General features: G+C 43.5%; 1 protein-coding gene and 1 long non-coding RNA gene across 2 annotated transcripts; one reads left to right on the top strand and one right to left on the bottom strand.

Moving 5' to 3' along the window:
• Positions 1 to 91,669: 91,669 nt before the first annotated feature.
• Positions 91,670 to 105,012, bottom strand: RCN1 (reticulocalbin 1). Its single transcript, XM_045484875.1, has 6 exons — positions 104,443 to 105,012; positions 99,821 to 100,014; positions 98,620 to 98,798; positions 96,840 to 96,900; positions 93,938 to 94,137; positions 91,670 to 92,813 (listed from the first exon to the last, which is right to left on the bottom strand). Exons 1-6 carry the CDS (start codon positions 104,694 to 104,696, stop codon positions 92,706 to 92,708), a joined length of 996 nt encoding a protein of 331 aa, XP_045340831.1. The 5' UTR covers positions 104,697 to 105,012; the 3' UTR covers positions 91,670 to 92,705.
• A 44-nt stretch (positions 105,013 to 105,056) lies between these two features.
• On the top strand, positions 105,057 to 220,280 carry LOC123601544. Its single transcript, XR_006714154.1, has 3 exons — positions 105,057 to 105,962; positions 200,382 to 200,731; positions 218,024 to 220,280. It is a non-coding gene; the product is annotated as an uncharacterized LOC123601544 (long non-coding RNA).
• Positions 220,281 to 288,358: the final 68,078 nt, after the last annotated feature.

The raw sequence follows: 288,358 nt of genomic DNA, 5'->3' as shown, positions 1-288,358 counted from the left end.
TTGCTTCAGAAATTGTTCCCAAGGAGCAAAAGTGGGGACCTGGGAGGTCTGAGCTGGGAGAAGGGGAGCCAGCCCAATGCTGCTGAGCTGATCAATAGTGTGGGCAACAGCAGCTGAATTCCTCTGGGGATGCGTGAGGGGCCCTGTACAACGGGCCCCACAATTGTCTGCCCACAAGACAGAAATGGGGAGCACTCACCTACTGGTTCCATCCCTCACTGGTCAAGGTTTGCCCCACACGGTGTTAGCTCCCTGGTTTTGCCGAGTCTGTGCATGTGTCAGAATCATTGAGCAGATTCCCGGAACCTCTCATGAGGTTGGGGCAGAGACACCCAGGTCAGGAAGCAAGAGATTCTTCATGCTGCCCAGGCAGGGTGCTGTCAGGTCCCTCCTTGGCGTGACCAGTTGCTGCAGCAAGGCTGGCGTGAAGAAGAAGCTTCAGGGGATGCGAGGCAGCCTGGCAGAGGTGCCCACCGCATGGAACGTACGTTTTCTGTTGCCTAGCGCAGGAGGTTGTATGTGCTGAGGAGCACTGGTTAAGAGGGTGCCTGCTGGTGCCAGACCACCCTGGTTTCAATCCTGGTTCCACTCCTTACTGAATGTGTAATCCTAGGTAAACCCTTGAGCATCTCTGTTCCTCATTCCCTTGTCTCTAAAGTGGGGACAGCAGTACTTAGAGCAGAGGCTGTGGTGAGGTACAAAGTGCTTAGAAAAGGACCCATGTCATGTGCTCAGCAGATGTTAGTTATTAATAGCCACTTAGTAAATACTAAAGAATTTTTTTTTTTTTTAATTTTTTTTTTTTTTAACGTTTATTTATTTTTGAGACAGAGAGAGACAGAGCATGAACGGGGGAGGGGCAGAGAGAGAGGGAGACACAGAATCGGAAACAGGCTCCAGGCTCTGAGCCATCAGCCCAGAGCCCGACGCGGGGCTCAAACTCACGGACCGCGAGATCGTGACCTGGCTGAAGTCGGACGCTTAACCGACTGCGCCACCCAGGCGCCCCACTAAAGAATTTTTAACAGCGGCCTTTTGTAAGGCAATACGGCTATCTTTGCTTATTTATTTACTTTTTGGTTATTATGTGTCTCTTTTTTCTTTTATTTATTTGTTGTATCTGTTAAAAAAAAAAGTGAAAGACAAATCAGTAGGACCGAGAAAATGGGAGGAAATCTATTTCTTTGAGGACGTGAAGAATTTTCCTATGTGTTTTCTTTTTTTAAAAAAAAATATTACCAAAGTATAGTTGACATACAGTGTTACATTATTTCAGATTATTTTTGTTTATTTTTGAAAATAAAAGATACTCTTTCCAAGTTGAACTTGAAATACCTTACCAAATAAGATGCGTTTAAATAAATCTTTTTTACTAGAAATTGAAAAATAAGAAAATAGAGGGGCACCTGGCTCAGTCGGTTGAGCATCTGACTTCGGCTGAAGTCATGATTCCACGGTCTGTGGGTGTAAGCCCCTTGTCATGCTCTGTGCTGACAGCTCAGAGCCTGGGGCCTGCTTCAGATTCTGTGTCTCCCTCTCTCTCTCTGCCCCTCCCCCACTTGTGCTCTGTCTCTCTCTCTCTCTCGAAAATAGATAAACATTAAAAAGAATAAAAAAAGAAAACTGGAAAACAAGGAGAAAAAGACCTAAAACACCAACCCAATTCTGGTACTGCAGTTGAGGATGACATTACACTCTGAGCTTCTTGGGGCCCAAGAAAACAGGGAAACTGGATGAGCCACGTAATTCTCATGACCTGATAGAAGGAAAAACAGATTATTTCTTCCTGAGAAAACAGACTTTTTCCCTCTCAAATTAAATTCTTAAAAGGGATTTATTTTTTTTTTTTATTTTTTTTTTCAACGTTTATTTTTTATTTTTGGGACAGAGAGAGACAGAGCATGAACGGGGGAGGGGCAGAGAGAGAGGGAGACACAGAATCGGAAACAAGCTCCAGGCTCTGAGCCATCAGCCCAGAGCCCGACGCGGGGCTCGAACTCACGGACCGCGAGATCGTGACCTGGCTGAAGTCAGACACTTAACCGACTGCGCCACCCAGGCGCCCCATTAAAAGGGATTTAAAGGAGTTAACCAACGAGGCTCGAACAATAAAATCATATAAATGTAAGTATCCTGGAAAGAAGGGTTTTATCTGTTCCGGGCTTGACCCGTGCTTGGTGCCTGTGGGTGCTCCACGAATAGAAGAATAATGGGAAGTGTTTCTGGTGGCAGATTTTCATAAGAGGCAGCATCCTGCCTCTGATGCCTGGTGTAAAAGAGTGACTCTACCGGTAGGGTTTGGGGCCAGGGTGGAGGACAGAGGTCAGGGGGTGTGCCCTGGGTGGGTGTGGGGTATGTTTGGGAGATTGAGGAGGAACCAGAAGCATTTTGGCTGGCCTCCTGGCTCAGAACGCTGGCCCTGATCCCCGCCAGCCTCTACTCCTTCCTCTTTCCAGTGGTCCCTCTCCTTCTTCCCCATCTCAGGCCCAGTGAGCACACTGCACATGTTCCTCACGGGGGCAGGTGAGAACCGTCTCCTCAGCCAGCACAAGGTTTCTCTGCTGGGCAGGCCTTGAGCTGTCCCAGTCAGGCAGGCATCCTTCAGGGCCCAGTCCTCATTTCTGCTGCTGACTGGCATCTCCCAGACCCCAAGACAAGGCCACACTCCCTCTTTAGTACATTTGCATCTCAGGGCTTCTATTAACATATGGATACTCTGTCAGTGTGAAGGCCTCAGTTAAAATACTATGATCTGTCTCCTTGAGCCCAAGGAAATCTCATTATAAATAAAGTAATCTCATTTGCGGGTGTGTTCTATAACCCACAGGCTGGGAAATGTACGGATACAGTTTGCCTGGGAAGTAGGCCTGTCAGATTAATACATTGTGTGAAAATTGGGGCCGGAGGTCACCAGTCTCCTGATACACAAATCTCCCTCTGAGAATCTCATTTCATTCAGACTATCAGTTAGATTAGAAATACCCTAATTATCCCACTGAAATTAAATTACTTTATGTTAGGGTGATATAATGAACAACCATAAAGAGGATATATACAACCAATCATCTTATTAGTCACAGCAAGACCAGACCATACACTAAACGGACCTTGCTGGCTATTGTCAGCTGGTCTGCCACGCAACAAAAAGGGACAAGAGAAAGAGGAAAATGAGAGAGGTTAGCCCTGTCCCATTTCTGGCAGTTTGTTTTTCCTGGGCAGGTGTGGGTTCTTCCCGTGTTCCTCTGCTGAGTTGCTAAGAGTTCTCCCCAAAGGCATCACTTCTGGCCATTAATGAAAGAACTGTGAAGAGTCCACTGCATTCTTGATGTTATTCATGGCCATGGTGGTGTGAGGTCTCGTGACTTAATGGAGAGGACCAAGCATTCATTGCCCTTTACTTTCTATCCCACAAACCTTCACAGCACCTGTCAAGTAGTATGACCTTGTTGCTAAGGTGCACTTGTCCTCCACTGAAACACTAACCTCTATCACATGTATTTGTCAAATAATGTTAGCTGCTGTAAAGAATTACCCCCAAATCTCAGTAATGCAATACAATAAAAGTTTATTTCTTGTTAAAATCACTAACACAGGTCAGCATCTGTGTGTGTGTGTGTGTGTGTGTGTGTGTGTGTCCATGCAGTCATTCAAGAACCCATGTGTGGCTCTGCCCCCCTCTAGCTCAGAATTCTCGGTATTGGGACTATCAGCCTCTTAGGGCTGGACAATTTCCTTGTTATGCAGGGCTGTCTTGTGCATTGTAGGGTATTGAGATGCATCTCTGGCCTCTACTCACTAGATGCCAGTAGGACATTCTCCCAGTGTGACAATCAAAATGTCTCCAGACATTGCCAAATGTTCCCGAGGAGTGGGGGACAAAATTGCCCCCAGTTGAGAACCACTGCTCTAAGTCAGTGGAGCCTCCTGCATTCATCAAGGAAATGGGAAAATATCAAGGAGGATTCTGCAGGAGGTTTCTATAAAGCACGTCTGGAAGTGTACACATCACTTCCACCTGTACTCTGCGAGGCAAAAATCACATGGCCTCACCTAACTGAAAGGGTGGTTGGAAATGTAGTCTAGAAGTGTCCCCCGGAGGAAAAGGAAATGGAGTTTGTTCAACATGTAGCATTTCCTGCCTCACTGACCTTCTTCAAGGACAAACCAAGGATACACCAGAACCTGGGATTTGGTACCTCCCTTTACTAGCACCTGAGACTTTCAAGACGGCTGATCGCCACCATGGGAACCTACCTAGGTCTGCCTTTTTGTGTCTCTACTGTCCTTTGTCCCCCCTCTCAAAGCTCATCTGTCTTGCCTTCCATTTATGCAGAGCCCTGGTTTCTAACTAATTAAATAATCTAATGCATGCTGATGTGGTCAAAAGAAGCTCATGGGCTCATGTGCAACTCTTCTGATGAGCATCATTATGAATTTTTAACAGAAACAAGGAGATGATGGTCATATGAGCCACTCTAGCCGATTGAGCAGAGAGGAAGGGGCAGAGCTCCGGGTGACCTCTATTTGTGCAACATGATTATGGGAGAATTGTTACAAATAGAAAAAAATACTGGTAATAGTTTAAAAATTAATACCATCATCTTAGATAGATCTTTTTATTAAATGATAAGCAAATAAATAATTTAATAAAATAAGCATGCTATGGACTGCATGTTTGTGTCGCTCCGAAATTCATACATTCAAATCCTAACTCCCAGTGGGATGGTATCAGGAGGTAGGGCCTTTGGGAGGTAATTGGGTTTGGAAGAGGGCATGACAGTGGAGGCCTCTGGCCCTAAAGAGAGTAGAACTCACTGCCTTAGCCATGTGAGGACACAACAATAGGGTGGCCATCTGTAAACCCGGAAGAAAGCCCTCACCAGAACAAAATCTGCCAGCACCTCGATCTTGGACCTCAAGCCTCCAGAACTGTGAAAAGTAAATATCTGTTGCCTAAGTCCTCCTTGTCTATGGTATTCTGTTGTAGCAGCCCAAACTAAGACAGAGAACAATGTACTTTCACCCTTAAATAGATAAATTACTACATAAAAACCTTTGTTCAGACAGCTTGGTCCTTTGGGTGACCAGCTCCCTTCCTCATCTCCAGTGCACAAGCACACAGATAGTGACTGGAAGTTAAATTCTTTTTATTATTATCATTTTAAAACAATTTATTAAAAAAACTTTTTAAAATGTTTATTTTTGAGAGAGAGAGACAGAGCGTGAGCAGGGGAGTGGCAGAGAGAGAGGGAGACCTAGAATCTGAAGCAGGCTCCAGGCTCTGAGCTGTCAGCATAGAGCCCGACGCAGGGCTCAAACTCATGAGCTGTGAGATCATGACCTGAGCCGAAGTCGACCACTTAACCGACTGAGCCCCCCAGGCACCCCTATTGTTATCATTTTTAAGAGCAAGCACACGCTTGAACTTGTCTCGTAGACATAGGATATGCAAATAGAGATAGTTGGAAAGAGATCACCAGGTGTGTGCTGATATCCTGTTATTGGAGTTAGTACCTCAAGGTTTTTCCCTGTCTCTCTTGGTTAACTTTTCCTTTTAGTTCTGAGCTGACAGGTCACTTCCTCAGGGACGTCTTCCAGATGTGCTCACCAGATCTAATTCCCCTCTCCTGGGCTCTCTCAGTACCACCTGTAGTGGAGCATTGTCAGAATTGCAGTTTTTCATTGGTTGGAATAATTATTTGAAAGCATCGTGTCTCTGTCATTTGATTGCAGGCATCTTGGGAGCCGTGACTGGTAGCTGTTTTGTTGTTATATCCCAGGGTTTGGCACATGGTAGGTGTGAATACATTTTTCTTGCATGAGTGAATTAAGGATTTGGGTTATCTGGAAGTATTAGTCAATCAGGCTTTACATTGAAATGCAACCTGTTTGATTCACTGCAAAGCTGCTGACAATTTGGAAATCTGATTTTTACACTTTTGAGGGGTGCCCCCAAGAAAGCACAGGTATCCAGTGAAAACGGTGTTGCATTTATTAAATCTTTGTCACCTTGACTTCACTGTTTCTACAGGAAATCTTGAAGAACCTGGGACCTCGTAGTCATCCAAAGCCTTTTATTTAAAATGAGTGGACCTGGGCAATCCTTGTGCTGCTAGCAAGCCCAGGAGCCTGACTATGGTAGAAAGCATGGTTTGCAGCAGGTAGATAGCCTGGTTTGGGGCAGGAGAAGACTACTAATCACTTAGCGGTGACGCCAGTGCTCTGAGTTCACTATTTCCGGGCCCGGGTCAAGGGATGGGGTGAACAGCCTGAGGGTATGTAGCTGTGAATGTCAGAGAAAGGTTCGGTAGCTCCTCAAGAGCCTCAGCCTTTTATCATTCATGCCATGCAGCCACCTCTCAGCTCTGAACAGAGTGAGGTATGAAGTCATTTCTAAAGCAGCATCTATGAAATTCCATTACATGGTGCTTTTCAATTTAAGGGGAAAGACCTTTGCAGAAACTAATTTGCAGTTGCTTTAATCATGGAGCTCAGAGATAGCACACTTTCCCCATCACTGCGGCTAAAAAGACTCACACTGGTTTTGCAGATTGGGCTTCCCTCCCCCCGCCACCCCCACCTCAGCTCCTGGATTCCTTCTGTGGTTGTGGTACATCCCCTAATTTTTGCAATTTTTGAGACACAAAGGGAGTAATTATATTCAGTCCTCCTGGTGAATGTAAATGTTTTGGAATCAGAACCCATTTGAAAACACTCAGAGTTAAATCAAAGCAAATGGAATCGCTCTAGGAAGGGGATCATCTTGAGGTTATTTCTTCTCCCCTGACAGCCTCTCCGGCCTCCCAGGGCCTGTCTCTGGGATTCCCTTGTTCTCTTATTCACTGACACCACTGTGATTGCTCCTGACCTGGAGAAGGGCGGCCAGGGACTATAGAAAGTGAAATAAAACACTTGATCAGGAGTCAGGAAACCTAGGTCCAGTCTCAGTTCTCCAGGTGACCAGATTTAGTCCCTTAGAAAATTCATTAAACCTTTCAGGGTATCTCATTTATCAAATGAATGTAATAGCACTTACCTTGAAAATCACATGGAGTTTGGGGGAAGACTGGGTGAGGAAAAACATGGGAACGCATGTGAGTTCTTACCAAAGGTAAGGGATTGTTAGGGAGTTGGTGACACTGGCTTACTGAAGTCCTTTATTAAAGAGCAGTTACCTCAGTCAAAAGACTTTGTTACTGACCCAAAACTCCCCAAGGTAAAGGTCACAGCTGCTTGAAATTTCTTTGGGTTTAAAGCTTTATAACTCTTGGAATCTCCTGTAAAAATAGTTTCCGGGGGGAGGGAACATCACACTAAGTAACCCATTTTCAGTTATATCAAACATTTAGCAGAGACTTGTTTATCAGACAACATTGACTTCTTGGGGAGAAGAACAAAGAGACTGAGACGTGGGAACAGGCGGGTTTTTTAGGCTGGGAGTTTTGTGAGAGTGTTGAGGGGAAGTGGAGAAGTTGTGAAGATCTTTATAATGTCGTGTTCTGACAGACTTGTCAACACAGACTTGGATGAGATAAGGCACAAGGGCCAATAACACATCGGGTACTGGATTAAGTATTCCACCTGCTTAATGAATATCAGCCATTCTTTTTGGCTGTTAGCAACTAAACACACTTCATATGACTATAGGAATCTCCTCCCCCACAATACACCCATTACGGAACCTGAAAGTGCCAGGCACTTGTGTTCCCAACCTCCTTTGCAGCTAGGATGCTGGTGAATGATCCAGGCTTCGCCGATGCATCTGCCCCAGGCTCTGAACTGGCAGCTGCTGATGTGTCGAAGTGGGGATTGGTGAGGGTGGTGGTCCTGCGGCAGGTACATCCTGCTTGAGGTGGCAGCCGTGACAGTGTTTCTGGTGTCAACATCCAGAGTATGTCTGGGGAGAGTGGCTGTGGCAGAGGTTTCTTCAAGGAACTCGCTCTGTGGTGTGACTTTGGGTGTTTTTCCTGAACATCGGCTTTAAACCTGTTTTTCAGCCCTTCAGAGATCTGTGGGCTCTCCAGAATCCTTTTAATAAAGCCCTTTTCATCCTAAATTAGCCGGGATTCATTTCCGTGGGTTGCAATGAAAAATTCTGATTGTGATATATAAATATATAAAATATACTGAAATCCTCACAACAACCCTCAGACATCATGTGTCTTTTGCGTGGATTTTATGATAATGAAACTGAAGTGCAGGAGTGGGGGTGGGGTCAGGCAAGGGTGAGTAGATATTTCAAAGTAGAACGATTGACTCCAGTTTTTGGGCAAGGTGAGCATGAGGGTGCTGAGGACACTCAGTATTACCTGCTGTGAGGACCGGGGTGTGGCCAGACTAGCCTGGTGCTGGAGGAAGAAGCGCTGAGCGACCGAGGTCCTGTGCCACGCCTGCTAATATATAGTAGTCCCCCCTTGTCCACAGGGGATGTATTTCAAGACCCTGGTGGATGCCTAAAACTGCAGTTAGTACTGAATCTTAATATATACTGTTTTTCCTTTACCTATGTAAAGTGTAATTTATAAATTAGGCACAATAAGAGATTAACAACAATAATAATGAAATGGAATGATTATAACAATATACTATCATAAAAGTTACATGAATGGGCTCTCTCTCTCTCTCTCTCTCAAGTATCTTATTGTTCTGTACCCTTATCTTCTGGTATTCAGCCTTCTTCTTGTGATGATGTGAGATGATAAAATGCCTACATGAAGAGATGAAGTGAGGTGACTAATGTAGGCATTACGACGTAGCTTTAGGCTACCACTGACCTTCTGACCATCCTTCTGCGTCGGGAGCCCAGTTGACCGTAGATGACTGAAACAGTGGAGAGTGAACCGTGGATAAGAGGAGTATGGTATTCGAAGTTCTCTGTAAACTACAGGGCGGGGCATAGAAATGTGTTGGTTGGTACCATAAGAGCAGTTAAGTACAATGATGATGATGATGATGATGATGATGATGTCTAGTTAGGGGGAATAAGGGCCCTGATGGTTCCATGGCACTTTCTGCAGGTGCAGTGAAGCAGCCAGTATTTTCTGAGTCCTCTCTGGCTGTGTAGTTTGCAAGAGAAGTCAATTTAGCCCTCTTACTGCAGGGGAGATTCCTGCCTCTTTTGTTTTTAGCCCCAGCAGCAAGAGATCAGGGGCACCTACTCACCGGCTGGTTTGCAAAGGTACCCCTGGAGGAGAACCTACTCTTATTTAAGTCACTGGCTGGGTTTGTGTTACTCTAGAAGACTTAAAAGAAGGGATTCTTTAGTTTGGCTCACAGAAACAATCATCTTGTTTTTTGAAGACTTTAGATGTGGTTGTAGTTAATGCTGCAGGGGCTCCTCCCTCCCGACCTGACCCTAAAAATTCCCCCCAAAATTCTGGAATTAAACACACCCTTGGTAAACTTGATGACAGTGTGATAAAACATAACAAAGCAGAGTTAAAAGAAAGCTGCGGGTGACTGTGGGTTCGAAACAGCAGCAGTGAATAGCTCTCCTTATTAATTTGGTAAGGTGGGAATGATTCGTTTTACTTGGTCATGAGGTTCTGAAGTAAAACATTTGTGCATGAACTTCTTCAATAAAACCAATTTAGGGAAGGCATTCATCTCAGGTTGTGTATCATGTTAAAATAACTGACAGCTGGAGAAAATATATTTGCTTTTCCCTCACTTTGCATTAGAAATAGAATTTCACTCCACCATTAGCCCCGAGGGTTTATTTTTAAAGAAAGTTCTCATCGATGGCTTAATGTAAAAACCTGATTGTCAATGGTGAAATATGTATGCCAAGCCTTTTGCTGAGCAGTTAGGCTGATGAGAGGGTTCACAGTGTGCTGGCCAGTCAGGTGGTGTGGATCCTTATGACACCTCCTCCCCCCTGCCTGTGACCGTGTTTCTGAATTGCTGAGAGATATCAAGTCAAGGGTAAGAGGTACATGAGTAGAATAGTTTAAGGAGTCCCCTTGGGAGGAACAGCTCCTATGGCAAAGGAAAATGGGAAGAGAACAAAAAATAATACACTGCAGCTGTTTTCTGCTTCTGTAGCTCTTCTTACCCTGCTGTTACGGGCAGGGAAAGTGTCATGGATGCAAAGTGGTGGGGGTGTTGCTTCATTTCTGATATGCTTTGTAAATTTTGTAATCAGGAGGAAGGCTTCTGATAAGGGTGAGAAACCTTGGGAAATGGGAAGATCCTTTCTTGCCATGTTGGGTAACGGAAGTTGTCAGTGCAAGTTCTGGAGCAGAGTGCATAGGTTGAGACCACAGTGGAAAGAGCAAAGGACTTAGCCGCCCCATGCCTCAGTTTCCTCATCTGAAAACGGGGGTAAGAATGATACTCACTTTAGGGAATTCTTGTGTAAACACTTAGAAGAATATTTGGTACATACACAGTGTATGTTTTATTCAAAATGTGATTGAAGGTATCAGAAAGGGGAGATACAAAAGAAGGCAGTGGATGGACATCGTGAGGGCAGTTGGGGAAGGCACCAGGGAACCTGTGTCTTACTGATGCCTAGAAAGCTGAGAAGGTCTGGGGGAATGCAGAGGGGAGGTCCTGCCACATTTGCCCCTTGAGTACAGGGGTGCTGTGGGCACTCACCTGCATATTCCTAGTGTGTAGACCTATTGGTAGAGAAATAAAGGAGAGAATTTGACTTCACTCTGTGTCCTGAAGTCGTTCCTGCTTCTTGGGCAGTTAATTGCCTGGGGTTCTTTCCATTTTATGTTAGGTTGTCTACACACACACACACACACACACAGACACACACACACACACACACACACAAATTGAGCATAAGCTCTGGAATCAGGTAGACTTGGGTTTAAACCTCAGCGACTGCACTTACAAACCAGGCGTCTTTGGGAAGTGAATTAACCTATTGGAGTCTCCACTTCCTCTTCTATAAAATGGTGATATGAAGAGAATATCCTTTGCAGAGGTGTTATGAAGACCAAGTTAAAGAGAGCAGGTGAATAGTTCCTGGCATGTAGTTAAGTGCTCAAGAAACTGCAGCTACCATTATTACCAAGCATAATAAGTAGTAGCTATCATCATCACCATTTTACCTTTTTCCAAGAAATGTCTTTTATCTATTGAAAGAAAATGCCCAAAGAACTCAAAAGGTACATTTGCATCTCAAAAACAAAACCATCTCTGTTAAGAGCCAACTTGTGTCTTCCTCTCCAAGTCTGACCAGACAGCCTGGAGCCTGGAGCCTGGAGAGAAAGTTACCGGTGACGCTTTTTGATGGGGAAACCACCTGCCCAGCCTTTTGTGTTCCCCTCGGAGAAATCTGTTGTCCTGGGAAGGCTTTTCTTCGGATGGCAATTTGGCTGCTAAATGAAGCCAGGCTTCTTTGTTTCTGAGCACACACTGGTTCCAGGGCTCCGTACGGGAGTGGAACACCTGTCATTAGCAGGTGACGGTGGAGCTTCCTGCTGATGGCCCCTTCGCCTCGTCGCAGAACCATGTGAAGTGGCGCTGTCTGTCTGTGCGTGCCTCAGTACACTGTGTGTACAAGTGTGTGGTGTTCTCGACAGACTCCCTCAAGGATCTGATCTTAGTCTTATCTTTTGCTTTGACAGGGTCTGTGGCTCTGTGTTACAGAGATAGACAGAATCATCCCTTGTCTAGATCAGCTTCCAAGAGTTAGGATACCCCTGTTCTCTCTGAGATGGGTGTGAGTAGCAACAGGTGAGGAGTTCCAGAGTCTTGGTGACTCACCCCTGCAGGGCGAGGGGAGCCCTGGCCTGGGAGGCTGTCCGATGTGGAGAGTAAGTGTTCGAGTCTCTGAGTCAGACATTCTCAAGTTTGAACCCCAGCTTGTAACTTGGGACAACTCATCTCCCCGAGCCTCAGTTTTCTTCTCTGTAAAATAAATGCATGGCACATAGTATGTGCTCAATAAACAGTCTAAGTCATTGATAAGACCTGGGTTCTGGTCTTGCCTGTGCCATTAACCAGCTGAAGTAGCCTTGCCTATGTCATTTCACCTTGGTGTTCTGGTGGGCAGAAGGTGTGGGGAACTCAGAAGTCCCCTTTAGCTCTGAGGTTCTGTGATTCTGCCAGCAGCTCTCAGTCTAGAGGTCTTGGTTCCTTTGGCCATTTCCTGTCCCTCCTGAATTACACCTCTCTTCATCTCCACTGGATCATTCCTACAGTGTAGATACATGATACACTATCTCCTATCTTTAAAACATTTTTCCATCATCTTTTACCATGTGTCTTTTCCAATAACATCCTAAATGCTTTCTCTACACAGTTCTTGAGTAGGAAACAGAAAAGGGAAAACAGAAAAATGATGTAAAGGCTGGAAGCTTCACAGAAGTCTTACTTTCTTCAGGTCTTGGCCAGAGATGCTCTGGTATGACACCAGCTTTGTCACTCCTCCATGCTTATAATGGCTAATTGTTTGTCAACATGGTTGGGCCATGGTGCCCAGACATTTGGTCAAGCATTATCCTGGATGTTTCTGTGAGGATATTTTGGGTGAGATTTACTTTAAATCAGAGGGCTTTGAGTAAAGCAGATTACCCACTCTAATGTAGGTGGGCCTCATCCAATCAGTTGAAGATTATAAGTAGAACTAAAGACTGACCACTGCTGAGCAAGAGGAATTCTACAGAAGACAACCTTCACACTTGAACTACAATCTTGGTTGTTCCTGGGTCTCCAGCCTGATGGCCTTTGGACTTGAACTGTAGCTCTTTCCTGAGCTTCCAGACTACTGACCTGTCCCGTCAGATTTTAGACTCACCAAACCTCCACAGTCACATGAACCAATTGCTTAAACTAAACTTCCCTCTCATGTCCTGTTGGTTTTGTTTCTCTGGAAAACTCTGATGAATATACTGCTTAACCCCAGCCTGTTTATGTGTGTCCTTTTCCTTGGTTCTGGGTTTCTCCTCTTCTCACAGGATTTATCTCCTGATAGCCATGTAATTCAGGAGAAAAGTGACCAGGTAAACTCAGTCATACCAAAGCATTAGAGGCAGATATGTGTCCTCTGTCACATGGGTTTTGCCCGTAGAAGAGGAAAAGCACAATGCTTAACACAGACATCATCAAGAACGCACATTGAGACCAGTGGGGATGTTGCCTCACTTCTCCAGAAAGTTAGGCTGGTAATAAGAGTGTCACTGTAGAAAAGCCAGCCTACAATGAGAAAGGATGAAAACTTCAACTGCCTAGTCCAGACTGCTGGAGTGATGTCAAGGAAATGCAAAGGCTTTGGTGTCTGATGGACTCAGGCTTACATCCTAGGTCCACCTCTTATGTGTCTTTGGAAAAATCCCTTAACTTCTTTGAGACTTCGTTTCCTCATATGTAAATTGAGGCTTTAATATGGGATAGAATTGCTGTAAAAAATCAAGTAAATACATGTACACTACCTAGCATATGGTAGGAGCTAAATCCATGCTGGCTTCTTTATCTTCTTAAGAGAGATTTATTTGGGGGTTTGAAGGGGGAGTGAGAGCCAGCCTATACCAGATATTGAAGCCACTGTGGTACAAAGTGCATCTTTCCAAGATGACATCCCTGTGTTCTGGGTTTGCAGATGTTCATTTAATTGCTGGAGCAGCAAACCTGTAACGAGGGCTGCTCACCACTGCAAAATGGCCTGCGAGAGCTTCTTGTCCCCCCCTCCTTCTGTGGTGGTTTCAGGGCATGGATAGGAGCGCGATTGGCATACCTCATAGGCTTTGAAAGAGATTCTCCTTTTGCCCTGTCATGGATTCCCAAGCTCACCTGGGCTACCCCTGCATTGATCAGAGTAAGGCTGAATCCAAGGTACCTTCACTTCTGTGGTCCCCAATGGATCACTGGGGTCTATACCTAATGGTATAGACATTATGTGAATGAAAATACAACAGAAGTCCCAGAAACACAGGAAAAAGATGCTGCCCCTGCCCTTCCACTTGACTAGAAGACACTTGTTTGTTTGGTATTCTAATGGATAGCTTTTGAGGAATTTCTAGCGGACAGCATTTGAGAAATTTCACTTTGCTCTAGGAGCAAATAGAAAAACCGTGTTGCCTGATGGCATCACTTCCCTGTACTGACTTCCAACCTCCTGTGGGATTCACAAAGTCATTGATGCCCATTTAGTGCCAGGCTGCTGTGTTCACGCCGGATAGCATGGAGACATATAGAAGAAAAGAAGACATGGCCGCCTGCTCTCAGGGAGTGAGAAGGGCTTCTCACTTTGAGGAAGCCTGTGCCCTCGCTGTATCCCAACTTTCACCCCTGGCCACCCCATGACCGGGTGGCCATACAAGGTACCATCCGTGATGGGATGCTTTCAGGAATGAAAGTGGATGCTGTTAACAGTTGTGTCAGGACAACAGATACAAATTGAGCAATCTGGCCACCATATTTAATATTAAGAGCTGTCTAGTCTTCATAAGTCTGAATAGGGTAAGTGAATGAAGGCCTGCTCTCTTTCTCTCTGTCTTGTAAATATTTACTCATGTTGGTTGAAACCTGTCAAAAGTGAGAGTTTGCTCTAATTTCACCAATTAGAGAAGTGGGGGTGAGTGGAATGTCTGGGGCTTGATCTACGCATCGGACGTAACACTAGCATCACAGACGGACAGACTCCAGCCACCACCTGTCATAACACGGTGCATTCTGGACCAAGTCCATCAGGTATCAGCAGAGCTGGAATAAATCGCTCCCCTATACTGCCCGGAACCAGAACCGTGGGCTCAGAATGAAGGTGGTTAAACAGAGCAGTGTGTTTTGTTGAAGCAAATGAGTGAAGAAACGGATTCTAACAGCATCAACCATTAGGACCCCACTCCTGATGTGGAGCCAGAACCCTCCCAGAAGCTCGACGGTGCTGTAGGTTCAGGACAAGTTTAACGAGTGGCTGGGCATTTCTGCCCCGCTTTTGGATAACAGTTTTCCTAAGTGACATTTTGTTTCAAAGTCTTGTCCATCCATCAATCCTTGTCCATCCTTCTGTTGCCTTCCCAAGTCAGCAGTGCCTCTTCCCAGCCCACCTGGCACCAGATGTTCTGTCAGCCACCACTGTGTGTCCCGTGTCCTCCGAGTGGCAGAATGCGAAATCTCAGGCGACATTCACCTGGAAGCGCTTAGCCCTCAACAGCTGCAGCCCCTTGATTACCTTGCCCGCCTCGGCAGCTCCGTGCCGCCACCGTATCAATGGCTTGTCAATTCGGTTTAGCCATGACTTTGACTGACTGGATTGAGGGGAGTGGAAGTGGGGTGTAAGCGAATGGTTAAAATTAATTGCTACATAAGAAAAAATTGAAAGATAATTATTCCTGCTTTCCTGTCAGTGCTCGAGGGTAGATGACCTCATTAACTTGCAGCTTGTACACAATTCAATTACTAGGAGATGGAAAATACATTTTTAATTACCTCGGTGGCCTGCGTACCATTCATCTCCATTTGCACGGCTTTTTTTTTTTTTTTTTTTTTTTAACTGTTGTGCTCTGAAGAAGCAGCACCATCTTAGGAAGGTTGTCATAAAAGCCGGTTCCTGGCTCCTATTATTCCTGTTTAAGGTAGGACGGTAAATGTGTGAGATTAACCCCTAGATGCCAGGTGAGTTGCAAGGCAACACTTGCTGTAGTAATCTCTTCTTAATTAGCTTGTTAGGTTACAAAATTCCCAGTTCCTAGTGAGAGAGAATTACGAGGGATAAAATTGTGTATTTGGTTTCCAGTCATTGAGAGGAGAAATTAAAATTGTGGAAAGCATGGAAATCAGGAAGGTGGCCCAATACCAATACCTATATGGATCCCGGAAGAAAGTTCTGGTGCTGTTTTGATGTCTGTTATTTCAATGATTGAATTAAACAATGACTTAATTATCTCATGTGTATTGCTTGGCATCCCCATCCCCCTTTTATTTTATTTTATTTCATTTCATTTCATTTCATTTCATTTCATTTCATTTCATTTATTTTTTGAATATTTATTTATATTTGAGAGAGAGAGAGAGAGAGTGTGTGCCCAAGTGGGGGAGGGGCAGAGACAGAGGGGGACAGAGGGTCCAAAGCCTGCTCTTTGCTGACAGCAGAGAGCCCTATGTGGGGCTCAAACTCGCGAACCATGAGCTCATGACGTGAACAGAAGTCTGACACTTCACTGACTGAGCCATCATGGTGCCTTCCACCACCTGCCTTTTATTTTAAATTTCAGCACAACTTGGAAAACTACCTAAGCTCTAGACAGTTTTGTAGCAAAGTCAGGGATGTGTGTTGCCTATGAGTGTTGTCAAGATCAGTTTGTTCTGGAGAGTAGCTGTCACCTCTTTGCATCTCGGTCTCCTGTCCCCCAAGTGCTCTGGGCATGGGTTCCTAAATACTCTGAAACAAGGTAGATGTGATACCCTCTGGACAAAATTGTGCGTGTGGGACCTGCTCCCACTACACACAGCCACACAGCCACTGATAGGTTGTTCTTCCCTCTACTCTACAAATATGGAACTTGAAATGGTGAGTCTGTATTATACTTGTAAAGTGTCTTTAGTCCATACATTTGGGAATTTAGAAGCCATATCTGCAAAGGCAGTTTATTTATTTATATGAACTCCTTGGATGTTGTTCATTAATCGTAATGGTCAGGTGCCTTGTGTAGTAAGAATAACAAGTATATATAGCATATTTTTAAGAATTTGGATGACTTTTTGAATTGGATTGCTATTGCATCCATTTGGATATAGCATCATCACAATCAAAACATTTTGATTTTGAACCATGTAGGAAATACCTAAATGACACGGTGAGACAGATGTTAATTCTGCCAATGCCAAATTTGTAAAGGAGGTCCTCCATCTCTACTTCTGTCTGTTAGGGCACTCAGACATGAGCTCAGGAACACTGAAAACTTGCTGCGCAAGGCCTGGACAAGAGATAGCCCAGTTTTCATGGAGCTCAAGGTCTAGCAGAGGAGACTGGCATGTAAATTATGGGGTAGGTATGATGATGAGATATTCACATGTAACTAAGAAGAGAGTGTGGTGAACTTCTGTCCAGATGCTCAGGAAAGCTTCCTATTTCATCAGGCTTATTTCGCTTCTAGCTCATGGTCCAGGGGAGAGTTTCTAATTCTATGGGGTGACCTGTGATTAGCTCTCTGAAAGATGGGCCCAGAGTTCACATGACTTTAAGAAGTTGGGAACTGAGACCTGTGTTTTCAGGAAAGAGCAGGTCTGAAGTGTCACTTCTTGGGATCACTGGGGGCCTTGTCTGTGAGACGATTGTGACAGTTGTCACAATTATGAGACAACTGAGACAATTCTCACAATTATGAGAATTTATCACTGAAGGAGTTGTCTAAGTTGTCCATAGTTCTATGCTGTGGTGTGCTTTAAATGTTTAACAAGTAACTGTCCGGGAAAAAAATTGATCCTAAATTTTACTAACATAAAAGAGGTACAGCTTGCAACTTGTAAGTAATATTGACATAGGCAACATACTTATTGTATGTCTCATATAGCCACCTGATAATCACAAAATGCTCTCGTTGAGTTTTGCTGAACTCTTGTATCTGTAGCCAATGTGTGGTTGCTGTCTATCCATAGTTTGACAAAATCAGACTGCAAATAAATGGGTGATTGCACTCTGATTCAGCAAAGAAGTTACTCACATCACTGATGAGTGAGACAGTTCCAATATGAATGGCACAAGAAAGACCTATATCAGAACTTCACTCGTTAGGCAATGACATGACGTACTTCTTTAGAGAGGCCAATAATAGCCTTCAAATGCTGAGAAATATTTCCTCAATTTTTTGTGCTGTTCACAATGTAACAGCTACAAGGATGTATAGTTTAAATTTTATCTATGTTATTAACGTTTTACTCATAACCTCCTTAAGTCTAGATAACAAAACAATAAATCAAGGCATGATTTCTAGCTTTTGCTGATTTCCATGGTGTGAATACTACCACTGTAGCTAGTTCTCAGGCTACCCACGAGATGTCATGGAATGCAGCATACCATTAGATGGTGTTTCCACCCCACAGATACGAGTGTGGTTAGTAGAAAAGGTAGTAAATTAGAGGGAGCCAAAACATAAGGGACTCTTAAAAACTTAGAACAAACTGAAGGTTGAGGGGGAGTGGGAGGGCGGGGAGGGGGGGTGATGGGTATTGAGGGCACCTGTTGGGATGAGCACTGGGTGTTGTATGGAAACCAATCTGACAATAAATTTCATATTAAAAAAACAGAAAAGGTAGTAAATTAATTAGGAAGTGAGGAGTTTTGAGTAGTACATTTATTACCTTTGATTTTTTTAAATTAATGTTTATTTTTTTTTTAATTTTTTTTAACGTTTATTTATTTTTGAGACAGAGAGAGGCAGAGCATGAACGGGGGAGGGTCAGAGAGAGAGGGAGACACAGAATCGGAAGCAGGCTCCAGGCTCTGGGCCATCATCAGCCCAGAGCCCGACGCGGGGCTTGAACTCACGGACCGTGAGATCGTGACCTGAGCTGAAGTCGGACGCTTAACCGACTGAGCCACCCAGGCGCCCCAATTAATGTTTATTTTTGAGAGAGAGAGCTACAACACAAGCAGGGGAGGGGCGAAGAGAGAGGGAGACACAGAATCCAAAGAAGTCTGCAGGCTCTGAGCTGTCAGCACAGAGCCTGATGTGGGGCTTGAACCCACGAACAGTGAGATCATGACCTGAGCCAGAGTTTGACTCTTAACTGAGCCACCCAGGCACCCCTGGCTTTATTTTAAATATAATTTATTTGACTGTCACAGTTGCCACCTATGATCTTATATTTGGCAGCTTCCTGGGTGGAGGTTTTCATGCCAGTCCCAGGACACTTATGCATTTTCTACAAATAGTAACAAACTGGATCCTTAGAAGGAAGGATTGTATGTGAAGACTCAAGATGTCACACAGACTAGAGTTTGAAATCCAGTTCTTCCACTTAACTGGTCATTGGGGATTGGGTACTGGGTCTGTTTCCTTGTCTGTAAAGTGGAAGTATGGTATCTAACTTCCCCGGCTGTTGATGGGTTAAGTGAGATAATGAAGATGTTCACACAGAGCCCTGCGTGGAGACAACGCCTAACAAGTGTCACCTCTTACAACTGAAGTATAGCCTCCACATATGAGGCATGAACGGAACTCAAATATGTATTTTTTCCCACTGAATACAGTAGTGGTGATGGAACAGAGAGATTGACATGCATGCACTCCAGCAGACAGAGACTGTGTGAGCAGTCAGACTCTACTTTCTGTTAGCCAGCCTTGAATTCTGTGCCTAGCAACAAGCCAGGTCACAGAAATAAGAGTCGGGGATTACAGCCAGCCATGCACTCGTTCTAGGCCTTGACACTGGCTGGGAGGAACACTTAAAATTGACTTCTTGTTTTTTTTTTTCTTATTTCAAAAGCAATAAATCTTTATTGTAGAAACTTTAGAAAATTTAGTTAAGCCCAAATGAGTAGTAATTTCATACTCATCAGTAATCACTATGAACACTTCAGTGTTTTTCTTTGTACAATATTTTTTTTTTTGGTAAGAATTGAATAATACCATCACATTACTTCATAATTAAATTTTTGTACTTAACAATATCATGAACATCTTTCATGTTAGTAATATTCTTCCCTCAACACTAATTTTAATAGCTATATAATGTGTGAAGGTTAGAAGATACCTTAATATATTTACCAAGAACCCTGCTATTGGACATCTTCGTTATTATAATATTTTCTGCAATCAAATGTCTCTCCTGAAGGAGAACTTAAATTTTATATTAAAAATAAAAACATCTGGAGGGGGGGCTTGGGTGGCTGTCAGCTGAGCATCTGACTTCGGCTCTGGTCATGATCTCACGGTTCGTGGGTTTGAGCCCCACATCGGACTCTTTGCTGTCAGCTCGGAGCCTGGAGCCTGCTTCGGATTCTGTGCCTCCCTCTCTCTCTGCCCCACCCATGCTCCGTCTCTCTCTCTCTCTTTCTCAGAAATAAACAAACATTAAAAAAATTAAAAAAATAAAAAATAGAAACCTCTGTTCACTCTGGGGCTCTTCTGGCCTTGTGTTCTGTAGGGAAGATGGTGTTCACACCCGGCTCATGAGAAGGACCTGCAGATGCAGTGAGGTTGGGAGCTACAAACCTTGCTGGAGCTTCCATTCATCTTCCTCAGCTCTTCCTTCTCAGGATTCTAGCTTCCTGAAGGGTATGACAAAGGGAACAAAGGCCACCAGAGCTTTGACTGCCAGCCTGGGGTGTGGGGGTTCCTCATCCCTAAAATGCCCCCTCTGCCTCGCAAGTATTCTTCACTGTGCTCATGACGCGTGAACGGCTTTTTATCCTCTTAGCACACCTTCACAAGTTTTTCCCTTCCTCCTAAATTCTCTGACCCTTTCTAACATGCATGTTCAGGGAAGCCTCCCCCTGTTGCACACAGTTGGTTACGTTTGCCTGGCCCTGCGCTCCCCTTTGCCACATTCACCTTGCATCATTGCTGTTTGGTGCAGTACTCCTCTCCTTTCCCAGAAGGTGGACGGTGTGAGGTCAGGGCCACGTCTTGATGTCTGGTTTGTTTTCACAATGCCACTGCCAGCACAGCAAGCATTGCACACAGTCAGTGATTAATATGTGCCTATTTAGTGCTACTAAATCAGTGCAACTGATTGATGGTTGGAGGGAGGTATGAACCAAATATGGTATGGTACTGTGTTTAAAAGAAACTAGTTTCAGGGGCGTCTGGCTTAGTCAGTTGAGCATCTGACTCTTGATCTTGGCTCAGGTCTTCATCTAAGGGCCATGAGTTCAAACCCCGTGTTGGGCTCCAAGCTGGATGTGAAGCCTACTTAGAAAAAAAATTTTTTTTAAAGAGTGGATTCATATCATGGCAATGAACCCTTAGTTGGAGCTGCTCTTTCTAAAGCAGATTAGAATGGAGGCTTGGTGGACATGAGGTGGAGGCCCAGAGCCTTGCCCCATGAGTCTGCCCTTCACCCGAGCCAGTATATCCTTGGAGCCCTGAGGATTCTTCCTGGACTTGAATACAAGACCTGGCTTTGAATCCTCACTCTGCTATTGTGTGACCTTGCATAGTATCATCTGCACATTAGATGTGTCACTTTCTACCTCATAGAGGAGTTGGGAGGGCTAAGTAATAGGACCTAACCAAAAGCACATAGCACACAGCTTAGTGCCTAGTAAAAACTCAGGAAATGTCACTTTATTTATTTCCCTCTCTCCTTCACACTTATTCTTTCTCACTTTGCTCTCCCCTGTTCTTGCTTGACTAACAAAAATTCCCAGTCTGGGTTTCTAAATGGAATGGGCCCAACCAGTTCAGATGCTGGTCTAGCCAACCGCCTCTCCAGCTCTGTCTGCAGGGAACCCAGCTCCTACTGTGACCCTCTCCAGCCCTGAGCCAGTCTCTGGTTCTGGGACTCTTCTGCATGTGATGAAGAGACTAAAGCACGTAGTGGAAGCATGGAAGGTCCCAGTATGTCTGTGACTCTTACTGTTTTTATTCTAAAGTCTTCAGTGTTACTTTTAACTTAGAGACAAGGCTGTCTGGAGGGACCTTGTGAACCAGCCACTACTTTTGTTAGGGGGCAATAAGTTTTGTTAGGGGGCAATAAACCAAATTGAAAACTTTTATATAGTAATAGCACATACTAAATAAAAAGTCAAGCAACAAACAGGAAAAGCTATTTGCAACATATGTAATAAAGAATTAGCATCCATAATATATAAAGAACTTCTGATCAAAAAGAAAAATACAAGCATATTTCAAACATACTAATATATATTCCTCTTCAAACTATATGACAACTTTCACCCGATCAATGGTGAATGTACCTGAATAGCCTAGAGGAGGTGGGACCACGCTGACGTGTGCTCTGAACAGTGCCTTGTACATAATCAGTTTCAGCTATTATTATTATGCAAATACTTATTAAGAGCTTACTACTTCTATAGAAGCATTGTATAGAATAATAACTATTATAAATAATAATATAACTATACAAATATATAATATAATAAATATTATAAAATATTCTATTCTATAGAATAATCACACTATACAATATTGCATTGTGCATTGTGCTCAAATATATTTAATACAACACAAATAATTGCACAATAAACAATTGTATAATTGGATTAACCAAAAAGATGCCAAAAATCACTAGCAATAAAAATGGGCATTAAAACAATAAAGTGTTATTTTTTTTTTGTCCTTTCATTTTGTTTAAAACAATGGTAGTGCTAATGTTGGTGAGGACCTGGGGAAACAGATACTCTTTTGCACTGTTATTGGGAGTAGTTTAAACTGACATTAAGTATACCTTTTGAACTAGCATACTACTTTTCAGAATTTATCCTAAGGAAATGATCATTTTTCCAAGCTGTAATTTCAAAGCTTTTCATTGTGATTATTAAAAAATGCGAAACAACTGAAAGAACCATCCATAGGGGAATGATTAAATAAATTTTGATATCCTAATACTATGCTGCCATTACAAATTATAATATAAATCTATATTTCTTCACATAGGAAGATTGCATAATTTATTAAGCGATCAGAGCAGGTTAAAAACAACACGATACGGATCACTCCTCATCTATTTAAAATGTGTCTATGTCGGGGTGCCTGAGTGGTTCAGTTGGTTAAGCGTCCGACTTCAGCTCAGGTCATGATCTCGCGGTTTGTGAGCTCCACGTTGGGCTCTGTGCTGATAGCTCAGAGCCTGGAGCCTGCTTTGAATTTTCTCCCTCTCTCTCTGACCCTCCCCCACTTGTGCTCTGTCTTTCTCTGTCTCTCAAAAATGAATAAACGTAAAAAAATTTTTTTAAATGTGTCTGTGTATGTGTATATGTATTGTATGTATGTATATGCCCATGTATCAGCATGTGTGTGTGTATACAGATCAAAAATTCTGCAAGTATATACAAAAACAGTAGGGGAGTTTTAGAAGATGTACTTTATTTTCAAAATATCTCTATAGAATTTGAATTTTTTTACAATAAATATGTACTACTTTTCTAATCAGAAAAAAAAAAACTAGGTTATTTTCTCTCAGTTATTAAAGGCAAAAGGACCTTTTATTTGCAAAGCAAGGTGCTGTGTATGCGTGGTTAAGACCAGAGCTCAGTTTCAGGACAGAAGAAAACTATGGGGAGTAGGCAGTGGTGTGCAGTGGGGAATGAAGTGATGAGAGACTCATTCCAGCTCTGTGGGGGAGAGGTAGGGACATTTGAACTTGGCCTTGAAGGATGAGAGTCAGTGGGACATAAGAAGAAGCATCAGGATTGAGAATGCCAACTGTGCGTAAGCTGCTTATAGCCTGAACTAAAGTAATGGATTTCCCCCCAAGAATTGCCCCTCAGGAAAGAAGAAGTTGCCTTATTAAGTCTTGCAAGTTCTCTCATGTTACGGGATTCTCTTTCCATTGTTTTATGTTGAAACACCACATTACCCTGAAATGACCAAATCAAGGTTACTTTTCAATGCTTATAGAGGTTCCCAGCACTGATTGAGGAATTATTCCTTTGGGCGTGACTTCACAATGGCAACTGTTAGAATTTGTCTTAAATGCACCTTTTAGAAATCATGCTGCAAAGCACTGTGGTTACACAGGGAAGGTCATGAATATTTGTAAAAGTACAAATAAATGGAAATCGTACTTGTGGTTAAGGATAAAAATTTCATGTTTAGCATCATATACAGATTCAAAAGTACGGCATCTCACACAACTTAGATGAAGTTCTCTTGGAAACAACTAAAAAAAAAAGTTCTAAGGATGATGAAGACTGATGTTAGAATAAAAGTATTTCATGGAATATGAAACTGGAAAACGCATTTCTAAATCAGTGTATGGCTTTCTTATACATGAGATTTTACGTGTGGGTAGTGTAAGTAAGTTAAATTAAATATTGTAAGTAGACATTTGGCTCTTTCATGTATATCCCTGAAAGTTTCCCCCTGGTTTTCTCATCAGAAAAATGGGAGATTGGCATTTAGGGAGTTGCCTTATATTCAGACAATATCTTATCTCCTGTGTTCAACATACACGTGTATCTCCTCTCTATGTTATTATGTTCAACTTGTGATACTCTAATGAGCAATACCGACAACAGCTACTGGCTTTGCACTGCAAGGCTCTCTATCAGTTTGCTGTCATAACAACACTCATAACACTGAGTGGTCTAAATGACAGAAATTTATCGTGTCACGTTTCTGGAGGCTAGAGGTCTGAGATCAAGGCATTGGCAGGATTGGCTCCATCTGAAGTCTCTGAAGTGAGGGGTAATCTGTTTATGCCTCTGCCCCAGCTGCTGGTGGTTTTCTAGCAATCTTTGGTATTCCTTGGCTTGTAGAAGCATCACCCCAATCTCTGGCTTTATCTTCACATGACATTCTCCCAGTGTGCCTGTCTGGCTCCAGATTTCCCCTTCATGTAAGTATATCAGTCATACTGGAGTAAAGCCCACCCTAATGACCTCATTTAACTAAATTAAACAGCCTTTCTCTGGGTAAGGTTACAGTCTGAGATACTGGACATTAGGATGTCAACATATGAATTTGGGTGGGGGCAGGGACACAATTCAGCCCATAGCAGCAGGTATGTTATTCCTCTTCCACAGATGAGAAAATGCAGACTTGAAGTTGCAGGTAGAAAGTGGTAGAAGGGCACCCGGGTGGCTCAGTTGGTTAAGCATCCGACTTCGGCTCAGGCCATGATCTCACGGTTTGTGAGTTCGAGTCCCACATCGGGATCTGTGTGGAGAGCTCAGAGCCTGGAGCCGGCTTCGGATTCTGTGTCTCCCTCTTTCTGCCCTTCCCTGATCACACTCTGTCTGTCTGTCTGTCTCTCTCTCTCTCTCAAAAGTAAATAAACATTAAAAAAAATTTAAACAAAGGGAAAAGAAAGTGGTGGAGCCAGGGACTGAACCCAGCTTGGTCTGGAGCCAGCCCTCTTGTCTGCTCTGCTCTTCCACGCAGCTTTCCCGGTCTGCGTGTACTCATGGATACTGCCTCATGAAAATTCTCTCAGCAACCATGGGGTCTGCGAGGTTTTATCTCAGGAGCTGATGTTACAATTAAACTCTTTCATCCTGATGGCTTTGTGTCGAATTGTGACGCAGAGTACAAGTAGATAAGCTTTCATGTTTGTATAACTAGTCCTTACCCTTAGGAAATCTGGGAGCTGGAACCTGACGTTGTGGCTCTTCCCTTTGTTCATTTACTGTTTATTAGGCGCCTGCAGGTAGGTAGGTAATGCTGAGGAAATATAAAAAGACAGGACCCTGGCCCTCATCCATTCCTGTTGCTAGTCTGAGATGTGCATAATCAAATTAAAATTTAAAATGCGAAGCCCACATGTGAGGATAAATCTGGCTTGGAAATCATGGCAGAACTTTTGATTTTTAATTAGTTTCAGAGAAATAAACCTATTCCATTCTCGGTGCTTTAGAGCTTCCTCTGGCCTGATGGTGCTTCTTTGAAGAACAGAGAGTTTGGGGAGGAGCTCGTGGTGCCTAGCAGGATTCTGAAAGAGCTGGCAGATTTTTACTGGTTTTCAGATGGAGGGATAAGAGCCGTTAAGTGAACTGTGTGTCCAACTCTGTTCCAGGAGCTTGATATACATGGTCTCACTTAATTTAATTCTTGTAACAACTGCTGTCCTAGGTGCTATTTTCTCTATGTTATAGGTGAAGAAAATGAGTTTGGAAGAGGTGAGACAGAGAATGAGTGCTTTCATTCATTCCAGAGATGTTTCCCAACCACCCTTACTCTTCAGGCACTGAGTGTGCAGTGGCTGATGGCACAGGCCCAGTCCTGCCCTTTGGGAGCGTGTAGGCAAAGGCCACTGGCAAAACTGAGTGGAGTCTGGCTTTGTTCTTCTCCAAAGCCATGTGTGTGACTGATACAAAGGGAGAAATGCTGTTCAACTAAAAAAAGGGCAAATAGGACCAATCCTACTGAAGCCCACAGACTGGATAAAAAATGGTCACACCAGCCAGAATGGCAGTAGCTTGCTCATGAACTCTGCCAGCACCGTGGAACCGTAATCTAACCCCACCGTAGGGCTATTGGTGGGGTCCAAGAACTCCACCCCATAAGATGTAGGGTCACGTTATTGCGTGTTGAGAGGAGCATGGCGTTGCTGGGGTGAATTTGCTGCTAGTTGTCAGTTGCCTTATATCCAAATTAGCATTATCATGAGGCTTGGGATCACAGGTTTTTACTGTAATTTATCTAAAATCATAAACACAACTCAGAGGAATACAGTCTAGCCAAACAGTCTATTTCTAACAATGTGTTATTATTTTAAGTGTATTTCCCAAATCTTGTTTCTCTTTAATTTTCTCATGGCTTTAGTCCAGAGTCTCTTAATGTCAGCTCTACTGACATTTTAAGCATGATAATTTTTCATCGCGGAGAGGTTGTAGTCCTGTGCATTGTGGGACATTGGGCACATCCCCAGCCTATACCTTCTAATGCCATTAGCATATCCCAACGGTTGTGACACCAAAAATGTCTCCAGATATTGCCAAATGTTCTCTGGGTGGGGGAGGGGAGGGCAAATAACCCCCTAGGGCTGAAGGCTGTGGCCTGCTTCCCTAGCCCCTGTGGTATGTTGCATTAGAATTACCGGTCAACCAGCAAACATTATTGGGTTTTACCGGGCTGTGCACAAGGCAACGTACTAGAAGGCACTAGACCCACAGCGTGATTGGAGTCATGCTGGGGAGGCAGAGACTTGTGTTCATGGGCAGAGGAGGAAACTGGAGATCAGAGAGGTCCCAGGTACGAGCAGGCCCTGCTGAGGTGGCGTCAGGCAGATGGTGAGTGTGGCTGGGCCTTGAAGTATGATGTGGGTATAGGGTATGGAAGACTGTTAGCAGGAGTGCCCATGGTCTGCTTGGGTCCCAGGAGTGTTACGTGTGAAGCAAAAGTAGAAGAGAAAGAATTCAGGGAAGTTGGGGTAGGAGAGTCTTGGATGGCTGCACACAGCTAGAGGGAACAGAGTCTCAGGAGCTCTGTTGGAAAATAGGGGCTTCTTGTCAGGATGCGGAGTCTATAGGTGGGTAAGGGATCCTATGGAGTCATCGTTGTCCTGTATCCGAGGTCTCTTCCTCGGTGCCTGAACTTGAGGACTTTAGCTCTGTCCTCTGCCAACAATCGAGATGCTGCCACATGTGTTCTCTGCATCTCTTTTGGTGTTTTCTAGTTCCTCGTCCTCTTTCCCATTGATTTGCTTCTCTCTGAAGTTTTCTGTTCACACCCTGGAGGAAGACTGAGTCTGATTGGCTTCACTAGTTACCATTAGCCCTATTGAGCAAAGTTTTTGTGCTGGCCACATCATGGGCCATGGTCTTCCTATAGCTGGACTGCCTTTGGGTCAGGTGCCACCTGTGGTCCAGTTAGTGGCTCTGCCTTTCTTGGAGATCAGCTTGGGCTGCTTCCCAAAACAAGGGTCTGAAGATGATACCATGGTCCGCATGTCTGGAATCCAGGCTAAGGGGTCCCAACTCTAACTCTGTAGAGAGTGAGCAAGGTCTCTAGTGTTATGAAAGAGTGAATGCTGACCCTGAGCGCTCCACGTTGAAGGGGGATGGTACTCTCGTTAAGCCCTGGCTGGGTTCAAACCACAGCCTGTTTACTTTCAAGGCAGTAACTTCAGGCAGATTTGAATGTGCCCTAAGTCTCAATTTCAAGATTGATGATGGTGATAATAGTACCTACATCTCTAGAGGGTGGGGACTTTGTCTTTTTTTTGCTGCTGGATCCCCAGCAACTAGCACAGTACCTGGCACATGGCTTGTGGTTGGTACCTATTTATTGGAAAAGAATAGCTATGTTTACTGGGCACTGACAAAATCCCAAGTGCTGCTACACATTCCAGCTCATCAATCCTCACGAGGATGGCAAGAGGTAGATACCGTTACTATCACCTTTTTGTAAACGAGGAAGCCGAGAACCAGAAAGATTAAATCACATAGTGGAGATACCCACAGATGATTCTGTCACCCTGCCTATAGAGTCCAGCCTCTTAGCTACTGTGCTGTGTTCCTGTGTGATTAATTGATCCACTATCTGAAAAAAGTAAACCTTTAGTGAATGGTAACCACTTAAAAAAAACAAACTTCCCATTAAAAAGTAGTTTCTAAAATCAATGAGAAGGAAAGAAGAGTACCTGAATACTAGGTATTACACAGATGCTTGTTAGCTGAATCTTGTTAGCTCTGTCCCTGTCTGGAAAGTTGGTCTATTTAAAAATAATAGTCAGGGTTGATACAGGGTTTACTATGTTCTAAGCACTTTATGTATTCTAGCTCAATTAGTTCTCCTAAGGATCCAGTGAGGTAGGTATTTATCACGCTCTCCATTTATAGGAGGAAAAGAATGAGGCAGGGAGGTTAAGACATTGCCCCATGCCAACAATGAGTAAGTGGTGGAGCTGGGATTTGAACTCAGATGGTCTGACTCTTAACTGTTAGGATACACTGCCCCAGGAGAGTTTCCTCTAAGGACTGTTCATGATTACACAATCTAATAGTCACGTGCAACAATATTAAGACATTTCAGAGGATCTTTGTTTCTCCAGACAAAGCTGATAGAATTTTAAATCCTAGAGGCATCATTCAGAGCAGTGGCATGAAAACACCTCTCTGGGTTTCATAAATTGTGTGCTATCTCCGCTTCATTTTGCATGCGTGCATGCTTGAAGACCACTGTTTTTCCTTTGTGGCTTTTCGTGTCCGGATGGTCTCCTATATCATCTCAAATATACTGTGAGCTTTTTAAGAGCTGTTGTCTCATGCTTCATAACATGATCCTGACCATGGTGCTTTTCAAACCCGTGTGAACCTATTTAAACACAACTTGTAACTTCTTCGATTTCATTTGCTCCATTTGTAGTTAATGGAAATACACTGACCATCTGTTGTGCTCAAGGAGACAGAGAGGATTAGAGGTGGATGAGGCAGGATTCTTGCCCCTGAGAGCTTGCAGTCTAGCAGGCCAGTCTGTGAGGAAAGCAACCCAATGTGATAATAGGTAGAACAAACGAGTGCTCAGTTAACATGGAAACTGCATGTTGTGGAAATACTTTGAATGGAGGGATTGGTTTTGCCTGAAAAGAAGGGGCTATTTTATCTGGATTGAAAGGAACAGTGATAATTCTGTTGGGAATGAGAGCATGGTCCTTGGGTACAGATGCTCAGAGAAGAGATGACAAAAGTAAGTTGGGACTAAGTCAGAGCATCTTAGATGGCAAGTGAAGGAGTTTGAACTTTATTCGGTGGGCAGAGGGGAGCCACTGAAGGACCTTGCGCAGGAGAATGACATAATCACCTTGTATTTTAGGAAGGGAATCAGCTCTTAGGAGGTCACTTCCATAGCTCAGGTACAGGATAATGAGGTCCTCCTTAGGGCAGTGGAAGTAGAAATAGGAAGGGGAAATGGGTATGCATGACTGTGGAGATGAGACCACCTAACCTAGTTACTGATAAGCCGTCCGAGGCGAAGACAGAGGAACTGAAGATGAGGAGTTTGGTTTCCATCATGGTGAGTTTGCAGTGACAGAGGAGCAGCGGAGCGTCCCTACGTAAGAGGTGCTATGTCAACACTAGAGATGCAAAGATGAATTCACATCAGGCTCTGGACTCAAAAGAGCTCGCAGCCCCCTGGGGGAGTCAAAAAAAGAAGTGAAGGAGTTCTAGAACTCAAAGGAGGAAGTAGGCAGTGGGCAGTGTGTAGTTTGGCGGTCTTCATCCCAGAGTGAGTGGTGCTGAGCTGGATTTTGAAGACTGAGGAACACATCAGACTAGGGTGTGAAGAGCAGATGCAGGCTGGGGCACCACCACAAACAGGTGTGTGTTGGCGGGGCGGGGCACAAAGCCAGAGTCGGGCAGGGATAGGAATCGTCAAAGGTGAGAACGAGGATGGAAGATCTCATGTGGGCCAGACTGTAGTGTCATGGCGTGGGGGAGACACTGTCACACTGTGTAGGGGTGCAGCGTGGAGGAAAGACAGGAGTCGTTACAGTAGACCAGACAGATGTCGACAGCTGGCTTTCTGGTGCTGGGCATGGAGAAGAGACTATAAAATCACCGTTGAGGACGTGGAGTTTACAGGGCTTGGTGACGGTGGATGCACAGGAAGGTTACTGGGGAGATGGTGAGTGGCCCAAACCTTACCTGGTTGTAGGATATGCCTCCAAGTCACCAGTCTGCTGTTCCTCCTCAGGAGGCTGAAGTCTCCCAGTGGTCACTGCTAAGACCGACGCCCATCCTGCCCAGTGTCTGTCGCAGAGCCAGATAGCTGCCCCAAAACGCACTACCTTAACAAAAGCGGCCTTGGTAGTCTGCCAGAGGAAAAGGGATTTCATTTTCATTTCCCAAATCAAAATTGCAGTTTCAAGAAGGCTAGATTTTAGCTTGTCATTGACTAAGGAGTCAGAAATAGCTTCTGTAGAAAAATGAGGGCAGCCCTTCAGGACTGGTGCTATCTGGCCCCTCACAAAGCCACAGGAGGGGTCTTTCAGGAGGATCCTATTTGGAAAAGAATGAAGTGGGGGTGGGGGGAGTTGTCAAATATCTGAAACAAAAAAACTCAGGCACAACTCCAAGCCTGGCTGGGAGTTGCCAGGAGGCCAGGTGCTGATGCTGGAAGCCATGCTTTTCACTTGGCATCACCCTCTGTCATGGCAGCCATTTCCTGTGCCTGGCCCCACAGGGCCCAGTCTCCCCACTGGAGGGCACTATAGCCACAAGCACGGATGGGCTTGCTGAGGTGGTCTCAGACAGAGGGAGAGAGAGAGAGAGACAGAGACAGAGACAGAGACAGAGAGAGATGTCAGAAGGTCCTGTGAAAAAGCTCTCTCTGAGGGCTCCAGGGGAGGGGTGGCAACAGACCTGATCTCTCAATTTTGCCTGATGCACCACTTCCTGGTTTCTGAGAGTGTCCTGAGGAGAAATAAAGGCCTTCTCCTGCCCGATTCTGCACATCCTTCCCAGGGCAGGAAAATGTGCCTGGTACATCATGAGGACGCAGTAGGATGTAGCTTTAACACTAACTGAGAGTGTAGCACTAGGCGTCCTGGGATTGCCGTGGACGGGCCTCATCGTGAGGCTGAGGAAGAGCCTTATGGGTTGGGCCCTTTCTGGCCTCAGCAGCTACATCTCCACTGTGAGTCTCTGGAGCCTCTTCAAGGACGCCCTCTAAATCCTGTTCTGAGTTTGGAGCCATTGTCTTCTGGAATCAGAGCACAGGGCTGGGCCTGCTTCCAGGTTGCTGTTTCTTACTTTTTTTTTTTTTTTTTCCAACTGCTGTTGGTTGTGTTTTGTTTCTGTGAAGAATCGTGAGGAAGAAATATGGATCTCTTCCCAACCGCTCATCCCTCGACGATATGAAGATGCATCTTGGAAGGAGCTTGCATCAGCTACAGGTCACACTCCCTGTATGTCGACTTCTGTTTAACCATGTCTCTCTTAGGCTGTTTCTTCCAGCCTTGGGGACCAATTTGCATTTCCATCTAGTGATTTTTAACCTAAGTCTGTATAGTTGGATAGGAATGGACTGACAGTGGACCAGTCATTCAGCTGACATTTTTTTTTTTTTATAAATTTTTTTTTTTCAACGTTTATTTATTTTTGGGGCAGAGAGAGACAGAGCATGAACGGGGGAGGGGCAGAGAGAGAGGGAGACACAGAATCGGAAACAGGCTCCAGGCTCTGAGCCATCAGCCCAGAGCCTGACGCGGGGCTCGAACTCACAGACCGCGAGATCGTGACCTGGCTGAAGTCGGACGCTTAACCGACTGCGCCTCCCAGGCGCCCCGAGCTGACATTTATTGAGTACCTACTGGATGCCGAGCACTGCAGGGCATGGGAAGTACAGGGGTTGGTATAATGAGAGGCTGCCACTGGTTTACAAGACAGTATGACTTTGCCTCCGGGGCCAGATAAAGTGGGTGAATCATTACCTCATAATCTTTGAATCATACTGCAAGGCCTAGGGTGGGTTATTAGCTTCTCGGAGACTCCTATCCTCATTTATAAAAGGCACGTGTACCTACCTCATAGGACTGTTAGGAGGGTTACGTGACATGGCCCACACAAAGCACCAACTGGCACAGCGCCCATGTGTAATAAGGACTCAATAGGTGGCGGCTATTATAAGAGGTAAGCTGTAGGTATTATGGGCATGCCAGAGACCAGCCCCTAACTGAGCTTTACCTGGAGGTAGGGAACACCAGATCCGAATCTTAAAAGATTGGTAGGAATAAATAAGGCAAGAGAGAGGTGCCTGAAGGCTTCAGTTTGGGGAAGGCTGTGGTTAAAAAGTCACCTGGAAGTCTTGTCCAACATCAGTGTTACACTTGGTGACCAGTCCTTCGAAGGGCACGATTAAGTGTTCCCCAAAGGGTCTTGGGAGTTAAGCTTTGCCTTCTGGAGCCTGTAGCATTTGTAAAATACTGAAAGGACTAAAGCCCCGCAAAAGCAATAAGCTTTGTGGTGGTATTCTGGCTTGTAATTACATTTCCTAAACATAAAAGGAAACGTTTGTGATCTGCAGAAGGGAGGCCTTAACACACAAAGGCAGGTCTCTCTTGGTTCCCTGACCCATTAAGTGACAATTACGAGACCTGTGTTAAACATCTTCTAAGTGAAACAACTTGCCATAGCTCCGTGCTGTTATTGCTGGAAATAATGGCATTTCCTCCCTCGGTGGCATAAATGTCAGCATTTATGATTTTAAATAATAACACATGAAAGCCCAGCTCTGAAGGATTTGCTGGCTTTCGTTGCCACCCCAAGTTAAAATTTCAAGTCCTTTTCCTCCTGTATTCCCCCCACCCAGTAGCTGTTGACCCACTGTGAGCAGTGGGGGCGGGGGGGGGGGTAGGTAGAGCAGAAAATCCAAAATAACAGGAGCTTAAACAAAAATGTAATTTTTTTCCCTGTAAAAATGGATTTAGGAAAGCTGTTGGAACTCCAGTCATCATGGCAGCAAGCAGGAGGAAGGCAGGAGGGACAGGTGGGCGGAATTTCTAGGGGAATGCACTTCCTCAAAGAGTCTTCCTGGGAGCCCCACACAGCACTTCTGTATCCCTGTCGTTGGGCAACACTAAGTCTCAGGGCCACAGCATCTGCAAGGGAGGCTGGAAAATGCAGTCATTTAGCTGAGTGATTGTCACCCAGGATAACATTGGGGTTATGTTACCAAAGAAGGGAAGAATGGGTGCTGGGCGACAATCAGTCTTAGCCAGGTAAGTTCATAGTTTCTTTCATAAAACCCGGGATCGTATTTGTAATAAAGCGTGGGAATAGCTGTAGAGCTGTATGATCAGCTTTTAAAAAATAATTAAAAATACAACTCCTACTGTCCTTTTCTTTTTACAAAAGCAACACAATTTTATTGTTAGAAAATTTTAAATTGCAGATGAGTGGAAAACTTACAACAAAAAGGCACCGTGACTCTATTACATAGTGATAACTGCTGTGAACATCTTGGTAAATAGCCTTCCAGAAATTTTTGTTTTCGTTCACATACATATATTTTTAGTTTTATTTTTTTCTTTTGTTTTTTAACATGAGTTCACTTTTGAGAGACAGAGAGAGACAGAGTGTGAGCAGGGGAGGGGCAGAGAGAGAGAGGGAGACAGAATCCGAAGCAGGCTCTGGGCTCCAAGCTGACAGCACAGAGCCCGACGTGGGGCTCGAACTCAGGAACCATGAGATCATGACCTAAGCCGAAATTGGACGCTCAACCCACTGAGCCACCCAGGTGCCCCAACATACACATATTTTTAAGCAAAACAGGATTATACTGTAGAAATGTTTATTCCATGCTGTTTTGATTTAATAAAATTGGATGAATATTTTTTTCTGTCGATAACTATTAAGCCACTTAGCTGGTATTTCGTGGAATGGATGCTATCATCTCATTAACTAATTGATCTATTGAGCATGTGTCCAGCTTCTCACTAAATAATACTGTCATGCATGTCTAGATAGCTAAATCTTGGAACACATCTGTGATTATTTATGTGGCATAAATCCCTAAATAAATTGAGTGCTAAGAATGCATACATTGTTAAGACTGAAGTGAGTGGGCCAAACTGCCCCCGGAAAGTTTCTGCCCATTTGTGTTGAAGGGTGGCCTTCGGGACGGTCAGTGCAGATACCCAGGACGACGTCGTTCCCCTCACGGTCCTGACACACGTGTGGTTCCCAGGTCCCGAGCTCTTCTGTACCACAGTCTCAGTCCTGTCTCGTGTCCCGGAGCCAACCCAGTCCCTGTCTCCGTCACCCTGGCCCCAGCCTGTTAAAGTGACCTGACTGCCATGGTCTGCTCACTTTGCTGAAGGACCTGGTTTTAAAACACCTTTTGGCCTTGGGCCTTTCCCAGTGCGGGGAAACAAGGCCAGCTGGGTGTGGAAAGAGGCCATGCTCTTGGGTCCTTTCAACCATTCTGTTTTTCCCTGTCTGGCTCCTTATATCTGTCCCCTTTGCCAGACTTCTTTGGTGAATAAAAGCTACTGAGCGAAGAAAGAGATAAGGGAGAGAAGAAGGCAGACAGATACACAGACAGACAGCCGAAGGTCTTTCTTTTTTTTTTTTTTTTTCAACGTTTATTTATTTTTGGGACAGAGAGAGACAGAGCATGAACGGGGGAGGGGCAGAGAGAGAGGGAGACACAGAATCGGAAACAGGCTCCAGGCTCTGAGCCATCAGCCCAGAGCCCGACGCGGGGCTCGAACTCACGGACCGCGAGATCGTGACCTGGCTGAAGTCGGACGCTTAACCGACTGCGCCACCCAGGCGCCCCAAGCGGAAGGTCTTTCTACAACAGCAAGCAGAGAGAAGGACTGCTCTCCCACGACATGAGGAACAGCCCGAGAGACCAGAGAAGCAGAACCCTGCAACCCTGTCATACAGGAGCTTTGAGTCTAGTGGGGTGTGCATGTGGTTGAGGATTACCTAGTGATTTAATTCAACTAACCCTAATAAGTGCCAGGCACCGTTTACCACAGGAGGTGAAAAAAAGAAGAAGAAAGAAAAAGCCATTAAAACACTCAACCTGTCATCGAGGAGCTCCCAGTGTGGCAGGGGAGATGGAAGCCGACCTAAATATTTGCAGTAAACTGTGCCGGGGGTGAAAGAGGTGTGGGTGGTGCACTTCGGGAACCGAGGGCAGAAGAGGGCGATCTGCCCGGCAGGTGGGAACCTCACAGAAGAGGTTTCAGGTGAGCTGTGTCTCGAAGGGGGGTGTGCCAGCTTGAAAGCAGGGATGGACAGCAAGGCAGGAGGATGATGTGGGCAAAGACGTCGGTAGTGAGTTTGGGGAGAAGCAGGCATTCATAGCCTGAAGCTTGGGATACGTAGAAGGTAATGGCAGGAGCAGGATTGGGGTCAGATAGTAAAGGGCCTTGACTATTTATTGTGCAGAAAATTAGTCTTTGAGGAGAGTGGAGAACGGTTTGGTGGAGGAAGAAGGATCTGAAGATGAGTAAAGGCAATCCAGCGTGGGATGGGAGACTGGCGTGAATAGGGGCTTGGAGGCATGCCTGCTTGGCTGGAGGATTTGTGTGAGGTAGTGCTCTGAGCTGTCAGCACAGAGCCTGATGCGGGGCTCGAACCCACAAACTGCGAGATCAGGACCTGAGCCAAAGTCAGACCCTCAACCGACTGAGCCACCCAGGCACCCCTAAGGTAAAGGTTTTAGAAGGATTTGTTTCTTGGCCATGTAGAGATGGTTTAGATGGGGAGAGACTGAAGGCGATCAGGGTTCTTATAGAGATCCTGTAAGTTGTGTGGGAAGAAAAAGTCCTTCTTTGTTTCCTGCTTGTCTGGGTCCTAAAGCTACTATTGTTACAACAGAGATTCCAGAAAGATCACCAGAAAGCATATACCTACACTGTATTATTTAAGTACTCTACTAAAGAAAAGGTTTTGCCAGTTTCAGTCTCAGGTTTTGTCCTTACATATTATGGAGCATTAACATAAGAAATACTTTGTGAAGAACACTTTTGTATCTTTTGCTAAACACACCGACAACCCTCGTATGTGATGACCTGTCTGCAAGCAATTACAAAATCAATCTCTCAAATTCAGGGTGAGGAAGGAAATATGTCGATCCAGACAAACTTGTATGTTGTCTTCAGGACATCAGATAATGAGAACTAGATATCCCAGTGTGCTTAGCACTTTTTCCTTGGCTGCCAGGAAGCTCAGAACTAAATCTGCTTTGTGAATGTGGTAACGATCTTACTCGGTTGCTCTCTGTTCTCCTTCTCATTGGCTCCTTATTTTTTTTTAATTTTTAAAAAATGTTTATTTATCTTTGAGAGAGAGAGAGAGTGTGAGCGGGGGTGGGGCATAGAGAGGGAGACAGAATCTAAAGCATGCTCCAGGCTCTGAGCTGTCAGCACAGTGTCCAATGCGGGGCTCGAACTCAGGAGCTGTGAGATCATGACCTGAGCCAAAGTCGGAGGCTTCACCAACTGAGCCACCCAGGTACCCCCATTGACTCCTTATTTTTAAAAAAATACAAAATTACATTCTTTTTTATTTATTCTTTTCATGTGTGTTTGAATAATGTACATACCTCAGATACCTCTGGGAGATAGGCTGGGTGTGTAGTGTGATTAAATCTTAAATGAAATGATTTCCTCCTCCCTGGGAAGACAGCTCTTACTGTGCTTTTTCATGCATCCAAAAAGCCTCTCTCCACTCCTCTTGTTGGCCCTGGGCTCCTGTCTGGTTGTGGTGCCCAGCCTGCCTCTCCATCAGTTCATCCTGGCCAAGCTCCTTAGTAAGATACACTCACTCTGAGCCCATCCGCTTCTGTTCGCTGGCCCTTTTGGCTTGAGATGTTTTCTATCCTTTCTATATTTCAAAGCATTGTGGTAAATAATCAATTCAAACCAGCACCAAGTCTCTCTTTCTGTAATTCTAAAAACCCATTAAATTATATTGTTGGGAGAAAACAATAGCTGTGCTAATCATGCCCTGTGCATGCGCATCTTAATTTCCCTAGAGGCCTGAATATGAATTTTTACTAACATGTTAATTTTGTGTGTTAATCAGTAGCTGTAGGCCGAATGAATGGATTGACTATGTAAAACTGTTTGATATTGAAACAACTCCTTTTGACCCCCTCAAATTGGCTTCATTCCCCTAAAGACGGTTAAAGTTAATTAAGCACTCAATAGGTTTATGGTGTTTAAATTAAAATATATTACTCCTCATTGTGTAGTCATCAAGTGAGAAAGACATCCTCCTCCTGGCTGCCTGGCTGGCTAATGGGCTTATCAAAATTCATGATGTAATAAGAAGGCCGACAAGTGCATAAGAGACTCTGGCTGTCACTCAAGGAAAAAAAAAAAAAAGTGACCACCTTTGTCCACTAGAGGGCACAAGAAAGCCACGAATGCCCGCGGGCTGGAGCGTTGGTTTGGGAATGGAAGCAGGCAAGGCCCCTTGCAGGCCTGATTCTCTCGTTTGTAAAGAAAGCAATCTGTTATTCTTCTTTCCTATTAGTGAGGAGCCGTCTCCTGATGTCTCTAATTCCCCTCTTCTCTTCCATGTTCCTATTTTTACACCCCTCCCCTGTCTTCGTGAGTTTACCGTGACTCTGTGTTTATAACAGTAGCAGGGGGCAGAAAGCAGCCCACATAGCTCTCAGGAGAAAAAAAAAAAATGTTGCCTTTCTTAGTCTGGATAAGTTTTCTATGAAATTTTCATTGTGGTGGGGGGGGGGCGCCTGAGGCTGTGCTTCCTGAGAAAAATCACTGACATGGTGCAGAGAAAATATATAAAATAACACTTAAGCCTTCTCTCTAGAAAGACACGTGAAAGCTGTAATTGTGCCTGCTGACTTTCCCTCTGGGCCTCTCAGGGGCTGGGGGTAGGGAATGCGGCTCTGCAGCCTGCCAGACAGTTAGCATTTAGATCTGGGGGAAGAATTGCTTAATGAAAGAGGCAGAGTGCAAGGGGGGGGGGGGGAGGTGGTGCTGCGTCCTGCACGAACGCTTATTTGAATTAAAGCTGGGCCTGAGTGCGGCTGATCAGGGGAGCTCTGCTAACACGCCCAAACCTGCCAGACCCTCCTCTGTCCAGCAGGCTCCATGCTTGACTGCAGACACATTAGTCAGCCGGGGTCAATGATTTGTAGTCACTTTTGGAAACTTGCTTGGTGGTAAGGATCGTTAGGGGACTCCAAAGCATTCTTGTTAATGTATCTGTAGCTCATTCTTCCTGGACTGGTTTTAAGAAATTTGTACTTTTATCTAGCTGTTAAGTGTGTGTGTGTGTTTGTGTGTGTGTGTGTGCACCTATGTGTGTAGGGGTGAGTCACAAAATGGACAGAAGATACCTCTTTTAAAGGATAAATAGCCATGAGTGTAAGACAGGATTGAGCAGGGGGATGTGGTGAATGAAGTAGGCGTCATCATGGGGAAGCATGAGTGATGCCAGGTTGCTGTGATAAGAGGTTGATACTCAAGGAGGTGCAAGTCTGCCCCCCTGTAGGTCTGACTGAAAATCATCAGTGCAAATAAGTACCTGAAGGCCATAGTGGGCTATGTTCCATTCATGTTATCTGTAATAGCATGGATTTTATTTCCAGAATGCTTTCTGATTAGCGGTTACTAATGGTGACTGTTAATAGAGGCAGGTGGTTTCCAAACTATGAAGTCGAGAACAGATGTAGAGGGAATGGCAAAGGGTGTGGGGCTCTGCCCCTGCTTCATCCAGAACGCTCTGTCTTTCCTCTCTTTAACACGTTGGAGCTCCACTTAAGACACCTTTTGGAACAGAGAGTGCCACTGCTAAAAGGGAAAAAAAGAGAGGGAGAAGAATTTTTAAACTTCTAGTTTGTTGCCTTCTGGTTTACAGAATTTTCCATTTTGTCATTTGACTCTCATAATAGCTTTTTTTCTCTGTGATCTGTTTTCAGAAAAGGAAGCAAAAGTCAGAGAGTCCAAGAAATGTATTCACAGTCGCACAGTGAATGGCAGAGATAGGGCATGAACCTGGGTCTTCAGATTCCAAATTCAGGACCCCTGTGCTGTATAGCAAGGTAGGGTAAGGGCCTAAGATAAGACTGGAAGAGGGTCAGTGCTTGGGCAGGCAGATTGGGTGAGTCTGGTTCATCATCACCAGACTGAGGGAGGAACCTGGGATGTAAAAGACAGGACGGCAGGAGACAGTAGTGCCACAGGAAGGGAAGAAGGTCCCTGGGGCCACCTGGGGCTTAAGCCCTCCTCTCCGCCTCCCCTCTCTGCTCTGGGAAGGAGAAGCGTCCTGCCAACCCCCCCCCCCGCCCCCCTCCCCCCCACCCAGGCATCTTTTTTCATTTAGGGATTGTCAGCACCATTCCAGTCCTTCAGTGGGTGGGGAAACCAAGTCCCTGAGGGTGTAGGCTGGTGGGGAATCAGCCCTGCAAGTCTTTGGGCCCAACCAGCAGAGGCTCCCATTCTTTCTGGGGGAAATGATTGACTTTGGGGTATGAAGTGGGAACAGTCATTTCCTGTCAGCTCCATGTGTCCCCCACCCTGGCAGCCTCCTTTCCAGAATTCCTCCCACGGACTCCTTTGACAAATGTGTCGTCAGGGCCGATTCATTCACTGTATCAAGATGCCGCCCCTCTCCCCAGTGTGTCCAGGCTCTTTTCTCTGCGTTAACCAGTAACTGGTCTTTTTGTTATCCCATTTCTGCGTGAGGAACCCTTCCGACAATTCTCACCGAAGGAGCCCTTCTGATTTTTGTTTCCTTTCTCTTTCGGGTCTGCAGAAACCCTTTCATGTCCTTTTGTGTGAGAGAGCTTCACTCTGCCCCCCAGGATGTGCTAAGCTGCCCTCGGTCTCCTCAGCACTCCTGTCGATGCTCTCAGCCATTCCCTTAACATCCCATCTTGGGCAATAAACCAGGCCGGGGAGATTTAGGGCTCCAACAATAAGATGTACTTGGAGGAGACTCTCTTGGGAAGGAGCGACAGGCAGAGAACGGGGATAATTACATTTAAAGTTTGATGTGTGTTTCTGCAGTTTTCTTCCTTTGTGTGGAGTTCTTTCCCTGAAGAGGGGCCTGATAAACAGCAGAGAGCCTACAGAACCAATTGGCTGGAAAAGAAATGACAATAAAAGTCACACAGAATAAAGTCTTCCGTCAGCACCCATTTAAGTAAAACAGGTTTACAAGTTGCAGCAGAGAATTAACTGTTTGATTTGCTATAAGGCAAGAGGATTTTTGGCGCTTGGAGTGAGAAAAAAAAAATAATTTTACTTTCAGTTCATGTCTTAACCCCCACCCCACCCCAAACTGGAACCTAATTGCAACATTTCCACCATCCAGGTCAAAGATGTTCACTGGAAAGTCCAAATGCAAGGGCCTTGGCCTTTCTGGAAGAGTCTGTAGTTTGCAGCCCGGGAGCATGCTCTGTTGCAGAAACCTCTCGTGTCATCTCTCCTAATTTGTGCATTTAATTGACAGCTTGTTAACAGTTCATTAGGAATACTGAAAACCATGTGGCAAAAACAGATCTATCTAGTGGAGAGGATGTGGTCCGTTCTTCTGAACCACTGTTTATTAAATTTCACCAGAAACAAGATAGCGTGGTAGAAACAACCCACTGCCTCTTTTCAAAGCAAGTACTTTCTGTCCATCCCTGCTAAACTCTTCAGTTCCTGGGACACCGGGTTGTCCCAAAGCTGGGGCTTTGTTCTAGCTGATTGGGACCCCGTGGGCCTGTGATGGGTACATATACAAAGGTTCGTGGGGCAGCAAAGGGAGGACTCGTTCATCTGTGAAGACACTTTTAAAGGCTCTAGGGATTACATGGCACCTGTGATTTTCCCACCCCCTACTCCCACTCCTCTCAGTCCCTGGAGACCTTAAATATTGTCTTTGTGGAGCCTACAGGTAAGAATAGTTATAAGCCAAAATTCTTTCTTGTAATCCTCCCTGATCCTGCTAGGGAGAATTAGTTGCCCCTTCATCTTTGTGCCGATAACACTTTACATTTCCTTCTGTTATATATGACATTATGTTATCACTACACGGGTGCTCCTCTCGCCCTGAGCCTCCATGAACTTGTATTATCTCCATCTCTGGGTCCCCACATCAAGCAATCTGAGGTTGAGTTGTTGGAATAATTGCTTTTAGGTCACCTTAAGCATTCTGCTCGTTACCACTCCCTGACCACCGTCACCCCCTGCCTCACCTCAATCTCAACCACCTAGAGGAATTACATTAGAATAGTGAAATAATCTTCAGGCCAAGCCTGTGTATTAAAATAGGTTGGCTTCTACCAGATAAATTCAATCTGATTTCACTGCATCGAATATTTACTGAATGCCTACCGTGTTCCAGGACTTGGGTACACGGTGGTGAACAGAACAGACACAGTTCCTGCCCATATGGATGTCACTGATTATTAATTACAGTAATTGCTATAGATTATAAACTTAGGAGGAGCGTTCCATCTTTCAAATGAATGTGATATTTTTAAAGCCCTCTGGAGCAGAAATATACTAAAGGATACTTTAGTGCCAAGAATTATTCTTTTTCACAGTGTATCCCTTGCTGCTTATTTCTGGAGTTCCCCCTCCCTCCCTTATATGCATGTTGCCTTCTTGTCACCAAAAGGAACTAGCACAGCAAGCTATGAGCTTGAGAAAAAATTGTTTGAAGAGCCGGTCACAGAAATATGACATCACAGGCTTCCTTAAATCTTTTTACAGTTGTGGAAAGATTTGCTAACCTCATGCCCGACCAGGCTTATTTGTGTAATCTTAGGGTACGAGCTCATAACACTTGAACTTTGTTCATAAGATCTTTCTGTAGTTTTGAACTCTTATGAGGCATTTATGTCTTAATACCCCTGGATTATAGTCAGGATTTCAATAGAGGACTCTGGGAAAAACCCATCCAACATGGGGGCTTGTTTTAAAAGCTTTGTGCTACAGAGATTTTTCTCCATCCAAAGAAATGCGGTAGTTGTGACAGTTCTCTGGAAGGACTGAAACTTAGTGAGCCATAGTTGAAGCTACCAGAGAATTCAGCAATTCTCCGGTTGAGTCCCCACCTGTCAAGCAAAATAAAGTAACAACCTTGGACGCATAGTGTTGTGGTAGCTATTTGTGGAGGGCCTCTCCATTATCTACCTTCAGCTTCTCACATGTAGGGACCTTGATTTTTCCTTCGGGGACTTCACCCCTCTCTCTTCTCAGGAGGGATTAGCCCCTCCTCTAGCTCCTGGGATGGGCTCTGATTGGCCTAAGCACAGTTGAGGGATCCAGGGATCGTTTGCATTTATTGATTCAGACATGGACATGTGACCTGGTTCTGGCCAATGGAAGAGGGTGAATCCTAGGATTTGTGGGGAGCCAGTGAAGAGGCTGTTTTTCTTCTGCTGGTTGTGAGGTGGGCAGCTGTTCAGTCCCTTTGAGACCTGAAGGGATTTTCTGGAGCTGCCGGTGACCACTATGTAAAGCTTGAAGATTTTGTCACTGTGGAGGAGTGTAGACTGGAGAGACCGTGAATCAGGTCCTAGGTGAAATTGGGTCCGAGGTGAAATTGATGCCACCTCACCTGAAGCTTACCCTCTCTGGGCCTCCTGCTTAGGTGGACTGATAAAGCACTTGTGCCCTTCACCTATTTTTGGCTTGAGTTAGTTTGAATTGTCACTTTTAGTGACACTTGAATTGTCACTCTTAGTTTTCCTGTCTCTTGCAACTGAAGAGTTCCTAACCGCTGACTTTATTAATATCCCAAGTGTCATATGCATTAAAATCAGTTGGTCAGAGATCGATCATGGAATGAAATTTAGCCAAAGACAGCAATTGTGAAAGCTTCTAGGTAGGATAGCTCAGCTGTGGAAGTGTCAACAGGCTCTTTTTACCCCTTATAAAAAGTAGCCATCGCAGGAATCCCTGGCAGGGTGATAACTGTCAGGGGATGGGCAGTCTGGGGTGCACTGGCCATGTTCCACTCTTTTGGGTCTGTTTCATTGCCTGTCCACAGAGTAGTTAGTGTTAAAGGGTATCATAAGGAAATTCATCCCGGAAACTCTTGGGCCACCATCCCTGGGGTAAGGGAGGAGACAGGTACTGAGTCTGAACATCCCTTTATGTTATAGAGAGAGCAAGAGCGTCTTTCAGCTCCTCTAGACTGTAAGCCTCTGGAGCTGCACCATCCAATACAGTGGCCAGTGGCCACCAATGGCCATTGAGGAATGTGGCTAGTCTGAATTGAGATGGGCTGTAAATGTTAAATGTACGTGGGACTTTGAAGATGTAGTATGCAAAACACTGAAGTATCTCACTCATGATTGTTGGTATTAATTATGTGTTGAAACTATAATGTTGTGATATATTGGGTTAAATAAAATAATTAATTTCATTTGTTTCTTTTTACTTTTATTTTTTAAGTTTATTGATTTATTTTGAGAGAGATAGTGCGCACAAGTTGGGGAGGGGCAGAGAGAAGGAGAGAGAATCCCAAGCAGGCTCTATGCCGTCAGCATAGAGACCAGTGTGGGGCTCCAACTCACAAACCATGAGATCATGACTTGAGCCAAAACCAAGAGTTGGACACTTAACCTACTGAGCCACCGAGGTGCCCCTCTTTTTACTTTTATTAATGTGGCTGGTAATGTGGAAAATTTAACGTTACTTATGTGGCTAACACTATGTTTCTATTGGACAGTGCTTCTCTCAAGTTCAGAGACATTTCATTTGCTTTGTATGCCAGACAAACTTCTCCGTGTTGCTTTCAAGTGGATGGATCATGACTAAAACCTGCCATTGAGAGCAGCCATCAGCAAACTCTTGCATCCTGTGTTTCCACTTTGTTGGTGGCTTTTCTGTAGATCTTGGACCACCTGATGTGGTGACATCATGAGTTAGGTCACATCCCTGAGAGTAAAAGGCAAAGTCTCTTTGCGTTTTAGGACAGGTGACCATCCTAGAGTGGAAGTCCAGGAAAGAGGAGGCCTCAGACAGGAAAGAAAGAAACCTTGAAAGCTAGAGAAGGGAGACCATCTCTTTGGATTTAGACAAAGAGAGTTCTAGATATGCCCGACACTTCTGGAGTAGGAATATGGAATGGGGCTTCTGCCACACAAAGGCAGATTAGAAGCATGTGGGGAATGAGTTTTAAGGGACCCGGTGGGCAATGAGAGAAAGCTAAACTTCTTTTTATTTTTTTTTATTTTTTTAACGTTTTTATTTATTTTTGAGACGGAGAGAGACAGAGCATGAACAGGGGAGGGTCAGAGAGAAAGGGAGACACAGAATCTGAAACAGGCTCCAGGTTCTGAGCGGTCAGCACAGAGCCCGACGTGGGGCTCGAATTCACGGACGGACCGCGAAATCATGACCTGAGCCGAAGTCGGCCACTTAACTGACTGAGCCCCCCAGGCGCCCCAGAGCTAAACTTCTTAATCCAGATCATCTGGCTGTGTGTTATTCTGTGTTACTGTGCTTGAGCAAAGCCTGATCTACATGCTGCCTTTTGGCCTCCCTTGAGTTGGGTCTCCTTCTCTGGGTTGGGTTGAGCCATGGTGGTCACAGAAGCGGAGCTGAGTGAAATGTCCACATAAGAGGGAGAAGCCTGAGACTGGCCGCCCCTCTGTGTGTGAAGATGCTTGCTCCATGGACAACCCCAGAAAATTGGGTCTGATGCTTATCAGAGTTACCTGTCAAGCAGCACATCTCTGAGGTAATGCCTGGTGGGACTACCCCAATGAAACCAAAAAGTGATCCAGTGATGAAGAAAGATGCCCCTCCCCTTTGTGCTTGCTAGGCTGCTTTAGTGAATGATCTTCGGGACTTGCCTAAACCCATTGACCCAGTGCCGGGAGTCACTTCTAGAGTCACTTCCCACCCTGCTGGACAGAAGGATCTTTTCTATACCCTGTATCTACTTCAGTTTTTGCATTATCATATGCTAACATATTTGTTAATGGTCTTGTCCCCTCTACCAGATTGTGTCCATCTCAAAGGCAGAGTTTATCACTATACCTCCTGGCCATGGCACAATGTTTGATGCACAGCAGGCATTCAAGTAATATATTTTTAAAAGAAGCCAAGTGGGTGGTTAAGGCCATGGGCTTATATGGGCAGACATGTGTGGACAGTGCCAGGCACTGGAATCAAAGACTGCAGATAAAGTACTTAGTGTACCTAGCAAATGCTTTTATGCATTATATATACATATACGTATACATATACATACACATACACATATTCTATACACCTACACCTACACCTACATATACACATACACATATACATATACACATACACATCTGCATTGATGACCATGTTGTCCTTAATATTCTTGATCTTTTGTTCTTGTTGGAGAAATACTGCCTCACTGCCTCATTGCCTCACTGGGATGGAAGTAAGGAGACCCTGCATGTAAAAACACTTACCTTGCCCAGATTTGAAATAAAGATGATGAAGGACCAAATTCAGAATTCTATGACTTGGTATTGACTGCTGATAAAGGTTGGAATTGTAGTTGAGCACAAGTGAGTGATTCACTCCCTGGGTTATCTGAATCAGTCTACTTTAAAGTTCGGTGTAGACAGATGAGTGACCCAAGTCACAACATGTTCCTGGGAGCTGCAAAGCTAAGTTCCTTATATTCTACCCCCAAAAGAGAAATCAGATTTGAATCCTTTTTCTGGCTTCTTCACAGCCCCAAAAGAGCTCAAGTGAGCTGATGACACAGGAATGATCCTTTAGGAAGAAATATTTGAACAGTTATTGACATTTATCAAAGTCTTAGAATTTTTCCAATTGCCAACATGGCCATTTGCACGATTTTCCACGGTGTAGGGCTGGGGAGTGATAGGTTTTAGTTGTTTGGGGGACCCAGGGAAATTAGTACCAGCTATTATTCAAAAAATTTTTTTAATGTTTGTATTTATTTTTGAGACAGAGCGAGACAGAGCATGAACAGGGGAGGGGCAGAGAGAGAGAGGGAGACACGGAATCCAAAGCAGGCTCCAGGCTCTGAGCTGTCAGCACAGAGCATGACGCAGGGCTCGAACTTGTCAACTGCGAGATCATGACCTGAGCTGAGGTCAGATGCTCAACTGACTGAACCACCCAGGTGCCCCCCAGCTATTATTTCAAAAGTAGTTTTAAGATTAGACATTTTCTGCAAATTATTCATGAAGTAAGCTGTTTGGTTGTAGCTTATTAGGAAAATCAGTGTGAAAGTAGTACCAAATGGCACCAGAAGCTCCAGAAATTCTGGGTGAGAGGCTGATGTTTACTTTTCAAGGAGGTCTGTTGAAACTTGCAGCTTTCAGGTTCACTGGCACATTCACAGAATCAAAATCTTTAAGGTTGACACTAAGAAAGATTGACAGTTTAATAAGGAATTGGCATTGATCCTCAAGATCAAATCGAGTGCTGCTGTCATTTTTTATCGATGCCAAAAGACCTAAAATCAACCTCTGCCCCAAATTCATTTTAAAGTTCCATTCCTCTCTTGCCAAAGACTGTCCATCTTCCTTGATTTGGTGTTTCAGCCTCTGCCGTTTCCATTTCAGTCTGTCAGTCTCCAGCATTATAACTGGGTGGGCACTCCTCCATGTCTGCTGAATCCCACTGAGAAATCTCAGTGACATTACTTTGAGGAATAAATGACCTTATGTCCTGATCTTCAACTTACAGCTTCAGCATCTTAACTTACTTGTAAACAGATACTGTCTTGATTCCATCCTGATGACCTCTTCTCTTCTCCTTGGAGTACAGGCTCTGGTGCTAAGCCCAGTGCCTCTAAGAAAGATCTCTCCTACTTCCTGATCTTGGTTGCTGTGGAGTGTCTGTTTCCTTCTGAAATTTCAAGCATCAAGCATACTTTCCAGGATGCAAGACTTGGTAACCTGCATCAGTTCTTTTCAGCAGCCCAAGAATTTTTCAGGACTCCTATTTATTTGTTTTTTCAAGGAAATTTTGGATTATCTTCTATGACTCTTCCCAATTTCTGCCTGCCACCCCACTAGTAATGTGTGACCAGAATTGGGAAAGGTTTGCTCTATAGAGAGACTTCACTTTTCACTCTTTATTGGTCCTTGATGATGCTCTCACCTTCCCTAAACCCTCACCTTCTTTGTTGTGGAATTCTCAAATTGTGCATATTAATTTTTTGAGAACTACAGACTGGGGACAAATTCTGCACTCTTCTTAGTGACTCTCTTCATGTGTACCATGAAAATGGTTATATGTGTATTCAAATACTTAGTTGTCTCGTGTTAATGCAATTTATTGGACTCCACACTTGTTCAGTTACTAGTTAGTTACATGATTTGATTTGAACTAGTTACTTTGCCTCCCCAAGGCTCAGTTTCCACAACTATAAAATGAGGATAGTGGCATTTACCTCATAGAATTACTCAGAGGCTTACATTAGCTATATACGAGCAAATACCTGGAAAAAGGAAAGTGATCAAGAAAATTAGATCTCACCCATTGTCTTATTGCTATATACATAAGAAGCTCTAAGGTGAAATGCAGTTACATAGTGATTTAAAAAGACTCCAGACAGTGTTTAGAGACATAACTACTTTGTGAAATCTGCAAATTTTAAATAAAGTAAAAAAGAGATTAGGTATTTTAGATATTTTTATGAAGCTTGCTAAACATTTTGGATTGAGCTGTGCTTACATAAATTAAAATTTTAAATCAAAATAAAATTAGAAATGGAACTTTTAGGAAATTTTCCAATGTTTAGACAAAAAGCCAAACTATATACCATTTTGCAAGTCTGAAAATTTTAAAAGAACTATGCTTGCTCAAAATTGGCCAAAACCATGGCTTTGGAATGCTAAGGTTCACTCCAGAGATATCTGTAAATTTTCATTGCACACGAAAAGCAGGGACTAGTCAACAACAAGCTTCTGTTCACAAAAGAAAAATCTCAAAAGAAACCATCTTTTACTAATAGAATTGGCCTACATTATACAAGAGAATCACCCACAGACCCTGTCATTCATGGTATCAGCCGCTCTGCAGTTGTCTGTACGTGACACGATAACATCAGGGAAGTGCGGCCTGGTTGGGAAGGGATTGAGGAAGGGGCTGGCATTTTGCGATCCGTGACTTAACAGAGATGCTTAGAGAAGGTTCATCCATTCTACCAATGGGCAGTTTTTATGGGGCTTGAAATATATATATTTGGGAAGACCTGTTTACAAAAGAGAATGCAAAACTACAAACATAAAATTAAATCCAGGGCCTTGAAAGGGTCCCCAGGGAGTGAAGAGGCCTGAAGCTTAGGCTAAAACGGTCCCAACCAATATGAAATGTGGAAGGAGCTGAAATCCTAGAGACTGATGAGGAAGTTCAGTTTAAGGCTGGTAATGGTTGTCCCTCATCTCCAGTGGCTGAGCTGTTGTCAGAAAACTGGGAATTACAAAAGATAAATTTGAGAATGAACACCAAGATGTTTGCTAATTATAATTTGTGTTTCATTACACTGTGCAAAATGTCAATGCTAAAATCACTTTTAAGCTAATAAAAATGCCAGGAACTGCCACATAATTTGGTTTCTATATGCAATTTATCAAACTTCTTTAGATGCATTATAGTGCCATATGTGGTCTTTTAAAACAACTTGCATTGGGGCGCCTGGGTGGCGCAGTCGGTTAAGCGTCCGACTTCAGCCAGGTCACGATCTCGTGGTCCGTGAGTTCGAGCCCCGCGTCAGGCTCTGGGCTGATGGCTCAGAGCCTGGAGCTTGTTTCCGATTCTGTGTCTCCCTCTCTCTCTGCCCCTCCCCCGTTCATGCTCTGTCTCTCTGTCCCAAAAATAAATAAACGTTGAAAAAAAAAATTAAAAAAAAAATAACTTGCAAACTACATGTAACATAAATGGAGTCTTTCACCAGAGATCATGATTTGGGGGCCCATTGTGATTTCTAAGCTATTGGAAATATTTTTATAGAGGGGAAGCATAATCTTATGTTCCTGTGAGTTCTTTTAGTAGCATAAATATCAGAAGGATGATTTTTAAAATTTCTTTTCAAACTCAGGGTTGGGAATTTATTTTTTGACTATTTTAATCTTCATACTTAAATTAGTATGCCAACTATCATCAAAGTCTTTGGACTATTTTAATAATTTAAATGTTGTATTTCCCTTTTCAAACATCCCTTGAATGTAACCATATGGATTCTAGAGTCTGAAGATTCAGGTTTATTTTGGAAACCCTCCTAGGATTTTAGGAATAACATTTATTTTAATCTTCTAGATATTTTCTTGGTAGAACACTTTGCTAAATGCCCTGAGTTAATTTAACCCTTGGGGCATCACAAGGCCCTGTTTTCAGAGAACTGCAAAGTCAAGTTGTCCCCTTTTCTCTTTCCCTTTTGACATCTCTTTCTTTGGCCCTTTCTTGCCTGGATTCTATGGAATAGCAGTTTTATCCAACCCCTCACCCCTGTTTTGCTTGCAGGCAGCCTGCTTACAACCATTGTGATGTACAATTAGTACTGAAGCCCATGCAGATAATAAGAGAATCATCATAAAAGCACTAAACAGAGCACATAACATTTCAGGCTGGATTTAGTCCCAAATACCTGGCGCTCTAAAGCAGGGAGGTACAGAAACCCAGAAGCCAAATAAGATCACACTCCAGTTAGCTGTGGAGGGTTGTGATTGTATAAACACACACACACACCCCACAATGGTCAAATTCAGACAGTAATCATGACTGCATGCAGAGCAAGTAAATATTATAAATTCGAAGCTAAAAAGGACCAAGAAAAAAAGGTAAGCCTTCAGGCTTAATGTAGTAATATTAGAACAGTCATTCTGGCCTAAGAGTGACAAGAGACACATTCAGATTAGATGAAAAGAGTGAAGCCCTTGTGGGGGTGGAACCCTGAGGTCTTGGGCAGACTTTAAACCAGGGGTCTGAACTACCACTTTGACCTTGGCCTGGCCATTTACATCTCTGTACATCAGTTTCCTCTTAAAAATGTAAATAAAAATGCTTGCTTTGCTGAACAGCTTCCACCAAGCCTGCTGAGATGATTTTTTTCCTGCTGAATCAGAATCCACCAGGAGGGGTTTCCTTAGGGTGAGATGCTATTGCTTCTTTTCTAAATAAGTTCATTAAATCACAGTAATAACAGTTAATAGTCAGGTGCTTACTCTGGAGTGGGACTGAGGTTTGGAAAGGTGAAGTCACTTTCCCAAGTTCACATAGCTGTGTAGAGCCTGGGTTTGAACCTATTCAATCTGATTCTGATTTAAGGGTGCTCCTGGAGCTTCCCAGCCAGGTTTCCTCCTTCCCTCTGGGCTTTCTTGAGGCTGTCATCACAGGAGGGGCATTTGGTCAAGCCCTGGAGCCCCACTGGAGAGGTAGTTCAGTCCCTCCCTCCCTTTTCCAGCCCTGTGGTTGAGATGGGTGATAGGCCCAGGCTTGGAGATCAGGTGTTTAGAAAAGGCAGGGACAGTTCTGTGTGTTTGGAGGAGAAGGCCAAGTTTGTCCAGGTAAATCCAAGCACTTGTTTTCCCAGAGACCCAGGGATACTTAGGAAAAGCGTGCAGGGCAGCATTAGGGGCTGATACATAAGAAATAGATCTTCGTCTTTCTTTCTCTTTCCTGGTGCTTTCTTTCACTTTACAAGGCAGTGTGCAGAGCTGAGAGCTGATGATTTATTAATTACATTTTCCAGATGGAATGGCAGCCTAAGGGGTGATTTTCGACCTAAAATAGACACTGAAAATGCAGAGATTCTCAGGATCTAGTAACTGACCTTAATATTTTCATCTTTGCAGCTAAGCATGAAAAGACTGCCAAGTTGGAGGCAACCGTTCCTTTTCTGAGAGGTTGGTTTTATCCTGCAGAGAAAATAGTTCTTTACGAATACTCTCCAGCCTCAAAACCTCAATTTGTACCAAATTCGATCACAAGTCTGAATTATATTGACAACTTACTATTGCATTTATATTACAAGTTCTCTCCAGTTTAATTTTTAACAGAGCTCCAAAAGAGTGAGATCAGGATAGAGTCTTTCACTTTGGTAGAGGAATTGTTTGCAAGTCTGCATGATATTGGTACCTTGGGTGTGCCCAGGGTCATTTTTGCCTAGTTTTTTTTTTTTGTTGTTGTTGTTTGTTTTCACTGTAAGTCGGATCTGACTTGAGCACACTGTATTCACACCCAAAGTAAATGAAGCTATTCTGCAAACTTAAGAGTGTTTGTGTGTTTTGTATCCTTTCTAATCTCCTGATATAGCTTCTGAAGCTCAGAAAACAAATCACTGGCCTCCAGAGGTTGCTGGAAGTTATTATTTTTGTTTGCTCAATGTGAAGATAGCTAACCCTCCAACACATCACATTGTGTGTGTTTTTCTCCTCGTGGCATTTGGTATTAGTCTTCAGCATGATATATACTTATTACCTCTTTTTTCCAGTTTTCGTGGTGTGCATTTTAATAGCAGAGGGGATTTGCTGTTGATTAGGAAGGAAAATAGAGGGAGAAAAGTTATTATTACATTTAATGATCCTTTGCTTGCATAAAGAAGATTCTCTGGGGCTTCATTGGGAAAAAAACAAACAGGAGGTAAATATCCTAGATGTTTACAGGTTAAACATTCCATAAGTGGCTCAGAATCAGCCCTTCGTGGCAGTCTCGGGGTGGCTAATTGCTGAAGCATCCAAACCGTTTGAGCGACTTCATTTTCCCCAGGGATCGACACTCACAACAGGATAATGCTTACCCTGATAGAAGTGTCACAGTGGGGACTCAGCGTAATTTGCTGATATGATATCAAAAATAGCATTAAGGTAATTACATTTTGCACTTGTAATATTTCACAGGCAATAATACAGCAGAAAATTGCACTTTTTTTTTTTTTTTTTTTTTTGGTAACCTGATCATTTAAAACTTTAGCTGCAATGAAGCTGACATATTTGATGGGTTGTTGTTTCTTAAATGTGTGCTCAATTTATAAATGCATAAATGCAGTCATTACTCTAACCATTTGACCGGGGTTAAAAGAACCAAAAGTAGTAAATGGGAACTGTTTCAATGGGTAGCATAAGAGGTATCTTTTTATTTTTTTATTTTTTATTTTTTATTTTTTTTTTTTTTAATTTTTTTTTTCCAACGTTTATTTATTTTTGGGACAGAGAGAGACAGAGCATGAACGGGGAGGGGCAGAGAGAGAGGGAGACACAGAATCGGAAACAGGCTCCAGGCTCTGAGCCATCAGCCCAGAGCCCGACGCGGGGCTCGAACTCACGGACCGCGAGATCGTGACCTGGCTAAAGTCGGACGCCCAACCGACTGCGCCACCCAGGCGCCCCAAGAGGTATCTTTTTAATTGTAGTAGCAGAGAAATGAGAAGAGAACCTCCTTTGCCAAGGACAGTTTGGTATACTAGAAACACTGCCTGAAGAGGCCAAAGACATGAGATCTAGGCTGTCTTCCCCTACGTTTGCTGTGTGACCTTGTGCAAGCTATTGAACCTCTCTGAGCTGCTGCTTCATTTTTTTAATGTTTATCTTTGAGAGAGAGAGAGAGAGAGAGAGAGAGAGAGCTTGAGAGAGCATGTGGGGGAGGGGCAAAGAGAGAGGAAACACAGAATCTGGAGCAGGCTCTAGGCTCTGAGCTGTCAGCACAGAACCCGACGCAGGGCTCAAACACACGAATCTCAAGATCATGACCTGAGCCAAATTCGGAGGCTTAACGGACTGAGCCACCCAGGCGCCCCTGAGCTCTTGCCTCAAACAATAGTGCTAGATAAGCTGATCTTTTGTAGAGCATATCAACTGTAATATCTGTGATTCCAGAAAGGATTAAAATTTTTTTCAATTTAGTTATTGAGTTTTTAAATTGCAAAACATTTTCAGGAGTTTTATTTCACCACAAAGGTAAATTTTCTTTTTGCTAAGTGGGCATCATAGCCCTCTGAATATTGGGGCTCACACTGTGTTTTCTTTAGACTCTTGAAATTTTGGCAGTGGCTTTGGGTGAAAAATGTTACTGATTTAACTTCCCTGAAGAAACCTTCATCCTTCTGTTGTTCCAGGTGCACTTGGTGAGGAGTCTCAAATGCTGCCACTTTCTTAAACCACTCATGTCACTACTTTCTCATCCAGGCATTTATTTGGCAAACCTTAGGGCGCCTGGCTGGCTCAGTTGGAAGAGCATGTGATTCCTGATCTCGGGGTTGTGAGTTCAAGCCCCACGGTGGGTATAGAGATTACTTAAGAATAAATAGACAAATAAACTTAGATAAACTTATATATATATATATATATGTATATATACACACACACACACACACACACACACATATATATATATATATATATATATATAGTCTCATTATTTGGCAAATCTTTATTGAGCAACTATTATGTGAGAACACTGTGCTAGGCTCTGAGCATGCAGTAGTGAACGGGACACAGCCCCTGCCCTCCTGCAGCTTAGTCACAACAGTGTATATGTATACACACACACACACGCGCACACACACACACACGTGTGTGTGTGCGTGTGTGTGTGTATATATATATTTACAACAGGATATTTTTAATTGCAAGAGACAGAAGTCCACTCATTAAAGATAATTAAGGGGGTTTCTCAGAAAGACACTAGGACATCTCCTGCAAGCCAAGGGCAGGAAGTAGAGCTGGTTGTTATAGACACTGGAACAAAGCACTTGGTACTTTCAGGGCCCAGGCAATGGCTCCCTCTTGCCTTCTCCCTGAGGCTACATATCTCTCATCACTGCTGCTCATTTCCTTCATTCTTATCTTTGCAGAGCACATGTGTCTTTCCACACTCATCCACTTGCACAGAAGACCCACTGCTAGCCAATGTGACAACTTTGTGCAAATTAGGAGAAAGTGCCCCTTCCTGGGCACAAAGCGTGGCAAGCTGGGTTCGGTGCTCACTTGCCCCTCAGTTGGGTGCTCTCGTACATTTGGCCCTGTGTACACGTGGCCTTATCTTTGTGAACCCAACATGATGTCTTCAGCTCCCAATTCCACATGACCTTCTAGCTAGATTTCCCACAGGGCAATGACCATGTCTTCATGACTCAAACTCAGTTTCCTCAGAGAGAGCAGTTAGTTGGACCAAGTGTCCCATGAAGGCAATTGAATGTGTCCAGAGAGAGTGAGAAGCAGACCCATGATAAATACTGTTCTGGGGGTAGACGTTGTACATCTCTAGGAAACGCACCGCTGCCTGGGCTGGACGTTCCTTAGAGGGGAGATGCTGTAGGGGATGTGCGGCATCTGAATCAGAAGCTGTGTGGAATGTGGCATGTACCTGAGCCCTGGTCTTGCCCCTAAATCACTCAGACCCAGTGGGTTTGGAAGAGCAAGACGTTGGATGACAATGTCCAGTGTCAGAAAACCTTAGGGTCTGCTGTGAAAAGAGGCAGAGAAGATCACTATATAGTGATAAAGTCATCAATCCTCTGTACACTCTGCTCCTACAGTCTCGTCTGAGATGTAGACCCCTGCCATGGGTATTTCATAGTTGTCTCCTTTCCATACAGCATTTCTCATGGGATCAACAAGACACAGGAAGCAGGAACATATGCCACGGGGAGGAATCTGTTTCTTGAAATGCAGTCCTCAAAAATCTCCACCCTAAAACCCATGCATCTTATAAATGTAGGAGAAGCTCCTGCGAAAGGTGTAGGCATTCATCAGGGGTATCTTTTTTTCCCTCCTAAGTTTATTTGTTTATTTTAAGAGAGAGAGAGAGAGAAAGCCAAAGTGGGGGGAGGAACAGAGAGAGAGGGACACAGAGAGAGTCCCAAGCGGGCTTTGCACTGTCAGTGTGGAACCTGACCAACCTAACCCAAGATGTCTGATACTTGAAGACTGAGCCACCCAGGCACCCCAGGGGTATCTTTTTATACCTGCCAGCTGTAAGCTTTTTAGATGGAGATCTGTTGAAAGGCCTATTTTAGCTGCTAAAAAGTAACTGAGAAGATTCTATCTGAGAGGTATTATCTCATATCAGGAGTTGTGTCAGAGCATATTCATATATCTAATATCTTTATTCAAAAACAAACAAACAAACAAACAAGTAAATAAATGTGAAAAGCCCCCCCCCCAAAAAAAAAACACCCGTTGATTGAGGTAGACTTACCCCATTAAGAAGTTGGCTTGGGTCAAGGATTGGGTCAAGGCTGAGTGGATTCATGCTTTGGCCCAATATCTCTGCTCCAAATCCATAGTAATGAGAGATAAAATATTAAAGTAGAAAACCAAAAAGATTTAAAAGGCCAGGCTCAGAAATAAGATAATTCTGTGGACAAGAAGTGCAACATGAATGGGGTGGAGTCCTTGGGCTTGGTGACTCTGGGTCTGAAAGTCAACAAGGACGGTTAGGAGGTCCACCTCTGGGGGTAAAAAAGATTAATAGTGTTCACTGGGCCACATTCACTGCTGCTTCAGTGGCCAGCCTAGCTAGCTAGGCTGTGGAGCTAGCCTGGAGCTAGGCTGTGGCTCCTTCATGGAAGGGACTAAAAGTGCTGACCACTGCGTGGGGCTGTGCCAGCGTTTCTCACCCTCAATGCTAATAACACTGTGGACCAGATAACTCTTTGTAATAGGGTTGTTCTCTAACAGTAGGATGTTTAGCAACATCCCTGGCCTTTACCCACCAGATGCTGCTAATAGCAAACACCCACCTTTTGTTGTGACAATGACAACTACTCCAGACATTGCCAAATATCCCCTGGGGGAAAAATCAGCCCTGGTTGAAACCACTGGATTATAAAGTGATGGAGGTTGGAGAACACAGAATCTCCCAAGTAAGAACTTAGCCAGGTTGCCCCCTGCCTCATGACTGAATCTATGTTTTTGCAATAGTACATGGTACAGGAACTCTGAGATATTAAAAGATGGTTTGGGGAGCACCTGGTTGGCTCAATTGGTTAAGTGTCCGACTTCAGCTCAGATCATGATATCATGGTTTTTGAGTTCAAGCCCTGAATTGGGCTCTCTGCTGTCAGCACAGTGCCTGCTTTGGATCCTCTGTCTCTTCTCTCTCTTCCCCTCCCCAACACATATTCCTCTCTATCTCTCTCTCTGAAAATAAAAATTAAAAAATAAAAAAAATAAAAGATCTCTTTGGGGTGGACTTTGTGGAGATAATTGGAAAGCTGTCAGACCAGGGGAGCAATGAAAGGCAATCAATAAATAACAAATAAGAAGTATTGGAAATAAAATATTATAGTCACTGAATCAAAAAAGTAACAGGACAAACTCTAGATTATAACAGTTGAAGACAGAATTCATGAATTGGAAGATAGCACTGAGATAATTCAAAATGTAGATGAACAAGGAGAACATTTTAATAAAACAAATCAGTAAGGTTTTTAAAAAAGTTAACAGACATGGAGGATAGACCAAGGACTACGACATAGGAATTGGTACAGAAATAGTATCTGAAAAGAAACTGAAGACATGACCTCTTTAGGTTCAAAGTGCATGACCAAATTCCAAGCAGTAAATATAAAGAAAAACTCACATCTAGATACATCATAGTAAAACTGTAATACAAAAACTGTAATTTCTTATAAGCAATAGTAAAGGCCAGCAGACACTAAAATAATATGTTCAAAGTGTTGAGTGACAATAACCATTGACCTAAAATTTTTCTACCCCACAAAGCTATTCTTCTAGAGCAGGGTTCTGCAATTTTTTTCTGAAAGGGCCAGATAGTAAATATTTCAGTCTTCAGGGCCACATAGTCATTTTCACATGATAACATCTGTGTCACATTTGGGATGAAGATAGAAATACTGAATAATTTGAGACTTTGTTGTACAAATATACAACTAAGTGGGTAGGCTAAAATATTAAAGATAACCAGTAGAAGAATAACAATACAATCTATTGGTTTTAAGCCACTGAATAGACAAGAGGAATTATTAAAAATTTTGTTAATCTATGGGGCGCCTGAGTGGCTCAGTCAGTTGAGCGTCTGACTTCGGCTCAGGTCATGATCTCGCAGTTTGTGAGTTGCTGACAGCTCAGAGCCTGAAGCCTGCTTGAGATTCTGTGTCCCCCTCTCTCTCTGCCCCACCCCTGCTTGTGCTCTGTCTCTCTATGTCTTTCAAACATGAATAAACATAAAAAAATTTAAAAAAAATTGTCAATCTAAAAGAAGCCAGAAAAAGAAAGGAGATAAGCCAGGAAAATGGATTACCTAATGGAAAAAAACAAAATATGAAGGCATAAACAACTCAGTAATCACAAGAAATGTAACCCATTAAATGACAAAGACTACCATATTGGATCAAGACTACGTATAAATAAAACACCACAAAGTCCAGCTAGATTTGGGCCCCAAATTTTAAAGGACTATCTATCAAAAATTGCATTAGAAGGCAAAGACTTTCAGATTATTTCTCTGCTCTGGTTAATGTCCAGTTCCTGCAGAAGATTTAATGTCTTGTGGTGAGATAAATTCCAGTAGCCTCTTTCCTGAACTGATAGCTCAAAAGTGAGAGAATTTGATTAGAAGACACCTAAGGTCTGTTCAGCTCAAAAGTTCCTAGATTTAATATTCTCCCAATGTGGCATCGTTGTGGGCAGAGCTTTATGCTGGCATTCTGGAGAATCAAGGGAACACTGAATCCTACTGTCCACTTTAATGGAGGCTGGCCTTGTCACTGGGCCATGTAATGTTTCATGAGTTGTAGTCTCAATTTTCACATTGTCACCGACCTATGTTAAGGAGCCTTTTGCAGATGGACAGATGCTTGTTACTACCATACGCTTATAGGCAGCGTGGAGATTGACCTGTGAGAGGCAGGAGAGAGGGCTTTTTACTCCTAATATGTTATGAAAGTTTGATCAGAGTGGGAATTTTCTGTCATGGGTGATTAGTATCAGCTCAGATTAATATTCACTTTCCCTAATTCAGTATGAAAAGTGCCAACATAAGAACACTTTGCTATGAGATGGAGAGAGAATGCAGAATGATGCCGCTCACAAGGTCTAGTGTCTCCTTTCTAAAAAAATGAGAGCCTCCTCCCACCCCATTTATTCGTTTTTGGAAAAGCTTAACCTTTTTTAATATTGGATTTTTCCACCTTTATTGATACAGAATTGGCAAATAACATCGTGTAACTTGAAGGTGTGCATTTGTATATTTGTATATATTGCTAAACGATTATCACAGATTATTTAACACATCTATCACCTCACAGTTATAATTTTTGGTGTGTGGTGAGAACTTTTAAGATCTATACTGTTAGCAGGGTGCTTGGGTGGCTCCGTTGGGGAGCAGACACTCAGTTTCAGCTCAGTTTATGATCTCACGGTTTGTGAGTTTGAGCCCTGTGTCAGGCTCCATGCTGACAGCACTGAGCCTGCTTGGGATTCTCTCTCTTTGTCTCTCTCTGCCCCTCTCCGACTCTCTCTTTCTCTTCAAATAAACATTTAAAACAAACAAAGATCTATGCTATTAGCAACTTTCATATATATAATATGGTAAACTATAATCACAGTTATGTACATTATGTCTCCAGAACTTACTCATCTTATCATTAGAAGTTAGTGTCCTTTGACCACCCTCACCCATTTCTCCTGCTTTTCTCCTCTGGCAGCCATCAATCTGCTTTCTGTTCCTAGGAGTTCAGTTTTCTTAGATTTCATATATACATGAGATCATATGGTGTTCGTTTTTTCTCTAACTGATATCACTTACACTAACTTGAAAAGATAAATGCATCCCCATGTGACAACATGGATTAACCTTGAGGGTTGTTGCAAATGGCAAAATTGCCTTTTTTATGGCCAAATAACATTCCACTGCATATGTGTACTACATTTTCTTTATCCCTTCATGGATGGATAAAGACTTAGATTGTCTGCATATCTCAGCTATTGTAAATAATGCTGCAGTGAACATGGGGGTACATTTATCTTTTCAAGTTAGTGTTTTAATTGCCTTCAGATCAATACCCAAAGTGGAATTGCTGGATCATATAGTAGTTATATATATATATACATATTTTTTTTTGAGGAACCTCCATATTGTTTTCCTTGGTGGCTGCACCAATTTACATTTCCTCCAAAAGTGCACAAGGGTTTTCTTTTCTCCATATCCTCACCAGCACTTGTTATTTCTTATCTTTTTGATAATAGCCATTCTCCTGGGTATAAGGTAAAATCTCAGTATGGTTTTAATTTGCATTTCTCTGATGATTAGTGATGTTGAGCACCTTTTCATGTACGTATCTGTCTTCTTTGGAAAAATGTCTACTCAGATCCTTTGCCCATTTTTAAATCAATTGTTTGGGTTTTTGTTTTTTAGGGTCTTTTTTCCCTGTTTGTTTTGCTATTGAGTTGTAGTTCTTTATATATTTTGGGTATTAAGTCCTTATTAGATATGTGGTTTGCAAGTATTTTCCAGCTTCTCTTTTCATTTTGTTGATTTTTTTTTTTTTTAGTTCGATGTAGTCCTACTTGTTTATGTTTGGTATTGTTGCTTGTACTTTGTTGTTATATCCATAAAACCGTTTTGAGAAAGATTGCATTGAGATGGCTTTGGGTAATACGAAACTGTAATAATATTAACCCTTCCAATCCATGAATGCAGTATGTTTTTCCATTTACTTGTGTCTTCTTCCATTTATTTTATCAATGCTGATAATTTTCAGTGTTGATCTTTCATCTTCTCGGTTAAGTGTATTCCTAATTATTTTATCGTTTTTGATTGTTTTCCTTATTTCTTCTTCTGATAGTTCCTTGTTAGTTTATACAAACTCAACTGATTTTGTATGTTAATTTTCATACCTTGCAACTTTACTGAATCCCTTTATTAGTTCTCATTTGTGTTGTTAATCTTTTCCCTTTGTTTCCTGTTCTCTATTTCAATTACTTTTGTTCCAATCTTTGTTACTTCCTTCCTTCTGCTAATTTGGGGCCTAGTTTGCTCTTGTTCTAGTTCCTGGAGATGTTTATTTGAGATCTTTCTTTTAATTTAAACCTCCCTCTTAGAACTGCTTTTGCTGTATCCCACAAATTTTGATAGGTTGAGTTTTCATTTTCATTTGTCTCAGGTATTTTTTTTTTATTCAGGTATTTTTTTTTAACTTTTCTTTTTTATTCTTCTTTGATCCATTGGTTGTTCAGAAGTGTGTTTCCATGTATTTGCAAATTTTCTCACTTTCCTCCTGTTACCAATTTCTAATTTCATATATGTGGCCAGAAAAGATAACTTGATATAGTTCCTGTCTTCTCAAATTTGATGAGACTTGTTTTGTAGCCCAACAACATGATCTATCCTAAAAGATATCCCTTATATACTTGAGGAGAATGTGTATTCTGCTGCTGTTGGGTGGAATGTTCTATATATGTTTGATAGGTCCATTTGGTCTATAGTGTTGTTCAGATCCATCGTTTCTTATTGACTCTGAATAATCTGTCTGCTGCTGAGAATGGGGTATTAAAGTACTTACCTGTTATTGTATTACTCTTTATTTTTCCTTTTAGTTCTGTATTTGCTTTACATATTTAGGTGTGCTGATGTTGGAGGCATATAAATATGTAGAATTGTTATATATTCTTGATGGATTGACCCCTTTATCAGTGTAATGACTTTCTTGTCTCTTTTTATCATTTTTAGTTTAAAGTCTATTTTTTTCTGATGGAAGTATTGGTACCACTGATTTCCTTAGGTTACCATCTGCTTGAAATATCTTTTTCCATCTTTTTACTCTCTGTCTTTGTATGTCCTTAAAGCTAAAGTGAGTCTCTATAGGTAGCATATTATTGGATCTTGTTTTCTTACCCATCCAACAATTTGTATATTTTGGTTGGAGAATTTAATCCACTTACTTTTCAAGTGATTATGAATAGGCAAGAACATACTATTGCCATTTTGTTAAGTGATTTGTAGGATCATTTGCACCTTCCTTTCTTGCTGCCTTTCTTTGTGGTTTGAGGAATTTTTTTTATGTGGTGGTATGCTTTAACCTTTTTAGCATAATCTTTTGTGTATCTGCTACAGGTTTTTTGTTGTTGTTATTGTCACCAGGAGGCTTACATAAATTATATTTAAAATATTTTATTTTAAGCTGATAACATCTTAACTTCCATAGCATACAAAAACTTTATACTTTTGCTTTTTAAAAATGTTTATTTATTTTTGAGAGAGAGAGAGAGAGTGAGTGGGAGAAAGGCAGAGAGAGAGAAGGGGGAGACACAGACTCTGAAGCAGGCTCCAGTCTCTGAGCTGTCAGTACAGAGCGTGATTTGGGCTCTCTCTATACAATGTTAATTAGCACCCTTTTACTTCAGCTTGAAGCACACCCTTTAGCATTTCTTGTAAGCCAGGTCTAGTGGTAATGAACTCCCTTAGCTTTTGTTTTTAGGGGAAAATCTTTCTCTTCATTTCTGAAGGGCAGCTTTGCCAGGTATGATATTCTTGGTTAACATTGTTTTTCTTTTAGTATTTTGAATATATCATCTCACTTTTTCTTGGCCTGCAAACTTTCTGTTGAGAAATCTGTTAATAGATTTATTTCCATGCACAAATTAATAAGAATAAGAGTATTGATATGTAACAACCATATAAGGAGTACTTATTATGTACCAGGAATGGGACTAAATTATTTACAACTATTAAGTCATTGAATTCCCTCCAACACCACTGTTATCTCATTTTATGTATGTGGAAACTGAAGCTGAGAGGTGTTGTGGCTTATCCAAGTTCACTCAGCCAGCAAGCAGCGGTGTAGTACCCCAATCTGAGCAGGTGGGACTGGTATTCAGCCAGTGGGAGCATGGCTGCCCCTTTTGTGGGTATAAAGGCTGTAGGTTTCTGTTTGTTTGTGTCTTTGTTTGTTGTTTTTGTGGATCCTGTAGGCTCTAGACAGGATTTCTCAACCTTGACCCTATTGACGTTTTGAGTCAGAAAATTCTTTGTTGTGGGGGCTGTCCTGTGCCTTATAGGATGTTCAGTACATCTCTGGCCTTTACCCATTAGCTGTCATAATCACCTCATCCCCCCAGCCCGGGTTGTGAAAAACAAAACTGTCTCCAAAATTACCAAGTGTCCCTGGGTGGCAAAGTCTTTCCTGGTTAAGAACCACTGTTCTAGGGGCGCCTTGGTGGCTCAGTCACTTAAGCACCTGACTGTTGGTTTAGGCTTAGATAATGATGATCTCCAGGTTTGTGAGTTTGAGCCCCACATTGGGCTCTGTGCTGACAGTGCAGAGGCTGCTTGGGCTTCTCTCTCTCTCTCTCTCTCTCTCCCTCTGCCCCTCCCCTGCTTGTTCTCTGTCTCTCTCTGTCTCTCTGTCTCAAAATAAATAAATAAGTAAACATTTTTTAAAAAAGGAAATGCTCTAGATCAAGCTCTTCCACTCTCTGCTGTAGTGTCTCACACAGCCCGATGTAAGTCTCACTTCCTTCCTGCCTCTCTACATTGACAAGGGGCGATTGTTTGCAGAGGTGGGAGCAACTCCAAGTTTTATTTCAGTTGAGAGTGCATTTCCTGAGTCTTGAGATTTTCTTGTGATAAAGGCACCCAGGCTTCTACTGGTCCAGTAAAAATGAAAGACTTCTTCATGTTGGTGTCAGTCCCCCTGGGTTGTCTGCCCGGCAACTCCTTCCTGGGAATTGCCCCCCATGTCCACAATCGACTATGTGTCTGGCCATAGCTGAGAGCCCAGGGTAGACATCTCACTGCAACCTAGCCAGTCAGTTCTGTCTCCCAGGAAATTGGCGATGGCACCAGAGTGAGTCTCTCCTGGTGGCTAGAGCTGTGACCTGCCAATGTAGCAGCTCTAGTGGCCATCTTCCTGCCTGTGCACTGACCAGTATAGAGCCGTGGTTCTCTAAGTTGGTGCTCAGACCAGCAGCAGCATTGCCTGGGAACTGGTGGAAAATGCAAATTCTCAGGCCCTTCCTCAGACCTACTGATTTGGGCGCTCTGGAGAGGAGCCCAGCAATCTGCATTTTAACAAGCCCTCCAGGTGATTCTGACACACACTAGGTTGGTAGAGAGGGAGAAAGAGACTGAGGGAATATGATCCATTAGAGAAAGAGAGAGTTCCTGTGCATGGGGTAATGTCTCAGTTCTCAGTTCCATTCCTCCTGATGCCCAGATGGCCGGGTGCCTTCTTCTGCCTTTGCTGACACACTTCTACATCCTAATAACAAAATACGCCCTGACATATTGTCTCCTTTCCCTTAAGTTGATTGAAGTCAGTTTCTTTTGCTTGCAGGTAATTCCTTACTCATTCAGCTCACAATAGGACTATATACAACTCATGCAGAGAAGAAATTATATGGAGTGATATCATCCCAGCTGCTTGGGAAAAGGCCGTAATTTTATTTAAAAAAGTTTTTTAAGTTTATTTACTTATTTTGTGTGAGAGACCAAGTGTGAGTGGGGAAGGGGCAGAGACAGAAGGAGAGAGAGACAATCCTAAGTAGGCTGTGCACTGTCAGCACAGAGCCTAAAGTGGGGCTCAAACCCACAAACCACGAGATCGTGACTTGAGCCGAAGTCAGATGCTTTACTGACTGAACCATTCAGTTCCCCCAAGACTGTAATTTTATCAAGGACTATTGGAAATATTTAAAAACTCCGGGTAAAATACCCACTTTTTGTTTTTATTATCAAGAGCAAGAATCTGTGTGTGTGCGTGTGTGTCTATTTACAGAAGCTTATCTACTAAAAAATAAAACACCTTTCCCCCCCTCTTATCTTTCTTTGTAATTTTTATTCATCAGCGCTTAAAGGTGTTTTCTTGACTTTTCTGTCACTTGTCTGTCCTAGGTTAGCCTGCAGTTAAGGTCAGTCTCAGTCAGCTGACAAATATTTATTGAATGCCTATGATGTGCCAAGTGTTCAGAATCAACTGGTCATGGTTTCCAGACAGTCTCCTCGCAAAGAAATTATAGTTTTATAGGAGAGAATGCAGTCTTACTGTATTGTATGTTATAACACAGTGTGATAAGTCCAGGGTTGGATTTGTGTACCAGATTCAGAGGAAACCCAGAAGAAAGAGTGATGAAAAGAGTGGGGAAAAGGGGAAGGAGGGATGATGGTCAGAGAAGGCTTTCTGGAAGAATTTCCACCTGAATGCAAGACTTGGAAATATGATTAGGTATCCACCAGGCAGAAAAGGTGAGGGAAGGAGGGTGTTTAACTGGTGATTTGAGAGTATTCCAAGGGACAGATGTGATATTTTGTTCCTCACCCCGTTCTTGATTCTGACTGACTTGGAGGTATATTACTGACTTGAGGTATATTACAGAAACACTGAAAATAAGGCAAAGAATTTTCTAGTTTCTTAAGACCTCTAGAAACTGTTTCCATTATAGCAACGGCAACTCCTCTTCCTGGACATAATTTATTAACTGGACTTTCAACATGACATAGCTGAACATAACTGGCCTTTTAAAGTCATCCTCGTAAGGAGAATAGACTGTGTGTTGGTTTATCTCGACTAGGAGAAAAATAAAAAGTATGAAGGGGAAAAAATTCCCTATTAAGTTTTATAATTATAATATGAAAATTCAGTTAATTTCTTTTATCATGGTGAGTCATTAAAGACTGAAGTAGGTTCCCAGTCTTTTGTTTCCAGAACAATCCCCTAGAGGCTTAGTGCTCCGTCATCCGAATGGGCCTGATTAAAGCGGGGAACCTCTATCTTCAGATTACTGCCTTCCGTCATTAGCATTACGTTATCTTGCTCTTCAGACTGATTTTTAATTTTTATGCTTGCAATTATAAATGATTTACAGGGACATTCATCGCCCGACCTGTCCTGAGTCATTAAATTCACCTAGGTTGAATGGCCCGATGTGCACCTGAAATTAACCAAATCAGTGACATTATCTTGCTGGATTTTCGGAGGCTTTAGAAATAGAGGAGACTCCTTTCTCCCTCTCAACTCCTTGGCTTAATGGGAAAATATTTTTAATTGATAAAAGAGGTAATTAGCCAAGGCTAAGAGGTGCACACTAATTGTGCAGTATATCTTGCAGAGTTAGTTTGACCATGGTTTTTGGAATAGAAGGGAAGATGACCCAAATACAGACCTGGCGGTAGTCACACGGGGCTAGTGTGAATGAGTTTAATCTCCCTCAATTAAGTCTAGGGGAAAAACTGTACTAAAGCTACGGGCACCTACTATGTGTCAGAAACACAGAACTCTCACCCACTTCTTTGCTCCTGTCAGTGCTGTGATCTATACTGGTTTGCTATAAGGAGTGGAAACTTCAGATGAAGTAGAAATAGGGATGTCACTCAATCCAAAGAGGAAGGAGCCAAGGGCAGCTCTCCCATGTTAGGCTACCATTCAGGAGCCGTGCCATTGTTCTCATTCTGCTTCTCTCTTATCAAAGCTCTCTTTTTCTTGACTGGCTTCCTCTGCTCATCTCTTTTGCGCTTCGGCCCAAATAGCTGTGCCCACCCCACTCACCCAGGGCCTTTCACCTGAGGCACCCACCACTGGTTTGGCAGCAGCCTTACTGTTTTTAGTTGAAATTCTCTGTAGAACATCAGTGGTCTCTTATCAGCTAGTGATTTTTCTTCCCTTGGGTCAGAAAGATACCGCTTGTCCACCATGGCCAAAAGGGACAGAAGTTATGGGCAAAACAACTAGAATGAGGATAACGCATCTTTAAAACAGGTGTGAACCCATTTTCCAGATGAGAAAACTGAGGCTAATGGAGATTATTTGTTAGAGGTCATATAGCCAGCAAGTATCAGAGGCAGGAACTAGGGACACGTTGGGACTCACTACAATCTTCTACTTTTCACTTGATGTGCTGACTGTGCCACATCCGTGCTATTTGTTACACGAGGTATAAGGACAGGGAGGCTCGACAGCCAGGCTGAGTGCTGGTTAATTCATTCAGGGACCTAGTGACCACTTTGGCAGTGTAAGCAACACCTTTTTCTTACTAAGCCCCTTTTTCTTACTGCTTTCTGTGTCTGTTCAGGGACACCGACATGGCATGTCCCACCCTCCTAAAACCAGAGATGAAAACGGAGACATCTTTCACATCTTGAGCTTTGGAAACAGCCCAAAGAAAATCTGGTTGAAGGGTCACAAGATATATGTGTAGGGCTCTGACAGCGAAGTTTGATAAGAAAGGGGACCAGGAAACAACATTTTCCTCACCGCCAGAGGATGAAGAAGACCTGTGCCTCCATTTACCAGCTCTGACACTTACTAGCTGGATGACTTTGGACAATTGCTTCACTTTCTAGTTATGAAAACTAGATGAGGCAGTGTGTGGACCACCACCAACTGTCCTTCACACAGTAGTTGACTCTTCCCTCTTTACTGTCTTGTCAAGACACTAAAGCCCTGGCCTTGTAATAGTTGTAGCCTTGATATTAGCCATTGCTCTGGGTCTCAGAATCCCCTGGCAAGTTCTGCTAATTAAGGGATTCAGCTTCTTTTTTTTTTTTTTAATTTTTTTTTAACGTTTATTTATTTTTGAGACAGAGAGAGACAGAGCATGAACGGGGGAGGGTCAGAGAGAGGGAGACACGGAATCTGAAACAGGCTCCAGGATCTGAGCTGTCAGCACAGAGCCCGACGCGGGGCTCGAACTCACGGACCGCGAGATCATGACCTGAGCCGAAGTCGGACGCCCAACCGACTGAGCCACCCAGGCGCCCCTCAGCTTCTATTTATCCAGCATCCCTTTCCTCCTTTAGGTAACAGCACCCCCTTACTTGGTGAGAAGTGCCTCGTTCTTCCATGTGGTTCTGGAGAAGCTGCCAATTCAGCACCACACCAAGGCCTGGGCTGTCATGATACCCACCTGCCTGGCCTCACTGATTGGACCAGAGATGGGCACATGAGTGAAGGTGGACCAGCGAGGATTTATATTCAGATATTGGCAGGCTGGAGCTTGCTCCCTTCTGGATGAGTGTGAGGCTGGGCTGATGCAGCCTTGCTGCAGGAGGACATGTCTGCAGGAGCAAACAGAAACAGAGTTAAAAAAGGAAGGCGGGACAGGGCTAATTTCTGAGAACAAGACTCTAATCCCTAGCGTCCTAGGCTACTCCTAAACTTCCCAGTTACATGAGCCAATAAATTCTCCTTTTCTGCTTAAGCCTTTTGAGCTTTCTATCACTTGTAACTGGAAGAGCCTTGAGGAAAAGAGGCTCAGTTTTCTCTAGGCAGGTACTTGGGTGAGATTTAGGTCCCAGGGACCACCCTTCCAGCCACGGCCTTTTGGCTACTGGAGGCCACGAAGGGCCCCATGTAGGAGTGGTGCTGCCACAGTGATGTTCTATTTGCTGCTACTCACACTCTTCCAGAAAGTAGGCATGGGCTCTGAGTCCCCCTGCCACTGCCTTCCTTCCTTACCTCCTAAGCTGTAACCTCAGCACAGATGCAATGTACCTTACCATCCACTAGCACTATTTCCGGCCACGGTCCAGCGCCTCCTATTAATCTCTGACTGGATACCACTTGAAAAGTATGCTCCATTTCCTATCACAAAACCATTTAATTGGATCATAGATGCTTGCACTCACAATTTCTTCGTCATTACAAACCATCATTGATGAGGTGAAATGGGCTGTCTGTTGTAGCACACAGGAAGCTCCCCACCCCCACCTCTGTGTCCAAATGCTCGCTGTCAGCACCTCTCGTATCTGCACCTGTGCATGTGCCTCCGTCACAGCTTTCCCTTCCCTTCTCATAGGCCTGCCTGCCTGGTCTTCCCCTAGGTATCGACTCATTTGGAATTTCCCCAAGCATCTTTTAGCCCATTTCCAAACCAAGGCTCATTCACAAACTTCCTATGTTCTTCTGACCAAAATACATGGTTTCTTCATGAGGCAGTCTCAATGGATGGGCTTTGGAGTCAAATAGACTTGCGTTTGCATTTCATGGCTATCAATCCTCTAGTTATGTGACTCTAGACAAGCCTCAGTTTTCTCATCTCTAACATGGAGATGTAGAGATTCAGGTACATTTGGCTTTGATGTTTGGGAACAGCCCCCTCCTCCTGGATTTGTCACTATTCAAGTATTTCCAGTGGAGCCCTACCTCGCCTCTCATTCTCTCCTTCCTTGCTCCTAGGAAACCATTTATCTCCTAGATTTCCTCACAACGCTTGGACCCTCCCCCCCCCCCCTCCACGTCTTATTCTTCTTGGAGCTTTCTTCTTTCTGTGCCTGTGTCTTAGGTTGGGTTCCCCTAGAAGCATACCTTGAAGTGAGTTTGGGTGGAAGTGGTTTATTTGGGAGGTGATGCTAGGACAAGCAAGTAGACTAGACAAGTGAGAGTGTGACGTGAAGGGAGCCAGGGCAGATAGGAAGGAGGAGGTGACTTCCATGGACAACGAGGGCTCATCCCAGGGAGACCTCTGGGAGATGGGGTGGGACACACTGGAGTGAGGAAGCTGGGCTAGTTACGCTCTGCCTCCAACCTGTCACTGGCTGAGGGCGATTAACCCTGGCATTTCTGGCCTGAAGCAAGCTCAACCTGAAAGCAAGCCCCGGGAAAGAGAGCTTTAGGAAGATGCCGTTGGCACAGCTGGAAACAGTGAGCGCTGAGCAGCCACAGGCAGGGCTCTGAGGGCATCTGTCAGGGTGTTGCCCTCTGTTCTCTTTTCTGCCTATACTCAGTGCTCTCCATGAGCAATCCCAGATGCTTTATGACTTGAACACCCATCTGTATACCAGCAATTCCCACATCTCTGGCCCCAGCTGCACGCTCCTTCTTGGGTTCCAGGACTCTCTTTTCCACTGCCTGCTGAGCCTCCCCACCGGGCTGTTCCATAGGCATCTAAAGGAAATACTTCCGAAGCTAAATTCATCATCCTTTCCTTCCTACCCCACCCCAAACCAAATATTCCTTTTATAGTTTCATTCTTGGTGGACAGTATCACTATATTTCCATTCTCCTAAGCTAGACATTCAGAGTCATCTTTCTGCAGCAGCCCTATGATTCACCCTCTTGTCATCAAATTCTCCTGCTCCAACCTATCCTATGTTTAGCTGCCAGAACTATTTTCATACACACTGCCTACACCACTTTCCTGTAAAGATTGTCTATTATCTTTTGTAAAAGACACCTCTTGAAGTATCTGTCTTGCTCAGTAACCCTTGTAACTTACCCCTATATGCACAAAAATGGGCCTATAGCTGCCATATTATCCCTATGACTATCCCCATTCTCACCATCACAGTTAATTGGACAAGCTGCACTAGTCAGATTCGCCCAGGGGTTTTGAATTGGGGCTGAAAGTTCTTGGCCAAAGAGAAAGCAGAACTTGGGCTGGGGATGGCAGTGTTTGCTTGGACACATGACCCAGGCTTGGCCAATCAGAGTACTCTACTCCTTGGCTACAGTGATTGGTTCAGAAGCAGTCCATGGCCCCATGCCAAGTCACCCCCTGAACTGCTGGAACATTCAGAGGAGAGGCTCTTTTCTGGGTGTGGCATTAGCTCCACAGATAATTTCAGTTGAGAGTGGTCATCTTTTTTTAATTTTTTTATTGTTTATTTATTTTTGAGAGAGAGAGAGAGAGAAACAGAGTGTGAGTGGAAGAGGAGCAGATAGAGAGGGAGACACAGAATCCAAAGCAGGCTCCAGGCTCCGAGCTTTCAGCACAGAGCCCAATGCGGGGCTCAAACTCACAAACCGCGAGATCATGACCTGAGCCGAAGTCGGACACTTAACCGACTGAGCCACCCAGGCGCCCCTGAGAGTGGCCATCTTTGCTTCCACTTTTGAAAATGAAGCCAGCACAGAAGAAAGGTGAGTGAAATAGAGTATCAGGATCCCGATGATGTGTCTCGACCTCCTGCATCTAGCAGTGTCTGAACTTGTGTTTACTCCTAGAGTCCCTAGTTGTTTTTTTTTTTTTTTTAAGTTTATTTATTTTGAGAGAGAGACAGGGAGAGTGAGCGGGGGAGGGGCAGAGAGAGAGAGAGAGGGAGGGAGGGAGAGAATCCCAAGCAGGGATGCGGGACTTGAACTCATGAACTATGAGATCATGACCTGAGCCAAGGCCAAGAGTCAGATGCTTAACCGACTGAGCCACCTAGGTGCCCCCTCCCCACTTTTATTGTGTTAACTTATAGAACATAAAATTTACCATTTAAACCACTTTTAAATGTAGTTCAGTAGCATTGAGTACATTCTCATTGTTGTGTGACCATCACCACCATCTGTCTAGACCTTTTTCATCTTCCCAAACTGAAACCATTAAACAGCAACTCCCCACCATCCCCTCAGCCCCTGGAAGTTACCATTCTACTTTCTGTCCCTGTGGAGTTGACAGCTCTAGGTACCTCATATAAGTGGAATCCTACAACGTTTGTCCTTTTGAGTAGCTGATTTCACATACCAAATGTCTTTTAAGATGCATTTGTGTCGAAGCATATGCCTAGCCTTTCCAATAAATTCCCTTTTGGGCTTGGATTGTTTTGAGTTATATTTCTGTCACTTATGGCCAAAAGAATCCTGGCTAATATCAAATAGATGTGAGGAGAGAAATAAAAAATAAGACAAAAGGTAGAGGAGAGTTCCTCTAGCTTTCCAGCCCTCAATTCTAGCCCCGTTCTAGGCCTGACTGCATGCGGCCCTTGAAGTCTCTAAAGACACGGGACCATCTCTCTCTCTTTTACATGAATTCATTTCTGTTAAGATGCAAAGCTGTAACCAACACACGTGCTCGTTCCCTGTAGGATAAAGCCTGAGCCTCTCCAGCACGGGATAAAGGAGCTTCATATTCAAGTCCTGTCACCTTCAAGGGGACCCTATTCCTAACCCTCACTGAAGCTCTCACCATTCACCAAATTAAGCTTTGTTGTGCCTCCCTGCCTTGTGCTGGCCTCTCTGCCAAGAAGGTGTCTCTTCCTAAGCAGAGAACTTGTGCATAGCCTTCAAGACCCTGCTTCAATGTTACCACCTCTCAATAGCTTCTCTGACTTCTTTCTTATTCTCCCAAGCCACAGACACTTTGTATGGCAACTGTTTATAGATTTCCTAGTTTTTGGATTAAGAACTCCTCAAGGGCATGGGTTGTATTTGCTTCTTTATATCCTAGGACATAGCACAGTTGCTAACAGTGACTTTTTGTTGAGTAAATGGACATAAAAAATGACCTGATAGACTCAATACTTGATATCTAAATGATTAATGCACCAAGGGCTTTAAAAAATTGTTTACCATCTAAGTAAGTGAAATGCATTCCCTGAAAGCTTTTAAAACGTTGTTATTTTCACTATTAATAAAAATCCAGAATTGAATCCTAAGCCCAGTAACAGACAGATTTAGCAAATATTTCCGAGAGTGGAAACCCAGATAAATGATTCTTCACCATATTTGGTCAGATGTGGAATAGCATTTTCCATGGTCTAACTTGTACTTTACAGCGTGTATTCTTTTTAAGGATATACAGTGTAGACTACTTGCTAATTATGTTGGATTATTCCTTAAACCTTATACTCCCGAGTGAACTCTAGAAATGATGGGTAATGGCATCACATAAAAATTCATCTTCTGTTGCTCTCTAGCATGGTCTCTTTCTTTTCCTTGTTCCCTGCATCTGTTTCCCACTGATGTATTCAAAAAACATTTAAGCTGAACAGTCCAGCTGAATGAGACCTTGTGTTAATGTGGTGCCTTCTCCGTAGGTTGCTTTAGATTTAGATATTTTTGTTCTTGTGGAACATATAAAACCGCCTCATAGTCTGCTCTGGCCTACCATAGATTTGGAAAGAATAGAGGATATTTGTCATTTGAAAATGTCATGTCTTTGATTTTTGTAACCAATGGTCTTAAGGTTCATAAACACAGACTATTTTCCCCAAATGTCTCTGTACACCTAATTCTTTCTTTTTCCTCAAAAGTAGTTTTTTTTTTTATTTTGATGATATATCATGATCATTTTGGGCAATTTGGAAAATTCAGAAAAAGATAAAAAATAAAGGGGTCATCATTCATAATCCCATAATCAGAGCCTGATTTTGTTAATATTTTGGTATATTTGCTATTGCTAAAGATATTGGTATATGTCCCTCCATTGTTATTATTTTTTTAAATGGCTTTACTGAGGTATTATTGACATAAACTAAGCTACACACATTTAAAGCATACAATTTGATGAGTTTGGGCCTATTTCCACACTTGTGAAACCATCACTGCCATTGAGATAACGAATATCACCCCAAAGTTTCCTGATCCTCCCCACCCCCAGGTATCCACTGATCTACTTTCTTCCACTAGAGATTAGTTTGCGTATTCCGGAAATTTACGTGAGTGGAACCATACAGAATGTCCTCTTCTTTGCCTGGGTTCCTTCACTCAGCGTAATTATTTTGAGTTTCATCCACATTGTTGTGTGTTCATTCCTTTTTATTGATGACTGGTCTTCTACTGTATGAATGTTCCACGCTTTGTGGACTTGTGGACCGACATTTGGGTTGTTTCCAGCTATTATAAATAGAATATTTATCTACAAGAATTTATGTGCACGTATACTTTTATGTCTCTTGGGTAAATACCCTAAGAGTGGAATTGCTGGGTCACATGGTAGGTGTATTTTTTACTTTTTTTTTTTTCGGGAAACTGACAAATTATTTTCCCAAGCAGTTGTATCATTTTACATTTCCATCAGTTTCATTTCCCTAACGACTAATGATATTGAACATCTTTTCATGTGTTTATTGCCATTCATGTGTCTTCTTTGGTGGAGCATCTGTTCAAATCTTCTGCACATTTTAAAAGTATAGTGTGTGTCTTCCTATTGTTGAGTGGTCAGTGTGCTTTATACTCTAGATCGAAGCCCTTTGTGGGAGGGTTTGTCCAACATCTCCTAGTCTGTGGCTTGCCTGTTCATTTTCTGTATTAGTGAGTTTTGAAGAGCAAAACTATTTCACTATTAATTTTAGTGAAGTCCATTTCATTGATTTTTTTCTTGATAGCTCGTACATTTTGCGTCCTGTTTAAGAAAATATTTGTTAAACTCGTGACCACTAAGATTTTCTCCTGTGTTTTCTTCTGTATGACTTTTAAGTTTCAGCTCTTAAATTTGAATCTGTGATCCATATTTTAATTTTTGTATATGATGTGAGATATGGATCCAAGTTCATATTTTTTGTTTTGCATACGGTTCTCCAGTTCCAGGATTTTTAATAATTTTATATCATCTTTTTGCACATGCGCTTGGTATCTCTGCTGTGCCATTGAATAGTTGTGTGACCTTTGACAAGTCATTTTGACTTTCCACATCTCAGTTTAATAATCTGTAAAATGGGGATCATAGTTATTGGTCCTATCTATGTGACAAGGTTGTTCTAGAGATTCATCTTGAGATAAATAATATTGCTCATGATTTTTTTTTCTGTGAAATGTTGGAAACTTTTTCAACTTTCAAACTTTTCAACTTGAAAGTCAACCCTGATTCTTTCTTCACCATCATTGCCACACTCAGGTACTTCTAGGTATTTCTTTTTTTTTTTTTTTAAATTTTTTTTTTTCAAAGTTTATTTATTTTTGGGACAGAGAGAGACAGAGCATGAACGGGGGAGGGGCAGAGAGAGAGGGAGACACAGAATCGGAAACAGGCTCCAGGCTCTGAGCCATCAGCCCAGAGCCCAACGCGGGGCTCGAACTCACGGACCGCGAGATCGTGACCTGGCTGAAGTCGGACGCTTAACCGACTGCGCCACCCAGGCGCCCCAACTTCTAGGTATTTCTTGAATCAGGTGTCTCCTCACGACCCTTACCCCTACTTTCCTCATTAGGCCAGGCTCTTTTCTCATCTAGACTAATTGCTGCTTCTGTGTTTGCTGCTCTCTGACCTGACCTCTCTGCTGCCTTCAGGGTGATCCATCAAACCTTGTTGGTTGTGTTATCTTCTGCTTACCCTGTATTATCTTCAGGGTCAAGTCTAAGCTCTCTGATTTGCATCCAGGCACTCCATGCTCCGGCCCTGACGCCACTCTAGCCTTGTCTCCCCTGCTCCCTGCTGATATTTTACGTGCAGGAACCCACTCCCTCCCTACCCCCTGACTCCCTGAGTCCCCACAAACACATCTTGCTCACCTCCATGAGTCTTGACTTTAGCTGTGAGACTTGCTACTTCTCTGTTCATACTGTGCTCCAGGAGCTACCTCCATGCCCAGAGTGTCATGTGGCCTTTACCACATTGCGCGGTAAGTACCATTTGTGCCTCTCCCATCAAAATGTAAGCAGCTCAATAAAAGGCAGTGTTGCTTTATGCATTTTTATTTCTTGACATCTAGCCTAGAGTCTGGCTCAGAGTAGAACCAACAATTGTTTGAAGATCTAAACATGATACCAGACAAGGGATGACTATTTTTATGAAGAATTGTAACGGTTCAGTGCAGCAATGGCTCTTAGAAATCATCCAAGTGAGTATTTCCTCACCTAGGTTCAGAGCCAGTGACTATGGAAATTTCCACCCATTCCTCAGGACTGAGGGAAAGGCAAAGGGGAAGCCTGGAGTTAGTATAAGGCCTTACACTTTTGTCTTGGCACGAATCATTGGTGGATACTAAATAGGGAGGTAAGAGATGAATGGAAAGTTTATTAAGGACAGTATCTGAGAATGAGACTAAGATGATCTCAATATTTCTGCACAAAAAAATTGTTACAAGGAAAAATAAAAACTATAGGGTAGAATGTGAATATATGAATATATTCACAAGAATGTGAATATAGGGGCGCCTGGGTGGCGCAGTCGGTTAAGCGTCCGACTTCGGCCAGGTCACGATCTCGCGGTCCGTGAGTTCGAGCCCCGCGTCGGGCTCTGGGCTGATGGCTCAGAGCCTGGAGCCTGTTTCCGATTCTGTGTCTCCCTCTCTCTCTGCCCCTCCCCCGTTCATGCTCTGTCTCTCTCTGTCCCAAAAAAATAAATAAACATTGAAAAAAAAATTAAAAAAAAAATAAATAAAATAAATAAATAAAAAAAGAATGTGAATATATTTACTGCTATTGAATTGTACACCTAAAAATGGTTAAAATGGTAAATTTCATGTTGTGTATATTTTACCATGATAAAAAAATTGACAAGGGGAAAAAACTATACAGTAGAAAGACTGGACAATAAATACCTTAATCAAGTGACCAAAATTAACATTGCTGAGAAAAGGCAAATGGACAGCATGGGCCTCTGGATGTGAGAACCTGAGAAGGGTCCATAGCATCCAGCAAAATCATGTAAGCTCAAGCTAACCATGAGGAGTCACCAGACAGACCCAAATCAGGGGTCATGCTATACAATAACTGGCCTGTATTCTTCATAAAATATCAATGTCATAAAAGATAAGGACAGATTAAAGGACTGTCCCCAGTTGGGATGACAACTAAATGCCATACATGAGCCTGGGTCAGGTTCTGCACCAGAAAAAAAGAAGTTTCTTTCTTCTTCTGCTCCCGCTCCCCCTTCTTCTTCTCCTCCTCTCCCTCTCCCTCCTCCTCCCCCTCCTCCTCCTCCCCCTCCTCCTCCTCCTCCTCCTCCTCCTCCTTCTTCTCCTTCTTTTTCTTTTTCTTCCTCTTCTTCTTCAAGGGACAACTGGTAAATTTGGAATATAGACTATAGATTATAAAAAGTATTTCTTTTCCTGAGTGTGATAATTTATGGAAGATATTATCCTTGTTTTTAGGAAATACACCCAGAACTGTGTATTTGGGGGGAAGGTGCCATGCTATGTATGACGCACTCTCAAATAGTTCAGAAGTAATAGAAGTTAGTGAAAACGCACAGGTAGCAAAGTGTTACAAATGTTTGATTCTGTATAAAAGATATACAGGAGGGGTGCCTGGGTGGCTCAGTGGGTTGAGCTTCTCACTTCAGTTCAGGTCATGATCTCATGGTTTGTGAGTTTGAGCCCTGCGTGGGGCTCTGTGCTGACAGCTCAGAGCCTGGAGCCTGCTTCACATTATGTATCTCCCTCTCTCTCTGTCCCTCCCCTGCCCACATTCTGTTTCTCTCTTTCTCTCTCTCTGTCTCTGTCTCTCTCTCAAATAAACATTAAACAGTTTAAAAATATATATACAGGAATCCTTTGTACTATTTTTGCAGACTTTTCATTAAGCAGTAAAGTACTTCAAGACTAAAAAGTTTTTAAAATTGTCAGGGGATTGATTCAATAAATGTTATGAGGTCATACTTGGCAGTGATTTAAAATAATGATAAATATATTTATTGAGGGGCACCTGGGTGGCTCAGTTGGTTTAACGTCCATCTCTTGGTATCGGCTCAGGTTATGCTCTCAAGGTCATGGAATCAAGTCCCTCACCCGGCTTCATGCTAGGCATGGAGTCTGCTTGGGATTCCCTCTCTTTCTGCTCCTCCCTGCTTGTGCTCTCTCTCTTTCTCTCTCCTTTTACAATAAATAAATAAACTTTAAAAAAAGAACTATATTTATTGATGTGGAAATAAGTGTATGATATATAATTGATTGAAGAGAGCATGTTGCAGTACAATCTTGTTTTTATTCAAAACAACACAAAAATCTCCTTTTCTAAAAAACAGTCTGGAAAGATGTGTGCCAAAATGTTGATTCTGGTCATTTCTGGGTTAGGGAATAAAGGGTAATTTACATTTTCTTCTTTGTGTTTAGCTATATTTTCTGTTTATTCTACACTGTGCATTCATTAATTGTGCCATAAAATTAATTACTAAGTATTATGAAGAAACAAGTGACAAAAAAAGCTTTAAAACCACACGCATGCATGGACTGATGAGGGCCCCCGGAGCTGGGGTCCCTGCATTATCCTCTTTCCAGAGCAGAAGCTTGACGTTCTGTCAGCTTCCAACATCACCCTGTGGTGATTAAAAACAAACAAAAAACAAACAAACAAACAAACAAACAATCAGGGTGCCTGAGTGGCTCAGTCAGTTAACTGTCTGACCCTTGATTTTGGCTCAGGTCATGGTCTCACACTATTCATGAGATCGAGCCCCTCGTCAGGCTCTGCGCTGACAGCGTGGAGTCTGCTTGGGATTCTCTCTCTCTCCCCCCCTCTCTCCGTCCCTCCCCCATTCGTGCTCTCTCTTTCTCAAAATAAATAAACTTAAAAAAATAATTAAAAAAATAATAAATAAATAAAAAGAAAAATTCTGCATCTTCTGTCCTCTGTCTCCTGTAACCATGCCTTCTCTAGATAGAGCCCTCAGTGAGTCTTTTCTGGTATATTTAGATTGCTCTGCATGGGTTCTAGATTGCTCTCCATGGGTTCTAAGTGTTTTCTGCTACCTGGTGGATTTAAGATAGGTTTTTCAACTGCTGCTCCTCCTAGTCTCCTGCAAATTTCCATGACTAATTGTGAGATGCTGAATTTTGGGGACCTCACTGAGTGTTGTGGGCAGTGGGGGTGAGGGGAAGCCTCACTCACCTTCTTCCCTTCCACTCTCAGTCATTCTCAGCAGGTGCTTGAGTGATCACTACACCCCTGGCCTGCTGAATGTGAGGGCTTAGAAGATGGAAAAGTAACTCTTCAGAGATGCTTTCTTTGAAATCTCTCACTGAGAGAGCAACCCCAGTGAAGACAAAGGCATGACAGCTACTGTATCATTAGTGTGCAAATTAAAAGTTTCTCCCTACCCTAGTCTCTCTTGCAGAGTCATCTCTAATGGTTGATTCGGCTTCTGGATGTCCAAAAAAATCAGATCATCGTCTGCCACATTTACCCTTTAAGATTGTTGTTTTCCTGTTAATTGAGCATAATGTCACGGTCTTCTTGTTTTTATTCAAAATGTTTTAATGAATCTGTTACAAGCCCTTCACTTTGTCTTGAATTTTTCATCAGGCCCTTTAACGTTCAGTTTCTGAACATAGATTTGGAGATTTTTGCTTGTTATATGTTGTACCTCTTGAGACATGTTGGATTTTCTTGTCATTTTGACACTGATTTACCAGAATGAACCTCCTGCGAGAACACTGTAGCGAAGAAATTGTTCTGCTCTGACAGCAGATGATTGTCGTTAGTTTTGCTCAGTTTGGGGACCCAATGCATACGCTGTGGAAATTGCAGTGGTGATGATCTGAGTCCACAGTGTCTGGGCATTTCCCTAATGTGAGCTATCACCAGCTCATTACATCAGTTTCTTATATTTGGATATAGACAACCTGGTTTAGAAATATCACATTTATTTTTATTTTTGTCGATATTACCAAGTAGCAAGATAAACATAGCTTGGGGTAAAGTCTTGTTTAGATATTTGCTTAGTCTCATGTCTTCCTTGACCTTAGTTCTAAGGGATCTTTCTTGTTATCTATGCTCATCATTTATCCTTTAAAACAAAGCCAGTGTGTGCTAAAAAAGCACAAGAAACTAACCAAAGGAAAAACTCAGTATTCTTCAGGTCATTGTTGTTCAAAATATCCCTTTCAGCCCTTTGGGAAGCAAAACAGCTTAAAACTTTGCAAATGAATTTATTTGCGTGGTCATTTCCTTTAGGTTTGGAATAATATTCTTCCTGAAGTACTTGAAAAACCTGGACCTAAATTAAAAAAAAAATGTTTATTTATTTATTTTGAGAAAGAGAGTGCACATGCAATCAGAGGGAGGGGCAGAGAGAGAGGGAGAGAGAGAATCCCAAGCAGGATCTGCATTGGAGCCCAAAATGGGGCTCAGATGATCCCATTAACCGCAGGATCATCACCTGAGGGAGCCGAAGTCAAGAGTTGGATGCTTAACTGACTGAGCCCCACCTGGACCTGAATTTATACTCAGCTAAAAAGTGGGAAAATAGCCCCAAAGACTAGAAAGTAGTTGAAGGAGGCCCTGCTTTTGCTGTAGGGCTGTTACTATCAAACATTGACCTTTGTGGGAGGCTGGGAGCCAACTGGCCAGCAAGGCCCAGGTTTTGGTCCTTTGAGCCCCTCCCTGAATATCTCTGGAGCCACGAGTTTTCATCCCACCACTGTCACCTAGCCTCGTTCTCATCATCTCCTCGTCTCCTCACTGGTACCTCTTCACAAACTCTTGTCTGTCCCAGTCCGTTCCCAACGGGGCTACACTCGAAATGCAGAGGTGACCATGACCCTGCCTCCCCTTTAAACCTCCACAGTATTTCCTCACTCTATTGGGCTATAATCCAGTTTGTACATGGATGGGCCCAACCTTCCTATTCCACATCACCCACTGCCATTCTCCCGTCTAGCCCTGTGGTGGGACCTCACTGGCCTCCCTGGCTTCCCTTCAGTTCCTTAGAGGCTCTGCACTCCCACCTGCCTCCACCTGGGGGAGGCTTCTTTGTTACAGCATCTCATACAGCCATGTCCCTCTCCTGCTGAATGCTCACCTATAGTTTGTATCAACATATTCATTATTGTGTCTCTTTAAGTGGAAGCTCTGCTAGAGAAGGGACCCAATCACTGCCATGTCACCAGCACCAACCCCCGAGGTGTGGTTAAGTCAGGAAAACTTAAGATGAAATCTAGATTGATTTACCAGTTTTCATTGAGGAGAATTAGCACCACCAACAGGTGCACTTGTGTCACTGCCACAAAGACACCAAGCAAGACTTTGTGCCTCTTGAGTAAATTCCTGTCTGTTATAACAATGCAAAAAACGTTAGTTCAGTTTTACTGGATTTACTATGACAATTACATTGGTTCAAACTTACGCCGGCTCAGTTGCGGGACCTGTCCTCTCTCCCCTTCCAAGCATGCTTTGGCTCGTCCTTGAAGTCCCTAAAGTTGTAGCAATCTCCAGACCTCATCCAACCTGTACTTTCCTTCTTGCTGCTTGGCTGGTTCTCATGTTCCCTGCCGTGAAGCTGCTGGAAGGAACAATGCAGAGGTCTTCATCGATAGGCCCCCTGGTAGATCACCAGTTGGTTACCAGGGTCCTAACACAAAGAGTCTTCCCAAAATAAGGGAAAAATTTGGCCCAAAGACAAATGTAAGTCTCCATCCCTACAGGCCAAAACTGCTTACAAAGTCCAAAAACTAAAAAAGCAGCAATAACAACAAAAAACTTTAAGTTCCAGAAATCAGCCAAGATGTAGAAAATATGCATCACCTTATTTAATTGCCATAAAAGTACCCTCAGGACTCTGTTGTTATCTCTATTTTATTTTTTATTTTTATTTTTAAAGTTTATTTATTTGAGAGAGAGAGAGCAAGCACAAGCAGGGGAGGGGCAGAGAGAAGGAGAGACAGAATCCCAAGCACGCTCCGTACCATCAGCACACAGCCCAACAGGGGGCTTGAACTCACGAACCGGGAGATCATGACCTGAGCTGAGATAGAGAGTCAGACACTCAACTGACTGAGTCACCCAAGCGCCCCTATTATCTCCATTTTAGAGATGAGAAAAGCAGAGGCTCTGGGACATCGAGTGACTCACTGACACAGCAGCAGGGCCATGATTCAAACCCAGGTCTAAAGACAATGAAAATAAAGATGTTAGCTCTTAACCAGTATTCCGTATGCCAGCCACTATCGGTAGGAATGGCTGATACAGGGACTTGCATACAATTAATTTCAATTAGCCCTGTAGTCCAAAATCATCCTGTAAAGGTGCTATCCAAATAGGCTTGCCTGAAGATAAATTATTTACAGAAAGACACACGCTTCATTCCTAAGTGTTAGTTTTATCATCTTAGTCTTTTAATTTTATACATGGTCACATTTAAGGTGTTTTCTCCCATGTCTATATTTCTAAATGCATGTGTTTCTCCTTGTAACCATAACCTACTAACACCACCCAGGCTATTTTCCCTCCTTGTACAGATTCCCAAGAGCTGACATCCCCTTCTGCTGCCCATGTGATACTCCTTGAGGACTTGGCATGGTCATGGGCACATGCTGCCAAGCTTGTGCTTATTCTTAGTTTTGGGAGTGTGGGAGAGACTTTTTGCCAGAATCCTACTCTGGCATTCCAGGTAACTGACCACATGCTATGGCCTATTCTGCTATTTATAGTGAGTGACAAAAATAGCCTCATCCCTTGAAAGGTGTGCCTGTGCCATATGCCCACTGGCCTCCTACCATCTGAAAGATGCTTCTCTCCAGAGCTCAGATGGCAGAAGAGCTTCTGACACAGACCCAGAAGCACCATGCTCCTCAGGTGCGTTCATCTCCCGCTTCAGGGGTGACCAGAGCCTGGGGAGATACCAATGCAGGGCTTCAGCACAGGGGTCAAGGTAGAACCTAGTTATGGACTCAAGGAAGGAGGCAGGAGCTTAGGAAGAGGAGAGTGAGGTGAGACTGAATCTAGTTATTAGAATTGGGTACAAAGTCAGGGTAGGAGCATTGCTGATCTGATCCTGAGCCATGAATACACCAAAGACCCATTGGTCCCCAACCCTGGGCTGGGACTTAGTCTGGGTGTGGGGGGTTAATGGACTCCCAGGAAGGGCTAGGGTGACCAGTAGAGCATAGGCGGGCCATGTCCCTTTCTAGCTGCATGCCGGTGAGCTCTCTCCTCATCCAAAGCGGTAGGCCTAGAGATACAACTCCTACGCCATGTGTGTGCATGGGAATCACCTGGGAGCTTGTGAAAATCAAGATGCCTGGAACCCTCATTGCAGATTGATTTGGGACAATACTGGGGATCTGGATGTTTCATGGGTTCCCTGGGACATTCTGAGCCATGCCAGCATTGGAGAGCCCTGTACTGGGTAAACCCAAGGGGACTTCCATCCTCAATATCCCTGTATTCTAAAGTTTACCCAGTCAGGGATACGGAAGCACACGTGGTAGGCATTCATCTCACACAGTGATTAGGCACCATCAGAATCAGACACTTCATCAGTCTCTTGCTGCCCCCCAAGAAATCACCAATTGGGAGTTTAGCCAAAGCCAGTTTTTCATGTGTGAGTTTACCCCGTTGTATGTTCTCTCCTAGGCAACCCCTCCCTCTCCCACAGCTTAATTACCATGTCTCGCAGAGGACACAAACTGGGGGCCAGAAAGACAAATCTGGTCTGGCCACACATGAATTTTATTTGGTCTGCCCAGTACTTTTTTAAGGTCTGAATTTATGTGGGGTCAGACTGGGTATTTACTTTCTGGCTCACCATAGGCCCACCACACCCGAGTGTGTTACACCCATCTGGCTTCAATCCTTTACATTACCTGTCTAGACCCTGAGTTTAGATTTAATGCAGTGTCTCAGCTCCTGTTTCCAGCCCGAACCTCTTCTGAGCATCAGGCCCATATATCCACAGGCCTCATGGAGACAGAATCCAGTTGTGTACTTAATGGGAGACCTGGCACGTAGTGCAGGGCCGAGTAAACATTAGTGATATTATTATTCTTACTGTGCACCTCCTCCCAGAGTCTTGTGGGCGCCTCAACTCAACCTACAGTATTCAAAACAGAGCCCAGTACTTTCCTTACCTTCACCCCCAGCCTCTCCACAGTCCCTCTTTCCACAAATAAAATCACCAGAAAGTGCCCAAGGCTGGGAGCTATCCTGGGCCCTTTCGTCTCCTTCACCCTGACTTGTCATCAGATCTTGTGCAAAATCTCTTTTGATTCCGTTCCATTTGCTGCATCTCACTGTCACCATCCTAGCTTGATGCAGATTGATTTGGGAGGTCTGGGATGATACTGGGGATCTGGATGTTTCAGGGGCTCCCTAGGGCATTCTGAGACACACCAGTGTTGGAGAGCCCCGTAGTGGGTAAACCCAAGGGGACTTCCATCCCCAACATCATCGTCTGCCAGGACTGTGGTAGTTGCCTGATTATTCTCCTGCAGACATTATTGTTGCCATCTAACCTGTTGCTCAATTCAAAGTCACAGTACTCGTTTAACTAAATGAACTTGATCTTGCCTCTGCCTTGTGTACAGCCCATTTATTGGCTTCCCATTGGCCCAGGATAAAATCCAAATTCCCTAGCAAGATCCTCCCCAGTCTGGCTCTGACCTCCTCCCCAGCCTCCTCTGGCAGTCTGTGTTCTGGCCATGTGGGGCTTGTGTTGTCTCTGGATGTGCCCTACTGTCTCTGGCCTCCGGGCCCTCACGTATGCCATTCCTTCTCCTGGAGGACTCTTCCCCTTACTCTTTGTGTGTGTGTGTGTGTGTGTGTGTGTGTGTGTGTGTGTTTAATCTTTTTTTTTTTTCAACGTTTATTTATTTTTGGGACAGAAAGAGACAGAGCATGAACGGCGGAGGGGCAGAGAGAGAGGGAGACACAGAATCGGAAACAGGCTCCAGGCTCTGAGCCATCAGCCCAGAGCCCGACGCGGGGCTCGAACTCACGGACCGCGAGATCGTGACTTGGCTGAAGTCGGACGCTTAACCGACTGCGCCACCCAGGCGCCCCTGTGTGTGTGTTTTTTTTTAATTTTTTAAATGTTTATTTATTTTTGAGAGAGAGAGAGACAGAGTGTGGGGGATGAGGGGAGGGAGGAGAGCCAGAGAGGGAGACACAGAATCCGAAGCAGGCTCCAGGCTCTGAGCTGTCAGCACAGAGCCTGACGTGGGGCTCGAACTCAGGAACTGTGAGGTCATGACCTGAGCTGACATCAGACGCTTAATGGACTGAGCTGCCCAGGCACCCTTTATTCCCCTTAGTCTTCAGTTGAATTGTTTCTATTGTTCTTCATGTCCCATCTAGCTGTCACTTCTTGAGAAAGTCTTCCCTGACACTAAGATCAAATCAGACCCCCTGCTAGGAGCTTGCAGAGCCACCCCCCACCCCCCACCCTACCGCCGCCCTCCCCCGCCCCCGCCCTGCCCTGGGCATAGCCCTTGCCACGCTGCATCAGGATCACATCCTCTCTAAGCCCAGGCTGCACGAGGGAGTGCAGGGACGGTCACCATCTGCCTTGTTCACTGCTCTCTTTGCATGCCTAGCACATGCTTGGGGCAGAGTAACGCACAGTGTGTGCCGAGGAAAGGAAGAAAGGGAGAGAAAAAGGAGGAGGAAAGCATGGAAGGAGACCCAGAAATGAACACAACTGGTACCTCCTTCTTGCCAAAGGGAAGATGAAGCTTGCCACGTCTGATCCCCCACCCCAGTCTCCTGACATCGAGAACTTACAGGGGCAGTTCTCTTCTTCAGTGTCCTATCCTCAGGGACCTGACAAACAGTAGATGTGCTGTGGAGGTTGCTGAAAGAATGAATTCATTCTAAGAACTTCTGGACGTGGACTATCACCCAGAGCATAACCAGTCAGAGAACTACTTTTTGGAATAAGTCTTGAGCAACAACTTGACTTTTTAGAGTATGTACATGTATATAAACACTGATAAAAGTTAAAACCTTAAAAAAAATAATAATAGAAAAATTCCACACCAAGGACCGTGTTGTTACCACCAACCAAATCAGCTTAGGTTATGAACTTATAAACAGGAGCTCTGTTGTCCAAACATGATAAAGCTGACTCGTGACAAACACTTAAAGAAAATGTAATTCATTTTTTGTTGCAATGTTTATTGATTTTTGAGAGAGAGAGAACTGGGGAGGGGCAGAGAGAGAGGGAGACACAGAATCTGAAGCAGGCTCCCAGCTCTGAGCTGTCAGCAGAGAGCCTGATGCGGGGCTCAAACCCAAGAACTGCGAGATAGTGACCTGAGCCAAAGTGGGACACTTAACCATTTGAGCCACCCAGGCGCCTCAAGAAAACGTAATGCTTAAAGTCATAGAAACACTTAAAATATGCAATTCATGCACTGGACTTAAAAGTAGATTTTGGCTTTACCACCTTAGTAAGCCAGCATGGAGGAGAAAGTGTGCACTTTGGCCTGACAGAGCCTGAAGTTTGGGCCCCAGCCACCACTTACTGCACACATGCCTTTGGGAAATTTATTTAGCTTCTCCACTTGACTTTCTTTCTTGTAAAATGGGGAAAATGAGACCTGCCTTACAGGGTTGTTTCGAAGACTGAATATAAAATGTAAACCCCCAGCACAGCCCTGGTGACCAGGTGCCCATAGATGACCTTGTTTCAGAGTACCTCTGCATCTCAGTTATTTAAAGTATGTGGCTGGGTTTGGAGGTACAGGGAGCTCATGAAATACTGCTCTCCCCATAGGAAGAGGCGCTATTTCTTTACTGTCAGTGTCCTAAAAGAATGAAAACGGCGGCAGAGAAATAGGAAAGCAATAGCAAGAAAGAAGCATGGGAATGAAAATGCAAGAATTAGATCTTCACTGGATCTTGGAATCACGCTGAAGAGCAAAGGCTTTTCTTTCCATGTTTTCCGTTTCCCTTTCCAGTGTTCTTGGGGAAGCCTCCTCTGCGAGGGTAGCCAGGAATATGATCCTGTTTTTTTTTTTTTTTAATTTTTTTAACGTTTATTTATTTTCTGAGACACAGAGAGAGACAGAGCATGAGCAGGGGAGGGGCAGAGAGAGAAAGGGAGTCACAGAATCTGCAGCAGGCTCCAGGCTCTGAGCTGTCAGCAGAGAGCCCGACGCAGGGCTCGAACCCATGAACTGTGAGGTCATGACTTGAGCCGAAGTCCTACACTTAACCGACTGAGCCACTCAGGCATTCAGGGGGGAGGATCCTAATGGGCAGAAGGAGTTTTGCTTCTCCAAGCTGTTCAACACTCCAGTGCTTAAAAAACAAACAAACTATATTCAGACATTTTTTTTAATAATTTTTTTTTCTTATTTCAAAGGCAAATCATGTTCATTCTGGGGAATTCATACAAACAAAAAGAAGAAAAAAGTTATCCAAAATTCCACAGCTACAGGACTCCTGGAAACATTTTGGAGTCTATCCTTTCAAAGTTTTTTCTAGGCAGTAAGTACATCCAGTGATAGGTCTTGTACAACCAATGAGATCAAATGGTACATACTGTTCTGTAACCTGATCTTTCTCACGGAACAGTTTTCCATGTCAGCAAATGAACGTTATCTAATGTCACAGTGGGTGACATCGTCAGGTGCCCAGGGGGGCTGGACACAGGCACTCACCGTGCCCTCCCTGGGTGGAGACTGGTAGCTTCTTTCTGTGAACAGGGATTCAGTGAGCGACTTTGTAGTCAAGCCTTTATACAACCCCTGATTGTTCCCTCACAATGAATTCTCATGTTCAATGTTAATTCTCTCAAGGAGAGAAGACAGTAAGTGCAGTGAAAATGTTTAGGTCGTAAATAGGCCTCTGAGGTGACAGGGGGTGGAGGTGGGGGGACTGTAACTCAGCATTATGCTTTTATTTCCCATTCTGTTCAACCACCAAATCTATCTCAAATGCAACCTCATTTCTAGTCAACAAACTTAGAAAATAAACAAGACACAACCACTGTCCTTTGAAGAGATTATAATCTAATAGCAGAGATAAGAGACACAGTAACTATAACAAATGAGTTTTCTCTCTCAATTTAACACAAAAGTACTTGGCTATTCACAATCAGAATTAAGGATAAGATGGAAATGATAATGCTAACAATAGCTCATGTTTAATGAGAGCTTACTAGGTCCAGGAACTGTTCGTGTATTAAATGGCACACCGTGTTAAATGGCACACATCGTTAATTCTCCCTGTTAGCCCATGGGGTTGGTATTACGGTTATGAACTTTCTCGTGTTGGGTAAATTGAGGTGCAAAGTGAAATAGCTTGGCCGGGTAACACAGCTAGCCAGTGGTGGCCCTTTGACGCTAGAGCCCTTTACTCTGAAACACACATCCTTGGGCTGGGAGAGAGGGTCCTAGTGCCCTGGAATAAGCGTTGTGATTCAACCTTCTAGATGCTGCGGCCTGAGAACCAGCTTGCTCACGTCCCCCATGGTGGGGTTCATGGTGACCAATCAGTGCACTTCCCACAAACCCATCAGCTTTCCTCAGGTCCCGGTGGCTGCTTTGGCTGTGGAGAAAGTGGGTCACTCCAGCGTGTATTACCACCTTGCTCTGTTTCCACCTAAGGCCACCAAGGAGCTGCCTTCTGTAAATCACTGGGACCTCAGGGATGGTTTTTTCTCTGGCCACCCCAAGCTGGTCCATTTTGACTCTTTGGCCTGTACTAACGGGTCTTCCGTCCATGTCTTTGTGAATCCAGCCCCCCGCAAGCCAACGGGCCTTCCAGAAGACTTCAGGAGGGGCCTTCTGAGGCTAGTGAGCCCAGCTTCAGTGTGAATCGTCTGTAGGTAGGACGTTGCCTGTCAGAAAATAAAGTTCAGATTATTCTCTAGATGATTTCTTTTGATTCCTTAGCATATTTTTTAACCCTTGAAATGACTGTCAGCTTCTTACAAGCTTTTATAACAAGCATCACCTGGCTTCACTGATCAAGCATCTGCTTGTGTCCGGCCAGAGGCAAAGGGCTTTACAGAGTCTCCCTGAGCCCTCTCAGCCACTCAATGGGGCAGGTACCACTCTCACTGCCTTTTTCAGAAGAGGAAAAGGAAGTTTGCAGAGTGGAAGTAATTGGCCGAGTGTCCTCCAGTGGGGGGTCCAGCAGACTCTCAGTCACCCGGCTGTGCTTTCTATGTACGCCTTTATCACCAGTATCTTAGCACAGCCACATACGTCCCTGGTTTGGGATCACTGATCTGATAAATCTCCTCAGCTTCTTACAGTTAATAATCATGTGACATTTTTTTTTTTTTAAAGATGTGACCTTTATAAAACAACAACACCTTTCTTTCGTACATTTAAAACAGCAAACAAGCCTCTGACGATGTTCTGATAAAAACACAACCTCCTTCACTAATGCCATGGTTGAAGCCTAAAAGTAACCACAAATAAATACAATGTTTGATGCCGAAAGGACTCTACTTAGGTGTAACCATAAACGTGGTTACCATTTACTGAGGGAGCACTGCCTTCACAAAGTGCTTTACAGGCATTTCCTTGACCAATCCTTATTCCTCTTCTAGAAAGTCTGAAAACATGACCCCGTGTGACCTTTTTCAGTTGGGTCCCTGGAGGTTTTTTATGAATGTGCAGACTCTCTTGATCTGCTTTTTAATTTACTTTAATTTTATTTAATTTTATTATTTTATTTTAGAGAGACAGAGCATGAGCAAGGGAGGGGCAGAGAGAGAGAGAGAGAAACAGAATCCGAAGCAGCCTCCAGGCTCTGAGCCATCAGCACAGAACCCCACACGGGGCTCCAACTCACAGGCAGAGAGATCATGACCTGAGCCAAAGTCAGACGCTTAACCGACTGAGCCACCCAGGCGCCCCTCTTTTGATCTGCTTTTGAAGTAAGTTCCAAACCTTTGCCACATACACAGAGCTTTGGAACTCCCTCACCATGATGAAAACAGTGCTGAATGTGATTCCTTTGTCATTTGATCCAATCAGTTTCCTCCAGTAGTAGATGGATCTTGAGGCTTTAGGAACACTTCACACACGAAGGAAAGGCTATTAACCAGCGTCTGTAGGCATGACGTCTCTGACCACTAACATTTGACCAGCTCAGAAAGGTTGTTAGGAAAAATTTTCAGTGTCCGTGTGGTTCTTGCATGTACATTATTGCACCTCATCTTTGTGATTACTCTGAGAGCTGGGTATGATTGTTGTTGTCATTATTGTCCATGTCGTGCAGTCAAAACAGGCTTTTCAGGAGGAAGGTGACTTGGCCGAGATCCTAGAACTTCTGGGTACAGAGCTAGAATTCAATCCAGCCACGGCTTTAGACCTGTCTCTCCTTGCCGCCAACTCTGCCTCTCATCCCAGGGGTCCTGAATTTTCAAATGACACCATGCATTGCCACAAGTTTTTAAAATTAGCGGCATATTCACCAAGAGGCACTTTAATGGAGGGCAACATGGTGGGGTGATTAAGAGGGCAGGCCCCCCATTAGAGAAGCCTGGATGTGTATCCTGGCTCTGCCACTTCTAGAAGAACGTGATCTGACCTGGGGTACTGTCAGGAGTCACCACGTTTGCTTGCCTGTGTTTGACTCTCACACTGCGGTGCCCCCACACCACAGCCGCCGTGCACCATTGGCCTAGAGTGGACTTTGCAAAAGAAACAAACCTGTGTTGCTTTAAGCCGCTGAGACGGTAGGGTTGTTTGTTAACCGCAGCATAACGCGGCTTATCCCTCTTTCTTACAAGTACCAGCCTCACAGGTTGTTGCGAGGGTTCCAGGAGAAATGTATGTAAGAACTTGACACAGTGGCTGGCACACAGCTATTAGTGTAGGAGAAAAGAAGTGCTTATGTGCTTCCGCTATACAAGCACCTCCAAGATAGGAGAGTAGCCAGTCCTCACACTCCCGTTCTTTCCTGTGCCTCCGTGGGGACTTGCACGCTGTTTTCCATTTTATGGGAGAAAAATGATAGAGGTACTGAAAACACATGAGATGGTGGGATGCATCATTCCTAGGGTGTGTTTAGCCAGCCTCGGACTCTGGAACTGACCAGAATTGAGAGTGCACATAGGTTCTGTGGAAATAGCTCCACGTTCGTGTAAATCCAGGAGTTTAAGTTCTAATGAGAGTCTTTCCATGGCTCAAATTTTTAATACTTCAGTTTGAGCCAAAGCAGCGAACATTACCGCCCTCACTGGTTTTTAGTGGGAAATTCTAGCACTAGAAACTTGTTTTAAGACTCCAGAGAGAGGCAAATCTTAGCTGTGTATACTTGAAGGAAGCCGGATTTTATCATAAAGGTAACAAAATCCGTCTAGAAAGACTTAAAAACATCCAGTCGGCCATTCACCACTTAACTCCACAAGATGTTTTTGCCTGGGTGGCTAACAGGTAGCCATGCAGCTACGATTTGCTGGGCACCTCTAAGCAGATACGATTCATGCCTTTGCTAACAAGAAACAACTACAATAATCCAAGCAGGTGAAGAAAACCTTCAGATGTTGCTGCTCTAACCACATTTTTGTTACACTCGAATTCATTCAAAAACCTACATAAGAGACAAGAGGTACGAAATGTGTGTTCATGTTTTGCTTGGACAGATTTTGGCTCCTAGCAATTAATGCTTTCAGTCACATTAAGCATATAAATAATGCTTTGTGACATTACAGTATTTCCCATTACAGATCAATTTTGTAGCATTTGTCCATAATCCGACTTGAAATATTACCTAGAAACAAAATATGTTTTCCTTGAAACAGTCAGACCCTATTAGAAATCTAAGGCTTTACAAATCACCATGTTAACAGTTATGTCCCCTAGCTAAGGTTTTCTTTCCTTAAATAGTGTTAAATTCAGCCCCAGAAGCACTAGTCTCTGTGAGGGTTCTCTTCTTATGTGCACTGACTTGAAAGGAAAAATTTAGTGCTCAAAATATATTTAACATTTTACTATGCATAACTTAATAAATCAACCAGTATTCCCTTTGGGGGGAAAAATAATGTTAGCACCTTTTACAAGTGTTATGCTTCTAATTAGGTTACAAGATATTATTTTCTCATTTTTCAAAAGACAGGTTTTCATTGCTTTAAAAAAAAAAAGGTGTCAGCTTATTTCTGGGTAAGAGGATTTATTCTCATTTCCTGACCATATAATCATACACCGTGGGTGAGCAAAGAAATAAAGGGAACGTATATCAGAATCAAAGGTTGGAGCAGTAAAACTTAGCACTCACCAGTGGAGATTTTGCAGCCAGCAACACCTGAATCTGAGTTCTAGCCCTGCCACTTAGTGGAGTCAGGCGAATTACTGAACTTCTCATTCAGCAAATGTTAGCTAATTTTTAAATAATTTACACAATTTTTTCCCCCTGAAGAATATCCTCTTTGACGAAAGCTAACTACCTCTCATTCATTCAGCTACTAAGATGGACCGGACCATTGCTCTCACATTCTAGCATGTGGAAGACAGACGGCGTACAAACAAGAACATATCAAATGGTGCAGTTGGCTGAAGGCGGCCCCCCAAAAGCTATGTCTACCTCCTAACCCCCGGAACCTGTGAATGTGATCTTCCTTGGAAAAATGGGTCTTTGCAGATGTAAGTAAGGATCTTGAGAGAAGATCATCCTGGATTATCAAGGTGGTCACTAAATCCAACGACAAGTGACTTTCCAAGTCACACAGAAGAGACACAGAGAGGAAGAAAAGGCCTTAAAATGGGAGGCAGAGAGTGGAGTGATACAGCCACAACCAAGGAACATGTGGGGCCATTAGACTCTGGAAGCAGCAAGGAAGGATTCTGCCCTATATCCCCCCGAGGGAGCATGGCCCTGCCGACACCTTCATTTCAGACTCCGGCCTCTAGAACTGTGAGAAACTAAGTTTCTGTTGTTGTCAGCCTCCCTCTTTGTGGGCATTTGTACATCAACCCTAGGAAACAATGGCATAAATGGTAACACGTACCGAGAAGAAAATAAGATGGGCAAATGAGACAAAATATAAACAGGGACACAGATGTGACCACCATAAATGATGGAGTCTGGAAGGCCCCATTTAGGATGTACCAGCTGAATTCCCTGAGGACATGGGAGAGGGGTGTTCTGAATCTGAGGGCGAGGGGGCAATTCCCTAACCTGGGAATTAATTTGGTGTGTGCAAAGACCAGGAAGTGAGTGGTGCTGATTATGGGAGGTGCAGGGGAGAGTGGTAGGGAGATGCTGAGACAGGAAGGAACCGGACCCTGTAGAGCCTTGTAACCTCAGAGAGACCTAACACTTATAATGACTTGCAGATGCCCTTACGAGCAGAGAAAGACGTACGGACTGATTAAATAATGAGTATATGCCAAACATTGTAGCAATCGGATTAAAACCCAGAACCTTTATAATCTTCCTCATGTAATCCCATCCCACTGTTAATTCAATATGAATAAGAATGTCACAAATAGAACATGTGAGGTCAAACACCACAGACACAGTAGAAAATCCTCAGCGGGATCCTTTATTTTGTTCACTTGCTACTTACAAGGTGAAATGTCAACCTGTAAAAGTTGTTTCTACCAGTTCAGCCAATGGCCCGGAACATCATCGTGTCCTCGTTCCACGGTGTATAGTCCCGGGGGGCAGATCCAAGGGTCGCAGCTTCACGGGGACCAGATGGCGCGGGTTCCAGATCTCGAGCTCCGCACGCTGCGCTTCCCCAGGACCCCACAGCCTCCTTCCTACTGGTGATCAGCGAGGAAATGGATGGTACTTCTATTCATTTTTCAAAGATCAGACCTACCTCATTTACATGTCAAGAAAATGTTCTCAAGTAAAATAAAGTGTTTATCATTTTCCTATAGCTCTTTGAATGCCTGGCATTCATGTTTTCCCTACCTCTAAAATTCCTTTCTTTTTTCACATTATCTTTCTTGATTGCTTCTTAATGTAAAAACAAAAAGCACAAAGATAGGGATTTGTTGTGCACATTAGCAGGTCCGTGCAGAAAAATGCACGGAGGTTTTATATACCATTTACAGTGACAGCTCAGAGTACAAAGTCAAGAAGAAAGAATCTGGAATATTAGACGTGCTCTGAAATAAGCCTACACAGGAGGACACCACTGCAGTTTCATCAGAACTTTCTCTCACCGGCTGTTCAACAGTGGCAAATGCAAAAAACGTGCGGTTAAAATAACATAGCAGTCGCTTCATATATTGCCCCCAACCCACCCAACTTCTGAATATAGGGGCTCTTTCAAATTTTCTTCCCCTTTAGTCTACGTTTAATGGAAAAAGCTAAAAAATCATGTTTTAGCAAGTATCCCCATAGCAATTTACCCAGGTTTTAATGTGTTTGGAGAGAAGTCTCACTGAAAGAATAGCAATAATGATTTTCCAGTAAATACGGATTGAAAAACAATTTTAACCCCAATCTGAGGTTATAAATTTGCTTTTTTTTGTAAATGAGACAACTGTAGCAACCATCCCAGACATGAAAAGAAAGCCTCCCATAGTCTGCTGTAGTATCAAAGCTCATCATGATTTTTTGTGAGATCTTCCCCATAATTGGTAGCTTGGCTTCCAACAAACATGTTCCAGTTGTCTAATATCTCCTCTTTAGTTAGCTTTTCATCCTGCAAGAGAGAGGAAAGACCTCTGTCACAGCAGCTGTGGTAACTCTGAGTAATAGTTCAGCATGAAGCTCATGTTATTTCATGGGTTTTCAACATCTAAAATATTACAGGTCATAATGAAGAAGCTGCTAGGTACCTCCAGCAGTCACCGTCACACTGCCCTGCAAAAACTAAACCGGAACAGCCCCCTGGCTTAAAAGCTGTGCTAAAATACATCAGGCAAGTCCTCGAGGAATTCAGAAGCTAGAATCCAGTTATGTTTACACACAGTGCTGACATTCCCCAAACAGGCCCCAAAGAATTCCATTCCCCGTTTATAGCCTGACTGCACAACTCTACTGCGTCCCAAGAACTTGCAACAGTGATCCAACTGGAAGACACAGGACTTCTTTCTAAATCTTGTTTGTTTACTTGGATATTTGCCAACAGGTATTGAAGTGCTGGGCATCAGAGCCAGCAGTAAGCGCATGCTTGAAGATGCCTGGGATGTAACGGGATGGCATCCTTGCGTCTCATGCATGGCAGATGTTTGATAAATTATCTGCTGAGTGACTGGCTGAATGAACAAACCTGTCCTAGGGCAACTCAGGGTATATCTCTTAAATCCCTGCCCTGCCCACAGCAAACAAAGTTACCGGTTCTGCAGTCCTAGGAGATGGCAGTGAATTGTGTGGCCCATAGCAGACTATCCAGGAATGTCTGGGCCAATTGAGTTCACCTTGGGTTACCAAGGTCTTGGCTAGGGGCGCCTGGGTGGCTCAGTCAGTTAAGCGTCTGACTTTGGCTCAGGTCACTGATCTCACAGTTCCTGAGTTTGAGCCCTGCGTCCGGCTCTCTGCTGCCAGCTTGGAGCCTGGAGTCTGCTTTGGATTCTGTGTCTCCCTCTCTCTCTGCTCCTCCCCCACTCATGCTCTCTCACTCTCTCTCTCTCAAAAATAAATAAACATTAAAAAAATTTTTTTTTAAATCAAGGTCTGGCTAAAGTTTACAAGTCTGCAATGTAGGTCAAGAATGACACGGCTGCATGGGCCACAGGCCAAATGCTATCACTAAAGAAGCAAACAGAACCAATCTTATGTAAACTGTCTCCCTTCAAGGAACGATTCCAGAACAACGTCAAATACCTTGTTTTTGTCTGACTCATACACCAGGTGCCTGGCCTCGGCCTGAGCATGGTCATAGTCCTGAGGGAGGATCCAGTGGCGAATCTCATCTTTGTCCAACTTCCCATCCTTGTTCAGATCCCGGAACTCATTAAACTGCTCCCGTTCTGACACAACCCAGTCAGGCTCAGGGCCGTTCTCCTCGTGGGAAAACATATCCGCTAGAAGGGAAGGTTGTTCTTAGTTACAAGGACAAGTGGGAAGGTAAGTCAAGGAAAACCTGACCTCCTGAGTTTTTGGAAGGATGATGACCAATCAAGAGACCTAACCCAGAAGTCTCGTGGGCAGTTTCTTGGGGATAATGACAGAATGATTTATCCACTATGAAAGCTGCTTGGCAGAATAGAAAGAACTGAGTTTAGGAATCAGAAGATGAATCCAGTGAGTTCAGTGACTGGGATTAAGTTACTTAATTCAGTGGCTGAGTCCTAAATTGTCTTGTCTATAACATGGAGGTAATATTTAAAAACCACAGAGTTATTATGAAGATTACATAGGATACTCTCTATAAATACACCCTACAACCCAAATTGGCACTGTCTAAGTGAAAAACCAATAAGGACCAACATCAAGCACTTTCTACAATCCAGGTATTATATAAAAAATATTTTACATACCCTTTTTTCATTTAATTTTCTTAACAATCTTATGAAGTAGGTATTGTTATTATTCCCACTTTATAGATGAAAACACTGAGGCACAGCTTTACTCCAAGGACCCACAGCTAGCATGAGCTCAAGACAATGTAGGAGCAGGAGCACTCTGCTTCCAACCCATGGCCTTTACCGCTTATTCCTATCGTTGCTGGTATCATTCCCAAGGGGCTTTTGCATAGATCATTTTATTTCACCCTTATAACAATTATATAAGATGGATTATTATCCTTATTATACAAAATGGCAGGGAAAGAAAAAAGAAGGCAATGTTCACATGCATTGTTTGCTAAGTCACTAGATCTTCTTGGGCAACACAGCTACTCTGTGGGCAGTTTTCTCTTTGATGGAAACCCAAGTTGGAAATGTCAGGAGGTAGAGAGAGCAGGTAGTGAATCAAGGGAAAAGAGAGCAAGACTCTTGTTTCAGCACACGTTGGACCCACACTGGAAATCTGCAGACTGTTTTTGAGAATGAGCTGTCACATTTATTAGCTAACTTGGGCATCGTCTAATCCTACAAGCCTGGGCACTATGTATTCCCATTTTATGGATGAGGAAGCTGAGGCTTCTCATGATTATGTGACTCCCACTGGGTCACACAGCTAGTAAGTGGAGAAGCCAGGGCTCCCAAGTGCAGTGCTGTTCCCAGTGCACCACATCACCACCGGTTTTCCACTCCCTCCCACCTGAAAAGAAGGCTTCTCCATCAATGAAGTCACTTGCAGGACAAGTCCACACGTCAGGCCTCTCTGACTGCGAGCTGCTCAGAACTGGATTTTCAAGCACAATGCCCCCCACCTCCCTCCCTGCCCAGTGTGAAGAATGGAATGTTTCTTTTAGGCAAAGCCACTCGGAGTTTTGCCCCTGACTTTGCACCGTTTCAATGCAGAGTTCAGGAGGGCCAGGAAGAGCACACACTTAATCAAAAGTGCTACATTGCTTGTTTCAATCCGTCAGCCTTTTCTGTCTAATTCCATCACCACTGTCAAGGTGAGGCGTCCGCAGCTCTGAACTGTCCCTTGCGCACGCACCGGGCCGGAGGACGGCTCTGCGGCTTGCACGGACGAGTAGCTTGTCAGCATGTGTCATCCCACAAAGGTAGAGCCACCAAGATCACTTTAATTACTGTAGTGAGAGCCACCTGTCTGTTACCACAGGCCGACGAAGAACAGCATTCGCTCCTGCAGATCAGATATAATTTCTAATGATTAGAAGAAACTTTGCTCTCCATTACCGAAGGCACTTGTTCCTGTGCCTGGGGTGGCAAAGTGATACAACCACAGACTAGAGACTGATGGCGACTCGGGCTCCTGTATTACGCTGAAAGATAATTAACTGCCTCTATTAAATAGGAGTACAAAAATGATATGCATCCCATCCCTCAAATGATTTTCCAGCCTTTATTGACACTTGGGAGAAGAGCCACCACCACAAGGCAGCCTGCTGTTGGAACCAAGTAGCAGAGCCCTGAAGTGGCAGTGACAAGGGTCGAGTGGAAGCTGCCATGTTGCCTGCCCCAGTCCTTTATGCCTGGAGACCTACAGGCTGCTCGGGAGGGCTCTAGCCAGCCAGGTGACTTCTGACCCGGGGGCATTAATCGGAGCCCCACTCCACCGGTGCTCAGGCGCCTGACAACACACTTCCTGATGCTTGAAGGGGAGCCCATCAGAACAAAATGCTAGGTTCGGTACTCCCAATCAAAGGATCAAAACCCAGAGGCACACAATGGCTAATCAAGGGGCAACCGTGCGCTCCGTAAAAGGATGTACCTCTTTAAGAAGGGGCACCTTTCTGCAGATGCCTGGGTGTTCAACACAGCTCCATCTACTCAGTGCTCTTAGATCCCACAGACTGACCCACAGTGTGACTTTCAGGGTCCTTCAGGGTCAGTCTGCTCTAGCCTAACTGTAAATCCGTCGGATCCCCACGTTCACTCTGCAAAGGTAGAACTACACAGTGTGGAGGAGGGCACCTCTCAGAGCCGTGGGCCCACTCTTGGCCGCTGTGTGAAGTCTCATAAATGCCTCCCTGAGATTGTACCACTAGGGACTGGTATGACAAGGCCCTCCCCAGTGGGAAGGCACAACAATGGCAACTTCAGGCTTGCAGCTGTTGCTAAAAGAGACGTCTGACCAAAGCAGCTAGACATGTGGGTGGAAGAATGTTGCCCAGTTGGGACAGAAGAACAAGACCCCAGGCCACACTCACCAATATACTCGTCCTGATCCAGAAACCCATCCCCATTCTTGTCGATGTCTTCCAGAGTTTCCTAGGAAGCAGAGGGGAACAGAGAATGCAAGATGGCTATGTGCTCTAAGTAAGTCTGAGAATTCTACCTACTGTCCTCCTTTCTCTGGCTTTTCTGGCTGAAAATGCTTGGAAACTTTTGGCTCATCTCTTTTCCTCCCCAGGCATTAAGTTTCTTATCTGTAAAACAATAGGCAGTGGCTTGGGTTCCTCCTCCCCCATCCCATAATTGTAACAGCACAACACTCTCTTCACATGAAAATGTACGTATAAACCCAGAGGGACTCTGATTTTATCAAGAAGCCATGCCAGGCCAACTATCTCCATCATCCAGCCAAATCATCCTCGGGGATACCTGTGAGGAACCCAGCTCGGGAACCACCAGCCTAGATAATCACAAAAAAACAGATTCCAGTGCTAACTGGACTATAAAGGCTGGGTTGGTGTCATAAAAATACGAAACAGTGAGCAACTAAAAAATAAAAGTGTATCTGACTTTTGAATGTATATGTTCTATGTTTAGTCCATTAGACTTCTTAATTAGGTTTATTGCTAGGGTGAGTAATTAAATGAATTTACTGTCCATTGTCACAGCAACTCACAGGCATATCCTGGGTTAAAGAAAATAGCCACCCAAGAGCAGAGCGTCAATCCAGAGGCACATAATCTTCTTGTGGACAATTCCCTAATCTTCATCTGCCTCTGGCAAGTTAGGTGTGGCTAAATGGATGTTGGGTGGTAAAAAGAAATGTTTCTTAGAGCCACTGCCCAGTCCTTAGTGTCTTGGTGGTCATGGGAAGGAAGAATAAAGCAAGAGTGGATCCCACCTACCAGCTGGAAAACTAAAATATAGTCCAGAGCTGATTATGAACAAAAACTTTAGCCACTTGTTTCCCAGCATCAAAGCAGTCAGAACTGGCCTGGCATATCTGCCCAGGAAAGAGATGATGGCATTTATTTTACTGTCATGGCAAATGAAGACATCTGGGACCCTGCCAGCCACTATGGAAAGCAACTACACTCAGAGGCCTTATAAGCATCTCTCAAAGCCTAGGGTCAGACTCATTCATCCTCCAAAGACCCAGCCCGAAGAGGAGTGTCCTTCCAGCTACGGTTTTATTTTAAGTTTCTATATGTTTTAACAATCATGCATTCCATTTCAGAGTCTTTTCCCAGTTCCTTCAAGGGTGCAAAATGGACAGAGACTAGCTAGTTGCTCACAAAACCCTTCTGCTCTTTTCGGGCACACATCTGTATTTCCCTGCCTTGTCATATCTAGAAGCAGTCCGTGGAAGGTAAAAGGGAAGATGATTCGTTTCCTGGCCAGAACAGTAAGGGTAGACTGTTGCCTTCTCCTCATTCCCTATCTTTTCCTTTGTCTCCCAGCTGGTTGTTGCCAGGATGACCTTGAAGCCACAAGATGGCAGAGTGTAAGATGTAAGTAGCCTGAAAGTACTTGGAGAAGTGCCCAGAAGACCCACCTGACTCAGGCCATATGCACTGGACTTGGTATAAGCAAAAATAAGCTCTGTTTTACATGGCTAGGATTGGGGCTGTTTGTTACAGCAGCTAGCCTGCCCTGACTCACAGTGGTAGACAAGTATTCCATTGTATTCTACTTCAGAGTTCTTCTCCAATTCCCCGCAGGTTGAATGAAGAATGCTCTTTCTTTAGAAGAAGGGACAAGACTTTGGTACAGATTTCGCTCTGGTCTTTTCCCAGTCCGGGCTCTTTATCTTACCAAAACCACAATTTCCTTCATATGCTCAAACTCCTCAGGGTGCAAAAAGGCGGTGAACTCCTCCCGAGTGGCTATCTGGTCACCATCGAGGTCTGCAGCCTTGAACCTTCTCTCATCACGTGGCAGCATCTTTTTAAAGGTGTTATGATCTAAAGGATCTTGAAACTCTTCAGGGTTTCCTGCAAGATGTGTGCAGAAACATTTAAACTGGGCTGCTAAGGAAAGCATTTCCTTCCAGATCAGTCATCCTTCATGCCCAAATGGTACACACAGGACAAAAAAGGTCCTGACCAATTGAGTTCTTTGAAGCATTTTACCTTTAGCATCTGTCCCTTCATCCCTCCTATAATCCAGGCCCCAACGGCTTATTGGGGGCATTATAGCAAGTGGTTAGGAGTGCTGGCTTTAGGCCATACTAATGTTCTACTTTTCTTCGCAGAACTCTGCTTTCATAATATCATTCTTTGACCTAGAACACACACAGGCTCCCCAGTACCTGCAACATTCTGTCTAGACATTTCTGTCTGGCCTTCATAATCTCCCTTAATGTAACCACGAGTGTGTGCTCCACCAGCTCTCCTGAGACTTATCTCCTAGCTCTCTCTACCACGTACCCAGTGGGGCTGCACTCTACGCTTTGCACACATCCCTCTACCTTCACAAACAAGCATGTCTTACATCCAAACCCTACCCACTGCTGAATTCACTGCTGCACCTTTGCTCCTCCAATGGACCCACCTTCCCCACTTGCCTCTATCTCTCCAAATATATATCCATTTTTCAAGGCCCAGCTCCCAGACCACCCTCCACCAGGAAACCTTCCCTGACTGCTTCAGCTTACTCGGTCCTTGCTGTCTGAAACTTGGCAGCATTTTGAGACTGTAGCACAGGCACACTTCATCTCTGCTCTGTTCTCTTTGTTCTTTGTGCCTCTGAGATTGTAAGCTCAGATTGGGCAGCAACCTAAGTCACTTTTTATTGGACCCGGGACCCCTCCCGCTACTCACCACCCACAGCTTCACTCAGGGTAAGGAGCTCTGTACATTCTTAGTAAGCAGAGGAGGATGTTATACAAGCAGGCTCTACTTAGGGGGTTGTGACATCTCCCGGAGGCAGTAGATGTGTTGAGAGAGGAGAGGCTCCCACAAGGAGCTTGTTATGTGGGCCCCAGCTGTGCAAATGCTCAGGCAGCACCTCTTACCTAGGTAGTAACCATAGGTGGCTTGTTTGTATTCTTCCCAGGAAATTTTATCATCTTTGTCCCGATCATAATCCTTCCAGACTTTAGCGACATTATCGTAGATGTATCTTCTCTGCACTCGCTTGATCCAAGTTTTCAGCTCCTCAGTAGTAACAAAGCCATCCCCATCACTGTCAATTCGGTCAACAATCTTCCTGTAGTTAAAAAAAAAAAAAAAAAAAAAAACAACCCACAAGGCTATTATCAAGGCTTGTGTGATCCTGATCCAGAAAAAGATCAAACACCACAGAATCTAAAATGCATAAGCAAGTGAAATAAAAGCAATGATCCAATTGTGCTGGAAAGGATCTTAAAGTTCATCTTTTCTGAGGGTAATATGCGTCCTCCCCCCGTTGCCAATGGCAGATACTACCAGCAGACCATGCCCTCTGTCCTGATAAACCCAGGCGTGCCTCTGAATCCTTCTCAACACAGCACTGTGCAGGTGGACACCACCAATTGATCAGAGTTGATTGTGAGATGAAACCCAACAGTCTTCTCCAGATGCAGGCCAACTCCCTTGTGTTACAGTGATGGAAACAGAGGCTGAGAGAAATGAGACGACTTTTCCAAGATCACACAGCTAGTATTTAGTATGACAGGGTAAGAACCCATGTCTTCTGGCGCTAGGTCTAATGCAAAATAAAATAAAAAAATAAATAAAATAAAATTTGAAAAAAAGGAAAATTCTAGGTAAACCAGAAGATAAGCGAGTTCTTTTCTTTTTCTTCTTCTTCTTCTTTTTTAAAATATCACCACTTTGGACTCATACTCGACACTTAGAAGACCAGATCTTGTTGGCCAAAGCATAAAACGTCAGGGATGAAAGAGCCTTCACATCAGGAAAACTATTCAAGAAGCCTGACCAGCTGAGCCAGCTGCAGGAGCCTACCCCCTGCCCTTTGGGCGAAGATACCTATGTCCAGGGGGGGTCTCCTGCTCCACAGCTAGCCCGGGGTCCAGCGACTGCCCGCTGGACTCTACTGAGGTACCCCCAAACCCTGGTCCAAAGTAAACTTCAGGCTGGGACTCACCAGTGTCCATCTCTAGGCCACAGGGTCCCAAGCTAGAGATGCAGTCCCTGTGGGGAACTTCAAGGACACCCACAGGCCATTTCCAATGCTTAAGAAAGTTCCAGTAGTCCATTTACCTGGGATGCGGTCAGCCAGGCTACTTAGGGATTTATTTCTTTGCTTAGAGCTGCAGTCTATCAACTCAGCGGGAAAACTTTCTTACTGTCAACAGAAGTTCTAACTGACAGTTACTCTTTCATTAATTAGAAACGGGGAAGGAATTTATTAGTACGTATAAAGTTACTGTCTCCTACCTGAACCTGGGGAGCCCATTTCCCTCTTTCTCAGGAAAGTGTGAGTGCTACGAACAGCTTTGTTCGTAGCACTCACACTTTCCTGTGTCCCTTCATTTGCCATCTTAGCAGGTCCCAGAGCTAACAGACTAAGCCTCAAGTATCCTCAGGCTTCCTTCTAGGGCTTCACAGCCTTTCTGGATCTCAGTTTGCCTGACTATAAATTGGAACACCTGCTTTACAAGGGATGTTGTGGGGAATACAGGAGAGAATGTGTGCCCAGCCTCACTAAGGGCAGCAATCTAGATCACAGGTGGATGGAGAAGTCAGCGAACACCCAGCAGGTAACAGAAGTAACAGAAGTGAGCCAAGACTCCAGGTGGAGCCTCGGGCAACCTGGAGATGCCCATCTCTGCTCCAGACGATGAATGCCACATGGGAATAGAAGTCCACGGTGTCAAGAGAAACTAGAAATAGGGTCTGTATGTGAAATCGCTCAGTTTAAATGTGGGCAAGTAATTTACATTTTTTCTAAGAGCTCATAGCATGTTTGTGACTGCGTGTGGCCTGTGGGCCTCCGCTCTGCAAGCCCCTTGGCCTAGCTGTCTCCAGAAGCCCTAGAACTGTCACATTTTCAGAATCTAAGGTCAGGTGGTGACTGCCTGGATCCAGCCCAAGCCTGGGGGTGGCGGGGGGGGGGCGGGTAGAGGGGACTGCTGCACCAGGAGCTGTGGGCAGAAAGGTGGCTTTTCATGTTCCATCACGTCCCAACCTTCCACCCACCTTCTAGCCTGGATTTACCTTACAGGTGAGTGAGTGTGTATCCAGTAGCTCAGGCCAGAGACCAGATGTCCCCCCAGAGACCACTTCCCCACCCCACGTTAAGTCCAGAGCAAGCACTGACTGTTCTACTTCCCACGTGCCTGGATTCACAGTCTCCTGCCCTCAGGACTAGCTGTGCCTGGTTAAGGCACTCGTGACCACTCCCCTGCCCCTGGTCTCTCCATCTGTGCCTCAGTTATGTTCTCTGTCCTCCTGCCTGTCTGACATTACTAACAAGTTTTTGGGATGGTGACATTTTGATTACGTACAGGATAACACCTAATCTCCACCTCAAAGAGATCCTTCCTGCTCTGCTCTTAGGTCCCCTCCCACCTCCCACTTCTGCCCTGTCCCTTTACTGTCCCAATAGCCTTCATCCTCCAGAACAGGTTTCAAAACTTTTATAAGCAGGCTGTTTTCAGGAATGCCTTCCTCTGCTTGTGCACCTGGCGACCTCTGAGCCATCCTGAAATCTCTGATCAGGTGACATCCCCAAACCCCTAAGCCCCGCTCTCCAACCTGAAGCCCTAGGGGGTCCTTTTCCCGAGTGTGGTCACTGTGGTTTTTACCTGCCGCCATCATAGCAATTACACATTAGTGTCTGCTTGTGTTTCTCTCCTCTACTTTTATTTATTTATTTATTAAAAAAATTTTTTTTAATGTTTATTTTTGAAGGAAAGAGAGACAGAGCGTGAGCGGGGGAGGGGCAGAGAGAGAGGGAGACAGTCCGAAGCAGGCTCCAGGCTCCGAGCTGTCAGCACAGAGCCCAACGTGGGGCTCAAACTCACGAGGCGCGAGATCATGACCTGAGCCCAAGTCGGCTGCTTAACCGACTGAGCCACCCAGGCTCCCCTCCTCTACTTTTAATTATAAGTACTTTGAGGCCTAGAGCATAAGGTTTTATCTTTGTATCTGCCAAGCATCTAACACGGTGCCTGGCACACAACAGCCATGGAAATGTTTGCTGCATGAATACATGAACAAAGTTAAGGTGTCCCTACCAGGGCCAAATGCAGAGCAACTTCACCAGCACTAGCTCTCACCACTAGGCTTATGGTCATGATAAAGGCATTAAACTGGAAGCTGTTAGGACGGCAAACTGCAGAGTTCCCTACTCCAAATCCCAAAACCTCCCCTCCTCCTTGTAGGTGACAGTGCTGCCTCTCAGGGTCCCAGAATAAATCAGTTTCCAAGTGCTTCAAAGCTAATACAATACACTGAACTCATCAATGGCCCCCATTGTGAAGTCCTGAACAAGAAGAGAAAAGTACTTCTTGGCAAAATAAAAGGTGATTGTTTGGAGGTGACTTTGAAGTCCAAAGATCTTTTTATCAGGGCGGGCAGATGGTGCACCCACACAATAGGTATAATTTAGCCTCATATCTTAACCAACCACATTGGCCTTTGGTGGCCCCCTTCAGCACAGGGATGGCTGTTCTTTTTCATGTATCAGGACAGAAAGATCCTCCACTCCCGGGAAGCAGGTTCCAGGAGGCCTGGTGCCCAGTAGGCGGGGCTACTGGGACCCTCCCCCGCCCAGCCTCCCCTTGGGACCAGGCCATGGCTGCTGATTCCTCTATGGAAGGGTTCCCAGATACCTCTGCACAATGACCAAGTGTGTCCCCAGGGGACCCGGAGAGGGTGCACTGAGATGTACCTAAGTTTTGTTTTCCAGGTTTGGTTCCTGATTCAAATGCCTTCAACTGTGAAATTCACAATCTGCCACCACACCCTCCAGCTTTTTGCCCTCAGTTGCCAAGGGACTGGGTGCCTCCGCAGACATCTGCTGGAAAGAGAAACTGGGGGACCGGTTTCCATTCCCACTTCCCACTCCCTATCCCCTAATGTCCCTATCTTCTCACCGAGGTTTGTATATCCCTACTTCTACTATCTCTACTATTAGGCAGGAGGCAAGAACACCCCTGCCGCGGCCCAAGAACACCCGCCAGGAATCTACCCTCTCCTTCATCTGCTCCTTCAGCTTTGATCCATTTATGTTCATCCTGCAGATCTTCTTAGCAGTGTCACAAAACCTCCACCCCGGGAACTGGGGGAGAAGTGGGAAACTGGGAAGGTGGGGAAGAACTCATGTCACTAAAAGGCCACTGTGCACAAACTCTTCTTTTGTACCCACTCTCCCCTCCCTTCTGATGCAACCGAGGGGAGGGGGCGGGCCCTCGCCGCCCTGGCTCCCGCTGCCGCTGCCACGTTCCTGCCTCCCCGCGGGAAGCCACCCCGGCCCGGGCGCGGCGGCTGTCCCCACGCTTTGGTCCCCGGCCCGCGGGCAATTCAGCGCGAGCCCGGCCGCCGCAGCACCCGCCGGACCCCGCCCTCCGACCGCGCGCCCGATTTCGCTTTCGCTTTGCTTTGCGGCGCGCGTCCCGCGTGGCTCCCGCCGGGGTGTCCCCGCGGGCACCTGCGACGCCCCCCAGCGCGGCCCGGACCGCGGCCTCACCCCAGCCTCTCCTTGCTCTCCTCCGAGGTGAGCTGGTCGAAGGTCTTGGAGTCCTCTTTGCCCAGGAAGGCCTCGTGGTCGTACTGGAAGCTCTGGTTGTCCTCGGCCGGCCGCTCGCCCAGCTCCGAGTCGGGCCGCACCACGCGCTCCTTGCGCACCGTGGGTTTGGCCCGCAGCGCCCCGGGCGCCAGCGCCAGCGCCAGCAGCAGCCCCAGGGCGAGCCCCAGGAGGCGGTCGCGGCCGCCACGCGCCATCGTCAGGACGGGAGAGCGGCCCGCGGGGAGGCACGGAGCGAGCGGCGAGGACGGCGACTGGGGAGTGGGGGCTCCCAGCGCGGCGGCGGCGGCGGCGGCAGCGGCGGGGGAGGGGACGGGCCCGCCCCGCGCCAGAGCGAAGGGGCGCGCCCCGGGCCGCGGGCAGGGAAGCTTCGGGCAGCCCGGCTCACGCGCCCATTGGCCGCCGGGCCGCGGGGAGGGGGGGAGGCCGGGGAGGCCGAGCCACGTCGCCAGCCCGGGCGGTGGGCGCGGGGCTCGGGTTTCTCCTCGGCCCCTCCCCGCGATCTCGTCGCGAGGGGCGGGCCCAGGCGTACTGGGCTGGGGACTCCGGGCTCCTAGGAAGACGGGGAAGTTCTTTGTCAAGCAACAGATGTTCAGGATAAAATTCCCTTTCTCTTCTTCCAGTTATGGAGAATTGAAAGGAACGAGGCGCTGCCCCTCCCCAACTTCCAGCTGGGCGCCTGAACCCCAGCCCTAGACCTCAACCCCAAGATGCGCTCTTAAACCAAATTCATCCCCACTTACCCAAACTTGGAGTCTGGTACAAACACAAGAGGCTGGAAAGAAACCTGGGTGGCTGAGGTCCACTAGAAACGAGGGCGCAAACCCAAATGTTGGGGAGGGCCCAACAAGTAGATATGACGAGGGGCCAGCTAAACTGAGCGGTCCTGTATATGCCAGCTGCCAGGAGTGCAGGCCCCAACCTGGCAGATAGTCCCCTTACCTCCCCCGCCAAATCAGGAATTCAGAGGTCCATGTTTCCGTTTCTGAACCACGGTAACTCATTTTACAAAAACACTGCGCAATTCAAACAAATCTTGCCTATACATTGAATGCTGGGTAATGCCACCAATATAGAGAAGTTCTGTAGAACTTTCTGCAGCCATAAAAATGTTCTATCTCTGGGCTGTCCAATAGTGGGCATTGAGACACTTGATATGTACCTAGTGTAACTAAGGTTTTGAAATTTTAATTTATGTTCAAACTTAAATAGCTACATGTGGCCAGTGGTTGTCATGCTGGATGGTACAGGTCTAGAGCAATGACTCTGTGTCATAGCCTTTTGAGACTCATTGAAAACCAAGGTCCTCCTTCCAGGAAAATGTGCATATAATTACTGACGTGAATGTTTGATTAAAGTTTCAGGATGTTCATGGATTGTCTGAAGGCCTACTCTTGTGCCTCAGGTTCAGCATCCCTAGAAAATTAAGCCTGTGGTCGAAGAGAGGAGCCCCCTGGACAGAGGTACTCCTGGAGCATTTCCTTTATGTTGTTCTGTCTCCCCATCCTGATAGTCTAGAAAAGGTCACTGGGCTGTGCCTCTTGCTCTTGTAAGAAGGATGCCAGGACATGATTGGCATAGATCCAAGTACCTTTTTTATGAGGACTTCTTTCAATCAATTAATGAATAATTATTGTATGCCCATCATGGCCTAATTACTGGCCTGGGTGATGAGGGTACGACGATGCAGGATAAGACCTTCATGGTCTCTGCAGCTACAGGGCTTGTGAATAGATCATTCATTCATTCATTCAACAAACTAAGCACCTGTTAAATGTCAGGGCTCTGATGGGTACTGGTTTACCAAGTAGCAAATCAGTGTGATAAGTGCTGCGGGGGAAGGCCTTCAGTGTTATGGGGGTACATCAGAGGGACAGAACCCAGATTTGGGGATCCACTGGGGAAAGCCTCCTAGAGAAAAGGACATCTAAACAGAGACTGAAGGTAGGTGGGTTAAGCCAGACAGCAGGGGTGTGGATATATGAGGGGAGAACAAGGTTCTGTGTGAGCTGGCACAGAGCAGAGGAGTTTGAGGTATTATCCTGGTGATGCTGTACATCCCCATCTGCCCGCAGTGAGATGCAGGGATGTAGTCCTCGGTGCCTCACCAAACCTGAGCTGACTTTTCGTGGGACAGGAAGTGTGGTGCTTGAGACCAGATGTATTTCCCACCGCCGGTACAGAGGCTTGAATTTCTAGCAATAGAGAAACGTTACTCTGGGTGTACAAGAGCTCCTTATTAAAATGCAAGGGCCCTGAGTAGGTGGCTTTGTACCTTCAGTGCTCATCACACAAGCAGGATGTGAATTGAGTAGGGGGGAGAAACAGGAGTGGGAGGAGGCACAGAAAGATCAAGAGGAGGAGGATTAGGAAGGGAATAGGAAAGTGGGTGGGGATTGGAGATAGTCTTTGCTTGGCTTATTCACAGCTTTGCCACAGGCAGGCTGGGCCCCTGGGATTGATCCAGACTCTCAGGATTGAGGACAGCACATCCTTTGCCCTATCCTAGTTGGCTTTCTGCCAGACACTAGTGCTTTCCAATAGTTAGATTGTTCCAGAGGTAATCTTGGCTCCTGTGAGAATCACCAGAGAATTCCAGCACTGCTGTAAACCCGGAAGAGCTTATATAATTTCCCCTGGGATGGCACACACTTTTCCTGTTTCTTTGATGGAAACTAAAATGTCAAAATAACTATTCTTCCCATCCCCCGCTACTTGTTAAAAGACCTTATTTATTTGGAGTTTAGGTTTTCTTGACCATTTCAAAAACTGAATTTATTTAAAGTAAACAACAACAGGGGCGCCTGGGTGGCGCAGTCGGTTGAGCATCCGACTTCGGCTCAGGTCATGATCTCTTGGTTTGTGAGTTTGAGCCCCGCACCGGGTTCTGTGCTGATGGCTCAGAGCCTGGAGCCTGCTTCCGATTCTGTGTCTCCCTCTCTCTCTGACCCTCCCCCGTTCATGCTCTGTCTCTCTCTGTCCCAGAAATAAATAAACGTTGAAAAAAAAATTTTTTTTTAAGTAAACAACAACAACAACAACAACAACAACAAAAGAAAACAGCTCACCCACAGTGAGCCCCACATCAGGCATCCCAAGTTTTACAACATACACTTGAGAGACAAGCCTGCAAAACATTTAACTTTGAAAACCAATGGGGCTCGCATCCCAAGACCCACAAGACTGGGAGTGAGCTGAGAAACTGCTCTTCAAGGGCTCAAGGGCTCAGGCTCATCAGCTTCTGGGTCCAGCTCAGGAATGGCTGGTTGCACCCAGACTTTAAGTGAAGGGGGTTCACCTCTCTATATGAAAGCATCCCAGAGCACCAGAGTCTCCCAGAAGAGAGCTTTTACACACATGTGGTGCCCTGAGTTTTGTGGCTGTGGCCTGGGACTCTCTTGATCACGTGGCTCTGAAGACCAGGGAGCTTGCGACCCTTGTCCCGTGGAACCATAATAATTGGTGTCACCATCATAGGCCCTATCTGGTGCACCAATTTTTGTGGCTACTGCTGGGGGGCACTTCTACATCACCTAGCTCTGGTGGCCAGCAGGACTTATGCTAGTGGGTCCCACAGGACTATGAACAAAGGAGACAGAGTTCTTAACCAGCTGACACCCCAGGGAAGAAAGAGCAAGAGGAGACAGACCCAGAAGCTCAGTCTTTCTGTGAAAGAGGCACATTAGCTAATCATCATCAGATTGAGACTTTAGGGGCAACGTTCTAATTAAACAGGCATCTAGGTGCTAACTGTGATCCTTTCCAGAGAACTCTGAGGGTAGGCTCTATCTTTAGTCTCACCTTCTGTTGCAATCCAGAGTGCCAGTGTCTTCCTGGAGGGTGCCCATGTCCAGTGCCCCATTTTGGTGGCTGTTGCCAGGGGACACATTTACATTGCTTGGCTCTGGTGGCCAGTAGGGCTTATGCTGGTGATCCCACAGGACTATATATATTTGCACACTTTTTGAAAAATGTTTTTTAATGTTTATTCACTTTTTTTGAGGGAGGGTGCAAGCGGGGAAGGGGCAGAGAGAGAGGGAGACAGAATCTGAAGCAGGCTCCAGGCTCTGAGCTGTCAGCACAAAGCCTGATGCGGGGCTCAAACTCACAAACCGTGAGACCATGACCTGAGCTGAAGTTAGAGGCTTAACCGACTGAGCCACCCAGTGCCCCTATATTTGCATACTTTTAAAAGCTGTTGCCTGAGGGTTTGGTTTCCAGTAAGTCTGAATCTAACTGCTGAGATCCTCCCCCTTTGAGACACTGACAAGTCTTGGTACATCCTCAACCACTGGGAGCCATTAAATATATAATAGCCTCCTTGGACATGCACAAAGGTTTAAAAGACAACAAAGAGCTGAGGCAGGGTTGAGTGACAAGGTTCATCTCCTACACAAGGCTACTCCTTGTGTAGACTGGGAGAGGGGACTGTTTCATCTACTAGTTAGAAACCAACACAGGGAATCCGGCAAAATGAAGAAAACAGAAGTATAGGTTCCAAATGAAAGAACAAACTAAAAACTCAGAAAAAGCTGTAGTGAAGTGGAGATAAGGAATTTATACTTATCTCTGGTAAAGAATGCAAAGTAATGGTCATAAAGATGCTCACCAAATGGGGGAAGAATGGATGATCACAGTGAGAACTTCAACAAAGAGCTGGAAAATGTAAGAAAGTACCAAACAGATGCCACAAAGCTCAAGAATACAATAGATGAACTGAAATATACACTAGAGGGGTCAACGGCAGACTAGATGAAGTAGAAGAAAGAATCAGTCAACTCAAAGACAGAGCAGTGGAATTCACCCAAACGAGCAGAAAAAGAAAGAAAGAAAGAAAGAAAGAAAGAAAGAAAGAAAGAAAGAAAAAAGAGTAGAAAAGAGAGGAGATCACTTAAGAGACTTTAGGAACAATGTCAAATAGGTTAACATTTTCATTATCAGTATCCCAGAAGGAGAAGAGAGAGAAAAAGGGGCAGAAATCTGATTTGAAGAAATAATGGTTGAAGCTTCCCTAACTTGGGGAAAGACATAGATGTCCAGACCCAGGAAGCCCAAAGAGTTCCAAATAAGAAGAACCCAAAGAGACCCACACTAAGACACATTACAATCAAAATGTCCGAAGTTAAAGACAAGAAGAGGATATTAAAAGTAGCAACATAAAAACAACATGTTACAGGGGAATCCTCATAAGATTATCAGCTTATTTTCCAGCAGGAAAGTAGCAGGCCAGAACAGAGTGCTGGAAAACAAACAAACAAACAAACAAGCAGCCAAAAAAACTTCCAAATGAGAATTTGGAAGTTATCATTCAGAAGTGAAGGAGAGATACAGTGTTTTTCAGACAAACAAAAGCTAAAGGAGCTCACCAGTAAACTGGCCTTATAAGAAATGGTAAAGGGCCTGTAAGTTGAAAAGAAAGGATGCTAATTAGTAACAAGAACACACATGAAATCACAAGCCATCAAGTTTACCAGAGAGAAAAGAGACAGCTAGGTGCCTCCTGGGGTCAGAACCACCTCAAATACTGATCCCAAAAAACTTTGGCAAGGATTATGAGTTTAATGGGATCAGACTGGGGAGCTGTCTTTGCCCCAGGACATTGTCTAAAACTATAGAGCAATTAGCTGGCAATTAGTGGTGTCTAAATTTGGTTGTGACCCAGGAAATAGTCAAAGAGAGCTCTCTTTAAACCACTGTCATTCCAGGGTGACAGTGACTGTGTGCATGTCTAAGGCAGCACTTCCAAAGGAGCAATGCCACAGCCTTCACAATGTGGAGGAAGAGGCTTCTCTAAGAGAGTCCAGCCAGTTCCTAAGCAAATAAACAAGCAAACAACAAGAAGACCTGGAGGAGGAAGATGAGTATCTGGAGTTGTGACAGTACGTTATCTAAAATAACCAGTTTTCAAAAAAAAAATTACAAGACATTCAGGGGTGCCTGGGTGGCTCATTCAGTTGAGTGTCTGGCTCTTGATTTCGGCTCAGGTCATGATCCCAGGGTGGTGGGATCGAGCCCTGCATTGGGCTCTGTGTTGAGCATGGAGTCTGCTTGGGATTCTCTCTCTCCCCCCACCCTCCAGCCCCTCTCCCCTGTTTGCACTCTCTCTCTCTCTAAAATAAAAAAATAAAAAATAAAAAATTTTTAATGTTTACTTATTTATATACAGAGACAGAGCATGAGCAGGGGAGGGGCAGAGAGAAAGGGAGACACAGAATCTGAAGCAGGCTCCAGGCTCTGAGCTGTCAGCACAGAGCCCGATGCGGGGCTCGAACTCACAGACCACGAGATCATGACCTGAGCTGAAGTTGGACACTCAACCAACTGAGCCACCCAGGTGCCCCTAAATTTTTTTTTTAATTTAAAAATTATAAGACATTCAAAGAAATATGAAAATATGACCCATATACAAGGAAAAAAATATAAGCAACAGAAATGGCCACTGAGAGGAACCATATCCTGTAGCCAATCAACCAGGAATCCTGTATCCAGCAAAGCTGCCTCTCAAAAGTGATAATGAAATAAAGGCATATCCAGATAGGTAAAAATAGAGAATTCATTGCTAGTAGATTTACCTTACAAGAAACATTAAAGGAAGTTCTTCAGGCAAAAAGCAAATGACTTAAGACAACAATTCAAATACACACACACGTGCACACACACACACACACACACACACCCCTACATGAGCATCAGTAAAGATAATAATGTAATTATAAAAGACAGTATAAATGCATATTTCTTCTCACAACTGATTTTAAAATGTGTATGTAAAATATGTGTCCAATTGTATTGTTAGGCCTATGACATATAGATATGTAACATATTTGGCAAACAATATAAAGGCAGTGGGTAGGAACAAAGCTATATTGGGCTATATTAGACCAGGTGATAAATCAAATCCATAGGACAAATGAAAAGAACCAGAAATGGCAAATAAAAGGTAAACATAACAAAAGCTACAAATATATGTTTTTTCTTTCTTTTCTCAGCTCCTTTATTTATTTTTTTTTAATTTTTTTCCACGTTTTTGTTTATTTTTGGGACAGAGAGAGACAGAGCATGAACGGGGGAGGGGCAGAGAGAGAGGGAGACACAGAATCGGAAACAGGCTCCAGGCTCCGAGCCATCAGCCCAGAGTCCAACGCGGGGCTCGAACTCATGGACCGCGAGATCGTGACCTGGCTGAAGTCGGACGCTTAACCGACTGTGCCACCCAGGCGCCCCTCTCAGCTCCTTTAAAAGACATAAAATGATACAAAGTAATAATTATAACAATGTATTGTTGAGTTTGTAACATATATATAGATGCAATACACGTAAAAATAATAGCACAAGGGGGGGAGAGAACGGTTATGTAGAATTAACATTTCTATATTTCATTGGAATTAATATCCAAAGTAGATTCTAATGAGTTAAGATATATAACATAAGCCTTAGCACAAGGACTAAGGAAATAACTCAAAAAATATACAGGGAAAAAAATCATTAAAGGACTGAAAATGTTCATTAGAAAACATTCACTTAATGCAAAAGAAAGCAGTAAAAGAGGACTAGAGAAACAAAAAAGACAGAAGGAAAACATCACCAGCTAGAAATCTGAACACACAGAAACAAAATGCACCAGAAATGGTTCACCTGAAAGGATAAATATATAAGACATTTTTCTTATTATTTAAAAGATAAAAAATGTACCTGATGGCTCAAACAAACATAATAACAATGTATTTTGGGGTTTATAACATGCATACGTGAAGCATATAATAACAACTGTATGTAGGATATAGGACCCGAGAAGAGAAATGGAAGTCCACTGTTCCAAGGTTCTTCTATTACACATGAAGTGGTGTATTATCACTTGATGGTAGACCATGATATATTAAAGATTATGCTGTAAGGCTTAATTCCAGTGGAGTAGGAATTAATCTGAGCCATTTGGCTAATGTTTCTGCATCGTAAACATGACCCCTAATCAAGTCATGAAACACACTCCATCGTAGTATTGCCTTGAAACCAAGGGTCTGAGAAACTTGGGTGCAAGTTTTACAACTTTGTACCATCATTTATTGGGACTCCTGGAGGAGTCTGCCTCCATGTAGCAAGAATATATATGGCTACATGACTGGTGAGGTGCCCTTTGGGGCTGCTTATTTCTGAGGAGTTCTGTATACACACAGTGGTTCCTGATCCAAGAGATAAATTGTATTCGGCTGTGGTCCTTATAGAAAGCAGGGCAATAGAAGACCCTTCTGACTTTTCCAGACCCATCACTATGATGTGAAGCATGCATGTCTTTTCTTTAATGTTGTTATGTACACACACACACACACACACACACACACACACACTATAGCTATGTAAATATTGTCATTTTTGGTTCCATGAGTCTTAATCTTTAGCAGTCAACTCTTCAACTTCCATTGTTAATGTGAAGTATACTCTAAACCCTAAAGCAACACAAAACTATGAAAGCAAAGAGTTAAATGATCTGACAAAGGTCATAGAATAGTCATAAAAAGTACTCAATTGTGACACCTGGGTGGCACAGTCGGTTAGGCATCCAACTTTGGCTCAGGTCATGATCTCGTGGTCCGTGGGTTTGAGCCCCATGTTGGGGTCTGTGCTATCAACTCAGAGCCTTCTTTGGTTTCTGTTTCTGGAGCCTGCTTTGGTTTCTGTGTCTCCCACTCTCCCTGCCCCTCCCAATGTCACATTCTCTCTCTCTCTCTCAAAAATAAATAAACATTAAAAAAAAATTTTTTAAGTACTCAATTAATCCCAAAGCAGGCAGATAAAAGAGTAAAAAGAGAACCTGGAACAGAAGAGACAAATAGAAACAAATAGCAAGATGATAGACTCAAACTTAACCATGTTAATGATCTTATTAAAGGTAATTTGTGTAAATACTCCAGTTTAAAAGGCAGAGATTGTCAAATTATGTATAAAAGCAATACCCACCTATATGCCGCCTACAAGAAATGAATCTTAAATATAAAGACACAAATAGGTTAAAAGTAAAAGGATAGAAAAAAATAAACCATGCTGATGCTTATCAAAAGGACGTTGGAGTGACTATATTTATATCAGATAAATTATATTTCAGAGCAAAGAATATTGCCAAGAGTAAAGAAAGTCCTTTCACAATCACATAGGGGTCAGTTAGGCAAGCGAGCCTAACAATCCTAAATGTTTATGTACCTAACAGCAAAATTTTAAAATAAATGGAGAAAAAAGTTGCAAAGAGAAATAGACAAACACACAATTATAGTCAACAACTTTTTAAAAATTCTCCCTCAATAGCTAACGGAACAATAGGCATAAAATCAGCAAAAATATAGTAGATTTGAAACTCTAGCAATACTTGACCTGATTGATGTTTAAAAGAAAACAACAACAACAACAACACCCAGGGTAGCTGAGGGGCTCAGTCAGTTAAATGGTTAAGCAAGCATCCTACAACGGCTCAGGTCATGATCTCGAGGTTCGTGGGTTCAAGCCCTGCATCTGGCTCTGTGCTGACAACTCAGAGCCTGGAGACTGCTTCAGATTCTATCTCCATCTTTCTCTTTCCCTTCTCTGCTCATGCACTGTCTCTCTCTCTCTCTCTCTCTCAAATATAAATAAACATTAAACAATAACAAAAAAATTAAAATAAATTAAAAAACGACCCAACAACAGCAGAATACACATTATTCTTAAGTGTACAAAATTTAATAAGAAAATCTTCTGGCCCATAAAACAAGTCTCAATAAATTTAAACGGATTCAACTAATATAAAGTATATCCTTGAGGTGGATGGGACTGTTACTACCAACCTTGGATTTCACCGTCAAAGCAAACTAGTCAGGGAAAGACAATCAAAGACAGGCAATCAAAAACTAGCCCCTCTCAAGGTTTCCTGTTTCAGCTTCAACAAGTAAAGAGCTTGGAGGTTGTCCCTCCTGACTTTACAACAAGAAGAAAAGCTGAAGAAGAGAGAGAGATCGCCCCCTCACCCCTTGCCTGCATGCACACACCAAAGAAAGACCATATGAGGATACAGCAAGAAGGTGGCTGTCTGCAATCCGGGAAGAGTCTTCACCAGATGCCAGCCATGCTGGCAGCCTGATCCTGGACGTCCAGCCTCGAAAAGGTGGGAAAATACAGTTCTGTGGTTAAAGCCACGCAGCCTGTGCTATTTTGTAATGGCAGCCTGAGCAGACCTGGCATAACCTGTCAACCTGTCAGTTATATTTCATGCTTGTCCACGGCCCTAGGTTGTTTGTAGATAGGGAAGAGGATGCCTGTCAAAAGGGAAGAGCCTGAAAATGCAAGAAAGTGTGGGTAACTGATGAAGCAAAGTCCTCAATCACTAGAACCCTTTGGAAATTAGGTGAAAGCTAGAGACTCTCACCTAAAGATTGACATAAGGGCAAAAATCTGCATTAATTTGAGAAGAATCTTGTATCATCTGGAGTGCCTCGTGGGCTCTGCTTGATCCCCTGAACCGAGCTTGTAAAGAGGCTCTGTCCTGGGGAAACCTGTTCATTGGGACCAAGAGCTTTGGAGGAAGATTGGAGCAGAGCAGGGTGGGGGGTGGGGGTGGGGGGTTCATAGGACACAAGGAGGCAGGGAGACAGTTGGAGAAGGAGGAATGCCAGTCCTTGGATCTCACATGTTAGGAGTCAATTCCACAGAGTGTGTGAGGAAGGGAGCAGAGATGCTTGGGCATGAAAAAGATCGAAAAGGTTAAGATCTACTCAAATTAGGGAAAAGGATGAGGAAATTAGTAGGAATTAGAAAAAGAAATCCAGGGTTTTAAGGATAGCCAGCTGGGGTGGGATTACATATAATACTATTATTATATGACTGCTATAGAATCCTTCAGCCTGATGTGTGATTTCACCAGCTTTGTGAAGCAGGTGTGAGCAACAGCAGCACTTGTGGCAGAAAAAAAGTGGATGTGCGATTTATTGCAAATTGAGGATTGGCAAGGAGAGTGCAGGGATAGAGTTGCTATATAAACTAGGGCTGATTTTAAATGAGAGTCTCACTACAAAATGTTGGATAAGGAAGCAAGAAAAGAAAGAAAGAGGGAGGGAGGGGGAAGGAGAGAGAGGGGGAGAGAGAGAGGGAGGGAGAGAGGGAGGGAGAGAGGGAAGGGAGGAAGGAAAGAAAGGGAGGAAGGGGAGAGGAGGGGACCGGAGGGGAAAGGAAGGGAAGGGAAGGGAAGAAATGAAGAAAGAAAAAAATGAAAAAAGAAAAGAAAAGAAAGAAGAAAAAAGAAAAGAAAAAAGAAAAGAAAAAGTCCTTTTAGTCTTTGGAAGAATTAGCATTAGGTATGCTTGGCCTGCCTTGGGGCATTGAATTTCTTTTTCTGAATGTATGAAATTTGATACCCTGTTACTAGGAATTTAGAAAAAGTTCTCTTTTGTTTGTTCAAGGGTTGTCACTAAGCCCTGTAGGTCGGAAGTTCCTTGGGTGCACTCCTCTGCTCCCAGTTTCCCCAGCCCTTGTCTCTGGGGGAGGGAGCTCTACAGTATCTTGGCTCCAGCAGGGGAGCTGGAAACAGGGTTCTTCTAAACTTTGGGGCTGGTGTGAAAGCCACCCCCACACGCAGAGCTTTATTTCTCAGGTTTGTTGGAGGGATTAGAAAAGGATGTTCTACTACCTGCACTCCCTAGTGAATCTTGAAAGAGGCAATGTTTCCAAGTTTCCTGCACAGGATATTGTAGAAATAGAGTACTGAAGACCTTATCTGCAAAAAGAACCCAAAAAGCATTCAGGATTATTACTGACAAACCAAAGGATAATCAAACAAAACATTTTTTCTCCCTTATGAAAAATTATGCAAGTAACACATGTTCTTATAGAATAACTATAAATGCAGATAAACAAAAAATGCAAATCATCTCAAATTCTATCATCCAGAAATAACCATGTCAGCATCTTGTTGTATATGAGACCTGACACTTTCATTTGCAGGTACAAACATTTATGTTTTATGAAAATGGTCTCATATTATATACAGTGTTCTGCATTCCTTCTGTAACTTATTGGTCTACTGTGAACATTTCAAGTCTGTATACATCTACACAATATTCCTAATGGCTGCATGATATTGGTCCATTCTTCAATTGTTGGATGCACTGCAATTGTATCATCTATTGACACAATGATGCTATGTAGTGAGCAACTGATAAAATTGCAGTGGCATACCAGAATAAACATTTGTTTGGTTTGCAAGATTGGGGGGGTTCAGCTGATCTGGACTCAGCTTGGCTGTTCTCCATTGGGCACACTTACACCTTTGCAGCCAACTGCCTACTGGTTGAGCAGTCCTTCTCATTTTGACCTGCTCATGTCTGTGACTGGCTGGCTACTGGCTTCTTTAGGATGCTCATGGCTTGGACAGCCAGGGCACTTCTGGTCTGTTACAGGTAGTAATCCTCCAGGAGGCTAACCCAAGCATGTTCTCATGGCTGTTCAGAGGAGCAACGGCTAAGCAGAAATGTACAAGTGCTTTTGCAAGCCTCTGCTTGTGGCATATTTGCTCACATCCTGTTAGCCAAAGCAGGCCATGTGGCCAACTGCACAGAGTAGAATGGCTCAGCACAATTATGGGCAAATGGTGTGGACACAGGGAAGGATGAACAATTGGGGGACTTTTTTTAAAGTAAATTCTTATACAAATATTTTTGAGTGTTATCTGATCCATTCTATGGAACAAATTCCTACCAGTAGAATTGCTAGGTATATCCTTTTCTGAAGACTCTGAAGATAAACTATCAAACTGCTTTCCAGAAAGGTGTACCAGTTTACATTACCATGAACAGCAAGTGACAGAGCAGATTTCTCAATGACCATGACGTATAGAAAAAAAAAATTATGCAAACTATGGATACTCTAGGAGTCTGTGCTCTAGTTGCATGATGTGCCCCAAAGGTTCATAGACATAAACCAAGAAAAACAAGGTCACCTTGGAAATCCCAAGAGAGGTACATCAGTGTGGTCCTTTGGAAATGCATGCCTCCCCTGTTCTTTCCTGAAGAAGTGTTGGAAAAACTTGAAACAAACAAACAAACAAATGAAACACCCACAAAAAAACCAACAGCAACGTCAACAACAAAAGAAGTCTGGGACAATGTTGAGGGACAGAGAGGGTAACCACCTATCCTGGCGTTCGTGGAAACATCTTGGTTTACCCTGTTGTCCTGGCTTAACTATTAACTGAGCCCCCTTTCACTCTCAAAAGTTTCCCATTTTGGACCACAGATTTTGTGACACTCAGGTAAAAGTCACCTTAACTAAAATTGTTCCCTTTGATTTCAAACTCTTTCATGCAACTCATGATATTTTGGGTTTTGTTTCTTTGTGGTTCTGTGTCAGACACTACTGGGCACTGATGATCCAATAGTGAGGAAAATCAGACATGGTCCCTGCTTTCAGTCTGATGGGGGAAAAATATTGATGGAATAATCACAGAAATCATGTACAACTGCAGCAGTGGTGAGTGCTACAAGGGAGAAGTCCCTGGCTCTAAGAGCATTTGTCTGGCAGAGAGATTTGATCTTGCAAAGGTCAGGGGTGAATCCAAGGGGAGGTAATGCTCTAGCTGAGACGGGAAGGATACTTCGTATTTCCTCAGGGAGGAAGCATTCCTGGGGATGTACCAGACTCTGAACAAAGGAAGCAGGTACAGACAAGGGTGTGAAAGAAGACTCATGTAGCTGCAGTGGAGAGAAGCAGGGGAACTTGGAGTGAGATCAGACTGCAGAGTCTACCCAGCATGCCCTATACCTTTCTCCTTTCACAACAGAACCCCCACTTTGTTCAGGAATCTAGACATCCCCCAACACAGTCTTTTGCCTCAGGGGACACTAACTTCACTCCCAGTTCAAGGGGGTGATCCCCTTCCCAGTTAGTGGTTTACTTATCAGCTTGTGCCCTGATTCTTGCAAGTGAGAAGAGAAGGAAAGTTTCCTGTGGACTTCCAAGAGAAGTGTCCTTGCTCCTAAGAGTGAGTCAAAAGAAAAGTGGGTCTTTAATTGTCCCTCTGAATTTTGTCAAACCTGAATGTGAAGCCTGGGGCAGCTTCAGCCATCCTCTCCTCCTGAAGATGAAGCTGTCACCAAGGATGGAGGAGACATGTGGAAAGAACCTTTTTCCTTGACATAGGCTGAGTTGCTGAATTAACTTGTCCTGAAGGCCACCCTACCTCAGGACTTCCTGTTATATGGGCTATATAATTCCTGAGATTCCTTATTGAGTTCAAGTTTCTCTTACTTGTGGTCAAAACATCATAACAATAAAGAAGGGGACAGGGGCGCCTGGGTGGCGCAGTCGGTTAAGCGTCCGACTTCAGTCAGGTCACGATCTCGCGGTCCGTGAGTTTGAGCCCCGCGTCAGGCTCTGGGCTGATGGCTCGGAGCCTGGAGCCTGTTTCCGATTCTGTGTCTCCCTCTCTCTCTGCCCCTCCCCCGTTCATGCTCTGTCTCTCTCTGTCCCAAAAATAAATAAACGTTGGAAAAAAAAAAAAAAAAGAAGGGGACAGACCATGTCTCTTATTTGTGTTGGAGGCTATGTTAAGGATTGGGTTTGTTTTTTTTTTTTTCTGCCTTTATGCTGAGATCAGTTGGAAGCCATTAGAGAGTTTTAATCAGAGAGCATGATCCATAGTTTCATTTTGCAAAAGGTTACTTTTGCTGCTGCATGGAGAAATTCTAGGGGTGTCTGGGTAACTCAATCAGTTAAGTGTGAGAAATTCTAAAGGGACAAGAGTGGATGCAAGGAGACCATTTAGCAGGCCTTTCCTTTGGGTAGAGAATATGGAGCATTTTCTTGAGCCCTGCACTTAGGATGGGAAGCGACAGAACGAATATCATGTAATCAACATCACTAAAATTCAGTTTTGATGTTGCTGTCCTTAACAATATCTCAAGGGGCCAATAAAATATGCCAATACAGAATGGCCTCCTTTCAAGGGCCAGAACTTTGGGTGAACTCGGCACTGCCTTGCGGTGCCCCGGATCTCACCTTCTTCAAGGGATAGCCCTAGAGATGACATGTGTGAGATGGTAGCGTGGATAGTAGGTGGTGATAAAAGATGGAGGTGGGGGAGAGGGGGCAGAAAAATTTCAGAAACAGTCTTTTGGTGAAAGAATAAATTGAACCAATAAAGGAGAGACAAAGAGAGATGTTGAAGATGACCCTCAGATTTCTGTGCAAAAGGAGGAAATGGTGGTGCCATTAGACAATATAGAAAATTCTGGAAGAGGCCCCAGTTGGGGGTAGAGGTCCATTTGGAGTTCAGTTTGGACATGCTAAGTTGGATGTCCCTTTGGATATTCAAAGGGAGATTTTGAGATAGTGAGGTATGGTGCTCAGCAGATAGATTGGGTTGGAGCTATTAATACTTTCATCATTCACATTTTAGGAATTAATTGAAACTGTGGACATTGAAATGGTTTTGGGAGAGAAGAGATATAGAATAGAAGAGGCATAGGGCCAGGCCTGGAAGATAATGGCAGAGGAAGATGAGGTCTGCAAAGACCATGGATAGACCTTTGTCAGAGAGGCAGAAAGAGAGCAGAAATGTGGTGTGTTATAGAAACAAGGGACTAGCGTATTTAAGAAAACAGATAGTTTCCAAAGGCTCTGATAATTGCTGAAAAGTCAAAGAGGAAGTATGACCACTAGTCTCCAAAGATGCCTGCCCGCGCCCCCGCCCCGCCAACGAAGGATGCCTCCTGAAATTCATACCTTTGTGTAGTATCCTTCACATTGAATGAGGGTTGTCTGCGTTCAACCAATAAACTGCACAGAAGGGACACTATGTGACTTTTGAGACTAGGTCATGTGAATCCTTGCAGTGTTTCTTGGTCTCTTGAAACGCCTACTCAGAGGAAGGCCAGCCACCAAGTGAAAAGTCCGTTTATCCTTAGACCATCATGTTGTGAAGAAGTCCAAACTAACTGTGAAATGCTTTATGGAAGAGAAAGGGAGAGAGAGAGAGAGACCAAGAAGAGAGAGAGATGCCCGGCCAATCCCCAGTTAATCTAGCTATTCTAGCCTGGGTACCAGACATATGAGGAAAGAAGCCATCTTGAATGTCAAGATGATTCCAACCCTTTGAGTGACCCCAAGTGAGAAGTTCCCAGCTGATCCCAGTCAATCCACAGGACCATGAGGGAGAAAAATAAATTCTTGTTTTAACCTCCTAAATTTTATACTGGAACAAAATAGGAATTGAAAAAAAAAGTCTGTTTGATTTGGTGGTATGGAGGTCATTACTTTTTCTAGGAGCAAAAGGGGCAGAAGCCAGATCTGAGTGGGTTAAAGTGTGGGTAGAAGCTAAAAAAAATTAAGAAAGTGAAGACAGCCACTTTCAGGAAACATTTGGCTGTGGATGGGGAGGAGATAGAAAGGTTGATAGATGGAAGAGGATGTTAGATGAGGAAGAGTTTTTCTAAAAGTGGTCTCTACCACATCCTGTTTAAAAAGCACTATCTATGAAGTACTTTACTAAAAATAAGGCTGAACCCAAATCTAATGAAATTTCTTTTTCTGTTGTCTTTTTTTTAAAACATTTTTCTTTATTTTTGAGAGACAGAGAGAGACAGAGTGTGAGCAGGGGAGGGGCAGAGAGAGGGAGACACAGAATCTGAAGCAGGCTCCAGGCTCTGAGCTGTTAGCACAGAGCCTGATGTAGGGCTCAAAGCCATGAACCGTGAGATCATGACCTGAGCTGAAGTTGGACGCTTAACCAACTGAGCCACCCAGGCACCCCAATCTAATGAAATTTCTTTTTTATTTTTTTTTTATTTTTATTTTTTTATTTTTTTAATGTTTATTTATTTTTGAGACAGAGAAAGACAGAGCATGAACAGGGGAGGGGAAGAGAGAGAGGGAGACACAGAATCTGAAACAGGCTTCAGGCTCTGAGCTGTCAGCACAGAACCCGATGCAGGGCTCGAACTCACGGACCGTGAGATCATGACCTGAGCCGAAGTCGGATGCTCAACAGACCAAGCCACCCAGGTGCCCCAATCTAATGAAATTTCTTGATGTAATTACCACTTTACCAGAAATGTGGGGAATAGAGACACAAGTTATCAACACTGTAAAGATATGATTAGCCAAATCAAGAATTTGGGATAATCTACATAACAAATGGCCCACGAAATCAACCTTTTAAAAAAATAAAGGCAAGGAGACTACTATAGGATGAAAACAACTTGAAACACAACAATGAGATACAATATGGGAATCTTGACTGAATCTTGATTTTGAACAAACCAACTTACAAAGACATCTTGAGATAGTTGGGAAAATGGAACATGGATTGTATGTTAGGTGATTAATATCACTGTCAATTATTTAGCTGTAGTCATTGGTAGATGTTATGTTTTTGAAATATGCCCTTATCATCTGGAGTTGCATATTGTGATCACTTGATATGTGAGATTGGCTTTAAAATACATCCATAAAATGGTAGTAATTGTTGAGGCTGGGTGATGGGTACGTGGTGGTTCATTAAACTAGTTTCTCTGTTTTTTAATATATTTGGAAATTTCCATAATCATAAATGTTAAAAGCTGTATTGAACATATTCTTCATTTTATTAAGGATTTATAGGCAACAATCAGGTGAACATTCAAGTGTGGTATCCAAATGTAGAACATGTCCTTATGGATGCAATTATTCTCTAAGTTGGATATTGGAGAGGGCCCCACACTAATTTGTTACTCTAGTGATGCTCTATAATGGGAAAGGAAAGCCAAGGGAAGAGTTCAGTTAAGAGAATATGACTAAGAACACAGGTGAGAGGAGGCACATGAAAGTGTAAGGCTCTGAGAAGGAAGGCCGGATGGGATCCAGAGTCAAGGTGAAGGATGGGGCCAGAGAAGACTGGTGTGTGTGTGTGTGTGTGTGTGTGTGTGTGTGTGTGTGTGTTGGTATCCAGAGGAGGAGAGAATTCTCATTTGGTAGCATCTAAATCTTCAGAGAATTAGGGGATTGCTACAAGGTTGTATGATTGGTAATTAGGAAATTGTAATTTGAAGAGAGTAGAAGAGATTTGACAACACTATTGAGGTGCGTGAGGAGTGAGTTTCCTGGGGGAACAGAGTAGAATTGTAGGGCACAGAATTGCAAGGATGTTTAGAATAAAACAATGGACTGGATACTCTAAATTGGATAAGGAGAGCAGTGGAAGGAGAATGCCAATTTACCGGGAGAAAAAAAGGAGCCTTGCTAGTCTGACTACACACAAATAGCCTTGAAGAATGAACCCACCTTCAGTGATTTGGACCCAGGAAGCATGGGATGCATTAAAGCAGGTACAGGTAGTTCGTGGACATAGTTTGAGAAATACTGCCCTGGTGGCTGGAAAGGGGTAGAACCAGCTTGGGGCAGGAGGTAGGTCATGTTGTAATGGGGAAGCCTGGTGGACAGAACTTGGGTCTGCTGGTTGTTTTAGGGAGCTCTGTGGCTTCCTTGGCCCAAAGGATTGCAGTTTGTCCCAGAGTCCTGGGAAGGGCTCAAACACAAAGATGGGGGGCCTTCAAAGTAACCCTGTCTGCGTTTGCCCCACGGGCTTCTCATCTTTGGACTATATGACTACTGGGGGTCTTGTTGTTTGTTTTTGCAACTTTTGATTCTAGAAACAAAAATGGGCTTTCAGAATCAACCAACCAGCCAGCCAACACCGTTGCAGTTGGCACATTTGGGCTAATTGTCTTCCCTTTCATTTAGACTTATTTCCCACTGAGTGTGAGGTAGTGCTTTCAAGTAAATCTTTGGTAATTCCCAGGCATAAAGCAATTGCCTTCATTTCCCAGCGGGACATACTAAAGTGGGCTCATTTGTGGAAAGAACAGGAATAGCAGTTTTTATAGCTTCAGGCCTGTAAGAAAACTGCTTTTCCCCCCTGACAATCATAATCCACTCATGCTTTAAAAACGCATTTCAAAATCAAAAGGACTCCGAGAGTCTGGAATGTACTAGGAGGATGTATTAAGACTCGTCTGATTAGCCAATTTATTTATAACCTAGATAAACTTACCTCTTGTTTTCTCTTCTTTCGTAACTTCCTTAACCTCAGACCTGTGAGTCGCCTGGATGTCAAAGAACTATGCCTGTCTTGAATTAACAGAATTAACAGGAGCACAGAGAGAATTGCTTTCTCTTTTCCTCGTCTCCACTGTGATTCCCTGATTTGAATTTGCAGTGGCAGAATAAAAGAGAGGTAAGGCGGGTGCTCCGGAGAGGAGGCACAGCCCGAATAAAGACCTGAAGGCCAGCAGGTCATGGGGCCACTGTGTGGACGGCCTGGCTGAAGTAGAACAGAAACAAGACTGCTCGGTGTGGGCGAGCTGGCTTAGGGAGGCTGAGCGGAGGGGCTTTGAGTGGTGCCTGGGGAAATCCTAAGCCATTTAAATGAGCCATTTCAATTTGACAGACAAATTGGTATTTTAAGAAGATTTATGAGGCAGTGATGTACAGAATGAGGTACAGTGGGTGGGGGCAGCAGGAGTGGAATGAGAACGAAGCTAGGAGAATAAGGATTCTGCTTTGAGTTGGCAAACATTTATTGAGCACCTACTGTGTACCTTACCTTGTGCCAGGCACCATGGTCAAGCATGCTCCCTCTCAGTGACAAGAACCAGCATCTGCCCTTTTGTCCAAGCCCAAATCCTAGTGTCCTTCTTCATACCTTCCTCTCCTTTTCCCACCAGTCTAGCAGGTTGATCTGTCAACTCCATGCCTCTTACAAGGCGTCTTCTACCTTATCTCCGCTCCCTGTATCTTCTTCCGCAGCTGCCAGTGCCTCTGGCCTGTGGACCTCTGTGCCTCCAGCCTCCTCTCTCACTCCTCCACCTGGCAGCTGTTGGGGGGTGACAATGGCCTTCTTAAAACACAGCAAATCAGGCTGCCTCCCCCAGCAGAAACCCTCCAGTGGGCTCCCCATTGCCTTTAAGGTTAAGTCCAAATTCCGCAGTGGAACCAGGAGGCCCCTTGATAGCTGGGTCCTGCTTAGCTCTCCTTCCTTCCTTCCTTGGGCTTATGACACCCCACCTTGAACCTCAGGATGTGGCCATGCAAAGATGCTTGAAGTACCTCCAAGGGGCCACTTTCTTTCTCGTCTTCCTTGTGATGATAATATTCTCCGTTCTACCCCTCCCTCTTCTTTGACTTATTCCTCAAGAATTCATTTAGGGATCCCTTCCTTCCAGAAGCTCTTTCTGGCCTGCAGGTGCCGCCTGGGTGTTTCCAGAGACCTGTCTCTATGGCTATTCTCGGGCTTACTGCAGCATGCTGTCACTGGCCCTCTCTTCTCAGCACTCGAGTTTCACGAGGGCAGGGCCTGCACCTTCCTCCCCACCCAGCACTTTCCTGACACATAAAAGATTCTTAGAAGATATTCATCAAATGGAAATAGATGAATTCATAAGAACCTGGGTGGCAGGGAGCAGTGGGAGTTGGTCCCATTTTATAGATAAAGAAGCTGAGGCTCACTCAGAGAGTGATTCAGTAATTTGTCGAAGGCTTCTCAGCTTAGCCTGGAATCCAGTTCAGGGTTGCTGCATTCTTATCTAGGGCTTTTTCTTCTTCCTTGCAGTCACAGAATGGAGATCATTAAAGGAAAGTGTCCCCTGTAGTGGCTTCAGTGCTGGCTGATCATTCAGAAAACTTTCAGTGGGGCCACTGGGGGACTGAGTATGACAACAGACAAAGAGGTTTTGATATATTAGTTAGGGATTTCATAAACTGGAGTATTATTAGCTTTGGAGATTGCGAAAGGCTAGGAGTCCAAATGAACAATTTTCCAACATAATTTGAACATTTATTTCACTGGAGTTATTATTCACAACACAAATCCTCCCTGTTTCTGAAAAGCCGAAGGATATGGTTGCATATGTTCATTGCTGGGGTTTTTTTTCCCCCTCACGCCCATAAATGCTCTCTGCCTAGCATTTTTTTTTTTTTTTTTTGATTGACTGGAAGAACTGCATTGCAGAATGATAGATATTGTTCATTTAACTCTAGCATTTACTTTTCCCCTAAACTAGAGCTCTGTTCATGATTGATCAGACTTCTCCCCCATTTAGCACCCATGTAAAACATTGCTAAAGATCGGGTCTGCGGCTCGGATAACATTTTTGCAGCAATCTGTTCAAGCTGCCGCAGGCTTGCCGAGTGGCATAGAAGCTCTTAATGAAACGTCGGTGGATATTAGGGTTTTATGGACTGGAAAACAGTACAAATCAAAGCGCAATGCTTACTGTTTATCTGTTTAGAACATTTTTATTTTCCAAACCTAGCAATGTTCATCTTTTTCTTCCAGCATTTCGGTTTGGTTCTTTACATATTGATTTTCCCGTTCGCCGGCATGCTCTGATGAAGCTGGAGCACTCAGGTGCGCCGTCTATATGGGTGCTGGCCAGGGGCCAGCCCTGGAAGCACCCTCTGTCCTGCCCCCCTCATCTCAAGGGCTGAGAGAGAGCAGGGCTTGCTGTATGAACAAAAATTGCTATGCCTCTGTCTGCCCTATGTGGTTTCCCCTTGAGCCAGCAGCTTTGACCTTTTATATTGATATTTACATGCAAATCTCCCAGCAAAAGTAGCACTCTCCTCTTAAGTTTTATAAGAAAACGTAATAGGCAGGGTTGCAGCAGGAAACAAAATCCATCACCGATGGTTTGCCCAGGGGTCGGTAATTTTTTTTCCGTGAAGGACCAGATAATAATATTTTTGGTTTTGCAGGTCACATAGTCTCTGCCACAATTGGCCACAGACAGCACTTAAGTGATGGGCGATGGGTGAGGCTGAGTTCCATTCAGTAAGACTGTCTTTACAAGAAGAGACTGGGACGTAGATATTTGGCTTATGGGCCAGAGTTTGCTGACCCTTGGTTTAATGAAAAAACTTTAAGGGACCGTGAACAGATATATGTACAGGGTCAAAGGAACAAACAGGGGGCACTGAGGTACCCAGAGACTACAGCAGCAGGAGGCTGACAGGGCAGGAGGAAGATGTCCCATGAATTTGCCCCAGTGAGAATGGGGTGCTGGGAGGTCCTAGAGCAGTGAGGGAGCAGGGAAGAAGTACCTTCACCTCGTTTTCTTCCTTCCCTCCCTCAGATCTCCTGCTTGTGCCTCCCGTCATCTGATTCAATCAGAGGCCAGCCAGCAAGGGGCCTGGGGACAAAGTCCCTACTGGGCAGCATCTCAAAGGGGAGAACAGATCAGGGAGGAGGCGGGCAGAGGCAAAGGCAGAATGAGCAGCATGGGCGATGTCCCTTTGGGGACTAACTTCTTAGAACCCACTCCTTTTAGGTGTAAAAGGAAGCTAGGCTGGCCACATCCGTTGACCCTGACCATATTCTAGAGAACTACGGCTCCCCCACAACCCAGCTCAGGGTTCAGAATGCCCCTGATTACAGTGGGAGGTGCAGGGATAGGCATATGATCTAACTCAGGCTAATGAGACCCAGACGCCGAACTTTTGTTTGTTTGAACTGTTGGGAAAGATAAGCTTTCCTTTTTTCTGGTGGATCCAAGGCTAGAAATTTGGCAGCCAATCGGCCACGTGGTGAGGCCGTCTGAGGGGAGAGCCTGTGCCCAGTGATCACAGGGGAAAGCAGAGCATCAGGGCGATGAGGAGAAAGCCAGATCCTGTTACTGTCACTGAGCCCCTGGATCAAGCTATTCCTGACAGAAACACTCCGTTCTCAGTTGGGTGAGCCAATTCACTCCCCTCTCACTGAGACCAGTTTTCTGCTTCCAGCAATTGAAAGAATCCTGGCTTCTTTCAGTCTTTCTCAAAGAGAAAGATTAAGCTCTGGAGCCAAGGCCTGCCTCCTCACAGCTATGTGGTCTTCACATGAGGCACATCTAATCACCAAAGCATGCAAGAGGCAGTGCTTCTCCTGTGTGCATGAATGTTTTCATGTGTGCATGCGGCCGCATTCCAGTAGTGGCGTTTGTTGCTCACATGTACATTTCTCAGATGCAAACATCTTTTCTTTTTTGAATATCTGCATGGCATGGGCCTCATGTGTCACAAAGACAGCCACGTCCTAGGTAATTACAGAGGTATAGTGATAACCATAGCAACCCAGCAGTTCTGAGATGTCGTGCAGATCGCTGCAGCTCGGGGACACTGATGTTAATAGAGTACTTGCCTGGCTCTGTGTTTTGCAATGACTTTTTCTTTGCTTGAACAGAGGGCTTCTTACCATGCAACGCCTCCCATTGGTTGGTGATTTCCAAAGCTATAAAATTTGCAGGCCAGAAAGATGTCCCAGAGAACTGACAAAGTTGCCAACTTAATTTTGTGAGGTAAGAACATTTCACAAAAGAGATAAAACCCACAAGTGCCATCTACACTTCTCGATGGCCATCTATTATTACCCTCATTTCATAAATGGAAGGACATTTATCTGAAAGGAGAGAATCAAAGAGAAGCTCTTGAACAGAGCACATTTAGCTTTAAGAAAAATGCACTGCCCTGTTGGTGGGAATGAAAGTTGACGCAGCCACTGTGGAAAACAATATGCAGGTTCCTCAAAAAATTAAAAATAGAAATGACATATGATCCAACAATTCCACATGGGGTATTTACCCAAAGAAAACAAAAACACTAATTCAAAAAGATAGAGGCACTCCTGTGTTTATTGCAGCATTATTTACAATAGCCAAGATATGGAAGCGACCCAAGTGTCCATCAATAGATGAATGTAAAAGGAAGATGTGATGTATAGATACAATGGAATAAGACACGGCCATAAAAAAAGATGAGGTCTTTCCATATGCAACAATATGGATGGACCTAGGGGGGGTTCTATGCCAAGTGAAATAAGTCAGACTGAGAAAGAAAAATACCATATGATTTCACTCATATGTGGAATCTAAAAAGCAAAACAAACGAATAAACAAAAAGCAGAATCAGACCTATAAATACAGAGAACAAACTGATGGTTGCCAGAGGGAAGAGGGTGGGGGGATGGGCAAATGGGTGAAGGGGGGAGTGGGAGATACAGGCTGCTGGTTATGGAATGAATAAGTCACAGGAATGAAAGGTGTAGTATAGGGAGCAGAGTCTGGTATCGTATAGTGTTATATGGTGGCAGACGTTAGCTGTGCTTGTAGTGAGGATAGCATAAAGCCCAGAGAAATTGAATTACTATGTTGTACACCTAGAACTGATGTAACATCATGTATCAACTGTATTCAAATTAAAAAAATTGTAACGTATGACTAGGGGAACACTGCATCCAGCAGGACACTTATGAACAGCCAGGCCACCTGGATGAAGGGTACACAGGACCTGTCCTCACTCTGTTGGTCAAACCATGAGCCCTGCATGGGCTGTGTCCGCTTGGAAGAGGGGACACCTTTTCCTTTATGCAAAGGGGCTTCCTGCTTGCCAAGTTGTGTGCCAACAGGGCTGTGTCTGCCCAGAGAGGACAACTTTTTCTAATCTGCACAAAACACTTCTGGAGCTGGCAGTGGCCATGTGCTATACTGTTCTGCTTTCACTGGGAGCTTTGACCAGTCCTGGCATGTAGTAGATGCTCAACGAACATGTTCAGTGAACATTGAAGGGCTGACGGGAACCCCATCAAGGGCCATTCCCAGTCTGCAAGCTGACCTTCGTGGCCACGGTGCTACTCTTTCACACAGCTACAGGAATCACAATTCAGGTCATTTTCTTCTGTCACTGGTGTCCAGCTGGAAGGGGGTGGAGGGGAAGATCCCAGAGAAGCCCCTCCTGCTTCTCTGTTCTTTGAGAGGACCGTAAGGAAACCCGCCTTGTTCAGGGACCTCTCTGTGCCAGGTAAGGCACCAAGTCCTTTGTACCGTTACCTCATTTAGCTCGTTTTACAGCTCAGATAACCGAGCCGTTGGGATTAAATAGCCTGCTCCAGGTACCTAGAGGCGCAGTGAGATTTTGGCTGCGGAGTGTATACCACTAGGATTTGTGTAGAGTTACACGAGGGCCTCACACTCAAGAAGTGCTGAGCAGATGTGTGGAGGTCTGCCCTGGGTCACCAGGAAATTGCCCCGCTATGGCATTTGTAGCCAGCTTCCACATCTCACTTTTTAGCACCTCTGTCACAGTCCCCACCTCCACATCACCTGCCTGGCCCTGTCCCATCCTGTGTCTGGTGGTCATGGAGACCATGACTCCTAGAGGCTCTGGTCGCTTCCTAGGGCTGCCTATAACAGCCATAAACTTCCCAGCTTCAAACAGCATAAATGTCCTCTCCCCTCCAAGTTCTGGAAGCTGCAAGTCCAACATCAGTCTCACTGGATGGAAATCAGGCTGAAGGCGCGGTTCCATTCCCTCCAGAGGCTCTAGGGGGAAATTTGCTGCCTCTCTGTCCCAGCTCCTGGAGCTTCGTTCTTTGGATCACGGCTCCTTCCTTCATCTTGAAAGCCAGCAGTATGGCATCTTCAAATCTGTCTCTCTCCTTCCCTCATCATGTCACTGGCTGCCTTCCGTGTGTGGGCATAAACTCCTACATCTCTTTGCAGGATGCTTGTGATAGCATTGAAGGCCCACCCAGATAATCCAGGCTAATCTTCTCATCTCAAAAGTCTTAATTTAATCATACCTGCAAAATTTTTCCCATATTAGCATTCCCGAATTCCAGGGATTAGGACATGATTATTTTTGAGTGGCCTTCTACAGAGGGCAAGTGACTTGCCCAAAGTCACATAGCAAGTGTGGGGCTCAAACCCAGGCATTCTCTTTCTCCAGACCACACCTGCTCACCCAGCTATTCTGGGTGAAGGGTGAACAGCCCAAACCAGTGTTTACATCAGGGAAGGCAATTACTTGAGAACCAGACATGGCTGTTTGCATATAAAGCTATTAAATTGCCTTCAATATTGTTGGAGGTAAAACACAATGGAAGAGAGTTCCTCTTTTTGTAAAAAAAACTAATTTAACCAGCTTGCCCCTCTTTGCAGCTAGATTAGGTCTCTGTCATTTTATGAAGTAGCCATGGGGAAACACTGGTTGGTTTGCTGTTTGTAGCTCTGTCATTGGACTTTGGATTTATTAACAAATGTGAAATATCTGATTAAGGGCCAGAGAGGAGGAAGGTAAAAAAGGCATAAACGAACTATAACGATAAATACCCAAGGAACTTGTTTTCTTCTCAGCCACATCTTTATTCCTAGCTAAAGCGGTGGAATCTGGGGTCTCCCAAGGGACCTATGAACCTCTGACTGCAGGTGTTGGACAGAGGTGCCTGGTGATCTAGTCACTGCTTGGCCGGCCTGGAAACTCCATTTCATCAGAGAATTCTCTTTTCCTGTGTTTGCAAGTCACAGAACTGGGTGAGAAGAGTGGCAGATGGAAGGCAGTCTGAATGAAATAAAGACTCTGGTCTTAGGAGACACGAGAACATGAGAACAATTCATACCTAACATTTACTGTGCATTTACTATGTGCCAGACACCTTATATATTAATTTCTTTTAACCCCACTTTGCAGATGAAGGAACTAAGACCTAGGAAGGTGAAGCAACTGGCCTAAAATGAAACTTCTAGTAGACCGTAAAGAACCCAGGCTGTCTGTCTCTCAAGGCCATGCCCTATGTGATTGATTTCAGAAGGCCCAAGTTCTCCCATTCTTGCCCTACCTGCCCTTCAGTGTAGAGATTAAGGGTCAGGGCTCTGGAGGCAGAGTACAGGGGTTCAAACCCTGGTTGCAGCACTTCCAGGCTCTGTAACCTTAGCCAAATAACCCAACCTCTCTGTTACACTGCTTTCTGATCTCTGAGACATTGACATTCATAGCACCTGCTTTGTACAGTTCTTGTAAAAATCAAATGGATTAGTACAAATAATATGTTTGGAATAGTAACTGGCTCATAATAATTATTACTGGTACATCAAACTTAGGCAAGAGAGTCACTTTGCCATTGGCACCTCATTAAAAGTCACTGACATCAAGCCAGAATCAGCTGCAGCTCCTAGGTTGTTAACAGGGCAAAATTCACCTCTTTACTTGTTAAAAAATGTCCAGTAAAAGCAAGCAAATGAAAAACCCAGAATCCTGGGAGAAATGAATAATGTAATAATTAAAATAAAATTTGTATGAGATTTCCTTTATCTCCTTACTGATTCCAGCTGAGTAACCCTCCCCCTTGGCAGTTCTGACATGTTTTCCCGAAAGAGAGAGTCTCATCTTACCCCACAGTCGTGGACTCACGTGGAGACTGTCTCCTGGGTTTCGGCATGATCAAGTGTCCACCCTGCCCGGGCTGGTGCTCATTCATTCCCCTACCCACTGTAATAGGAGCAGACCTCGCCAACCACCCCGCACAGCCTGTATACCAAGTCATTCCAGAAACTATCTGTCACAAAGTTGCTCTGCATCCAGCACTGTCCTGGTTTCTGTCAGGGGAGCAGAGGGCATATGAGGCATTGCCACCACCCTCCAAGAGCTTCCAGGTAACTTGTAGAGTCCATCTTCACACATGGAAGTCAGGTAACAACTTGAGTTCCAAGGGTTAGCACAGGGATGTAGACAAAGCATCACGGTGGGTCACCATTGGCTGTAGAGGTATGAACGTGTCCTGAGGAGGTGGGACCTAAGCTTGACATTTGAGGAATGGTTGGCATTTGGATGCAGAAAGAGAAAACCACAGGGCATGCCATGAGAGGACCAGAATAAGCAAAGGTACTGAAGGTGGAAACTGACATTGAATGAGCAGCTACTGTACCTGCTGCACACGGGACATTATCTCTTCGTTTATCTACCTGCTCAGTGCTCCCACAGGAAGCCTATGGCCGCCAGTCACAGAAAAGCCTGTCTCACACTGATCTAAACATCACCTTTGCTGTTTGTGATTCAGCCACTGGGTTGTTGGCTCATGTCACTGGGCGCCCAGCAGTGGAGTGGGGTTCACGGCTGTCACTGGAGAAGGAGGAAGCAGGCTAGCGTGATGGGAAAGTAAATTATGAGGAAGGTGGAGGACATGTCGAAGAAGAAGGGGTTCAAGAGTGAGAGGGGGAACTTCATACTGAAGAAGACCATAAGGAATAACCTGTTGTGCAAAAGTCTTAGTGTGATTTGATTGCCTTTGCCTGGCCATGTCCACCCTGTCACCTGATGGGGAGTTCTGTTTAGCCCCATCGACTGCTCTGGGATCTGTGTGTCTGCAGAGAGCACCTGCCTGGCTCTGCTCTTTGTGGGATGCAGCCTGCGGCTTTTCCATGATGCCTGTTCTAGAGGAACACATCTGTCTGCTCTGGGGTTCAGAGGTAAGGGGCCTGGGTGATGGAACTCACACACGGCCAATGAAACTTGAGCAGAAGCGATGTGATCGCTTCTGGGTAGAAGCTCCCAGAGTGGGTGTGTGTCTCCCCACTCATATTTCCCCCTCTGCTGCAATGACTGGCAGCGTTCCGGGTAGTGAGTGCTCCAAGTGCTGGGTCCCTGGGTAAAGATGACATGGCACAGACCCTCAGCCAGCCACGGGGGGCATGTGAATCAGAAATAAACCTTTGTTTTTTTTTTATCAGCCGCCGAGAGTCCTGGTTGGTTGTTAAAACTGTGGCATACACTACCTGTCCTAACACAAGGCCTGTTTGCTCCTGCACGTCGAAGCCACTTTTCCCAAAAGCACTCTCGGTAACAGGCTGACGCTGACACATTTAGCTGTCTGACTCTTTCTCCCCTTTCCTGAACGCTGATGGGGTACAGGTTATTTTGGGCTCCCTCGCACCTCACAGCAGACTGGATCAGGGTCCAGTCTGCAGATCCGCAGGCAATAATGACCCTGTATCTTGGGCCACATAAAGGAGGACTGGAAGCATCAACAGAAAATGTATTGGTGAGTTCTGATGTAGTGAAGTGAGTGGAAGATCATTTAGATAAACGGATTAATCTGATGGAAACAGTTCCCAGAAGTAAATGTCAATGAACCAGATGTAATAATTTCTTGCTCATGAAGTAGTGTTAGGATGCATGTGATCTGAAGTTTATGTTCACACACAAGCACGAGATTGCCTCTTGGGCTGTGGATGGTGTAAACAGGGGATAGGGCCACCCTGAATGGGAACTGTTTGTGTCAAATATGGTTAGCTCAAGCAGGATGACGGGCCAGACTCGAGGGTCCTAGAATGTAGTTGTGAATCCTAAACAATAAGTCAAGGCCATAAACAAACCTTTTGTGTAGAAATTAACATCAGCTATATGTAAACATCTGCTAAGCAAATTCCAAGTGGCCTCTCTGTGCTGGAGGCTTTGCTTGAGTGCTTCAGGATAACAAGTGCTGCCTTCAGAGGGAACAATTGCCCTCTTAAAGTGTGTGTGTGGGATCTTAAGAGAGAGAGAGTTACCCAGTCACTTGTGTGTTTCCCAAACTTGGTTGCTGTTACAGTGTGTGCTCAAAGAAAGAGTTCTGTGATTCGATAACAAAAACGTGAGAAATACTGAGTTGAAGTTTCTTTACTGTAGAACTTCTCAGAGGCTCACATTAATGTTCACTGTGATTCTCCAGAGGAGTTATAGTATGCTCCAATCACAGCTTCCCAAACTTTTTCGATCACAGAACTCAGATAGATAGATGATAGATGATTGATAGATAGAGGGATGGAGGGATGGAAGGATGAAGGGATGCAGGGATGGATATGGATATAGATGTATAGACATACTTAGCGTTTAGTTGGACTATTTGTAAATAAAGAAGAATACGAGTTGAAACTCTAATTATACCTGTGACTAGATAAACTGATGCCCTTTAATGCGAGTTCGTACAGTGAAAATTAAATCAGCTGATTAGGTTAGGATGATTTTGGATGCAGGAAACAGACTTCCATTTAAAGGGTCTTTTGGGCATACATTTTTAAAAAAATTTATTTAAATTCAAGTTAGTTACCATGCAGTGTCATCTTGGCTTCAGGAGTAGAACCCAGTGGTTCATCTTTTACATATGACACCCAGTGCTTATCCCCAAAAGTGCCCTCCTTAATGCCCTTCACCCATTTAACCCATCCCCCCACCCACCTCCCCTCCAGAAACCCTCAGTTTGTTCTCAGTTTGTATTTAAGAGTCTCTTATGGTTTGCCTCCCTCTCTATTTTTATCTTATTTTTCCTTCCCTTCCTCTATGTTCATCTGTTGTGTTTCTCAGATTCTACATATGAGTGAAATCATACAATATCTTTCTCTGACTTATTTTGCACAGCATAATGCACTCTAGTTCCATCCATGTTGTTGCAAATGGCAAGATTTCATTCTTTTTCATCATTGGGTAGTATTCCATTATATATCTATTCATCAGTTGATGGACATTTGGGGTCTTCCCATAATTTGGCTATGGTTGATAGTGCTGCTATAAATATTGGGGTACATGTGCTCTTTCTAATCAGCATTTTTGTAACCTTTGGATAAATACCTAGTAGTGCAATTGCTGGGTCATACAGTAGTTCTATTTTAAATTTTTTGCGGAGCCTCCGTACTGTTTTCCAGAGTGGCTGCACCAGTTTGCATTCCCACCAACAATGCAACAGGGCTCCCCTTTGTCTGCATCCTCATCAACATCTGTTGTTGCTTGACTTGTTAATTTTAGCCATTCTGACAGGTGTGAGGTAGTATCTCATTGTGGTTTTGATTGGTATTTCCGTGATGATGAGTGATGTTGAGCATCTTTTCATGTGTCTGTTGGCCATTTAGATGTCTTCTTCGGAAAAGTGTCTATTCGTGTCTTTTGCCGATTTCTTCAATGGATTATTTGGTTTTGGGGTGTTGAGTTTGATAAGTTCCTTATAGATTATGGATACTAACCCTTTATCTGACATGTCATTTGAAAATATCTTCTCCCATACCATCGGTTGCCTTTTAGTTTTGTTGATTGTTTCTTTCACTGTAAAGAAGTTTTTTTTTTTTATCTTGATGAGGTTCCAATAGTTCATTTTTGCTTTTTTTCCCCTTGCCTCTGGAGACATGTCAAATAAGAAGTTCCTGTGGCCCATGTCAAGAGGTTGCTGCCTCTTTTCTCCCGTAGGATTTTGATGGTTTCCTTTCTCACATTTAGGTCTTTCATCCATTTTGAGTTTATTTTTGTGTATGGGGTTAAAAAATGGTCCAGGTTCATTCTTCTGCATGTTGCTGTCCAGTTCTCCCAATACCATTTGCTGAAGAGACTGTCTTTTTTCCATTGGATACTCTTTCCTACTTTGTCAAAGATTAGTTGGCCATATATTTGTGGGTCCATTCTTGCGTTCTCTATTCTATTCCATTGATCTATGTGTCTGTTTTTGTGTCAATACTGTACTGTGGAGATGATTACAGTTTTGTAATACAGCTTAAAGTCCAGAATTGTGATGCCTTAAGCTTTGTTTTTCCTCTTCAATATTACTTTGGCTATTCAGGGTCTTTTCTGATTCCATACAAATTTTAGGAATGTTTGTTCTAGTTCTGTAAAGAATGCTGATGTTATTTTGATAGGGACTGCATTGAATGTGGAGATTGCTTTGGGTAGTATTGACATTAAAGGGGTCTTAAACAATAAGAATATTATGTCATATAAGAAATCTGGAGGGCCAGTGATTTCAAAATTGGCTAATCCAGCAGCTCTACAGTAATGTCATGAATTCACACTTTTTTTTCTGTTCTGCCTTCCTCAGCACAAAGGCAATGTCTTCCTTCTGATTGCAAGATGTTGCTGTAGTTTCTGGCACCAGGCAGATGAAATCCTCCACCAAGTTGGATAGAGCTATTTCCTCCTGGTTGGCTGCTTTTTTAGGAAAGAAACTCTTTTGCAGGACTACCTCCCTCCAAACTCTCCTTTAGGTTCACATGACAAGGTGTGGGTTGCATGCCTGTGCCCTGAATGAGAAGATGATAAGGGGAGTATTTGGAAATTTAAGTCTTCATAGTGGAAGGTGGGTCCTACCAGCAAGGGGAGTGGGGTGTCTCAGCCAAGAGTGTCTATTATATAATTGCATCATCTTAGTATTTTAGTCTGGATTCTCCTGAGTAACAGAATATAATAATACTATGCACACACACACACACACACATCAGGGAACTACTGAGTTAAAGTTAAACAAATTTGTATACAAATATAAAGAGACTTATTATAAGAAATTGGTTCATGTGATTACAGTGAAAAGTCCCAAAGTTTGCAGCAACTAAGCTAGAGACCTAGGACAGCCAATGGTATAGTTCCAGACTGAGTCCAGAGGTGGGAGAAGACTGATGTCCAGCTTGAAGACAGTCAGAGAAAGAATTCTCTTACTCTGCATTTTTATTCTGTTGAGTCCTTTAATGGCTTGGATGAGGTCCACTCACATTGGGGGAGGGCAATCTGCTTTCCTTAGTATGTTGATTCAAATGTTAATCTCATCCTAGAATACCATCACAGACATAACATACCCAGAATAACGTTTAACCAAATATATGGGCATCCCATGGCCCAGGCAAGCTGACCCATAACCATCACCTTTATGTAAGTTACCTTTTCAAGCCTTAGTTTCTTCATTTGTAAAATGAGATACCTAATTGCGTTGCTGTGATAATTGCACAAAATAACATATCTGAAGTATATAGCATGGGATCTAACACATAATTCACTCTCAATACAGATTTTTTTAGAGCACAAAATGGACTCATTGTAATAGGAGCCCCCCTCCTTAATTTCACTGACTCTTTCTCTTATACTCTTATGCTGTCACCACCTTAGCCCCCTACAAATGCTGAGTTAGTCAAGGACTCCTAGGGGATATCACATATAGACTCAAAAATTAGTATATCTTCCATAAATTGCCTCACAGCTATGGTATTTCTTTCCTACTCTGCCCCCTTACAGATGTCAGTTCCCTGCAAAGTCCCTTGAAGTAAGAATGCTGATATCCCTCCCAAGGATACATCTCTACTGATCCCAGATGGCATCCTTGAGCATTCCAGAGCTGGGTTCTGAGCAGAAATCAGCAAAAAGCCCTCTGAGTTGCATAGAATCTTCTATGAAAACCATTCCTTCAGCTTCTTCTGCAGTCCCCTCTCCCTAGCTCATTCATTTATCTAACAGTATGTATTGAGCACCTACTATGTTCCAGAAGTGTGCCAGAGAGTGGCTCACAGATCAGCTGGCAATTGGGCTGAAATAAAGTTGTCTATTTAGTTGGCTTTGGAAGATTGGAGAGTCAGGATCAGAGTCTGCTTCTTTCTCAGACCCAGGCTGCCAAGAGGCCACAATACTTGTGCCCTCCTGAAGCCTTGGCAGTTAAAGGATGAACTGGGGGCAGGCATAAAGATTTTGTCATGATGACATTGCTTCTTAGAGTAGCCGCTCCCCACATTGGATCTTCTGCCATTTTGGAACAGAGGTGGATAAAAACAAATAGATCTCCTCTCTGTTTCCTCTTTTGTCTGCCCTCTTCTGGGATTTTTCTATCCATGCCTCGGTCTAAAAAATCAGAAGACAGAGATCTGAATTTTCTTCCTCCTACCCCAACAAGAACATATACTTTTATTTATTATTTTTTTTCGAGAGAAAGCAAGCAAGCAGGGGAGGGGGGAGGGGGGAGAGAGAGAGAGAGACAGAGAGAGAGAGAGAGAGAGAGAGAGAGAGAATCTTAAGCAAGCTCCACGCTCAGCATGGAGGCCAACACGGGACTCAATTCCACAACCCTCCGATCATGACCTAAGCCAAAATCAAGCGTCAGACGTGCAACCATCTGAGCTACCCAGGCACACGAAGATTATATATTTTAAAGGATAAACAAGATTCTAATATTGGTCAACATTGCCGGTGGTGTCACAGCTAAGTCAGTTGGGTTCTAAATTTAGCGAGCATAGTAAAACTCACCTACCATTAAAATAACCGGTAGGAATTCAAAGTCCCATAGGTATGGTTCTGTGGTTTCCAAGCTATAGCTTAGTATGCCCAACACAGCACGTTTTCTCTTAACACGGGAAAAGATTGCAATTTTTGTGTTTGAACACCAGACAGATATTTGGCTTGTGTTTAGGGATCATGATGAATGCAAAATAGTTGCGTTTTTTTTTTTTTTTTGCTCTTTGTTTTGTACTAGCTAAGGATGAACAGTTTGCATATATTTAAATAAGTGTGTGGCTGATGTGAATGTATTGGAGAGGCCATTCCTAATAAATAATATGCCAGCCATTTGTGTGGCGTGGAACAGTTAAAAAATAATTTAAAACCATTTCTGTTTTTCCTCTAACTTCTTACTTCAGAAGATTTCAAAGAAGAGAAGAATTAAAATAATAGTATAATGAATGAAAAATACTCATATATCCTTCATATGGATTTACCAGTTGGCTATATTTTGCCACATTAACATTATATTTCTCTCTTTTCCTCTCTCTAAGGAGTGTGAATACACACATACACACATACACACACACACACAGCACAGCACACTGGCTATAACAGATTTCCACAAAGTGAATACACCCTTATAATGAGCATTAAGATCAAGAAACAGAACACCATCAGCACCCCAGAATGTTCTGTTGGGCATCCTCCCTGGCATCATGCCCAAGGAAAACCTGACTTCTTTTTTTTTTAATGTTTATTTATTTTTGAGAGAGAGACAAAGTGTGAGTGGGGGAGGGGCAGAAAGAGAAGGAGACACAGAATCTGAAGCAGGCTCCAGGCTCAGAGCTGTCAGCACAGAGCCCGATGCAGGGCCCAAACTCATGAACCGTGAGATCATGACCTGAGCTGAAGTCGGACGCTTACCGACTGAGCCACCCAGGTGCCCCTCCTTTTTTTTAATGTAAAAGTTTTTTTTTAATGCTTATTTATTGTTGATAGAGAGACAGAGCACGAGTAGAGGAGGGGCAGAGGAGAGGAAGAATCTGAAGCAGGCTCCAGGCTCTGAGCTGTCAGCATAGAACCCAATGTGGGGCTCGAACCCAGGAACTGTGAGATCATGACCTGAGATGAAGTTGGACATTCAACCGACTGAGCCACCCAGGCACCCCGAGTGTCCTGATTTCTAATACCCAAATAGGTTTTGTCTGTTTTCTAACTTTATGTAAGTGGAATCACACTTTATAAACTCTCCTTTGAATCTGGCTTACTTTGCTCAATACTACGTATGTGAGGCTTGTCCAAATTGTGTGCAGTACTCTGTTTTTGAATTACCCCTAACTTTTCAGTTATTATTGGTCAGGGGATGGACTTTTTTGAAGAGTCTGGGCAAGCTGTCTTGTAGTATACTCTATGATCTGGACTTGCCTGACCATTTCTTCCAGATGAGACAGCTTAACCATTCTGGCAAGAATACAACAGAGGTGAAGTTGTATACCTCCTGTGGCATCCTATGACGAGGCACTTGGTGTCAGTGTGTCCTTTACTGGTGATGCTAAACCAGACTGCTTGGTTAAGCAGCTGACTGGCAGATCTCTCTGGCAGAAAGATACCTTCCATTTTGTAATTAACAGGTAATCTTTGGGGAGATACTTTGAGATCATGTAAATATCTTGATGGCCAACCAACTAATCATTCAGTGGTTTTAGTAACTCTGGATGATATTTGCTTCAAGTCAGTTATGTCATTGATGTTGAAATTCTTAGGAAACGCTCATAAAATCAAAGCACTCTTAAATACGTTCACTTTTCCTAACACCCCAACAGATACAAAATAAACATGCAGGTTAGTCTCCCTTTGTCTCCTGAGTTCCACCTTCTGCCTTAACTACCCTAGTCTGTACCCTGGGAGGTTGACCTTGAACCCTGTACCACCCCAATTTGCTTGTAATTGCGTATCTGGTTGGGTGAGGCCCATGGGAGCATGTTACTGGCAAGACATCCAAGATCAGAGAGGGAAAAGGTGAGGTGCTCCAGCTCTTCTTGCTGGCAGTAGCAGCATCCGTCACACCTGAGTCCCCACCTCATGCCTCTCCACGGGGCAGCTCTTACTGTCCAGCAGCGGTGTTTCCTCCCGTTGGCCCTTCACCTTACGATGATAATAGATTCCTCCTCTTCCAGTCTGGGTGCTCTGGTAGTTCTTATTTATATACTTAACACTGTCCGCATCTCTGTAAAGAGTCCTTTTATTAAAAATCTCTTTAGGGGCACCTGGGTGGCTCAATCCGTTAAGAGTCTGACTTTGGCTCAGGTCATGATCTCACGGTTCTTGGGTTCAAACTCCACATAAGGCTCTGTACTGATAGCTCAGAGCCTGGAGCCTGCTTAGGATTCTGTGCCTCCCCCCTCCCCTCTCAACTCCTCCCCTGCTTGTGCTCTCTCTCTCTATCTCTCAAAAATAAATAAATAAACATTCAAAAAAAGAGAAAAGGTGGGTATGCTTTTTAAAAAATCCCTTTATTTAAACAACCTGAGAAATTCTGCTTCCTGCCAGGACTCTGACTGATTCAGTGAATTTCACTCCAAATGACCAGTTCCCATCTGATTGCTGGCTTTAATTTTGCTTTTGTCAATGGCATCACCGGCAAGGCTGCATTTGTCAGTAAAGACTACGTGCAGGGAGAAGCAGAAAAGAAATGGAAGAGAGTATCCTCCTGGTAGTGGACTTCCTGGATCCCAGCTTCCCCGAGCTCAGATCCACTCTACTTTTTCCAGTTTGGGTCCATGAACTAATGAAATTGGCTTTTGCTTAAGCCAGTTTGAGTTTGTGTCTGTCACCTGCATCCAAAGAGCCCTGATATTTGGAGGCAGCACAAAGGGTCAGCAGTTTGCATGAGCAAAGGGATCCGAGGTTTTAGAGACACACGGTGAGCTCTTCCATTTGTTTGAAGAGTGTAACCCAGGGAGAGCTCTTCATTCCAGTCTCAGGTTTCTGTGGGTGTTTAAATGAAATATTGAAAAGCTTAGTATCTTTCACTCTTCTCTGTCCAGTTCCTTGAAAGCAACCTTTGCTTGGTTGGACTTCAGAGTAGGTCTTCTATGCATCACTCATTGGTGAAAGGCAAACTGTAGAGAAACTGCAAGAAGGGAGAGTGCTATGCTCCAGGGATGGTGATAGTGGGCACCATACCCAACTCTGGGCTTGAAGGGGCAGGGAGAGGGGCAGTTATTAAACCTGGAGGCAAGGAGGGCATCGTGGCCATGTGACAGGAGCCTCGTTCCTATCTCTTTCTTGCCATTGCTCGCCCTGGCCAGACTCAGCAGATCCACCCAGCCTCACCTTCCTGGCTCAGAGCAGGTGGAGAGGAGAGAATGGATGTGGTGATATCCAGCACAGGGGCTCTGCTTAGTTCCTGGCCCCAAATGTGCATCACAACCAAGCACGCCAGATTCCAAATGGACTCAATGATCCAGACAACTTACCCTGGCATTTAAGAACTGTCTTTGAGGTTGATGGGGGGTGGGAGGGCGGGGAGGGTGGGTGATAGGTATTGAGGAGGGTACCTTTTGGGATGAGCACTGGGTGCTGTATGGAAACCAATTTGACAATAAATTTCATATATTGAAAAAAAAAAAAGAACTGTCTTTGAGAGGAGCTAAGTGTTATGGCAGAAAGCAAGGTTCTCAATCCCAATTGCATACTTAGACAAGTAGCCTAACCCATTTGAGCCTCATCTGTAAAAGGGAATATTAATGGAAGCTGCCTCATAGGTGTGTTCTAGGATTAACTGAGCTAATACCTTAAAATGCTTAGCACAGTGCTGGATACATCATGAGAGTTTCATCAAGGGTCACTTTTATCAGTATTGTTATAACCTTTGCACTTCATCCTGGAGAATCTCAAGGTGGAGCAAATTTCCCCCAGAAAATATCTTGTAGAGAGACTCTTCCTCGACTTACAGTGGGGTCATGTCCGAATAAACCAATCAATAAGTTGAAAATATAAGTCGAAAATGCATGTAATATACGTAACTTATTGAACATCCTAGCTTAGCCTAACCCATCTTAAACGTGCTCAGAGCACTTACATTAGCCCTACAGGTGGACAGAATCCTCCAACACGAAGGCTATTTTATTTTATTTTTTTTTTAATTTTTTTTTTCAACGTTTATTTATTTTTGGGACAGAGAGAGACAGAGCATGAACGGGGCAGGGGCAGAGAGAGAGGGAGACACAGAATCGGAAACAGGCTCCAGGCTCTGAGCCATCAGCCCAGAGCCCGACGCGGGGCTCGAACTCACGGACCGCGAGATCGTGACTTGGCTGAAGTCAGACGCTTAACCGACTGCGCCACCCAGGCGCCCCAGGAAGGCTATTTTAGAATGAAGTGTGGATTATCTCATGCAATTTATTGAATGCTGTACTGAAAGTGACAAACGGCACGGTTTTATGGGTGCAGGATGGTTGTAAGCGTGTCACTGTTTACCCTCCCTGTTGGCACGGCGCGCTGGACGCTGTGGCTGCCACTGCATACCGCCAGAAACAGATCCAAATTCCAAACTCCAAGAACGGTTTCTCCTGATTGAGTGTTGCTTTCGCGCCTTCACAAAGTCAAAAAATTGTAAGTTGGACCATTGTAATTTGAGGACCATCTGTGCTAGCTTTGAAACTGGAGCATCTGAGTTCAAAGACTGCCACAATATGTTCCTCCTCACTGTGATCTTAATTTCTCTGAGCCTCAGTCTCCTTGCTATAAAATGGAGCACAAATCTCCACTTCATAGACTTAGACGGAGACCAAAGCAAATGAGATAAACGTGCAAGAAATGTTTTCTAAAGTGCAGCGGCATTCTGCTAATGTCAGGAATTATAATTATTAACCCAGCAAAGAGTGTTCTGTGGTGAGCATTTTCCTGATGATTTTCTTTGCTGCTCTCTTGTTGACTCAGTGCGTGTCAACAGATGACTCCATTTCAACCTACATGTCCCTTGCCCAGGCTAATTGCTAATTTAGACTTAAACTGTGCCCAACTCACGATTAGAATTCAAACCTTGGAACTCCATTAGGGATGCATAATGCTACATTTTCCTTCGCTGAAATTAATCAGCTGCAAATGATTAAATTACTATATATAGTGTGAAACACAACAAAGCTGTAATTTTTATATAAATTCCAGAATGTTACATTATTTCCCTTCAGCCCTGACATTGGAATAATTCTTCCACAATCATTGCTTTGTCTTCTGTAAAATAAAATTTAAAAAACCCATTGCTCTTCAAGCGTACCAAAGTCTGCTTTCAATATTTAATATGATTAATGTTTACTGTATTTGTTGTGGGGTTGTCTGCTAATTGTGGCGTTAAGCCACACCCCCTTTATCATCTTTGGGGGCTGAGGGATGTTGGTTCAGAACCACTGTTTGAGAAAGTATCAATTAAAATTCAGCTCCATTGAACACATGAATCTTTTTTGTTGTTTGTTTGTGGTGCCCAGCGTATCTGGTGGCAACCCTCTCCTTTTCTCCCCCTCTCTGAGCTGCAAGAACAGATTGAGATGCCAGGCTACTTCTCTGTAAGGATGTAGCCTGTGGTGAGGCCCCAGACATGCCCAACAGGCAAGCGGGGGCCAGAGATATCTAGTTTGCAATCCCAACAGTATGCTCCTCTGGCAAAGCTCTCTGCCCCTGGAATGGGACAGGTCATTAAAGAAAGGCCTGGGCGTGGGGGAGGTGAGCAAGGTTTAAGAAGGCAGACTACCCGTTTGTACACTCCTGAGAGCCATTTCAAGCACCTTCAGATTTGTGCCCCAGCCACCTCACTCTTCAGGATCTTGCCTCCTTCTGTACTACACCCCACATGCCTCACTTGATCCCACTCTGATTAAGAGTACTTTGTTGAGGGCCAGAAAACCTGAACGACAATCCAGTGCGTCCTGGCACCATCATGATAGACCTTGACTCCATCCCTTCACCTCCTTGGGTCTTTGCTTTCTCATCTAGAAAACAGGAGTAGTAATCTCTACTGGGAAGAGTTAGGTTTGAGACAGTGCTTTGTAAACTGCAGAATGCTCTCTAGATGTGGGGGTCATTGTCATCGAGTGGCGTGCATTTCTCTGGGTTGCCTTCCCACTGCAGCAGGCCCTCTGGTTCTCTCCTCATAGCCCCTCCAGCTTTTGCAGGGAAACTCCAAGGAAAGTCTTAACGATGCTGCTGAGGGAAGGTGTCTCCCAGTGCTGTTGCTGCCTACAGCTCCTTCCATGTAGTGGGGTTCCATTCTTCTGCTAGCTTGGGGGCCAAACTGCACCCACTCCACTCAGGCCACTTAGCAACTGTGGAATGATCTCTTCTCTTACCCCCTTCCATTCTTGCCAGTTCCAAAGGACAACTGCCTTGCTCTCCTACAGTCTGCCAGAGAATATGGAGACAAAGCATTCTTCCAGCTTCACTTTGTAGCCCTATCTTTCCCTGGAGCCCAGACACAAGACCACAGAGGCTGCCTTCAAAGTCTTCCCTCCCCATGCTCTCATGTTTCTTCCCCTCATGTCCCTCACCTTGGTGAAACTTGTCCCAGACACGTGATCAGTCCTTTCTGACCAAAGCTTGAGCTCCACACTAACACCTGGCCACACTGAGTATTGATCGGGAACAGTGTTTTGGGAGTGGCACAGAGCCTGGTGTGCTCCTCACTCCAAGAGCTCACAACCTCATGGGATATTCCCTCATGCCTCACCAAACCCACCTCAGAAGAGCCCTTGTGCATTAGTGGGCTCTCCTTCCATTCGTACTGGGAATAAGCTCTCTCCTGGACTGTTGGCAGCTAGAAAGTGGGGCTCCTGAATATTTCACCCTCTACCAGTTACAAAAGATTAGGAACCAACCATGTGCCATTTTAACATTGTGTTGTCCTTCCAGAACTGGGGAGAGATTTCTGCTGAACATCATTTCACACATTTTTCACTGATCTCTTTTGCCAAAGAAGTCATATTTATAAATGGGCTGTCCAGTCTGGCTGGTGGACAAAGGAATGCTCAAGTGAGAATGAGATTGAACCCCATACCTTGACCCAGAACTGACACTGAGCCAGGGTGCACCAGCATGACCCTGCAGATTATTGACCTACTAGACTTCTTATGTACTAGTTGGTCAGGAGACCCTGCCAAGTGCCCTTCTGCATTGTTGATGCCCAGCTCCTTCCCTGGGTTCCCTAAATTTCCCCAAAATCCAACATAAAGGGCCTGGCACCCAGGGGTTCTCTCGGACCCTGATCCAGCATTAAGACAGGGTTCTTTCCAGTTGGCTGGAGCTCCTGCCGTGCTGGTTGTTCATTATTTTGGCGGTCACCACACCCTCCTAGCTTACTGATCACACAGATGTCCCCAGATCGTGGCTTTAAAAACCTGTCCCCCCCCAAAAGTGTTGGGATCTGCTTAAAAGCATACTAAATGTCTTTTAAAAATTGCCTTGGTGACAGTAGGTCTTGTCACTGACCATAACTGCCCCTGGTGAAATTTCCCTTCAACTGACAAACTCTAGTTGGGCAATCTCAAACTGCCCCTTTATCCTTGGCTTTTAGAAAGTAATAACGACACACTTGTACTGAGCTGCTCACAGATAGGCACTGCACTAAGTGTTCTACGTGAAGAATCTTGTTGAACCCTCTCTGTAATATTGTGACTTGTAGACATTATTATTATCATTTAACAGATGTGGAGACTAAGATTCAGAGAGTTTATGTAATCCAAAGTATCACAATAGGAAGTGTCAGGGATGGGACTCAAGCCCAGGCTGAGTGACTCCAAAGCCCTTAGCCTTGAATCTGAACTGATATACAGTCTCATAAGTGTTATTTTCATCTTCCTGTTGTTATATGATCTCCACTATTCTAGTGCCCTGAGGAATGCCTGTGTGTGTGTGCATGTGTATGTGTGTGTTGGGGGTGTGGAGGTGGGGGTGGAAGAGGGCTGGAGCAGGAATGAACATCTGTAGGATGAAGTTACATATACACCTATGGTTGTTGCCACATCCCTGTTGCCTGTCATTTCTGTGGATCCTTCTGATTGCCTAGGTTGTCTGAGATTGAAAGCTACTATATGTTAAAGGCTTTGATTCCTTTACTCAAAACCCAGATGAGTGCCACGTGCAAGTCAGTCTTCTGTTAAGGTGTCCAGATTACAACGGGGGTGAAGAGGAATAAGTCAGTAAGTGAAAACTTCTGGAACCAGGCCAGGGGAGACTGCTAGCCTCTTTTTGCCAAGGTGAGCCATGCTGTCCTTCTTCTCCCTGCCTTCCTCCCTTCCTTTTCTTCATGTCAACATGGAGAAAGGCATGGGAGGCTTATTGAAGAGCTGTGAGAAATAGTAAGGGCCCAGAACATTTCTTTTTTCCAGACTGTGTGTGTGTTTGCTGGCCTGGGTAGAATGGAGACCATTTTGGTGGACTCTGGAGGCTTTTTTTTTTTTTTTTTTTTTACCCTGAATTCCCTTCAGAGTGGTTCTCTTAGGGGCAAACAATTTAAGATTCAAAACAAAAGTGAAAAAGAACGAGTGGAGATGATTCCTCTGAGATATGCTCCTCTTCCAAAGCAGGTGAAGGCTGTGCCCCAGCTGTGCCCATCCATTGCCTCAGATATGTCCAGGCCTGGAAAGACTCTGTCCCGTTTACTCCCTGGAGGCTGGTTAGCCTGGTTGCCTGCTTCCTGCCCTCCTACCCACACATCTGAGAGTGGCCAAAATGTCCATCATTTCTGCAGATGGGGTTTTCTGTGTACTGACTGGAGAACATTGTGGATACAGAATTACCTCCCCCCTACCCCCTTTTCACCTTTCAGCTCAAAATTTCACTTATCATTAGGGTTTGGATGAGCTGCAAATCCAATCCAATCCAGAAATGCCGACCTAAAAGTGTAACTTGAATTTTTCCCTAGGCCAAATTAGGGGGAGGATGTCAGTGAAGAGAAGGAGAGGAAAGGGCTCTCATTGCATTTCTAACACTGTTGTCTTTCCCGGTGTAGGAAGAACGGAACCCTGGGCCATGGATCTGAGCATGGGCAGCCCCTGGGTCTGGGTTGTTTCTTCCAAGTGCCCCTGCCCTACTGGGGAACATGTCCTCTGCCTCAACAGAGGCTCTGTACAGGAACCTACCAAGGCCTGCAGACAGCAAAGCATCTGAGATTCTGTTGATCTGGAGTGAAACTTGGCCGGAGGCAGACATTGCCATTGCGCCACCTGCTGGAAGTTTGGGAAAAGAAGCTGAAACTGTCAGTTTGGCTGTAGCTAGTTAACATCACACTCCTACTGATTATTTTTAATACTTCTTATTTTGTCTTATTACACAACTTAGAGGTTTATTAAGACAATTTAGGAAGTTTATATAAGTAAAACAAAAACACAAAAATCACTCACAGTCTTGCCACCCAGAGATTAACATTTTTTTATGTTATGTTGTCTTTCTAGTCTTTTTTCTACTTAGATATGAGTAAATACATACACACTGTTAGTCTCATTCAACACACATTATTTTATACCCTGATTTTCAAGCTCAACAATGTCTTAAGCATCTTTACATATCATTAATTATAATCTGCAACACGAGTTTTCCTAGCAGTTTTTTATATATCCCTGAACCATGATTCTAGGGTATCATCCTATGTATTAAATACAATGTTATCTATGCTTTGAGTTTTTTCTAAATCTAATTTTCCCCTCCTCTTTTCTCCCCTTCTTTCTTTTTCTCCTTCATTCCTTCTTTCCTTCCTTCCAGCCTTTCGTCTTTATTTATTTCTTTATTTTCCCTCTAGTAGAAAAGGTCTCAGCAGATGTTGTCTGGAGCAGTTCCTTGCAGTATCTCTCTCCCCCACCCCTCTGTATGAAGGGCTCCAGAGACTTCCCACTGAGCCCTGGATCTCTCCTCTAGGTGGTCTCTGCCTTGGAAGACAGGACACTGTATTCTGAATCGATATAGGCAAGACAGATGGGATCTCAGTGTAGTGCTCCTCCAGTAAAAAAACCAAAAAGCTACAACTACTGATCACTTACTCTGTGCCAACCAAGCTCCATTCTACAAAACTTTCATGATTATCATGGGGAAGCATCCAAAACCCCTTTTGAGAGAGAGTACTTCTCCTTCCTTCTTTCTATTCACTGGATAGCTCAGGACACTGTACTTGAGAAAAGCAGATGAACTTGCCCAAGGTCATTAGCTCTTAGTCTGAAACCTCAGCATGCAGTGATCACCCATCAAAAGGAAACAAAATTAAACAAAAGGTATTTCCAGATTCCCTTTAAAGAATTGCACATCTGGCAACATGGGTTTGTGCTCCCCCCACAGTAAAAATCAGCTCAACAGAATATGCACACACTAGACCAGCCAGGACTCTCCGGTTGTACCATCTCTGGCCTTCCTGTATTCTCCCCACCACAGAGGGGGGATGCCTTCTGTGAACCACACCATGCAGTGGTCTGGCCTCATCTGACAGAACAAGGGAAGTTACAAAGACCATGACAGGCTTGGGGCTTTAAGGCTGTCTGAGAACCAGGGTGTGTTTTGGCCCCCCAAATTGCTCACCTCTCCTATCTGTGGGTGTGGGGATGGACTCTTAGGGTGCTAGACCAGGAAAGGAGGGACATAGGGATGGATCAGGCTGAAATGGTTGCCGTGGGTGCCATTACCAAAGCTACTGGAATAAATGTACACGTGGGCAGATGGTAATGGTTGTGTTAGCTTGGTTGGTTGACTGAAGTCAAAAAATAATATTGGCCTGAAATGAAGTTGCTAAAGTATAGAACAGGAATTGGCAAACTTTTCCTCTAAAGGGACAGGCAAGTAAAAGTTTTAGCCTTTGTGAATCACACAGTCTCTGTTGCAATTTCTTAATTCTACTGTGGCAAGGCTAGAGGGGCTATGGGTGATATGTAAATGAATGGGTGTGATCGTGGTCCAATAAAACTTTATTTACAAAAACAGATGGTGGCTTTCTTTATGAAAGGGGTCCAGTTTGCTGACCCCAATATAAAAGAATAAATAGGAGCATCTGGGTGGCTGAGTCAGTTGGGCGTCTGACTCTTGATTTTAGCTCAAGTCGTGATCTCAGGGTCTTGGGATCAAACCCATGTTGGGCTCCGTGCTGAGCGTGGAGCCTGCTTAAGATTCTCTGTCTCTCTCACTCTTAAATATGGAGAACAAACAGATGGTTACTGGAGGGGTTATGAGAGGGAGGGATGGGCTAAATGGGTAAGGGGCATTAAGGAATCTACTTCTGAAATCATTGTTGCACTATATGCTAACCAACTTAGATGTAAGTTTTTTTAAAAAAAAAAAGATTCTCTCTCTCTCTCTCCCTCTGCCTTGCTTGTGCTCTCTCTCTAAAATAAAAAATAAATAAAAGAAAAAATATAAAGACCTATCTTTCTAAATAAGGGAGTTGGAGTGAATTTATCCTGTGAGAACTATGCACTGTTTAAACTGAGTTGATTCTATTTTCCAATTTTCCCCAACTGAACCTTCCATACATAGTTTCTCTAGTTTCAGTGATTTTGGAAAAGATCCCAAATAAAACCTCTCTCTGGAAATGATTTGAGACTGGGTATGGGCATGCAGATTTGGATTCTCTGACCTGGGTTATTTTCTAAGCTGTTGTGAGTGTTTATGTTTCCAGAAGACCAGAATCCTGGATGCAGAATTTCCACATGTCATCACATCAGCAAGGCAAGGTTACCCCCAAAAGGGGCTGTACCTGTTGGGTACCCCTGTCCTCCAAACACTTCCTTCAAGGAACTGGCTGAATAATATCATTTTAACACAGCAATTTCCAGGCCTTGAAAAGTGACTTTAGTCAAGTGAGGAGGAAATTTAAAAAATAATAAGAAAAGCCTAAGAAGTCTAGGTATCTTTCCTAAGTCTAGAGTCTCCAGATTCAGGGGTTAGGCTCAAAAACAAACAAACAAACAAACAAACAAACAAACAAAAACAGAGAGAGAGAGAGAGAAAGAGAGAGAGAGAAAATGGGCTCAGAGCAGGCCAGAGAGTGAAAGACCATAGGAGGGGCTCCTGTGTTTGTGTTTTACTCGAAGTATTTGGTGGCATATGTGCATAGGGAGGAAGGGGAAAAGGATATTTCTATGCTGTTAGTACAGATAGATAAATTCTGTGAGATTGGAAGGGAAGTGCCTTGGAAATCCAGGAATTCCCAGGCTGCCTGGGTGGCCCAGTCGGTTAAGCTTCCAACTTTGGCTCAGGTCACGATCTCATGATTCATGGGTTCGAGCCCCACCTGGGGCTCTGTGCTGACAGCTCGGAGCCTAGAGCCTGTTTTAGATTCGGTGTCTCTCTATCTCTGCTCCTCCCCCGCTTGTGCTCTCTCTTTCTCAGAAATGAATAAATATTTAAAAAGGAAAATTAAAAAAACAAAAAAAAAATCCAGGAATTCCCTTCATTATAGGGAACTCTCCCTCCTGTGCTCACAGTAGACCCTGCCGGATGATTCTGGCGTTAATTTCTAGCAAGCACTGATGGGGTCCTGAGGGGTCTCATCTTTTTGTCAACACAGTTCTCCAGGAAGCTCCCTGCAGTCTGTCAGGGTCAGAACTTAATAGTAATGATAACAACAACAATAATTACAGCTAATAGTTATAGAGCATCTGTTGCATCTCAGGAGTTGGGCTAAGTGTGCTTTATGTGTTGTCTCGTCTAATCCTTGAGACTCTACAAAGTAGTTGCTATTATTTTCCTTATTTTGCTCAAGATAAATTCTGTTTTCCTACAGCCCATATTCAGTCCAAATGCCTGCTTTTACACAAGGGGACACAGAAATTTAAGATCCCGCCAGAGCAAGTGGTGGAACTAATGAGGACTCAGACCTCTAAATCACCAGTCCATTGCCCCATGCTTCTGCCTTGTTGGATACATGATGTAGTAGCATAGAGATTAAGGGCTACAACACAGAAACTCAAAAAATAAAAGCGTTTATTTATCTCCTGCCACATGGTCCTAAGGTGAGCATTTCAAGGTTGATATAGTATCTCTGTTCCATCAAATAATTCAGGGACCCAGCATCTTTCCATCTTTATGGTCCATGATTTCCTAGGGTGTTGTGCTAAGAGGACTGAGTTCATTCAATTCCAGATCTGCCTTCCAGTCTAGGAGAAGACAAAGTCCAGGGCAAGGGTTTTTTCTTTAAGGAGATAACCCCAAAGTTGCACATAACACTTCTCACATTCCATAAACCAGTTAACATGTGACTTCCTGCCCGACACCCCTGCCAGCTGTGAGGCAAGCTGAGCAATAGAGCCTCTTGCTAGTAGGTCATGGGTCCACTAAAACTTACAAGTTTATTACTAAGAAGAAGAGTAGAACAGGAAGTGAGTAGCCCTGAATTGAAGCCTGTCTTTTGAACTTGATAGGATTCAGAATGTCAGAGCCTTTGCTCTGACTTTTTTCCCCACAATCTACTCTAGGCCAGAGTAGCCACTGGCCACATGCAGCTATTAAACTTAAACTTAATTAAAGCTAAATAAAATGAAAATTTTAATTTCTCAGTCACAACAGTCACAATTCAAGTGCTCAATAGCCATGAGTAGCTAGTGGCTAGCACATTAAACATTACAGATAAAGAACATTTCCATGCTGGAGAATTTATTTATTTATTGTATAGCACAGATTACAGATTGTGGACTCAAACCTAAAAGACATTGAAGCTTCCAGGCCTCTCTTTGTAAGGCAACTGGAATTTTATTTATCACAGAAAGTTGCAAAAGGAGATGGGAGCTGATGAGTGATGAAGCTCAAAGATTTCTCTCTGGATAATTTCCCGAGACTGGAGAAGTTGAGTCAAGCCTGAAACTATGAGATACAGTCAGGCCTATTTTTTAAGCTGCTGTTTCCTAGGTTCTACCCTTCCCCTTTCAGGATCAGTCACTGCTGTCACAGATGATTCTGCAGGATTCAGAGGGAAGGTGGGAACCTTGGTAGGAGTTTATGGCTGACCCATAATCCCAGTCTTCACAGAGGTAGGAGGTTAGTGTCTCTTGTAAACATTTGTTATTATTACCTGCCTGACGTCAACCTGCCCTCCTTTTTGTAACAGCAGTCCTATATTCTCTTAGGGAACACGCTCCCCTCTTTGGTGCATGTGGGTATGTTGGACTCCGGGGTTGGGTATATGACCTAGGTCTGGCCAATCAGAGTCATGCTAATGGGCCCAAGGGTGGGCATGTGTCCCAAGCAAGATCAAGGAGAGTCAGCCTCAGATTTCTGCTGGAGCTATGGGGAAAAAGGCATTCTCCTTACACTAGAGCTGCTAAGCAGATAAATTCTGGACATTCTTACCACCACACAAGAAGACCCTGGGAGTAATGAGAACAATGGGGAAAACTAGAGCCAAGGAAGTAAGAGACAAGGTTTGAGCCTAAGAACCTAGCTTGTGCCTCAAGTTAGTCTACTCCTGGAGTTTCTAATTTTGTAAGCCAATAAATTTGCATTTTTCTTTAAAGCTATTTATGATGGGCTTCCCTTACTTGCAACCAAAAGAGTCCTCATGAATATGGGGACCTTTCAAGACTCACTTTTCCTGCTCTTCTTCCATTGGTATAGCTGAACCATAGACCACAGCACTGGTTTTCGGGAGAAGAAAGAAATTCCTCTAAATACAGAAAGCCTGGCACCTTTATGCATGTCATCAACCTACTCCTCCCTCCCAGGCATCTCCTGAGCACTCACACCTCCTTCCACAAACACCACCCTCAGGCTGTTCTTCTATGACTTCTTTTCTATTTAATATTTATTTTGACTTACTTCCATCTGGATACGAGAGTGTGTGTTCATGTGTGTGCACATGGGATGGTGTTTCTCAATCTTGAGTGTCCTTCAGTATCACCTAGAGGGCTTGGTAGATACAGTTTTCTAGGCCGTACTCCAGATTTTTTAATTCAGCAAGCCTGGGTGGAGCCTAAGAATTTGAATTTCTAACATGTTCCCAGTGATGCTGATGCTGCTGTAGAGGGACCATACATCATGGACTACTGGCATATGGAAAGGGGGTAAGTGGAGAAAAACACCTGCCATTTCTAGAATGTTTTATAATATGTAAAGACCTTTGATGCAATTTATTTTAATTGAGCCTCATGGTCATCATGTAAGATGGATAAGGCAACTACCGTTGACATAACTATTATTCTGACAAGAAAACTGGGTGTCAGAGGAATTCAATGATTTACCAAGTTCACACAGCTAGTGCTTGCAAAAGCTGAGACCATAACTCACATATCCTGACCGCAGTATTTATTACATTGTAGCATTCCATCTTACATGAAAGTGGAATCCAATATTAAGGAATGGAGGAAGAGGGAGGGGAAGAAGAAACGGGGGATCAGGAGCAGGTGGGACAGAAAAAGAGAGAGAGAGAGAACCTGCAGGTGAAACCTGGGAACATGTGGCTTACTGCAGACCACCATGAGCTTAGCATTTGTCAGACCTGGATTTGGTCCCATTACTGTCAATTTCTGGTCCTTGAACCTTAAGAACATTTTTTAATCTCTTTGATCTCCAATTATAAAATGGAGATGATGGAGCCTATCTTGAAAGACTATTGTGATTATTTAACGACACCATGTGTATGAGTCTTTAGCACACTGGTAGACTCTGCATAAATGCTAGCCACTGCAATTTCACTTAATCCCCATAATCTTTCTGAGTTAGATGTTGTATCCGTGAAGGGTAGGCTGGGTCACAGTAGCAAATTAACTTTTTTAGGTGCCTTACAGAATAAAAAGTTTATTTCTCTCTCACATGACAATATGAAATGAACGTTCTAAGTTGGTGGAAACTTTGCTGCACACAGTCATTCAGGGACTCAGGATGATGGCAGCCCCACCTTCTTTAATACTTGGTTTCTGAGATTACTCTCATCATTGCCATTCCAACCATCCAGCCAATGTGAAGGGGGAAAAGGGAGTAGATGAGGCATGGCTTGGTCTTATGTTGTCAGCCCATAGGCCCTCTCAAATTCTGTTGCAGAATATGGTCAGTCACATGGTCACATTTAATCTCAAAAGAGGTGTGGGGAGAGATTACTGCTTGGGTCTCTGACTTGTCCAAGACTAGACTGGATGCACCAAGACTAGAAAGGCCTCATTGCTCTTTTAGCCAGGCCATTTCTCACAGCTGTTTGTGCAGACAATAACCTTAAAAGATGGACACATCACACACACACGCACACACACACACACACACACACCAAGGACAATGAGCAGGCTTCTTTATTCTCTGCTATAAAAAGAGGTGGATTCCCCAGGGTCAGTGTTCCTCAGTTGTAACCCAAACCCTCTGTGTGCATAATATACCTCTGGGTCTGTCTCATCACCCCCATGAGACCCAGGGAGAAGAGGAACCAATGCAAATATGTTCATGCTGCTTGTTGTATCATGAGTGATAAAATCCTTTGTCTCTCACCTAGGAGTCTCATGTCTTCTAATAGCATCAGTGAAACAGTAACAAGTGAATATATCAGTTTCTAAGTAGGGTAAAATCAAATCCTACAGAAAGTTGGGAAATGTGGTCCTTAGCTGGACAACAATGTCCTAGCTGCAGTTCCAAAACTATAGAAGAAGGGCAAAGTGGACTTCAGTGATTAGCAAGCAGTCTTTTCCATAGAGACTTACCCTTACAAAGAAATAGAAACCAATAGATGAAACAGTTTGCCCCAGTTCTGGCAAGAAGCAGAGCTTGGATTTGAACACATGTTTTATTAATTCCTTCTACTAAAAATTAAAAGATACATCCCAGCAATCTGTTACTGCAGCCATGCAAACATTTACACAGAGGTCCATTTGCAGTAAAGCTAATGATAGTTCTGTGCCCACCTTAATCCTTACCTTAACCCTTCCAAGTCTCCAGGAGAGGATTTAGCAGTGTGGTCACATGGCATTGGGAGCCATGCTAAGGTGCCTGGACTTTATCATACAGGCAATAGGAAGCTGTTTGAAGTTCTTAAGCAGGAATATAACACTGCCACTGCAAAGTGGGAGATGAACTGGATGGAGAGTAGAAGATACTGGAGACTAGAAGACTGTTGTTATGGTGCCTGGCTCAGAGTAGGTGCTCAGTGTGTGCTGAATGAATGGCTCTGGTGAAAAATGATAATGACCTGAAGCAGTAGAAGGGCAGGAGATACGGGCTTGATGGCTAGATAATGAATTCATGTGACATCCCATGCTTAAGAATGATACACCAAATTATATTCAAGATGGAAGTTACTTCTAGGGGCCAGGAAGAAGTTGTGATTAGGGAAGGGGTGAAAGGAGCCTGAGCTTCATTGGTAATATTCCATATGTGAAGTTGAGTGATAGGTGATTCCTTACCTTCTGTAAATCTAAAATATTTTGTGATAAGATTTATACAAGAAATTTTATAGGCAAAAGAGAAAGGGCAGTGTTTTGGAATAACATGTGTGTGCAATCCCTCCCAGAGATCTTTGCATTTCAACAGAAAATAATTCATTAATGTAAAAGGAGAGAATGTCTAATGGAAGAAGGTCTAGTCTCAGCAACCTATAGGTGGGAAAGATATTTACAGAGCAAAGAAGAGTTTTGGGGGCCTGCATGTTGTCACATATGCATGACTGGCTCAGACTGTTCTACCCAATGGCACATAGGGCTAGACCTGGGGGGCCTTGAGGGGCACAAACTGTGTCTACCTGCTGGAGGAGATCTCATTGGCAAGCCAGCTGGTGTTTGCTTTGAGGCCCCCAAGGATCATGTCAGCAGTGGCCATTTTAATTCTCACACCCCTCACCCCCAAATGCCCGAGTTCCCTCTGTGAATTTTTCTTAATTTTAAGCCAAGATGAACATGCTAATCTTTCTCCTCCCTCTGCTTCACATCCAGCCCTGGTGCACAGCCTTGCATTATTCATGTAGGTTTACATTAATCAAATGCTTCAAAGTTTCATAGAGTTTCTATTTTGGAGCATACATTCTTTGTAGAGTTGGCACTTAGTGGACAATGGGATCATATTTTGGAGATTCTCCAGCATTCTTAATTCCCATCTGCTTTATTTGCTGCAGCTGTTTTATTTCTTCCCAGAGACCGTATCTTGGAATTCTGCAGCACGTAGACCGTTTTCAAATAAATGCAAGCACCAGGAACTGCTTTCTGGGTTGAATAGGTAGAAAAATGTTGAAACAGTTACACTTGGTTGGTCTTTTCTGCCCGATGACATCCTGTGATGCCCACATGTATGACTGGTTTTGGGGAAGCTACTACTTGCCCTCTAGTATCTGTTTTGTTTTGTTTTTTTCCCTTAAAACTTTTAACTAAGCCAAGTAGAATAAATAGGTTTTCCAGGTTCTCATAACACAACCTTGCAGTAGCCATGTGACCAAGTTTTGGCCAATGGGTTATAACAAAAGTCATGCCTGTGATTTTAGAATAGGGACACAACCTATTTCCTCTTTTGCCACCTGTCTTCTAGAATGTTCTGTCATGGGTGGAGCTTGGACTTCATGGAGGAATCAGTGTGCTGAGGGTAGTAAAGCAACAGGATAGCAGTCACTGAAATCCCTAGACCTCGGAATGCCTTACCAGCCCTGGACTTCCTAAAAGTGAGAAAACTACCATTGTGCTTTATGCTGGAGGTTGGAGGTAGGGGAGTTTTGTGACACAAAGGCCAAACTAATCCCTACTAATTCATTCTTTTAAAATACAATGCCTTGGGGCGTCTGGGTGGCTCAGTCAGTTAAGCATCCACCTCCGCTCATGATCTCATGGTTTGTGGGTTGGAGCCCTGCATTGGGGTCTGTGCTGACAGCTCGGAGCCTGGAGCCTGCTTCATGTTCTGTCTCCCTCTGTCTCTGCCCCTCCCCTACTCTCTCTCTCTCTCTCTCTCAAAAATAAATAAACGTTAAGAAAAAAATACAATGCCTTTTGGATACAGGAGTGCTGTTTCGAAAGGCTGCATGCACCCAATGTTTATAGCAGCACCATCAACAATAGACAAAGTATGGAAAGAGCCCCAATGTCCACTGACTGATGAATGGATAAAGAAGACACACACACACACACACACACACACACACACACACAATGGAATATTACTCAGAAATCAAAAAGAATGAAATCTTGCCATTTGCAACAATGTGGATGGAATTAGAGTGTATTATGTTAAGCAAAACAAGTCAGTCAGAGAAATACAAGTATATGATTTCACTTATATGTGGGATTTGAGATACAAAACAGATGCACACAAGGGAAGGGAAGCAGAAATAATACAAAAATAGAGAGGGAGACAAACCATAAGAACATTTTAAATACAGAGAATAAACTGAGGGTTGCTGGCAGGATGTTGGATGGGGGAAAACTCTAAAGGGGTGAGGGGCATTAAGGAGGGCACTTGTTGGGATGAGCACTGAATGTTATATGTAAGTGATGAATCACTACATTCTATTCCTGAAATCATTATTACATTATATGTTAACTAACTTGGATTTAAATTTTAAAATAATAATAATAAAATACAATGCCTTTTGAAAGTTTTGCAGGCAGGGCTTTAATTTAACAATTAGGGAGTATTTTACTGGCTTAATATCAAAGGTATTCAGTGGGAAGGACTGGCCCCAAGATACCAAATCCTGGAGGCCTAAAGAACTTCCTGTGTAATATCAGACCAGCTCGTTCCACATATCCTTTTGCCAACCCGCATAGCACTAGCATTAATACACTGAATCACCCAGGGATATTCCGTGCTGTACTAGATGAAAAGAAGAGCTGATTCAGCTAAGCAAGAATAACGATGCCTCCAGCACCATTAAGTTGCAAACGGTTGAATAATATTGGATTGCCAGTATTTTTCACATTGTAAAAACACAAGAATTAAAACCACCAGTATTCCCACTACCAAGTTATCCATTTGTCTCCACTTCCTTTTAGCCTTTAAAAAAATGTTTATTTATTTATTTTGAGAGAGAGAGAGAGAGAGAGAGAGAGAGAGAGAATCCAAAGCAGGTTCCACACTGTCAGTGCAGAGCCCGATGCGGGACTTGATCTCATGACCACGAGATGATGACCTGAGCCAAAATCAAGTGTCAGATACTTAACTGACTGAGCCACCCAGGTGCCCCACCTTTTAGCCTTTTTTCAATGCAAACATAGATGTTTACCTTTTCATAAGCCATATCATAAGATATATATCCTTATGGTTTGCATTTACAGTGAACATTTTCACATGTCATTATGAATTCTTCTACAATATGACTTTTAATCATCTTTACTGTAGTCCATCATATGTCTACTCCCTAATGTATCATCCAATTCCCTGGTCTCAAATACCTTTTCTTTCTTCTTTGGCTTCCTTCTTTCTTTCCCATTGTAAATAACACTGGGAAAGGGGATCCTGGGTGTCTCAGTCAGTTAAGCGTCTGACTTCGGCTCATGTCATGATCTCATGGTCTGTGAGTTTGAGCCCCACATCGGGCTCTATGCTGACAGCTCAGAGCCTAGAGTCTGCTTCGGATTCTGTGTCTCCCTGTCTCTCTGCCCCTCCCCTGCTTGCACTCTGTCTCTCTCTCTCAAAAATAAACATTAAAAAAAAATAAAAAAAAAAATAACACTGGGATGGACATCCCTGTAGATAAATAAATATTTGCACACATCCTGATTTTTTTTTAATTAGGATAAATTCCTAGAACTGGAATTCAGGGGGATTTAACCACAGTTGCTACTACCCCCTTTCTAAGACCCATTTTGATGTCAGTGATATTTCACTATCTCATCTGATTGGACAACTCTCAGTCAGATTTCCAGAACAATAACCCATTGTCTGATTCAATAAGACAACTTGAACATTTCTTGTTCTGAAATATTCATAGGTTTTTGTTTTCATCCTTCTACTATTGCAAGCACTTAAAAACACAGCCTGGAGAAGTGGCATTTTTCTTTCAAAAAATGAATTGGTAATTTATTTAAATGAGGATGGGTAGTTGTTTTAAATTATTACCTTACGCAAACCTCTAATGAAATGAAGTCAGTTTACATCTTTAAATAACCTTTAATATTTGTACAAGTAAATATCTCCATTTGACGATAATGGAAATTGTCAGAAATTTTCATATCCCCACAGTTTAGCTCACTCACAATGGCTGTCAGGCAGCCAAATGATCTGACGCAGAGCACTGCTAATCATTTTAGCAGAAGACAGTATTTCAAAGGTAAGGGAAAAAAGGCGCAGACACTAATGAAGTTTTATTATCAGAACATAGAATTAAGAGTGTGACAAGAGACAATGGTGCCAACGACATGTAGTTAGAATGTTAAAGCTTGCTAAATCTCTGGCTGAATCTCAGGGACAGAAATGTCAAGGAGTGTAGACAGATGAGTACCTTCAAATGGAAACAGAGCAGGTCTCAGCTTATCTGGTTGGAAGAAAAGCAAAATACAAAGCAAAACAAACAAATGAAAAAAAAACTCAGGAAGCAAACAAACAAACAAAAAGATCCAGGCCAATCTATGATCTGTAAAATAAACAAGGTGCAGAATTGCATAAGTATCTGGGCTCCTGGGTGGCTCAGTTGGTTGAGTGTCCGACTTCGGCTCAGGTCATGATCTCACAGTCTGTGAATTCAAGCCCCGCGTCAGGCTCTGTGATGACAGCTTAGAGCCTGGAGCCTGCTTCGGATTCCGTGTCTCCTCCACTCTCTGCCCCTCCCCTGCTCATGCTCTGTCTCTCTCTGACTCTCAATAATAAATAAACGTTAAAAAAAATTAAAAAAAAAAAAAGAATTGCATAAGTATCCTTGACTTAACCAAATGATGCAGTCAGCATGCTTGAATGTGTTTGTTCTCCTGAAAAACGGGATAGTGTAAGCTATCTCCAATGGATCACAATTCTCCTAAGAATTCTAGGTTTGAAATACTGTCTTGTTAAGGATTTGTAATTATTTTGGGAGGGAGGGGCAAGAGAGATGAAAAGAAAAAGAGTACAAAAAGGAAGGAGAGGACCGTCCATCTTCATCCAAAATGGAGCCCACAAGTATCAATCTCGATGAGATGATACTCAGAATACTTCAGAATAGCCCTTGTCATTCATAGTTCATTCATTCATTGGATATGTATTTATCATCTGTAAGTGCCAGGCACTGCTCTACTAAACACAGGGGACACAGGGGTGAATAAGACACATGAGGCCTCTCTTCTCAAAATTTGCATTCTTTGGGGGGCTTAGAGAGATTACAAACCAATAAGAATGTAAGGTAACACTACATACTGTGCCAAGAATTGTAACAAAGTGAGGTGACAGAGTGCTTGTGATACTATTTCATACATGCTGTCTTAAAGCAAGTCCACAAGTTCTTTGGCATTCCCTTCACCAAGACAAGAAGTCTAGGTCCCTTCCCCTTGTGCCTGGGTGGCCTTTTGACTGCATGGAAGAATAGGATGCACAGGAAGTGACACTTCATGCAGTTTCTGCTGGGTTTTCTTAGAACAGGAACTCTAGGCATCTTCAGCTGAATGTAATAAGTCCAGCTAACCTAAGGCCACCATGTGGATAGACCCCTTGGAGGGACACACAGGGAAAGAGAGAGATACTCAAGCAGCCAGCTGAGTCTTCTCAGCCGAGGCACCTGGAGTAGGATGATGATGCTTTCAAGATGCTCACTGGAGAGCAGCCACCTGAGAGACCTCACCCTCTCAGACTCCTGAACCAAATAAACAATTTTTACTGTTTTAAGCCACTGTTTGGAGGGGATCTGTTATGGGGCAATAGAGAACCAGCACAGGGCAATCTAGAAGACTTCTCTGAGAAGATGACATTTGACCTGAACACCTCCATGACCAGTCGGAGTCAAGGGGAAGCAGAAGAACATTCCAGGCAAGGAAACAGTGCCAACATTCTAAGGCAGAGTTGGATGTACCAAGTTCAAGGGAAGACAGAAAGCCAATGAGGCTGAAGTGTAACATGAGGGGAGTGGTATGAGAGGAGTGCCAGTATGTACGAATGCTTTAACAATATTAGCCATTGTCAGGATTGTTGTGTACCTCCTTATGCCAGGTTGTCTCCTTGGAACTGGCCTGTATGAGTTATAGTTTTTGACCTTAAAGGAACTTTGGTTTGGGGCGGTGGTGTGGACTTACCCAAATAACATGCTAGAGTGATGCCAAGTTTGGCCATAGGCACTTTCCAAATTAATATGGAGACACTGGTACAGCCTAAGCTCATTTTCTATCTTGTCCCAGTGGCAAGATTAGTGATAAAGAAACTTTCCCAAGCTTCTTTTCATACCACTGAGATTCAGGAGAAAAGAATGTGTGTTTGGACACTGCCATTTTCCTCAAATAGAAGAGGACTCAACACTTCTTGTTTAAAAAAAATCCTTTAGGGGCGCCTGGGTGGCGCAGTCGGTTAAGCGTCCGACTTCAGCCAGGTCACGATCTCGCGGTCCGTGAGTTCGAGCCCCGCGTCGGGCTCTGGGCTGGTGGCTCAGAGCCTGGAGCCTGTTTCCGATTCTGTGTTTCCCTCTCTCTCTGCCCCTCCCCCGTTCATGCTCTGTCTCTCTCTGTCCCAAAAATAAATAAACGTTGAAAAAAAAATTTTTTTAAAAATCCTTTAGATTAAAAATTTGGGGTATGAATAATTCAAAATAATATTATGTAAATATTCATTTCAAGAACTTCAGACATGCATATGAGTACCTTTAAATTGTCAAATCACCTGGTCTTAAAAAGTTACCTTGCAGGTTTTGCCTTGTTTAAACTGATGGCCTATCTTGTGGCTAATGAGTAATACACAAAATACAAATATAAATTACATGATCAGAAAGTGAAGGGAGATAGCCCACATCTGCATTTTGTGGTGGTTAAAAATCCTCTCTAACTTGTAGACGAAGGATTCGCTCATTGAGGGGCATGGCCAATGAATAAATGACACACAGGAGACCTGCTCCCAATACAACCAGGCAGAGGTTGCTTTCAAGGAACTGGACAGAGAAGAGATGGAAGATAGTGAGTGAGTCATTTGATATTTTATTTAAACACCCACTGAAAGCTGAGGCAGGAATAGAGAGCTATAGCCGTGTTATACTCTTCAAGCAAATAGAAGAATACATGGTATGTCTCTAGAACCTCTGATCCCTTTGCTCATGCAAAACACTGCCTTGTCATGTCCCAAAGTGTAAGGAAGGACTCTTCAGATGCAAGTGACACAAACAATTTAAATTGGCTTAAGCAAAAAAATAGACTTCATTAGTTCTTGGACTCAAACTGTGGGAAAAGTAGGGTGGGTGGATCTGAGCTCAGGGAAGCCAAGATCAAGGACTTTTACTGTCAGGAGTCTCTTTTCCTTTGTTTTCTGCTTGTCCTGCACTTTGTCTTTGCTCTGTAGATGAGATTCTCCAAATGGCAGGAGACACAACCTTGGGCCACTCTAGGATTCTATTCTTAGAACTTGTTACAAAGAAAGATGAAAAGGAGCTGTTTCTCCCAGTTTATATTTGGGGACATCCCCCCAAATACACTTTGTTTGGACTTCAGTTACTTGGCCGTCTTCATGGTCAGTCATTGTGACCAGTGAGGGGTTGTGACTAGCACAAGAGGAAGCAAGATCTGTTTGAGGTTTGGCAGGTGAGAAATATTGGGCAGATAAAAATCATAGCATCTTCAAGTGAAATAAGCCATACAGAGAAAGACAGGTACCATATGTGTTCACTCTTATGTGGATCCTGAGAAACTTAACAGGAACCCATGGGGGAGGGGAAGGAAAAAAAAGAGGTTAGAGTGGGAGAGAGCCAAAGCATAAGAAACTCTTAAAAACTGAGAACAAACTGAGGGCTGATGGGGGATGGGAGGATGGGGAGGGTGGGTGATGGGCATTGAAGAGGGCACCTGTTGGGATGAGCATTGGGTGTTGTATGGAAACCAATTTGACAATAAATTTCATATATTTTTAAAAAAATCGTAGCATCTTCTTCCCAACGGGAAAGAATTTAGTGCAGTCTGATGTCAGAGTTCACAGATCCATTAACTACCCCACTTCTGCTGTCCGCCACCCTAGACATAAAACTGGGGGTTTACCTGCTGGTGAAACACAAAAGGCATAATTTCTACAATCCAGATCATTCATCGAATTTCCTGTTGCAAAGCACTTATACTTCAAGAACACAGATTTCATGGAACCGTTGGCTGCTCACTGGAAGAAAATGTTTAGCTCAATGCCATTATTTGGTGCATGTGACAACATTCGAGACATTTGTGTATAAGATATTACAGATCGTTGGGGAGGCAAAGGGCAGAAAGGGAGCAGGTGTCATGTTGAGTGGGTTCTGCTGAGAAAGATGAGTGGAAAGAATTACTAGGACACTGCTGGAATCAGACTATGCCGTTCTCTTTGGTGGCCTTAAGTAAAATGTATATACTTTTTCAAGATATTTTTTCAGAGCTGGATTTTGCTTAGATACATCACAATGTTGGGGCGCCTGGGTGGCTCAGTCGGTTAAGGGTCTGACTTCAGCTCAGGTCATGATCTCACAGTCTGTGAGTTTGAGCCCTGCATTGGGCTCTGTGCTGACAGTTCAGAGCCTAGAGCCTGCTTCAGATTCTGTGTCTCCCTCTGTCTGCCTCTCCCCTGCTCACACCCTGTCTCTGTCTCTTTCAAAAAATAAATAAAACATTAAAAAAAAAAAGATACATCACAATTTAAGAGTGACTGGAAGCAGTCTAATGATTGTATCTGTGGTGTTTTCTGCTCATTCTCCTTCCCCCACCGCTTTTCCCCCCAGCAACACCCCACTCTCACACACCTCCACTACGCCCTTAGGTACTGTGAAGCACCTACCAGCCTGGGCTTTTTGCTACATTATTGCAGATAAAGGAAGGTAGTAGGAAAAATGTAGAAGATAAGGAGGAAGCAAGAGTTAAATCAGAAGGACCAGGAAGTACAGACCAGAGGAAGAGAATAGGTAAGGAAAGGTGAATAGAAAAGATAAGATAAGGCAAAGAGAAGAAAGAACCTCTGAGCTAAGTTTTAGGCAGTCTTTTCTGGTACTTAGTGTAAGGGAAAGGAAGACCTTGGAGGGTTCTGCTGTATAGATAAGAGATAGAAAGACAGGGAGAGAGAGAAAGTTACAGAAAAATAATCCCAAGACTTCTTTTGGATATATATTTTTAAACCATGGGCAAAATATTTTAATGGATCATCCCCAAAGAGAACATAAAATCCTGTTCTTCAAATATCTATAATTGATTTTTTTTCTTTTACACTTTTTTCTTTTTTTTAAAATTGAAGTATAGTTGACACACAATGTTGCATTAGTTTCAGATGTACAGCATAGTGATTCAACAAGTCTATACTTTATGCTGTGCTCAGCACAAGTATAACTACCACCTGTCACCATACGATGGTATTATAATACCATTTTATCCCTGTGACTTATTCTTTCCATAACTGGAAATCTGTATCTCCCACTCCCCTTTGCCCATTTTGCCTGTTGTATATACCCAATCTGTGGTGTTTTATTTATTTATTTATTTATTTAGATTTTAGAGAGAAATTATGCAAGAGCAGGGGAGAGGAACAGAGGAAGAGAGATAATCTTAAGCAGGCTCCATGCTCAGCATGGAGCCCAACGTAGGGCTTAATCCCACAACCCTGAGGTCATGATATGAGATGAAATCAAGAGTTGATGCTCAACCAACCGAGCCACCCAGGCCCCCTGTTATATATTTTTAATGCAATCCTTTTTATTCTCAGGAATTCTTCATTCTCAAGAGCATTGAAAATGTATAGTTATATAAAATCTTATACATGAATATTCATATCAGCATTATTCATAATAGCCCAAAGAAGAAACAACCCAAATATCCACCAACTGATAAATGAGTCAATAAAATGTGGTATGTCCATACAATGGAATATTACTCAGCCATAAAAATGAAGTGCTGACACATGCTACGACATGGATGAACCTTGACAACATTATGCTCTGTGAAAGAAGCCAGTCACAAAAGTTATGATCCCATTTACATGAAATATGCAGAATAAGCAAATCTTTAGAGAAAGTAATTTTGTGGTTGCCTAGGGTTAGAGGAACTGAAAGATTACTGCTAAGAGGTGCGAAGTTTCTTTTTGGGTAGTGAAAATGTTCTAAAATTGATTGTGGTGTTGGTTGCATAAATCTGTGAATATATGAAAAATGATTCAGTTGTATACCTTAAGTGGGTGAACTTATCTGTGACTAATATCTCAAGAGAACTGTTACAGAACAACAAAAACAAAAAACTGGAGTGACGTTGGGTTGGGGAGGGAGGGAGGAGAATCATCCAGAATCAGCCCAGAAATCACCTATAGTACACGCCTTATGTGGTTTTGTGGTCTGCTGCTGTAAAGTCATAATGTGGTGGACCAAAATGGAGTGTCTACTTTTAAAATGTCACCAGCACCCACATCCAGGAATTGTCCTTCTCTTACCTTTGCATATTGTACATTCCATCCGGGACGATGCCTTATAAAAACTTGTCATTTCATAAAACATAGGGCAATGTTTCTCCAAAACCACCTCATTTCTGGTGGCTGTGGTGATCGTAGGGAGGGAATCGAAATAATTTCCTCTGCCAAGATTCAAAGGAAGTAATTTAGGGCACTTTCGGATACTCCATCCATGATAGAGCTAGATTTTTATACCAAAATATAAGGCTGCCACATAAAGCAATCATGGCAAGAATGAAATGAACTCTGTCACTGCTTGCATTTGGTGTGTAAAAAAAATGTAGCATTTGGCTTCCAAATTAAATTCTTGAATGTGTATTAGTCATTGTTACTCTCTTCCACCATCTTTCTGATGAAGTGATATTAATAGCCAGTGGCTTGGCTATTAGGGTACAAATGAGAGCTTTAGTTGTATTAACTAATATAAACTACCAAAAAGAAATAATTTATTTTCTCATTTGAAAATAGCAGAATTTCCCTTTTAACTAGATTTGCACTCTTGTCAATTGTCAAGGGGAAAAAAAAAGTGTTAAAGTTAATTGCTAAAATGAAAGATAACAAATATGAAAACCTGCAGTTGTGTGCATATATATAGCAGTAATCGCTTACTTTAATGAGTTCAATATTTCTAGCCCCTGGGAGAGGCACTGACTAGGAGAGAATGTAGATCTGACTCAGTTGTATAATCTGTGAATCTTGGCAAGTTTCCTTAGCTCTGAGGTTAAGTTTCCTTAGCTCTCAAATAAAGATCATAATTCTGTTTTTAATTAAAATTTATTAATTTTGAGATACAGGAGGAGGGGCAGATAGACAAAGAGAGAGAGAATCTCCAGCAGACTCTGTGCTATCAGTATGGAGCCGGACACAAGGCTCGATCTCATGAACTATGAGCCAAAATCAAGAGTCGGCAGCTTAACTGACTGAGCCCTTGAAGATCACAATTCTTATTCTGCTGTCCTAGATATGTTTTATTTCTTGCTCTATCCAAAGTCCCAGCTAGCCAGTGAATCATAATTTGCTAATAGCAAAGCATTCAGACAACCAGATTACCTATTCCAGAAATTTGCATTAAGAGACACAGATTTGGTGGTTGATGATGCATAGTATAGCTGAGGAGATGTGATGGCTGCCATGTTGGATCATGTATGAAATGAGGAAGGACAGGAACTGGTTAAGAAAGAAAATTATGAGTAGAAACCCAAAGAGAAACAGAGATGAGGCCATGTGGCCTCTAGAGGCAAAGCAGCCTTGGATCCGAGCTTCCTATTCTGGTTCACTGGGAGACTAATTATACTAGGCTACTATCCTTGGATTCCTTGGGGTTTCTAAATGCCTGTGTGGAGCTTCACTTTTACTTACTCTGATCAAGTTTGAGTGTGTTTCTGTTTACTGCAAAAAAAAAGAAGGTAGTGGGTATGGTGTAACCTTATTCAAACATCTCTGTTACCTTATAGAATTAGAGTAAGGATCAAATGCCTTCCCCTGATTGAATGTGAGCAGGAGCCATATCTTCTTAATATGTGTGCTACTAAAACATTTGCTTAATTGAACTGAAATTGGTTAAGTGCATGAAGATACTTTGAAAACTGTAGAACACAATGCTGATGGAGAACGTAGGGATTATTAGTAATCTGATTAAGATTTTATGAAATCCCCATTTGTCATTTTTGTGTATCTGCCACAATGAATAAAGCCAAAAGTAATGGCTAAAATACATAGAAGTCGGGTGAATTTTCACTTCTCTGTCAGAGCCATTGTAACTGTAACCCTCTTCTAAAGTGAATGGGAGGCAGGGAGTTCTCCTCAGATAGTAAGCAAAGCAGTTCCTGTCCCAGAGCCATACTCAGGTCTCTGGAAGCAGAAAGTCTGTTCATTTTGCAAACTTCCTAGCATGGAGGTAGGCAAAAACAGGAGAAAACAGATTTCCCGTCTCCTTTGCTGGGGATGAGCGACAACAGGAAGTGAAGGACTGAGTTTCTCATTTTCACATTCAGTGTGCATGAGCATGAAGACAATAACTAAATCCTGTGTTATGGCAGAAGTGCTTCACAGGATACCCAGTTGTTCAGGTTATCTCTGTTGGCCAACTTCAACCTGTCACTCCACTTTACCTGCTTAACCTCTAGGCTACCTATTAAAATGAGGAGAGAAAGAGAAGACAAAACCATTCAAGGATTAAAGAAAGACATAGGTTGAAAGAAAACGTGGACTATTTTCTTCCTGGTGTGGCTACCTATCGCACCCAGACTTGCAGTGGTTCTCGTCCTGTGGGAGAAGAAGTCCTAGGTGCAGGGACATTATAAACAGCGCATTACGTATACATTCAAATTGATGCCTAGTAGCTGTCTGACCCCAACTGGTGTCTTTGGTCCCCTTGAGGCTCACTCTGCTGCATGCTGGCCTTAGCCCGGTCCGGTCCTACCTCCCTGGCATGGCCATATTTTATAAGGCCAAACAGACATATCAGCTAGGACGGAAGGGAGGCACCACCTTTAAAATATCCCAAACAACCTCCCCTCGTTTCTGATACAACCTCTGGGTTTTAATTACTCTCTGAAAGTGAGAGCCATCCCAGGATCCTTCGGTGACATTTTCCAGTTTCCTGTCGGCTCCACTTATGAGAAACAAATGGGCTGGCTGGCCTCCCTCTAGATTGAGTTTTTCATGAAGTCATTACTTCTGTCACGGGGAGTATTTTCAAATTGAAAAATCTGAAACAATAAATGATGGTGAAGCAGTTAATAACTGTTAAGAAATCACATTTGGAAAATTGCATTTAAGCAATAACCTTTCTCCCTGTAATTAAATGACAGAAAGGTCCTGGTTTTAATTAAGTCAGCAATTTATAGTTATGAAGCTATACTTCACTATGCAGATTAGCAAATGATAGGTCACAGAACACCCTGAGTGCATTTTGAGTGGGCCTGATATGGTAATTACTCCACTGTTCAGTGGTGACCACATTGAACCGTATCTCTAGATGAAACAATTTTCTTTTCCTTGCTCCATGATGTATAACTAGGATGAGTAAATGTACCACGAGCACTGGCTTGCGCATCTTTAAATTAAAATGGATTTTAAATGAGGGGGCATGAGCGGAGGGAGCGTGTTTAAAGAACGGCACCGCTAGTGAATGGGCCACTAGTCAATGCCTGGGAGCAGAGAATATATCATTGTTTTACAGGGCTTTCTATCTTGCGCCTGAGTGTTTGCTGCAGATTTATGAGGAAGTAAAATGCTAATGTTAGTGTATTTATAAACATATGATGGGGGTTTCATCTATAATTTATGTGCTGGCCCTACTTTCTGCCTCCTTGGAAAGGAAAATGAAATACTAGGTTGGACAGCCAAAAGGGACATTAATATGGCTTTCACATTTTATTTAACTAACCCCCAGCTTATATTACACGTTGATGATCACATTGTGAGATCTTTCTTGAAATGCTTATTGTGTCTTGTCTCCTATCTGCCCCAGCCTCAGCTTGTGCAGAACGCCAACACTTACCAAATGGCTTCAGGCAGCCTTGTAGGAATCAGTTAATGGGAGATGGTGTTTGTGTGTGTGTGTGTGTGTGTGTGTGTGTGTGTGCGCACACACATATCAGGGGCTTCAGAGGCAACAGAAAGTCCAGCTCCTGAAAATGTTTTCTTTCATTTCTCTTAAAGTTTCATGAACATCTGAACTCGAAGAAATAATTTGTTTTCAGGTTTTTGATTTCTTCTTCAAACCTCATATTTTCCTGCCTGTCTTCATTAAAGCACATCTCCACCCAAACACATGGAGAAGATAGGCTGCAGAGGAAGGAATTAGAGCATCAAAACAAGCATCAGAAACTGAGCACATCCCAAAATGGCAGTGGGGGCTGAGGACAGAAAGACCCTCTCACTCAGAACATTCTGTGGTGGCAGTATTTCTCCCTGATGGGACACTAGCTGTTGTATTTATCAGCTCTGGTTTCATGCCCTCTGTTTCCCCACCACATGCACAAGTGAAATGGTGAAATGAATCAGATCTGAGTTAAGCTGACCAGTGAATCCCTGAATGCGCCACAGCTAATAGTTGTTCAATAGTCGTGAAGCCCAGTTCCAAAGAATCAGAGGCAAAGATTCTCCCAAGTCACGAGTTTCTTATTTAGAAACATTGAATCTCTTTTTTGGAGGGAAAAAATAATGATACAAAGGTAATTCCCACTCTTCCTCCTTTGGACTTTTTGGAATTCTAGAAGAGGGGTCAAAATTGTTGTATACCCCCCAAATTGTATTATATTTAAAAGGGAAAAATATCACCACAGCATTTTAAAGAATCGTGTTATGCATGTATAATTCAAATGTCAGCTACATGGATATTCCCAAATTGCCCAGCCTACTGGGGACATGCTGACCTTTGATGTTTTTTGTCTTGAACCCTCATCTAACATGTGGTGGGGGAGGAAGGAACGCAATATTCTTCTCGCTATCTTGGGGTGGTTCTTGGGGTGACTCAGATTTTCCACAATCATCTCTGATCTGAATTCCTGTTGTTTCTGAATTCTACAGATACTCTGTTTTGCCTTCCAGGTATAACACCCCTTTTCTGGTCTGGGTCACCCCACTGGGCATCAACCCACTTACTTTGCTCCCCAGAGCACTTCTGGCCCAACACTTGGGAGGGCTTCCTGAAGGTTTGAGGCAATGGAGCGGATGACTTCACAGCTCAGTGAATAACTTAAAATAGCACTTCAGAGCACTTTGGGTGTTCCCACTCCGGGATAGTTCTTGAAGGAGAACCCACTTCTATTTCTGTGTTGATCTCAATCTTTCTTCTCTTATCTGATTTGTTCCTTTCTCTCCCAACCCTTAAATTCCCATCTTCCAGTCCACGCATTTTGGTCCTCTTCGTCCTCCTTTCCAGCCCACTCCTGCCATGGCCAGGGGGCTTCCTCCTTGAGATCTGACTGTCTCTCTCTTTCTGGGAGGAATTCTGTTTCCATCTTCAAAAATACCACATTCTGTTTCCTACCACCCATGTAGAAACAATAAAGCCCTACCACGGCAGGAGTGAGGCCTGTAAAGGAAAGTGCCTGGGCATGTTGGGGGAAAGGCAGTGGAGACTGAGACTCTGCCCAACTCCCTTGGGTTTGACTGCACTTCTCAGATGCTCAGCGTCGTTAGCCATGGTCTTCTTTAGAAGACAGTGCATTCTGCAGTTGTATTTTTGTATCTCAGATCCAAGAAGCCAGTTGCTTTCTGTGTTCAGATGTCTCCCTTGAAGCCTCAATTTGATATACGTATCAAATTATGTCTGGTCCCTGGCATCAGTTTAGAGTGCAACTTGGAAAGAATCTCCAGGCAAAACAAGAAGACACCATTGGCCAAGAATTTCCTTTGGATTCGCCATATGAGTGGGAGAGGAGGGTCCCATCACAGGCCAGATCCCAAGCTTGTGCCCCTGCTGGCTGGGTGGAGAGCAGCACAGGAAAACTGAATGGGAGAAATGGAGTTATCCTTGCTCATGCAGACTTGGACACCTGTTTCAGAAACAGGTCCTCTTTCTTTTTTCTTTTCTTTTCTTTAAAAAAAAATTTTTTTAATGTTTGAGAGAGAGAGAGAGAACAAGCAGTGGAGGGGCAGAGAGAGAGGGAGACAGAATCCAAGGCAGGCTCCAGGCTCTAAGCTTCCAGCACTGAGTCTGATGTGCGGCTTGAACCCGCAAACCATGAGATCGTGACCTGAGCTAAAGTCGGATTCTTAACCGACTGAGCCACCCAGGTTCCTTACAGGTCCTCTTTCTTTACGAGTTAGTTAAACTGTATATGTCCAATGTGGCTGGAGATAAATTTCTGTGGGGAAAACACATTAGAGAAATGTTTCTTTTTCAACTTCTCCCACAATTGGGTCACCTGACATAGAGGGAAAGTGTCCGTGGCTGAATTTATAAGTTAATAAAGATACATACTAAAGCCTCCTCTTGTTCCTCCTTGAAGATGTGATGTGTCTTCAACCAGAATTAAAATGTAGACATCGTAGAAACCAGTGATTCTGGTAGGAAGAGTTACCAGTTGACTTTCTCATATATTCATGCATGTAGCTAGATTTCACTGGTTGAACTCCTGCTATTTGCTATGTGCTGTGCTGGACAATAGGGATATGAGAATAGATAAACCAACCCATGCCAGGGAATCCATTCGCCTGACCCACATCAGGAGTGGGGTCAGGGAGGAGTACAAGGGCAGCAGACACAAAAACAGATCAGGATAACATTCTATCAAAGAACTTAAGAGCTAGACTTGGAATCAGACCATGGGAGATCAGACTCTACTTCCATTACTTATTGGCTATATGATCTTGACCAAGTCACTTAACCATGCTTTGCTTCATCTTCCTCATCATCAAAGGGGAATAATCATAGTATCTATCACATAGCATCATTAGGAAGACAATGAAATAACATAACATTCATGGGGCATATTAAGCACTCAAATGTTACATATCATAATAGCATGTGAGTCATATAATGAGATGCATGAGACATTATACAAGAACTCAGAGAAGGAGTCGCATCTAACTCAACCAGGAGGAATCAGTGAAGACTCCTAGAGACCCTTCCCTAACTTTACACTTGATGGATGTTCAAATACTGCATTCAGTTAAGAAGTGATGGGCTAAGCATTTGTGGAAAAAGTGGGTGCCCTTGAGTTTTATCCTAGGATTCTGATCCTGAGGCTTTATCAACAACTCATTTACTCCAATGATTGGAGTCAAGACTAATGTGTTGGAGAAGAGAAAGCAATGTTCTTGGTACTGATGGCTGTAAAAAAATCATTACCAGTGCTTCTTCCCTTCATTACATCCCAGCAGATAGTCCCCAAACCCCCCCTTTAATGGCAGATTTCATGGTTCCCTTAGGTGGATAAACTCTGAGCCTTTAAGGGCACAAAGCATCTCTTTTACTCATGGAAAGGCAGTGTGAAACAGCTTCCTGTCCTGTGCATCGTTGTAGGAGCTCTCCCAAAAAAGTTGCCAAGACAAACAGAAGTTTAACTTCCTGATCTTCCTGAATACTCCAGTGAATTATTATCAAGTGAAAATGCATGTAATTAAGGTGGGCGGAAGGCGGGAATTGAATTATGATAAAACTCATGCCTGCTGATGTGTTTGATGACAGAGGAGAAAATCATAAAGGGAAAGATGATGAATTTCTGTCTTTTCTCTGGGAATAACTGACTTAAAATCAATGTAATGAAAAATTGTCAAGTGAACACAGAATGGCATAGAGAAAGGATAAGTTTCTGATGGAAATATATTAGCTCACAGCAGAGCCACACTTTCCATTTTGATCTCTCGGGGGGAAATTCCACCAAAAATGTATTACTTGGAGAACAACTATGATCATGTCACTTTCCTATTGAAAAGCGTTCAGTGACTTTCCCTCATTTCCTACAGAACAAAGTTCAAAGTTCTGAGCATGGCATTGAAAGACTGTTATAACTGACCCCAATCTCCCTCACTAACCTTATCTCCTCCTTTACCTAATATACACATATGTATATGCACACACATAGATCACGCACTCTAGTACACTCCAGATTAAGTATATCGGTCAACCTTTCTTAAATATACTGTATTCAGGTACTTTGCTCATGCCAGAATTCCTTCTCACCAATCTCCAAAGATCAGATTCCAACCCCACCTAAGATCCAGTTCAAATGTCCTTTCTTTTATCAGATCTTTTCCCAGAGCTAGAATTAATCTCTCACTTCTCACTGATCCCATGGATTTTCTCTAGATGGTAAGTAATAGTACTTGTATTACTTAGTAATGCATTATACTACTTTAATTTTTTTTTTTTGATAGATTGTCTTCCTTATTATCTTGTTAAATCTTTGAGGGCAAGAGCCATGTCTTATTCATTTTTATACTTTCACTGTGCCTGGAATAGTGCATTGTATGACATTGGCTTTAAAAATAATTCTCCCTTTTTGCTTTGGCTATCAGGAAGCTCAGAACTAAGTTTTCAGTTTCAATTACAGTAGCTTTTCATTTGGGTTCTCTGTTCAGGTGATGTCCTCACTTCCCTACTTGTTTCTCATCTTTGTACTCTTATTTTAGTGTTTATTGTACTGGTTTTTTTATTGTAAACTACTTCAAATTCATTTTGGAAGTAGACAGGCAGAAATAATAGTTATAAAGTTTGAAGGGAAGTCAGTATTTTGGTTAAATGTATACGTAACTTATGTATACTTATCAGATATTAGCATCGTCAGGGAGGCAGACAAGGGAGATAAAAAGAAATTTTAAAAAATCAGTTAAAGATAATGCAGTTGACCCTTGAACAATACGAGTTTGAACGGTGTAAGTACACTTATACCTGAATTTTAAAAAATAAATAAGTGTTCTAAGTGTATTTTCTCTTCTTTATGATTTTCTTAACATTTTCTTTTCTCTAGCTTACTTTACTGTAAAAATACACTATATAATATATATAATGCACAAAATACATGTTAGTTAACTGTTTATGTTATTGGTAAGGCTTCCAGTGAACAGTAGGCGATTAGTAGTTAAGTTTTGGAGGGAGTTAAAAGTTATACATGGGTTTTTGACTGCAAGGAGGTGGACATCCCTAACCTCTGTGCTGTTCAAGCATCAACTGTAATAGTATCTATATTGAGATTTGTAGCCTTTCAGAATTACATGTGATCTTCCCAGAAACTTCATGAAGAATGTATGACAGGAATCTTCATTAATCTTCATTTAATCCATTAAACATGGATTAAAGCAGACCAAGACTCAGGAATTAAGTATCTTGCTCAAGGTCACACAGTTAGAAGCAGAGCTAGGTACAGCTCTTTGAGGACCCTTTTGTAAGCCTTACTCTAAGTACCAATCTACAAAAAAGCCATCCCAGGGCAAGCAGGCTTGGAGTGGTGGGCTTAGGGTGGGAGCGGCTGTTCACTGCTAATATCGTGATTTCTGGTTCCTTCCACTACCTTCCCATCCAACTTCCAACCTGTATTGGAGAACAGCTTACTTCCTGGCTGTGATTCAAAGAGCAATCTTTGAACCAAGAGTAGGTGAGTTGGGACACTTTTGGCTGCAAGTAACTGAAAACCCAACTCAAAGTGGACAAAAGATAAGGTTGTTGATTGACTCTTACAACTGGAAGTCTAGGAGTCAGATGGGTTTTGTTATATACTTTATCCAGGGCAATTTCTGTCTTCGTTTTATACTTTATCCTCCTGTTACTTTCTTGACCTCACCCTTTTCCATGTGTTGACCTCATCTCAGGCCAGGAGCAGGATGTTAGCAATCATTCTGGGACTCAAAAGAAGAAAGAGAATCACTTCTGGGAGCTCTCCCAGGACAAGAAAACTCCCCAATACCCATAGCAAACCTTCTTTGCATTCCATTGGCCCCGAATGGATCATATAATCATTCCTGAACACATCACTTGAGAGGATGGAATTAGCTTCAGCCAACCAGGCCCAGCTAGGAGCGGAGTCAATTTCTCTTGAGCCAAGGGGTGGTGGTGGGGAACGGGGGACAGATCGGAAATGGAAAAAATATTACCTGATCGAAGTGGGAATATTGAGGCTCCATTAGTCTTTTATTCTAAATAAACCTACCCTGTCCTTTCTGCTCTCTTACTGGGCCGTGCCTGAGACATTTTCTTTAATTGCAGCCCTTCTTAGTCGATTTATTTTCTCTGCCCACCCCCCCCCCACCCCGCTTCCTTCCCTTCCTCCCTCTCTCTCTTTCCTGCTTTCATTCATTCATCAAATATTCTTTGCACCACGTCCTGTGCTAGACATTGAGGTGCCCAGACAGTCTGGATACCACTGTCCTTCACGTGGGGAGCTCCCTTCTGACATACATAGCCAGGGTCCTGCAGACTTAGTGAGCAGCCCTCTCAGGTGTCCTGGAGAGGTTACCAGCAGACAGGACATGCTCAGTCCTGAGAGTTATGGCACTAATCAGGAAGTTTGCTTCATTTAAAGGACAGAGCAGCGAGGCAAGGAAGAGTGATTTTTGTCTACCCAGAACCGAAATATCACATTAAAATGCCTCCTAGCACCGAGAGGTTTGTCCATTAAATTTAATTAAGCTTTCTTTAGAGTCACATGTCTCGGGAGATCTATTACACCCAGGGGACACAGCATTTGCTTTTGCCAGTCTTTGCTTTGCTCTTTGCTCTATTCTTTCCGACCAGAAAACCCTGTGCCTCTATTGTCTATCAGAATGTTCATACTTAGTGGCCAAATACAGGCATGTGGATTGTGGAAATTCCTCTGGCAGTTAGTTTCTGGCTTCGGTAGCCTCTTCAGCTAGAGCTCTGAGGTCCAGGAGCTTTGTTTTCCCTCTTCAAAGGGAGTGTCTTCAACAGAGGTTTACACTATGTCAAGGACAGCTTCTCTGGGTCTCTGTGATTCTTGTATCTCTCAAGCAGCTCAGACATTCTGGAAGCTGAGATTCCTTCAAAGGGACCAGCTGGGAGAGGCATGTGCCCAAGCCAGCCTCAGAGTGGGTGTGAATTCCTCGGTTCCAAAACAGAGCAATTCTCTCTGATGGGCTGTCCAAGCCAACACTTAGCCTGGCAACTTCCTTGGTAGTGGAAACCTGGCATGTGGCAGGCGGAATATTTCAGTGTTTCCCAGTCCTGGAGACCTGCTTCATCCTTCTCTACTCAGAGGATGTGCCACTCAGAACTGCCACATTATTGCTGCTACTGAAAGCCGCCACTGACGCTCCAGTTGACAGCATAACACACACATGCACACACCCCTCTCTCATCCCCCAAATCAGTGTAGAAAGCTGAAGGGAGTGAGTGCTTCAGTTTTCAACCTCCGTTTTCCCAGCGGTATTTCTAGAATGTTAACAAGTACTGCAGGGGCAGGGGTTGGCTTTCTGGCCAAATGTCAATAAGCAATATTGGTTTAAACAAAAATAAACAGGTTTCTTGCAGAAGACCTGGAGACATGGGTTCTCCCTGAGTACATGTATATTACTAAGCAAAACAAAGGGGAATACCTTTAATGCTAATTACTTGATCAAGATCTGCAAAAACAAAATTACCTAGTGTTGGCACCCTGAAACAAGGTTTCAGGATTAGAATTCCTTTCTACCAATAGGCCCATGGTAGGGGGTTACATGACTTTTGGCTTCAATTTAGGCCCAGCCTTATCAACAGAGAACCAATGCATAGATTCTTCTGATTTGACTGCCAAGACCTTTGAAACCCTAGTTGGACATATTTGGTGACTGTGAGTGAGACATCCTTATGGAGAAAGCAAGAAAGCTGAAAGCCAAGTAGAATTGTGTTTCTGGGTAAGTTAACTCATCTGCTCTTTGTGATTTGGGTCTTAATTTCCTAGTCCAAGGAGTAGAATGGTTGATTTGGTCTTACCTCTGAATAGTTGGTCCCTACTGAAGTCTTTTATGACAAAAGCATAGTAACGTGGGAATTAGATCAAAAGAATGGTTGCAACTGGTTTTTTTTTTAATTTTTTTTTTAGGATGTGTAATAGGCTGAATGTTCTGGAACCCCCTCCCCATTCATATGTTGAAGGCCTAGCTCCCAATGTGATGATCGTTGGAGAAAGGGCCTTTAGGAGTTAATTAGGATTAGATGAGGTCATGAGGGTGGGGCCCTCATATTGGGATTAGCGTCCTTATAAAAAGAGACACCAGAAAGCTTGCTCTCTTTCTCGCTGCCATGTGAGGACACAGTGAGAAGGTGGCCTTTGCAAGCCAAAAAGAGAGCCCTCGCCAGGAGTTAAGGCAGCTGGCACTTTGATCTTGGACTTCTCAGACTCCAGAACTGTGAAAAAATAAATTTCTGGTGTTTGAGCTGCCTGAGCTGCCTGATATAGGATGCTTAGGTGACAATAACAGGAACTCAAAAACAGCTTTGGCAATAAGAAAATGTGTTGGCTCATGTATCAACACCCAACAGAAGGGCAGGCTCCGTGATTGATTTAGACCCATGTTTCCAGCTCTTTTTTCTGAGGTTCTCTTGTCTCAATCCTCTTCTACATACCAATGTCACCTTCAGTGTGATATTGAGGTGGCTGTAGTCATTTCAGGCCTTGAATCCCAGGCAGGACAATATCCACAGACAAATTAGCTTTCCTGTAGTTTCCCTCTTAACAGTAAGAACACTTCTTCCAGAACTCCCCCACCCCATCAACTTCCCTATATAACTTACTGGTGCATATGAGACCACATGTTTATTCCCACATCAATTCTTGAGTCTGGGGGAATGCCATGTTCTGACTGAGTTAGCTGTAAGTTCCTAAACCAGAGGGCAAAGGGGTCCCCTGGCAGTCAGCTTGGACTGTCCAGGGTCCACCTCTGGAGCTAGAATCCCCTCATCCACTAGACTCCACACAGTGGAGAGGGGAGTAATGAGTATTCAAGAGATCACCAAAGCACTTACCTCATAATCCTTCCATTTTGCTTTATTAAAAGGATTTTAGGGGCGCCTGGGTGGCGCAGTCGGTTAAGCGTCCGACTTCAGCCAGGTCACGATCTCGCGGTCCGTGAGTTCGAGCCCCGCGTCAGGCTCTGGGCTGATGGCTCAGAGCCTGGAGCCTGTTTCCGATTCTGTGTCTCCCTCTCTCTCTGCCCCTCCCCCGTTCATGCTGTGTCTCTCTCTGTCCCAAAAATAAATAAACGTTGAAAAAAAATTTTTAAAAGGATTTTAGAATCTAACCCAGAAAAAATTTCACATGAGCCAATATCCTATGCGTACTTATCATTAAAAACCTCATTCCCAGATCCATAACTTATTCTTTATTACTAAGATATTATATTGTAATGATACCACTCATGAATTACCAGAACAAATGCTACAAAAGTCTTTTTGCTCATATTGGTCAACAAGGGAAAACATGAATTTAGCAAAAAATAATATGCATGCCTTTGACAAGTTATAGTTTATTCCTTGCCAACACATTTTTCTCCCTTAAATGAACTCATTTGTGAAAGGATTTTGCTGTCTTGGTTAAAAACTATCCAAGGCTTGTAATATCTAAATGTCAGAGAACAATGGGATGCATGCATCTTGATTGCCACAGTAATTTGTACCAAGCAAAGGGGGAAATTACTGATGGGCCAGATACCATAGGTGAATAAGTAAGTCTTTGGGTACATTGAAAACTTTCAAAGGGATATTAGCTTCCCATGGTCCTTAAGTAGACAGCACATCACTTACTGCCTCAGATAGCCTAGAAATTAGAAAATAAAGAAGATCAGTAGATAGGCAGAGATGGGGGCACAAGATTTGCCATTTCCTAGCCTGCCACTTTAGGTAAATTACTTAAGCACCATGGGCCTCAGTTTCTTCCTCTGTAAAATGGGAGATAGTTTCTCCTTCCAAGTTTTGTGAAGATAAAAGATAATACACATAACTTGGCATAGTATTTGTGACAAAGCTGCTATTTAATAAATGACATCTATTATTAAAATGTTCAGGGCATTCCAGAGGTTACTAGATTCTTTAGGAAGAAGGCTTTTAAGTGAACCTGGGCTTTTTTGGATCAGTAAGCTCTTAGTGGACTCCATCAAGCCAGAGATTGAGTTGCTGGTCTTTCTGTTGCCTCCATGGTGACTGCAAATTAGAAGTGTTTTGAGGGGCACCTGGGTGACACTGTCTATTGAGCATCCAACTTCAGCTCAGGTCATGATCTCACGGTTCATGGGCTCAAGCCCCACGTTGGACTCTGTGCTGACAGCTCTGAGCCTGGAGTCTGCTTCGGGTTCTGTGTCTCCCTCTCTCTCTGCCCCTCCCCCACATGTGTGCAAATGCTCTTTCTCTCTCTCAAAATAAATAAGTAAATAAATAAACTTTAAGAAATAATAAAAATTTTTTTTAAAAAAGAAGTGCTTTGAGCCTGAGTTTGTCATGTAGATTCATGAGATGGACCAAAGTTTAAAGCAGTATTTGATAGAAATCAAGAACTAAGGCTAAAACAGAAAAGTCTCTGGTCTGATATCATCTTTCTGGGTTAATTTTTTTTTTAAAGTCTTCTTCATGGTTCCTTGGTTGATAGAATTAAAGAAAGCACATGTACAATTCTTTTTCATTTTGTTCTTTTTTTAAAAAATCAGCTTTCTTAAAACTTTTTTGGAAATGCATAATACATCATAAAAAAATTTTAAACAATATGAAGTGAAAATCCCTCTACGATCCAAATTTCCCTGAAGATTGGTTTGTATTATTCTCCTAGAACTTCCAAGCGTATGTGAATGTAATAACACTATATGCATTTCAATATAAACGGGAAATATATAACATGTATTACATTAGAAGGAAAGAGGGAGAAAGAGAGGGAGAGATAGAGAGAGAGAAGTATACTATTCTGTGAAGTTTTTTTCTACTTGGTGAACACCTTTCAGTGTGAATGCATAAGGGCCTATCTTTTTTAACAGCAGCAGAATATTTAATACATCTCTTAAATTTTGGCTGTGTCCAAACTTTCGTTAATAAGAGAAAAACAAAAGAATGAATATCTCATGCATACGACTTTGCACACTCATCAGCTGTCCTTGTGTTTAAGAAGCTTATCAAACTTAAAAATGCAAAACAAATTTTTGAGCGCAACATAGCAAATGTGTTGGACAGATCACGGACAAACGACAAGTCCTAGAAAAGCAAACTGAGCCACCTGAGCTTGGCTGACATCTTAACCGGTTTTTGGACCTGGCTGTTCAAGGAGCTGCCTGTGGGTGTGAGGGAGGTTCTGTCCAGTGCACTGGGGTTTCCATGGATTCTGGAAATGACTGTCACCTGGGCATTTCCAAAACTACACAGTCAATTCTTCTCTGCTGGGCTCAGTTCAGCAGGTGCATCAAAGTGGACTTGAACAGGCAAAGCTTTCTTCTGTCTTCCAGAAGCTTCATGCAACTACACAATGGAAGGCTGCCAGCAGGTTAATTCATTTTTTGGTGTGGATATCTACCTGTTTGTGTATCTATTCATCTAGGCATCTATCTATCATCTATCTACACACACACACACACACACACACACACACACAGTACCTATAGTATTTTCCCAATTTTTTCCTGAGCTTTCTACCATTTCAGAAATATCATTGACTAAAGAGAAACATATTAACCCAAGCCAAAAACTACTTTCCAATACACCATTTCTCCTTATCGATAAAGGAATTTCCTTTGGTATTTCATCTAAGAGCAAAGCCTCAGCTATCCCAATGTAGTATACAAACATATTATTTCCTTCTAGTACATTAATTTTTGGATTACTTTGGGGGACAAAACACCACCAAAGTAGTGGTTTGGCTATAAACTCCCTTGACATCTGGCCAAACCTCTAAATAACAAGGATGTAATTGCTTTCAAGCTCTCACTACTGAGATTTTCTGGCCACATCTTGCATCGATGAAAAAGTTAGCATTTATACTTCTGTGGTAATAAAAACCACAGCCTATCATAATATTTACCAAGTTGTGATAAGATAAAAGCTCACTTTGGGGGGCACCAGGAGTAATATTTAGCATAGTCAATTAGGGAGTGGTGAGTATTGCCAGAAATGACTGCTTCTAGAGAGCTTGTGGGATTTTAGCTTCCCTTCTTGTGCCATGAAAGGCACAGAGACAGCTTCTTGATTTCTTCCACTTGTGGTTTTCATAAGTTAGTGCATGATACATTGCTTAAGATGCACAGAAAGTTCAGGGTGGATTTGCAGGTGACTGATTTGGGCTTCCCTTTGGTCTTCCTTGGGCTTTCCTGTCTGTGTCTTTGGAAATAGGACCACCTTCCCAGAGAGGGTCCTTCTCTGGGACTGTGTTTTCCAGAACATGATACACACACACCTGTAGGGGCAGCAAAGAAGGTTTAAGGTAGCAGTACCCAGCCTCTAGACATTAAGGAAACTTGAATCATAGAATGAGAAAGTTATTCCTTTCATAATTCTCTTTTGAGCCTCTGATTATCCAGGAGAAAGCCTCTATGCGTCTGTATTGCCCTCAAATACATGCTAAGTCCCCCTCTGGACAAAGAGAATACAGGTTTCAGGCTCAACCCACCAAAATCTAAGTAGAATTTTGTAACTTGGACTTACATTTATCTTTAACATGACTTTCCATTTATGGCAAGCAGGCATTATTGATTTCCTATCCATGGTAACAATGCCAAATTTCTTTTACAGTGCATTTAAATGAAGCTTTTTGTTTTTTTCAATATATGAAGTTTATTGTCAAATTGGTTTCCATACAACACCCAGTGCTCATCCCAAAAGGTGCCCTCCTCAATACCCATCACCCACCCTCCTCTCCCTCCCACCCCCCATCCACCCTCAGTTTGTTCTCAGTTTTTAAGAGTCTCTTATGCTTTGGCTCTCTCCCACTCTAACCTCTTTTTTTTTTCCTTCCCCTCCCCCATGGGTTTCTGTTAAGTTTCTCAGGATCCACATAAGAGTGAAACCATATGGTATCTGACTTTCTCTGTATGGCTTATTTCACTTAGCATAACACTCTCCAGTTCCATCCATGTTGCTACAAAGGGCCATATTTCATTCTTTCTCATTGCCACGTAGTACTCCATTGTGTATATAAACCACAATTTTTTTATCCATTCATCAGTTGATAGACATTTAGGCTTTTTCCACAATTTGGCTATTGTTGAAAGTGCTGCTATAAACATTGGTGTACAAGTGCCCCTGTGCATCAGCACTCCTGTATCCCTTGGGTAAATTCCTAGCAGTGCTATTGGTGGGTCGTAGGGCAGATCTATTTTTACTTTTTTGAGGAACCTCCACACTGTTTTCCAGAGCGGCTGTACCAGTTTGCATTCCCAGCAACAGTGCAAGAGGGTTCCTGTTTCTCCACATCCTCTCCAGCGTCTATAGTCTCCTGATTTGTTCATTTTGGCCACTCTGACTGGCATGAGGTGATATCTGAGTGTGGTTTTGATTTGTATTAAGTGAAGCTTTTTAAAAGTGAGTCACTTAAAAGTTAAAAAGAAATAATACAGGTAGGACATAGATGAAGCCAAATCCATAAGGGTAATATGGGAATTACTGAGGTTTGGGAGAGTCAGAGGGAAAGTTCTGGGAGCATTCTTGACACTTCCCACCCCAAGTCTTCTTCTCATCTTCTCTCCTGCACTTCACTTATACTTTGCTGGCCTCCCTGACGTTTCCAGAAGATACCCTGCACCTCTGAGCACCTCTGTGGTTTCCTCTGCTAAAACTTCCTTCTCCCCAACTTCTGGTTACTCCTGCTTATCAGAGAGGAACTGTCTCGGGAACCAGGGTCTCCTCTGGCCTTGCCCACCCCCCAGTACATGCCTCTCTTGTGTTCAGCACCCAGGGATTCCCCATCAAGACACTTCTCACACTATACTGTCATTGTAAGTTGAATGTCCCTTTGTCCATGAACTCCTTAGGAGCAAAAACTAGGTCATCTTTATTTGTCTTCCCACATGCTAGGTGGTGCTTGGCACATGGTAGGAATGCCAAAATGTTTGTTGAGTGAAGGAGTGATGGTGATTAAATGAAGAAGGAACTTCTGGCTCCTGGAAGCTTCGCTGCTGCCTTGTGTATCTGTCCCCAAAGACCCCACCCACGGCTGTCCAGGGAGTCTGCCCACCCTACATGGACCTGGGGAACAGCCAAGGCGGGGGACAACGGACCCACCTCGGTGGCAGTTACCCCTTGCTGCAGTGAATGGATCTTTTGCCTACTGGTTGCATGGTTGCTGTTAGCAGCAAGGGCAGTGCTGATGGCATTGTGTCACTTCTGCAGCTACTCTAAAGGCCTGGGGAGGAAACCAGGGCAAGGCACTGCTGGGACCCTGCGCTCACCCTCTGCTTGCTTCCGGCCCTGGTACTGGTGCAAGGATCCAGGCAGGGCAGAGGGAGGAAGGCTTAGACAAAGACTTGGCATCAGCAGCCCCAGGGTGGACCTTCAGAGGATGGAGGGAGGGCAAGAAAACAAAGTACAACACCTTTTTTCTTTAAAACAATTTTTTTTAATGTTTATTCATTTTTTTGACAGACAGAGAGAAACAGAGCACCAGTAAGGGAAGGGAAGAGAGAAAGACACACAGAATCTGAAGCAGGCTCTGGGCTCTGAGCTGTCAACCCAGAGCCCAACTAGGGGCTGGAACTCACAAACTGTGAGATCATGACCTGACCCGAAGTTAACCACTTAACTGACTGAGCCACCCAGGAGCCCCAACACCTTTTTTCTATTATGAAATGAATACCTTGGTGGAGGGGGTGGATTGGGTGGCTCAGTCCATTAAGCACCTAACTTCTGGTTTTGACTCAGGTCATGATCTCCAGGTGGTGAGATCGAGCCCCTCCTGGGGCTCTGAGCTGACGGCACAGAAGCCTGCTTAGAATTCTTCCTCTCCCTCTCTCACTGCCCCTCCCCCACTTCAAAATAAATAAACGTTAAAGTTTAAAAAAAAATGAATACCTTCTCACTACAAAATAAGTTGAAGAACACAAAAGGAAGAAAGGAAGGGGTAAGAAGGGCTACCTGGAAACCTTCCATATTTGTTATTTTGTCATATTTTGTCATATTTTCCACATTCTTCCTAAAACCTGAAGATTTTTCTGCATCTTTTATCATTATCATCATAAAGTATAATCTGTATTCCTTTATTAGAAGAAAAACAGTCATTGTCATGCATATAGTAAACAAAGAAAGAGAAAAGAAAAAATTTGTCTGCAATTCCCCTCACCAGTATTCATATTTTCATGTGCATTATTCTGGTCTATCTCTCCTCCTCCTCCCCGTGGGCAAGTGTGTGTGTGTGTGTGTGTGTGTGTGTGTGTGTGTGTGTGTTGTAATATAACATTAATGGTTACCATTTGCTAGATCCCTATGATATGCCAAGCACTATATAAAGCACTTTATCAACATTTTCTGATTTAAGCATTCTTTCAGCCTAATCAAGTATCATTACCCCCACTGACAGATGAGGGAACCAGTTTATAAAGATCAAATGCTTTGTCCAGAGTGACACATTAGTCAGTGAAAGAGTTGCGTTTACCTGCAACTGTGTGAGATAAAGCGGGTGGTCTTATCTCCTAGACCTCCCCTACCCCATCTCCCACCTCGTGTTTTGATCTCTTTACAGCAGTCCAGAAGTAATCTCCATAGTAGAGGTTCTCCGCAGTAGCTGTGGATTAAAATCAACTGAGGAACTTTAAACAAAATGTGGATGCCGGGGCCTATAGTCCAGATCTTCCCACTGGGATTGAATCAAAGCTTCCCAGATGACCCATACATGTAACCAGAGTGAAATGCAATGCTCCTTAGCTCTCTTGATTTGTGGTTTCTCTACTATTGGAAATGCTGAGTTTGAAGACTGAACTGAAGCTCCAACCAATCTGCTAATAAATAAAAACAAAGCAGCATCTGGCCGCCATGCAAAGGATGATTTCCACGTTCATAAACCTTTCACTGGCACTAAACTGAAAGCAAACATGAATCCCTTTACATATGACATCTGATGAGAGTAAGATGGGCCAGTGGATGGGTGGGAGCTGGTATTCAGTATCCCTAAATGTGAGTGACCCAAACTTTGGACATGTGCAGAATATTTGGGGTCACTGGTCTGTGTGTGCCTGAGTGAATACTTAATTTCCTTTTTCAGACCTCAGTAATTTCTAGCAGAGTGTGTAGAGTTCATGACACAAACACATCTGGATTTGGGGGTGTGGATCTGAAATATTTGCAAGCCGATATGCTGGGAGCAGATGTTGAATTGGCAGCCAGGAATGAGGGGGTGATCTTGTTGGAGGCCCCATCTGGGGCTTCGCTTGGAGCAACTGCCTGCCCTGCTGATTTCAGCTGTGCCCTAAATGTGGCTGCCTCCTCTCCTGCCCAAAGGCATCTCGTAGCCTTTTCCCTCACAACTGGGGACACCCAGAATCTCAGCATTGCTGCATCTTATGCAGAAAATGTCAGGAGGATGGAAAACAGTTGCTTCTTAAAGGACACAAAGGTCACTGATCAAGACTGGTCCCAGCCAGACTCAGTGTCAGAAATAGGAGCCAGGCCCTCCTTCATCGCCATGGTGAGGATGATGGCCTGGGAACTACACGGCCAGACAGAGCTGGGTCTGAATACAGATTCTACCACTTTCTATAGCCTTTTAATATTTCTTAGATGGGTTATTTCTCTGAAACCATTTTCTTGTCTGTAAAAGGGGGACATGAAAGCTACTTACTGGATTGTTCAGAAAATGAGGTGAGTGGCTGTCACCTGTCATAGGGGCTCTTGCCCCCCCTCTTCCTTTTCATGTAATGGCTTCTAGATTGCATATTATCATTTGAGACCCATTTGCCATGGCCAAACCAGAAATTCAACAAGTATTTCAATGGTATTCATTGTTGTCTGTACCATTCTGTCTCTGAGCCATCATTCATGCTATTCCTTTGCCTAAAACATGTTTCTCCTTCTTTCCTCCTATTCTCTTCCAACCAGTTCTGCTCTTACCTTCTCACTTTGATTCTCCTGGCTGGATGTCATCTTTTCCCTTCTAGATTACCACAGTGCTTCGGCCACACATTCTCAAATATTAATGCGTGTAAGGGGCATTCAGAGTGTTTAATGCTCTGGGCTTACTGTCCATGTCCACAAGATAGTGATAACCATACTACCCCTCTCTGAGCTCTTTGTTAAGTGTTAGATGAATGTCATGCGTGAAATATTTAGCACTAGGATGGACACATAGTAGATGAACAGTAAATGCTGTCTAACATAAATACAATATATTCCAATAAACAATCGTAGTTTATATAACATAACAAATTTTGAAGGCAGAAGTAGAAGAGGAGGAAACAGTCTGGGACTGGCAATTAAAAGAGCAGGATTGCAGAATCCAAATAGACTCCCAGACACCAGCTTCAGAAATGTGACTATACTGCCCAGAGATAACGAGTTGCTAGAATAAAGTTCTATGTGGAAGGAAGAGGTTTCAAGTGCCAAGTTCTATCCACTCCAATTCTCATGCATTGTAACCCTTGGCAAATCTTCTTCACCCAAGAGTTCTTACTCTGGCTCAGCTTTCTAGCATGGTACCGGTTAATTACAGTAATAAGATAAGGCATTCTTGGGCAGCAGGGATGTGCTGGACAAATGTGGGACAGCAGGGTTGGATTGGGGGATTTATTATAAGCCAAATAAATGGCATCAGAGGATTGATGAGGAAGTCGTGACTACTGCAATGAACCCAAGGGATGGTGGGATGGGGGGACTGGTCAAAAGGAAGATTGGAGGAGGATATTGAAACAGTTGTTTCATGTGGATCAAGGGCCATCCCAATGTGTGAACATGGAAGAGAATTAGATGGGTTGGGAGATTTCCCTGGATGAAGACAGAACCAACACAGACAGGACGAAGTGATGTGTGCTTATATCAAAGCCATGTTACCCACATGGCCCTAGAGGCGTCCTCCAGCATGAGTGCCTTTCCTTAGGCTGGGCGTAGCAAGCCCAGCTGCCCTGGGAAGGGAGTTCCCTTGCCTCTCCACCAAAACCATCCATAGCCCATCCTGGGGTCTCTCTCTGCTGACCTGGAACATGCATATGAGTCCCAAGATCCAGAGTCCCCTGACTCTGAGATGTCAAACATCAGTAGTTCTTTCTGTCTTTGACATCAGCCCTTTGAACTCCATGCCTGTGGTGAGCACATGATTGGGGGTTAGAAATCTTAGCCTTGATGGTCCTTTGCTCTGTTCCCTTGGACAAATTACCTCACCTCTCTGAGTCTCAGGCTCCTCAACTATAAAATGGGGATCATTCAGCTTACCTTACTAAGTTTTTGATAAGAGCAAATGGGAGAATGCAGGAGTCTGTGATCAAATGGGACACTGGTTGAGGAAATAATGTGTGTTTCAGCAATGAACAATCTGAGGGATGCTTAGTTCATTTCATTCAATCCTTTCAACCCTGCTGTACCTCTAGCCCCCTTTTATAGATGAGGAAATGATGGCTCAGAGAGGCTGGGTAACTTATCTTAGAAAGTGGTCCAGTTGGGATTTGAACTCAGGGCTTTGGGACTCTACAACACCACCCTGCCTTCCACATCAGGTACCCGTGGGTCTGTGGGTTATCCTGTTTCTGAACACAGCGAGTATTGGCTGCTCTGCTGGACACAAGAAACCTGCTTGACTTGCTGACACTCGCTCTAAGAGCCCTGCTTCTTGCCCTTTCTCTTCTCATTTATCCACAGACCCCCAGATGGCCATGGAGGTAGCCAGGTGGCCAAGAATTTCAGTTACAGGAAACTCCATTTGCTTTGCATCCAAGATGATGGTGCATTTTCCAAGTAAAGTCAGGAACCCCTAATGCACTAGAGCAGTTGAGTGTGGCTTGGGCGGCCCCTTCATTTCTGAGTCAGTCCCAGAAGAGAGCTTGCCTGTGTTGTTATGTGTCCTTATTCGTTAAGGATTCTCTGTATTGAGATGCAACCTAATTAGGGTTGAGCTCAAAGCCTGTTCATTCGGGGGCTTAGTTCATAAAAGATTAATGTTCATTTTCCTTGGGTTTTGTTGCAGAATTCAGCTGGAAAAAATCCAGGGTGCACTTCTTCCAAGAGAAGTAGCACTTTGGTGGTTTGTGAAAATCCCTTTTCCCTCTTGTTAAAACCTTGTTTTTTATGTCCTCCTCCCCCTCAGCCTCTACCCTAGCATTTTAGTTTCTGAAGATGTATAAGAGAAAAAAAGTGAACTCTGCAATCAGAGAAAGCAATTGGAGATATTATTGAAAAGGAACACATTTACTTATGATTTAAAAAAAAACAGGTAGCAAATTAAACAAGGCATATTGGAAACGGTTCTGCATTCATTCACTTATTCATACCATCATTCAGCAAACATTTATTGAACACCTGTTATGTGCCAGACACTGAGTGTGTGTGTGTGTGTATAATATAATTCATCTGATTTTTCTTTCTGTGCTTTGCTTGATCAACTTAATTCCATCATTAGAGTGCTGATACATATGAGGGGGGAACCTCCTGACAGTATTTCTGCAGAAAGAAAAACATACCTATCCAGCTTAAAAAAAAAATCTTCCATGTTTTCTGATAACAAAAGGGATATATGCTAATGGTTAAAATGCCCCAAAATATGATTTGATTACATTTAAGAGGTAGCAACATTGTATAATCTCAGCCCTTAGAGATTTCAATTGTTGATGGATTGGTGTATATTCCTCCAGGTTTATTTTTCAACAATAAACTATAACAATATAATTGTATTTACAGAAATGGAAGACAACACTTTTGTTCTGCAACTTGTGTGGTTCACTTCATACTCTACCCCGTCAGGATGTGCTGGCCACATTAGCCAGCCCATGGAGAACCTCTACAATACTGTAGAGGTAGTAATACAACAACATTAGCTGTTGTTTTAATGCTGCCGAGTATTCCATTGTATAACCTTGCTTATTCAACCGGTCCTCCGTTCAAGATATTTTGGTTGTTTCTAACTTGCTATCCTCACAAGCAATGCTTCTGTGGATCTCCTCGTAGCTAACTTGGGGCATTTCTGTGAGTATTTCTCTGGACAGATCTCTAGAAATGGAATGTACTGAGTCAAAGTGACGAATATTCTTTATGTTCATGTCTCAATCACCGTGTGAAATGTTCTTTTCGGCACTGCTTCCCCTCACCCATCCTCTTTTCTCTAATTCCATTCCTCTCAAAATACTTGAAAGCAAGCCCAAGATGCTAACAGGTGCTTGTGGGAATGGTGCTCTAGATTTGAGAAGAAGAAAAAGTAGAACATTGCTGTCTCTTCTTTGCTCAGAGCATCCTTGGCTGCCTGTGAGCAAACAAAAATAGGCTTTTCTCTTCCTTTGAGTCAATGTCCTCGCAAATTCTTGCTGAGATGATCTTTTCCCCAAGAGAGGCAAAGGCCGGTTTGCTTTTTTTTTTTTTTAATCTTCTGTAGGTGACCTGGCTGGTAGAAAGCAATAGTCATGGATATTTGTGGGGGAGGGCAGCATTTCAGTGTAATAGTGACCATATTCCTGAAGGAGACGGTGGCAACTTGACTGATTTTCTAAAACCCTGCAAATTGTCATCACAGGATAAAGCACCTTAACGATGTCAGATGAGTCGTTTCTGTGTCACGTAAACGTTGGAAGAAAATAGTTCTACCCCTAGTTCTCCAATGTAAAGTATTTACCAACACATATTATATCTCCAAACCCTACAATTTACTACTTTGGTCATTTTTCTCTTTGTTAAAACTGAGAACCCACAGCTGGATATATTATAGAAATGTAAGTCTTATTTATGTGGGCATCTCTAACATTTTTACTTCTCTTTTTCTTGGGCCACACTTAAATGGGAGACCTGTGTCCCCTCAGTCAAAAAACCCCCAAAGGAGGCTTTCTCAGGAAGTCTGAAACCACAATGCTGTCTCAGCTCCTGGCCGATTTTGCTAACTCTCCAACAGAGGGCAGTGCATTTCTCTCATTGGTCTGCTTAAGTTTGAAAAATACTAGGTAAAAACATACTACTGTCAGCGTCTGAAAATCCAAGCACCTTTTCCTTTATTAAACTCACTCTCAGCCCACTTCTGAGAACAATACACCAGGGAATATTCCAAACACAGGATGGACACAGGAGATTTAAGGGTTCCTTATGCTAGAAATAGTACAATAGTTTGTGTTCAAAACTATAAGCTGAGTAAAGTATTTTCCTAATGTCCTGAAGTTGTTCTCTTTTTTTACTGCTTTGGTTTTTTTGCTTTAGTTGTGATTTTTTAAATCTCACCATCCTGGAAGGTCAGGAGAGTTGATTTGGAAGAATCTTTGGTTATAAATAGTTTAATCTTGTCCCAGTACTATTCATTCTCAAGTTTTATCTGTTATCAATTTAGATATTTCTTATGAGGAGAAAAAAAAAGGTTAGAAGTCTGATGAGTTCCAGAGCTAAGAAGGGGAGCCAGGAGTGAGCACACTTTGTTGTGTTGACTGAAGGACCTGCCACTCTTGGCGAAAAGAATTTGTCATCAATTGCAAACAATCCTACACAGTTTCCCTTAGATTGGCACAATGATTTTCAGCATAATGAAGAGCTGGGTCCGATGCCAATCACTGTCTGACTGCCAGTTAGAGTTTCCATCCTTCAAACTTTACCACAAGGGAGATAAAGCTGAGGAAGAACTGCCCAGAGGAGTCTGGGAAGAGAGTAGGAGAAAAGCAGAGGAAGGAAACAGTCATTGCTTTGTCCTCCCTGGATCACTGTCTGCATACTGTCTGGTATCTTGAGGGCCCCGGCCTAGGTGGCCTGCTTCCTGGTGCAGCAACTGAGACCCAAGCTGGGTTCCTCTAGCTTGCATTCAAGTGGTAGTTTGTCTCCCAAGATGGCTCCCATAACCAAGGGTGCTGGTATTCATACCCCTCTGGGGCCCCCTCCCTCCTCACCCCAGGAATCTGCATTTAGCCAATAGGGTATGGCAGAAATGATATTGTGCCAAGACTTAAGAAGGCCTTTCACTTGTGTGCTCTTGTAAGCCATCCACCATGTAAGAAGTCCAGCTACCCTGCTGGAGGGAATCCACGCAGAAGGGTTCTGCAGGGTAACTCTTCACAGAGAAAGACCCCACATGTGAGTGAGGGAACCATCTTCAACCTGGCTGTCCTCACATAACACCAGCCCACTCACCATCTGATTACAACAGCATGAGTGATTCCCAGGCCAGACCAGCAGAAGAACGTCCCAGCCGAATCTAGTCAGCTCGCAGAATCATGAGCGATAATAAAAACTATGTTAAGCTGTTAAGTTTGGAGGTGGCTCGTTACACAGCATTAGATAACAGAAGCTATTACTTTGGCACTTTCCGGGTGAGGCATAGAGGCACAGCTGTCATGAGAACCAGGCTCCCAGCTCTGCTGGCACAAAAGAGGAAACTGAATGTGGTATTTGTGAGGCAGAGGATAGGTTCTCTGCTGTGACCAGGAGACCCGAAGTCTAGTCCTGGCTGTGGCACCAACCAGCTATGACTTCTTCACTAGCTTGCATCTCTGCTCAACCAGGAGCTGCTTGAGGCCAGGAACAAAGTTTTATTCCTTCATATACACCCCAGCACCCTGTGTGTGATTAGGATCTACTGTAGTTACATAGATGTTAGATGGGTGACTTGGGGGTGAATTAATGAAATAGCTAATGACAACCATTTCATTTATCAGTCTTTTGGCTTGCTCTTTGGGGCACCAGCCTTTCCCAGGCATCCCCAGCAAAGGTTGAACACAAGCTTTGGTGGGTTTGAGCTTTGTAACTAAAAACCCACCAGAAACCAGGCCCAACCAAGAGGAACCTAACAGTGTTCAGAGTCTTCAAAAATTCTTGATTGATGTCACCTTAGACCAGAGTCATTAAATTTAAATGCTGGCAGGAAGTAGACAGGGGAATCGAGGAGTGCACTGAACATGCCCCGGCCCCTATGGTTCTCCCACCAGGGTCACCATGCAGGGTTAGGAATCTCCAGAGGGGGCAGTGCTGGTCTTGTGCTCACTCCCCAGCATCCAGACTACTGCCCAACACCAAGATGTTTGTTGAACAAAGGAATTAGCCTGCTTCCCTTTTCACAACCATTGGAAGAAGCAGCAAAGAAAAAGGAGAAGTGAGGAGGGAAAGTTAGAAGGGGAGGAGACCAAAACTAGTTACAATTCATTGAGCATTTACTGCATGCCTGGTGTGGTAGCAGGTTTTCCCCCCTATATTATCTCATTAAACCCTTACAGCAAGGGCAAGAGCCTGATTTTATGATCCCTGTGTTATAAATGAGAGATTTGAAGCTCAACGAGGTTGAGTTATCACCGAAGTTCATACAACTAGGAAGTGGCTGAGCTGGAGTCCAAACTTGACTCTGTCTGCCTTTGTGCTTCTCACAGATGACTCAAAACTGGTTTTCTACCTTCCCAGGTCCAGCGATGAGAACTTGTCATTCAGTCTCTTCATCTGCAAAATGGGGATAATAGTAGTGTCTACTTCCTAGGGCTGTTGTAAGGATGAAACTAGCTAAAACCTGGAAAATGCTCAGAAATGCTCAGAATAATACATGGTAGCTGCTCAATTAAAAAAAATTAGCATTTTTTTCATTTTTGTTATTTTCCTTTCTTTACTCTCCCACTGAACTTTGCCCAACACTGCACCAAAAGTCTGGTGTCACTCTTGGTAAGCTGCCCAAACTTCAGAATCTGCAGTCTGTTTTCTTACATTTTATTTAAAAATTTTTTTTCAGCAATTTGTCTCTTTTCTTGTTATAGTTTTGTTTGTTCTGTGCTCACAGTCTGCTTTTACACACGCATGTTACCTAAGCTAGCTGATCAGAATCATATCTTCTAAAAATGGGCCAGTGGAGAGACATGTTGGTGCATAAGATAGTCTCGGAGTGAGAACACCTAGGTACAGCCATCCCTGATTGGCTGTGTGACCCTGGCAAGTCACACCATCTGTCAGAGCCTTGGTTTCCCCATCTGTAAAATGAAAACAGTAGTTAACTGCTCATGTCTCTCTTGGTGCTGGTTGAGGATCCATTGTGGTGCTGCCTGGGGACTCACGATGACAGGGACAAATGACAGACTGTCCCGGGATGCTGCAGAGACCCCAGAAGCTGGGGCAAACCCCAGGCAGGTCAACAGCCCCTGTAAGAAGGCTGAGCATCTGAATAATGAACATGTTATTTAAATGGAGCTGGGGCCCTGTGCAGTGCTGAGAAGTCATTTTCCACAGTTCACTGTTCTCCTAGTCAATGGGGCTTGACTTGATTATCCTTCCTCCGGGCTTCAGATGTGGGTACCATTTGAGATTTGTTAAAAATTAGCTAAATAAAATTGTCCCCTCCTCCCCAGCAATAGTGTATGTGAGTGATGGGGCTTTCATAGGCTAATTTCTTAGGTGGATGTCAATCTGAGACCAGAAAATACACTTCATATGTCTATATATGTAGGGCCGTGCAAGTGTATAGATAGAATTTTTCATATTTAGAGGGGAAAAAATTAGAACAAAAAGCCTGACTAGGAGCCTCCAAATAAGAGTGAGCCATATCGTGCGGATTTCACAGAGGCTGCCCCTGATCTCACCCCGTTTGGCAACCGTCTGTTAGGCCGGCAACAGGGCTCGTGTTTTTATTGTTGTGTGATTTCAAACAGCTTGAGATTTTTTTGTTTTAATTTGGTCTATTTTTTTTCCCTTTTTTAAAAAAAAATTATTTTTAAATTTACATCCAAGTTAGCGTATAGTCCAATGATGATTTCAGGAGTAGATTCCAGTGATTCATCCCCTATGCATAACACCCAGTGCTCCCAACAAGTGCCCTCCTTAATGCCCCTTACCCATTTAGCCCATCCCCCACCCACAACCCCTCCAGCAACCCTCAGTTTGCTCTCTGTATTTAAGAGTCTCTTATGTTTTGTTCCCCTCCCTGTTTTTATCTTTTTTTTCCTTCCCTTCCCCATGTTCATCTGTCAAACAACTTGAAATGTTTTAAACAAAGAAATAAAATGTTTGAGTAAACTAATTGAAATGTTGTTTTAAAATAATTTTTAATAAAGAGATAACCCTATTTTCAGATTCTAAAAGTATACCATGGAAAATTTGAAAAGTGCAGGAAAAAAAAATCACTACAATCATCCTATTCAGAAATGACACTTCAAGCATTTTCTTGCCATCTCTTTAATGTACACACGTAAATCTACATAGAAATGCACGTGCAACATTGGATCATGCTGGATATATGGTTTTCTGTATTGCTTTTTTCACCTAACATTATGATGTGTGCTTTTTTGTCCCTATACTGTTGAATAGCTTTCAAAATCATGATTCTTAATGGTTACATAATTTCATCAAATGGATGGAGGATGATTTATTTAAACACTTCCTGGTTGCTGGAAATTTAGGTTGAATTGGAATAACTTTTCAACGAGAGAAAAAAAATGATGCTAGCTATTTATGAGGCAACAATGATTTCTCACCCTGCATGAGCAGCCAGCAATAAAAGTCAGCCACACAATCTGGTATGTGATGAAAGGTCCAGAAATGGCCAGGAAACGGATGGGGAAATCGTAAGGGATAAAGTGAGTTATTAGTGTTTATTATTTATATGGTACAGTAAATATATACAGCTCAGGACCAAGCATTCGCTTGTCAGCAACTTGCAACCAGTCAATGGTCCCTTGGAGCCTGGACAGTGCTGAAATCCACAAATCAAGATGGCACCATTAGGGGACGTGGTAAGTTAGCCATTCCTGATGGAAGAGCTCCTTCTGGACCATCTCAATGCAAGTCTGTTCCCTTGGCCTTAGGATAACTTTCATTTCAGAGGACAATATCTATAGTCTCCTGACAATTTGCAAGAGAGAGAGAGAGACAGAGAGAGAAAATGTGTGTGGGTCTGTGTGTGTGTAGAAAGGAGGAGTGGGCTATTTCCTTTGTATCTTCTGTAGTTTTGTCTCCTGGGATAGCAGCTTGCAGTGGCCACACCCTGACCCTTGCTTGTTATGCTGAAGTGAGAAGTTTTCTTCATCTCATGTACAAAAGACAGTGATTATTATGTCCAATTTAGAGGTAAGGAAATAAAGTCAAAGATAGGTGCAGTGACAATCAGGACTTCTTTTTGAAAATGACAAACTAAAACTCAAGACCTGAGGTCCCACATCATAACAGCACACCAGCTGCCTCCACAGGACAACATTTGTGAGTGTCTTCCAGACTCTGCTTTCCTTTACTATTTATTCTTATTTGGCAGTAAAAATATCTTTCATGAAGAAGAGAAAGATAATTTGAGAAAGAAATTCTTTCTCATTCTTATAACCAGATATGGGGCTTCCCCTCAGACCCCCTAGCCCCAGTGTTCTGAATCCTTCTTTCCCACTCTATTTTTCTCTAAAGCACATATTCCATCCAACATAGTGTAAATTGAAGAACAGTTTTTTCATGTTTATTTATTTATTTTGAGAAAGAGAGTACGGGCAAAGGAGGGTCAGAAAGAGAAAGAGAGAAGGATAATCCCAAGAAGGCTATGCACTGTCAGCACGGAGGTCCATGTGGGGCTCAATCTCACAAACCATGAGATCATGATCTGAGCAGAAATCAAGAGTCCGACGCTTAACCGACTGAGGCAGCCAGGTACCCCCAGCATAATGTAGATATTCTGTAGATTTTACTTAAAAGCCAAAAATGTCTCCCCATTAGAAGTAGACTCCACTAGAAGTAGGTCCTTTCAATACAGTGTGGAGACAGTAGAATATGTTATAGCTATGATTTATTGAGTACCTACAATTTGTCAAAAACCTTCCAGACATTACTTTAAGTTTTGGAATAACCTAGTGGGAAGAATGCATTTTTTTACCATGTTTTTACAGTTGAAGAAACCCACAGTTTGGAATGGTGACCTTAGCAACTCAGGGTCACAGAGCTCTTATAGATTGGGTTGTGACCCAAGTCAGCTTGACTCCAAAGCTATTTCCCTTCATATTGTTCTTGCTTCAGTGGGTTGAGAGAGACAACTGGGTCACTGTGGCATCCAGCTAGGTCTTTCCTGTCTGGTGTCTAGGGGATGACCCAAGGACATGGAGCAGGTTCTGGTTCCCAGGGCTTTCCAGGAAGGGCTCCCCATCCCCCAGGCTTCTTAGCTACCATTTTCTCCTGACCAACAAATCCCTTGGTCTGAAACCATTACTTGTCCCTTTAAGGCATAGACTTGGACTCTCAAACCTGCTCATGAATGGACTTATCAGATTCTGGTCTGGGCGCCAAGAGCAGAAGAACCCTTGCCAGCCCAGAAATGGGAACATTTAGAACACTGGGAAACATGGAAGTCAAATTTTCCCCACTTTTACGTGTTCCTCTGAGTAGGAACCAAACCCATGACATGGGCATATTCCAAAACAGGGACATGGGGAGTTTTTGTGAAATGGCCTAGAGATTCTGAAGCTATATTGTTTCTAATGAAGGCACAGCTTTGCACACACACGTACATTAACTCAAGATCGGCAGTTCCTTGGGGAGCTGGATCCATATCCCTGGACTTATCTTTTGCTAGCACTTTTGGCTGTGTAGATAAATATTCTAAACGCTTTAAAAAAAAAATAGCACCTGAAGATTTTTATCAAAGAAAATCTTACCTTGTAACCTAGTATGCAAGTCAAAGCAAGACAGGGATGCTTGGGCAGGAGGTGGAAGTCTCTCCAAAAGCCCTTGCTTTCTCCCTCTACCCCAGATCTGTCTTCCCCTAGACCCCTCGGACCTCTGGAAAGCTGGTCCTAGATTGTCTGATTCGGGAGAAGATGACTTCTAACAGCCCAGCAGTGGCACTGGACCACCTCACTGCCTCCATTTCCATTATCGCTAGTGATGGACCCACTGAAAAAAATGCATTCCAGTAAATTCAGGTGGACAGCAGCTGTGACTCTGCACAGGACACGCCGAAACCAACACTGTGCCTGTGTCCCAGACGATCAGGCCCCCCAGTGCTGTGAGCAACTTTACTGGGTAACCCACATGGGGCAGCATGCACAAGCACGAGGCATATTATCTGAATATGGAATCAGTAGTTTTGCAAGATGTGGCTCTCAATTTTCTATTCTAACTTGCCATGAACTTCATAATTTTTATATCAGAGAGAATAAAATCTCATATTAAATTCTATAATTTGTGAAACTGATTTTACTTGTCCATGAATTCTGCAAATACTGTCATGTGCCTGCAACGTGCCAGGCACATTTCCTCTTTTGGACACTGGGAAAATAATAATAAACAAGATGAATGAAAACCATGTAAGTTTCACAGCTCTATCCTATTTTTAACAATTATAAATGATATTTTTCCTCTGGGTGTATGTCCCCCCCCCCACCTCCTCCCATGTGAATGCCCAAAAGTTAACTTCTTTCCCTGTCAGAGGAAATTTTTTATCTGAACTTCCTCATGCCATCAGAATGGTTATTTTAAACTGCTCTTTTTTAAAAAGGCATGTGTTCAGATTTGTTGCGCTACTTGTAACACAAATTTAAAACAGCTTATGATCAAATGGCATTTTAAAATTTGTCTTGATTCATGTGAAAGTAATTTGGATTCACATTAGCATTCTGGAAACTGATCATTAACACTTTTTAACTGATTTTGTAAACACATTTTGCTTCCAAAATAAACATAAACAGGAAAGGAGAACACTCAGTGTAGCTGAGGCATGAAGATACACACATTAAGGGGAAGGGCAGGGTCGCCACCATAAAATGGTAAAGGCACTTGAGAGTCATTTGATTACCAACTCACTTCGTGAAAAATCTGCAAGAAAGATGTGAATAATTTAATATTTGCCTGATGGGGGGATTTCAAGCTGCAGAGTTGTTTGTCTATCACGGATCATTGCAAATAATTAAGATGGGGTGGGAGGTGGGGACTGATTAACGTTTGATAAGTCAGGAGAGGGACAGCATGTGGCAGGGATGAGCAAATTGGCTGGGTTGCCTCCATGCTTAGCCAGGATGGGAGTTGCGGAGATAAACAAAAATCAGAAAGTTGTAGCTGTCCAGCCCTCCTCCAGTCAATGCTGGGAGCCCCTCAACAACGTTCCCACTAAGGGGTTGCCCAGCCTCAGCCTGGATACCTCCAGTGGCTCTGTCACCTTCCTATGACATCCCATTGACCCACACGCTTTAGTCCTGAACAGTTTGGCATTTAAAAGTACATCTTCCAGGGTCACTTGAGTGTACAACTTCAGCTTAGGTCATGATCTCATGGTTAGTGAGTTCGAGACCCACATTGGGCTCGCTGCTGTGAGCAGAGACAGAGCCCGCTTCGGCTCTTCTGTCTCCCTCTCTCTCTGCCCCTCCCCTCCCTCTCTCTCTCAAAAATAAATAAGCCTTTAAAGATAAATAAATAAAAGTACATCTTCCAAAGGAGCCAAAAATAATTGTACATATCTACAGATTCCACGGGAATCTGATTCCTAACCCCCAGCAACACTCTTGTACCCCTTTTTCTTCTCCTGGTCACCTCACATCCCATACTCTCACAGACATGCTTCCTTCAAACTTGTGTCAACTGCCTCCATCCTGCCCTAACTCCAGAACTCCTGCTACTTCTCCTCCCCCATTTTGCTCTAGATTTTGTATGCAAAAGTATGAAATAACCCTGGAGCCCGCCTGGAAGGCAGGAGAGGAAAAGGAACTCCTTCAGTAAGACTGGACTATTTTATCGAGCCTCTTACATTGAACTGCAATGTGGCACTGAGTAGCTTCTGAGTTGACAGAGCACGTGTGGTTTAGGAAAGCAGGTCTGGGAGTCAGGAAGGCTTGGGTTTTCATCCCTCCCCTGGCCCTGAGTGAGATCCTTCCTCTTCCCTGATCTTTACTCTCCTGATCTGTAAAACAACAAGAACATTTACTTCCCATGGGTATGAAACAGCTGAGCATTGGGCACAGTACATGTTCGGTAAATGGAGGGTGTAACTCTTCTTACCACTACAGTCTTGCCTCTAAAAGGTCCAACATTCTGGTATGAGCTGCTCCCTCCTCAGTGTTAATCCAATTCAACAGATGCCAACAGGGCACTTGTTCCTGCCAGGACGTGCTGGAGCTACAGATTTGAAGGTGACAAAGAGAAGGTCCCTTTTCCTGAGAAGCACCAACTCACTCACTTGTCACTCCTTATAGAATGCATGGAACGGAACCAGTAAACTGAAGTTTACATTTACAGAAGGAAAGGAAAAGAGTCTGCTTTAAGATAGGCGCCGTTGTTCTGTGTCTCTGTTGGCTTGAGGATGGTGAAGTAGAAGGCAAGGTGTTCTGCCATCCCTTAGCTATACATGGATCGCTGGGCCTCTTGGAGCTTAGTTCATTCTTCTCTGAAATGGGGGCTCCACAGCTTGCCTTCCCTGTACCTCTAAGCCTTCGTGAGGAAAAAAAAAAACAGATTGAAAGGGATTTGTAACTGTAAAGTGCCATGAAAGTCTAATGTTGTTGCTATCCTAGTTACTAGTGTGACCTTGGATTCCCCCAATTTCTTCCCCTACAAGTTGGAGAGGTAGTGTCCTGAAGACGGTCCACGCATAGGAACACTCTGCTGGCCCCTTACCCCTATTTTGTCCCTACCTTAATAAGCTGGAAGAACCACAGTATCCTCAGCCATTGCCAGCAAGAATCAGGACTCTGGTTTCAGGTGACGAAATTTAAACTGCCTTGAGGAAGAAAGAGAAAGGCATTGACTATGTAAGGTGCCCATGTGTCCCAAGGCCACTCCAAGTTCAGCTGTGGGATATGCTCCTTCAAACCATATAGTTTTTGGAAAGGACTTCTGTGGCTAAACATACTTCTCTGGCCACAGTGACTGGTCCAAAATGGATACTGCCTGATGCTGACGGCACCTGTCTAACCTGCACACAGGGCAGGCTGGAAGTGTCAGAGTTCATTAATACGCCCCAGGCAACCTGCAACCAGTGAGGTGCAGGAGTTGGTGCATATAGTCCAGCTTCCTCACTCCTCAGCTGGTGTGTATCCAGTCTGGGTGCCAAAAGGGATCGCCAGAAAAACCCAGTACTCCAGAGAAATCAGGTTTCGAGGCAACATTTTTGAAAAATAAAAGTTAACACCAAAATTCCACGTGTACAAAATCTCAAAAGGTTAAATAAGAGCTGTGCCGATAAGACTGCTTTTTCCTTTTGTCTCAGGCTTTACTATGGCCCAGCTGGACACTGCTGTGCGTCTTTTAACTGCTCGTTTGCAAGCCCAGTAAACAAGAGAAGTGAGAGTAGCCTCAAACAGGCTGAGATGTCGTCCTCACCAGGCTTCTCATTGGAGCCACCTGTGGTCTGCCTTGACTCGGGGTACCACCCCCAAGTAATGTTGCCCAGGGCTCCCTGGCAGGGGCAAGGCAGGGACATGTGGAAGCAGTAGACTGAGGACATGTGGGCAGTTTATTCTTTGATGTCCTTGGAAGAGTGGTCACAGATTGCATGATCTAAGTCAACAACCAGGACAGATAACCCTCAGGAGAATGAAGGTCATTTCAACTAACATGGTAAGTTCCTATGAGAGGACTTTAAATCAGCGCTCTCTCTCTCTCTCTCTCTCTCAGATCTTTTCTTTACATCTGTAGGTACCCCTGCCAGGTAACCGAATAATACAAAGCACATAGCATATAGGAGAATGGCTTCTTTCTAAGCACCCCCCAAATGATGGAACTACCTAGAGATTAGTGCCTTTTTTGTGGGGAAGACTTTGATCCTGTGCCATTAGAGACCAAGGTTGGAGGAAGCCAAGCCCACAATCAGAATGTAATTGAAGTATGTTACCTATAATAGGTTCAGATGTTTGTGATCTTCAGCACTTTATGAATTCTGCAGCAGATGGGCGAGGGCCAGGTAGCGGGCGAGAACAGACTGGGTAAGGCAGGCTGGCACTCTGACAAGGGCAGCCCCAGCTGTGGTCCGGGTGTTATTCAGCACGCCCACCCACTGCACCAGCAGCCTGCCTTCCCTAGCTCGTGGCCACGGCCGCCTTAATGAAGAGTGGAGGTAAGCATGAATCCCGGCTTTCCAGGGATCGCAACATTTGAGAAACCCAGAAGAATCGACATGATGGAAATGGTGCCAAGTTCTTCTGCCTCTTGCTTTTCAACAAAAAGAGAAAGAAAGAAGGAGAGAGAAGAGAGGGAATCTGCTAATAAAATGCATGTCTAAACACTTTCTAATTTTCCTAGGCTTTTCATTTTTTTCCCTCAAAAATTCCATACTGGAGAGGGAAAAGCAGAGTAACAGCTGACAAAAGGAATCTTGAATGGATACAAGAATTTACGTGAGCTCATGTAATGGGCAAGATACTGTAGTTGGAGTTTCAAATCCTCGCCCTGTCAGTTTCCCATTGTGTGACCATGAGCCAGGTTCTCAAGCGGCCCAGCTTCCTGTTTCCCCACCTGTCAAATGACCAAAATCGTGTATGTCTCCCCAGCTGTTTGCCTCACAAAATGAGGTAATATGTTAGTAGCTAATACAGTAAAATTTTGGATTGTGAGTAACTTGTTCTGTGAGTGTTCCACAAGATGAGCAAACATTTCTAATAAATTTTCACTTGATAAACAAGCAATGTCTTACAATACGAGTAGTACGTGATGCGGAATATCACATGATCACAACTGAGTCAATGGTTCTTCTCTCTCTCTCTCTCTCTTGCTCGCTGCAGGATTGTGGGTGATCATCTCTCTTGCTCGGATGCTCAGTCTCAGGCCACAGTGTTTGGTAGAAATCAGTGATTTTTCAGAACATTGGAAGGTGCCCATAACTGGCACTAGTGTATTTTTTGTCACTTCAAAACACCTATGGATAGTCCTTTGCTTTTCCATACGAGAGTAAGCTTAGGAATGCTTTGCCTCATTCTAGGTCTGGCTGCCTGCAGATATAGACCTGTTCCTCTGCTGCCTTATTGCCAGTTACATTAAATACAGTATATGACAAGAGTTTATTAATACTATCCTGCAGTCAACATCTGTGGGAGTGTATACAATGGCCCCTGTGCAGAAAAAAGGGGACGTGACCAACCCAGTGCTTGAAACCCACAGCCAGTGTTGCTTCATCCAGGTCCACCACTGAATGGCTGTAATCTTGGACAAATTATTTACATTCTTTGTCTCCAGTTTTCCCATTTGTAAGGGAGAATGATAACAGGGCCTAACACACAGGGTTGTTACGAGAATTTAAGAGTTAATATGTAAAAACCTGACCCACAATGAGTGCCCAGTAAACACAATAAAACATTGGTCTGTGAGCATAACTCGTTCTGGAAACATGTTTGTAATCCAAAGCACTTGTACATCAAAGCAAATTTCCCCATAAGAACTAATGGAAACTCAGATGTTTCATTCCACAACCCAAAAATATTCATATAAAAATGATGACAAAACTGTAATATAATACAAAATAATAAAGAGAATACAAAATATAAAGAAAAATAACCTGCACTTACCTTTGAAAACCTTCGTGGCTGGTGTGAGGGAGACAGAAGACAGGAGGGTTATTGTGTAGGACGACTTTCCCTAATGGAATCACTGCTCTCTATTGGCTCAACTGAATCTTTTTCTATTCATGCAAATATAACAAAGGACCTATCCAATGACACTTGCTTTTGCCTCCTTTTAAGGATTTGGTGGAAATGTGACATTGCATTGTCATTAAAAAGATTCATCACTAGCACTGCTACAGCCTTATTCGCGTGGTGCTTTTCTACAAAATTTTGCACCGTTTCCCACATTTTACACTATCTCCCTAATCTCATTTGAAGTGAAAGATTCCTCTGCCTTTCTCTCTGCCTCCTCTGCAAACGAGAGGCAGACACAGACTTGTAAAATCCTGCAATTTCGGCCACTCGCGTACCTTGTTCGTACTTCTTGATGATTTCCTTCTTAACTTCCACCGTGATCATCTCCTTCCTTCTTCACCGGCAATGCCAAACTGCCAACAACCAGAAGTTCCTCCAACTCATTTGACAGCAGGACTGGACCTGACTTGAATTGTTTAGCACCAAAAACTCACCTGAGCTGATTTACGGTTATAGTTTTTATTTGTCCCGCTTACTGGGTATATTCATACATTTTCACAGCAAAATACATGCATTTGCTGTTTAGTCACAGGAGGCTGGCTCAGTGGTTGCTAAGAGTTAGATAAAATGGCCTTCATACAATTTGGAAACTCTTGAACTCTGAAGCACTTCTGGCTCCAAGGGTTTACTACCTGGCATATGGTGGATCTTACACTGCCTTTGCATTGTAGGCACCCAACAAGAGTTTGATGATACCAAGATTTCCTTATAATACAACAAATGCAAATAATATAATCACTTAAAAATATATTCCTTCAGGTGTTCATTCAACAAATGCTTTTTTCATGTCTACTATGTGCTAAGTTCCGTTTTAGGCACTGGGGACAGAGTGAACCAAGTATGTGTTTTCCTTGCCCACATAAAACTTATAGTCTAAGAGAAATAATAATGGGAGAAAATAAAAGAACAAAAATTAACAATAAGGTGCTACAGACCAGAGTGCATAAGGATGTCCTGCATTCTTCTGTGTCTCCAAGCATACACAACAGAAATGAGCATAACCTGTAATAACGGAGAAATAAAAGAATTTGGGAGGGAAAAAAAAAACAACAACCCATAATTATTCTGAGAGAGTAAAACTGTGTGCCTTGAAATATTGAAGTAATTATCAGGTTAAATTTCTATGATCCCTGCAATTTCCATGAAACCTGGAAATGTTGGGAGCGTAGGCCTGGCATATCTCTTAAAGTAAAATTATACTTCTTTTTCACTCAGACTAAAAGGTCATAATTAAAGATGTAATGAAGCTAAGTGAGTAATGGGATCTGTGATTCACCGGGGAAGCGGATGTTGCCTGAGGCCCCCTCCCGCCCCTGAAAGTGGGGGTCACCAGCTCAGACGAGGGCCCTGCACCCTCAAGGAGGGGAACGTACAGCTGTCATCAGGACCCAGAGGAGAAGCTTCCCAAATTTATTTTCTCCCATGAATTTTAGCATTATTTCCTTCTGAATATTAAAGAAATACTACTCACAGTAAAATAATTCGGAAAGCTTTTATGAAAGTCTAAAGAAGTATGAAAAATGTCACATATAATCACCTATAATCATCTCACTATCCTGAGGCAAACACTATTAGTGTTTTAATAAATTTCCTTCTAGATTTTTCTCTCCTTTTTTTAAAAAAAATTTTTTAACGTTTGTTTATTTTTGAGAGACAGAGACGGAGCATGAAAGGGGGAGGGGCAGAGTGAGAGGGAGACACAGAATCCGAAGAGGGCTCCAGGCTCTGAGCTGTCAGCACAGAGCCCGACGCGGGGCTTGAACTCACAAACCGTGAGATCATGACCTGAGCTGAAGTCAGAGACTTAACTGACTGAGCCACCCAGGCGCCCCTCCTTCTAGATTTTTCTATGCTATTTTCCTCATAGTTGAGATTTGCCTACTTTTTTTTTTCCACTTAAAATTACCATAATAATAATAGGAGAAGGAATTAATTGACCACTTTCCATGCCCCTTATTTAAATCCTTAAACAATCTCATAAAATTAGAGTTTCACAACTGGCAATTACTTGACGTCTCTGTGGCTCAGTTTCCTATCTGTAAAATGGGGTACAATAGTGCCTACCTTGTAGAATTGTGAGGACCTCGGGTTAATATATCTAAAGTACTTGGAGCACTGCCAGGCATATGGTAAGCACCAGATCATGTTGACTATTACTATTATTCCATTTTGCAAATGACCCAACCCAGGCATGAACGATTCAGTAGCTTGGCCAAGCTCAGTAACTAGAGTGAGCAGGGTCAGGACTTGAACCCAGGCAGTATGGCTCTGGAGTCCAAGGCTTTAAGTCAAATATAGTGAGAGCCAAGGTGCTTTTGAAAATAAAGACTAGAATTTGGTCCACAGTTGGGATTATGACACACAAAGTTATATCTGATGGATTTCCTAGTACTCTTATGGAAGCCAAGTCGCCAGAAAAGACATTGGGGGTCCTGAGGGAAAATCTTTCATAAGGAAAGCTGGTGTTTCCAGGCTCTTAGACTGAGAAACTATATTTATATTCTTTGCTACTGTATCTCTAGTTCATAGAATAGTGGACACCCATCTGATGCATGGCATGAATTCAATACATGGTTGTTGACATGATGGAGTCATAACAATGTTGCATGATGGAGTCACACTTAGCAAATGGCTTAGAGATCAGAGGGACTGATGTTTCCAGGGTAGCTGCTGACCTCAAAATTCATCCTGACTTACCCACCTTGGCAGAAGGTCTGTTCCCAGAGAGAAGGAGCCATGAAAAGAATACTCTAAAAGGGTCTCTCTAAACTCCGTAATGCTTGAGACCCCCTGCTGTGGGATTGCCATTTTAACGTTAGCCGTATCATCTCCAGCTCATCTCTCGAAACCATCATCGGCTGGGGCAAACTGCAATGGAGTCTCATTGGCATCTATCAAATGGTGGTGGAAATGCGGTTCGGGTCTGACTTGCACAGATGGTGGTTACTTAGGGTACAGTGGGGGAGGCAAGGCTTGAGTCAGAAAAAAAGGGAGCTATATTACTAAGCTATGAAACATTTAGGGTTCTAGCTGCTGTGTATCTCTACTTTCCTCAAGTGAACATAAGTCAAGAATAATCTTGCTCATTTTGCAAGTAAGGGAACTGGGGAGAAATATATAGTATATGTATAGATAAGACTCTGGAAGGATATATATTAATATGTTGCATTGGTTGAGTCTGAATGAGATTAAGGGTAGTTTTTAAATGTTCATTTTGCCTATATAATCTAAGACCATTTCAGAAAAGCTGGGGTGAATTAAACATATTACCTAGAGTTAGATATTCATGATTTGCTTCCCTTCAAAAAGACAGTTAGGTTCAGACCAAAAATTCTCTGAGTACTGTGATTAGCATGCTGAGATGCCACATAAAGGGGCACTGACCATTATTCCCTAACCTCTATTTGTCTTCCTTAGAGCACTTACCATCAACCGCTGCGTAGTTTTTTAAATTATTTGATTCCACTCTGAACTCCCACTAGGAGCAGATAAGTTCCTGAGAGTAGGGGCTTCAGTCTGTTGTTCACCGTGTAGCCCAGAGCATATGCCTAGTACATATTTGTTAAAAGCAACCAGATGACTGAGGGCCCTTGTATAACTCAGTTCTCCCATGAGAGGCAAATCCTCCCCTTCCACTACCACACGTCACCCTCCCCTTCACCTTCTCCCACACCCACCATCACCTGCTACTGTGCAGCACCCAGAGTACCTTAGAGTGTAGCAGGTAATCTCTGACATCAGTGTTTGTATCAACGATTCACATCTCCTATGTTGTACGATGGTTTTCTGTATATTGTGTTTTCTAGTGTTTTCCTCCTATTAGTCTTAAAGAATTGCAGCAGCTGCTTGGATGCTGAGGCAGGGCAAATGTGCTAGACTTTAGGGATAGGGTAGGAGGTGAGGTTACAGGGGTGAAGAAAGAATGAGCTTCTACTTATCACGGTTAGACCCCAGCCTCAGACGGGGAAAATTAGGACAGTGCGGCTCAGTGACTTGCCCCTACACCCCTAGAATGTTGACAAGCTTCCCTTTGGAGCCCTAAAGCACTTTCTGCCAAGGCACCCATGCTTGTCTGACTCCCATTAAACTGCAAACTCCTGAGGTTCGGGTCTGGGTCTTGTTTGCTTTTGTAATCTCACATCCTAGAATGGCACCTGGCACATAGAGTAGGTGCTCAATGTACATCTGTTAACTCAACTGCCTAAAGTAACATAGCTAGTAAGCGACAGACTTTTGACTAAAACCCATGCCTTCTGATTACCTTTGCATTAGGTAAAGTCTGGGAATGATCCATCTATCATGTAACAAATGCAGTCCCTCTTGACTCGGAGTGTCTTCATTTCTTGTTTTCCTGTTCTCCTTTCACCTTTTGTTATTACTCTGCCTTCTTATCAGTCACTGTTTGGGCTGGTCCTGCAGTGGGCTTTAGAGCAAAAGGGTGTTTCTGGGCAATCATCCAAAGATCTTTGCAAACTGCACCTCATTCATGGTCAGGAGAGGGTGAGGAATCCAGGGATCCCCCAGTTCCCCGGCCACTCACTGGCAGGCAGTGTTCCAAAAAGCAGCAGCATCTTTCTGCCTCTGCATCCATGCTTGACAAAAAGGGTGAGAGAGGAGGAAATGTGGGAGCAAGCTAAAATTTAAAGGAGCTACAGAAATCCAGCCAGTGACCATAAAGCCCCAGGAAGGCAGGCTTTGAATAAAATCAATAGCAATGAAGTTTCACTTATATGCCAGACATTGTGCTAAACGCTTTTCATAAGACTTCCTATTTAATCCATCTAGCAATCCTAGACGACAGGTCGTATTATACCCATTTCGCAGAAGATAAAACAGAGGCCAGGAGTGACTTGCCCCATAGCACACATGCAGTCAGTTTTACAGTTGATGTTAGACCCCAGGCTTATCTGCCTCCGCAGCCAGGCATTATGCTTTCCTGGGATGCCCAGGCAGGACGTGCTTTTCCGGAGGTCGAGCGCCCCTCCACCCAGGGGATGGCGCTGTCCTGGCGGAGGGTGCCGTCCTGGGCGCGGCGGGCGCGGACCGGACGCGCGGCTCCGGCTGCGCGGAGCGGGCGGAGGCTGGGCGCGCAGCTGCCGCGGTTCTGCGGGACCCGGGCGGGCGCGGGCGAGCGCGGCGGAGCAGATGGCGCCGGCGGGGGGGGCGGCCGTTTGGCGTTCGTAGCACTTTCCTTCGCGCATATGTTGCGGACGGGCGGGAGGAGAGGACGACCTCGAGCCCGCTGAGGCGGCCGGTTACTCGCCCTGGATCTTAGCTCTGAACCCCAACTCTGACCCGCGTCCGTGGGGGAGGGGGTTGGTCGTGACGCATCTGCCCAGCCTCTCGGTGACAACCACACGTTCCACTTGTCGTTCTCATCATAAAGCTACAAGAATGGTCTTAGTCCCATTTTACAGCTGGCAAACTGAGGTCCAAGAAGGAACTGACCAACAACGGGACCAGGACTAGAACTGGCGTTGGCTGACTCCTGCCTGAGTGCTTGGCTCCACATGGGGACCACTGTGTCCCCAACCTAAGGGTCCCGTCAAAAAGTAAGGCACTTTCTTAATTTTGCCTCTCTATGTCCCAAAAGATGTTCTTCATTCTGTAGGACCTTTGCATATGATGTTCTTTTGAACCTTCTCCCCACTTCCTGCTATCACCCCCCATTTCCTCCAGTGGCTCCTTCAGATCTCAGGTCAAGTGTCACTTACCGGGAGCCTTCCCAGAATAGCATCATAGCCCTGATCACAGTTGTGACCAATTGATTGATGTGTGTGCTCCCGCCTTACCCCTAAGCTGTAAGTTGCCTGAGGACAGGAAGTGGGTGTCCACTTTTTGCTCTGCATAAGACCCCCAGTACAGAATAGGCACTTAAGAAATAATTGTGAATGAATGAGTAATTGAATGGATGAGTGAATAAATGAACAGGCTTTGTGAACTAGCACCTGCTTCCTCACCATCCAAAGATCAGCTGGTTGGGGGTAGGGGGAGGGCAGGTAATATAAGAATGAAGGGCTGTTTGGAAATTCTGGGCCTTTTCAACTGCAGCTTTTTATTAATTAAATGTGTCCTGTGGCTGTTCCCATCCTTCTCTTCACCCGCCTCTCTGTTGCCCTGTGACTGGAGACCCAGCCCTTCCTCTCCTGTTGACAGAATGGAGTCTTCCTTATGCTGATGAATGAAGTGACCCTTAATAAGATGCAACCAGGCCAGAAAAAGCCAAATGAGAAAGTTGGCAGCATTGTAAGTGGGTTTTCAGGGGGAAAGTGGAAAAATGGACATTGAAATGAATCCTTTAAGTCGCTTTTCTGACCTGCTTGGTGGGAGAGCTAGGGATTCCAGGACGTTGGAGAGCTTCCCAGATGGGAAGAATTCAGAAGCAACAAATATTTACTGATGTCTACTAGGTGCCAAAGGCTCCTTGGGGCTTTTTGACAAATAGCTCGAAAGACGCTTGGCACATTCAAGACGTCATTTGAACCTCCCCCAAACTGGGGGACTGAGGTTCATTGCCTTCCATTCTTCAGAAAAGGGAACAGAGGCTTGTGGAGTCAAATGGTTTTCATTGCTTTTTGAAAGATCCAAGCATGATTTTATTGGTGATTTTTTTTAAAAAACCTCTTACCATTCGCTGATGCTCGACATGCAGGTTGATAATTTTGGCTGCGTTTATAACCATTTCCCTGACTGGAAAAACGATTTCCTCCTTGAGAGGTCTCAGATTGACAGAGGCTGATGTAGCTCATTTACTGAATTCAGTAACTTGCAGTTCATTGAAAAGACTAATAGCAAGAAGTCCTTAACAGGACTAATAGCGATAGCTTCTTAGTACTCATCACTTATTGACTGAGTGGCGCTATTAAATTAACATGTCGAATACTTTATATACATTAGCTCACTTAAACTTCACAACTTCCAGTGAAGTGGGCACCATTTCAGCCCCCATTTTACGCATGAAGGAACTGAGGGTCCAAGAAGTGAAGTATCTTCCCCAGGACCAAGCACTCGTGAGTTACAGTCAGGATTCCAACCCAGACAATTCACCACTTGGTACTACCATGTTAGTAGTTTTCAGGCTCTTCTCCAAGGAACCCCAGGGTTCCACCCAGAGGTGAAGGAGTTTGAGGCAAAGGGACATGCGGCTGAGCAGTCCTGAAAGCCTAGTCCACTCCAGCCAGCTCTGTTCTTTTCCCCTAAGGCAAATCTGCATGATTTTGTTGGGCAAAGAATTTCCAGGGCCAAAAATATTTAAAAGTTGGGATGTAATAGACAATACTATTGGTCCCACAACTTCTAGAGATCCAATCTTGTCTCCCCTATGGATCACCCCACAGTGCCTGGCTCTGTGTCTCTGTAAATAAAAGGTGCATCGAATGAAATGTATCGGAGCATTTAAGGAATAGCAGTTCCACTGCACTTTATTCTTTGCTGCATTCAGAACTTCCGGGAGCATATGCAGCCATGCAGAAAAGACTTTTCCAGATCCACCTCCAGCTGGTGGTCATGGAGAGGACTTTGTGCAGGTCAGAGATGAGACTTGGTGGAAATGGCCTCAGAACCATGGCAGAGAGCACCTTGATTCTGTGGCTTCAGTTTGTTCCCAGGAATTTCCTGGAGCTATGGGGGGGAGGGGGTGTAGGAAAGGTCAACAACATTAGGATAGAGAAAATAGGAAGCCTTGGAGGCAGGCAAGAGGGCTGTGCTACCTGTAGAGAAGATAATGATTTTGCCTTTGGGTTATACTGAAGATTGAGGTACACATATACATACAATCAGCCTCCTGGCTGCCCAACCTATTTCCCTATCCCTACTTTTCTCCATCCATACCCACAATTTTTTGTGGTTAATGTCTTCAAGGTTACTCTTGATGTTTATTATGTATTCAAATCCCATTATATTCTCCAATGTTAGACACGTGGCAAAATTGGATATTAGCAAAAACAAAAACATAAACTAAAAACCATTAGCTAAAACTAAAATCAGATAAAGGTATGCATTAAAAATAAATGGTCAAGATGGAGAAGAGAGTTAGAATGCAGGTGTGCAGATGGTAACATTCTAAACAGTTGCTGTTGTTGAGCTTCCAAACTAACTCTGAGCTTCCTAGTGGCCAGAGTGCAAAGGGAAACACAATCCATTATATGATTCCAGTATTCTCTGAGGAGATGCTGAGCTTTTCTTGTAACCTAGAATAAAGAGAATTTTCTTGGGTGGGGCTTCATCTACTAAGAAATGTAGACTGTAATGTCCTCTACAAAAATCTTATGGTAAATTCAATGTAGTTTCCATTTCACAAGATGAGCTGACAACACACAAAATTGCACCTCTGTGAAAACAGTGCTTTGAAGGGCCATGGAGATAGGGTTTTGAAATTCCCTGAATGCAGAAATTAAAGACTGATTTTGTGGAGAAATAGACGGAACCACATGTCCTTCAAATAACACTCCCTAAATAGTGCTTCCCTCAGTAAGCTTGGGCTAGGACTTAGGCGGGAGGTAGTGGAAACTTTGAGTATGTGTACTGCATTTATTCATTAAGTGCAGGTCCAGCCTCAACCTTTCTATCCAGCCCATGACCAAATTTGCTGCTTACCCAGTGCTCACTCAGTGAACATTCTTCAAATCCAGAGAGAAAGATGAATAAGTTATATGAAGTGGACCTCACCCAAATACGTAGTTTTAAGTTCTTACAAATACAACTTGCACAGATCTTCTATAGGTGCCTCTCCTGCTGCTGCTTTTCCAGCTCCTGGTCCAAGCAAGGTCTGCCAGTCTGTTTAGACCTGGCCTTGGTATTTCTGGCTCATTTAGCCAGTGCACCATTCATCTGCAAAGAAGGAAGAGAATAAAGATGTCATCAATAATATTCCTACAGAGCCTCAACCAAGTTCTCCTAGCGTGGGAGGCAGTAATTTGTTCCCTGATATATGGGGATTGCTTTTCTTCGGTAGCTGAGACCCAATCAGTCTTCAGAGGTGGTTGTAATTAATAGGTAAGGAAGTGCAAATACATCTGAATTAATAGAGCCACTAGGTGTGACTAACTATAATATGATTACATGTGAAATTAACCCAGAGATCAAACTTAATCAATCCAGACTAATAACTGCCAGGACAACAATTTGTGCTTTTAGATGAGTTTACGTTGAAAGGAACTAAAGAAAATGAACTCTGTTAGAATGTAAAGGCTGTCTTTTTTTTTTAAAAAAAGTGTGAGCAGCCTACTAAGATTATAAATATGCATGTAGATGGTATTAATGTCTAGATGTCAGATAACCAAACCATTATTTGTATTGACAAGTGAGAGTAAACAAAATTAGAAAATCAGAAACTAGGAAAGAGGAGCACACATTTTTTAAAAGATTTTTCTTTTTAAGATTTTTCTTAAAAAGAAATGGGTGAAATGAAAAAGAAATGGGTGAAAAGAAAGAATTTCTTTTCTTAAAAGAAAAAGATTTTTCTTTTTCTTTATACCCAACGTGGGGCTCAAACTCAGAATCCTGAGATCAAGGGTCACATGCTCTGTCGACTGAGCCAGCCAGGCTTCTCAAGAGAAGCACAAATGTAAAAAGTGAAGCTGAGGGGTTTCTGGGTGGCTCAGTTTTGTAAGCGTCCAATTTCAGCTCAGGTCATGATCTCACGGTTCATGATTTCGAGCCCCACGTCCGGTTCTGTGCTGACAGCTCAGAGCCTGAAGCCTGCTTCGGATTCTGTGTCTCCCTTTCTCTCTCTCTCTCCGCCCCTCCCTGGCTCTCTCTCTCTCTCTCTCTCTCTCCTGGCTCGCACTCTGTCTCTCTCTCTCTCTCTCTCAAAAATAGATAAACATTAAAAAAAAACTTTTTTAAGTGAAGCTGAATCTGTATCTCCCAAATGCTGTAACTTTTATTATTTATTAATCTGATTCCAATAACTTTAAAAAATTACTAGATAATATTTCACCCATAGAATATACAATCTATAAAGAGCAAGATCGTAAAGAGCCATACATTTACAACTCTGCTTCATCAACAAATGCAGTGCATTGCATCTTGATGGCAAACCTTCCTCCTCCACCCCCACCCCAGAGGCAAAGGCTACCCTGACTTTAGTGTTTTGCTATGGAGGTAGATGATATGGCCAGCCCCAACTCTTCACCCCTCACTGTAGCCACACCTTTTTGCACGTAACTTTGCAGAGCCCTCTCACTGCGGATAGTGCGCAATTCCCTCTTTTCTTCTCTATTTGGTCACATAACCTTCTTTGGCCGAGAGAAAGAAGCAGAAGTGATGTCAGTTCTAAGCCCAGGCCTCAGTAGTCTTTCTGTGTTCCCACTTGCCTTTTTGCACCTTTTCCATGACCATAAACAAACAAACAAACAAATATTCTTGGACTGTCAGTCAAGGAGAAGGACGGAAGACCCGTGGAGCAGAGCGGAGTTGTCCCAGCACGGCCCAGCCTGCATCAGCCACCCCCCAGTTCCAGGAGAGTAAATGGTTGTGGCTGCAAGACGCTGAATTTTAAGGTGAGTCCTTCTACAACGCTTTTTGTGGCGATCGCTAACTTCCACACATATTCTCTTTTCTTTATAGTTTTCTTACAGATATGCCCTTGAACATATTGTTTCAAACAATGAAAACATGTGTTTTCAAACCTTGTATAAAAGGTACAACACTGTTGAATTCTTTTGCATAGCTGGCATGAGGATTTTATTTATTTATTTTTTCAATATATGAAATTTATTGTCAAATTGGTTTCCATACAACACCCAGTGCTCATCCCAAAAGGTGCCCTCCGGCATGAGGATTTTAAAGGTACAAGTCAGTGATTGCAAAGAGTCCTAAATCAGCCAAGAGTTTATAAAATTACAGTCGTAAGCAGGTAAACAGACTTTCAAATGGGCATTCTGCCAAGGAGCAGGTCCGGCCAGATCAACATAAACAGTCAAAGCCACACACAGATGATAATGCTGTTGGGCAAAACAGCAGAGAGAATGTAGACCGAGACCTCCATTTGTGAGTGCATTCCATCCGAGGGAGACTGTGGAGTCGGGCAGACCCATTTCACAGCCTTACACCCTCCTTTTTCACTGTAAATTTGAGCAGGTAGTTTATACTCGTGGAGGCTCAGTTTTGCCATCTGAAAAACAGATAATAATGTCCCCCAGCAGAACACCGTTCATTCACTCACCCCTTTGAAACCAGAGCTTTCGATTCTAACTTTTATAAAGGGGATGAGAGTTGATGAAATGAGGCGATGGGATGGAAAGGAAGAGGAACTCTTTTTCTTCTGAGGCACGGAGGATTTGTGAATCAAAGGAGAGGCGCCTGAAGAATGTCCAGCTGACATCATGTCCCTTCTCAGTGAAGAAGACCAAGTCATCTGCAGGTTCCAGTGCATCAGAGTCAATGTCCTGTGGAGACAGCTGTGAACAGCCGGAGGAGAAAAAAGCCATTCAACTGCTTTGTGTTAAGAGATCTTTAAATACTTAGAGACTACATAGTATATTAGATTATGTAATGATTTCAGGGGGTTGTTAGCTCAACACTCCAGTTTTACACATGTGAGAACTGAGGTCCAGAGGGAGCAAATCTTGATAAAATCATACAATGAATTAGGGCACATCTGAGATTTGAATGTGGGCCTTCTGCTTCCCATTCATTCTGGGGCTTATTCATTGCCATTTGTTTCTAGAACCTCTAAACTCCCTTTTGAGGAATGGGATGTGTAGTTGTCATATCACCATCCCTTTTAAGACTGGGAAAGCCGGTTCACAGTAGTCTTTCCTCATAAATTTCATTGCGTGAGACTTTAAATTTTGTTTTTAATGTTTATTGAGAGAGAGAGCACAAGCAGGGGCGGGGACAGAGAACGAGAGGGAGACACAGAATCTGAAACAGGCTCCAGGCTCTGAGCTGTCACCATAGAGTCCAACGTGAGGCTTGAACTTGGGAACAGTGAGACCATGACCTGAGCTGAGGTTAGACGCTCAACTGAGCCACCACTTTAACCAAGGTTTTGCTTTTGTCTAAACTCTTATCTCCCATTCTCTCTCGATTCTTCTTCAACCAGGCTTTCATCCTACCACCTACTTAGCAGCTCCTGTGAAGGGCCACTAAGACCACCTGCCATGTTGCGAAGTTCAGCTGTCAGTTATCAGTCTTCAACTTAAGTTGTTGACAACTCCTCTTAGGCATAGTTGATCCCTCTTTACTCCTTAAAATACCATTTTCACCATGCTCTCCTGAATCTCTTCCTACCTCATCGGCTGCTCCTTCTCAGGCCCTTTGATATTTTATTTGTATGTCCCTGCCCTTATGTCACTGGAGTGCCCCAGGTCTTAGTTCTTGGAACTTTTTATCTAAACTCACTTCGGTGATTTCATCCAGTTGTGTGTCTTTATTTTTTTTTTAATTTTTTAATGTTTATTTTTGAGAGAGAGACAAGTGTGAGCAGGGGAGGGGCAGGGAGAGAGGGAGACACAGAATCTGAAGCAGGCTCTGAGCTGTCAGCACAGAGCCTGACATGGAGCTCGAACTTGGAAACCACGAGATCATGACCTGAGCCGAAGTCAGACGCTTAAGCAACTGAGTCACCCAGGCGCCCCACAGTAGTGTGTCTTTAAATACTATGTACATGCTGATGAATTTCAAATTTTTATTTTCAGACTGCATCACTACCCAGAGCTCCAGATTTATATATCCACATGCTCAATCAACATCTCTACCTGGATGTGTAAAAGATTTCTTAAACTTACTTCCAAAAGCTCCCCTACCTCTTTCTCCCCAGATGTGTGCTTCCCATAGTCTTTTCTAGCTCAGCAAATGGCAATTCCACACATTCAGCTGCCCAGTTCACAATCCTTGAAGTATCTTTGACTTCTATCATTCTCTCACACCTCACATGCAGTTTATTAGATGCATCTTTAAAATATGTCCAGGATCGGGGCTCCTGGGAGGCTTGGTTGGTTAAGTGTCTGACTCTTGATCCCAGCTCAGGTCTTCATCTCTGGGTCGTAGGTTCAGGTCCTGTGTTGAGCTCTATGCTGGGCATGAAGCCTAACTTTCAAAAGATGTGTATAGGGGCACCTGGGTGATTCAGTTGGTTAAGCGTCCAACTCTTGGTTTCGGCTCAGGTCATGGTCTCATGTTTGGTGGGTTCAAGCCCCACGTTGGGCTCTGTGCTGATGGTGGAGAGCATGCTTGGGATTCTCTCTCTCTCCCTGTCTCTCTCTCTGCCTCTCCTCCACTTGCTCTCTGTCTCTCTTGAATGAATAAATAAACTTAAAAACAAATTTTAAAAAAATGTGTATACACACACATACGTATATATGAATATATATCAAGAATCTCACCATCTCTTGCCATCTCTACCACCACCATCTTGGTCCAAGCTTCCATTAACTTGCACTTGGATTATTCCAACAGCTGCCAGTTTGGCCTTCCTTGTTTCATCTTGCCCAGTGGTCTCTTTATTTTATTTTATTTTATTTTATTTTATTTTATTTTAATTTTTTTTTTCAACGTTTATTTATTTTTTGGGACAGAGAGAGACAGAGCATGAACGGTGGAGGGGCAGAGAGAGAGGGAGACACAGAATCGGAAACAGGCTCCAGGCTCTGAGCCATCAGCCCAGAGCCTGACGCGGGGCTCGAACTCCTGGACGGCGAGATCGTGACCTGGCTGAAGTCGGACACTTAGCCGACTGCGCCACCCAGGCGCCCCCCCCCAGTGGTCTCTTTAAAACGTTATCCAGAGAAAGCTTATAAAACAAGTGATCTCATGCCATACTATGCCACTTTTCTGCTCAAAATCCTCCAATGGCTCCTCAGTTCTCCCCAGATAAAGCCTAGGAACCAAGGCATTGCATAGTCAGCAGCAAGGTACCTCTGACTCAGCCACCACTTTCCCAGTCACAAACATCCTCTGCTATCCCTTTCTATGTGATCACACTAAATATACTGTTCAGCAGTTTGCTTGAACTTAACACCATACCTTGACAACCTTTTCACATTGGCACCGTTAACGCCATCCTTTTTAACAGCCTTTATTAGCAAAGGAATATGTTTATGATATAGTACTTAAGGGACAGAAACACTTAAGGAACTATAACCTTAAGTATGCGCAAAATTGAAAAAAATCTAGAAATAAAGATACCAAAATGTTAACAATGTTTGTGACCAATTGATAAATTTGCATTTTTCCATCTGCTTTTTACTGCTTTTCTTTCCTTTACAAATTCTCTACAAAATAATTACATAAACTCACAAAATGATTAAATACAAATGTGTATGTGGGGGGCGGGGGGGAAGACTAGAAAATACCCATTGACAAGAAGATGGACAAATGCATTTTGATATATGCCCACAATGGAAACAATTCAGCAATAATGAGGAAGGACCTACTGATATACATGCCATGGATGTCTCTCAAAAACATCAGGTAATTGAAAGAAGGGATACATGAAACAATTGCTCTTGGATGATTCAATTTATGTAACGTTCTAGAACAGGCCAAATTACTCTATAGCGACAAAAAGCAAATCAGGGGTCACCTGGGGCTGGGGTGTTAGGGTTGACTGCAAAAGGGCATTAGGGATTTGGGGAGGATAATGCTGATTTTCGTTATCTTGATTGTGATGCTTACATGGGTATATACACTTGTCAAAACTCATCAAACTGCACACTTAAATTGGAAGCATTCGTTGTACATAAATTTTATCTCAATAACTTGGTTTAAAAAGAAAGCAGCAAGCTAGAAAGGAGTGTACAAAAATGGCAATCTTTATTAGAATAGTGATGGAATATGGGGGTGTGTGCTCTATAATGTCATATGAAGGTATGAGAGCATACAGGAGAAAAAAAATTTGTCAAAGGCGAGCTGAGGAATTCTCCAGGAAAATAACTTGCTTTTAAAACTCAAGTTCCAGGGTGCCTGGGTGGCTCAGTCAGTTAAGCGGCTGACTCTTGGTTTGGCTCAGGTCATGAGCTCAAGGTTTGTGGTTTGCAGCCCCACATTGGGCTCCACACTAACAGCGTGGTGCTTGGGATTCTGTCTCTCCCTCTCCCTCTCCCTCTCCCTCTCCCTCTCCCTCTCCCTCTCCCTCTCCCTCTCCCTTGGTCCCTCCTGGGCTAGTGCTTTCTCTCTCTCAAAATAAATAAATATACTTAAAAAAAACTCTCAAGTTCCTTGAAGAGCCGTTTTGTGAAAAGATCTCTCTTAGTGTTCCTTCCCTTTGGTGCAGGAGTGAAACAAACACAACCAAACTGCCCTGCAGAATAAAGGATTTGGAGGAAGCAGGTGAAGAGCCCAGGAACAACAAAACAACAACGACGACAACAACAACAGCTTGGAAAGAAGTGCAAGGAGGAGGCAGAAAGACGGATTCTGCCAAGATGAGAAAAGGTAGGACCTGGAGGAGGAGAGAGCCTGGGAGACGTCCCTGGCAATGGGCGCTGCTAAGAGACTGAAACAAAGGAATGTCTAGTGTTCAACTTTAAGGGGTTTGCCATTCGTGACTGCTGAATCACTCGTAAAACTTTCCCACACATAACTCCTTGCCGGGGTTATCAGAGGAAAGGATCGACCATCTCTCGTGTGGAATGCAGGGGTAAGGGAACAGGTGAAACATGCCAAGTGAGACGAGCAAGAATTTGGTGGAGGAATCAGAGCAAAGGCATCCAATAGAGATGTATCCAAACACACACATCCCCAGACGCCAGAGGGAGGATGCCGGGTTTCCCCTTGCACCCAGGATGAGTATTCAAGTTATTTTCATTCAAGTACAACTTCTCATCTTCAGGTAGATTGGAGTCAAGGGGACAACCTGACACCAAAGACTCCTTGATCTTTGTCCATTTAGTTAGATTAAGACTTAAATCCTTTTTTTGGAAACAGGGCTAAATGGGTTTCTTTTGAAGTTTTCAGAGTTTGTTAAGAATGAAAGTAATTCACATTGGAAAAAGAAAATCATTTTCAGCAGAGCTCCTCTTCGGGAGAGTTCCATATAGAGTCAGAAGGAATAAGCTGGTCTGCACTTTGGAGTAATAAGAACTAACCTTAGCTGAGTACTTACGATATGGGAGGTCCTGTTCTGAGTCTTTTGCAAGTATTATATCATTTCATTTTCACTAGAATCTCTATGAGGTAGATGCCATTATTACCCCTACTTTATAGATGAGAAAACTGAGGCTCATGGAGGTTGAACCATTTGCTCAAAGTCACAGAATTAGTGTGTGTTGGAGTTGGGGTTTTATCCCCGAGTGTTGAAAAATCCCCTGCAGGTAGAGGGCAGTGTATGCTACTGGCATCCAGTGGGTAGATACCACAAATACTGATAAACATTCTACTATGCACATGACATCCCCCACAACAGAGAGTTATCCAGACCCAAATGTCAACTGCTTGTAAACCCCACACTATGCCTCAGATCAGTTAAGAGGTGTGTGTGTGTGTGTGTGTGTTTCGATCCTTCCCCCTACAAAAGGCATGATGCACCAATACTGTTGGTTACTTCCTTAAAAGAAGGTGGGCCAGGTTAAGTGCAGAGGGTTTGTTTTACTGAGAGGGCTATGCAAATTAGGAGCCAGAGCTGAATTGTTTAGGACAATAGAGGAGCAAAGGAGCATTTTGTGCTAGAAGGGTGGCAGTGGAAAAAGGCCATAGGTGATGGTGAGAGAGAAGGCCACTGAGGAAGGACACATCCATGCAGTGGAGATTTGGGACCATTTTGCTGTAAGGGATGCATGTAAGCCTTGTCTTGCAGCTCTCCAGCAACACTTTATTAATCTGAATTGCTTGATAATGTTTTGCACAATGGATTTTCTTTGGAAGGAATGAAAAGAAATGCAGAGGTACATGCCCCTGACATACACATCACAGAGTATAACAGGCTGCTTGCTCGTGGGGGTCATGGAAGTTACACACCCCAGTCACTTCTATAGCATGCTTGAGAGGGTGACAACCACAGGTCATCCATATCCCTAGCACTATCTATACAATTCTGGACCAGCTCTTTCACTCCACAGCTACCTCCTGATGACCCCAGATTTCTGTCTCCAGCCCAGACCTCGCTTCTGAGCTGCAGACCTTTTATCCAGCTTCTCCTGGATATCTCCACTGACTTCTCAAAAATCAGCGTTTCCAAACCTCAACTCATGACTTATCCCTCTCTTCTTCCCCCTGATTCCCGCCTTCCTGGTTGTTGGAATTACCCTGCAATTGTTTTTGAGTCAACAACCATCAGATTCCCAACTCTACCTCCCAACATCTTCCCCATCCAATCACCTAATCCCTCTCCAAAGTATCCCTTGACTGTGGCCCCTTTCCCACCCACAAATCCCACAAACGCATGTCTGTTGTGATTAATATTCAACAGCAAAGTGGAGGGGCTGAAACACAGTTCCTCCAAATCAATATCTGGGGCTCTTTCTGCCTCCAGCTTTATAAATGACCCAGAAAAAAAAAGAACAAATGTAAATTCATGGTGAGTGCTGATGATACAGAATTATGTGGCAAGCTGGGGCGGAGGGCAAAGAGCAGGGAAGATTCATCATGACTTAGATCAGCTCAGCAATTGAGCTGACACATGGCCAATTAAGTGTGTTCATGGGAGGCACCAGAGAAGTCTGCAGTGAGGCCCACAGAAAGAAGGCAGGCATGGACACGCTGCTTCAGAACCAAATCTCATCGCCTCGCCTAGAGAGGGAACCTCAACTCCTGACACACGAAGGAACAGAGTTGAGAGAAGCTTGGGCCCACCAGTCCCAGGCAGGGATGCCTCCCCCACCCCCACCCCCGCCCCCGCCCCCATCCTTTCTAATGTCGGTGCAAGTGTAAGTTTTCTTAAGGATTTTTTCCCCATTATTGGGCAAATGTGCCATTTGGATTGCAGATTTTATTGAGCTAGAAAGGTCCTCAGAGGTCACCGGTGCTGAGGTTCCCAACAGTGGATTATGAACCTCTGGGGAACCCTGGAGCCGTTGCAAGAGATGCTCAAACCCACATTTACATTATGCCTGACTGTGGGCTGAATCAACCAGTGAGGCTTAATCTTGGCGCCATGGATCTATCCGTAGGCATTCGTGGTGGACTTGAGGCCTTTATGAACCTTCTGAAATTGACTGCAAATATTTTTATATGTATGTGCATTTGACATTTTTCTAGGAAAAAGGACTGTTGCATTTTATTACCATCCTACTCAAGTAAACTTTCTACCCAAGTGAATACCATGTATAAATCTTTTAAAAATATATTAGATTTTGTTATTAATACACTACAAATTCATTTAAAGCATTGAGTTAAAAAAAAAGAGCAGTTTTTTGTTATTGTGTATTTTTCTCAAAGGATTATTAGCACAATACATGATGATCATGAGAGTCCTTTTGTTATTTTTATAAAAAGAACTCCTCACAAAATGCATAACTGATAAAGGGCTTGAATTCATCATATATAAAGAGCTCTCTCACCTCAATAATAAGAAAGGATTCCATTTGCATGGCATTCTGGGAAAGCAAAGACTTTAAAAGACAGGAAGCAGGTCAGTGGATGCCAATTCAGGGTGGGGGCATGGGGAGGGATTCACTGCAAAAAGACATGAGCAAACTTTTTGGGGGGATGGAAATGTTCTGTATCTCATGTGTGGTAGCGGCTAAATGCACACATTTGTCAAAACTTATCAAATTTGATACCTAGAGTGAATGCTTTTATGTAAATTAGGCTTTAATAAACTGGACTTAAAAGTAAAGAAAGTCCTTGTATTTGAAAACCTATCAATTTAGTCCGATCATTTTGTGTGTGAGGAGACTGAGATCCAGAGAGGTCAGTGATGTACCCGTTTTCCACACCATTTTCCACATCTATTCGATTTAGCAGGGCTCTCAGTGTTCCCATCCCTGGGTACAGAGCTGTATGAGCAGGCCTGGCAGAGAGTCTTCCATAATTATTTCCATGACGTGCTGAGGATCCATGCATCACAAGCTGTCCCGGAGCCACTCCTCAGTCCCCAGAGGGTTGGGACCTCAGTTTTAACATCCCACCTCAGAGCTGTCTACAAAAGTCTACAAGACTCTGGGGGCAGTAACAGCCTCTTACAGAGTGTGACCCACAGGGAAAGGTAGCCCTTCAAGACTGACCACTTGGGAATGTTGACATAAGACTTCTGACATTTGTGTATCAGGTAGGAGGGTGGTAGGCTTCACAGGACACCATGATACCTTGTAACAGACATCAGAAGCAGGTGCAGTGTCCCCAGATACCCTAAAGACCACTAAGTAACTTATGTTGTACATATGTAGGACACCTTTCAGGCATTTTCAGGCATATTTGGTAGTGGGAGCTGGGGAGGCAGGTGGCATACAGAGGACTGAGGTCTTGCCTGAGCAGGCAGGGACAATTCGAACCATTGCTAGAAACATGACCCTGTCAATATCTTCAGAGACTGGGGAAACTGATTTCACACAAGCCACATTAGCTGGCCAGTGGTATACAAAGGGCTAGAATGTAGCTCTCATGGTTCCTTGTCTGAGCCCTCTAGTTGATTCAGTTGCTGATGAAGTCCCTCACTCCACTTTCAAAAAGATGTGGGGTGCGAGGCAGAGTGGGACAGACCTTGAGACCCTATACAGAGATTAAGAGCCTATTTCTTTTTATTTGTAAAAAAAAAAATTTTTAATGGTTATTTATTTTCGAGAGAGAGAGAGAGAGACAGTGTGTGAACTGGGGAGGGTCAGAGAGAGAGAGGGAGACACAGAATCCAAAGCAGGCATCAGGCTCCAAGCTGTTAGCACAGAGCCCATCACGGGGCTTGAACTCATGAACTGCGAGATCATGACCTGAGCCAAAGTTGGATAGTTAACCAACTGAGCCACCCAGGCACTCCGAGCCTGTTTCTTTTTCAAAGTGAATAATCATTTAGTTGTTGAAGTTTTTTTAATTAAAGCTTTTTTAAAAGCTTCTTAACCTTTCCAAAATATCCCCACAATCCACCTGTTTCCAGAGTGAAGCCCCCAGGGGTTAGCTTAAGCTGTGTGTGGAGCAGCTGCAGACCCAGACATGACCAGGCACACTGCAGAGCCAGAAGGGGCCCTCCTGGGGGCTACTTGTAGGAGCAACCAAGACATCTCATGGGAAAGACTTCATTCTGAGCTTTAGATGGGGAAATTTTGTCCTCCAGAATTCCTCTAAGGGAAACCACAGAATTTATTAGAAGGAATGACTTGATGAGCCCTCTTGGGGTACACAGTAAGACCCCGGGAGTATGTGTTGGCTGGATTCAAGACTTTAGGGAGGGGGAAGCAGTGTGATAGAGGAGGGGAATTTGAATCCTCCAGAGGTCATTCCAAGAAGGGGGAGGTGAGGAGTAGAGGCAGGAGGAGGGAAGAGAGAATATAGTAAGGCTGTATGTTCCATGACCATTTCCCCTGCTCCTGTAACCACTGTATTTGACGCAGGACTTCTCATCTCAATTGATGAACAGACTGAGGTTTAGGTCTGCACAGCAGTGGGAGTGGGGAGGGCGGTGGGCTACACAGGCAGAGGAGAAACAGCACGTGTGCATTCAGGAGCTGGACCACTGAACAGAAGCTCTTGGAATTAGCAGACATTGTGCCAAGAACTTTAGACCCTCACAGGCCGTAGAGATGGCTGGGATCCAATTCCTTTATCTCTGAGGATATCTGGGTTACATATGGAAAGAGAGAAGCAAGCTTGGCTGAGAACAATGGGGAAAGTGGTGCCACTCATGTTTCTATTTCCACCCACTCCCCGCACCCAGCCAGGAAAGAAGAAGCCCAATAGGACAATGATCCTGATGGAGCCTGTCAGCCGCCCCTGGGAGGTCTTTGTCGATGTTGAGCTCTGGAGGAGGAGATGGTGGACGACACCTGACGGCATATGGGAGTAAGTGTAAGCAGCCCTCTGGACTCTGGGCTGGCTTGGAGGAGTTTGAGAGGGGCTAGAAGTCCTCTAATTTTGTAGGTGGAAGAGGAACAGAGAAATATTGTTTTGTTACTCTTGTTTTGTATGCCTGATTAAATACAACTAGGATGGGTCGCACCATTTTGAATGTATTGACACCTTGGCCATGGAGCAACCATCTGGTAGGAAAGTGTACACCCAGGCAAAGTGCTCTGGTGATTTAGATGAGTCAGTGAGTGGCTGACAATGACCAGAAGTCAGGAAATGGGGAGAAGAGACAACGTGTGACAGATTATGCTAGGTCAGCATTCAAACACCTGAGTGCATGTTCCTGTCCTATTGATGGGCAAATTGCTTATTGTCTGTGATACTCAAGTGACATCAGTAAAACAGTATAATATACCAATGGCACAGCAGCAGACCCCTTCTGCTGTGTGCAACCCCACAGCTTGTAACCTGCTGCCACAATCCTGAAGGGTGTTGGACTCTTTCTGCCTCTGGCTTTACAAATGATTCCCCCTAAAGAACAAATATAAATTCATGGTGAGTTTTGTGAGCCTCAATTTTATCATCTGTAAAATAGAATTGGTCACCCCTACCTCATACGCTTACTACTAGGTTATGAGATAATGGATGTAAATGTACTTCGCAAACTGTAAAGTGCTACCTGTGTGTAAATTAGCCCCATTAGGCTAAACCATATGAAATTACTGATATTCAATCAATTTAGAGCTACAAAAATGGAAATTTCACCCAGTTCAACCTGAAACTATCATTTTTTGTTAATTATCAACATAAGGACAACAAATCATGTTTGTGAAGATTTCGGGAACAGGTAAGAGTCTGGAAATGAATTTGTATCAAACAGTGTATTGTCAAAAAGCCTTGCAACATGAGAGAGGTACCCCGGGGCAGATGTCATGGGCCTGCCTTCTTTTGCCCATTGACCTCCCCACCCCAGGGCTGTGGTGGTAAAATTTCAAGATGAAAGAGGGGGGTGTGTTCCTGGTTCCCTGAAGCAGCTGAATCGGGAAGAAGAGCCTTCAGTTCTGCCTGTTGTGCCAGCCCAGGCGGTCATTGCACAGGCTCTTTTTAGAAAAGAGGTTGAAGTACTGTCAACCTCAGGGCAGAGACAAGTCCTCCTGAAGGTGTGCAGGCATTTGAGAGAGAGAACTTTAACTTGGCCTCTCAGAGCTCTGCACCGGATTCTAATCCACAAAATGAATTTTGGTTTAGACTTTGCAAGTCTTACTGAGGACATGTGGCTCTTATCCAACTTTTATGGTTGACTTAAGGCATCAACCACAACAATAATATTAATGGCTGATTTTCCATGTGCGCTCTGTAGGCACAATGTTAAGCTCTTAAATGAAAAATCTAGATGTTGGGGAGAAGACTCTACTGAGGTCTTAAGGCCAATGACACCTGTTCCAAACTGCCTCATATCAGAGAAGGAGTACGGCAAAATTGGAGATGGCTGGGTCCCATCCTCTGTAGCAAATTGATCCCAGTCCTTTCCTTAACTTTTACGATAACACATCCCCACGGTTTATGTGACTAGACTGCGTAACCCTATTTTAGGCATTACATTGGGATTTTACTGTATTTTTATTTCCATTTAATTATTTTTGTTTTTTGTTTTTCTTCTTACACAGAGGTCCCTTAGCTGCTAAGAGGAGTGGTAACTGACAAGGCAAGACTTGGACATTCCTGGTCCTCTAGTTCTAATCCCATCAGGTTTAAAAATGGACTTTTTTGTGCATGAAGGCCTCTGATCACCTCTTTTGCAAGGGCTTAATTTAATGGGTGGTCTTGGTTCAGCCTAAGGTAATCAATAACCAGCCATACCTCTGCAGTATAAATGGCTTGAAAAGAGTGGCATATTTGCAATTCATGATAACAGCATTTAATTTGAGGCCTAGGCATTTCATCTTGAAAACAAATGTTGCCGACACCAGAAGATACTGGTGGAAATTTGTACGATTCGAGAATGGCATGTTGGGAATCTGATTTTGCAAACTTTCCATCCTAAATCTCTTCCCTCATAACTGCCACCATTCTGATTTCTGGACCATTCCATTCTATAGGAATTAACTGACATCTGAAAGGTGACTCACATTTTAATGTTGGGTATTTTCAGAAACATTTGACAAGTAAGGGATAGTCCTAGAAACAAGTTCTTTCATTTTCATTGAAATAAATATTATCTTCACTATACAGAAAGGAAACTGAAGGTTCCAGGATATGTAAATTTCCTGAGGGCTTACAGCTCTGCCACTTTCTAGACGTATGTCTGTTGAGTGTTTTTACCATCTTATCCTTCATGTCTAACAAAGAGGCAACACAAAGTAAACACTCAATATTTGCTGGATAAATTAATATAATCACTGAGAGGGCTGGCAGACTGGGAGGAAGAGAAAAATCCTGAGAGACCCCAGTCTGGCCTCTACTCTCCTCTGGAGAGTGAAACTTATTAATATCTAACTAGCTGTCTCTGTTCAGGGACTGGCACCTTGAAGGGTAAGGGAAATGGGCGTTCTTTCTAGACCAGCAGTGAAGCTTGGAGGTTAACCCTTTGCCCACAAAGTCTTTCCTTGACAAAAAGGTATGTTTTGTCTTTTTCTCTTTTCCCTTCTATCTGTGGGGTTACAGTCAGAAGGGGTCAGACGGCATCTCCATGAATCTCTAGTAATGGCCTTATTTGTCCCTGAACTCCTCCAGTGTTTATCTTCTGTGGCAGGGCAGTAATGAGGTAACATTTCCACTCAGAAAATTCCCCCTTGTGCCCTCGACAGCAGAAGGGCTCACTCCACTTCTTAGGAAAGTGGCCACCTGGGTGTTGACACTCTTCTGCTATTCACCAGTGAGCTTAGACATAATCTTTCATTACACAAACAAATAAAAACTTGTGTTATTTGCCCAGAAACATGCCAGTGCATGTGTTGCTTCCATGGTAGCCATGCTGCTGAGGACACTCGGTAACGTGACTCCCCCTACCCCGGGAGTCACGGCTCATTATACTGTCTCCAGGGACCTCTTACCCTGAGCAAAGCATAATGGAATGACAGCTCTATAGCCTCTTAGCATGAGGGAGATTCCATTTGATTCATGGTTTTCCTGGAGGGCTGAGGGGCCAAGAGGGCACAGGGTTAATTCACTTGCCCAGCTTAGGTTCAAATCCCTCTACACACAGAAATGGACTGGATGGGTGGCAGTCGATTTAGCATTTTAACAGACAGCTGCCTACCCCACCAAAGCCTCATGGCTTCACAGGGTGCATGTCTGGAGCTGAAGAGAGCAAGGTGGTACTGGAAGGTTAAAGCAATGGAAATACCCCATAGCTGAACTGTGCTCCTGGATTAATGGACTTTTGAAAAACCATTCTTTCAAGGAGCTCTTTGCTCCTGAAGAGAAAGGAAACATATCATTCCACAAAGCAAAGGAACTTCAGAAATCCAGCAACTCAATCACATCGGAAGGCCCAGTCCATCCAAGTACAAACTGACCTGGCTCAAGACCCAGCTCTTTATGATACAAATTCTGTTATAGCATTAAAAGGGAGATGCCCTCTACTTCTCTGAACCTGGTTGTGTCGGGCTTTCAATACAGTTGAGGTGTGTGTGTGTGTGTGTGTGTGTAATGAAAAAGATTCTATACCAGAAAAAAATAACCAGGCCATGTGGGTATCACCGTACTGAAGGCAGAGGAGCCTAGTGGTTACAAACTGAGTGTTAGAACCAGACTGCCTGGTGTAATTCCTGCCTCTGCCACTTGCTGAGTGAATTTGAGCACATCTATAAGCATTTCTGTCCTTTGGGCCCCTCGGTGGTAGAAGAAAGGTTAATAGCCTTTCCTAATCAATGGGTTATTGTGAGGATTAAATTAGTTAATACGTGTAAAGTGTTTAGCATATGGCGGGCATGTAATGGGGACACAAAATGTTAGCTACTATTGATGGCAGTTTGGTACAATCATATGTGTGTATATGTATAAAGAAGACAGAAATTAGGAGAAAGTAAGGACCCATGTGTGCCTTGGGCTTACTTTCCTTCAGTCTCATTTCTTGACTCTTTTGGCCCCTTTTTGTTCCTGTCATCCCACCCCACCCCACTCCCCCACACACCTCCACCACTACCACCAACTGTATGTCAAGAACAAAATTTGCCTAAAAGAAAGCATATTTCTAATTGAATTTTTAAAAGATTTGGTGTTCGGTTTGGGTTAATTTTCCTCAGGAAGCTTTGAGCACTGTTCATGAGATTCCCATTTTTATATAGCTCAGAGCTCTAATGCAAACAGTCCTGGAATAAGTCATCCAGTGGATACAAGAAATAACTCAAGAATGATTTGAAAGCTCTTAAAGAATGATGAAAATATTTCTTAGGCTCTGGAGAAGATCACATTTTGCTGTTCCCTCTGGAATTTCCAGTTGGCAGGAAGACTGCCCTACCCCATCCCACCACCACCCCTGAATATCATGAATGGAAACCTAAAACAGAATCTTCTTCTGGAAAAGTCCTGAAAGATCTCATTCTTCCCATGTTTTCAGACTTGAATTATCTTAAACAAATGGGGAGTGGTCAGCCAATCATCTCTTTGTTTTATAGCGGGGAAAACTAGAGCTCAGAGAAGCTGGGGAACTTGTCTGAAGTCATGCAGTCCACTTAGGCAGGCCCAGGACCCCGGACTGAAATCCAGCCCTCTGCTTACACTCTGCAACTCTCGATCTCTGCTGACCACTTCACTGTAGACCAAGCTTCCTCCAGAGGGTCTTATCAAAACCAGTCCTCTGACTAGTTAGCACATTTACTCTCATTTTGTTCTGAAAGGAAAGACCATGGAGTTTCCACTCTCAGAGTCATCAGTGAGGCGTACTCACCCATTAGTCATGGTCATTGCTCTCCACAGGACACTTCAGTTCACCTGTGATGGATATTGCTCTAAAAGCACTATGGCTGGAAGGTATGGGAGTATGATACAAGACCCATGCTGTGTCCCAGGACTCAGAGATCCCAGGAATGCTGGAACCATGGAGGGAAGTGTAAACTCCCATGTAGGGCTGAACAAAGCCCAGGAAATCCTGAGACTGTACATGGGCAAGACCAAAAAGGATCCATAGCCTTTATGGACCCATTTTAGGATCCACTTTAAGAAGGATGGTGTGGTTGGGGCGCCTGGGTGGCTTAGTCGGTTGAGAGTCTGACTTCGGCTCAGGTCATGATCTCAGGGTCTGTGAGTTCGAGCCCCGCATTGGGCTCTATGCTGACAGCTTGCTCAGAGCCTGGAGCCTGCTTCAGATTCTGTGTCTCCCTCTCTCTCTGCCTCTCCCCCACTCATGCTCTGCCTTTCTCTCTCTCTCTTGTCAAAAATAAATAAACAGTAAAAAAAAAAAATTAAAAAAAAAAAAGGATGGTGTGGCATAGTGGAAGGAGAGAAGTCCCAGCTCTGTCACTAGTTAACAATATAACCTGGGTTCCCCTCTCCATGTCTCTGAGTCTGAGTTTCCCCTCTGCAAAGTGAAAGACTGGATGACTTCTGAGTCCTTTTCCAGCTGTAAGGGGCTCCTTTATGAACCTAAAGGTATATTTCTGAATGACTAAGGACCTAGATCTTGACAGCAGACTTGGGTTCAAATCCTACCGCCACCACTGTGTGGCCTAAACATCCATTTTTTGCATCTATAATACAGATGATGTATTCATGTAACTTTGAAGTTATCATGGAGATTCAGTGGCATAATACCTGAACAGTATTCAGCAAGGAGATTAATAAATGTCAGCAGCTGCTCCATTTACCAGCCCCTCCTTCATCATCCAGAACAAAGGCCTGAAGTCCAGTTAGATTACTCTTGTTGTAAGCTAAGTGTCCACAGCCTTCCTATAAATCTTGTAGGAGTGGCAATAGAGTGATGTGATTTTGTCACCGCTGGAAAAAAGCACAACACTCTACTTTTCATCCTAGGTTGGATTTGTTGAAGGTGGAAAAAGTTGGATAGCTCATTCATTGGCTTTGGTTTGAATCCCTTACTTCATCCCTTGCTCAGTGAGTTCCAATTTAGATGGATCCTTCAGTTTGTGGACTTAGCCTGAAAATCCCAGAGTTCTGTCCAATTAATGCTGAATGGCATTTCCTTACAAGACTCCTGGTACCTGGAAATGTCATTAAAGAAACACAGAGCTAGGTAAGGACCAGATAAAGGGAAGCATCTCCATGCCTGTACATCAACACCATTCAACGCGTTGTTACAACAACGACGGAAGCTGTCTGATGATATCATCGGTGGCAACTGGTCAGTGAAAATGTTTTTTAATTGTGACTTGAATGTGTTTATCAACCTTGCTTTGTGACATCGAAAAGACAGCGACAGAAACACAGGGAGCCACAGTCCTCCGGGGAAAACATTAGTCATCTGTGAGTGCACAGGCCTTGGCAGATGGTCAGCTCTTTTCCTGAAGTCAGACTTCCCAAGCCACCGCACAGCGTCACCGCCAGAAACGAAGACTGTTATCTTGACGTTAAACATCTTTATAATAAAATTACTAATTGGTGACTAATACCACAGGCTTTGAGCTGAAGAAACAGATCTCATAGAAGCTGTGAAGTGGCTGACTGCATATTCCATAATTAAAAACCACTCTGAAAAGTCCACCTGTCCCACACCATGGTCTTTTTAGATTCTCCAGGTGATCCTGAGAGAGCTGAATAGCCTGAAGAGCTATTTTGAAATATTCAGATACATCATAATATCACAGTAGTTGCATTCCTATTTTTTAACATCTTTAATTATACTATGTTGCATTACAGTTTCCAGGATCCCCGCACCCCCCTCATATTTGGCAACTCCACAGCATCTGTCAAAACAAATTAGCACTTTGGGTGGTAGAAATATATTTTTTATGAAAGCAGCGAATGTGTCAGTGTTGGACAGAAGCTTAAACCTGATTTATTGGTTTGTTTTCTTGGGTTTCAGACCCAACAGGCAGAAGCTTTTGAAAGAATTTTCCATTCGCATCACTGGTGCACTTGCAAAATACGTAAAATGCATTCAAATTCCACCAGAAAGAGCCACTAATTATGATATGTATTTGCATATGTTTAATCACATACATCTTATTTCATTTTGCTATTTCTGCAGGGCCCCTCGCTTCAGGGAGGGGGTCCTTGGTGCTGGTACTATGTGGGCTCAGCAAAGTTCTCTCTAGCGAGCATTCCACTGCCGCACTGTTAGTTTTTTGTGTTATCTTTTCCAATGAAATTTGAAATTTACAATTTTTAAATGATGTGTGTGAAATTATATGACTCTATTATGTCATAATATTATACATCCCAAAATATTGGTAAAGGGTTCTCCCCCTTCATCACCTCCCCCCCAACTAGAGATCAGAGCATTACTGAGAAAATAATGATTAACCTTTAAAATCAGATTGGCATTTCTTTTTTCTCCAAATCTAGAATTAATACGCATTTTTTAATCATTAGTGTAATGTTCAGGATGATACTTTTGTTCTTTTGCCTGTTGAACTGTTACGGCTGCTAGTAACCCTTCAAATTGTTTGCTTCATTCAAGCATTCTTTCCTGAATAATTCATTAGGCATTATTATCCAAGCGTGGAACCCCTCATTTAGCACTGCTGATCTTTTCCTTATGTGTAGCTGACAGGCAATCAAAGTTTTTATCAGTGCAGAAAATTTGCAATTCAGAAATGTAGTTGCAGCAATTAGTAGCTATCAGGTAGCATTGGAAGGACAGCTTCATAAAAAGACAGAGTTGAATGAGCTCCACTGATGTTAGCACAAAAGTAATGGGTAAAACTAACCAGCTGTTTCTAAATTTACCAAATGGAACATTCCCTTCTTCTCAGAGTGGAGGCTTTAATTAACTTGGAGTTCTGTGTGGCTTCCCAGAGGGGGAAGGGAGTGGGTTAGGGTCCTTCCTTTACTTGGGGAAGGGGGAGCTCTCCGCCCACTGGGTACCAACAAGAGGGAGCTCTGAGTTTCCCTCTCCTACAGTCCTGGAGGCAAAGGGTGCAAGTGAGTGGCACTTTGGCCAGAAAGATTCCAGAGGGGAAACGCCTGAGATGCCAGCTGGGCTCCCCCTTTTGGCATCTCAGATGGGATAGTTCTGGATGCTGCAATTTTGTCCTGCTCTTTAACTCCTGCCCTTCACCCATGTGCTGGCCCCAGGTCCCAAACTGACGCTGAGGCAAAAGGGCTGGTCTGGGACTCATTCCTTCCTTTGCTGGCTGACATATTCATTCTTTTGTTCAGTCTTTCATTTCTTAGTTCATTTTGATCCATTCATTTGTGCATTCATTTGTTAGATCATTTATCCATTAACTTGTGCATTCTAACATGTATTGAAACCTCAGCAGAATGCAAACTTGAACCCACCCATGGGGCTCCCGGTTCTGTGTGCGGGACTTCTAGGACCCTAGCCCCAATCTGTCCATCAGAACCTGCTCTCGGGTCCGAGAAGCCCATTCATGCAAGGGGTCAAGTGCAACCCCTCTGGGAGGGGCAGTTGCTTGGTAACACATTTGCGGCATCAGCCTGTGGGGGAGACTTTGTGGGGGTCTCTGAAACCCCAGCCCGGGAGTAGCCTCTGCTCCATATCCACTTGAGGCTACTGCAGTCATGAGCCCATCCCAGGAATGGTGGGGGATGCTGAGGAAGGAGCCAGGTCTTGTCTATTCTCTACCTACCAATCCAGGATGGCCAAGATGCCAGCCGGGTCCTCAGTGGCCACCACAGAGCCAGTGATGGAGAACTCAGGCTGTGGAATACAATCCACTGAGGGCCCTGATGGGATGACCAGACAGCCCGTGGCTGCCCAGACCCAGACCTCCATGTCTTGTCTCAACTTTGTTTCCAACTTTGGCTGTATTACAAGAATAGAATAGCACAGTACTTCAGAGCTCTGACTTGGAGTTCAGCAGACCTGGGTTCACGTTCCATCTTTGCCACTTGGAAGCTGTTATGTGCCCCTTGAGCCTTAATTTTCTCATCTTGTAGAATGGAATATTGCTGCCTCCCTCATGGGCTCATTGTGAGAATTAAATGCAAGAAAGAGTGTAAAGTGCCTGGCATCATTAAGTATGTGGTAGGTGTCCAGTCAAGATGTCATTATTATCACTACATTGTGACTTTTGTGGTGGTGAGAGCACAGATGTAAGCCAGAGAGTTGGGTTCTATGTCTTGTTTTCTCAGTAAACTTGGGCAAAGGACTTATCTTCTGTATCTCAGTTTCCTCTTCTGTAAAATGGGAATACTAGTAGTACTACCTCATAGAACCGTCCTAAAGATTAACTAGGTTAATATGTATAAAAGTCTTAGAACAGAGCCTAGCATGATAAGTGCTACGTAAGTGTTCGTCGGTGTTTTGTTTTTTTTTTTTCCAATGTTTGTATCTTCAGGGGTCACAGTGCCTAGTTAGTGTCAAGCTTTTAATAAATATTTGTTGAACAAATGAATGAAAGTCCCTAGGCATCATACTTCCCAACCCCTTCATTTGATAGATAAAAACCATAAGGCCCAAAGTGACTTGAGTAAGGTTAGTGACAAGAGAATGACCAGATTCCAAATCTCTGGACTCCTAGGCCATTGCCCTCCCCACACTCACGTTGGAGAGTGTCTCATTCTTGACCTTGGATGACTTTGCCAAGAAAGCCTCCAGTCCCCTGTGCCCACTGCCCCTGCTCTGGCCAGAATCTGTCCTCTCTGTTTTTTTTTTTTTAATTTTTTTTTAACGTTTATTTATTTTTGAGACAGAGAGAGACAGAGCATGAACGGGGGAGGGGCAGAGAGAGAGGGAGACACAGAATCGGAAGCAGGCTCCAGGCTCTGAGCCATCAGCCCAGAGCTGGACGCGGGGCTCGAACCCGCGGACCGCGAGATCATGACCTGAGCTGAAGTCGGACGCTTAACCAACTGAGCCACCCAGGCGCCCCTGTCCTCTCTGTTTTACAGGAAGCCAGGCTGTATGGAGGGACTGGGAGAACACTAAACCGGGTCTGGTTTCTGAAACTGCCTCCCAAGAACAAGACTGCAGGACAGATAAGCCTTGCTTTCCTTCTAGCACAGCACACAGTAAGCTCATGGGTCTGGCTTCCCTATAGTGTCCAGACAGATCTATTGTTGGGGATGAGCAGGAAGGAGCTGTTCCAGAGGATGCCACAAGCCACGCCCAGACAGCCATGTGACCTTGACCACCTTGTATTGTCCGCATCTTACCCAAGACGATTTCAGTCTCATGAAAATAATGCTTCTGTATATTTCAATAGAGTTTTGCACTTTCACATGCGTTGCCATATTTTGTTTCTCAACACAGACAAAGGAAGTTAGTCGTTCGAGGATGTACAATGAGCTGTCAAGAACCAGTCTTGCAGCTCCAGGTCTAGTGCACTTTCTAGCACACCCTACACCTCTTCCAAAGGGGATACCCCCTTTGAAATTTGGGGAACCAAGGCCAAGAAGTATTTTTTTTTAATAAAAAGACTTCCAGAATGTCATGCCACCATTAGAATAGATCTGTATGTATTGCCATAGAGAGATGCCCATTGTTCAGTGAAAAAAGCAGGTTACAGAATATGTGTAATATAATTGCATTTAAAACATATGTGTGTTCCAGGGCATCTGGGTGGCTCAGTCAGTTACGCATCCGACTCTTGATCTCAGCTCAGATCTTGATCTCAGGGTCGTGAGTTCAAGCCTCAAGTTGCGCCTTGTTCTGGGTGCGAAGCCTACTTAAAATGCACACACACACACACACACACACTAAAATTATGCGAAAACATACGTGTGTTTAAAGAGTCTAAGAGAATATTTAACAAATGACTAATGATGATTATTTCTGGGAACATGAGATAGTGGGAAAAGTTTTGCTTTGGTTCATACTTCTGTATTGCTTGCCTTTTTAAAATTTTTTTATTTTTTTGACAGGGAACATGAATTGCTTTATAATCAACAGAAATGATGAAGATGTATTTCTGGAGAGGATACTAGATGTCCACACCCTAACTGCCCAAGAAGGCCTGAAAAAATAAGGTTGCCTTTCATAGTGGCTTGGTAAGCTTTGGTTGAGTTCCAGGGACATCAGGCGAAGGCTGGAGAGAAAGGAGAGGTACTGGGGACGGATGGGGGTGGGCAGGCTTCCTGCTTCAGGAGTAGATGTGAATGGGGAGGGGGCAGAGCTGGGCACCACACAGAGGAGCCCCTCCCTGACAGAGTGAGAAGTGCCCAGCGAATGCTCATGTCCACAGAAGGTCCCCAGGCCTGGCTTGGCACATCTTCTCTTCCAACTCCTTCTCTCTGGGCAGAAAGAGGGAAGGGGCACGGCTGGCATTCAGGGAAGAGACGATGGAGACAGTCCAAGAACAGGAGTTAAGTGACGGGACGCAAGAAGTGCTGGAGCCTGGAGGTCTACGAGCAACCCTCCTGGAGGACAGTTTGGCACTTTTCCACTGTATGCAAACCCATCATACCCCAGGTTGTATGGACTATTTTTGTCTCCAGCTTATGACGATGTATTAAAAAAAGAAAAAAGGTTTATGGAAAGAAAAAAAATCATACCCTTTGACCCAGCATTATGGTTTCTAACAGCTTGTCCTACATAAATACTTGGAAAAGTGTACAAACACATGTACATTCCAGGATGTGGACTGAAACAGAATAACAGGTTACACACACGTCACGTCTTACATGCTAGGAACTTGACATATATTGATTCATTTAATCCTTGCAATAATCCTAGGAAGTAGGCGCTATTATTATTATTCCCATTTTTGAGATGAGGAAACTGAGGCACAGAGAAGTTAAGTTACTTGTCCAACATCACAGAGCTATTAAGGGCTAGAGCTGGAGTTTGAGCCTAAGGAGCCAGGCTTCAGGGTCTGCACTCATGATCACAGTGCTGTACAGCCTCTCACTGTTGGCACTTTTTTTAATTTAAAAAAAAAAAAGCTCTGGAAATCAACTAAGTGTCCACCAATAGTGAATTGTTTAAATTACAGTTCATTCATACAATGGAATATTATGTGGCTACGAAAAAAGAATGCAGTCAATTTATAGGTGGTGACATGAAAAGAGTTCCAAGATACACAACTAAGTGAAATAAAGTGTGCAGTGTACGTATATATAATCTTATTTGTCTAATAAACAAGATGACATGAATATATTTGCACAGAATTTTCTGGCTGTACCCAGAAAGAGGTGTGACTGCAGTTACCTGTGAGAAGTAGGAGGAAGGAAGAGGCAACTAGGGGAGTCTTATGCTTCAATGTTTGCCTTTCTTTTTTATTTTATTTTTTTTAATGTTTATTTATTTTTGAGACAGAGAGAGACAGAGCATGAACGGGGGAGGGTCAGAGAGAGAGGGAGACACAGAATCTGAAACAGACTCCAGGCTCTGAGCTGTCAGCACAGAGCCCAACGTGGGGCTTGAACTCACGGACCGCGAGATTGTGACCTGAGCCAAAGTCGGACGCTTAACCGACTGAGCCACCCAGGCGCCCCTAATGTTTACCTTTCTGGACCATTTGAGTATTTTTACTCTGAAGAGATGTTACTTTTGTGATAAAAATAAAATGAAGACCACTTCACACGCACAAGAATGGCTGCTATACCAAATAATAACAAGTGTTGGAGAGGATATGGAGAAATTAGAACACTGGTGTGCTGATAGTGGGAATATAAAATGGTGCAGCCACTATTGAAAACAGCATGGCAGTTCCTCAAAAAATTAAAAATAGAATTACCAGATGATCTGGCAATTCCATACGTGCCCAAAAGAACTAAAGGCAAGATGTCAAAGAAATGCTTGTACGCCTACATTCATAGCAGCATCAGTCACATAATCAAAAGGTGGAAGCAATCCAAGCATCCATAGACAGATGAATGGATGCAATCAAGGTGATATATACACACAATGCAATATGATTTGATCTTAAAAAATGAGGGATTCTTGGGGCACCTGGATGGCTCAGTCGGTTAAGCGTCCAACTTCAGCTCAGGTCACAATCTCACGGTCCATGAGTTCGAGCCCTGCATCGGGCTCTGGGCTGATGGCCCAGAGCCTGGAGCCTGCTTCCGATTCTGTGTCTCCCTCTCTCTCTGCCCCTCCCCCGTTCATGCTCTGTCTCTCTCTGTCCCAAAAATAAATAAACATTTAAAAAAAATTTTAAAAAAAATGAGGGATTCTTTACACGTGCTTCAACATGGATGAACCTTGAGGACATTATCGAAGCAAAATAAGACAGTCATAAAAAAGACAAATACGATATGATTCCACTTATATTCGGTACCCAGAGCAGTATAATTTCTAGAGACAGAAAGTAGAATGGTGGTTGCCAAGGGCTGGGAGAGGAGAGAGAAATGGGGAGTTGTTTAACGAACATAAAGTTTCAGCTTTGCAAGATAAAGGAGTTCTGGAGATGGGGTGCACGACAATGTGAATACAGTTGACACTCCTGAACTACACGCTTAGAAGTGGGTAAAATGGTGAATTTTATGGTATGTGTATTTTGCCACAATTAAAAAACCAGGCGGGGGTGGGGGGCAGGCATGGCGCCTGGGTTGCTCAGTCTGACTGAGCGTCCAGTTAAGCGTCCGACTCCTGGTTTAGGCTCAGGTCATATTCTCACAGTTTCTGGGATGGAGCCCCATGTCAGGCTCCGTGCTGACGATGCAGAGCCTGCTTGAGATTCTTTCTCTCTCCTTCTCTCTCTGCCCCTCTCCCATTTGTACTTTCTTTCTCTCTTGAAATAAATAAATAAACTTTAAAAAAATAGGGATTTGTTTTTGTTTGGAAGAGAAACAAAACTACTATTTCCTAAGTGCTTAATTGCACCCGCTGGGGCCCTCTCTCTTTCTCTCACCCACTCTTCAGAAAACACTACAGAAAGAGTAAGAAACAGAGAGTCTGAGTTTCAGTTATAGAAGCAACCATTTCTCTTTGTAGAGCACTTTCTAGTTTATGGAACTTTCCTCATTTGCTGTCCTGTGAGGAGGGCAAGGTGGGCTTTCTGTCCTTCCAGTTCTGTGGATGGGGAAACTGAGCAGAGACTTGTTCCATGTCCCATGTCTCTGGCTCTGAATTCACAAGGGCTGGCCTCCATAAACCCTGGGAAGCATAGACAACTGAGCAGGGAAGGACTGGAGGCCCTGAAGGGCGTGTGGCCCCAGACACTGCTGGATGGAAGCAGGGCTCCTAGATGGCAGTAATCGTTCCCATCCCTTGAATTGCACAGACCAGAGAAATCCCCTCCTTCTCAAGAAATTCTTGGACCTTGGCTTACTGAGGTATCAGAGTTTAGGTTGATGGGGGGAGGGGGAGAGGGGAAAGTGGGTGATGGGCATTGAGGAGGACACCTGTTGGGATGAGCACAGGGGGTCGTATGGAAACCAGTTTGACAATAAATTATATTTAATTAAAAAAACCAAAGTTTATATTTGCCAAATAATGTTAGAAATGAAAAAAACCATTTTAATACCAAAAGAATAGTCATTTAAATGGAATAAATTTAGTTTTCTTCAAAAGAATTACTGTATTTTCCTATCTTTTCACATTTCATGCAGCCTGGAGAAAAGAGTAGCATCTATCTGCCAGCATTTGAGAACTTCTGATCAATGCTAGTTGTGACGTTATTCACAGTATTTGTTATTGATAAAGATTAGAGCAACAACATGTGTGAATGAATGGTAAACAATTTTGAGCAGATTCAAGGTTATCACATGTGCTGGGCAAAATAATACCACCACCACCACCACCAAGATGTCCACATTGGAATTCCCAGAACCTAGGAACATGTTCCATTCCATGCCAAGGGGGAACTAAGGTTGCAAATGGAATTAAGGTTGCTAATCACCTGATCTTAAAACAGAGAAGCTCCCCTGCATTATTGGAGTGAGTCCAGCATCTTAACAAGGAGTCTTAAACGAGGAAGAGGTAGGTAGAAGAGCTAGAATCCAAGAGATCGTATGGTGGGAAAGACTCAACCGACCGTTGTGGGCTTTGAGGATGGAAGGTGGCCAAGCCAAGGAACCGGGCAGCCTTTAAAACACAGGGAATGTTTCTCCCATAGAGCATCTAGAAAGAACACGGACCTGCCAAGATCCTGTTTTTTATGCACTGACACCCATTTTGGACTTCTACCCACGAGAACTGTAAGATAATAAATTTGTGTCGTTTTAAGCCACTGAGTCGGTGATAGTTTGTTACAGCAGCCATAGAAAATGAAAACAGATTTCATGCAGTCTGGAGAAAAGTGTGGCACCCACCTGCATTAGGGGACTTCTGATCCATATCTGTTATAAGTTTGTTCTCAATTTGATACTCAGACTGGCTAAAACAATAGGTGTGAATGGGTTTTAAGCAATTTTGAGCCATTCCAAGGTTACCCCTATGAAAATGTTCTTTTTTTTTTAACTGACCCAATAATCTTTATTTTGTTTATTAAGTTTTTTATTTTAATTCCATTATAGTTAAAATACAGTGTTATATTTGTTTCAGGTGTATGGTGATTCGACCTAGAGAGTAGAAATGTTACTTTCTTTTTTTTTTTTAATGTTTATTTATTTATTTTGAGAGAGACAGTGGGGGAGGGGCAGAGAGAGAGGGAAAGAGAATCCTAAGCAGGCTCCACACTGTCAGCAAAGAGCCCAGTGTGGGGTTCGATTCCATGAACCATGAGATCATGACCTGAGCCGAAACCAGGAGTCAGACACTCAATGGACTGAGCCACCCAGTCGCCCCGAAATGTTATTTTCTAAATTGCTTCCCTGAGTGGGAGGGAGAGAGGGTGGGGTTACAGTTAAGGCTGAAATCATGCATTAGTCACAGCCACCTTGCTTTGCTTTTTAATTGAGTACTTACTTTGTGCTGAGCACTGTCCTCAGTGTTTTATGTACACAGTCACATTTACCCACCCACCCCTACAAACCTTCAAGGTAAATATTATTAATATTGCTGGTTTGCAAACTCAGGAAGTTAAATCACTTGCTCGAGGTCATGCAGCTGGTGAGAGATGGAACCAGGCTCTGGACGTGTCATTTATGTGACACTGGTTGTACTCATGGCTGTGTGTCGGGCATCCTCATGTCATTGGTCAGATGCGTTGTCATACCAGAAGAAGGTGGAGGACTTTGGGTAGCACTACTGTAGTCACTGGGCCACCGTACCCTGCCAGTCTTCTCCCAATTTACAAATCCAAGATAAACGTATTGATCATTTCAATGGAAAGACACTTCTCAATTTAACTGTTCCTCTGATACATTTTTTTTAAACTTTTGTTACATGGCTACTATTGATGGAGCGTCTACAATACGCCAAGCACTAGCTGAAATAAAACATATCATTTTTTATCGTTCAGTCCTGACACCAGTATTATGAGTCTCTTCTACACACGAGGAAACTGAGGCACAGAGACGTGAAGTAATTTGTTCAAAGCCAAACAGCTAATAAATGGCAGAATATAGTCAGGGCTATCTATGACTCCGCAGCCAGATGTAGTCCCCAATTGTATATTTAATCCTCTAAATTTAAAACATTGATGGTTCATGGTTTTCTGCAAAAATCCTCATGACTCGAGCTCAGGTGCTTGGGCACCAGTTGGAAGATTTGGGATTTGCTCTCTTGGTCACCTGCTGTCCCCCACAAGCAGACTGCTTAACAGCCTGAGGTCGCCACTCTCTTCCCAGGCCCCTGGCGGCTATTATCTTGACGCTTCAGAGGTTTAAAACGAATCAGGGATTGGTTAACAAAACATTCTAAAGCAGGTGAGTCACGGCTAAGTCTTGCCCACAGGAGGAAGCCAAGTGCAAAGTCTAAGGAGATTCGAAGGCATTTCCCTGTCTCTTCTGCCTTCCTCAGCCTGAAAACTGGCTGCGCTCCCCAAATGCGCGCGTAGTGGCAAAATCACGGCTATTCCAACACACTAATGGAATGGATTCTGGGAACGATAAAGGCCAGAGGATGGAGGCACTAAGAGAAGCTTTTGTGTCTCCAAGACTCCGACGCCTTTGATGAGACAGATGTTTGAGCCGGGCCCTCCTTTAGAGGGAAAATTAAACCTCATTAAACAGCAGGACGACTTCCTCAGTGGCAATGGCCGGCCCACATGCTGGTCTTCCCTGGCAGCAGACGGGCTGGGAAAGAGGTGGTCTCCTGTCATCAAGCCCCGCGCCCCCCGGGGACTCCAGAGCTGGTGTCTGTGACACGTGGTCACCTTGGAGGCTTTGATTTATGGTTGACTTTCGGAAAGGCCAGCCTCTGACCTTGGCAGCCTGTCGCCTCGCCATCTTTTCTCTAGGTTAGGAGGACCTTCTGTCAGGATCAATGAGCGTCCCACTTCTGACCCCAAAATGGAGCTTCTGAGAGACGCTTCTGGTTCAAACGAAGCAGGAAAGCTGAAAACAGAGGCTTTTCCTGATTCATCGGCATCCTAAGACTACTCTGCAGACAAACGTGGGGGGAAATCCAGGACTAAAATTCGCCCGTGAGTTGAACCTCAGTGCAGCATCTGAAGACAGCATCTCCCCCAAGCCCATCTGGCTTCTCTGGGTTTATTCTAAAGCATCACCTGCACAGCTGCCTGGCCAGGTTGCTTTACAAAACCAAAGACGTGGGAGTTCCCCAAGGATGACTTTCTCAAAATCTGCCATGGCGTCTATACACAGAGTTTAGGGTGTGGGTTTGGGTGGGGCCAATTATTTCAATAAAATTACGGATTTAACCATCCTCCTTCTTGAACTGGAAACATCTACATGGAATATATCCATGAACAAGAAGTTAGAAATGCGTCTAATGGGTGGGTATGAGAAGGAAGAGATATGTATGAACTTTGGTTAATTGAGTAATATCAGCTGATACATATTAAATGCTTATCATGGGACTGGAATGGTGCTAAGCATTTCACATGTATTGACTCTTCAATTCTTTCAAAGGAAACAGAGGTACAGAGAGGTTAACTAACTTGCCCAAGACTGCACAGCTATTCGGTGACAAAACTGAGGTTCGAACCCAGGCGGTCTGGCTCCAGAGTTCATATCCTGATCATATATGATCTTGCCTTTAAAAGCTGCCTAAGAGTAAGTGAGGGAGAGAGTTGCCCCTCATAAGACAAAATCCGACTCAGGGTTCAAATTGGCTGCATGTATATACGTGCCATATAAATACACACATACCTGTACATCATGAGCTGAGACTCATATAGCTCTGAAAAGCCCCCTGTTCCTATCTCCTGGGAACCGAGTGACAGGACTCACCTCCCCAACTTTTGGGCAGGCCCTGAAGCTGGGGAGACGTCGCCTCAGCCAGAGGCCTCAACCGGCCAGGCAGCTGCCGGGAGGTGGCGCTGTGTCACTTTCCTACTCCGGAGCTTTTGTTTCCTGCGGGCTGCAAGCTGGAGGTGGGGAGGCTGCTTTGAGCAGAGCCTGTCGCCAATTTCCCTGATTTGAATCTCACTCTCTTCTGTCACTTCCTTCAAATGAGCTTGGAGATGTTCGTCAGATGACAGTCTTGAAAACGAGCCAAAGCTGTTCTCTTAATCTCATCTCAGGTTGGATTTGAAAAGGGTGTTTCCAAAGGAGCAGATTTCATCTGTCAGAGTTACACTCAAACTGACCTCTTGGCACTGAAAAGGAGAGAGGAAAAACACCAACACTCAACCGCCTTGGAAGTAGCTTTGAGAGGGTTGTGAAGAAGGCCGTGGTGCTCGCTGGGCCATGGGCTCAGGCCCTGTTCACAAAGCAGAGCAATCTCAGGTCTGGCTGAATGCACCCCAGGGAGTCACATCTCCCCAGGCCTCCGTGGTCCAGGGCGGCCCATCTCCTGCCATTCTCTTTGCAGGGAGCTGAGTAGTAGAGAGCCCGGGGCCCTGCTGATGTGTGCAGATCAGATGAGCCATGCCTCAAAGGAACAATCACCCAGCATGGCGATGCTCAGGGCAGGGAGGGGCCCTCTAATAACTGAGTTGTTTATCTCCCTGTGTTCCGGATGAGGAAACTGAAGCCCAGAAAGAGGAAGTGAACCACAAACTTGAAACGTGGAAAACTGCAGCTAGTTCTCAGAATGCCCCAGCCAGCATGATCACCACTGCCTAAGATAGGGTGTTAATCCTGAGGCATAGTAGGGGGATTAGAATTTAGGACTCAGACCTGAGTTTGGATCCCAGCTCTTTGAGGTACTGTGAGGTACTATCTGTGCCACTAAACATTCCCGAGCCTCCATTTGATTTGAAAAATGGGGGCAATAATAGCACCTACATCATGGGGTTGCAGTGAAGAGTAAATGAGATAACATGCACATAGAAAGATATAGGTGTCTTCATTACTTTTTGGTTTTTGTTTTTTAAATTTTTTAATGTTTTTTTATTTTTGAGAGAGAGAGAGAGACAGACAAAGAGTGAGAGCAGGGGAGGGGCAGGGAGAGAGGGAGACACAGAATCTGACGCAGGCTCCAGGCTCTGAGCTGTCAGCATAGAGCCCGATGCCAGGCTTGAACTAACTGTGAGATTGTGACCTGAGCCAAAGTCAGATGCTCAGCCGACTGAACCACCCAGGTGCCCCAAGTTTATTTATTTATTTATTTTGAAAGAAACAGAGACCATGAGCAGAGTAGGGTCAGAGAGAGAGAAGGAGAGAGGGAGAATCCCAAGCAGGCTCTACCCAAAGTGCAGAGAGCCCCTTATGGGGCTCCAGCTCACAAAATTGTGAGATCATGACCTGAGCCAAAATCAAGAGTCAGACACTTAACTGACTAAGCCACCCAGGCGCCCCTCCTTTTTTGTTTTCTTTTCAACCTCAACCAGAGAGGCTGGTTTTGGATTGAGTGAGCACACAGGTATCAAACTGTGTTCCATAGTCTGCCCTCAAACCGCAAAGCTACTTTAATCTTAATTTATTAAAAAAGACAATTGTCTTTTATGTCCTTGTAGATCTGGAAACCAAGCCAACCTTAGGCATAAGCAGGTATCCACATAATATGCTGGGGCATCTAGGAAGCCTCTCTACTCCTAAATCTTTTTCTTATCTTTCTAAAACTCACCCTTTGGCAGCCACATGTCCTAAATCCTCTTAGCAAATGCTCTAATTTGGGTGCATATCCTTCTTTTGTATAAAATCAAATACTCCTATGAGTGTGATGGTGACATCAGTCACTAACACATTAGTATGAATGTTTTCAATCAGATTGCCTTCTTGCTAATAGTATTAAGGAACTAGACATTTTTATGGGGATTGGTGAAAGGCTGGAAAATAAGGGGTGTAATTTTAGAGATGGCTCAAAAAGAAACTTGAGCAGCAAAAGATAGCATGAGAACCATAGGGATGGAGAACAGCATTTGTAAGGGCCTGTGGAAATGCCCAGCACTTGGACCCAACTCTGAGACTTTCCTAAGAAGCCATGAATTTAAACTCATCTTGACTCAGGTAAGGCATGTTCCTGGTGGCTGATTTGGAAGGAGACTTTATGGAAGCCACAGTTTGTTACTCTCTGCCAGGCTGGAAAGATGAATAAGATCCTCAAGAAGATCTCAGGCTGGAGTAGAACATAAATCATATATACACATTCGTGGTACTCTTCACATGGAAACTTCTCCCCATAATCTGAGAGGCTCTATGTGACCTGGCGCCACCTGCTCCTCTGGCCTTACCTCACATCTTTCCACCTCTATGCTCCAGCTACACTGGCCTCTTCCTGCCCCCCCCCCCGCCCCCACCTCCCCCGCTGCCCCCGGCCCCGAACATCTTTAGCTCACTCCCACTTTGGAACTTTGCAATGGCGGTTCTCTCTTCCAGGGACACTCTTCTCCCTGGTCTTCACAGGGTGGGTCCCTTCTCACCATTCAGTCTCACCTCAAAGGTCACCTTCTCACAGAAGCCTATCCTGACTCCCAAATCTAACCCCATTCTTCTCTATTGTACCACTTCTCATGAAATGTAAGCTCCATGAGAGCCAGCTACCTTCCAGCAAACTATTGTCTCTCCCACTTTGCTGCTTTTTCCCTTTGCCTAAAGTTTGCTCAAATTCCCAAGCTCTGGCTATAATTCAAGTGGAAAATATGTTGTTTCCCCTCAAACCTGACATTCTTTCCAGCTGCCATTTCTTTTTCTTTCTTCTGTTTCCAGAATCCTTCCAACGGTCCCCTTCACTGGCTTCAACTCCTACCTCACTTCCCATTTCCACCTGAGCGGTCTACCATGGGGCTTCTGCCTTCACCCCTCAGCTGACAAGATTCGCACGAGCAGAGCTGTCCCCGATAGCCACACAGGTGATGCACAATGGAATTCCAGGGTCACCATTCCCACAGAGAAGGGTGTGAATGGCTCACCCTAGAGGTGTGCAGCTTGCACTGCCTGCCTGGCTGCCTTGCTCAGAAGCCACCTTAATCACCAACCATTTCCTTCTCTGAGTCTTCCATTTCCTTGATCTCTTGGTGACACAACACTGCTGATTCTCTCCTCCCTGACTTAACGAGTTGCTAGCTGCTCCCAGTTTCCTTCCTACTTCAAATCCTCCCTCCCGGCCTCCTTTTCTAATTTTTCTTGCTGTCCCTCTCACTGACTGTGAGCATTCTCTCAGCCTCTTTTTGTCTCTACATGGCCTCCCTCAGAGATCTCTGCTCCAACTCCCATGGCATCTGCTGTCATTCTACACAATGACCTTCTCCATACCTCACAGTGCTGGCTGGACACCTCCATTTGACATTATGGCAACCCCAAAACCCAACTCTACCTAATGCCCAACCTTCGCAGGCTCTTGCACTACCTGGACCAGTATTGAGGCCATGCAGGAATGTGCCAAGAAACATGGCGCTGCATGCGATCCTGGCATTCTTTACCTGACAGAATCCTTCACAGCACCTCCATAACTGGCCCCAGGCCCACTTCATGAATAAATAGTTCTTCACGCTGAAGAACAGACTGGTGAAAAGGTGAGGAAAAACACCCAGCTGAAACTGTCTCTGCTTGGAAAAAGACAGCCTGATTCCAGGGACTTCTCGGGTCACTGAGAGTATTTACCGAGGAGGGAATCTGTCCATACAGAGATTGGAAGGAGCCAGCTCTGACAGGTACAGAATAAAGATTTGGCAAGGGCAGTGAACATTTCAGAGAAGAATGGGGGGAAACCCTGACAGCAGCCTGACCCGGGAGTCAGAGCCTTCTATTTACACTTGACTTCCAGTGTGGGTGTATGACGAGAATCAGCACAAGAGAAAGAAGGGAAAGGAAGGGGTAGTTGCCTTGCACTGGCATCCACCTGTCAAGCTGTGGAGAAATGATGCTGGAGCCTAGAGATGGATCTGGGCACTGCTGCTTCTACCCTGGCTGAGGGCTGTCCATGTCCAACAGACACATGTGAGCCTTAATCTGTAGATTGGTTGTATTGCATTGGAGTGGGTATGTTGTCTCCAGAGACAACTAGACGGTCTCAGCTGCCTTGGAGGGACTTCCTATTTTAGTGCCCTTCATGGAAGTCCAACCCAGAGTCTGCTGTGCCTTTTTTGCATTTACAGGTCTGCAGAGGAGTAAAAGGAAGCCCTGGATGCATTTTGTTTTCTATTGTGTTTGCGACTTGTCTGGTTTTCATTTGACCCTCTCCAGAGCTGGCACAATTTTCCGGGAGAGTTGGCCTTTTATTTCAAAGTCCTGTTTAGACTCCAAAGATTCAAGTGTTGTTCTACAGGGGTAGTTCAGGAAATACCCTACTGCATGGGGACAAATGTCCAGCTCTGACAGAGCTGCACTTTCCACAATGGCTGAACAGAACTCCTCAAAAGCCAGCTTGAAACTGGGAATCCCAGTGATGGGGAGGAAGATTTACTGGGGCAGAGGCATGCTCCATTCAAAGGACAGCCAAGTACTTACCACAGTGCTACTCAGGGCAAGGCCCATGGACATGATGAATACAAAAACTGGGGGTACACACTGAGAGATTTTTATAACAATGGGATGTTACATGACCATGAACTCATCCAAGTCATATGGGGAATATGCATGAGCCATGAATTCATCCCATTGAACAGGGTTCATCTAGGTTTGGTGTTGGCAAAATTGGGGGGTGGTGGCAATAGGATTGTGTATTGGTTGGAAATTTAAAAATCTGATGCATCACCACAGACAGTTCAAGAAGCATTACTTTTACCTGTTAAATTCTCTGAGAAATACTTCCATACATAACATATCTACCTTTGCTCAATCCAATGTTTCTCAAACGTATTTAGCTATCAACTCCTTTTGGGGTGGGAAAGGGGGCACTGCTAGTGTACCAAGGATCTGCTGTTCCTCAAAACACACTTTGAAGAAGACACTCTAGATGGTGAGGATGAGCAAGTAAATACTCCTTTGGTCCAGAATCTCCAAACATTTTCTAGCCACAGGTCCCATTTGGCTAGATGAGTCAGGGCCTCAGGTAACTACTCCATTTGGATTAACTGGAATAATTTAATGACTACTCCTGATCACTTGATATCTTGGAAGATCTTTCCTCCTGATCCCCCGGGGCCCAACTCCCACCCAGGGTGGGGCAGAAGGCACCATGAGCCCATTATCTCAAGTCTCCGGTTTTAATTAAATTACAAAATGGCACATCTGAGGTAGCAACAGCACAACAAGGCCAGGTAAGTTGGTCACCAAGGGAGAGGTATTAACTCCTTCATGCCACAAGGGGCCCACTTACTGCAACCTGGAGCTGGACCAAGGCACCTGGGATCCAAGTCAGGTAACTTCTAATTCTTGCCTTTCAGTCCCCTGTATGTTATAAACACCGACATGCATATTATCATCTTAAGTTTTACTAGGGATGTTAACTACTTTGAGTGGCAACACATAAAGAAACTTTATTTTTCTTTCCTTGTAGTAAATAATATGCTGGTAAATGTTTTACAGCCAGCTCTCTGTTGAAGGTGAGAAAGCCCCTGTTTTATAGTGTTTGCCGATTTCTGTGGTGTAAATATTCCCATCATAGCCTAGTTCAAGCTGCCCTGTCTAGTTCAACCTCACTGACCACAGAGTTGGGAAGTAATACACGTAATCATCTCTCAGGAACCAGTGCCAGCCAAGGCAGCACAGGCAAAATGCTGCTGTAAAGTCTGACTCTTCATTATATTATAGCCTGATTTTTCCAAACCATAGAATGTCTGAGCAGGAAAACATCTAGATGACCTAATCTAGTCTAAATGTCTTCATTTGACAGATGAGGCAACGGGCCCAGAGAAGTGCAGTGACTTACCCAAGGAACTCAGTAGGTTAATGGCAGATGAGATTCATCCAGATCTGGCTCTTTCATTCATACTATGCTTCTCTGTAAATATATGATCTTGTTTGATTCTCAAAATAGCCAAGCAATAATTATTGTATCCATTTCAGAGAAGAGGAAACTGATGAAAGGGTAGTTTTCAGCCGAGTAGCGACATCCTCAGCAAAAATTTGCGAGTTCTCCTGAAGAAAGAAGAGGAGAAGGCATACTGAGAAATAATTAGCAGTCTCAGCCATCGTGTCTGAGGAGCTGGAGCTAGAGGAAGGAGTGAGAATGGGAAGGAAGAAAAAACAAAGATATGCAGTATAAAGTCAGCCAAGCAACCTGGGGGAAAGTCAAGTGTAAGGAGAAAAATTGCAATCAGCCTGTGTTCCCTTCAAAGCCAAATACCTGTAGCACTCTAAGGAGCCTGCATAGTCTAGGAAGTTTCTGGTGATGACTGAAAAAAATTTATTTTGAATGGGATATTCAGAGGGTTTTCTTATGGCTATATGTAGGCCCATGCTTTCTGACATGTGACACCATCTTTCAGCTGTGTCACTCAGGACTGTAAATGATAGTGCCCCAGACAAAGGGCTCAGGGCTTTAACTTCAGTTTTGTGGACTAAGTTGAAATTTAATGTTTATGTTATTGCCCCCCTCTCTTCTGGGGAGCAGCATTTGGCTTTGCATTTTCTGCCCAACTTCACCCTAACCCTGGCTGCCTCTAGCCACCTTCGGAAAGGCCATTGCTTAGGCATTGGTAAAAGGCCCGGAGAAACATAAACCAGAGTAAGAGGACACATGCATTTCTTGAGTCTCAGCAATGGTCTTCTTTGTTACCCAACTAAAGTGACTGCACCTCTCAAAGCAGCCAACTTCCTGCTTGAATAATGAGAATCTCTATACCTGCCTCCACCTAGGCTAACGCATAAGGACTCAGGTGAGAGTTTCCAGATGTTCTTCAATGGAAGAAAGAAAAAACAGGGCTCAGCATCTCTGAGAGAGGTTTTTGGGGGGTTGATACTGAACTGCTTAATCCTTTTAAGTGCTTTGAGACTGAAGGCTCAAATTCTGGAACACTTCTCCTTTTTCTGCTTTTGATTCTCTTGGGTTTTACCTATGGACCCAGAGCTCATGGGTCTGTCTGCTGCAAGGCAATCTGCAAGGCTGAGGTGGTCCCCAAAGAAAATAGAATATGAATGTATGGAAAACTACATGCGGCAGACCACAGGCCTTATGAGACCTCCTGCAGGTATTTGTGTCCGTATCTTCTCTCCCTTGCTCTGATCCTGGAGAGAACTGTGTCTGAATCATCTCTGCATTCCCTGGATCCCTTAGCACAGTGTCTGGCACATGGGAGGGGGCTGATACTTTGGGATAGATCAGTGGCCGCTTTAACTCTGCCCTGAGGTCTGATCTTACCTTTTAAGTTTCTTGACTATGTTGCCTCTGTGCCCCTGGAAAACAATGACAGTTAAGAAATCCACTCCCCTGCACCCCGCTTTTGTGTTCCAGTAAATGGCTCACTGCACGTGACTTAGATAGGATTCACAGATGACCCCCTTGTTAACCTGCGACAAGGTCAGACTCCCACCCTTCACATCCATGCTTTGTCTCATACATGATTAGTTGAACTGTCCCCACTGACCAGTCTGGATAAAATGCCTGCCAACTTGACCTCACAAATTTAATCAGGCTTCTCTTCTTCCTCCAGGTCCCTGAACTTTGGCCCACACTCGAGAATTCGAACATGGAACAACTCTTCCCTAATTTAAGGATCTGCCAGAGAACCGGCTGACCTCAGGGAGAAACATTCCCTGAACAACTGTCCCATAACACAACCCTCTCACCCCATTCCCCTGCACTGTGTTCTTTCTGGCTTTATTTCTTCCTATAAAAGCAAATTCCTTTCTACCTGACTATGGGGACACTTATTAACCCCATGGTCAGAGCAACCTGTGTATGGCAGTAATCAGCCTCCCCTTACTGCAATAGTCTCTTCAATTAATGTCTCTCCCTACCCGAGTCCAGATTTGTTTTCCTTTGACATCCTCATCACCCTCTGCTTCAGTGCCCTGGGCACTCTGATCTTGACCTTGGCCTTGCGGCTCTCTCCCCACTTTCAATCTCTGCCCCTCTCCACAACAGTGTTATTATTCAGGACTTGTCACTGCATATATTTTCTTCTCCACAATTTCAAAAGTCAGAATGCTTTCTGACAATGCTTAACAGAAGACTCAATTCAGAATAATTCATAATAATTGTTCAACAAGCAATACCTTAAACAATAAAGTCGTTTCATCATCACACCAAAAAAGGAAGTCTGAGGTAAGTGACCCTAATCACTAATGACGTCACTAAGAACCCATGTTCCATCCATCTGCCCACTCAGGCATCCTTAGAACGAACATATTTGGTTACTCATAACCACAAAAACAATCAAGATATCCCATCATCACATGACACTGTCCAAAGCATGAAGGAGCTGAAGGGAGACTTTTCCTTGATGGTCACTGTCTTTACCACGGAGGAAATCTTATTCACAAGCCCCTTGGGAGATCTCACCTTACATCTCATTAACCAGAGCAGCTCACATGGTCACTCCTAGATGCAAGAGAGGCTAGGAAGTGAGTTGTTGGAATTTTCTGCTCCAGCTATGGTTGATGGTGGCTCTGCCAGTTGGAGAAGCAGGGAAGGGAGGGATGACTGTTGGGTCTTCCCCCCTTATACAACCCTTAGGATTTGCTTTACATCTCCAAGGAATCAGCCAATCTGATAAATGTGTCTCTGGGTTGATGGGCTGGAAATCTCTCTCTTCTTAGTCTGCTTGATAAAATGAAAGCTTTTCTGAGTGCCGTGTGTCCACATAACCATTTAATACTTCAATAAAGATGGCTTTTCCAGGCTGGTAGAGTAGCCAGGTGGGACCTCAGAAACCTTTCAAATGAAAACCACCCAGGAGAGCTTATTCTCCAAACCTCCAGTTTCCCATCTGTAAAATGGGGTAATAATACCAATTACAAAGGGTTATTGAGACGTTTGAGGACATGGTGCTGTAAGGTGCTTATTGCAGGGCCAGGCACATAGTGAGCTAGTTTCTTTCCACATCCAAAGGGAAGGAGGCTGAGCCCTAGCCTCAGACAGGCTGTTCTGTCTCTAATTCAGAGCAGAGTAAGAGATTACAGGGAAAGCCTTTTGCGTCCCTACACCTCCCTGGGGAGTCTCTTCTCTTCAGTGCAGTCCCACTGGAGTACATTAAGTGCCTGCTGTGTGCAAGGCTTTTTCCCCAGGGGACTAGAAGGAGATGTCAGACACCATCTCTGCCAGGGCCGAACATGTAGCCTGCCAGCAGGAGGACGAAGACGAGAGTTCATGTAAGTATAAAGCAATGCAGACATTTGACACTCTGGAACTTGCCTCATTACCTCTGAAAGCTCCTTTGCATAGCAGGGAGTTAGCAGGATGTGGTTCTCATAAACCCCAAAGTGGTGATTTCCATATTCAGTAACTTTGATTTTTTTCCCCCCACTACCATTTATGTTCTCTGTTTCAGGAGAGAAAGTCTTTTGGAAAATTCTAATGCATTCTCTTTCCCAGACATATGGCTGCTTTGAACAGCCCAGACTACTTGGAAATCTCTCCTAATATCATGCTGCACTTCCCAAAGCCATTTGAAAATTTGTGATCAATATTCAGATTGCCCCTGTGAGTCTAACCACTGGGGTCTTCATACTATTTAAAGTCCCAGCCTTGACTCTGAAAGCCCTGATGTTAAACTGTCTATCTGAAAGTTACCCTTGAAAGTCACAAAAAAGACAAAACTCTCAGACTGAGGAAAGGCTCCCTCTTTGCTTAAAAATGAATCTTCCATTAAAATAAAACTGCCTCTACAGATATCACTAAGCTTGAGATCAAGGTACCTTGCTACCCACAAGATAAGGGTAAGGGTAAGGGTAAGAAGCCTCTGAAGATAATTGTACTGAGAATTTCATTAGAGCACTGACCATGCAGGAAGGGATTTTATTTGATTCCTAGACTATCTCTCTGACCAAGCTGCCAAGACCTATCTGACACAGGGCCTGGCTCATAGCAAGTGCTGAGTAATGAGCGAGTGAATGAATGAATGAATGAATGAATGAAAAAATAAAATGTGTTGAAAATGGACACGAAAAAGGGTCATGTCATGATAAGATGTGATCTTGACAAATCTGGACAAGACAGGCCATGAAAGTTCCCAGTGGTCACAGATCTACCTCCAAGAGAGCCAGAAGAGAGGGTTCCCTGATCGTCAAGGTGTCATAACACATTTTCCAGTTTCTGTATTTGATGTTTTGATATCTTGGGGCTTTGAGGACCCTACAGGGACTGTCCCTCCCAGGGTTAGACAATAAAGAAGACAGTAAAGAACTCACCTACAAGCACAATTTCATATGCAAACCAACCAGTGCAGAGCCCACATTGCCAACCACCTCCTTTATTGGGCTCTCACACTTAAGGCCACCATTGCCCTGATCTAATCACCCCAGGCCCAGGTACCAGCCAATTAAGGACAGGTGTTCTATGCCTGGAGCCTGCCAAAATTATTCAAACCAGCCAATCTTAAACTTATATGCCCTGCTTTGCCTGTTCCTTCCTGTGGAAACCACAATAAAAGCTCTTGTCCACGTTTCCCCTCACTCCCTCTGCCCTCTTTGGTGCTTCCCCCTATGGTCCCCTGTAGTGTGGTATGATGTGCCCTCTCCTCTTGAGGTCTGTGAGTATAACAAACTATCTTTTCAATGGCAGTCATCTCCTGATCTGCCAGCCCCACCATATCTGAATAATAATAAAACCTACATTTTAAAACACAAACCATAGACTCAGTCCTATAGACAGAAATACCCCTACCATAAGAAAGGAAAGGATATCGATGTATTTATTTATTTATTCATTCACTCATTTATCCACAAACATTTGCTGACTACCCACTGTGAACCAAGCACCCTGCTAGACTCTTATCTTAGTTAGCTTGAGCTGCTATAACAAAACATCATGGATGGAGTTGTTTAAATAACAGACATTTATCTCTCACAGTTCTGGAAGCTGGGAAGTCCAAGAGTAAGAGGCCTGCAGATTTGGCTCCTTGCCGAGAGTTCGATTCCTAGCCCATGGACAGCATTGTGGTCTCATGTGGCCTTTCCTCAGTGTGTGCCCATGGATAGACAGAACTATTTCATCTATTCCTCTATAATGGCATCAATTCCATCACTGGGTGGGTGGGGGTGTGTGCATATGGTAAGAGGGAGAAAAGAGGTGCATTGGGCAGGTTGGAGTAGCATGGAGATAGAGAGAAACTGAGCAAAGGGACCATTCCTTCCCATTCATCTCCTTCCCTAGCTGTAGTAGAGTCAGAGGTGGTGAGGTTTTCTTGCCTTTTCCTATGTGTCAGGAACTCCCTTTTCACCATGTCCTGATTTCCACTTGTGGCTGATGTTAGGTCTTATTATTCACATTCTCTAGGCTTGACTCTCAGTATATTCATAGGAGCTTACAGATTCTAGGAATCATTTTTTTTTTTTTACAACAAAGCTTGGCTTCAAAATTACGGCCTTGTTAGAGACTCAAAAATCTCATTTTGAAAGTCAAAACTGGAAATGGACTCTTCGTTTTGCAATCTTCTCAAACAAGGTCAATTATCTTCAAGGCTAATAGACACCCCTGGTATAATAGGGGGATGTCACAAGCACAGAAATATATAAGAGAAAATCTTATTATATTTTTTAAACATATTATCCCTTAAGAGAATGAAAAGACAAATCACAGACTGGGAGAAGATAATTGGAAAACACATATCTGATAAAGAGACTTCAATCCAAGATAAACAAAGAACACTTAGTACTCAACAAGAAGAAAATGGTCAAGAGACCTAAACAAATACCTCACCAAAGAAGATATACAGGTGGCAAGTCAACATATGAAGACATTCTGAACATCATATATTGTTATGGAATTTCAGATTAAACCAACAGTGACAGGAGTTGACCAAGATGGTAGAGATACCACAAAAGACTTATTAGAAAGGTTAAAAAGAAACAAACAAAACCTGACAATACCAAACATGGACCAGGATGTGGAGCACAAGAACTCTCATTCGTTGCTTGTGAAACCCAAACAAAAATGGCACAAAGTGTTAGAGACACTTTGAATGATAGTTTGGCAGTTTCTTACAAAGCTACAGCTAAACATAGCCTTACCACGTGATCCAACAATTGTCTCCTAGGTATTTACCCAACTAAGTTGAAAACATACATACACAAAAAATCCTGCATACAAGTGTTTCCAGTAATTTTACCCATAATTGCCAAAACCTTGAAGCAACCAAGACCCCTTCAATAGGTGAATAGATAGACAAATTGTGGTACAGTCATACAATGAAATATTATTTAGCAGTAGAAAGAAGTGAACTATTAAGCTACAAAAAGACACAGAGGAACCTTAACTGCATTTTACTAAGTGAAAAAATCCAATTTGAGGGGTGCCAGTAAGTTAAACGCTTGACTCGATTTCTGCTCAGGTTGTGATCTTGCGGTTCGTGAGATCGAGCCCCACGCTGGGCTCTGCACTGACAGCACAGAGCTTGCCTGAGATTCTCTCTCTCCCTCTCTCTCTGCTCCTCCCCTGCTCATGTTCTCTCTCTTTCTCAGAATAAATTTAAAAAAATCATTTTTAAAAGCCAATTTGTAAGGCTACATACTATATAATTCTAACTGTATGACATTCTGAGAAGAGCAAAATTATGGGGACAATTAAATGATCAGTGGTTTCCAGGGACTCAGAGAGAGGCAGGGATGTCTAGGTGGAACACAGGGGATTTTTCAGGTTGTGAAACTCTTCTGTATGATACTGAAATTGTGGCTACATGACATTGTGCATTTGTCAAAACCCATACAACTATACAACACAACAGTGGGCTTTAGTTAATAATGAAGTTTCAATATTGGTTCATCAGTTACAACAAATTTACCACACTAAGCAAGATGTTAGTAACAGAGAAAACTGTGAGGGGGTGGGGAAAGAGGGGTACATGGAAACTCTCTGTGCTGTCTACTCAGTTTTCTGTAAACCTAAACCTCTCTAAACAGTCTATTAATTATAATATGTATATAATATTCTATATTTATCAGTAAGACAGTTTAGATACCAGTGGAGATCAAATATTTCTACAATTTTTTTGCAGCTTCTCCCCTCAAAAAGTAGAGTCTATTTCCTTACCCTTTGAAGCTAGGCTGGCCTTGTGACTTGCTTTGCCTGATAGACCATGGTAGGAATAATGCTGTGAGTTCTAGCCATCATGCACAGAAGTCCTGGTGACCCTGTGAAACAGGCCATGAGTAGAGAGAGGTCCTTAAGCAAGAGTTAGCAAACTATAGCCCATAGACCAAATCCAGCTCTTCATGTGTATTTGTAAATAAAGTTTTATTGGAACACAGACCTGCCTATTTATTTATGTATGTTCTATGGCTAAGTTGTGTGTGTGTGTGTGTGTGTGTGTGTGAAAATGGCAGAGTTGAGAAGTGACAGTAAGTTAGAAGTTAGACATTTTTTTTAGAAGAAAACAAAAATATGACTATAATAATCTTATTTGTTTATGTATTTAAAAATTACATTTCTTTTTTTTTTTAATTTTTTTTTCAACGTTTACTTATTTTTGGGACAGAGAGAGACAGAGTATGAACGGGGGAGGGGCAGAGAGAGAGGGAGACACAGAATCGGAAACAGGCTCCAGGCTCTGAGCCATCAGCCCAGAGCCTGACGTGGGGCTCGAACTCACAGACCGCGAGATCGTGACCTGGCTGAAGTTGGACGCTTAACCGACTGCGCCACCCAGGCGCCCCATAAAAATTACATTTCTAAGATAACTCATATATCTAAGAAGATACTCAGGGCACCTGGGTGGCGCAGTTGGTTAAGTGGCCGACTCTTCATTTCAGCTCAGATCATGGGTCGTGAGTTCAAGCCCCACACCAGGCTTTGCCTTCAGGGCATGGAGCCTGCTTTGGATCCTCTGTCTCCCTCTTTCTGTCCCTACACTGCTCACACTTTTTTTCCCTTTCTCTCTCTCTCTCTGTCAAAAATAAATAAATATTAAAAAAAAATTTTAAGAAGAAACAATAATTAGCTGTACAAAGTAATTAAGATATGGGATACCTGGGTGGCTCAGTCAGTTAAGCATCCAACTCTTGATTTCAGCTCAGGTCATGATCTCATAGTTCACTAGATCGAGCCCTGTGTTGGGCTCTGCCCTGACAGCATGGAGCCTGCTTGAGATTCTCTCTCTCTCTCTCTGCTCTCCCTCACTCTCAAAATAAATAAAGAAAACTTTAAAAAAAGAAAATCGGGACACCTGGGTGGCTCAGTCGGTTGAGCGTCTGACTTTGGCTCAGGTCATGATCTTGGGGTTGAAGAGTTTGAGCCCCACATCAGGCTCTGTGCTGACAGCTCAGAGCCTGGAGCCTGCTTTGGATTCTATGTCTCCCTCTCTCTCTCTGCCCCTCCCCCACTCATGCTCTGTCTCCTTCTGTCTCAAAAACAAATATAAACATTAAAAAAAATTTTTTTAATGAAAAAAGAATTAAGATGTAACATAGTAAAAATACTATGTATAAAAACTTGGATTCGGCTAAAGTTGTACTTATAGGGAAATTTATGGCTATACAATGCTTACATTAGATAAAAAGAACATTCCAAAATGAAGAAACCACAAATCAAAATTCAGCAGTTAAAAAAATAAACCAAAGAAAATAGAAGATATAAAACAATAAAGATAAAGCCACAAATTAACATGCAAAACAAACATAGGTATAGAGAATCATCAAAGCAAAAGTTGTGGTTTTGGAAAAAAAAAGAATAATATAGACAAATCTCTAGCAAGATTAATGAGAGAAAACCCAAATAAGCAATATTAGCAATACAAGTGGGATGGAGCCATATATCTTAAAGAAACTAAGGAAAAATAAGATGTGAACAACTTGTATTAGTTTGCTATTGCCACCATAACAAATTTCTGCAGATGTAGTGGCTTAAGCAACACAAATATATGATCTTACAGCTCTGAAGGTCCGAAGTCTGACAAAGGTCTCACTGGGCTTACATCAAGGTATCCATAGGAGTGCATACCTTTCTGAAAGGTCTAGGGGAGGACCTGTTTCCTTGCTCACTGAAGTTTCTGGACGTCAGCCGAGGGCCGTTTCCTACTTCTAGAGGACACCCACATTCCTTGGCTCATGACCTCCCTCCTCCATCTTCAAAGCAAGCAATTGTGGGTCAGGTCCTTCTCCTGTCACAGCTCTCTGACTTTCATCATTGTGTCTCTCTCTAACCAAAGCTGGGAATGATTCTCTGCTTTTAAGGGTCCATGTAATTTGACTGGCTTCACCTGGATACCCAAGATCATTTTCTCATCTCAATGTCCCTACACTTAATCACACCTGCTAAGTAAGACCCTTTTGCCAAGTAAGGTAACATCTTCCTTCAAAGGTTCCAGGGATTGGGGCATGGATATGTCTGAAGGGCCATTATTCTGCCCACCGTAGAATTCTAATTTAACAAATTTTGAAAATTAGATGAAATGGGCAAATCCCCAGAGAAATATTACTTATTAAAACTGACTCAAAAAGCAATGAAGAGTCTTGTAACTGTTCTTTTAAATTTAATAAGTGGTTTAAAATAGCCTTACAAAGGAATTATTGCAGACGGTGTTATAGGTTAGCACTACTGAAATTTTCAGGAATAATAGGAATTCTAATCTTATATAAATACTCCAGGGGATAAGAAACAGAGGAAGCACTCCTGAAAGAATTTTCAAGGGCTAGTCTAAGTATGGTACTTTTAAATCATGTCACAAATGCTTTGTCACTTCTCCCATCAAAAGATGAAGTCTCTCCCTGAGTCTGCTTTGGCTTCCTCACCAGACAGGATGTGGCAAAAGTGGGGCCATATGACTTCCAAGGGTAGGCTCGATAAAGCAATGCAGCTTGGACCAGTTTCTCTTGGGACACTTGCTCTGGAAGCCTCTGGTAGAAGTTCAACTGCCTGAAAGCTGCCACACTGGGTGACCACAAGGAGAGATCACAAGGAGATAGAAAAGCATTCAATAAAAATTAGTATCTATTCAGGATTTTTTAAAGTTTATTTTTTTATTTTGAGAGAGAGAGAGCATGAGAGGGGGAGGGGGGCAGAGAGAAAGGGAGAAAAGGGAGAGAGAGAATCCCAAGCAGATTCCACTCAGCACAGAGCCCAACGCTGGCCTCAACTCCACCACCGTGAGATTACAACCTGATCCAATATCAAGAGTTGGACGCTCACATGAGCACCCAGACACCCCCATTCAGGACTTTTTTTTAACAAAATCTTCTCAAATAAGGAATGAAAAGAAATTTCCATGACCTGATAATAGACATTATCAAAAAGTGAAAAGAAGGAAGAGAGAGAGAGAGGAAGGAAGGGAGGAAGACTACCACAAGTATTCATAATGATGAAATGCTGAAAATATTCCCTTTAAGATGAAGAACAAGACAAGAATGGACATTATCAACATACCTATTCAACAAGGGACTAAAGGCATCACCAGTGAAACACAGCATGATAAAGACTAGAAACAAAGCAAAACTGTCCTTAATTGCAGATAATTTCATTATTTACCTAAAAAGCGTATCAGTCTATAGAAATTTTAGAGTTTGAGGGACGCCTGGGTGGCTCAGTCAGTTAAGCGTCGACTTCAACTCAGGTCATGATGTCGCGACCCATGAGATCAAGCCCTGCATCTGGCCTGTGCTGACAACTCAGAGCCTGGAGCCTGCTTTGGATTCTGTGTCTCCCTCTCTCTGTGTCCCTCCCCTGCTTTCTCTCTCTCTCTCTCTCCCTCCCTCCCTCAAAAATAAATAAGCATTGAAAAATTTTACAAAAATTTTAGAGTTTGAGAGTTTAGCAAGGCTTCTAGATGTAAACACCATAGTAAAGAAGTCAATTGCACCTTTGAACACCAACAGTAAGTTGGAATACATACTTTTTAAAGATGCTATTTACAATATAGGGGGAAAAATAGAAGATAGATAAAATGATCATGAAATGTGGTAAACTATTAACATTTGGATCTGTGGGAAAATCTTTATATTAATTTTATAGCCGTTCTCTAAGTTTGAAAATATTTTACAATAAAAAGTTTTAAAATAAAAACTTGTGGCCATCAAGGAAAAAAATTCCCTCTAGAGAATGAAGAGAAGCTTTAATCTGAAAATATATTTACAACACATATAAACAATTAGTATCCAAAAAATATAAAGCACTCCTACAAATTAATATGGAAAAGAAAACTCAAAAGAAAAATAGGCCAAAAGGTTTAACACACATTTCATAGAAAAGGAAGTCCATGTTGCACTATATGGTAACTAATTTGGACGTAAATTTTAAAAAATAAAAAATAAAATTTAAAGAAAAGTACAAAAGGCCCATAAACATATGAAAAGATGCCTAAATTTAGTAATCAGTAAATGCAAATTAACATCATAACAAAATACTATTTTAGACTCATGAGAATGGCAAAAATTTACAAATTGTTCAGTATCAAGATGGAGAGGTTGGAGAACAATGGAAACTCTCATCCACGGATTCTGGGAATGAAAATTGGTACAGTCTCTTTGGTAAACAGTCTCTGTGGCTTTATCAAGCTGAACACATGCATATAGTGGAAGCTTGCAATTCCACTGGAGGTATTTGCCCCAGAAAAGCTCTTACACATGTGCACCCACAGATATACACAACAACGTTCATAATGTTAGTAAAGCACTGTTAGTAAAGCCAGAAACAATCCAAATTCCCATCAGCAATAGAATGGATAAATAAATTGTGACATATTCATACATTGGAAAGCGTGTAGCAGTAAAATTGAATAAACCACAGTTACATGAATCAATTTGGATGAATCACTAAAACATAATGTTGAAGTATTAAATCACGGGAGAATATATAATGCATCATTCTGTTAAAAAAACAACAACAGGCAAAACTAAATAATATATACATATATAGATGACAAAGGAAAAGGAACAAGAGACCAGACCTCAAACAAAATGGTAACAACATGAAGCTTGATGATAACTATAAGAGGGTTTGTTTTATCATTACTCTTTAAACAACATGTACATAATGCACATATTTATGTGTGATATGTTTCCCAATAAAAAAGTCTACAAGGGCCATTTGGGTGACTCAGTCGGTTAGGTCTGTGACTCTTGATTTTGGCTCAAGTCACTATCCCACGGTTTGTGAGTTCGAGCCTGCATCGGGCTCTGTGTTGACAGTGCAGAGCCTGCTTGGGATTCTTTCTCTCTCTCTCAATAGAAATAATAAATTTTAAGATATCTACAAGCATGTGTATACCTCTGACACTTACCCCTAGCCTTGGGAGTTTACCTCATTTCTACCTGCGGCACAGGGTCAGTGGGCTCCTGTTACAGCAGCCTCGCGTTTCCTTCCCACATGCCTCCCAACAAACCTTTCTTCACTGTTCCAAGCTGTGGAATAGACAGCCGTACCCACTTCAAGGATGGTTAACGAACATTCAGTGAAGTAACTGACATCTAAAATAGCTAACACAGAGTGGGGTTTCAGTGTACCTTTTTAAAAAGTGGCAACTCTCATAGGGTCACTAGAAACTTCTTTAAAAAAAATTTTTTAACTGAGATATAATTGGCATATAACACTGTATTAGTTTCAGTGTACAATGTAATGATACAATCTGTCTAGTGTGAAATGACCACCACAGTCTACTTAATATCTATCACCACATACGGTTATAATTTTTTTTCTTATGATGAGAATGTGTAAGGTCTACTCTCTTAGCAACTTTAGAATATAAAAACAGTATCATTCCCTATTGTTACCATGCTGTACATTACATCCACAGAACTGATCTGTCTTAAACTGGAGGCTTGTACATTCTAGTAAGCTGGAGTCACTAGGAACTTTTAAATACACTTTCAACAGGCCTTTTTCTGATTCTGTTGGTACCAACTGGCTGGCAGCTGTCCCAGAGAGCCCTTGTTGCTCATGGTATTTTTGTTTGGGGTTTAATAGTTCTTGTTTGTGGTGCCACGGCCCCTGCCAGGTCCTACATCTTCCACTACCCAGGCTCGCCAGGATTTCTCTTTATTAGCATCACGGCAGCTCTACGGAAATAGCCCCAACCTATTATTTAGTCTTGTTTTTAAAAATACACATTGGGTCCCTGGAATTGTCTCTCGTTAGCAAGAAATAACAGCAATGGTCCTCAGCCCTTAACCTCCAAGGGGCACTGTTCCTTTTCAAAACAATTTTTTAAAATTCGTGATACACTTGGGGGCGCCTTGGTGGCTCAGTGGGTTAAGCATCCAACTTCAGCTCAGGTCAGGATCTCAAGGTCCGTGAGTTCGAGCCCTGCGTCGGGCTCTGTGCTGACAGCTCAGAGCCTGGAGCCTGCTTCCGATTCTGTGTCTCCCTCTCTCTCTGCCCCTCCCCCATTCATGCTCTGTCCCTCTCTGTCTCAAAAATAAATGTTAAAATAAAATAAATAAAATAAAATAAAATAAAATAAAATAATAAAATTCGTGATACTCTTGGAAATGGAATAAATAGAGCCTAGCTGAAGCCAGAGGTTCCCTAGACAGGGAAGGTTCTTGGTTGCATCTGACCAGAACACTGGCTTCAGGTCATGATGAGAAGTCAGTAACTCTTTTTATCTGTCTGACTCTCCAATTAGACCACATGAACTCCTCAAGACCAGGAGTATATCTTATTCATTTCTGCATTTCCTCATGCAGGCTTGGTATGCAGCAGGTGCTCCATAAATGTTTTCTGAACTAAAATAAATTGCCTGAGAAAAATGCTTGATGGCCAGTGTCTACAGCCATTGGAAGGGCCAGCTAGCTTTTTACATCATTCTTTACATGGTATCTGGCACCGTGAACTAATAATTTGCATGGATTGATTAACTCATTAATTTTTTAATTAAATACTTGATTTGGGGGCTGGGAACTGAAGACTACTTGTAAACAGAAATTGTTGGCTGAAACATGGTAGTAAACGGGCTTCCCTAGACTGTGAGTGGAACAGAGTGAGTGTCCTAGAGCTGATGGCCAGAACAAGGAGTGTCTCTATCTGACTTTGTTCTTTCTGTCTTTGATGGAAATGGCCTTCCAGCAGCCAGTGAGGGGCCCTGCTGGCACTTATAAATCATTCCTCTATTCCAAGAGCAGCCCCTGCTCATGGATCTCACCCTGTCCCGGTATCAGGAACCCCTTATGAGCCCAGTGCCTGGGGGCTTTTTAAGGGGGCTCATCCTTGTTAAGTCTGAATCAATGGGGAGCTCTCTTGATTTTCTACTCAGACTGAAAACCAGAGAGTTAGGTGGAATATGCTGATTGACTTAAGTCAGTCGGGATGCACACCCAAAGCTGAAGTGATGTCAGCTTCCTCATGCGTGGGAGAGACAGGCTTCCAAACAAAAATTAGAGCACTGTTACCAAGCAGAAAGGCTGTTGAGCAGCCCCAAAAAGCCAATGCCCACCACCACAGCCAGGTGTGTGTCTGAAGACGAATGATCTGGCACGGGGAGATTTGGAGTCATGGTTCTGAATGGTAACTCGTCAGAGAAGGAGTATGGCCCATGGAGCCCTGAAGCCCAAGGCACCCATGAACCAGCCACTTGACATTGAACCAATCACTTGTTCTCTTCAGTCTGCCATTTTCTCTTTTGTAAGAGAAGGGGGCTGGGCTAAGTGATTGCAAATTCTCTTCAAGTCCTAACATTCTACAGGTCTCTTATTTCTCATTCCTGCCTGTCACCTGAGCTGGTATGAGAGAGAATAATTACTAGCTGTGGGATTACCCTGGCAGTGGTTCTTTTGAACAACAAATATGAGCTTGTTTCTTGTCACTTGTCAGAGCGCCGCTTAATTGGGGTCAAATTATCTGAGGTTCCTTTTGTCAGATTTCTAGCAGTAGTGATATTATTAAGCATTGTTTGAAAATTTGGGAATTTCAAGTGTCTAGCTAAACTTTTCTCAAAACCAAGAAATGTGACTAGTTCAAATGTGACACATTGGCAAAATGTCATATGTAGGCAGAGACATGAATAAATGGAATGAATTAACTGGACTTATTCCAGAACAGAAACTGTGTTTTACTCAGTTTTGTTTCTAGTGTCTGCTCGAGTGGTTGCCATATAATATAATGAGACACTCCATTTTGTCATCAGATATTTAATGAGCACCTACTATGTGCCAGGCACCTTGCAAAGTCCTGGAGATACAGTTATGATGAGATGATGTCCTGGCACTCAAAGAGCTCCTGCTCAAGTAGGAGAGACAGACAGTAAACAGATTAACATGATAGGCAGCTGCTATGAGAGGAAAAAGAACAGAGATGACAGCATACCTATCCCAGACTTAGGGAATCGGGGAAACCTTTGTGGAGGTGGCATCCAAGCAGCCCTCTAAAGCTTCAACAGAAGTTGCCCAAGCAAGAAGCTCAAAGTACTGGAACTCTCTGGTGGAAGTGTAGCATGCACGAGGAGGGATAAAAGAAAGAGAGGCAGAATCCAGTCCATAAAGGGCCTTGATGTCTTACTAAAGAATTGCCTTAAGGGCACTATGCAACCAGCTGTAGGTTTTAAGCAGAAAGTAAATACATGTGCATTGATTAATAAACGCTGGTGCAATTTCTTGCATGGAAATTTCCTCATCTAAAAATCCAGGGGTTGGATTAGATGACTGCCAGGATCTCTTCCAGTTGTGACATTTTGTGAATCTTAAAGTTTCTATTCTGATTTGGGTCAAAGTTTCCTGATATTTGCCTCCTCTCACTAGCAGTAGAGGTTGCTTTGGGCAGAATAATGGAATCAACTGTGCACATGGCCTCTCTCTGTCTCTCTCTTGCTCACTCGCTCTCCCTCTCACCCTCTCTCTCCCTCCCTTCCTCCCTGCCTCCCTCCACTAGACGGATGAGCGAGTTCCATTACAGAGGATGAGAGCTTCCTTGTGACCAGCCTCGAACCAATCCATCCATCAGCCGATTAACAGTGGCTGAAAGCCACTTATCAGGAAGGCTCCTGCCCTTATCACTGTCACCGTCTGCAAATAAACATCGACTTTATGCTGAGTTTCCATATTTAACCACATTTAAGTAACTGCTGATACTTTCATTACATGACATTTGCACTTCAGAATTTAAAATTAGACACGTGCACGCAGCTCTTCCATGAAATAGGAAAGACCGGGTTGTTTGGGGCCCCTCCTGCCATTTGCGTTCAAAGAAAAGGGGCTTCAAAGTGAATTCTGCAGAACACAAGAATCTCTTGTACTCTAAAAACAGTATGGACAAGAAAGAGATCAGGACGATGTAGTTTTATTTTTATTTCAAACGATTGGTGCCTCGTGTAAAAGCTGTAACACATCAATAATGGATGAGATGCATAAATGATACATCAAAGTCAGAAAACACAGTCCTCTGAGGAGCAGAAAAATCTTCCTTTTTGAGCTGGATTTCACGATATAAAAGCTTAATGCCACACACAAATTCATTACCTGATGATGAAAAAGAATGTTGACCCAGACTAAGCATGAATTAACAAACACAGATCAAGGGCTTAATGGTGTGGGTGCAAATTCTGGGCCTGTAGGTTTAAAAAAATAATTTGGGATAAAATTTATCCCTTTGAAAAGAAAATACTTCAGTAAGACTTTTTTTTTTGGTTAAAACATAAGGTGTTGATGCTCATATTATAACATGTCCTTTTGAATCCACAATTTTGCTTATATTCCTATTTTTGTTCTCATTGTCTTGAAAGAGTTTTACCTCCAATCCCTTAGCATAGCATCTGGAACATAGTAGGTGCTCAATAAATGTGATTTGCACGAATGAAAGAATACATAACAGTTGCTCAATGTTTTGAATGCTAACTATGTGCCAAGCAATGTGCTCAATAATCTCCATGCATTATCTCATTTAATCAGCACAAATAACCTTGATCTGGCTGTTATTAATATTATCATTTAGCAAATAAGGAAACTGAGTTCCAGAGAGGTTTAATAACTTGGCTGTGGGTACATGATTAGTAATACTGGTAAGTGGTGAATCTAGATCAGACTCGGGTTCTGTTTGAGCCCAGAGCTTATATGCTTAGCCACAATAGGATAATGAATTAATAAGTGACTATTTTGACCTAGTGAATCAAGTGAGAGGAAAGTATTAATGGATTTAAGGGATCAAAGTCATTAAAAACAAAATGCACTAATAGATCTTTCAAGAACTTACTATCATATAAAAAACAGAGAGTTCGGCAACTGTATGCTCTTGCAAGAGTCATTTGTTTGACATCAGATGTGTGCTACATAAAGTGCTTATCTACACGGTCCAATAATATGGTGGCCATCAGCCACATGTGGCTATCTCAACTTCATTAAAATTAAGTTAAATTAAAAATTCACTTTCTCACTAGCACTGGCCACATTTCAAGTGCTCAAAATCCTCTGTGGCTACTGTGTTGGACAGTGAAGACATGGAATGTTTTCATCATCACGGAAAGTTGTGTTGGACAGTGCTGGGCGAAGTTGCCTGGACACAGATATAAATAGCACACAGAACTTGTTCTTTAGGAGCTCCTGTTCTACTGAGGGAGAAGGACATGTAAATTAATAGCTATCATCCTGTAGAATAATGCGGGCAGTAGGAGAGGTTCTGAACTCAATGGTGGGAGATGAAAAGGATACAGGATGGGGAAAGCAGAAACAGGACAGCTTCACACAGTAATCGCAAACTGCTCTGAATCTTGAAAGAAGAGTAAAAAATTAGCCAGCAGGTAAAGATGAGACCTCCAGTAAGAAAGAAGGAATTCCAGACAGAGGGAACAAAAATCTAAAGGCTCAAAGTCAAGAGGGAGCAGGGAATGGCAGGAGAAGGGCAGGAGAGAAGAGGAGGGAGGGCTCAGGGAGGGAGGAGGAGGAGGGAGGAAGAGAGGCAGAGAGGGAGAGAGAGAGAGAGACAGGGAAGGAAGGAAAGGGAGGCAGGGAGGGAGGGAGACAAGACACAGAGAGAAGAGAGAAGTATTAGCATCAGATACCTCTCTGAATGTATTACAGGTCATTGAAGTTTAACCTGAGCTCTCTGTCTTAAACCCCTGATCGGCATTCTCAAAAGGGATGTTTATTTATTATTTGCTGCAAATGAAGCTGGAATAAGTGACAATTAGATGTCAGCCACAGCCCTCCTTCAGGTTTTTGACACAACTGCTGCCTTCCCAGCATTCACATATTCCACCAAATGTCTCCCTACCTAAAGACTCCCCTATCTCCAGCCACTGTGTGTTATGTCTTTCCATTTTGTCTCCTTCAGAGCACATTGCACTGTCTGAACTTATATGATCAATACGCTCGTTTGCTTACTAATTTATTATGAGTAATAAATAATAATTCTACACTAGAATTTAAGCTCCTTGTCAGCAGGAACCTTCCCGTTTATTCAGGGCTCTATCCCCATCACGAGAGTGTACCTGGTACGTTATAAGCCTCACTAAATAGATATGTCAGCCAAGGCAACGATTACAACAACTGTAATAGTAGCAGTAACGGTAGAAGTGGCAGGTCAATTCGATGACACCTCATTCCACAGCAGGCAGTAGGCTGGGTTCTCTAAATGCAGTATCTCAGGCGTTTCTCACACACAATTCGGAGACAGGTCTCTTTGAAACCCCATGTTACAGTTGAGAACACTGAGATCAGAGATAAGAAACTCACCCCAGCTCACGCAGCTGGTAAGTGGGGAACTGAGAAAAGAACACAAGCCTCGGAGAGGTTACTACATAAGCTTCTAACCGGCTCAGAGTGTGGCCTCCTCTTTACCTTTCCTGACGCTGCCTCTCAAATTACAAGATCAGCCGGATGAAGGCGGGAAGATGAAGCCACTTGGCCGGGGTCATGGAGGAGGTGTGACAGTGAAGGGTCTTCTGCTTCCGCATCCACAAGTCTTTGTCTTCTTTGCTTTGCTGACTCTTCCTCAAATGTAGAGGTATTGCGTCTTGATTTGTTGACCTCAGTATCTTTGGCTCAAGAATGCTCTCAGAACAGTGCCTGGTACATGGCTCAATCAATGTTTGCTGAATGAATGAGCACGCATTCACTAATTTCAATACCTCTGTTGGTCATAGAGTTTGGGGATATAATGCTCTAGGGAGACATTTCTGACTAAAATTTGTTGGCACATTCAAGTAAAATTACAAATGACTATTATTCAAGTAACAGCACAAATGACTACTCTCTATTTGTCCATATGTGAATGGATAACAGCAAAGATCCCGGAGCAGGAAATTAGGTTATGCAAATACCTTCAAGGGCCAAATTGAAAGTCACTCTTCATTTGAGGGGATTTATTAGCAATTCTTACCTTTTTCTTTCACATGCCCTATTTTACATTTCTGCTGCATTTAAGTTGAATGCTCGCTCCATCTAGACAATCTCCAGTACAAACAAAACAGCCAAATTAAGGCTAGTGAAGAAGCAGTGTGTTTTGTTTTTTTTTTTTTTATAGTAAGCTTAAGTGCCTGAGCAAATTATAGCCCAGCCAGCCAGAGCAGCAATGAGCCATTCCAATTGTAAATAAACATATACGTGGCCTATGGACAGCCAGCGTGCATCAGAGACATCTCAGGCAATTCATTTGAACATTCAAAAGGTTAAACCAGAAGGCAAGATCGGATGGGAATCATTGTGTCCCCAGCACCTAGGACATTGGCAGCTAAATAAATGCTGAAATGATACATGGTACGTGCTAAAATAAATATTTGCCAAATGAATAGGGAAGAAATGAGTTTGGTTTCCTAGAGATAGCTTCCATGGTGGTCTGTTTACCTGATAATAATGATCATGTGATTCCTGTAGAGGGTCACGAGGGCTCAGCTCCTATCTTTAGCAAGGCCATAATACCTTGTTTGAGGTTCTTATTCTAGAGGAAGCGTTCTAGGGAGCACCCTGAAAGAGGACTGCTTTTTTTTTTTTTTTAATTTTTTTTTTCAATGTTTATTTATTTTTGGGACAGAGAGAGACAGAGCATGAACGGGGGAGGGGCAGAGAGAGAGGGAGACACAGAATCGGAAACAGGCTCCAGGCTCTGAGCCATCAGCCCAGAGCCTGACGTGGGGCTCGAACTCACAGACAGCGAGATCGTGACCCGGCTGAAGTCGGACGCTTAACCGACTGCGCCACCCAGGCGCCCCAAGAGGACTGCTTTTTAATGGATACTTGCTATTCTTGCTTTGGCTGGCACTCATCCCCCGTCTTCAAGTAACACCCTCCTCATTCTCTCTGGGAGGGCTATGTCTCTCCCACTCTCAGTCAGTGTTGGTTTAGGTGAAGATGAGTCCTTGTCCAGCTGCAGGGAAAAGCCTGTAAGCCAGACTGGGCCAAGGAGAGTGTAATAACCCCCAGGCCACAGTCACATGAGTCATTTTAAGCCAATCAGAGCCAAGAAGTCTCCATTCTGGAATTTTACTGAGACTACCGGGAAAGAGGTAAGCTTTTTCCACTAGAGCTGCTAGGAAGATAGAGTGAAGATGGAGCTTCTAGAATAATCTTATGAGCAAACGAGGAGACCTTGCCTAAGAATTAGTCCAGTAGAGAATAAAACAAAGCCAAAGGTTAGGGAGACAAAAATCAAGGTCCTGGATCCAACCATGCCTGAATGCATATTGCCTCTAGAGTTTTAATTAATGAGCCAGAAAATGGTCTTTTTTGTTGAAGCATGTTTGATTTAGGGTCCTGATATTATTTACAGATATCACTCTTTTGAAGGGCAATAATATTTCATACACTACCTCAAGTGCTTAATTTTGAAAAATTAACATCTAGCAAGCCTCAATCTTATAGTGCCTTGGTTGGTATATGAATACACAAAAAAGAAAGCCTTAGAAATATGGAATAACCATTCAGCCACCCTCTTCCCCAGCAAAATAATTTCCACTTTGCATTATGGGTTAAGAGCTATAAAATGTCTATCCCTTCTGACCCAGTAATTTTAAAGCTGGGACTCTGATTTAAGGAAATAATCTTAAGTAATAAAAAAGTTTTATACTCATAGATATTTATCATGATATTATTTATAATTACAGACAATCAAAAACAACTTAAGTACCCAATATATAGAAAAGGTCAGATAAGTTTTACCACAAAATATTATATAGTTATTAAAATTACATTTATTAAGAGTTTTCAATAATGTGTTTACAGCATAATCTTAACAGGAAAAAATCCTGTGTATTGTACAAACACACTGTGTTAAAAAAAAAAAAAAAAGATCCACAAGTAGAAAAAAAAAATGGAAAGAAGTATCTCCAAATGCTAAAACTGGTTATCTTTAAGTGGTGGGACTATGGATAATTTTCTTCTCTTATTTGTACTTATTCTTTCTACTTATTTGTAAATAAGAATCTTAATTTTTCCTTAATTAACAGATATTATTTTATAGAGGAAAACATGATATTAAACTTTGAAAATAACTCTCTCCACTAGCTCCCCAATGGAAGTCAGCCAGCCTTGACTTGGATATGTCAAACCCGTCTACTTTGGACCATGAAAACTAGCGAATTCACGCAAAAGATCAGAGGTACAGCAACAAGCCCCTCGTGTAATTGAACTCTGGGCATGTATCAGTCACCCATTCTATGAGCTCAAAATGAGAATGCACTAAAAGTTCTTACCACCGATCTACTTACATCTCTACAGGGGCTTAGTACCAAAAGCTGTAGTTGGGACTATCATTACATCATTAACCTTATTAGTGAGAAAAGTTCAAGGCAAAACCTTAGCTGCACATTCCTCAGAATGATGCTTTTCAGGCACTTCTGGTCTCTGGGGGCACAAATGGAGGTCTTCTAGAGCAGAATATTGAGATTCCAATCCCCAGAGATCTCTTCTTGAATAAACCAGTAGACTAGGCACTGAAAGGACCCAAGTTTGAACTTGTGCTTGTCCAATAATAAAACCTCAGAAAGGTAAACAGACCAGGCCAGAAGAAGAAGCTAGGAGACACATCGATGAAATCAGTGGGCATGGCTATGTCTGTTATTAATTGATCTGAGCACAAAAGATGGCTCTGTAACCATGAACCTCATTCGGGGCCTTGGGCAAACATAGCTCTCCCTCCATATACCAAGCTTCCTGTCACTCTGTGCCCAGTGGAAAGCCATTTCAGCTGCCATTTTGTCTCTTGATCAATGACCATAAGGCATATTCTGGGCCCCATTCCCAGGATAATGTACTGAGTAGGTACAAATATAATTTTTATAAAACCACCAGGACGGCACCTGCAAACAGAAGAAAAAAAAAAAAAGGAAATGAATATACATCGCGAAGAAGAACACGTACCAGGGAGAATTTGCTTCCTCACATACCTGGGACAAATGGAGAGCAGCACATTCTCCACAGAACTGTGAACTCAGTAGGGCTTATTTCTTGGTCTCCCCTCTTCCACCAAAAGCTGATATTCAGAATGACTGTGACATCAGTTACATTAACCTTAGAGATAAGTAAACCACTTGGTTTTATCTGTATATTTAGTGTTTGTGTCTGTAGCAGCCAAAGGCCACTGATTACAGAATAGAAAAATAATTAAGCCCTTCCCATGAAGCAGCTTATGTGAAGGACCTTACACATATCTAATCCTCATAAAAATCCTATGAAATAAGTATTATTAACCTCTGCATGTACCTCCCCTCCCTTCCATTTTACAGATGAAGAAATCAAGAGAGTTCAAACAAACCTCCTGAGGTCACACAGTTAGTAACAACTGAGACAATTAAAACTGGGGGCAATCTGATTCCAAAGCCTGTGCCCTGACTACTTTGTTCTCTAGAGATGTGGTCTGAGCATACATACCCTGTTTTTCTATGCTTTAGAAATACAGTTCACAATGAATTCATAAGTCTTTCTATGATGTATATGCATATCAAATGGTCACATTGCACACTTTCAATATATACAATTAGACTTGTCAATTACTAATCAATAAAGTTTTTTTAAAAAATGAAAAAACCACGGGGCGCCTGGGTGGCGCAGTCGGTTAAGTGTCCGACTTCAGCCAGGTCACGATCTCGCGGTCCGTGAGTTCGAGCCCCGCGTCGGGCTCTGGGCTGATGGCTCAGAGCCTGGAGCCTGTTTCCGATTCTGTGTCTCCCTCTCTCTCTGCCCCTCCCCCGTTCATGCTCTGTCTCTCTCTGTCCCCAAAATAAATAAACGTTGAAAAAAAAAAATGAAAAAAAAAAAAATGAAAAAACCAGAGTACAAGTTCAAAGGAAAACACAACCCAAATAGCATCCTCTGGCCCACCCAACATTTAAAATTTCTATTTGCCGTGTAATTTCTCAATCAACAGTGAAAAGCATCAGACCCTGGCAAAGCACTGACTCCAGCTGCCAAATAGGAGGAATGTTTGGGTACAGGATGGTTTCTGAGTGAACCTGAACCTCACTCCACAGAGAGCCACTCGGGTCTCCTTCACAGGGTCCTGGGGGAGGGACCAGAGGACGTGCTGTGTGGTCCACAGCAAAGGGACCCACAGTGGCACAGCAGTGCTGGGTGAGGAATGGTCCACCCCACCCCTGGCATTAGCACCTCCTGTCTTCCAAGAGCCCCCTCACAGACTCCAGTGGCAACTTCTACCGAAGCACCAGCTCATCTCTTCCTGGTCTCTGAGGTGCCACCAGGAAACCAGGGAGTCAGGGAAAAGAGGAGAACAAGCCATACAAACTTCCCATCCACCCTGTGCCTCTGCCTTGAATGGGAGCAGAGGACTCAGGCCTTCTGACTGGCTCCTCTGGCACCATTTGTAGTACCTGTGTTCCTTTCAATGGGAGGAAGAGAGTAGGGAGCTAGGACCCCAGTTGAGAGAGTGAGCCTCCTGTGTAAAAGTCACTGTTCACTCTTTCCAGAGTCCTCTTCCTTCCCTGGGACCCTGCCATGTTTGTGGGGACACTGTGGGTAACAGGGGAGGGTGGAAGGGAGGTCACAGGCCATTCCTCCAAAATGCTCCGAAGCTACATGTGGCAAAAGAAGGGTAGAATTCCGGTATGCAAGAAAGCAAAGAAATGCTTCTGCGGCACTGAGCAACCTCCCCCAGCAAAGCTTCTCAGGAAGGGTAATAATGTAAACATTCAGCCATTAGAGGAAAAACCTCACCCTTCATGCCACCCTCCCCACCATTAACGACATTGGCAGCCCTATTAAAATACAAGTCTGATTTGTGTTTAATGATCTTGAAAGGAAAGTAATTGCTTGGGTATTACCATTCGAATGTTCCTAGAAGCACAGATAATATTAACAATCGGATTGTCCTTTCTCAGGGAGGGTGGGCAGGCAGGCAGGGCTCCCTAGGCCATTTGAAGCTGAGGCTGAGAAATGATCTCAACAATCAGCTTAAGGGTCTTGGAGCTCAGAGTGTATTTTCCTCTTCCTTCTTTTCACTGTCAAGAGGCTCCTGGGTAATAACCCTACCCCTTTTCTTCTAGGAAGGGAGTCAGTCATTGAGGAATTTGAGAGGGTAGACTATATCATTCTCAAGGAGTGAAACCTAATCAAAAAGCAAAGATAAAAGAGAGATCGAATGAAGTTATAGCCCAAACAGATGGATTTAAACTCAAGCCAAATTGTGTAGCTATATCAATGTTCCTAGAGCATCAGTTTATAGATTTATGAAGGCACCCAATGTTACTGTTCCAAGAAATACACAGCTGAATGCACGGAGTCCAGGCTATAGCACGCAGTATTAACCACCCAAACTAGGGGGCGACACAGTTCCCAGTTCAAATCCCAGCCCAGCCACCTAATAGCTTTATGACCTTGGGAGAAAGTAATTTTACTTCTCTGAGCTTCAGTGCCCTCATTCAGAAAACAGAAATGATAACGGGACCCACCACTTAGGGTAATCATAGGAATCCAGAGAGGTTCTAGAAGCAAAGGACTTTGTACTGCAACTGGCAAAGCGTAGGTACTCAATCAATGTCTTTGGTTGTTGTTGTTGTTGTTAAGATTTTATTTTTATGTAATCTCTATACCCAATATGAGGCTCAAACTCACAACCTTGAGATCGAGTCACATGTTCCACTCACTGGGTCAGCCAGGTGCCCCTTCCTTGGTGATTATTAATATTAAAAAGGCGAACAAGGTTCTAACTGTCTTCAGTACCTGGCCTCACATCACTACTATACTATTTTGGCACTTGCGTATTTTGCATGCTCAGCATCAGTAGCATCTTGCTCTCGTGGCTGCACACTCAATTCTTGGTACTTCCGCATCCAGGAGGTTGTAGAAACCACAGCAATTCTGCTCATTTTACAGGTTAACAACCTGCTGAAAGCTTTGCCAAGGCAATGACCTCTCAGGCAAACCTCAGAATGGATTTGGTTTGGTCAGATTCAGCCTTCCCTCTCCCAGGCCATGTAATCTTCATCATATACCTGCATTTTATGGACAAGTCTGGCCTGTGTACCTTCCCTTTGAACTAAAAATCTGGACTGGAGGCCACAGTGAACCACCAGTGAGAACAGAAAAATCTGGAAGAATCTGGAAGGGTCTTGAATCTGAAAGACAAAGAAATATGGTAAAGGTAAATTATTTCATTCAACTCCCAGATCATGGGGTGCTGGCTCCCAGCAAGGGGCTAAAAAATGGCAGGTAGCCTCATTGTCAACATTATGACATGCACCATTTATAATCTGTGTGTACTTTCTCCAATTCTCTTTCCTCTCCTTCTTCCCTATGTCACTTTGTTACCTCACAGAATGGGGTTAATGCTTTGCTAGGTAGGGGAAGGACTCACTCTTTATCAAATGCCTCCCTCACCAAACTTTATTAAAAAATGAAGACCTCTGCATATCTTTATTCCCAAATTTAAAACTACAATCTGTGGGGGCGCCTGGGTGGCGCAGTCGGTTAAGCGTCCGACTTCAGCCAGGTCACGATCTCGCGGTCCATGAGTTCGAGCCCCGCGTCGGGCTCTGGGCTGATGGCTCAGAGCCTGGAGCCTGCTTCCAATTCTGTGTCTCCCTCTCTCTCTGCCCCTCCCCCGTTCATGCTCTGTCTCTCTCTGTCTCAAAAATGAATAAAACATTAAAAAAAAAAATTAAAACTACAATCTGTGGGTCTTAGTAGTTTCACATAATACCTAGAATTTTTCTTTTATTCCTAACCCTACAGACTTAGCATACATATAAGCCATAGAATTTTATTGCTAAAGGAGACCTTTGGAATCATTAAGCCCCATCTGGCCATTTTACAAATAAGGAATAACCCAGAAAGGTTAAGTGACTTGCCCAAGATACACAGCTGCTATGAGTTGGGCCAGAATTTCTGACTAAGGTCTTGGCTTTTCAATTAATACTAGATAAAGTGATAATTGAGAGGTTATATCTGTTGGGGATTTGACCTAGCATATGTGTGTGTGCATGTGTTTGCATGTGTGTATGCGTGTGTGTGCGTGTATGTGTAGCAGGTAACAGCCAGCTTTTGGGGGGGGGTTGGTAAGGTGGGGGTGGGAATACTGGGAATTAATGTTAAATGGCAGCATCCATAAGCATTCCTGCAACCCCACAGGACTTTCTCTGCCATTTATGCCCCATTTTGCTAAGTTTCTTTAACATTGCTTCTCAAAGAGTGGTCACTAATCTGAGTACTTGTTACAGATGTGAGCTTTTAGACCCTACAGGGGACTTAGTGCCTCAAAATCTCTGGAGGTGGCCCAAGAATCTCAGTTGTATCAAGAATTCCCCATGATTCTTTGTGTGCTCAAATATGAGCAGCACTGAGTTAAGAGCCATCCCAGGGTTATACTAAGTCCTGTAAGCACAGGGATTATAAGCATGGGCTTAGGCCAGACAGACCTGGGGTCAAATTCTTTTCCTGAGCTCCAGCACTGTTCCCTCTTTCCATATTTCCACCTGTCTCCCTCCCTCATCTCCTTCAGGTACTTGCTTGGATGCCCCCTCTGCGGTGAAGCCACCTGACCGCTCTATATGAACCAATAACTTACCCCCACCCTTACAGTCCAGATTCTGCTTTCCCTATTTAGTTTTCTCCATAGCACTCATCACCTGATATGTTATATATATGTATTATTTATATGTTATTGTTTGTTTCTCCACTCTCTGCTTCAATGTATGCTTCACTAGGGCAGGCATTTTTGTCTGTTTTGTTCACTGCTATCATCTCAGCTCCTAGGTGAGTGCCTGGCACATAGTAGGCACTTACTAAGTATTTGTTGGGTGAGTGAATGAATGAGCCATTTAGTAGCTGTACAACTTTGAAAGAGTTTCTTAATTTCTCTAAGCCTCAGTTTCCTCATCTGGAAAATGGGTATAACAGTCACCTCACAGGGTTATTGAAAGGAATAAACAAGATCATGTATATAAAACGCTTAGGACAGTGCCTGGCACACAGCTAATCATCCATGCTAACTAGGCGAAAACTTTGATAAAGTGATAGAAACGTCTCTGGGTCTTATTTCATTCTCATGCCATTCCACTCTCTCTTACTCCATTCCACTCTCATGAGTCTTATTCCATCTCTGATGTTCAGGCAACGGGCAGGTAGTTCTTCGGTGCTCATTTGTGGGTAATATTTTTTAAGCCAAATGCTTAATGATTCATTTTTAGGGTCACAAAAGAGATGTGAATGTCAGAAGGCTTATATTAAAATGCCATTGTATATTTCAATTATCACAAGACTGGGCCAAAATTAGAAGGAGATGTTCTATAATGTATTTATGAAACTGGGGAGAAATACTGGTTTACATAAAACTGCCATGAACCCTTGTCCTCAGGAAATGAGGACTCTACACACCCTGACCTTTTATCATTCTTCATAATTATGGCTACTCAAGGGGTCCATTCAGAGAGAATGAGGTAAACATGTTCCACATTAGGGCCCAAGTTTGGGGCCATGGAGATTCGACCTCTTTGACACACCTCCCATTCAGGGATGAGATCTATTCCCAGTCTCTTAAAACTAGGCAGGCCTAGACCTGCTTCAACAATAGAGCATGGCTAAAGAGACGTTATGTGACTTCTAAAACCAGGTCAAAAAGACCATGTGACTCTGCTTGGCTTGATGTAAGAAGTTCGAGTGGAGAGGCCATGTGGAGGCTCTGGTCCTTGGTTCCAGTGGAGCCCAGCCTTGAAGCCATCCCTGCCAAGGTGCTGATGGGTAGAGGAAGCCTCCAAATGTCACTTGGAACCCTTGAGAGCAGCCTGTCCACCAACTGAATACCACCAAGTGGCGGCTGCTCATGACATGCAGGACAGATGAATCACCCAGCCAAGCCCTGCCTGTATTCTGGTCCACAAAACTGAGAGATATGATAAAATGGTTTCAAGCCATCACATGTCGGGATCACTGGTTACACAGCAATGAATAACTGGAACAGACGTCTTTGAAGATAGACCTGCCCCGGAACTGGGCCAGAAGATGTCTTCTGAATAACTTCAGGGCACAAGACAGATGAAAAAAGAAAATATTCCTTATTGATTTCTTCTTTGTCTTATGAATATCATTGATTTGAGCTCATTTTCTGAATTGTTTGAAAATACTCCCTTTATGCTCAGATTTCTGCTGTTAGAAAGAGTTTGTTTCTGTAATGCAGGCTTCAGGCAGATCTTCTCCACTTGTTTTCAGCCTTCAGGTGTTTCCCTTACTCTATCTCACCCCTACACTTGCAGGGCTCATGAATTCAAGTGCTCCGACAGTTAAGAAGAAAATTTAAAAAAAAATTTTTTTTAACATTTATTTTTGAGAGACTGAGCATGAGCGGGGAAGGGGCAGAGAGAGAGGGAAATCCAAAGCAGGCTCCAGGTTCTGAGCTGTCAGCACAGAGCCTTGTGTGGGGCTCGAACTTACAAACCATGAGACCATGACCTGAGCTGAAGTCAGATGCTCAACCAACTGAGCCACCCAGGTGCCCCAGGAGAAAAATTTTAAGAAGAATCTCAAAATCAGTCAACAACAATAACAAGAAGAGGATGAATGACTGGAATACAGCGTACAGAAACTTGAGTTCAAGGCCTTGGCTGAGTGCCTTTTCCTCTCTGCATCTCAACCTCCATCACAAAGTGACAGGTTGGCCTTTGATCCTTAAGTGATCTCTTTAGCCATCCTGAATTTTCAAAGGTCGTGAAGGACATATGAGAAGGCAATGTGCTCATTTGCCAGATCACAGCTCCACGGGGGCTGGTGTACATTTGTCTCTTTCAAAGCTACATACCCAACACCTTAGAAAGTACAGTGATAGGCAACCATTACTGACCTTTGTGCTGGAAACTGTACAATATGCTAGATGCGCATTCTCTTATTTCATTCCCATAGCAACCATGTGAAGTAGATACTAGCGTTACCCCCATTCTACAGACAATGAGACTGAGGCTTAGAAGTTTATGTAAGAGGCCAGACAGTACAGAGATAGTAAGCAGTGAAGCTGGAATTGGAAGGCAGTTTCTAAACAGAAAGCCCCAGCTCTTAATCACAAGTATTTGTGGAAGGAAGGGCAAGGAAGAAGGCGCTGTATCTTCTCCCGGCCTGTAACTGTTTTCTCTGGTTACAAGGGTGGCTCAGAGACCACAAAAGATATTAGCTCTAAGGACTTCCTTTATATCCTGAGCTGCCAGTCTCCTGAGATTCAGCCCTACCTCTCTCATTGACCACAATCCCAGGCCTCAGGTGACTTCCTCCTTGACACCTCTAGCCCTATTACAAGTACTTAGTTCTCACCTAACCGCCCACATAGAGGATGGGCTAGCTGCATGGGGTTCCTGCCAAGGCAGCAGGAGGTTCAGGGAAGCCCCAGGGTTTGTGTCAAGGGAGCCATCATTTGAAATGGTGTCTGGGAAAGGCCTGAAGGGAAGACTGCTATTCAAAGTCTGTTATTAACAGAAATATCTGGGTTGTGTCTGTGGAAAGAATTTTTCAGGGCTGGTGAATGGGAGCTGGTGTAGAGTAAAACGGGGCATTGTGGCCTGGAAGCCGGGAGGCAAACTGCCCAGGTAGACCTGAGCAAGCATCTTCACTCCCTGGGTTCTGAGATCTCTAAGGCCACTCCTTCCTCTGAGATGTTCCATCTTGGCCCCTGATGCAAAATATCCCCATGACAGCAGAGGCTCAATTGGTGGCACAAAAAACATACCAAAAGACTCTGGGCCTTTGACCTGAACTTTCAAACAATTCAATGAACAGCCAGGATCTGTTCCTAAATGTCATTCCTAAACCCTTTTCTCTGAAAGTAACAGGACATTTCCTTCCCCCTGTTGACCACAGAGGGCTCTCTGGAGAGAAGATGGGGCTTTGGGGTTTGGTAAGAAATCAGATATGGATGCCCATAGCCTGAGAAATTATAAAATGCTTTCTCTCTCCCACCCCGTTTGCATGTGCTTCTTCCTTTGTCTCTAGGTCCTTACAGGAACATATTGTTACCGCCAAATAAGTAAACCCATTCAAATGGGAATGTTACTAACTTGTTTAAAATCATGTCCATGTTGCTCTTAAATAACACCAGCAAAGATGCAGGAATGCCACACCAGCCAAAACCATCACCCCCAAACCTGGCAGCCAGTCCACCTCTTTTCTTTTGCAATCCATCCACATTTGAATGAGGATGGTCCTTGAACCATTGTCTTTCTAAAACAATGGCCTTATGGCCAGGAAGGCCTGTTTCAAACTCACTTTTCTGTGTTTCCTTGTCTGGCTGAGTAGGTGTTTCTGTTCCCCGAAAGTCAACTTTGTGTTGTGGGGATGCCCAGTGCATACTCTTCCCTACCAGGAGTTTCAATCATTTCCTCTACAGCCCAGCTCTGGGTCTCTGAGTCTTTTTGGCTTATTTCCTTCTCCTGAGCAAGGACCCAGTGTGGGAAGTGAGGACTTCAACTCCCTAACAACCTCTGAAAAAGTTGTGGCAAAAGCAACCTATTTGATGATCCACCAGGTCAGATTTGAAAGTATTTCATTGGTACATTCGGTTCTGGTGGTTGAAGACTGCTGTGTTCATGAATTTCACTTCTATGAGAGTTTGTATTACTGCTCCCAAGTGTTTGCTACATTTCCATGTGAGAAGATTGTACTTCCAGCCCAGGCAACATCAGGCATGGCTATGTGATTTGATTTGGTCAATAAGTAGTCAAGTGGCAATGACAGAAGTTGTAAGAGCCATTGTGTAGTTCTGTTACTGTCATTTCTCTACCAGGAGAGCTATGTAATCCTTATAGCAGCTGCTTATTCAGCCTGGATCCCTAAGTGAAGACACACAGAGAAGAACTGCAGGTCACCCACTGCTGTGACCAAGGAACGGACCTTTTAGTCATAAGCCGCTGAGATGTCAGGTGTGTTTGTCACTGCAGCAAAACCTAAGAAAAGTGAAAGCACCATCTTAAAGGGTGACAACAGTGCCATCCTGGAAGGCCTGAAACAAGGCAATGGACTCTGCTTTCTCAAGTGAAACACCTTCTCTTCCTGTACTGTTCGTAGAGCTGGTTGCCATAAAGACCCTCAACAAATGGTACATAATTGTGAACACACGTGTGCCTCTTTAGATCTCACCAAGGCCTTCGTATTTGCTCAAGATCTCATTTGACCCCAACAACAACCTGGTAAGATGTGATAGGTATTTCTATTCCTGTTTATAGACAAGAGAAGTAAGAATCAAATGACTAAGGTACTTTGGCAAGGTGATGTGGCTCTTCAATAGGAAAACCAAAACCAGTGCCCTTGTACCTTCTAGACCATTTCTACTCTACTAAGCTGCCCAATGCTGACACTATAGGAGGGGTCACTTGAGGTTGTCTAGGGCCTTGCATGTTCAAGTGCCTTGAGAAGCCACAGGAAACATCCATCCCCACATCCAATAAGATAAGAGAAAACCTTGGGTGACTGGATGTTCTCATTCCATTCACCCAACTGCACTCTGAACACAACATGCAATATAAACATGTATTCGTTTTAAGCTGACCTTCAGGGAAAAGCAATGACATTTTGATACATTTCATCTGCAAAATCAGTTGTCAGGACCTTGTCAGATATTTGCTTAGAACAAATAAAAGCTGGGGCCCTGGGTGGCTCAGTCAGTTAAGCATCAGATTCTTGATTTCAGTCCAGGTCGTGATCTTACCGTTTGTGAGGTTGAGTCCTACATTGGGCTCTATGCTGACGTCTCAGAGCCTGCTTGGGATTCTCTCTCTCTGTCCTTCTCTTGCTTGCATTCTAAATAAATAAATAAATAAACTTAAAAAATTTTTTAAAAAGAACAAAAAAAAGCTATGATACATTCTGTAAAATTTAAAACACACATAAAATAAGATTTATGACATGATGTTTTGATCAAACTTTTGACTAATCAGACCTTGAACTAGTGCAGCCAAAGCCCTAGATGGCTCTTCAGAGGATGCAAGTTATCACTTAAAAATATAAATGAGCCATGGTTAGCGACCAAACAGAAAATTGTAACACATATTACTATAAGTAATACATTATATTCATATAATGATTATGTTTGTACTAACATAGTTACTGTGAAATAATTATTACTAAGCTATTAAATCCTACTCTTGAAAAAAGGCAGAAATTTTGAATTGGAGTATGTAAAAAGGCCAGAGCAGGCCACTCAAGAAAATGCACTTTGCTTTGTGGTGACTTGAGCTTCCCAAGGACCTCACCAAGTCCTCAGTACTGGGCTCTACAGCCCTTGAGAAAAGATGAACCCACCTGAAAATTGAAAGCGGCTAGGATCTAGAGGAACTCCTGTTCCAGCATTTTCTCTGCTTGTTTAAATGCCTAGGCTACAGCCGTTTCTGAGCTAGTTTAATTGCATTACATGTTTCTCAAATGGCTATTATGGACCCAGTGGTGAGCTAGGCATTTGGAGATTTATAAATGAGAAGTAGAGGGGTAATTTTGCCAGCTTTCATCACTTAGAATTCAGGCACTGACTCCATACCTTTGTGCCCTTACCTCAGTATTCACCTGTAGCTCAGCACTCAAGATTCCTTTATGTATCTGGCTCAAAATTTGTTCAATTTTGATGGTATAGGGTGGGAACAAGAGAAAGAAACCAACAACTGCAACAACAAAAATTGTTAAGACATAGAACTTTTGACTTGTGCCATTGTTCAATAAATTAATCAAGTAAGTCTTGGGAAGGAGGCCATTTCTCTCTTACTACTGACATGGGTAATATTAGCAATAGCGTCTGCTGGTGGTCTGTACCGGGGTCTTTCTTCAGAGCAACTTTGACACATACACATGGAAATACATATCTCCATCTTAATTAACACACCTTAAGGAAACCATAGGCTCACACCTGTCAGAATGGATAAAATTAACAACTCAGGAAACAACAGATGTTGGCAAGGATGCAGAGGAAGAGGAATCCTCTTGCACTGCTGGTGGGAATGGAAACTGGTTCAGCCATTCTGGAAAACAGTATGGAGGTTCCTCAAAAAATTAAAAATAGAACTACCCTACAATCCAGCAATTGCACTACTAGGTATTTATCCAAAGGATACAGGTGTGCTGTTTCGAAGGGGCATATGCACCCAATGTTTATAGCACTATGGACAATAGCTAAACTATGGAAAGAGCCCAAATGTCCATCGACAGATGAATGGATAAAGAAGATGTATACAGTTACAGAGAGGGAAGGAGGCAAACCATAAGAGACTCTTAAATACTGAGAACAGACTGAGGGTTGATGGGGGGTGGGGGAGAAGGGAAAGTAGGTGATGGGCATTGAGGAGGGCACCTGTTGGGATGAGCACTGGGTGTTGTATGGAAATCAATTTGACAATAAATTATATTTAATAAAAAATAAAATAAAATAAAATAAAAATAAATAAAATTTTAAAAATACACACAATGGAATATTACTTGGTGATCAAAAAGAATGAAATCTTACCATTTACGACAACATGGATAGAACTATCATGCTAAGCAAAATAAGTCAGTCAGAGAAAGACAAATAGTCACTCACATGTGGAATTTAAGAAACAAAACAGATGAATATAGGGGAAGGGAAGCAAAAATAAGGTAAAAACAGAGAAAGAGACAAACGGTAAAAGACTCTCAAATATAGAGAACAAATAGGGTTGCTGGTGGGGTGCTGGTGGGGGGATGGGCTAAATGGGAGATGGGCATTCAGGAGGGCATTTGTTGGGATGAGTTCTGGGTGTCATATATCAGTAAGGAATCACTAAATTCTATTCCTGAAATAATTATTAGACTATATGTTAACTAACTTGGATTTAAAAAACAAAAACCAGAAAACAAACCTCCTCCAAGTAAGCAGCCAGATCATAGGGCATCCATTTCCTCAAGGTAGGATTGCGCATGACAGAAGAACAAGAGTAATTCTTGGCTTTGGTGTTTCAAAAGCCAAGGCTTTTAATTTGCAAAAGTCTGACTTGGTGTCTTAAAACACAATAAGGATTTGACTACATATCCTTGTGGGATATAACCCAAAGGCAAAAAAACAAAAACAAAAACAAAAACAAAAAAACAAAAAACACTGAATAGGAAAAAAAACACTTTAAACTGTTTTCTGTAATTACATTGTTGGTGGTAGAGTTGGTATTCTAACACCATTGTATATGTGTTGTGGATTAAAACAAATGAATAATTATGTTGGGATTCTTAGGAATCAGAATTTGGGTCACAAAGAAGAAATAGATGTAAGAGAGGTGCAGTCAAGTAAAAACCCTTATTATTCTGCACCCAATTCCAACCTGTGGGGTATTTTTCCACACACCAATAAGCACTTCATAGACACCCTACAGCTGGGTGTCTACCATTCAACTCAACACTGACACTATCTACCTGGAGACAGCATCAGATTCCAGAGGCTAAGGGCTCAGTCCCACCAGAATGCCCTCGATTTCTGATGCTCAGTTGCAAGTTCAGGCTGTCACCTGTGCTTCTGAGTGACCAGCTTTAAATCACAAGTTCCTTGGCTCCCTCCTTGGGTTTCATTAATTTGCTAGAGTGGCTTACTGAATTCAGGAAACCAGCTCATTCACCAGATTACTGGTTTATTATAAAACGATATAACTCAGGAACAGCCACTGATAGAGATGTTTGCATAGGGCAAGGTATGTGGGAAGGAGTGCTGAGCTTCCTGGTCTCTGACCACATGACTTTCCTGGCATCTCCATGTGTTCACCAACCCAGGTGCTCTCCAAACCCTCTTCTTTTGGCTTTTTATGGAGGCTTCATTACATAAGCACAATTGATTGAATCATTGACCATCGGTGATTGAACTCAATCTCCAGCCCCCTACTCTTTCAGTAGGTCAGGGGGTAAGGCTGAAAGTTCCAACCTTATAATCACATGATTGGTGATTATAAGCACCTTAGCAACCAGCTCCCATTCTTAGGTGTCAGCTAAAAGTCACCTCATTAACATAATAAAAGACATCTTTACTGCTCTCATCACTTAGGAAATACCAAGGGTTTTAGAAGCTCTGTGCCAGAAATGAGGATGAAGACCAAATAGATATTTCTTATTATGAATCACAAAATCACAATCATGTATAGTCTTGAGTTTGAAATGACATACCAACATGAACTCATTATAATGTATTTTATCTTTATCAGTGGACAAAGGCCCACTGAAAAAAAAACTGGAGACAATATCAAACCCATGGAATGTATACCACCAAGACTGAACCTTAATGTAAACAATGGACTTTGGTTGATAATGATGTGTCAGTGTAGGTTCATTGACTGAAACAAATGTACCACTGTCGTGGGGGTTGATAAGTGAAGGAGGCAGTGTCTGCATGGGGGCAGTGGGTATATGGGAATTCTCTGTACTTTCTGCTTAATTTTGCTGTGAATCTAAAACTGCTTTAAAAACAAGTCTATTTTAAAGGTGGGGGAGGGACATGATCAGTTTTCTTATTCCTAGGTGTAAGATGCCATGAGCTAGAGAAGAGAGTAAGAGAAGGAATAGTGGGTGTAGGTGTCGACAGGTCCCTGAGGAAGTGCCCTATGCCTAGAGTTAACGTCAAGACAAGTAAGTCAGGGAGGGGCTGTGCTCTGTTCAAGAGTAGAGCCCAGGAAAATGCCAGGCTTCAGCATTTCCTCTGCCAAACCATGTGCAGATGTGGTGGTGGACTTCCCGTCGTAGCTACAGGTTGTGTGTAGACAAGCAAGTCTCCACGAATGCCCCCTTGCAGAGTTCCTGCAGGTCACAGGATGACACCGTTGGGGGTAGCAAGGCGACTTCCTGAGAGCCCAGGTGTGGCATGAACACATACAGGATCCCAAATACCTCCCCAAGTCCCCCACAACCCCAGTGTGTCACAAAAGCGGCTGACAAACAGTCAAACTAGGAGAACCCTTGAAATCAAATGAGAAGTCTGCAGAAGTAACCCCCAAGAATTAGCCTTCCAAACCCAGAGGAAACAAAAGCATCACAACAGATGCCAGAGGGACTGTGTGAGGATGACTGAGACCCAGGGGTGCCCATTTCACTACCCCAATCCACCCCCAGCATAAAAACCCTATTCCTGCTTTGAAAGAAAAGGAGCTGAATTGCCTAAGATTATAGGGTGAGAGCTTAAAGTACAGAAAAAAAATTTTTAGGTTCATTCACAGAGAAATCAAGTTCTATTATCCATATGTCTAAGTTTATGCTTAATGCAGTTTCATTAAGCATCTTTTTTAAGTCAACATCCCTGACCCACCCTGGCATTCTGTGCCATATGCCTTCAGTGACAAATTACAATGGAAAGCATTCTCCAAAGGTTCCAAGGGAAGGAGACTCAGGGAAGGATGAGGAGCAGGGAGAGGACCACTTCACGGTCACCATTTATTTGTTCAGCTATGAGAAGTGGTAGCAGATGTTTAACTTTTCAAAACACAAGCTGTAAAATAAGATACAACAAAGATCGTACATGATATGATTTGTTTCCAGGTCAAAATAATAATGATGGGCAGTTAACCTGAGTGACTAATACATACCAAGTGCTGTATGTGAATATCTCACATCAACAAACTGTTACCATAGCTCCTCCACCGATAGAGACCCTGACTCAGGCACCAAAGTAGCTTGTTTGGGAGCCACACACCTGGCATTTAATGGAAATTTGGCAGGAACCCAAGCCCTGTGGCTTTAAGACCCAGGTTCTTAGCCACTCTGCTCCAGAGTCTCCATTGCCTCAACACAGCAGACATGTCTAGTCAGTGGCCCACCTCTTATAAGCTCACTCCAGGCCTCCATTCTGGAAGGGCAGATCAGCGGAGACTTGCCCCCATTCAGTGACTTTAGGAAGGAGGAACCCGTCTCCAAAAAACTGATGTGGACAAGCTCCGTATGAGGCCTCAGTGTGCTTTACCAAAAAAAATGTTTGTTTTGTGAAGACAAGTGTTCCGTGTCTGTCACAGAAAGCAGAAGGAGGCTAACTAAACTACAAGAGGCCAGTCAGGGTCACTCCTGACCTGGAGGCTCTGCTTAAGAGTCAGAAGGGGAAAAGCAAACTACACTTGGTTATCAATGGACTATTTCACTCCCTCTCTAAATAAGCCACGCGTGCAAAAGCAGGTCAAAGTTCATTTGCTTTAGATCAAGTATAAGAAGGAAGTATACAATGCACCTCACTGGGGCTGGGGGTGTTTCTTTGCTCTATAATTTGACATTCAGAATTGGTATGAATAACATGAGTAAAGTCAGTTAATGGCCTCAATTTTCACTGCTAATAAATGAACATTATATACGTAAAGCCTGATGGTGGATCTAACCTTAGGGGTGTTCAAGTTATCAGCCTGAGGCCCAAGCATCAATTTGGTTGTTTGTCCTGCTGCTGCGAAGCAGAACATTCTCCCTCAGCTGCTGTGGGACACAGAGGAAGGGACCTGACGAGCTTCTGGGTTATTGTTGGACATAAAGTGACCTGGCTCTGGGTCAAAACAAATTTGGCCCTTTAAAGTCTCTGAGGGTTGGGACAAGTCCTGAAAAACAGTGACAGGACCATAATAGGTCCTTTATGAGCAGTTCTGTTCTAAAACGACATTGAGTCTGGTGTTCACAGGCGTTGACCTCAGAAGTGCCGTCTCAGGAGCAGCCCGAGGCTGCAGAGAGGCTGTGCTATAAATGGATGCTGAGCAGCTGTGAGGGGAGCTATTTTGGGATCCCAGGGGGTCTCATTTGTACTTCAGGTTAGGAAGCTTCCAAGTGAAGGAAGAGCCTTCAGACCAGGCATAGCCGTCCTCCCTGCCACGCTCTGCTGCTAGGCCTCTCAGGTCCCATCCCCTCCCTTCTTTAAAGATTTCACTAGCACAGGGCGCTGGGTCTTTGTGAAGGAGAAACACAAAGGGAGAAGAGGGAGCAAATCATCTCCCTGCCCAGAGTGTTTGGGGAAATTGCTTCCTCAGTTGTGTTCTAGATAAGATTGCCTGACCTTTGCAGATCTGGTGGAGGTGCCAAGGCCTTAGGCTCTCAACGCCTTTTGCATCCACATCAGTGGCTGTCAAACAGGAAGTAACCTGGGAGCAGAGGTGAGAAAACAGGGTGTTAGACTCCTCTTCACTGCTCAGCTCTGGCCCAATCTGCAGGGCAAAGGGACTGGTTCCTTCTCTCTCATGGCCCAAGTGCCATGGTTTAAGTTGGTGTGGCCTCAGGGCCCTCTGAACACTATAGCTTCTTTCCATCCCCTTCTACCTGGCTTGAAATCCCTTCATTGGTCATGTGAAGTTAGAAGAAATGGCAGATTAATGGTCTCCTCTCAGGTTAGCCCATGCTCACATGAATGGGGGCCATCTTGAAGACAGACCCAGCGTCTAATGGAGCAGCTCTCATTGCTTAAGCATGAGCACTTTAGAGCACAAAGACCTGGGTTGGAATGCCGCATTGCTACATCTTACTTAGGTGGCCTTTGGCAGGTCTTTTCATTGCCCTGGGACTCACGCCTCACTTACAAAATGGGATCCATTATCCTATCTGCCTCATGAGGTTGTTGTGAGAATTAATTGGTGCAAAACACTTGGTACCACACATGCCACAAGGTAAGTGCCATGTAATGTATTACATTTTTGCAATGGATATGTTATGTCCCCTCTTACTAACAGCTGGGGAGAGAGATTTGTCAATGAGAGCTCTCGAGGTTTGGAGCTGAATGAGGACCCTAGTTCTGACTTACCTTGTCACTGTTCAAGGACCCTTCTAATCTAAGAAAAAGGAGAGTGACAAGGGGGAAGAAGGGAGGAAGGAGGTAGGCAAACTTCTTCTGCTTTGCAGCTGGGGCTCAGGCTGGCCCTGACTGGTTGAGCTATGAGAAGCTCCCAGTGCTGACAGCCCAGAGTGCCAGGCATTTAGGAAAGATGGATACCTGTGCCTGTGCTCTGAACAAACATCTCAGGTCTACAGGAGAATTATAACATTGAGGCTGCCAAGGACTATACAAATAGAGTCCATATCCTCTCCTTACATATGAGAAAATGTAGGTTTGGAAAAGTAAAAGGACTTACCTAGGTCGCACTGCTGAAAACAGCAGATAGCTTGTAAATATAGCACACAGTGGTTGAATTTTATTGTTCCTGTAAAAGAAATTTTGTTGGTGGAAGGGAGGGGACACACACTCAGCCCCATTAAAGGGACCCACACACCTATTTAGGAAGCAACAGGCACAAGAGCTTCCCCAGCACCCTAAACAGATCCAGTGAAAACTCTCCAACTGACCTCACCAGCCACTTGCAAAAGCCAAGATGAGCAAATGACACAAGAAGGGGTTCATTGCTATTGTAGCTTTTGGTAAACAAGGACCTTAACATCATGCAAGTATGATGAGCCAGATGGCTGAAGGAATTTCTTGACAGTAGGAGCTTCCCCAAATTCTAGTTGCTTCTGAGCAAGTCTGGAACTATGTGCTGCTCAAAGAGTGCCTCGATTCTCAAAGGAACCCAATGCATCCCCAAGGCCTTGGTCTTTCCAAAGGAATTTTAAGGGGTGCCTGGGTGGCTCAGTGCGTTGAGTGTCTGACTCTTGATTTCAGCTCAGGTCATGATCCCAGGGTTGTAGGATCAAGCTCTGCAGTGAACATGGAGTCTGCTTGAGATTCTCTCTCTCCCTCTGCCCCTCCCCTGCTTGCATGTGTGCGCTGTCTCTCTCTTTCTAAAATAAAAACAAAAACAAAAAACAAAGGATCATTGAGATACCTGTCTGATCCCCTCTGTAAAGGTAGGCATTGAAGCCATTTTCTGTGCTGTTATTCGATGTCCTTTACAAAGAGTGGGACCTTATTTCATCCAAACCAAGACACTTTTAAGCGTGAAAGAGGGCACTATTAAGTTCCCTGGGACAACATGTGTAAACTGTGAATGTCCTGGGCGCTTTGGGATGTGTGGTTACCCCA

Source organism: Leopardus geoffroyi, chromosome D1 (genome assembly GCF_018350155.1).
Source record: "Leopardus geoffroyi isolate Oge1 chromosome D1, O.geoffroyi_Oge1_pat1.0, whole genome shotgun sequence".
NCBI lineage: Eukaryota > Metazoa > Chordata > Mammalia > Carnivora > Felidae > Leopardus > Leopardus geoffroyi.
This window is presented reverse-complemented; position numbering and strand designations above follow the sequence as displayed.

Excerpts from the sequence above, each read along its gene's own strand:
- RCN1 (XM_045484875.1), bottom strand. The coding sequence starts at position 104,696 with ATGGCGCGTGGCGGCCGCGACCGCCTCCTGGGGCTCGCCCTGGGGCTG. Across the intron at positions 98,799-99,820 it reads CACCTATGGTTACTACCTAG|GAAACCCTGAAGAGTTTCAA; the intron begins GTAAGAGGTGCT and ends CACATCTTGCAG. Across the intron at positions 92,814-93,937 it reads ATGAGTCAGACAAAAACAAG|GATGAAAAGCTAACTAAAGA; the intron begins GTATTTGACGTT and ends TCTCTCTTGCAG.